The 288358-nt window shown below is 32.0% G+C and overlaps 27 protein-coding genes and 2 long non-coding RNA genes across 51 annotated transcripts; 13 read left to right on the top strand and 16 right to left on the bottom strand.

Moving 5' to 3' along the window:
- Positions 1–22307: 22307 nt before the first annotated feature.
- On the bottom strand, positions 22308–48608 carry LOC130896607 (uncharacterized). Its single transcript, XM_057804803.1, has 6 exons — positions 48398–48608; positions 44931–45120; positions 43681–43901; positions 37984–38194; positions 32715–33002; positions 22308–22468 (listed from the first exon to the last, which is right to left on the bottom strand). Exons 2-6 carry the CDS (start codon positions 45040–45042, stop codon positions 22356–22358), a joined length of 945 nt encoding a protein of 314 aa, XP_057660786.1. The 5' UTR covers positions 45043–45120; positions 48398–48608; the 3' UTR covers positions 22308–22355.
- A 7993-nt stretch (positions 48609–56601) lies between these two features.
- LOC130896604 (uncharacterized) lies at positions 56602–61355 on the bottom strand. Of its 2 annotated transcripts, none has more exons than XM_057804800.1 (8): positions 61226–61355; positions 60803–61031; positions 60495–60716; positions 60343–60437; positions 58721–58940; positions 57690–58484; positions 56875–57083; positions 56602–56797 (listed from the first exon to the last, which is right to left on the bottom strand). In XM_057804800.1, exons 1-8 carry the CDS (start codon positions 61231–61233, stop codon positions 56629–56631), a joined length of 1947 nt encoding a protein of 648 aa, XP_057660783.1. In that variant the 5' UTR covers positions 61234–61355; the 3' UTR covers positions 56602–56628. The 2 variants fall into 2 exon arrangements, with proteins under 2 accessions (XP_057660783.1, XP_057660784.1); XM_057804801.1 differs by lacking the exon at positions 61226–61355 and adding an exon at positions 61097–61168.
- A 275-nt stretch (positions 61356–61630) lies between these two features.
- LOC130896603 (uncharacterized) lies at positions 61631–78876 on the top strand. Its single transcript, XM_057804799.1, has 3 exons — positions 61631–61823; positions 72967–73115; positions 76431–78876. Exons 2-3 carry the CDS (start codon positions 72973–72975, stop codon positions 78598–78600), a joined length of 2313 nt encoding a protein of 770 aa, XP_057660782.1. The 5' UTR covers positions 61631–61823; positions 72967–72972; the 3' UTR covers positions 78601–78876.
- Positions 78877–81768: 2892 nt separating this feature from the next.
- Positions 81769–101715, top strand: LOC130896503 (E3 SUMO-protein ligase RanBP2-like). Its single transcript, XM_057804661.1, has 16 exons — positions 81769–82030; positions 82447–82672; positions 82759–85124; positions 85752–86031; positions 87831–88478; positions 88533–89702; positions 91846–92007; positions 92161–92337; positions 92397–92693; positions 92747–92954; positions 94739–94974; positions 95029–95802; positions 97768–98544; positions 99853–100158; positions 100221–100789; positions 101418–101715. The coding sequence occupies exons 1-16, from the start codon at positions 81959–81961 to the stop codon at positions 101607–101609; spliced, it is 8460 nt and encodes a 2819-aa protein (XP_057660644.1). The 5' UTR covers positions 81769–81958; the 3' UTR covers positions 101610–101715.
- A 492-nt stretch (positions 101716–102207) lies between these two features.
- Positions 102208–104423, bottom strand: LOC130896506 (E3 ubiquitin-protein ligase RFWD3-like). Its single transcript, XM_057804665.1, has 2 exons — positions 104269–104423; positions 102208–103813 (listed from the first exon to the last, which is right to left on the bottom strand). The coding sequence occupies exons 1-2, from the start codon at positions 104300–104302 to the stop codon at positions 102273–102275; spliced, it is 1575 nt and encodes a 524-aa protein (XP_057660648.1). The 5' UTR covers positions 104303–104423; the 3' UTR covers positions 102208–102272.
- Positions 104424–105394: 971 nt separating this feature from the next.
- Positions 105395–132132, bottom strand: LOC130896504 (UDP-N-acetylglucosamine--peptide N-acetylglucosaminyltransferase 110 kDa subunit). Of its 3 annotated transcripts, none has more exons than XM_057804663.1 (10): positions 131982–132132; positions 131562–131719; positions 130048–130258; positions 128949–129132; positions 128817–128885; positions 122590–122786; positions 111160–111444; positions 110451–110641; positions 107232–108960; positions 105395–106849 (listed from the first exon to the last, which is right to left on the bottom strand). In XM_057804663.1, the coding sequence occupies exons 2-10, from the start codon at positions 131680–131682 to the stop codon at positions 106678–106680; spliced, it is 3159 nt and encodes a 1052-aa protein (XP_057660646.1). In that variant the 5' UTR covers positions 131683–131719; positions 131982–132132; the 3' UTR covers positions 105395–106677. The 3 variants fall into 3 exon arrangements, with proteins under 3 accessions (XP_057660646.1, XP_057660645.1, XP_057660647.1); XM_057804662.1 differs by having other exon boundaries at positions 131562–131676; positions 131982–132123; XM_057804664.1 differs by lacking the exon at positions 131982–132132 and adding an exon at positions 131775–131907.
- Positions 132133–132672: 540 nt separating this feature from the next.
- LOC130896499 (probable RNA helicase armi) lies at positions 132673–144808 on the top strand. Of its 2 annotated transcripts, XM_057804650.1 has the most exons (5): positions 132673–135029; positions 137135–137332; positions 137546–137787; positions 137873–138121; positions 139421–139783. In XM_057804650.1, exons 1-5 carry the CDS (start codon positions 132827–132829, stop codon positions 139727–139729), a joined length of 3201 nt encoding a protein of 1066 aa, XP_057660633.1. In that variant the 5' UTR covers positions 132673–132826; the 3' UTR covers positions 139730–139783. The 2 variants fall into 2 exon arrangements, with proteins under 2 accessions (XP_057660633.1, XP_057660634.1); XM_057804651.1 differs by lacking the exons at positions 137546–137787; positions 137873–138121; positions 139421–139783 and adding an exon at positions 144385–144808 and having other exon boundaries at positions 132700–135029.
- Positions 144809–148275: 3467 nt separating this feature from the next.
- Positions 148276–161695, top strand: LOC130896883 (uncharacterized). The gene is made up of 4 exons (XM_057805247.1): positions 148276–148492; positions 150736–151674; positions 157114–158343; positions 159635–161695. Exons 1-4 carry the CDS (start codon positions 148346–148348, stop codon positions 161693–161695), a joined length of 4377 nt encoding a protein of 1458 aa, XP_057661230.1. The 5' UTR covers positions 148276–148345.
- LOC130896502 (uncharacterized) lies at positions 152709–158524 on the top strand. Of its 4 annotated transcripts, none has more exons than XM_057804660.1 (3): positions 155517–155845; positions 156795–156953; positions 157114–158518. In XM_057804660.1, the coding sequence occupies exons 2-3, from the start codon at positions 156948–156950 to the stop codon at positions 158449–158451; spliced, it is 1344 nt and encodes a 447-aa protein (XP_057660643.1). In that variant the 5' UTR covers positions 155517–155845; positions 156795–156947; the 3' UTR covers positions 158452–158518. The 4 variants fall into 4 exon arrangements, with proteins under 4 accessions (XP_057660640.1, XP_057660643.1, XP_057660642.1 ...); XM_057804659.1 differs by having other exon boundaries at positions 156636–156953; XM_057804658.1 differs by lacking the exon at positions 155517–155845 and adding an exon at positions 155868–156346 and having other exon boundaries at positions 156636–156953; positions 157114–158524.
- A 2116-nt stretch (positions 161696–163811) lies between the features above and the next one.
- LOC130896501 (uncharacterized) lies at positions 163812–171058 on the top strand. 4 transcript variants are annotated; one of them, XM_057804653.1, is made up of 7 exons: positions 163812–164400; positions 167998–168167; positions 168415–168616; positions 168715–168994; positions 169058–169186; positions 169236–169496; positions 170872–171058. In XM_057804653.1, the coding sequence occupies exons 1-7, from the start codon at positions 164395–164397 to the stop codon at positions 170928–170930; spliced, it is 1107 nt and encodes a 368-aa protein (XP_057660636.1). In that variant the 5' UTR covers positions 163812–164394; the 3' UTR covers positions 170931–171058. The 4 variants fall into 4 exon arrangements, with proteins under 4 accessions (XP_057660636.1, XP_057660635.1, XP_057660638.1 ...); XM_057804655.1 differs by having other exon boundaries at positions 163891–164400; positions 169236–169343; XM_057804654.1 differs by having other exon boundaries at positions 163891–164400; positions 169236–169355; positions 170872–171044.
- A 1361-nt stretch (positions 171059–172419) lies between these two features.
- On the bottom strand, positions 172420–184598 carry LOC130896815 (bromodomain and WD repeat-containing protein 3). The gene is made up of 23 exons (XM_057805141.1): positions 184407–184598; positions 184289–184347; positions 184208–184237; positions 183843–184131; positions 183442–183602; positions 183053–183384; positions 182679–182996; positions 182201–182618; positions 181726–181951; positions 181540–181651; positions 179305–179433; positions 179077–179239; positions 178716–179012; positions 178485–178664; positions 178181–178429; positions 176721–176932; positions 174770–174936; positions 174571–174710; positions 174181–174440; positions 173872–174119; positions 173469–173620; positions 172942–173260; positions 172420–172884 (listed from the first exon to the last, which is right to left on the bottom strand). The coding sequence occupies exons 1-23, from the start codon at positions 184438–184440 to the stop codon at positions 172541–172543; spliced, it is 4839 nt and encodes a 1612-aa protein (XP_057661124.1). The 5' UTR covers positions 184441–184598; the 3' UTR covers positions 172420–172540.
- Positions 184599–185028: 430 nt separating this feature from the next.
- On the bottom strand, positions 185029–206149 carry LOC130896814 (leucine-rich melanocyte differentiation-associated protein-like). 3 transcript variants are annotated; one of them, XM_057805140.1, is made up of 5 exons: positions 206140–206149; positions 186281–186508; positions 185847–185986; positions 185275–185495; positions 185029–185158 (listed from the first exon to the last, which is right to left on the bottom strand). In XM_057805140.1, exons 2-5 carry the CDS (start codon positions 186479–186481, stop codon positions 185079–185081), a joined length of 642 nt encoding a protein of 213 aa, XP_057661123.1. In that variant the 5' UTR covers positions 186482–186508; positions 206140–206149; the 3' UTR covers positions 185029–185078. The 3 variants fall into 3 exon arrangements, with proteins under 3 accessions (XP_057661123.1, XP_057661122.1, XP_057661121.1); XM_057805139.1 differs by lacking the exon at positions 206140–206149 and adding an exon at positions 193163–193301; XM_057805138.1 differs by lacking the exon at positions 206140–206149 and adding an exon at positions 186704–186893.
- Positions 186684–192682, top strand: LOC130896812 (SH3 domain-containing kinase-binding protein 1-like). Of its 2 annotated transcripts, XM_057805132.1 has the most exons (7): positions 186684–186808; positions 188063–188103; positions 188164–188435; positions 188487–188682; positions 188762–189007; positions 189186–189506; positions 189565–192682. In XM_057805132.1, the coding sequence occupies exons 2-7, from the start codon at positions 188100–188102 to the stop codon at positions 190158–190160; spliced, it is 1635 nt and encodes a 544-aa protein (XP_057661115.1). In that variant the 5' UTR covers positions 186684–186808; positions 188063–188099; the 3' UTR covers positions 190161–192682. The 2 variants fall into 2 exon arrangements, with proteins under 2 accessions (XP_057661115.1, XP_057661114.1); XM_057805131.1 differs by lacking the exon at positions 186684–186808 and having other exon boundaries at positions 187775–188103.
- On the top strand, positions 193040–198617 carry LOC130896813 (sideroflexin-1). 4 transcript variants are annotated; one of them, XM_057805134.1, is made up of 9 exons: positions 193040–193121; positions 194317–194475; positions 195476–195654; positions 196173–196445; positions 196658–196733; positions 197209–197294; positions 198038–198165; positions 198219–198403; positions 198470–198617. In XM_057805134.1, exons 3-9 carry the CDS (start codon positions 195488–195490, stop codon positions 198530–198532), a joined length of 978 nt encoding a protein of 325 aa, XP_057661117.1. In that variant the 5' UTR covers positions 193040–193121; positions 194317–194475; positions 195476–195487; the 3' UTR covers positions 198533–198617. The 4 variants fall into 4 exon arrangements, with proteins under 4 accessions (XP_057661117.1, XP_057661120.1, XP_057661116.1 ...); XM_057805137.1 differs by lacking the exon at positions 193040–193121 and adding an exon at positions 193463–193598; XM_057805133.1 differs by lacking the exon at positions 193040–193121 and adding an exon at positions 194047–194210.
- On the top strand, positions 200648–210275 carry LOC130896811 (cAMP-dependent protein kinase catalytic subunit-like). The gene is made up of 8 exons (XM_057805130.1): positions 200648–203088; positions 205052–205230; positions 206934–207107; positions 207546–207700; positions 208693–208831; positions 208887–209075; positions 209759–209899; positions 210028–210275. Exons 1-8 carry the CDS (start codon positions 200901–200903, stop codon positions 210175–210177), a joined length of 3315 nt encoding a protein of 1104 aa, XP_057661113.1. The 5' UTR covers positions 200648–200900; the 3' UTR covers positions 210178–210275.
- Positions 210276–212215: 1940 nt separating this feature from the next.
- On the bottom strand, positions 212216–213139 carry LOC130896234 (TLC domain-containing protein 5-like). Its single transcript, XM_057804182.1, has one exon. The coding sequence runs from the start codon at positions 212937–212939 to the stop codon at positions 212223–212225; it is 717 nt and encodes a 238-aa protein (XP_057660165.1). The 5' UTR covers positions 212940–213139; the 3' UTR covers positions 212216–212222.
- A 224-nt stretch (positions 213140–213363) lies between these two features.
- LOC130896882 (pickpocket protein 28-like) lies at positions 213364–216981 on the bottom strand. Its single transcript, XM_057805246.1, has 9 exons — positions 216772–216981; positions 216471–216711; positions 215784–215929; positions 215599–215683; positions 215130–215306; positions 214663–214904; positions 214514–214614; positions 213997–214160; positions 213364–213545 (listed from the first exon to the last, which is right to left on the bottom strand). The coding sequence occupies exons 1-9, from the start codon at positions 216912–216914 to the stop codon at positions 213456–213458; spliced, it is 1389 nt and encodes a 462-aa protein (XP_057661229.1). The 5' UTR covers positions 216915–216981; the 3' UTR covers positions 213364–213455.
- A 1184-nt stretch (positions 216982–218165) lies between these two features.
- LOC130896377 (coiled-coil domain-containing protein 93) lies at positions 218166–221878 on the bottom strand. The gene is made up of 9 exons (XM_057804407.1): positions 221532–221878; positions 221179–221387; positions 221014–221125; positions 220650–220961; positions 220189–220254; positions 219918–220135; positions 218939–219049; positions 218664–218878; positions 218166–218590 (listed from the first exon to the last, which is right to left on the bottom strand). Exons 1-9 carry the CDS (start codon positions 221613–221615, stop codon positions 218229–218231), a joined length of 1689 nt encoding a protein of 562 aa, XP_057660390.1. The 5' UTR covers positions 221616–221878; the 3' UTR covers positions 218166–218228.
- Positions 221879–222170: 292 nt separating this feature from the next.
- Positions 222171–226947, top strand: LOC130896807 (lon protease homolog, mitochondrial). Its single transcript, XM_057805123.1, has 12 exons — positions 222171–222768; positions 223283–223567; positions 223638–224029; positions 224094–224234; positions 224287–224450; positions 224728–224957; positions 225019–225211; positions 225265–225628; positions 225687–225852; positions 226112–226295; positions 226445–226634; positions 226692–226947. The coding sequence occupies exons 1-12, from the start codon at positions 222426–222428 to the stop codon at positions 226845–226847; spliced, it is 2808 nt and encodes a 935-aa protein (XP_057661106.1). The 5' UTR covers positions 222171–222425; the 3' UTR covers positions 226848–226947.
- A 1235-nt stretch (positions 226948–228182) lies between these two features.
- On the bottom strand, positions 228183–235599 carry LOC130896808 (heterogeneous nuclear ribonucleoprotein H-like). Its single transcript, XM_057805124.1, has 7 exons — positions 235321–235599; positions 234992–235265; positions 234594–234734; positions 232082–232220; positions 230551–230753; positions 230323–230492; positions 228183–228792 (listed from the first exon to the last, which is right to left on the bottom strand). Exons 2-7 carry the CDS (start codon positions 235257–235259, stop codon positions 228553–228555), a joined length of 1161 nt encoding a protein of 386 aa, XP_057661107.1. The 5' UTR covers positions 235260–235265; positions 235321–235599; the 3' UTR covers positions 228183–228552.
- Positions 235600–236150: 551 nt separating this feature from the next.
- Positions 236151–242000, top strand: LOC130896861 (RNA-binding protein 1). Of its 5 annotated transcripts, XR_009059624.1 has the most exons (6): positions 236169–236347; positions 236405–236620; positions 236752–236847; positions 237405–237663; positions 239427–239648; positions 241733–242000. XR_009059624.1 is itself a non-coding variant. In XM_057805219.1 (4 exons), the coding sequence occupies exons 2-4, from the start codon at positions 236412–236414 to the stop codon at positions 241821–241823; spliced, it is 396 nt and encodes a 131-aa protein (XP_057661202.1). In that variant the 5' UTR covers positions 236155–236234; positions 236405–236411; the 3' UTR covers positions 241824–242000. The 5 variants fall into 5 exon arrangements, 2 of the variants coding, with proteins under 2 accessions (XP_057661202.1, XP_057661200.1); XR_009059623.1 differs by having other exon boundaries at positions 236151–236234; positions 237405–239648; XR_009059622.1 differs by having other exon boundaries at positions 237405–239648.
- A 98-nt stretch (positions 242001–242098) lies between these two features.
- Positions 242099–252276, bottom strand: LOC130896860 (splicing factor 1). The gene is made up of 9 exons (XM_057805216.1): positions 251846–252276; positions 251566–251700; positions 248902–248977; positions 246027–246179; positions 245864–245970; positions 245636–245802; positions 244699–244857; positions 243791–244028; positions 242099–243739 (listed from the first exon to the last, which is right to left on the bottom strand). The coding sequence occupies exons 1-9, from the start codon at positions 252120–252122 to the stop codon at positions 243378–243380; spliced, it is 1674 nt and encodes a 557-aa protein (XP_057661199.1). The 5' UTR covers positions 252123–252276; the 3' UTR covers positions 242099–243377.
- A 1064-nt stretch (positions 252277–253340) lies between these two features.
- On the bottom strand, positions 253341–254318 carry LOC130896241 (iron-sulfur cluster assembly 1 homolog, mitochondrial). The gene is made up of 4 exons (XM_057804191.1): positions 254146–254318; positions 254031–254084; positions 253678–253753; positions 253341–253579 (listed from the first exon to the last, which is right to left on the bottom strand). The coding sequence occupies exons 1-4, from the start codon at positions 254224–254226 to the stop codon at positions 253401–253403; spliced, it is 390 nt and encodes a 129-aa protein (XP_057660174.1). The 5' UTR covers positions 254227–254318; the 3' UTR covers positions 253341–253400.
- A 416-nt stretch (positions 254319–254734) lies between these two features.
- On the bottom strand, positions 254735–255848 carry LOC130896284 (uncharacterized). Its single transcript, XM_057804277.1, has 2 exons — positions 255676–255848; positions 254735–255396 (listed from the first exon to the last, which is right to left on the bottom strand). The coding sequence occupies exons 1-2, from the start codon at positions 255706–255708 to the stop codon at positions 254989–254991; spliced, it is 441 nt and encodes a 146-aa protein (XP_057660260.1). The 5' UTR covers positions 255709–255848; the 3' UTR covers positions 254735–254988.
- A 1151-nt stretch (positions 255849–256999) lies between these two features.
- LOC130896330 (uncharacterized) lies at positions 257000–258783 on the bottom strand. Its single transcript, XR_009059560.1, has 3 exons — positions 258697–258783; positions 257448–257586; positions 257000–257381 (listed from the first exon to the last, which is right to left on the bottom strand). It is a non-coding gene; the product is annotated as an uncharacterized LOC130896330 (long non-coding RNA).
- On the top strand, positions 257829–259971 carry LOC130896331 (uncharacterized). Its single transcript, XR_009059561.1, has 2 exons — positions 257829–259315; positions 259820–259971. It is a non-coding gene; the product is annotated as an uncharacterized LOC130896331 (long non-coding RNA).
- Positions 259972–260786: 815 nt separating this feature from the next.
- LOC130896337 (uncharacterized) lies at positions 260787–261976 on the top strand. The gene is made up of 2 exons (XM_057804347.1): positions 260787–260951; positions 261284–261976. The coding sequence occupies exons 1-2, from the start codon at positions 260937–260939 to the stop codon at positions 261872–261874; spliced, it is 606 nt and encodes a 201-aa protein (XP_057660330.1). The 5' UTR covers positions 260787–260936; the 3' UTR covers positions 261875–261976.
- A 2296-nt stretch (positions 261977–264272) lies between these two features.
- On the bottom strand, positions 264273–272312 carry LOC130896175 (pyrokinin-1 receptor-like). 3 transcript variants are annotated; one of them, XR_009059532.1, is made up of 4 exons: positions 271522–272312; positions 265361–265575; positions 264486–264767; positions 264273–264429 (listed from the first exon to the last, which is right to left on the bottom strand). XR_009059532.1 is itself a non-coding variant. In XM_057804090.1 (3 exons), the coding sequence occupies exons 1-3, from the start codon at positions 272216–272218 to the stop codon at positions 264555–264557; spliced, it is 1125 nt and encodes a 374-aa protein (XP_057660073.1). In that variant the 5' UTR covers positions 272219–272286; the 3' UTR covers positions 264273–264554. The 3 variants fall into 3 exon arrangements, 1 of the variants encoding a protein (XP_057660073.1); XR_009059533.1 differs by having other exon boundaries at positions 264273–264442; positions 271522–272286; XM_057804090.1 differs by having other exon boundaries at positions 264273–264767; positions 271522–272286.
- An 872-nt stretch (positions 272313–273184) lies between these two features.
- On the bottom strand, positions 273185–287196 carry LOC130896434 (tubby-related protein 4). The gene is made up of 15 exons (XM_057804564.1): positions 286978–287196; positions 286636–286800; positions 286233–286415; positions 285899–286175; positions 284659–284924; positions 284050–284274; positions 282478–282703; positions 282118–282359; positions 281100–281463; positions 279035–279270; positions 277853–278219; positions 277020–277637; positions 276306–276496; positions 274903–275094; positions 273185–273526 (listed from the first exon to the last, which is right to left on the bottom strand). The coding sequence occupies exons 1-15, from the start codon at positions 287071–287073 to the stop codon at positions 273410–273412; spliced, it is 3765 nt and encodes a 1254-aa protein (XP_057660547.1). The 5' UTR covers positions 287074–287196; the 3' UTR covers positions 273185–273409.
- Positions 287197–288358: the final 1162 nt, after the last annotated feature.

Below are 288358 nucleotides of genomic sequence, written 5' to 3'. Positions count from 1 at the left end.
CAACTCACTTCTAGTTACACGTAGAGCGCTCTGAGTCGATCTGAGCGTCAATAGGATCGACTGCAGAATCAGTGCAGCCCGATTTCTTTATTACAAGTTTTTTCTGTCAATCTGCGGTCTTTAAGAACGATGTCGATGGGCGTTCCGGACGAGAAACTCCTTCAATTTCTTCACGACCTTCCATAAACTCCATGTCGACGTTCAAGAAGCTGCAACTCACTTCTAGTTACACGCAGTTACTCTGAGTCGATCTGAGCGTCAATGGGATCGACTGCAGAATCAGTGCAGCCTGATTTCTTTATTACAAGTTTTTTCTGTCAATCTACGGTCTTTAAGAACGATGTCGATGGGCGTTCCGGACGAGAATCTCCTTCAATTTTTTCACGACCTTCCAGAAACTCCATGTCGACGTTCAAGAAGCTGCAACTCACTTCTAGTTACACGCAGAGCGCTCTGAGTCGATCTGAGCGTCAATGGGATCGACTGCAGAATCAGTGCAGCCTGATTTCTTTATTACAAGTTTTTTCTGTCAATCTACGGTCTTTAAGAACGATGTCGATGGGCGTTCCGGACGAGAATCTCCTTTATTTTTTTCACGACCTTCCAGAAACTCCATGTCGACGTTCAAGAAGCTGCAACTCACTTCTAGTTACACGCAGAGCGCTCTGAGTCGATCTGAGCGTCAATAGGATCGACTGCAGAATCAGTGCAGCCCGATTTCTTTATTACAAGTTTTTTCTGTCAATCTACGGTCTTTAAGAACGATGTCGATGGGCGTTCCGGACGAGAATCTCCTTTATTTTTTTCACGACCTTCCAGAAACTCCATGTCGACGTTCAAGAAGCTGCAACTCACTTCTAGTTACACGTAGAGCGCTCTGAGTCGATCTGAGCGTCAATAGGATCGACTGCAGAATCAGTGCAGCCCGATTTCTTTATTACAAGTTTTTTCTGTCAATCTACGGTCTTTAAGAACGATGTCGATGGGCGTTCCGGACGAGAATCTCCTTCAATTTCTTCACGACCTTCCAGAAACTCCATGTCGACGTTCAAGAAGCTGCAACTCACTTCTAGTTACACGTAGAGCGCTCTGAGTCGATCTGAGCGTCAATAGGATCGACTGCAGAATCAGTGCAGCCCGATTTCTTTATTACAAGTTTTTTCTGTCAATCTACGGTCTTTAAGAACGATGTCGATGGGCGTTCCGGACGAGAATCTCCTTCAATTTCTTCACGACCTTCCAGAAACTCCATGTCGACGTTCAAGAAGCTGCAACTCACTTCTAGTTACACGTAGAGCGCTCTGAGTCGATCTGAGCGTCAATAGGATCGACTGCAGAATCAGTGCAGCCCGATTTCTTTATTACAAGTTTTTTCTGTCAATCTACGGTCTTTAAGAACGATGTCGATGGGCGTTCCGGACGAGAATCTCCTTCAATTTCTTCACGATCTTCCAGATACTCCATGTCGACGTTCAAGAAGCTGCAACTCACTTCTAGTTACACGTAGAGCGCTCTGAGTCGATCTGAGCGTCAATAGGATCGACTGCAGAATCAGTGCAGCCCGATTTCTTTATTACAAGTTTTTTCTGTCAATCTACGGTCTTTAAGAACGATGTCGATGGGCGTTCCGGACGAGAATCTCCTTTATTTTTTTCACGACCTTCCAGAAACTCCATGTCGACGTTCAAGAAGCTGCAACTCACTTCTAGTTACACGTAGAGCGCTCTGAGTCGATCTGAGCGTCAATAGGATCGACTGCAGAATCAGTGCAGCCCGATTTCTTTATTACAAGTTTTTTCTGTCAATCTACGGTCTTTAAGAACGATGTCGATGGGCGTTCCGGACGAGAATCTCCTTCAATTTCTTCACGACCTTCCAGAAACTCCATGTCGACGTTCAAGAAGCTGCAACTCACTTCTAGTTACACGTAGAGCGCTCTGAGTCGATCTGAGCGTCAATAGGATCGACTGCAGAATCAGTGCAGCCCGATTTCTTTATTACAAGTTTTTTCTGTCAATCTACGGTCTTTAAGAACGATGTCGATGGGCGTTCCGGACGAGAATCTCCTTCAATTTCTTCACGATCTTCCAGAAACTCCATGTCGACGTTCAAGAAGCTGCAACTCACTTCTAGTTACACGTAGAGCGCTCTGAGTCGATCTGAGCGTCAATAGGATCGACTGCAGAATCAGTGCAGCCCGATTTCTTTATTACAAGTTTTTTCTGTCAATCTACGGTCTTTAAGAACGATGTCGATGGGCGTTCCGGACGAGAATCTCCTTTATTTTTTTCACGACCTTCCAGAAACTCCATGTCGACGTTCAAGAAGCTGCAACTCACTTCTAGTTACACGTAGAGCGCTCTGAGTCGATCTGAGCGTCAATAGGATCGACTGCAGAATCAGTGCAGCCCGATTTCTTTATTACAAGTTTTTTCTGTCAATCTACGGTCTTTAAGAACGATGTCGATGGGCGTTCCGGACGAGAATCTCCTTCAATTTCTTCACGACCTTCCAGAAACTCCATGTCGACGTTCAAGAAGCTGCAACTCACTTCTAGTTACACGTAGAGCGCTCTGAGTCGATCTGAGCGTCAATAGGATCGACTGCAGAATCAGTGCAGCCCGATTTCTTTATTACAAGTTTTTTCTGTCAATCTACGGTCTTTAAGAACGATGTCGATGGGCGTTCCGGACGAGAATCTCCTTTATTTTTTTCACGACCTTCCAGAAACTCCATGTCGACGTTCAAGAAGCTGCAACTCACTTCTAGTTACACGTAGAGCGCTCTGAGTCGATCTGAGCGTCAATAGGATCGACTGCAGAATCAGTGCAGCCCGATTTCTTTATTACAAGTTTTTTCTGTCAATCTACGGTCTTTAAGAACGATGTCGATGGGCGTTCCGGACGAGAATCTCCTTTATTTTTTTCACGACCTTCCAGAAACTCCATGTCGACGTTCAAGAAGCTGCAACTCACTTCTAGTTACACGTAGAGCGCTCTGAGTCGATCTGAGCGTCAATAGGATCGACTGCAGAATCAGTGCAGCCCGATTTCTTTATTACAAGTTTTTTCTGTCAATCTACGGTCTTTAAGAACGATGTCGATGGGCGTTCCGGACGAGAATCTCCTTCAATTTCTTCACGACCTTCCAGAAACTCCATGTCGACGTTCAAGAAGCTGCAACTCACTTCTAGTTACACGTAGAGCGCTCTGAGTCGATCTGAGCGTCAATAGGATCGACTGCAGAATCAGTGCAGCCCGATTTCTTTATTACAAGTTTTTTCTGTCAATCTACGGTCTTTAAGAACGATGTCGATGGGCGTTCCGGACGAGAATCTCCTTTATTTTTTTCACGACCTTCCAGAAACTCCATGTCGACGTTCAAGAAGCTGCAACTCACTTCTAGTTACACGTAGAGCGCTCTGAGTCGATCTGAGCGTCAATAGGATCGACTGCAGAATCAGTGCAGCCCGATTTCTTTATTACAAGTTTTTTCTGTCAATCTACGGTCTTTAAGAACGATGTCGATGGGCGTTCCGGACGAGAATCTCCTTTATTTTTTTCACGACCTTCCAGAAACTCCATGTCGACGTTCAAGAAGCTGCAACTCACTTCTAGTTACACGTAGAGCGCTCTGAGTCGATCTGAGCGTCAATAGGATCGACTGCAGAATCAGTGCAGCCCGATTTCTTTATTACAAGTTTTTTCTGTCAATCTACGGTCTTTAAGAACGATGTCGATGGGCGTTCCGGACGAGAATCTCCTTCAATTTCTTCACGACCTTCCAGAAACTCCATGTCGACGTTCAAGAAGCTGCAACTCACTTCTAGTTACACGTAGAGCGCTCTGAGTCGATCTTAGCGTCAATAGGATCGACTGCAGAATCAGTGCAGCCCGATTTCTTTATTACAAGTTTTTTCTGTCAATCTACGGTCTTTAAGAACGATGTCGATGGGCGTTCCGGACGAGAATCTCCTTTATTTTTTTCACGACCTTCCAGAAACTCCATGTCGACGTTCAAGAAGCTGCAACTCACTTCTAGTTACACGCAGAGCGCTCTGAGTCGATCTGAGCGTAAATAGGATCGACTGCAGAATCAGTGCAGCCTGATTTCTTTATTACAAGTTTTTTCTGTCAATCTACGGTCTTTAAGAACGATGTCGATGGGCGTTCCGAACCAGAATCTCCTTCAATTTCTTCACGACCTTCCAGAAACTCCATGTCGACGTTCAAGAAGCTGCAACTCACTTCTAGTTATACGCAGAGCGCTCTGAGTCGATCTGAGCGTCAATAGGATCGACTGCAGAATCAGTGCAGCCCGATTTCTTTATTACAAGTTTTTTCTGTCAATCTACGGTCTTTAAGAACGATGTCGATGGGCGTTCCGGACGAGAATCTCCTTCAATTTCTTCACGACCTTCCAGAAACTCCATGTCGACGTTCAAGAAGCTGCAACTCACTTCTAGTTACACGCAGTTACTCTGAGTCGATCTGAGCGTCAATGGGATCGACTGCAGAATCAGTGCAGCCTGATTTCTTTATTACAAGTTTTTTCTGTCAATCTACGGTCTTTAAGAACGATGTCGATGGGCGTTCCGGACGAGAATCTCCTTTATTTTTTTCACGACCTTCCAGAAGCTCCATGTCGACGTTCAAGACGCTTCAGCTCATTTCTAATTACACGCAGAGCGCTCTGAGTCGATCTGAGCGTCAATAGGATCGGCGGCAGTATCAGTGCAGCCTCACGGTGTCTGCACCTTTAAAATTGAAGCTGAACGTACGTTTTTGAGCTCACGCACTGCAGTGTATTTTAAAATATACTATAAATCGCAAAACAAGCAACGAATTTAATATAAAAATCCTTTTATTATCTAGTTATTTATGTAAATATTAATTATAATGCAACGGCTGTTGAATTTCAGCATGTTTTCAACTAACAGTTAAAATATTTTCGCCCACAAAACGTAATTAAACATACAACAAATGTATACAGAACACATTGGAGTTTAATATATGTGATATGTTGAAAAGGTCATATATTATTCAGATACATTTTGTAAAAATTTCGATTTAAGCGGTTGAGTTGTTGCCAATGGCCGTTTAAATTCTCAACAAATCATGCTCTTCGATTTATCGGAGCTTTAACCCGGCTCCTGCTGTTTTATAACGATGTTTTGTGGTATTTTTAGCGAAAAAACCCTTGTCGAAATAAATTCACCCCTCAATTAATATTTGCGCGCCGATTCATCGTTCGATTCAAAATTTTATATAAGAAGCAGCTCCTCAAACTTTTCTACATCGTTTTCCAGTTTATACATATTTAATCTATCCACTTTTCACCCTATAAGGTGAAAGGGGGTTAATTCTAATATTTAATCGATTTTTTCCGAGGACTTTTCTATCTTGCGACAAATTTTTCGTTTAGACCCTAACCTTTCATCCTGTGGAAATTTTACTTTTCCAAAGTTATCCTGGAAGCTGAAAGCGATTCAAGAAAAATTTATTGATGGAAACAACATTTTTGTAATAAATTAACTTCCGCGGAATATATTAAAGTCGAAAAACCAAAAAAAAAAAGCGAGAATAGGCAATTTCTAGTTGCACATTCAATATTTCCATCTAGTCTTGGAAAATCAATTGTACCATTGAACAATGGCGAGGCAATAAAATGAATTTTGTTCGTCTTCTATCGCCTAGAACAATCAATGTCAAATTTTCCGTTATTTCACGTTCAACAAAGAAATCACAAGGAACAGAGCTTGTTATATAACTGTACGTAATTATCTTGAATTTCATTTTGCTCGTAATATGTACGGGAAATTGTAGTAGACAGATTCTACCATTACTGGAAATAATAGTAAAAAAACCAACAATACAACAAGAACGAACATTTTTTTTTTAATTAAAATAGAGGCCTGAACCTTCTCAATAATACGATCTGTGTTTTGACTTCCATTTTAAGTCTCTCTCTTCTTTTTTTGGAGAGATTTGTAGCGATGTTATGGAAATAAAAAAAATTTATGAATGCAGCAAATGTCGAAGACGAATCGGCTGCACTGACGCCGCTCGAATCATCAGGAATCAACTTATAGTTGACATTCCAATGGCAAAAAAAGATATTTTGAATTGAAGGATTATTATGCCTGCAGACTTGGTTTGAATAAACGAACTGTAAAAATAAAAAATCTAATTATCTTAAAGCCATCAAAAAACTGAATTTCGAAAAAAATCGGAGTCTGAACCTTCTCAATAATACGATCTGTGTTTTGACTTCCATTTTAAGTCTCTCTCTTCTTTTTTTGGAGAGATTTGTAGCGATGTTATGGAAATAAAAAAAATTTATGAATGCAGCAAATGTCGAAAACGAATCGGCTGCACTGACGCCGCTCCAATCATCAGGAATCAACTTTTCGTTGACATTCCAATGGCAAAAAAAGATATTTTGAATTGAAGGATTATTATGCCTGCAGACTTGGTTTGAATAAACGAACTGTAAAAATAAAAAATCTAATTATCTTAAAGCCATCAAAAAACTGAATTTCGAAAAAAATCGGAGCCTGAACCTTCTCAATAATACGATCTGTGTTTTGACTTCCATTTTAAGTCTCTCTCTTCTTTTTTTGGAGAGATTTGTAGCGATGTTATGGAAATAAAAAAAATTTATGAATGCAGCAAATGTCGAAGACGAATCGGCTGCACTGACGCCGCTCCAATCATCAGGAATCAACTTATAGTTGACATTCCAATGGCAAAAAAAGATATTTTGAATTGAAGGATTATTATGCCTGCAGACTTGGTTTGAATAAACGAACTGTAAAAATAAAAAATCTAATTATCTTAAAGCCATCAAAAAACTGAATTTCGAAAAAAATCGGAGCCTGAACCTTCTCAATAATACGATCTGTGTTTTGACTTCCATTTTAAGTCTCTCTCTTCTTTTTTGGAGAGATTTGTAGCGATGTTATGGAAATAAAAAAAAATTATGAATGCAGCAATTTATGAATGCAGCAAAGACGAACTGGCTGCACTGACTCCGCTCCAATCATCAAGAATCAACTTTTCGTTCTTCTCTATAAATTGTTCTCGATAAATTCATGACGTATTTAGACTTAATTTTGATATTAATAAAAAATAAAACGAGACGAAGGATGAATAAATATCAAATCCGCTTATTAATGCAAAATAATTTGTATTTAGAGTGAAATAATTCTATAATTTGACTAAATCTTTATTTATATACGTGCAATCTGACAACAACGCGTCTGGTTACCTGTAAATCGAACTAAAACGAATAAACTAAAAACGGTGTTGCCAGAACTGAAAAATTTACGTCAATATCAAAAATAATCAACTAAAATTGATTATTTCGAGACTTTTTAATGAATCCAGTTGCATAAAATACGACGTAACAAACATTTTGACATTGATCCTCAACTTAATCCTGAACCACCACGGGGAACATCAAAAATAATCAGCAACCAATAGAATTTGGATTTGGAAATTGAAAAATTTTTGATACGTCTTAGCAAATAGAGCTGCAACAAGTATTTGGAGTGTTTATTTCCAAATCGAAAGGAAGCTCGAAAGAAACGCGTTTTTGTTGGTACGAGACAATTTCCGCGAGTTTCTGATCCTGGAAAGTGTTTAACTTCTTTTAGAAGATGACGGATTTTCCCCAAGGGTTGTAACACCACAAATTCGATCTGAAACTTCTCGTACCGACCCCCTATGCATCAAAAAGTGTACTAAGAAAAAACGTACTGGACTTATGATTATTTTTATAGAAAGAAGAAAATCGATTTTCCTGGAAATTATTTGGTATCATCATAAATGAATTTATCATTTTTTTTCTGTTTAATTTCTACCGATTCTATATTGCTACACGAAGAGTTGAAATTGTCTGTTCTCTTATCCCCTCGGGATTTTTCCTTACGACTTGAAATAGCACTGGAAAGATATAACGTATTAGTCCGGTCAAATTAGACCAAAAAAATTAGAATGAAACTACATAAATTCCCGTCAAGCTGAAATTCAGTGAAATTGTTTAAAATACAATTGAAAGTAAAATTTTAACGATTTCCTGTGTAGGGAAAAAAATTTATTCAAGGTCAAAGGTCAAAAAAATTAGCTTTTCGCGATTATCAGCAAAACGGTGAGTTTTATCAAAAAAATATTGTAGACAAAAATTGTAGATCATCAAATTATCTACAAAAAACGTTTCGATACTTTTTTTCCTATAAAGCACCGTTTCTGAGATATAGCGATTCAAAAAGTTGTAAAAATTATGTTTCAGATTTAACCTCGTATTTAATGGCTATAATGATTGCACGAGAAATATTATTTAATGAACTTATGACAGTTCCAATTAGTCAACAGAAATTTCTTACAAATACTCACAACAAGTCTCGATTCATTTCAAAATTATTGAAGAAACCATTAAATACGACAACTTTTTGACTCTTTATATCTCAGAAACGGCGCTTTATACGAAAAAAAGTATTGATACGTTTTTTGTAGATAATTTTATAATCTACAATTTTAGTCTGAGGTATTTTCATGATAAAACTCACCGTTTTGCTGAAAATTACGAAAAACTCATTTTTTTGACATTTGACCTTGAATCAGAAAAACGATGAGTTTTATCATAAAAATATCTTCGACAAAAATTGTAGATCATAAAATTATCTACAAAAAACGTATTAATACTTTTTCTCCTACGTGCCACTGTTTCTGAGATATAACGATTTAAAAAGTTGTAAAAGTCTTGAATGGTTTCACTTTTTACAACTTTTTGACTCTTTATATCTCAGAAACGGTGCTTTATACAAAAAAAGTATTGAAACGTCTTTTGTAGATATTTTTATAATCTACAATTTTTGTTGGAAGTATTTTCATGATAAAACTCACCGTTTTGCTGAAAATTACGAAAAACTCATTTTTTGACATTTGACCTTGAATCAGAAAAACGGTGAGTTTTATCATAAAAATATCTTTGACAAAAATTGTAGATCATAAAATTATCTACAAAAAACGCATTAATACTTTTTTTCCTACGTGCCACTGTTTCTGAGATATAACGATTTAAAAAGTTGTAAAAGTCTTGAATGGTTTCACTTTTTACAACTTTTTGACTCTTTATATCTCAGAAACGGTGCTTTATACAAAAAAAAGTATTGAAACGTCTTTTGTAGATATTTTTATAATCTACAATTTTTGTTGGAAGTATTTTCATGATAAAACTCACCGTTTTGCTGAAAATTACGAAAAACTCATTTTTTTGACATTTGACCTTGAATCAGAAAAACGATGAGTTTTATCATAAAAATATCTTCGACAAAAATTGTAGATCATAAAATTATCTACAAAAAACGTATTAATACTTTTTCTCCTACGTGCCACTGTTTCTGAGATATAACGATTTAAAAAGTTGTAAAAGTCTTGAATGGTTTCACTTTTTACAACTTTTTGACTCTTTATATCTCAGAAACGGTGCTTTATACAAAAAAAAGTATTGAAACGTCTTTTGTAGATATTTTTATAATCTACAATTTTTGTTGGAAGTATTTTCATGATAAAACTCACCGTTTTGCTGAAAATTACGAAAAACTCATTTTTTTGACATTTGACCTTGAATCAGAAAAACGGTGAGTTTTATCATAAAAATACCTTCGACAAAAATTGTAGATCATAAAATTATCTACAAAAAACGTATTAATACTTTTTCTCCTACGTGCCACTGTTTCTGAGATATAACGATTTAAAAAGTTGTAAAAGTCTTGAATGGTTTCACTTTTTACAACTTTTTGACTCTTTATATCTCAGAAACGGTGCTTTATACAAAAAAAAGTATTGAGACGTCTTTTGTAGATATTTTTATAATCTACAATTTTTGTTGGAAGTATTTTCATGATAAAACTCACCGTTTTGCTGAAAATTACGAAAAACTCATTTTTTGACATTTGACCTTGAATCAGAAAAACGGTGAGTTTTATCATAAAAATATCTTTGACAAAAATTGTAGATCATAAAATTATCTACAAAAAACGCATTAATACTTTTTTTCCTACGTGCCACTGTTTCTGAGATATAACGATTTAAAAAGTTGTAAAAGTCTTGAATGGTTTCACTTTTTACAACTTTTTGACTCTTTATATCTCAGAAACGGTGCTTTATACAAAAAAAAGTATTGAAACGTCTTTTGTAGATATTTTTATAATCTACAATTTTTGTTGGAAGTATTTTCATGATAAAACTCACCGTTTTGCTGAAAATTACGAAAAACTCATTTTTTTGACATTTGACCTTGAATCAGAAAAACGGTGAATTTTATCATAAAAATATCTTTGACAAAAATTGTAGATCATAAAATTATCTACAAAAAACGCATTAATACTTTTTTTCCTACGTGCCACTGTTTCTGAGATATAACGATTTAAAAAGTTGTAAAAGTCTTGAATGGTTTCACTTTTTACAACTTTTTGACTCTTTATATCTCAGAAACGGTGCTTTATACAAAAAAAAGTATTGAAACGTCTTTTGTAGATATTTTTATAATCTACAATTTTTGTTGGAAGTATTTTCATGATAAAACTCACCGTTTTGCTGAAAATTACGAAAAACTCATTTTTTTGACATTTGACCTTGAATCAGAAAAACGGTGAATTTTATCATAAAAATATCTTTGACAAAAATTGTAGATCATAAAATTATCTACAAAAAACGCATTAATACTTTTTTTCCTACGTGCCACTGTTTCTGAGATATAACGATTTAAAAAGTTGTAAAAGTCTTGAATGGTTTCACTTTTTACAACTTTTTGACTCTTTATATCTCAGAAACGGCGCTTTATACGAAAAAAAGTATTGATACGTTTTTTGAAGATAATTTTATAATCTACAATTTTTGTTGGAGGTATTTTCATGATAAAACTCACCGTTTTGCTGAAAATTACGAAAAAAAATTTTTTCACCTTTGACCTCGAATAATTTTTTTTTCTGCACAAGAAATCGTTAGAATTTCACTTTCAATTGTATCTTAAATATATTTCACCTATTTTCATCTCGACGCGAATTTATGTAACTTCGAATGTCTTAATTGACCGGACTATATAATCAATATTGATTTTGGATATAATGTTTTATGTGTATTGCGACATCAATGCGAATCATCTTATTCATAGCCTTCCAGAATTGGGATGATATATATACATGTCGCAACCGTATAAAAATTTCCAAATAAATTGATATTTGCTCAACTCTATTTTGATTTAGAAAGTCTCTTCGGATTCAAATTTGAATTTATAACGAAATTTTCTTATTCTTTTCGAAGATATTGCACTTTTAGCGACAAATCATTTGCTCTCGGCTTTTGTGGCACTACAACAGTGAAATATCTTTTTTCCAAAGTCCATTTTAAACACTTCCATTGCTACTAGAGTCCTCGAGGTCCTATGGTAGTATGGTAGTGGACAAAATCCTCACTAGAATCACCAGAACTGGATTTACAGTTCCAAAAAGCTTCAGCAAGCTCGGAATGGATCTCTCTGGTACACAAACTGTTCGAAGCTAGTACAAAGAGGTGGACTGGCATTTCTGGACCAAAATAAAAGCCCTTCATACCTCTAGGAACATCCCTCACGATAAATATGTGTGCTGAAAGCTATTGAGTGCACGTACAAACTATTTTGGGAGTTGGAACAAACTCTAAAAGTACTAGCTAACTGAATGAATTGAGTTGATTATTTTTGTAACCAAAAAAAATGTTGGTAGGATGTAACCCAATTGGAAAAGAAGAAATTATCGGCAAAACTACGTTTTATGGATAAAAGTTGAATGGTATAGTTGTAGATAATAAAAAGCTCTACAACTTTTGTATTGACAGCTTTTACGCATAACCTCAAAATTGTTTTTGGTTTTTTATTTTATATAAGGGAGAAAAACCCCCAATTAAACTGCTATACACCACGCGGTATTTAACTTAAGATTTTAAAAAAATTTAAGTAAATATTAAAAAGGTGGATGTCGGCGGTATATAAAGGATGTCCCGAAACTGGATGCAAAAACTCGTGGATTATTTGAAAATAATGTTGATATAAAAAAAAATTCTCATACGATCCATAATTTTTGAGTCTGTTTAGTATCTGAAACCCGTGGGAGTTTAACAATCCGTAACTTTCACAGGGACAACCTGTACAATCTAGAGATGGCAAAAATGGACTTTCCAATCGATTTTTAACAAAAATGTATTCTTTGTTTAACTCGATAAAACTTATGGTTTAGGAGATATGAAGAGTTTTAGATTTCAAGAAAACCGTTCGCCATAAAAAGATATTCTGGAAAAAAATATCACAAATTGTAATTATTTATTGAAAATACTTACAGGAGACATCGAAGATTAGAATTATTTGATTGTGTTTCAATGTCTACTGTAAGTATTTTCAATAAATAATTACAATTTGTGATAATTTTTTTCAGAATGTTTCTCTATGGTGAACTATCTAAAAATCTGCATATCTCCTAAACTATAAATTTTATCGAGTTAAATAAAGAGAACATTTTTGTTAAAAATCGATTGGAAAACCCATTTTTGCCATCTCTACATTGTACAGGTTGTCCCTGTGAAAGTTACAACACCCTAATTTTTACATCAAGTCCTAGAGCTCCCTGTATATCGTAAATTGATAAATTTTCCACAATTTTTCGCACGTTAATGACTTAAATTATATTTACAGGGTGGATAACAGAAAATTGAAATAATATAATTTAATTCGTAAAACTTTTATACCTGAAATTAACCATCAAATACGACAACATTTTGACTCTTTATATCTCAGTAACGGTGCTTTATACGAAAAAAAGTATTGATACGTTTTTTGTAGATAATTTTATAATCTACAATTTTTGTTGGAAGTATTTTCATGATAAAACTCACCGTTTTACTGAAAATTACGAAAAACTCATTTTTTTTACATTTAACCTTGAAACAGAAAAACGGTGAGTTTTATCATAAAAATATCTTCAACGAAAATTGTAGATCATAAAATTATCTACAAAAAACGTATTAATACTTTTTTTCCTACGAGCCATTGTTTTTGAGATATAACGATTTAAAAAGTTGTAAAAGTCCTGAATGGTTTCACTTTTAGTAACTTTTGAATCGTTATATCTCAGAAACGGTGGCTCGTAGGAAAAAAAGTATTGATACGTTTTTTGTAGATAATTTTATAATCTACAATTTTTGTTGGAGGTATTTTCATGATAAAACTCACCGTTTTACTGAAAATTACGAAAAACTCATTTTTTTTTACATTCAACCTTGAAACAGAAAAACGGTGAGTTTTATCATAAAAATATCTTCAACGAAAATTGTAGATCATAAAATTATCTACAAAAAACGTATTAGTACTTTTTTTCCTACGAGCCATTGTTTTTGAGATATAACGATTTAAAAAGTTGTAAAAGTCCTGAATGGTTTCACTTTTAGTAACTTTTGAATCGTTATATCTCAGAAACGGTGGCTCGTAGGAAAAAAAGTATTGATACGTTTTTTGTAGATAATTTTATAATCTACAATTTTTGTTGGAGGTATTTTCATGATAAAACTCACCGTTTTACTGAAAATTACGAAAAACTCATTTTTTTTTACATTTAACCTTGAAACAGAAAAACGGTGAGTTTTATCATAAAAATATCTTCAACGAAAATTGTAGATCATAAAATTATCTACAAAAAACGTATCAGTACTTTTTTTCCTACGAGCCATTGTTTTTGAGATATAACGATTTAAAAAGTTGTAAAAGTCCTGAATGGTTTCACTTTTAGTAACTTTTGAATCGTTATATCTCAGAAACGGTGGCTCGTAGGAAAAAAAGTATTGATACGTTTTTTGTAGATAATTTCATGATCTATAATTTTAGTATGAGGTATTTTCATGATAAAACTCACCGTTTTGCTGAAAATTACGAAAAACTCATTTTTTTGACATTTAACCTTGAATCAGAAAAACGGTGAGTTTTATCATAAAAATATCTTCAACGAAAATTGTAGATAATAAAATTATCTACAAAAAACGTATTAATACTTTTTTTCCTACGAGCCACCGTTTCTGAGATATAACGATTTAAAAAGTTGTAAAAGTCTTGAATGGTTTCACTTATTACAACTTTTTGACTCTTTATATCTCAGAAACGGCGCTTTATACGAAAAAAAGTATTGAAACGTTTTTTGTAGATAATTTTATAATCTACAATTTTTGTTGGAGGTATTTTCATGATAAAACTCACCGTTTTGCTGAAAATCACGAAAAACTAATTTTTTTGACCTTTGACCTTGAATAAATTTTTTTTTCTAAACAAAGAATACATTTTTGTTAAAAATCGATTGGAAAACCCATTTTTGCCATCTCTAGATTATACAGGTTGTCCCTGTGAAAGTTACAACTCCCGAATTTTTACATCAATTCCTAGAGCTGAATGAAGTGAAGTTTTTGTAATTTTTCAAAACTGTTTTAAAAAGATTAGTTGTGATAATTTATGTACTTTATTTCGTTTTAGAGAAGCTTTGTTCGGTTGACAGGTAAATTATCGGAGACACGGCTAAGAAGAGGGAACCTTCCCGGATTGATCCTTTCATTAACTACTTTATACTCGGGATATCAGATTTTATTATGAATAAATTTCATGGAGTTAAGCCTGAAACAGCGACTCGTAATAAATTGAAAGTGGAAACTTTCGGTTTAAAAAGTTTAGTGGATAAACAATTTTGAAGAGATAAGTACATCTCGTAGTTGAATATTAAAATTAATTTAACTAGAATCGCTTCTATATACAAAATACAGAAGATAATACCTTGGTTATCATGCAAAACACACTTTCCGAAGCTTTATTTTATCAACGACATTTTTTAAAATTATCTTGTATACAAATAACCAATGTTGACGTAATTCCACCCTTACTCGGGGGTGGAAATTTAAAATTTTAGAATAAATCGATAGAGAATTGAATTTTATGAAGAAAATGTAGAATGAAGTTTTTTATTTAACTCAATAATTTTTTAGTTATTCGCGATTGGAAATTAATATAAAAAAAAACACGTTTTTCTACATTTTTTCGTGAAAAACTCGAAAATTACGCATTTTCTGGAAAAAATTATTCTTATCAAAATTGAAGCTTATAAAAAAATAAAGAAATTAGTCAGTTTAAATTAAATTTTTTTAATAATATTTAGCAACTTATCAGTCACTGAAAGCCAATTTTTTCTATTTCGTAACTTTATACTAAGGTTTGAACACAAATAACGGAAAAACTATCAATTTTTCGTAAAAAATTGTTATGAACATTTTTAAAGTACTTTTTTAAACCTTCAAAATGAGTTTTTACAAAACTGTCTAGCATGAAAATTAAGCGAGGTATGACGAAAATTATTAAAAAAACACGTTTTTCAACATTTTTTCACGAAAAACTCGAAAATTACGCACTTTCTGGAAAAAATTATTCTTATCAAAATTGAAGCTTATAAAAAAACAAAGAAATTACTCAGTTTAAATTAAATTTTTCAAATAATATTCAGCAACTTATCAGTCACTGAAAGCCAATTTTTTCTATTTCGTAACTTTATACTAAGGTTTGAGCACAAATAACGGAAAAACTATCAATTTTTCGTAAAAAATTGTTATGAACATTTTTAAAGTACTTTTTTAAACCTTCAAAATGAGTTTTTACAAAACTGTCTAGCATGAAAATTAAGCGAGTTATGACGAAAATTATTAAAAAAACACGTTTTTCAACATTTTTTCACGAAAAACTCGAAAATTACGCATTTTCTGGAAAAAATTATTCTTATCAAAATTGAAGCTTATAAAAAAACAAAGAAATTACTCAGTTTAAATTAAATTTTTCAAATAATATTCAGCAACTTATCAGTCACTGAAAGCCAATTTTTTCTATTTCGTAACTTTATACTAAGGTTTGAGCACAAATAACGGAAAAACTATCAATTTTTCGTAAAAAATTGTTATGAACATTTTTAAAGTACTTTTTTAAACCTTCAAAATGAGTTTTTACAAAACTGTCTAGCATGAAAATTAAGCGAGTTATGACGAAAATAAGTTAAGTAACTCGAATTTGAAAAAAGAGAAAAAGTCGGTAAATTTGACACCATGTACGGCAAAATTAAAATTAATCGTAGCCCATGTAAAATTATCTTTTTTTAAGCCCTAACAGCACGTTTCACAAGTTTGAATGGTTTTGAACACGTAAATTTTGAAAAAGCTTGCACTGTTTTTTTCTCATCAATAAGTTAGCACACCAAATTATTTTGTAGTAGCTTCGCTTAAATAGCTGTCACTTTTTTATTACCAATCGAAACGTCATGATATTTGACACATAGTTTTTTGAAAGTTGGTACTTCGTAAACGTCATATGGATTTGACAATAGCAGCGCCATCTATGTGTCAATCACAGGACTTATTGAAAGAAAATATTTGTTTATTAAAACGTTCAAAAATGTTGTTGAATAACGCTTTTTCTGATTATTTTTCGATCTAATTATCCACAATAAACATCTAAACTGATCATTTTTCCATGTTTCAGCACCAAAAAATCATAAATTTATTTGGCTCCGCTTATTTTCACAATCCGCTGGAAGATCCTCGATTGTGCGACATGGATTTACTTCCATTATCCAATCTGAAGCTAGAAAATTATGGTTGGCATTCACATCTACATCATATGTTAGTCTCATGATTTCCTTACTTGATCCAATCAATCAATTTACCAAGAATCATCAGCAGCAACTACTGAAACCGTTAACATCGAGGCAAATCAGTCTTTCTTTAGCACCAGAATATACAAGAAACTGATGAAAACGTTTGAATCATCTACCAAGTCTACCAAGTATTCGAACGAGTTGCTGTTGCACTCTGTCGAAAGCTTTTTCGTAACACATAATCTTTCCAACTGGTCGTAGCAGTTCTGTAACAGTACGTGGACTGCAGCGCCTCTACAATACCGAAAACTGTTTATCCTTTTTGACCGGTGAGATAAAAAGAGATATAAAACATTCGTGTGGAAAGTAAATTTGATTAAGAAGCCTTCGGAGCCTCTTGATACCTTCGTTTCTAATAATCTGAGCAATTCAATGGGTTCTAGATATTTATTTCACTAGTAATTTCTTCTGTTGTAATTGGCAGCTTTGAAAAATCATCTTTTAGGTTATTTTCTACTTGAGGTATTTCATCTGCGGATATATTGTTCCCAGATACCTTTTTTCTGTTTGTTACCTTGTACCATTCGTCCTTGATCATCCTGTATGTTAGAGAAGATCTGTTTCCTATATATATATATATATATATATTCTTTTTTTTATTGTGCAGTTTATACTGATCGTACCACATCTTCGCAACGCACCTTCATCCGTTTTTTTGCCTCTCTTATTGTATTTTGTCATAATATATCCTTGTTTCGAGGACATATGTATATAAATATTTATTTTTAGTTTTAAAAATTCATGATTGATGAATTATCGTCATTTGAAAATTGCTGATTTATTCAAAAAAATATCCCTTTAGGTTTGATCGATAATTGAAAAGGGATTTATTCAGTCGGGCTGGCAGGTTCTTTTCGACTTGTTAAACCGGATTTCGTTCCCCCTGGAAGGTGATTTATTACAGACGTTTCAAAGGAGTTTTGTCATATCCTAAGATAAATTAATTGGTTGATAGGTTAAGTAAGCAGGATAGCCGTACATTACGTCAATAAGACAGGATGATTGAAAGGATTATTTTTTAATCAATATAATAGTAGTTGTCATTCAGAGATGTTTTATTTTATCGCATACAGGGTGAGATTTATAAGGGGTGACGTTCTATAATGACTTGCTTGTTATCTGGAAACGAAATTGACTTAATAATTGTTGAGAAATCCTTCCGAATAGCTCTGGAATATAAAAAAACTCACATAGACATTAGGAAAATACTTATTATTGAATACCATGACCAATAATCCCATGGAATCAAACTCTATGGTGTAAAGTAAAGATTGAGGTACTAGGATAGTCCCAGCAGTATCTGACTTGATGACGAATTGTTGGGAAAAGTGTATGGAGCTATAATTTTTGTCTTGCCTTTGTTAGGCCAGATACTTCTGGAACCATCCTCGTCCAAAATTCCTTGAAAATCTCTCGAAACTAAAACCACGCGTGATTATTTACAACCGAGGTTGCTAGAAAACGTCCAAAGGCTGCACTAGAATCGATCTTGAATCTTCTACTTCCTCATATATTATTGAGAAACGTGGAGGAAAAATTCCAGTCAGAATATTTAGGAAAATAGCAGAAACGAAAAGAAATAATGAAAATATGTACCACACGACATAGAGACAGATAAATCATCAAGGATAATGATCTACAAGGATGACTGTTACAAATGAATCGAACCAAAATCATTTGGTGCAAGATCTGGAGCTTCGGGATGCTGTTTAGAGGATTCAATTCGTGAACCAGATGATTGAGCGCTTTCCAACGTTTACCGAAATTTTCTTTTCGAACGAAAAACGTTTCCAAAACACTAAAATCACAAGAAAATTCACTTTGTGACTCGATCTGTTGATGACGATGTTTCAAACGTTCATACATCACCAATACTTCGTTTTTTATACAAAGATTTGGGACTGCACTACAAAAATTCAATTGGTGCAAGATCTGGAGCTTCGGAATGCTGTTTAGAGGATTCAATTCATGAACCAGATGATTGAGCGCTTTCCAACGTTTACCGACATCTTTTTTTCGAACGAAAATCGTTTCCAAAACACCAAAATCAGAAACTATGTAAACCAGTTGCTTCAATCGTCTCCAAATATGTACCTGGGTCTACCTAATGTTTCAGACTTAGTTGGGGACGTTCTGAAAATAAAATAACGCCGAAAACGGAATTTCAAATTATTAGAAAACAAAAGGAGAGATTCAGAAAACATTCTGGGCTAAATCACTGTAGAATATCACAGCTTCGAATTGAATTAACTTTAGACAAGAACTTCAAGAGAAAATTCACCAAGAAACACTTATGTTATGGAAAACGCGACGTTTTCTAATGTCTGGTAGTGATTTGAAATGTCAAATTTGATAGCGAAATTAGATAAAAATAGATTAAAACCTAAAATGGAATCCCTTTCCTCTCCATCGCCATTCCAAATCGCAGCGCGCGAAAAAAATACAACTACCCTTCACCAACTTTATAAACTGATAGATACTTCAAAAGTTCCGTGGTATACAAACTCCTCAGAAGCTATACAAGTTCATTTTACCCGATTTGTTTATTTGTATATGTATCTGAGTAGTGGAAAACTTCAAACTTCGAAGAAGTTGGGAGTTGCTTTATCAAGATAAAACCAATTTCGCTAATCGAAATATATGGTCTAATAAACATAGCGGCACTACTTTCACGCATTACCAGAGTTAATTTAAGCTGTTTTAAACTTAATTACAAGACATTCGTTATACCAGTAGAATCGGTGCGGTTTCAACAACCATTAATTAACAAAAAAAATCGATACACGACTTCACTCGAGCTCGATTGGTACTTAAAGACGATTTCATCATTATATACGAAACAATTGTATAGAATATACTGTTTTCTACAACTTTTTCAACCCCCGATAGGTTATAAATAAACTACTAGTTCATATTAAACAATAAACCCTCTTCAAAGGAAGTTACCGCCACTCTTCGATGGATTTTTGCAGAACTATTGTCTTTAGATTGTAGAAAACGAATCACACTTGGCGGGAGCATCAATATTAGTTGTAACACAACGCCGACTGACGCTTGAATGTTCACAATGGAGGAGTTAACAACCATTCTGTTGAATCGGGTCATCTGGAACGACATATTTACATCCTTGGCCCCCTACATCTTTAAACTACTCCACACCATCACTCATGAAGTTTTCCCCATACATACGACTCATTCTCCGATGGATTTTTGCAAAACTATTGTCTTTAGATTGCAGAAAACGAATCACACTTGGCGGAAGCATCAATATTAGTTGTAACACAACGCCGACTGACGCTTGAATGTTCACAATGGAGGAGTTAACAACCATTCTGTTGAATCGGGTCATCTGGAACGACAGATTTACATCCTTGGCCCCCTACATCTTTAAACTACTCCACACCATCACTCATGAAGTTTTCCCCATACATACGACTCATTCTCCGATGGATTTTTGCAAAACTATTGTCTTTAGATTGTAGAAAACGAATCACACTTGGCGGGATCATCAATATTATTGTAACACAACGCCGACTGACGCTTGAATGTTCAGAATGGAGGAGTTAACAACCATTCTGTTGAATCGGGTCATCTGGAACGACATATTTACATCCTTGGCCCCCTACATCTTTAAACTACTCCACACCATCACTCATGAAGTTTTCCCCATACATACGACTCATTCTCCGATGGATTTTTGCAAAACTATTGTCTTTAGATTGTAGAAAACGAATCACACTTGGCGGGAGCATCAATATTGTTGTAACACAACGCCGACTGACGCTTGAATGTTAATAATGGCGGAGTTTTTAGCGCGAGGGCTTCGCAGTCGTTTCGAATGTTGAAAAATAAGCGTCCTTCGTATAAACGATTTTTCTTCATTGAAATATTCAAGACATTCACAAAGAAAAATGATAAAATGATGTAGAATATCATGGATGTGGTTCTTAAATTTTTGTAGCACATTCTAATATTCCAATTTATATGCTCCGACATTAATTTTGATTCTAAGGACGTAATTTCATAATATTAAAAGGATATATATACCCCATCCTTATATCTTTCAGTTTGAAAATTACATTTCCTATTTCATCATTATTAACAGTTTTCGTCTTGGGAAAAGCGATGCTTTGGCTTTTCTTTACTAGAATGAATTTCGTTGTTACTAGATTTATGTTGGTAGATCATAACTTCCTAGCCCAGATTATAACTTATAGACTATCCAGGAGTTTTTTTCCCTACAGCTTATATATCAAGTTCGCCGTCACAGGTTGGAGTTCATGTTTATACATTCATATAAATCACTTAGAAGTTTTATAGGGAAAATTTATCAATGGAAAATTATCAATTTCCATCTGGTTTTCTGTATAAAGAATAAAATCGATATTAGACAGTTTTTTTATGCAAAAAAAACACTCTATTACACTATGGAGATGTCTTTGGGTATTGACCTTGAACTTCTGTAGATTTATAGAAAGATATGCCTTGGTAGTTGATTCTACAAACTTCTACTTCTCCAAAATAAGAAGACTCGTAAATTGGAACGAATTTGGTGTCTACCTTCCTTGGTAGTACTGAATTACACTCTTCTGAATCAAGTCGAGCATCCTCAGAGGATCCCAGCACCAAATTTGCTTGTAGAGGATCAGAAGTTATGTCGGGGTGTAAATAACTTTTTGATCATGAAAAGGGGTAGTAAAACTTACCCCTGTGAGACGCAGAACGTGCTGTGATCAACACTTTTTGGAACAAGACATCTTTTAGTGGGAGTTTTCCCGCCAGGAGCTTTGGAGATAAAAAAAAACGTTCAGGGCGTCCTCGAAAAACCACAATCTCTGTAGATAAAAGTATTTTATCTATCAGTGAACGTCTAGAGTCTAGAGATAGCAGCTCAGATCTGTACTTCTACAGTGGAAAAGGAACTGATGAAAATATACTACGACTAGCAGAAAATTGATCTCCTAGCATGGATCCGAGCAAATCTCGAAGTTGTAGGAAGATTATTTGGAAAAATTATAAAAGAGAAATGTAGCGAAAATATTGATTTGGCCGTCACTTTCGCCGGAGCTCAACCCGATTGATTTGTTGCGACAAATTGAACAGGGACGTCAAAAAGCAATGTCCTATTTCTAATTCACTTAGGGTGGGTGTATATACTATCAAAATTTCAATAGAAGACATAATAAACTGTTAAATTACAAAAAAAAATCATATAATAACAAATTTACTGAATATTTTCCAAAGCTAATTCAGTGGAATGAAGATATAAGTATAATTAACAATCATACATCCCGATTTATCACCCTTAGACTATTTTCTCTTGTTTTTCTCTGACGTTTCGATAACCAAATGTTCATCCTCAATGCCTGAAGACGGGAAGTTGATTAATCGAAACGCTGGTCAGACAAATTTTCCGATTATGTTAAAGGCAAATGTTTAATAAAATATATTTTGGAAGTAATTTTTTTTTTTTTCGTTAAAATAAATAATACAACTCAGATAAAGTATAACTGATGTGAAATGTTTTTTTTTTTATATATATATATATATATATATAATTTTGTTATCAGATTCACCGGATGCGATTTCACAGTCACGTTTTTTGGAAAATCAACCTTAATATTACTAAAACAACACCGTATCTTACGAAGAAAAACATTATTGAACTTGAAGTATTGGCGTGTTGCATTGCGGCAGGCTTCTCTTCTGAAACAAAAGAAAACAAATATTATCCTATTATCCTTTATATGAAAATCGAACATCTTGATTACGTTACGTCAGCTGTGGGTCTTAAATCGTATCACAACACACGTAGCTGTCACTTACATAATCAAAATGGCTTCAAATTCAATGATATTTGCGTGTGAGGTATTTAGAGTTGATGAAATTGAGATATGGCAACACTGATATGAATATGACACTGTCATCATAAATTTTGACATTTTTAATAGTGAATGCGACTATCTCAAAAGTTTAGTAGCAACCCTGTACTGTACAATAAATATTACATCAATGATACCCATAGAAAGTCTGTATAAATAGCTGTAGTATAAATGTACAGTTTTTCTAGAACAAAATGGGGTTCAATAGCACAAAAATTGCGTCTTGCATGTCTCGCATTCCCCAGATTTGATCCTCAGGACTTTGACAGTTATCAAACCTCGATAGGACGTTTGACGTACGGAAATTTTGATAAAGAGGTTATCACCTAAATTGAGGTTAAAGATAACGAGTTTATTAGCCATTCTGATCGGTCCAGTATTTCCTCGAACCTCCATCTTTACGTTTCGAAATTTTTTTTTCTCAATTTCCAGTAAATTCGATTCTAAACGGGATTAAAACCTTCAAGCTAAGCATTGTTCCTTGTGGAAAGCTTTTCTTTCGAACCTGACAGGCTTTTAAGGTGATGTATAAATATTTTCTTTTATTCATTAATGTCAGATCGACGTGAAAATTTAATGTAGTAGAAAATTTGTTTGGCATCGCTGATATCCTTTATGGTATTTCGAATATAAACACTAAGAAAAATTATACGTTGCCACTTATTTTTATAATTCGTATGAAATTGATTTGACACATTTTAGTTAGGTTAGGTTTTGCTCGGTATATGGCATACCTACAATCTCTTATATCTTTATAACCTCAATCCTATGATTATCCAGTAAAATTTTGTGATTTTTGTTCCATAAAAAGGTTGTGGGGACAAAAAAAACGGAAAATCTTTATCTATCCCTGTTTTTCGAAGTTTCTCGCAATCCCAAAAGCTCGTTGTCAGTCAAACTGATTTTTTTTTTCGAAAATGATTATAAAATAGTTCAAAGCTTCTTTATTTTAACCCATCTTCGTGCCCAAATGATCATCGAGTTATGTAAGGATAGAAACTGTCGAATATACACTAAAGAACGTACCTTTATTTGACAGGAGACATTTGACAGATGTCCGTAATGTTACTTATAGGTCTTGGAATAGTTTTCTACGGCATGGTTCTCATTATAGAGTTCAAAGGTAAAAAAGAATCATCTTGATGTAACAATAAGTAACCGTTGAAAGATTTTATAAACAGCGCTAAATTTTTTCGCGGTTCATTCAAATTTACAACATGGATATCTACTGTAATAGAAACCAGTTTCGATTTCTTGTTTTTTTTTTGAATTCACAATAAAAAACATCTTAGAAACGGAACACGTTTATTTACAAAATACATTTTCAACTAAACCAAGGAAAACTAAAATATCACTTTTGAAATTTGTAAAATCAATTTCCAAAAAAAGATTTTCACATTAACCACAATTTGATATTGATTTACAAAATTCTTCTCATTTAGAACACACGTCAGAAAAGTGTTTGGAAAATTGAAACAAATGATTATTAATCTTGACAATTGACATTGACAGTTATGACATATTTTGAATGTAGGTAGGGTAGAAATGAGAATTTTGACATAAAGTATATAGATAAGATCGACGAGTGGGTTTTACAGTTTTATCTGTGCTCCAATAAACTTATTTCGTGTTTTTCATATCATTTGGAGTTTGGAGAATTAACTAAAATGATAATTTCCGTAGATATTTTAGGATAAATATGTAAATTAGGTTTGTGTCAACGTTGGAGGTGCTATTTTGAATATGAAAATATTTTACCGCGTATGGATGATTTGCACAATTTTCCACAATGTTAAATGGTCGATATGAATCGTGAAAAACAGTAAACGGGATAGAAAAAACGACAAAAATTTGCATTTTTTTCTCCCTTCTTAATTTCTCAATAAAACAGAACCAACATGTGGTCATTTATTTTCCTCGTAAAAGAAATTCCCTTTTTCCGGAAAGTTTACACTCGATAATATTCATAAGGGATGTTGATTACGAACCCTTGATATTAAACTGTTGATATTTAAATATAAATTTAGGGTTATAACTGAATTTGAAGATACTGCACATCGTTCAACCAGAAGTATCTGGCGATTCTGTTTCTGTTGAATATTTTTCTGTTTCTACAATTCAACTGGAGTTTTATAAAAATTACGTCGTCGTTGGAAGAACGTGTCTGAAACCCCCTGACATGTGAAATAAGAGGGATGTTTCGCGTTGTTGGAATGTCGGGATAAAAATCATTTCTAATACGGCGAAATCCTGTGACTTATAATGCCGAGTCGTTCCGAAACTTTTCACCGCATTTTCAGTATTTCCCTTTGTTGTTGAATTATGTAACGGATTAGAATTAACGTTTAATTAATGACAGGACAAAATAAAACGTTTCTTTTTTATTTTTCGACTTAATTTGATGGACTAATTGACGAAGTGAAAAGTAACGAATTGCTGTTAGTTAGTCTCGCTGAAACTCGATAACGGCTGGACAGATTTGGCTACGTTCGGTCTTGAATTATCAGACAAAGTCTTAAAAGTAAATAAATATGAAAATCACTGCAGTAAAGGTTCAAATTACTGCAGGCCAATGCAATTTTGTAGACCATTACGATCAGAATTAATATTAGAACCTTTCAATGTAGATAAAGGACTGAGTCAAGGTCACTCTCTTCGTCGATAAATTAATGTAATGCTTATGAGGACGATTAGTACCGTTAGATAGATCACAAAAAGAAATACAAAATGTCTTAGCTAGGCTAGAAGTAAAAACAGCTGCATATGAAGTAACTATCAACGAAATGAAGGTCTCAAAGGTCAACAATCGATACCAAAAGGGTTATTGAGAGCAAGAGAAGGGAAAAAATAATAAAGAAAACATAGAAAAATAGGAAAAGGAAATAAAAAACTGATATAATAAAAATCATCCAGTTAAAATTGATCGTACAGTGGTTTTTGGTCTCTTATTTTAAATATCATCACGTATACATCTTGAAACAAACAAGTTTTTGCGTTAAAGGATAAATATATGACAGAATCCCTGTCTTTCTTCTTCTGGTATAAATTTTCGAAACGTTGGAAGCTACGCCGGGAATGAATGAAAACAAAGTTAACAATTTGCAAAAGTAATAAGGACAATTCGGTATTTAAATATTGTCGACTTCATTACTGTCAAGAATTATTAAGGATACGTGCCGAAACTCTTTATTAGAACCTCTTGAGTACGCTATTATATACCTTGTAGAACGATAATTTAATGCAAACTGAGAGAAAGCTTCATTGAATATGAACTCAACAATGAATTCAAATTTCATACTTCGTTCCGAGGTTTTTGACTATAATTTAAACTTTTGGTAATTGTTTCAACAAAAGGGATCAAAAAAATATAAGAAATCCTTTTACAAAAGTATACAAACATTCGAAAGCACGCTTCTAAAAACAGGACGCCACCAGTATTGGCTGGTCTCTCTCACAATCGAGACCATCGGCTCTCGTTGACAGTGAACGCTGACAAATGACAGATAGAAAAATATTAGTTTTCATACTTCGTTTCGAGGTTTTCAACTATAATTTAAACTTTTGGTAATTGTTTCAACAAAAGGGATAAAAAAATATAAGAAATCCTTTTACAAAAGTATACAAACATTCGAAAGCACGCTTCTAAAAACAGGACGCCACCAGTATTGGCTGGTCTCTCTCACAATCGAGACCATCGGCTCTCGTTGACAGTGAACGCTGACAAATGACAGATAGAAAAATATTAGACTTCAAACTTCGTTTCGAGGTTTTTAACTATAATTTAAACTTTTGGTAATTGTTTCATCAAAAGGGATCAAAAAAATATAAGAAATCCTTTTACAAAAGTATACAAACATTCGAAAACACGCTTCTAAAAACAGGACGCCACCAGTATTGGCTGGTCTCTCTCACAATCGAGACCATCGGCTCTAGTTGACAGTGAACGCTGACAAATGACAGATAGAAAAATATTAGACTTCAAACTTCGTTTCGAGATTTTTAACTATAATTTAAACTTTTGGTAATTGTTTCATCAAAAGGGATCAAAAAAATATAAGAAATCCTTTTACAAAAGTATACAAACATTCGAAAACACGCTTCTAAAAACAGGACGCCACCAGTATTGGCTGGTCTCTCTCACAATCGAGACCATCGGCTCTAGTTGACAGTGAACGCTGACAAATGACAGATAGAAAAATATTAGACTTCAAACTTCGTTTCGAGATTTTTAACTATAATTTAAACTTTTGGTAATTGTTTCAACAAAAGGGATAAAAAAAATATAAGAAATCCTTTTACAAAAGTATACAAACATTCGAAAACACGCTTCTAAAAACAGGACGCCACCAGTATTGGCTGGTCTCTCTCACAATCGAGACCATCAGCTCTAGTTGACAGTGAACGCTGACAAATGACAGATAGAAAAATATTAGACTTCAAACTTCGTTTCGAGATTTTTAACTATAATTTAAACTTTTGGTAATTGTTTCATCAAAAGGGATCAAAAAAATATAAGAAATCCTTTTACAAAAGTATACAAACATTCGAAAACACGCTTCTAAAAACAGGACGCCACCAGTATTGGCTGGTCTCTCTCACAATCGAGACCATCGGCTCTCGTTGACAGTGAACGTTGACAAATGACAGATAAAAAAATATTAGAGCGCTCGGCCACAGAACTTTCAGTTTAATTAATCGTTCCAAATGTTTCCTTTATCTCTGACAATTTGTCTGTTTCGTCTTGTTCAAGTGAAATTTTCTCTGTGTGAATGACGTATTCGTGTGACTACCCTCATATAAGGGTAATAAACAGGAACTCAGTTTAATTTCGTAAACAAAAGACGTTATATTGAGATAGCACGTATTGATTATTATTCATTCTGACGTCAACGCGTATCTTTCTCACGTTTTTTTTATGTTAAAATCGATAACGAGGTCTTGGAAGTTTCGATATGATTTGCGATATCATTTTCTTTACTGTATTATCTATTGATTCGCTTTAAAGACTGGAAAACTATATTTTTCAACGAAATTTCCATACTTTTGAACAATATCTTATGATAAGACGTATGTTTTTTGGTTTTTTGACGTGTTAAATAAGCAGAGAGACTCTGTAATATGCCATTCGATTTATTACGTTTTTCTTCAAAGATTTTGATTATTTCTTTGATTAGTTTTTGATAATTCAATATATAAAGTCACCCCAATCAAGAACCGGTTATTTATATACGTCACCGAATACCACCGGGGAAAGTAAGATACAATTTGTCAAAGTAACGGCTTAACACATGCATATACAGGATGTCCCAAGACAAGTTAAAACTATATATATATATATATATATATATATATATATATATATATATATATATATGTATATATGGCAGATTACTTATAGTAGAATCATGAAAATTTCTACGTTTAGGTTTTCGGATACGATCTTTTTAACTAAAATATTTTCAAAGATGTCCGACTTCCGGTTATGCCGGAAGTCGACTGTAACTTCGTTATTTTGAATAGATCACCCTGTATATTAATACATTTTTGAAATCTACGTAAAATTCTAGTATAGTTTTGTCTGAAAACTTTTTTCGAAAAATTCATATTTTTTGAGTTATTAATTTTTTTATAAAAAATTTGATCCTTATAAATTATTTTTTTACGAGGACATCCTTAAAGATATGAAAAGGATTTTTATTCGGTTGTTTTAAGCAGGGTCAGACGTATTTGAATCCATGTTGAAAAATTTCTTAATTCATACAGGGTGTGTATAAAAAGTATTCAAAGTTTAACTTCATAAATATCAAATTTCTTTAATTTTTTAAATAGAATCACCCGGTTTTTTCTATTTTAATGTATTCAGGGGTGAAAAATAAGGCAAATTCATGTATTTTTTCAGATACCTAAACCTTACTGTTATCCAGGTATTAAATATTTTTAATAAATTTTTAGAGATGCTCAATAACTGGTTTAATTCGATTAACTTTTGTTTCAAGCCGCATAGCTTCAAATTATTGAGGATTTTTTTAACAGTATGCGAGTTTGGTCGCTATAAAATAGAAAAAAACCGGGTGGTTCTATTTAAAAAGTTAAATAAATTTGATATTAATGAAGTTAAACTTTGAACACTTTTCATACACACCCCGTATAAGATGAAAAATTTTTCAAAATAGATTCAAATACGTCTGACCTTGCTAAAAGCAACAAAACCAAAAACATTTTCATATCTTTAAGGATGTCCTCGTAAAAAAATAATTCATAAGGGTCAAATTTTTTATAAAAAAATTAATAACTCAAAAAGTATGCATTTTTCGAAAAAAGTTTTCAGACAAAACTATACTAAAATTCTACGTAAATTTCAAAAATGTATTAATATATAGGGTGTTCTATTCAAAATAACAAAGTTAGAGTCGACTTCCGGTTATACCGGAAGTCGGACATCTTTGAAAATATTTTAATTGAAAAGATCGTATCTGAAAACCGTAGAAACGTAGAAATTTTCATGATTTTAGTATAAGTATTTTACCAAATACAGATAGTTTTAACTCGTCGTGGGACACCCTGTATATAAATACTTCAAATGAGGCCGAATACCACCATTAAAATTGGGAGCATACGGAATTTAAAAGAAATGGTATTAACACTTGCATATATATACACAAATGTATCAGAATTCATTTTCTAAATATCGTTTTATTTGTCCTATGTAAACAGTTTTGAAGTTTTTAAAGAAGAAGAAAAAGGGATCGTGTTTTTCAACCGGGAAAAAGACAAAAGGATTGAAAAGTATTAAGACGACTATTCATCAAGAGAAACAAAGAATTTTATCCTTTTCTTACTGTTTATTAATATGGATATGATATTAATTTTGAATGATCTGTATTTATAAGTAGATGTTGACTAAATCACAAAAAGTTGTCTCCCTGGGGACAATATGACAGAAATTCCATTGAAAGTAAAACCCGTCACGAAAAGCAACCAAAAAGTAAACGGCTGTTACCCTGATTTACCACAGTATAGTCCCGATCTGACCTCTTCCGACTATAGTTTGTTAACAAAACTGAAAAACGAGAATTCGAAACGCGTACAGTTTATTTATCGGGACATTATTTTATGTAGTCCATTCTGTATAGTGCGACGTGTTTATAAAATATTTATTTCTAACGTGGAGTTTACTGTGGGTAGTCGACTTTAAATATAGACTAAAAAGGACTTTTATTAAAAATAATCCCGAAGCTATTATGCTAATATTGCCGGAATAAAATGATGCTGGCAACGCGGCTTTAATTGGCAAAGTTTCAAAGATATAAAAAAAACATATATATACATTTGGATATGAATATGTTCACCCTCAAAGCAAAATCATGTTCTTTTTTAAAAAAATTTCAACATCCTGTTTTCGCTTCGACCGTCCATAAATCCGATTATTTCTAGTTCTTTTTAGTCAACTTGAATTCATGAAATATAAAATTTTATACACTAAGAAAACAAGGTTTTCCATAATCGATAAATCTTTTGATAATTTCGCTTATTGTGAAGCTTCGTATCCCTTTTCGTTCAGTTTTTTATGATACCATATCTATGAAGGATTTGACAGGACAAATCATGAGAAAAAAACCTACAGAAATGATGAGGAGGATAGAAAAATGGATACCTCTATGGATAAGAGGCAAAGACAGACCAAGAAGCAACTGGAGAAACCAAATTGAAGAAGAAACTAGTAGTAAGAAAGTTAAAAACAGTAAAAAACTATAACACAAAAAACAAGAGGAGTAATCCACCTGAATAAAACGATCTGTAGGTGCAAAAAACTAGATGTAATCCAAGAGGATTCAACGGTTTAATGATGATGATCTACGAGAGTGAAGTATCAATGTTTTATGTACGAAAACATCCTTCCAAATGTACCAAAATTCAAGATTTGGTACTCAGGGATCGCTGATTGATAATTGATCAATTTGAAGAAGAAACTAGTAATGAGAAAGTTAAAAACAGTAAAAAACTATAACACGAAGAACAAGGGGAGTAATCCACCCCAATAAAACGATCTGTAGGTGTAAAAAACTAGCTGTAATCCAAGAAGATTCAACGGTTTAATGATGATGATCTACGAGAGTGAAGTATCAATGTTTTATGTACGAAAACATCCTTCCAAATGTACCAAAATTCAAGATTTGGTACTCAGGGATCGCTGATTGATAATTGATCAATTTGAAGAAGAAACTAGTAATGAGAAAGTTAAAAACAGTAAAAAACTATAACACGAAGAACAAGGGGAGTAATCCACCCCAATAAAACGATCTGTAGGTGTAAAAAACTAGCTGTAATCCAAGAGGATTCAACGGTTTAATGATGATGATCTACGAGAGTGAAGTATCAATGTTTTATGTACGAAAACATCCTTCCAAATGTACCAAAATTCAAGATTTGGTACTCAGGGATCGCTGATTGATAATTGATCAATTTGAAGAAGAAACTAGTAATGAGAAAGTTAAAAACAGTAAAAAACTATAACACGAAGAACAAGGGGAGTAATCCACCCCAATAAAACGATCTGTAGGTGTAAAAAACTAGCTGTAATCCAAGAAGATTCAACGGTTTAATGGTGATGATCTACGAGAGTGAAGTATCAATGTTTTATGTACGAAAACATCCTTCCAAATGTACCAAAATTCAAGATTTGGTACTCAGGGATCGCTGATTGATAATTGATCAATTTGAAGAAGAAACTAGTAATGAGAAAGTTAAAAACAGTAAAAAACTATAACACGAAGAACAAGGGGAGTAATCCACCCCAATAAAACGATCTGTAGGTGTAAAAAACTAGCTGTAATCCAAGAAGATTCAACGGTTTAATGGTGATGATCTACGAGAGTGAAGTATCAATGTTTTATGTACGAAAACATCCTTCCAAATGTACCAAAATTCAAGATTTGGTACTCAGGGATCGCTGATTGATAATTGATCAATTTGAAGAAGAAACTAGTAATGAGAAAGTTAAAAACAGTAAAAAACTATAACACAAAAAACAAGAGGAGTAATCCACCTGAATAAAACGATCTGTAGGTGCAGAAAACTAGCTGTAATCCAAGAAGATACAACGGTTTAATGATGATGATCTACGAGAGTGAAGTATCAATGTTTTATGTACGAAAACATCCTTCCAAATGTACCAAAATTCAAGATTTGGTACTCAGGGATCGCTGATTGATAATTGATCAATTTGAAGAAGAAACTAGCAGTAAGAAAGTTAAAAACAGTAAAAAACTATAACACAAAAAACAAGAGGAGTAATCCACCTGAATAAAACGATCTGTAGGTGCAAAAAACTAGCTGTAATCCAAGAAGATTCAATGGTTTAATGGTGATGATCTACGAGAGTGAAGTATCAATGTTTTATGTACGAAAACATCCTTCCAAATGTACCAAAATGTACCAAAATTCAAGATTTGGTGCTCAGGGATCGCTGGTTGATAATTGATCAATTTGAAGAAGAAACTAGTAATGAGAAAGTTAAAAACAGTAAAAAACTATAACACGAAGAACAAGGGGAGTAATCCACCCCAATAAAACGATCTGTAGGTGTAAAAAACTAGCTGTAATCCAAGAAGATTCAACGGTTTAATGATGATGATCTACGAGAGTGAAGTATCAATGTTTTATGTACGAAAACATCCTTCCAAATGTACCAAAATTCAAGATTTAGTGCTCAGGGATCGCTGATTAATAATTGATCAATTTGAAGAAGAAACTAGTAATGAGAAAGTTAAAAACAGTAAAAACTATAACACAAAAAACAAGAGGAGTAATCCACCCCAATAAAACGATCTGTAGGTGCAAAAAACTAGATGTAATCCAAGAAGATTCAACGGTTTAATGATGATGATCTACGAGAGTGAAGTATCAATGTTTTATGTACAAAAACCAAATTTACATTAAATGTTTTAGATAAAAACTACGTACGGGTTTGAGCTAACTCATCCTCATACGAAAATAAGGATGAAAAATCATCGACTCCACATTGTAAAGATGAAATAAGATCAATTTCTAAACCTAGAGTTTAAGCTTACCTGCGGTAGCGTTGAGCACATGTACATTGATAGAAGCAGGTACAGCATTCGAAGGGCTACAGGTATAATTGCCGTTATGACTTTTATCGGCTTCTTGTATGTAAATGACACTGGAACTTCGTCCGTCCTGTACATAAACTCCCGGATCATAATTTATCATGCGTTGCTCGTGAAACCAGAAAACGTATTCTGGAGTTTCCGTAGAATCCCGTAGAGTACATACTAGCTGGAGACGCGATCCTGAATGAATGTACAAATCCGGCGCGCCCTGAATTTCTGCCAAGGCTTCTGCAAGAGAAAATAACTTCCATCGAATACGTAGTCGAAGAAAATATATAAAAAAAGGACGAAATCTAGAAATTTCTAAGCAGGAAGACGAAAAATATTGTAAGAAATGAGTTCAATTTTAATTTACGCGAGTTTTCGAACTAGCTAAAGGTCTACGAATACCTGGTGCGCCAGGGTGGACGCCAAGTACGTCGTCTCTTGGAGCCCCGTAGAAATTCGTTATAAAGTTTCCCAAAAAATATCCCCTGGAGGTCTTCGAAATCGTTGAACACGAATATGATGACGACGATAACCTGGAAGGTACCTGGTGTCCAAGGTGATTAATTTATACGTCAACTCATAGAATCCCGTGGAAATTCATTATGAAATTGGCCAAATAATATCCCATGGAGGTTTTCGAAATCGTTGGACACGAATATGATGACGACGATAACCTGGAAGGTACCTGGTGCGCAAGGTGATTAATTTATACGTCAACTCATAGAATCCCGTGGAAATTCATTATGAAATTGGCCAAATAATATCCCCTGGAGGTCTTCGAAATCGTTGAACACGAATATGATGACGACGATAACCTGGAAGGTACCTGGTGCCCAAAGTGATTAATTTATACGTCAATTCATAGAATCCCGTGGAAATTCATTATGAAATTGGCCAAATAATATCCCCTGGAGGTCTTCGAAATCGTTGAACACGAATATGATGACGACGATAACCTGGAAGGTACCTGGTGTCCACGGTGATTAATTTATACGTCAATTCATAGAATCCCGTGGAAATTCATTATGAAATTGGCCAAATAATATCCCCTGGAGGTCTTCGAAATCGTTGAACACGAATATGATGACGACGATAACCTGGAAGGTACCTGGTGTCCAAGGTGATTAATTTATACGTCAACTCATAGAATCCCGTGGAAATTCATTATGAAATTGGCCAAATAATATCCCATGGAGGTTTTCGAAATCGTTGGACACGAATATGATGACGACGATAACCTGGAAGGTACCTGGTGCGCAAGGTGATTAATTTATACGTCAACTCATAGAATCCCGTGGAAATTCATTATGAAATTGGCCAAATAATATCCCCTGGAGGTCTTCGAAATCGTTGAACACGAATATGATGACGACGATAACCTGGAAGGTACCTGGTGCCCAAAGTGATTAATTTATACGTCAATTCATAGAATCCCGTGGAAATTCATTATGAAATTGGCCAAATAATATCCCCTGGAGGTCTTCGAAATCGTTGAACACGAATATGATGACGACGATAACCTGGAAGGTACCTGGTGCCCAAAGTGATTAATTTATACGTCAACTCATAGAATCCCGTGGAAATTCATTATGAAATTGGCCAAATAATATCCCCTGGAGGTCTTCGAAATCGTTGAACACGAATATGATGACGACGATAACCTGGAAGGTACCTGGTGTCCACGGTGATTAATTTATACGTCAATTCATAGAATCCCGTGGAAATTCATTATGAAATTGGCCAAATAATATCCCCTGGAGGTCTTCGAAATCGTTGAACACGAATATGATGACGACGATAACCTGGAAGGTACCTGGTGTCCACGGTGATTAATTTATACGTCAATTCATAGAATCCCGTGGAAATTCATTATGAAATTGGCCAAATAATATCCCCTGGAGGTCTTCGAAATCGTTGAACACGAATATGATGACGACGATAACCTGGAAGGTACCTGGTGCCCAAAGTGATTAATTTATACGTCAACTCATAGAATCCCGTGGAAATTCATTATGAAATTGGCCAAATAATATCCCCTGGAGGTCTTCGAAATCGTTGAACACGAATATGATGACGACGATAACCTGGAAGGTACCTGGTGCCCAAAGTGATTAATTTATACGTCAATTCATAGAATCCCGTGGAAATTCATTATGAAATTGGCCAAATAATATCCCCTGGAGGTCTTCGAAATCGTTGAACACGAATATGATGACGACGATAACCTGGAAGGTACCTGGTGCCCAAAGTGATTAATTTATACGTCAATTCATAGAATCCCGTGGAAATTCATTATGAAATTGACCAAATAATATCCCCTGGAGGTCTTCGAAATCGTTGAACACGAATATGATGACGACGATAACCTGGAAGGTACCTGGTGTCCAAGGTGATTAATTTATACGTCAATTCATAGAATCCCGTGGAAATTCATTATGAAATTGACCAAATAATATCCCCTGGAGGTCTTCGAAATCGTTGAACACGAATATGATGACGACGATAACCTGGAAGGTACCTGGTGTCCAAGGTGATTAATTTATACGTCAACTCATAGAATCCCGTGGAAATTCATTATGAAATTGACCAAATAATATCCCCTGGAGGTCTTCGAAATCGTTGAACACGAATATGATGACGTTGATAACCTGGAAGGTACCTGGTGTCCAAGGTGATTAATTTATACGTCAACTCATAGAATCCCGTGGAAATTCATTATGAAATTGACCAAATAATATCCCCTGGAGGTCTTCGAAATCGTTGAACACGAATATGATGACGACGATAACCTGGAAGGTACCTGGTACCTCTACAACCCCTAGGATGTATATATTTGACTATCTCCGTAGCGGATTTCTAAGGGACTAAAGTAGACGGTGTGGATGTCGGCCACCGTGGGCACCAGGAACCTAGTAGATTTTTTTAAATTGTTCAAACATTTTTCCTGATAAAAATTTTCATTTATCACTTATAATTTTTGTTCAAAAATTAGTCTGAGGCTTTCCCGAATCGAATGCACTTTGTTGGATCTTGATACGTCTTACTGCTCAGAAATTTTCAAGTTTTATACCACTAAAAACTAGGTTATTGACCAAAATCTAATAAACATTGACTCTCAACGCGAGTTTAATATTAGAAGTCTGTTATTGGGCAAAAAAACGAATTATTCTCGTAGCTGTTGTTTCGGAATTCGATATCCCTGTGCAGGAAACAAGTTTTAGTTGTTCAAGGACAACTACGACTTCTTTTTTGGACATTGCGATTATGGTATTGGATCATATTTCATTAGAAAATGTAATAATGCCGTTACTGTGTTCAAAACTTTCCTAAAAGCCGAAACCTTTCATAAATTTCCCAATTTTCATAATAGTCAGGACTTTTCAACAACTGCGTTAAATAATTTATGTTTCCAATACTAGTTAATTTAGTAATACAAATTACGCGTTTCTCTTTACCTTCGAAACAAACTAGAAACAGATTAATTTGAAAAATAATAAATCGAAAGTGAATGAAAAAAGATATACGGTTCACAACGAATTTCCACAATGAAAAACTTGTTTATCGGCGTTGAATAGTACGTGGAAAGCTTAAACTCTTTCTACATGAGTCGTAGATTACTTAAAACTACATCAAATTAAGCTTCAAGTCCAAGAGAATGTCAATCTGAGTCAAACAGTGAACATCTTTTGGTAAATCATATCTACTGTCCAGTTGAAGAGACGCAGATGATTTACACTTCGACTTTAAACCCTCCGCATCATTTCCCCGTGCACCTCACACAATTTGGACTTAATGTCCAACTGAGGAACGTTCTCTGGACACAAAAGAGTCATCAAAGAAAGCTTCAAGTCCAAGAGGATGTCAATCTGAGTCAAACAGTGAACATCTTTTGGTACATCAGATCTACTATCCAGTTGAAGAGACGCAGATGATTTACACTTCGACTTTAAACCTTCCGCATCATTTCCCCGTGCACCTCACACATTTTGGACTTAATGTCCAACTGAGGAACGTTCTTTGGACACAAAAGAGTCGTCAAAGGAAGCTTCAAGTTCAAGAGGATGTCAATCTGAGTCAAACAGTGAACATCTTTTGGTACATCAGATCTACTATCCAGTTGAAGAGACGCAGATGATTTACACTTCGACTTTAAACCCTCCGCATCATTTCCCCGTGCACCTCACACATTTTGGACTTAATGTCCAACTGAGGAACGTTCTCTGCACACAAAAGAGTCATCAAAGGAAGCTTCAAGTCCAAGAGTATGTCAATCTGAGTCAAACAGTGAACATCTTTTGGTACATCAGATCTACTGTCCAGTTGAAGAGACGCAGATGATTTACACTTCGACTTTAAACCCTCCGCATCATTTCCCCGTGCACCTCACACATTTTGGACTTAATGTCCAACTGAGGAACGTTCTCTGCACACAAAAGAGTCATCAAAGGAAGCTTCAAGTCCAAGAGTATGTCAATCTGAGTCAAACAGTGAACATCTTTTGGTACATCAGATCTACTGTCCAGTTGAAGAGACGCAGATGATTTACACTTCGACTTTAAACCCTCCGCATCATTTCCCCGTGCACCTCACACAATTTGGACTTAATGTCCAACTGAGGAAAGTTCTTTGGACACAAAAGAGTCGTCAAAGGAAGCTTCAAGTTCAAGAGGATGTCAATCTGAGTCAAACAGTGAACATCTTTTGGTACATCAGATCTACTATCCAGTTGAAGAGACGCAGATGATTTACACTTCGACTTTAAACCCTCCGCATCATTTCCCCGTGCACCTCACACAATTTGGACTTAATGTCCAACTGAGGAACGTTCTCTGGACACAAAAGAGTCATCAAAGGAAGCTTCAAGTCCAAGAGTATGTCAATCTGAGTCAAACAGTGAACATCTTTTGGTACATCAGATCTACTGTCCAGTTGAAGAGACGCAGATGATTTACACTTCGACTTTAAACCCTCCGCATCATTTCCCCGTGCACCTCACACAATTTGGACTTAATGTCCAACTGAGGAACGTTCTTTGGACACAAAAGAGTCGTCAAAGGAAGCTTCAAGTCCAAGAGGATGTCAATCTGAATCAAACAGTGAACATCTTTTGGTATATCAGATCTACTGTCCAGTTGAAGAGACTCAGATGATTCACACCAGGAAAAACATCTAGGGAAGCAGCTTAAACGATAAAGAAGATCAAGTAAGGGAAAGAACTTACTTGTGACTCTCAGTTCGACGATAATACTGGAAGGCGGATGCGTGGACATCTGACACTCGTACAATCCAGCGTCAGAAAATTGAACTTTCTTTATAAGCAATCCCCAATTCTGTAGATGTCTAACGTGTTCGACCAAAAATCTGTCGCCCGTGTTATAAGTAGCTAGACCTACAGTCAGCAGATGATAATCACGTTTGCGGATCCAAGATACCTGAAACAAAAACATGATTATCAATATCTGGAAACATAGACGTGGATACTAAGAACGTCAGAATTTTCATTATTTTTTCAAATTCGTATCTGAAGAGTTCGAAGGTCACACCACCAGAGGTATTCCTATCAGTTGCAGGACAAAAACACCTGAATTAAAGAAAAACAGTCGATGGATTATTCTGGTTGAGGTACTATGCATGACAATACCAAAAGAATCAAAAAATGACTGAAGACATTCCTGAGCAGCATTTGTTTCATCATCATCAACATTCGTGTCCTCAAGGTAATCAAGTAGATTCAATCTGTCTATCAAATAATTTTCTATTCGAAATTTTGGTTTTCCCGGACTGTAAACCATAAATGTTTGTTTGTGAATGATTAAAAAGGTCGAGGTCTTGGCAAAAACCAAGCTATATACACTGCATCAGCTTCTACAAGGCGCAGATGAAGCATATTTTGAATTTTGTATCAGTAATTTTGTTTTATTACAAATCTAAATCGATTCCACTAATTTCTTCTTGAATATTAATGTGTTCATGTCGTGTAAATTAACCGTATCAGTTTTCCTTTCCACGCCATCTATTTAATATATTCATAAGCTATTCAACTTTCCTTGTTTACATATATTTATCCCTTTCCCAGTTAGAGCAATTTGCGTTCTAGAATATTCCATGCAAATAGTATGTATATTTTGTTTATCTTTAACAAAATATTTTACTTGGTTATTCGTTTATTCAATTCTCATACAAAATTATATTTATTTTGATAACATGCTTATTATACGGGCTGAATTTCGTAATTTGTACAAGCCCACTTTCGATACGAAACGAATTAGGTTCGTTTCGTTGCACTAATAATACCGATTCAAGCGATGAACTAAATCTATAATCGATTTGAAGTGAACCACGGAACAAGTAGATTTAAAATCGTTCATAGAACTCGACTGCATTGAATAACTTTGTGTTCTGTGGTTAAATTAGGTTTGACATTTGACGTATTTAAAGATTTGTCTTTAACCTCAAAATAGGCTTTCGAAAATTGATAACGAAGTCCGAAAACATGTGCCAAAAGTGCCGTATATTATTTCTGTTGTGGTTCTTTTCGAAATGTACCGTTGAATAATTGAGATGGCTTTCAAATGCGAGTTTTTTAAAACTCACTAACGATTGTGAAAAAAAAGGGATGGAAATGACATTTCGCTCGATGTTGCGGGGTTAATGTAGCGGTAAAGAATGTCCTATAATTAAAATCTAACGAACATTTTATCTAGAAGGTTTCACAGAACGACTACCAGACGTAATATACGTAGTCCGATCCGTAAGTTTTTCCATTAACATCATTGGAAGTTTTTTTCTTATCTCGGACGTTTATTTACGAGAATGGTTCCAGAAGTAGCTGGCTTTACCTAGAGATGGCGGTAGTTGCTTGAGAAATACCCCTTGAAGACGCCGCGTTGTTTTAGTAGAGTTTAAACGAGACTGTGTACGAAAACAGCATCATGAAGATGTTTCCATCGAGTTTTTGGCGATGTTTCACAGAAATAAAGCCTTTTAAAACCATGGATGAAACGTGGTACATAACTTCACACCACGGAACAAAAAAATAATCAAAACAACGGATTGAAAAGGAAGAAACGGCTCCAAAGAAGACAGACGCTGTTTTATTTCATCAATAATCACACATCCATTATTTCAATAGCCAAAATTGATGAATTAAAGTTTGAATGACTACCTCAAGCACCCTATTCACCAGATTTAGTCCCCTAGGGTTATTTTCTGTTCCCAGGGTTTCCCTATAAAGTGAGAAGGTCAAAAAGGAAAGTAGCTTCCGAAACGGAAACTTATATTGACAAATAACGACATCTTCGGGCTGAGTTTGGAATTATTTATAAACACTTATGGCTTTTTTGTTTATGAAACTCCCAATTCAGTCCGTTTATTAATATTTGGATTAAAATTTAATCGCATGCATTTCTGAATCTGATAAAATATCTTGAGAATATTGCTTATTACGTATTCAAGGGCTGACATTTTTTTATTTAAAATTCCATAACCTGTTCGGGATGTAAAAAGCTTTTTACTGAAAAATGGATTTCAAGAATTTCACTTTTTCCAATAAGCATGTGACAAAAACATCACGGAAACCGTCGTACATTCTTGCTGAGAAAGTAAATTAATTTTTTTTTTTTTTTTCATATTATAGTACAAAATAACGAACTTTAATACGAATTTATACTAGCCGATGCTAGTATTATACAAAAAGGAACATAAGTTGTATCTGTCGAATTATGAAGGAGGAACCTAACCTATAATAACCTATACATAACCTATATATAACCTATAATAACTATATACGAAGGTTTTACCAAAACTAAGGTTCCCATATTTTTTACAAACATAAAACATTGTTTATTGTTATTAATTTTTACATCGTTGAAAAGCTTACATTGTTTTCTATGTTCTAGCATGATCACCCCCCTTTTCAACGTTCTATCGAAGGCGGTTCTCCAAATTTTCTAATTCTAGCTCAAAGGAATTTCCCACGACTCTATTTTCTAGCTTTTCACCCTCTTTTCAACGCTCTATCGAATGCAATTCTCCAATTTTTATAATTCTAGCTCAAAGGAATTTCCCACGACTCTATTTTCTAGCTTTTCACCCTCTTTTCAACGCTCTATCGAAAGCAATGCTCCAATTTTTGTAATTCTAGCTCAAAAAATCACCCACGACTCTATTTTCTAGCTTTTCACCCTCTTTTCAACGCTCTATCGAAGGCAATGCTCCAATTTTTTTATATCTAGCTCAAAAAATCTCCCACAACTCTATTTTCTAGCTTTTCACCCTCTTTTCAACGCTCTATCGAATGCAATTCTCCAATTTTTATAATTCTAGCTCAAAAAAATCACCCACGACTCTATTTTCTAGCTTTTCACCCTCTTTTCAACGCTCTATCGAAGGCAATACTCCAATTTTTGTAATTCTAGCTCAAAGAAATCTCTCGCGACTCTTTTCTAGCTTTTTCACCCTCTTTTCAACGCTCTATCGAATGCAATGCTCCAATTTTTTTATATCCAGCTCAAAAAAATCACCCACGACTCTATTTTCTAGCTTTTCACCCTCTTTTCAACGCTCTATCGAATGCAATTCTCCAATTTTTATAATTCTAGCTCAAAAAAATCACCCACGACTCTATTTTCTAGCTTTTCACCCTCTTTTCAACGCTCTATCGAATGCAATTCTCCAATTTTTATAATTCTAGCTCAAAAAAATCACCCACGACTCTATTTTCTAGCTTTTCACCCTCTTTTCAACGCTCTATCGAAGGCAATACTCCAATTTTTGTAATTCTAGCTCAAAGAAATCTCTCGCGACTCTTTTCTAGCTTTTTCACCCTCTTTTCAACGCTCTATCGAATGCAATGCTCCAATTTTTTTATATCTAGCTCAAAAAAATCACCCACGACTCTATTTTCTAGCTTTTCACCCTCTTTTCAACTCTCTATCGAATGCAATTCTCCAATTTTTATAATTCTAGCTCAAAAAAATCACCCACGACTCTATTTTCTAGCTTTTCACCCTCTTTTCAACGCTCTATCGAATGCAATGCTCCAATTTTTGTAATTCTAGCTCAAAGATATCTTTCACGACTCTTTTCTAGCTTTTTCACCCTCTTTTCAACGCTCTATCGAATGCAATTCACCAATTTTTGTATTTCTAGCTCAAAGAAATCTCCCACGACTCTATTTTCTAGCCTTTCACCCTTTTTTCAACGCTCTATCGAAGACAATGCTCAAATTTTTGTAATTCTAGCTCAAAAGAATCTCCCACGACTCTATTTTCTAGCTTTTCACCCTTTTTTCAACGCTCTATCGAAGACAATGCTCAAATTTTTGTAATTCTAGCTCAAAAGAATCTCCCACGACTCTATTTTCTAGCTTTTCACTCTCTTTTCAACGCTCTATCGAAGACAATGCTCAAATTTTTGTAATTCTAGCTCAAAAGAATCTCCCACGACTCTATTTTCTAGCTTTTCACCCTTTTTTCAACGCTCTATCGAAGACAATGCTCAAATTTTTGTAATTCTAGCTCAAAAGAATCTCCCACGACTCTATTTTCTAGCTTTTCACTCTCTTTTCAACGCTCTATCGAAGACAATGCTCAAATTTTTGTAATTCTAGCTCAAAAGAATCTCCCACGACTCTATTTTCTAGCTTTTCACCCTTTTTTCAACGCTCTATCGAAGACAATGCTCAAATTTTTGTAATTCTAGCTCAAAAGAATCTCCCACGACTCTATTTTCTAGCTTTTCACTCTCTTTTCAACGCTCTATCGAAGACAATGCTCAAATTTTTGTAATTCTAGCTCAAAAGAATCTCCCACGACTCTATTTTCTAGCTTTTCACCCTTTTTTCAACGCTCTATCGAAGACAATGCTCAAATTTTTGTAATTCTAGCTCAAAAGAATCTCCCACGACTCTATTTTCTAGCTTTTCACCCTTTTTTCAACGCTCTATCGAAGACAATGCTCAAATTTTTGTAATTCTAGCTCAAAAGAATCTCCCACGACTCTATTTTCTAGCTTTTCACCCTTTTTTCAACGCTCTATCGAAGACAATGCTCAAATTTTTGTAATTCTAGCTCAAAAGAATCTCCCACGACTCTATTTTCTAGCTTTTCACCCTTTTTTCAACGCTCTATCGAAGACAATGCTCAAATTTTTGTAATTCTAGCTCAAAAGAATCTCCCACGACTCTATTTTCTAGCTTTTCACTCTCTTTTCAACGCTCTATCGAAGGCAATGCCCTCTCTTGAAGAAAGTCTTTCGAAGACGGTGCTCCAAGTCGAAAAAATCTTGCGCCAGTCTCTTTCTTAACTTAGTTTCCCTCGTTTCAATAATTTTTTGAACACGGTGCTCCAGCTTTTGTAATAATAATCATTCCCTCCAATATGTTAAGGAATCTTTGGATTCTGCTCTAGCAGCCACCAAGCTCATAAATAATTAATACTCATTTTTTATTTACTTAATTTTCGATTAAATTCGATTTGACAACTGTTTTTTAGCAGACCGAGGACGGTTCCATTTTCTAATTAGGTTATGTTTACTTTAACTTCGTTTAGGTTATGTTCACTCTAGTTTAAGTTAGGTTATGTCAAATAACCTTCAACTTTCACAATCATAATTCATAAATCCTCTGTTTAAATTAAAATAATTCACAAATTTCGTTGAAATGATACACAGATCATAAAGCGTTCTATTTTAAAAAAAAAATCTCAAAAAAAGCATTCACAAAAACAACACGACACGATCCCCTAGATGCATTTTTGTATCTAGACACAAAACTTTCATTTCAGTTAACAAACTTCTTATTCGGAAGTTAACTCTCCGAGGAAGTTACTTTTGAAAACATCCAACTCGCTGAAGACAGTTAATGTAGTTTTTATGTGACAATATTTTAAATAAACTATGAATGGATTAATCTACTCACCACTCCGTTGTTGAATTTTCTTACAGTACAAGGTAAAGTCGCAGTTCCACCGATCTGAGCTACTACCACCGTGCAATTATCTGTTACAAACAAACTGCTACCGCTCGATTTGGCAGTTGACGTATCTTTAACCACAGAATTCTTCGTTAAAGTATCTTTAGATTTGTGGCGCTCGTAACTTCTTTTATATCTTGAAACCAAAGTGTTATTGCTGCGATTTTCTGTAACAAATATATGATGAAGAATCAAAATTTTCAGTTTTTATTTAAATCTGACTCAATACGACTCAAATAAATATCATAACTTAGTGGAAATGTAGTTCTATGTACGCGTTAGTGTTCGTAAATATCCGTGGCCTCTATTTTAGTAAGTAACAAGCCATAGTTGTTAACGAAACTATTTTTTTGAACAGAATAATGAAAAAGAGCAATTTTTCAAAGTCAATATCAACTTTCGCATTTTAAATTTAAACAAATATCTTCAGTATCGTAAAATAACGGCCCGATGGGTTCTTAAACTGGTGAAGTTCGAGCAAAAATTGATACTGGAAGTTTGTCAACGTTTGCTGACGCAATACCAGGTGAAGGAGGACGGTTTTTTAACCTCAATCTTCACTACTCACAAATCAGGTTTCTTAACAATATGAAAAAACGACAAAAATAATATTGTCAATGAAGAAGATGTTCAAAATGCTCATTGAGGACATTCTAGTATGATACGGTAAACAAGCAGCTCAAAAATCGGCACCCAAATATCGACGGCGAGTCATATTTCACTTTTGACATTTGACAGAAAAGCGCATAACCTCAAAAATATATGAAAAAACGTCCTGAATGAAGTTTTATGTTTGGTGCAGATATAAAAACTGCTCATTATGTAAAGGATGTTGTGGAAGGTCTAAAGCAATCAAACTGTAATGGAATTATCTCAAGAATCGAAAGAATAAATAATGTTCAGTATATTTGAAATTAAAGATATTTAAAGATGGACGTATCCAAACATTTTCTGTTTATCTGTTACACGCTGTACGTAACATCTTTTAAAAATTATTTTACAGCGTTTTTGTGTATATTAAGGTCTACGATAAGATGGCAGACGTTTTTAGCTTGTAATAATTATAAAATGGCTGACGCAAAACTATTTATAACATATAGAATTTCATTTCCACGTAACTTATGTTTGATTTCAGTTTTAAAAGTGTTTGGGGTTTATTCTAAATGAAATAATCAATGGCCTATTTTTTTGTTTACCTGAAATGTGGTTTCCGTTCGTATATTCCATAATCTGGAATCCCAAAATAATGTACGTCAACAGAATGAAATATGGAGGCCGGTTAAACATTCTCAAACTAAAAATAACCATGTTCAAATGACATCCATCTTAAGTTTGTCATCTCCGAGCTAGATATCGTTTGAATTTGAACATTCACTAGGTTCACATCTGTAATTAAAAAAAAAGAAAAGTTTATTAACTATAAATGCCAAAACCAATCAGTCAAGTTGATTGGGAAAATGTCTTGAATTAACTAAACACCAACACAAATCAAAAACAAAATGCAGGCTGAGTACGAGAAACATTAAAAGATTACAGTAACTTTAGTGGCCTGATCTGACTCGGTTCGACTATTTTTTTACATAGAAGTTTAAGTCAGACGTTCTGAAAAGTGTGTCATATAAATTACATTTTAATTTACCTTCAAATCAAAGCGGAATGCGGGGAAAAAATGTTTTATTTCAATCGGCAAATGATTGTGCATTTTTTTAGCATTGCAAAATATTGAGCCCTCAACTATTTCTGTTCCTGTGCAATGATCTTTCGAAAAAACGAATTCAAAGATGAATAAAGAAGGAAGTTGTACTACGTTGGTGGTTACGAAATGGGAGAACGATGGGTTAGGTTAGGTTAGGTTAGAGGCTAGATGAGGCTTTGCTAAACAAGCCTCATGTTGTTCTACATGATAAAACTTCAGTTTTAGAGACACAGATCAGAATCCCACCATGATTCTATGCCAAAAAACGCATTTTTACGTTTTCTGAAGTTAAATCTATTCCGAAGCGATTCATTTCGATTTTACGACGTTTCCTCGCATCCAAATTTGATTATTATCACACATTGTTGGACCGAAATATCAAATATCTTTTTTTTTTTTCAACTTTAGAAACTTTCTTATATATTATTTGCAATTCTCGGTTGTGAAAGTACAATTTAAGCGCCTCCCTAGAGATGAAACTTCTACATAGAAATATGTAACTGCCACAAGAAAATTTTATTCATATTAAAAGTTAATAAGCACCAACCCTAATACACTGAATTTGCCAGATATATTCGTATACAGCTGTTGTTTCTATTTTTTTGAAATCTCATCGGCAATTTTGTAACAAATATGAAGAAAAGTTGTTGGAAGTATCTGGAAAGTTTGAAAAATCCAAACGATTTTCATTAAGTTTGTTAGAACTTCAATAAAACAACTTTACGTTGTTATATTTGGGTAGAGATCTAACCAATTATTTGAGCAACCTACAGACAGACAAAATATCTTCTGGAAAACTATAACCAGAGTTCTATCGAGGTATTGTCGCCTCAACAAACACCTGAAGGCGCTACACCTAGCAGCATCGACCAAATGAGGTGAAGACTCCAGAAATGCTGAAGAAAATCCACCGGATGATCGTCGATATTAACTGGAAATTTGCACATGTAAATAGAGCCGAATTTTAGCACTGTTTCATAACCATTGATGAACTTCAAGTCTGAAATAAAATAACAATCAAAACAATGGACTTAAAAGAGAGAATCGGCTCTAAAGATGGCTAAGACCGTTCCATCTGCAGGAAAGGTCGTTGCCTCGGTGTTTTGGAACGCGCGTGGGATAATTTTCATTGACTATTTTCGAAAAGTTACAAAAACGACCGCATTTAGTTGAAAAGAAAGTGTTGTTTCATCAAGACAATGCACCAGCTCAAACATCCGGTATTTCAATGGCCAAAATTAATAAATTAAACTTTGAATTGCACCTTATTCGCCTGATTTAACCCTCTTGGATCATTTTCTGTTCGCAGACTCGAAAAAATATCTCGGAGGTCAAAGATTTTCCGACAATAAAGAGATAATGTGCACAGTAGAGATGTGCACATAGAATCTATAACCGATTTACGCGAAGTACTTGACGTTTTTCAGTTTCAAATTCATCATTCACATGTTATATCAAAGCTTTTTAGCTCGGACTGAAGAAAATGATGCGAAAAGATTGTGTTTAAGGACAAAGCCTTTTCTTGGTCAACAAATATATTCAACCAGACCAAAATAGATGATTTTGGTGCAATTTATTTATGTAAATTAGTCCAACAGCTCCTTATATCTTCAAACAACCACTAAATTGTATAATATTTCTCGATGGAAGTCTATTTCCTTGTCCACCCCGATGGGATTGATGAATTAAAAGATACTAGTAACGAAATTTCTTCGACAACGAAAAACTAGATGAATTATAAGAGGACAGTCGTAGCCTTTCGACAGTTGACACATTTGGAACCAAGTTTCATCATCGAATTTCGATTTTTTGGATTTATATAACCGTATTTTTCGTTTTTACGAGTTAAGGGTGTTTCAAGACGAGCCAAATCCAGCAAATCCGTCGATTTCGAATGCTACGACAGTATTTGTCTTGCCAGAAGTGTCAGGGAAACCAATCGCAGAGGATGAATCATTCTCCACCACGAATAAGCAAGTTCTCAAACATTAGTTCGAACAAAACCGTTTTTGAAAAGTCAAAACATCGAATTGATTTTTTCTAATTCCCGCAGATCGAAAATAAACTTCTGAAGAAGCGGTTGATGCGTTCATCAACATGTTTTGGAGGTGCCTCAATCGGAATGGAAAAAATGCTTCATACTTTTTGGACCAAGACGTTTTTTTATGAAATTCGTATACGAATCGTTTTCTTTTTCGAAAATTCAGTATTTAAACGCTGTTAGATTAAAATGGAATCCCGACTGTAAACACGGCGACGTATATACAGATTTTGGGGTCTCGTGTACACCGTGTCTCCCTTTCTTGGAGAACCCAGTCTTCGCAGGTGATTTAAAATGTGGTTAGAGGTTTCTGTGCAGCAAAATCTGCACCACGCCTTATCTGCTAGGTCTAGCGTCTTCAGGTACTTTGGTTATAGTTTCCCGGAAGAGTTTTGCTTGTCTCAACCCCTGTAGATAACCTCGGTGATGATTTAAAGTAAAGGCAAAATTATTAATGGGAAAGCCAGCGCCTGATCTGTAGGAAATTTATCTTCCCAAAAAAGATATTTGCAAGAACTGTAAAACTAATTCGACCGAAAAGAAGACGATTATTTGTCGAAATAATAAAAATAAAAGGGGGTTGCATCGATTAATCAAAAATTCTGTTATCTGTTTATGTTTTTTTAAATCGATTATTAAAACTTTTATATTCGTATTTAATTATTTCGAAATATGTACAAAATACAAAATTTTTGTATCCCCCCTTTTAGATATAAGAAGGGGTGTCTCTTAATCAAAAAAATTGTAAAGACGACAATATTTATCGCTATAAATCGATGATTTAAACAAATTTTAAAACGAATAAAAATTAATCGATTATTCAAATACAATTAACAAAAAGAGTGTATTTGTTTATGCGTCACTCTGTATATAGTGACTTGTATTCGTGTTTTTTGTTTTTATTATAATAATTTTAAACTATTCACCTCAAGTTTAAAATAAAAAAAAGTTGTAATCCTTTACACAAATTTACTAAACTCAATCACGATGTTAATAATCGCACGATATTTAAGCTCCGGTATTTTGTGCACCAGGATAATCAAACCACGAAACTCAAATTTATGGGTTGCATTGAAGTTCGCGCGCGTTGAAACTTGAACTGATATTTCGGTGTCTGCGGAGTCTCGGTGAAAACAGATTCAACGCGCATGTGTTCGAAAAATCTTTTTGTTCCCGAATTTCATTTTACTGGTTTTGTGAAATTTGCACGTAGAGAAAACTGGATACCAACCCCAATTTATATTTTCAACGGTTTTTGATTAGATACAGAGTTTTTCCGTTATTACCGATCAACAATATCAATTAATTTTGTTCGCCGGATTGTTTTATCTTACTAATATTTCTTTATTACTTTTTTAATGTGAAAAGCGAGCAAAATAAGGTCTGGAAATAAGGATTTTTCACATACTTATCATAATGAACAATTTCTCTGTACTAAAATCAGCAGATAGCCAGAAATAATGGCAAAAATACTCATTACAAAATGTCCGCCGTGGGGTAAACAAATGTTTTTACCGTATGTTTTTGTATGATTTCTTCAGATATTTATTGGATTTTGGACCTTATTATACGGCTTCTTAAAGAGTGTAGGCAACTTGTAGAAAATAAGCAGGATTCTGACTGAAGCGTTTTTAAATGGCGTTTACTTCATCTAAAGCTTCAAGTTTGAACTTGTATCTTTCAGTTGCTATTGGGTTATCATTTCACAATATTAAAAAGTACTTAATCGTGTTTAATAAACTTTAACGCAATAGTGGAAATTAATTTCCAAAACAACTGCAAAAATATTGAGTTTCCGCTGTATTAATCTCGCCGTAACAGATCTATGAAGTTTTCTTAACAACATGAAACAAAAAAACCAACAAAAGAAACGAATCGCCGGAAAAATTAAGAAAAACTAACACGGGTACATACAAGAAAGGCGATTGTTTACCCCACGGCGGTCATTTTGAGGTAGATCATCTGTTTTCTTCAATTGACTGATTGAGAATGACAAATTTAGCCCTGTTGCTCCACAGACGTGAATCCAATTTATAAATTTCATTTCTATTGTGTCAAAATGCATTTTTTATAATACAGGAAGAAAAAAACTAGTTAGAAGCTTGAAGTATAAATTCAGATTAAACCAGTTCAATAAAATGAGATCCCCAGCATAAATAACGTGAATAATAACTATAAAATCGATCTTAATAAGTCGATTGTTTACCCCACGGCGGTCATTTTGACGTAGATCATCTGTTTTCTTAAATTGACTGCTTGAGAATGACAAATTTAGCCCTGTTGCTCCACAGACGTGAATCCAATTTATAAATTTCATTTCTATTGTGTCAAAATGCATTTTTCATAATACAGGAAGGAAAAAACTAGTTAGAAGCTTGAGGTATAAATTCAGATTAAGCCGGTTTAATAAAATGAGATCCCCAGCACGAATAACGTGAATTAATAATTATAAAATCGATCTTAATAAGTCGATTGTTTACCCCACGGCCGTCATTTTGAAGTAGATCATCTGTTTTCTTCAATTGACTGATTGAGAATGACAAATTTAGCCCTGTTGCTCCACAGACGTGAATCCAATTTATAAATTTCATTTCTATTGTGTCAAAATGCATTTTTTATAATACAGGAAGAAAAAAACTAGTTAGAAGCTTGAAGTATAAATTCAGATTAAACCAGTTCAATAAAATGAGATCCCCAGCATAAATAACGTGAATAATAACTATAAAATCGATCTTAATAAGTCGATTGTTTACCCCACGGCGGTCATTTTGACGTAGATCATCTGTTTTCTTAAATTGACTGCTTGAGAATGACAAATTTAGCCCTGTTGCTCCACAGACGTGAATCCAATTTATAAATTTCATTTCTATTGTGTCAAAATGCATTTTTTATAATACAGGAAGAAAAAAACTAGTTAGAAGCTTGAGGTATAAATTCAGATTAAGCCAGTTCAATAAAATGAGATCCCTACCACAAATAACGTGAATTAATAATTATAAAATCGATCTTAATAAGTCGATTGTTTACCCCACGACGGTCATTTTGACGTAGATCATCTGTTTTCTTAAATTGACTGCTTGAGAATGACAAATTTAGCCCTGTTGCTCCACAGACGTGAATCCAATTTATAAATTTCATTTCTATTGTGTAAAAATGCATTTTTTATAATACAGGAAGGAAAAAACTAGCTAGAAACTTGAAATATAAATTCAGTTTAAGCCGGTTTAATAAAATGAGATCCCTACCACAAATAACGTGAATTAATAATTATAAAATCGATCTTAATAAGTCGATTGTTTACCCCACGACGGTCATTTTGACGTAGATCATCTGTTTTCTTAAATTGACTGCTTGAGAATGACAAATTTAGCCCTGTTGCTCCACAGACGTGAATCCAATTTATAAATTTCATTTCTATTGTGTCAAAATGCATTTTTCATAATACAGGAAGGAAAAAACTAGTTAGAAGCTTGAAGTATAAATTCAGATTAAGCCGGTTTAATAAAATGAGATCCCCAGCACGAATAACGTGAATTAATAATTATAAAATCGATCTTAATAAGTCGATTGTTTACCCCACGACGGTCATTTTGACGTAGATCATCTGTTTTCTTAAATTGACTGCTTGAGAATGACAAATTTAGCCCTGTTGCTCCACAGACGTGAATCCAATTTATAAATTTCATTTCTATTGTGTCAAAATGCATTTTTTGTAATACAGGAAGGAAAAAACTAGTTAGAAGCTTGAGGTATAAATTCAGATTAAGCCAGTTCAATAAAATGAGATCCCTACCACAAATAAAGTGAATAATAATTATAAAATCGATCTTAATAAGTCGATTGTTTACCCCACGACGGTCATTTTGACGTAGATCATCTGTTTTCTTAAATTGACTGCTTGAGAATGACAAATTTAGCCCTGTTGCTCCACAGACGTGAATCCAATTTATAAATTTCATTTCTATTGTGTCAAAATGCATTTTTTGTAATACAGGAAGGAAAAAACTAGTTAGAAGCTTGAGGTATAAATTCAGATTAAGCCAGTTCAATAAAATGAGATCCCTACCACAAATAAAGTGAATAATAATTATAAAATCGATCTTAATAAGTCGATTGTTTACCCCACGACGGTCATTTTGACGTAGATCATCTGTTTTCTTAAATTGACTGCTTGAGAATGACAAATTTAGCCCTGTTGCTCCACAGACGTGAATCCAATTTATAAATTTCATTTCTATTGTGTAAAAATGCATTTTTTATAATACAGGAAGGAAAAAACTAGCTAGAAACTTGAAATATAAATTCAGTTTAAGCCGGTTTAATAAAATGAGATCCCTACCACAAATAACGTGAATTAATAATTATAAAATCGATCTTAATAAGTCGATTGTTTACCCCACGACGGTCATTTTGACGTAGATCATCTGTTTTCTTAAATTGACTGCTTGAGAATGACAAATTTAGCCCTGTTGCTCCACAGACGTGAATCCAATTTATAAATTTCATTTCTATTGTGTCAAAATGCATTTTTCATAATACAGGAAGGAAAAAACTAGTTAGAAGCTTGAAGTATAAATTCAGATTAAGCCGGTTTAATAAAATGAGATCCCCAGCACGAATAACGTGAATTAATAATTATAAAATCGATCTTAATAAGTCGATTGTTTACCCCACGACGGTCATTTTGACGTAGATCATCTGTTTTCTTAAATTGACTGCTTGAGAATGACAAATTTAGCCCTGTTGCTCCACAGACGTGAATCCAATTTATAAATTTCATTTCTATTGTGTCAAAATGCATTTTTTGTAATACAGGAAGGAAAAAACTAGTTAGAAGCTTGAGGTATAAATTCAGATTAAGCCAGTTCAATAAAATGAGATCCCTACCACAAATAAAGTGAATAATAATTATAAAATCGATCTTAATAAGTCGATTGTTTACCCCACGACGGTCATTTTGACGTAGATCATCTGTTTTCTTAAATTGACTGCTTGAGAATGACAAATTTAGCCCTGTTGCTCCACAGACGTGAATCCAATTTATAAATTTCATTTCTATTGTGTCAAAATGCATTTTTTGTAATACAGGAAGGAAAAAACTAGTTAGAAGCTTGAGGTATAAATTCAGATTAAGCCAGTTCAATAAAATGAGATCCCTACCACAAATAAAGTGAATAATAATTATAAAATCGATCTTAATAAGTCGATTGTTTACCCCACGACGGTCATTTTGACGTAGATCATCTGTTTTCTTAAATTGACTGCTTGAGAATGTCAAATTTAGCCCTGTTGCTCCACAGACGTGAATCCAATTTATAAATTTCATTTCTATTGTGTCAAAATGCATTTTTTATAATACAGGAAGAAAAAAACTAGTTAGAAACTTGAAATATAAATTCAGTTTAAGCCGGTTTAATAAAATGAGATCCCTACCACAAATAACGTGAATTAATAATTATAAAATCGATCTTAATAAGTCGATTGTTTACCCCACGGCCGTCATTTTGAAGTAGATCATCTGTTTTCTTCAATTGACTGATTGAGAATGACAAATTTAGCCCTGTTGCTCCACAGACGTGAATCCAATTTATAAATTTCATTTCTATTGTGTCAAAATGCATTTTTTATAATACAGGAAGGAAAAAACTAGCTAGAAACTCGAAGTATAAATTCAGATTAAGCCAGTTCAATAATATTAGATCCCCAGCACAAATAACGTGAATAATAATTATAAAATCGATCTTAATAAGTTCGTGAACGCATAGAAGATGATAAATAATCTTAAATATTGATCTTATTCTCGATTAGTTACTTCCAAATTGCCTTCGACGATGGTAATAAATTGGAAAAGCTGTAATTTATACACTTTCACGTTCTACACGTTCCCACAGCAATTGTAATCGATCACCTCAAGATGAGGATGGTTAGAGACATTCGAAGTTTTTTTTTTACATTTTGACAAATGGTTCGGTTTTACTTCTCGGGATTGATACACGAAAGGGTTCGGTAATTAGGATGCCGTCTTAATGTTTTATTTCTGTTAACGTCACCTAAGCGTACACAGAATTATGTTTGACTTTTGATAGTTTAATGATGAGGTTAGAATGTAGAAAAGAAGAAGATATTTTGATTAAAATATATACTATACACGTCAACAATCAAGTATTTGTTTTAATACTTGATACCAACTGTCAAAAAAGAAATGCTATGTTACCAACTTTATTTCTATTTCAAAAATTATCAGAATTAGACATAAAAATCTTAAAAAAACGTTTATTTCAAAATTCGCCACAAGCAATCAGTTTTTATCTATGCAAATTATGTATACTATACAGTCCCGTATAAAAACTTAAATAAAGTATGCGAATGTTTCTACATACCCTGTATAAACATTCGCATTTGAATATTAAAACATATTTGAAAGTTCTTGCATACGTATACACATACTACTTTAGAACTATCATACCAAACTGTTTACTTTAGTTTATTCTGTGGTTTTAAATTGTCAAATGTCAAATACTTTATTAACAGAGAATCAAATAGAAGCGACAATCAGCTGGCGTGAAAATTATTGAGATTGAGATACAATCAAATACAACAGTAGAACTACGTATTACGAAATAGTACACTGGAACTTAGACGTAAAGAACTTTAAAATACCAAATTTTCAATGTTGAATTAAGTAAATAACTAGATGAAGTTCTAGTTCTAATCTCAGTATATTTCTGTGATATATCATGTCAAATTATACGTCACGAGTTCAAACAAACTTCCTTAATGCAAGTTGTCACTTTAGTGTTTTGATTTTCATATAAATGCAATATGAACTAATTCGAAGATTATATTAAATGTGTTGATGTTTTTCGAGGTTTTAGACTTACACACCATTTCATATATGTTACCGGATTTGTTTGTAGATTCCTGTTAAGCTGCTTATGTTTAACGTGAAACATACACAATGCTGTCTTAGTTGATTGTATATCAACAGCAAATAATGGAAAACGAGGTTAAAGGTTGCTTGAAATATTAATGTAAGTTTATAATTTTTGAAGTAATTTAATAAATCGATGCATATCAATTTCGTTTTAACTTTTTCGTAGTTGTAGTTCAAGCTCAATTCGCTTAACGTGCTTTTAATTGTGTGGTTTGTCCGCAGTTATTTAGCAACTGCTTTTGTAAGTATTTTCAGTAAAGTGTGTTCCTAAACTATGGAAACTGGACACATAAATAACTGGTGGTTTTCCATAACAAAACAAAAATTTACCAGCTACATTTAGGTTTGTTCACAAATTTTAATTTCGTATATTTTCAATGGGTATTGTGACAATATACAGGATGTCTTAGAATTAGATTATGTCAAAACTACTGACAACACTGCAATTTTTTGAGTATATACTTTAATATACTCCTCATATTTTTATCTGCTTCCTTTAGAAGGGTTCGTTATCAAATTCATTCTTCTTTGACGCTAAATTTAAACTGTAAATATCGTTTGTCTATGAAATCATATCCAACATAGAGTTAATATTAAAGATAGAAAGAGATAAATATATGGGATAGAAAATCAAATATTGTTATTCCCCTCTTTTGCTGTTTCCACAACTTGTAACTTCGACGTCACGGTGATCCAATCAGATTAGAGTAGATAGAGATGGAGAGTGGTGTAACTGATGTTATTTCTTTCATTATCAGCTTGAACGAATCTCTCTACCTCGCTTTCTCTATGCTTAATATTAACTGTTAATGGTTATTTTTCTATTCGAGACTTGCGGCTGCGTAGACCGTATGTTTATTTGAGTTTTATTTTGATTTGTAACGTGATTTGTCTTTGTGACATTTTGTCTATGGATTTTGTGTTTTATATCTCACAATAGACAAATTATAGATGAATCAAAAATGCAGTCTAAACGAAATTCATGAATTCATAGAAATTTCATATCAGACTCAAGGTTTTTTGTTAATAGAATACATAGAATTGAAAATGAAACTAGAGTGAGATATGGGAACTTATTGAAGTGAACCCTAATTGCCGTTAGAAAGAGAAAAAATCTGTATACCATTCTTTATATCTATCTATTCTATTTTACGTAAATTAATGCCACACTCTGTATCCTTACTATTAACTCTATGATACAATATCAGAGTTCACTTCGGATTGAGCAAGCGCACTCACTTCATAGTTATTTAGTTTCATCATGAGGGTTAAAACAGTTTTCCTTTTTATTCTCCTTTTATATAATTTTGTCATTGAATTTATATTCAGTGTAAATTTGTTGTATGTTTTTACCTCTATTATTATCTAGCTTTGTCAATGAATTTATAAACTCTGTATATATTTTTTGTATGTTTACATCTCTATTGTTATCCATATTTGTCAATGAACTTATATTCTGTGTAAATATATGATACAAACGTCATTAATAAACGTATACATTGCTATTTGTTTGTTTATTTTTGTCTCTATCGTTATTAAACATAAACATATTATACAAAAATAATTGAATGTAAATATTGCTATTCATGTTTTACTGTTTTTACCTCTACTATAATCAACTTTGTCTATGATATTTTGACGTATACGTCTATCTGTTTACTGCGTTTGTCTATGTAAATTTGATGTTTTTAGCTGTTCAGTATCATTCAATAATCCATTTTAATTTCAATCTTCTTGGGTTAATTTCAAATCAAAAAAGACATAGAGCTTTTGACAGTGAAATTAAAAACGATTACACAAAGTCCGTTGTTGTTGTCTTATGTTTGACAAATCTCACTGCTCGATACGCGTTCGGCTGTATACGTTTTTGAACATCCTGAACGTTGAAAGAGAGTACTGTTTTGACTTTTGACGTTTCAATGCTAATCAGTTAGCAATTTTATTCAACTGTTGTTTATGTATATAAAATAAATAGTTCGTTTACTGTTCGGCAATCTGTAACTACGATCAAGTGAATAAATTGATCTCTGCTCGCTTTGTACCGCGATCAACATTACCGAACGCAACTATTATTGATCGTAATCTTTACCTTAATTACTCTTGGGATTTGTCTATGATATTATAGTTTCGATGACAGTGAGTGCATATTTATAGTTCTATGATTGAAAGGTGAAGGTTATGAAGTGAAAGTCGAAATTGAAATATTTCTTTATTAGACAAAATTTAAAATAAAACTAAACCATAATCAGCCTCTAGTCTTCTTTTCGCTTTAATTTGTAATACGCCCATAGGATCCGCTGGAAAAGGTAACCCTCCACTACAACTCGTAACTTCGTTATAAAATAATTTATTAGGTCCATAGTAATAACCGTAAGACATGGCATCATCGGATCTATAGTGCATATAAAAATTATCCATACAAAAACAAAATTTTCCGGTACATTCATTTATAACCTCAAAATACTATACCTTATGGCAATTTCCGTTATGTTGAGGGTACGAAACTCTTCGCTAAAAACCAATAATTCTCTCCAGCCTCCATTCGATAAATTCCACAACGCACTATTACTTTGCGAAACGAATTTGTATTTATATTTTTTTTCACGTGATTTTTGCACTTCCATATTGTATCTCATTTTTCTTTCTAATTTACTTAGATTTTTACAACTTAGCTCACACTAAAAAAAGTCACGATACAAATAAAAGCGATGTATACGAGGGAGGATTTCAGGTAAATGAAAGGTAGACCGAGTACATAATACACACTTCCAATTAAGTTAGGTTAAAGGTCAAATTATTCTAAAATAAAAATTTTGATAACGATAGAGTATGTGACAACCATGGTTTCAGCAGATTCGGTAAACGTTCTATTAGAATGCCTGTTATCAGTTGTGTGAGACTCCGAAGCGGCCCCTGCAACTGGAACCTCTGATTTTGGAGACTGACTCAAGCCGGAACTGAAGGTCGCCCCCGTTGAGTACGGCCAGCATCAGGATCATGAATAAGTTGAAAATCATGTAGGTTTGGAGGAGAATTAGAAGTTGAGGTAGGTTGCGAATCATCTCCAACAGGTTCAGGGGCAAAGTGAATCTTCTTTGGGATTCCCTATCACCGAAGCTGGTCAATGTGACGCTTTTGGTCACAGGTACTTCTAGGACCATTCTAGTATTTCCGCTCTAATGACAACTGACAGAAAAATTGTCTGTTTAACTTTGACGTGTGATTTACTTAGAAAGTGAGAACATCCGTGATAATATTTTCGCTATTTAATTGTCGATACTTACTATAAATGGTATGGAGTCTTGATTTTGAACAACATCTAATTTGAATAACATAACAACGGAAATATCACATTTATCCCATCGAAATAAAATGCATTTTTGTCTAGTATTTTCGTTGTAGTCGCGTGTACGATTCGATGATTTTTTATTATTAAAATCGAAATTTATTTTTGATACATTCGTGGTTACTTTCGACTTGTTATTAAAGAGATTGAACAATTTGGATTTATCTGGTATAAAATAATCTTTTTTCGATAAATTATCCTCAACTGGTGAAATATGATTAAATCCTTTCAGTTCCTCCAAGCTTTTGCTTTTCAAATTTCGTCCCGGATCACTTTCCAAATAATATGAATACGAAATCTGTTTGCCATTTCTTTTGAATCTAGGAAACGTCGGATCAGCTATAGTTTTATAATTTTGTCCAAGATCCAGTTTTATATCTTTATAAACAAATTTTTCGCTATCTCCAGTTGGATTTCTTCGATTAGTTTCTTCGTTATGGCAAATAGATAAAGGATTGTAGTGTACGATCTTTTTAACTTCTTGAAACGGAGTATTACAAGTTATAATTTGATTGTTGATTGGTTCTCGAGGCTTTTTATTTTTTGAAAAGTTTTTCGAAGTCGTATTATCCAAATTCAGGAATCTCGGTCGAGATTTTTTCGTTTTGGGTATTTGATTGCCCTCGTACATCGAAGAAGGTTCTTCCGGTACACTTGTGAACAGCAAAGATTGTTCCTTTTTCATTGTGAACAAAACTGAAGTGTTTTCTGGGTTTGGTATGTTTTCAGAATGCTACAAAATCGATTAAATAAAGTTTGGTTAGGTATAATGAAATATACAATCGTAAGCAAAAAAACATGAAAATGATGTTGTTTCTCGCCGTCACAGTCCAACATTATGTTCCCTAACTACTACTATTTTTTTCTGCAGACGTGTGACCGCGAGCGTGCGACTTGATTCGATTTTTTTTTGCTGACGAGTGTAGAATTTAATCGTAAAAAAATATATAAGTAAGCATACAAGATTACCTTTTTTGGAAACCCATCAGACAGTTTATTAAAAATATCACTTTTAAGCGATTCCTTGAGTAATTTCGAATATTCATTTTGAGATAAATAAACTTCGTACAAAACTACTTCTTCCGGTAACTTTATCGAAGGTTTAAAAGATTTTGCTGAACATAAAATTCCAGCATCGGTTAATTGAAGAAATTGCGTTAATGCAAAAGGAAGTTGGGAAGCTATTAACCTACAAATCCATAAGATCTGCAATATCCTTCAATTTGTAACCATAAAGTTAATATCAAAGATAGAATGGCATCTCTTTACTCGCTATTAAAATCAAAAAATTTTCTTAATTCATTGTTGTATATCTTTCAGTCTCTATCAGCAGTTAGACCCCGCTTGTATGTCTATCTTTAATATTAATTCTATGTTTGTAACATATTTGTTCTTTTAAATACATAGATAAATTATTTATCCTTCATTATAATTTGGTTCTTTATGGAATAAAATATTCCGAACTACACTAAAGCATAGATAATAAGATGAAAAGTTGGATTAGATTTATGACGAACATTAGTTGTTACGGAAAGTGGGAGTGAAATGAATACTCGTTAAAGTGTATGTCATTTGTCACATTTACGAACAAGAATATTTGATATTTGTTGATTATTATAATTAATTAATATTGCTGGAAAGAAAATAAACGTTTTTTAAGAGAAAAATGTTCAATACAATACATTTTGTTACAAATTATTTCATATAAACTGATAAGAATATCTCTTTTAAGGATTTTTTTACGAAAAAAGTGGTTAACTTCTAAGTTTTTGAACAGATTATCTAACAACACGTAAGTACCTACTATACTTTGTTTTAAAAAAATCATTACTTCTAATAACATATTATTAATTATATAGATAAAGGCGTGGATCAAATAAAAACATCAAAAAATCTTGAATTTCACCCTTATTGACTTCGTGCATAAAACAGTGTTTCACAACATTTGGTAAATGTTCGAAATGGGGTATACCCTATTTTTGATCATAAAAAGTCGAAAAATATATTTTGTTTATTGCTTCGGTGCTTTTAAGATGAAGATGATGTTTGGAAATCGTAATTTCAACATTTTTTAAGTCAATAAAAAGTCCAAAAAACGTAATTTCCCAATTTGTCTCCGAAAAAATAATTTTTTCGAAGAATGTCGCATTTTTTTCGGAAAATAAATACAAAAATGAACAATTTGAGATAAAATTTAACTAAAATATATTAAATTTTCGATTTTTTATATCCAAAAATAAGATGGACCCAAATGAAAATATCAATTTTTTGATGTTTTATGACGAAAAATGAGGTGAAACTCACTCCTGATGAGGTAATGTTGAGTTTTTTTTGGAAATCGTTTATTTTTGTATGAAATCTCCAAATAAAATACGTCATTTTTCAAAAAAATTCATTTTATCTTAGAAAAAGTATTGAAAATATTGATTTTTTGATATTTGTATGATCAAAAGTAGAGTGAAACTCACTCATAGGTGAGGTTAGGTCTCATTTATGTTTAATGTTTAAAAAAAGCATGCGCCTTATCCCTCCTCCCAACCTTGAAGATTCCACTAGGCACCCTTTGAAAAAAAACTGTTCTAAACACTTACTTGTTGTGATAGCTAATAATTCCTCCCAACACGTGCTTAGAGTTTTTACAACATTCCAATATATGTAGGGCTTGAATGAAAATATCATCAAAACCCTGAAAATCACGTTTAGTTTTGTACTTCATTTGTACTTATTCCAATTAACTCCATACCTTTGGCATGAACAGCATTGGTTTTTGTACAAGTACTTTTTCAGAAATTGATAACATTTTTAAATAATCTTTAATAATACCCTGAAGTTTTTTTGGTAAATCCTCTTTAGAGTCTGTTTGTAAAAAATGTAAATCATTATGAAAAAAATGAATCAAAGATAATAAACTTTTAGCCCAGAGTTGCAAAACCAAACTAGAAGTGTTCTTATCAGAACCCATAACCTAGAAAAATATTTCTTATAACCCTCGTAGAATAAAAATATTTTGTATTAGTGCTAAATATATCGAAAAATATTTATTAAACGTACTATAAAGAATGTCCCGTGTTGAATAATTACGAATTTTCCATTATTCAATGACATCACAACAGGTTTGGAAAATAAATTTTGCATACATTGTAATGAGCCGATGATTTGACCGCACAACGATGTTTTCTGATCATTTGACACCCATGTGGGATAAAAATATAAAATATGCTCCAAAATATCATCATCTTTTGATAATTTGGTATCATATACGAAAACAATTTGAATTTCTCTAAAATTAATTTTAAATTTCAATGAATTTGAAATTAGAAAATAATAAAATATATTTAGAAATACCGAATTTAAACCCGCAAACTTATATTAATTACTCTCATAAAAAATTAGATTATTAAAATTTTTGAGATTTTAAAATGAGTATTGTATTAAAATATTCAAACATGCTGTAGACGTAAAATGTATAATCACTTGGCCATTGTAGAATTATTTTACACAAACAAAAACACTTGTATCAATAAACGTTATAATTCAATATATAATTTTTTTTAACCCCATCACAGAATATTTAATCAATAGATGTAACAGTGTGACATGTGTCGCTAAGGGTGTGGTCGTATAAGGATACTAGAGGTTTTGAGCGTCATACACAACAGCCAATCATCGCGCTAATACAAAACTATTCTTCATGCTAACGTTGATTATAAGTGGAATTTAATTCATATCTTATCACTGTATAAATTTAACTTTGATATATTTCTGGACTTTATACAATTTCCATGAAATACTTTTACTCTAAATTTAAACCAATAATACACTGTTCTAGCTCCTGTGTTCTGAAATAGAAACTATTAGTTTTTCTATATTGGCGAAACTGTATTTCGTCCGCCATTCTTGACACATAAGTCGCCATATTTTATTATTACAGAAAAGAAGTCATCAAAACTTAATTTGTTTGGTTTTTCTTAAAAAAATTGTATAGGAGATTATGAATCAAGGAGAATTATTCAGTTTTCAGTGAAGAAGAATATATAGTCATTACTTTCAGTAACATTAAACGAAGTTCTGGGTGAGTTAAACTACAATATAACAAATAATAAGGAATCGACATTTGAGAGTCAATATTTAGTAATAATAACTCGAGTTATACTATAATTCAAAGGTATAGGTGAAATTAATTGAAAAAAATAAACACTATCATCGATTTTCTACTAGAAAATTTACTTTACCTCAGCGATATTTGTCATGTGGAATGACATGACGTTTAAAATATATGTTTCATGGATCTTTTGTTATATGACCTCAAAATTGCAGTTTTTAATTGGGTAATATAATCAAGAAGATATGTTTGTAATTATTTTATTCACGCTTGTGCCAGGTTCGGGGTCGTCGAAATATTATAATTCCAAGCTAATCACCGTTCGTGCAACGTGATAATTCAGTCTATATTCTGATCGTTTCAATCGATTTTAGAGTAAACTTCTATATGTTTTAAGTACTGAAAACAATTAAACTTGGATTCGTTATTAGAATAAAGACATTGATAATAATTGACAAACCCTTAATAATCTGTTAATCTACAATCTACTTAGTTTTAATCTACAATGCCAGATTGGATTCGATGAAATGTATTGTGCTGTTAGATATTATGCTATACTAAACATTCTCGTTATGATGTCTCTAAAATAATGGTAAAAGTTGCTAATATATGATTAAATTATGGTTGGTGTAGAAATAGTAAGCTGCTACAAGACTTTTAATCATCAGAGGAAGCGATTATTGGAGTCTGATTGAGTGAACTAAAGAAAAAAACCTCTATTTGAATCGATTTTTATTATTACAAATATTGTTATATAATTTGAAATTCTTAATTGCCTCTGTGAACAATATACTTCAAATTATTGAAAATTTATTATGGCTGAAAAATATATTGTGTTATCAATAAAATATACAAAGAATTACATAATAAAGTGGGTCTAAAACCGTGAGAAAGTGGGGGCATGAAAGTGTCATAATTTTTCATTTTAAAATGAAAAAAACTCATTTTTATGGGTAGTTCATATAGATTTACAATTTCAGATTATTTGAATGAAATAATTACCCTAAAACTTTACTTTTCTCCATGTTCTGAGAATAGACAAAATGTTTAAAATATTTTTCTTCAATGATGAATAATTATTTATTTCTTAGACATTTTGATATATTTATCCTTATAAATCGTTTTCATTTTAGGTAACTTTTGATTGAAAATTAGTTTTTTTAAGTAGGTCGAAACTTCAAATTTTTACCTGTCTTAAAAAAAACTAATTTTTAATAAGAATAGACCTAAAATCAAGACGATTTAGACACACAAAAACTATTATTAATATATATTGTAGTATTAATTGTTTTCTAACTGTTTTGGTACACATTGACGCATCTTTTGGGGGGTAAAAAATCTTTAATTCTAAAAATACCTTTAATACATGGTTTATTTGCAGGTACATGGGTCCATTTGTAACTACGAGATGGTTACAAAAGTGTTTTGTTTTTATATTGTTGCCTCTTCGATTATTAAAATCCAGATTTCTTTAATACTCACGACTCCTTTCCTTCTATGTTTTTTCACTTCTTTATAATGTTCAATTTCGTAATTTTTTCTACTGGGAATTTGTTCTCAAGGGTTTGTCTCTGTAGTGTAACAATACAAACGAGTTTTATTCTATAATTTCCTAATGATATTCTTCAAATTCAAGTTTGTGTGTTTTACAATGAAGTTTTGTTCTTTAACATACATTCAATTATGGGAATATTGTCATCAAATGATGTTTACATTGTGAATTATTATTGCAAAATCCTTTTCGATTATATATAGTATTAATATCATATTTCGTTTATTATTTATTATAAATTTCATCTCCTATTGTAGTATCTTTACAAATTTTCCAATAATTATGATTATTATACAAATATTGAGAAATTGTCTTTCAAAAAGGAAACTGTAGGTCCTAGAAGTGAGTTTATTTTTATCTAACTTAATTTATTCATCCCGAGTGTTTATAAACGTGTGAAATATGGTCTATTTCACTTTTCTCATAGATTATTATACATAAGTTTAGAAATTGTCTTTCAAAAACGAAACTGTAGATCCTAGAAGTGATTTTATGTTTATCTAACTTAATTTATTCAACCCGAGTGTCTCCAAACTTGCTGACATATTGTCAACTATGACCTAGCAGGTTTAGCTGTCGTTTAACTCTGGATTCTTGCTCCCTTGGGAGGAAGTTTTGGATTAAGGATGATTTAGGTTAGGTATACGTAGTTTGATTCGATAGGAAAATTTTTGGATGCCTTGTTAAAAAATTCAATTGAAATTTTTATGTATTAATATTTCTAAATAGAAAGGTCTTTAGGAAAAAGTATTTTACTCTTCATAAGAATCAAGAACATTAATCGTGCTTTTATGTTTTTTTGTTGGGTAGTGTAACAGTTGAAGTGATTAAAAGTGAAATTATAAAAAAGGTGGTAAGTGATAGTATCGACTATAATTTCAAAATCAATTTTTTCTTACTCCAAATTTTATTATTTGTATAGTGATTTATGGAAAACGATTAAAATTTTGTTGTACAGGTTTTTTCACTATAATTTGACCACCCAGTAAATTTTGAAACAGTACGATATACTAAAAAAAATGGTTTTCAGAAAAGTCCTGCGAATTTGACTAATTTTTTAAAAAATTATTTCGTACAATAGACAAATAAATGAAAAACTATAAGTATACGATAAAAATATTGATCAACCCCCGTATATTTAATTTAGAGAGATAAAAAGAAACTAGTAAATTTCGTGAAACTCTTGTATAACAAAATTAAAACGGGGTTTAGAACCTACTACATTTTTTTCTCATTCATTTATAGCACCGAAGTTTTCGTATTAAATATACAGTGTGTCAAATTAATAGTGTGATTTTCGTTAATATCTAATTTCAATATTAAAAATGTTTTCTTCGGTTGTATCACCTTTTATTTATCAAAATCGAAAACTCTGTATAAAAATAAACACATTTTGAATAAATTTTCGTCGTATTTATTTAAACTGAATTTGCAAAGCCGAATTATTTTATTATTATTCCTATATATAATATATCTTCTCCGAAAAAAGTGAAATATTTTCTTCTACATTCGTGATTATAACGAAATGAACAGATTTGCTGGCGACAAACTACGAGACATCCATCGACAGAGAAAAGCAAATTCGTGATTTGAAATCTAATACGAAACTTCGTACAACATCGTCTTGTTTCGACCGAATGCGGTTCAGAATAAAAGGGGGAACTCAACTTCGATGTTTATCCGAAATAATCAACGTCGAAAGTTTCCTAAAGCGAATTTTAACAGATCGTCAAATGAAAAAATTATCCTTTCGTCTTATCTTTATTATACAGAGTGAGTTTTATGTATGAAAATTTTTCTACGCAAGCGTCTTGTGGTACGGTCGGATTATGATGGTATTTACAATGTTGTCAGATCTTTCCTTTTTTCGGAGATATAACGAACGTTGTTATTTCAAATAATAATAATTTCGCAGTTGGAGTTAGATATCTACACCAAAGTTACAATAAATATTTAGGTGTCTACGATTAATTTGAATGTTTTTTAACGAAATTGGTTTAGTAAAAGATTTATTCGAATCGGGACGCAGAAAAACTGCATCAAGCGCATAAGGCCCGCGGGCCGTTTTCGGCCCTTGGGCCGTATCAATAAGACCCGCGATCGCAATGCGTCATAGAAAGAAGAATCATGTTTTTTTGGAGGTTTTATTCTTAATTCGAATGCAGGCCAACCTACGAATTCGAAATTCAGTATATGGCCCTCTGCAAAATTGAGTTTGACGCGTCTGGTCTAAAGGATTCATGTCGGGTGATCGCGGGGGCCATCCGATAAAACCAAGCCGATATTGAGTGTGGGATTCAACGAGGATTGTTACGTGACCAGTATCTCAAGTGTGGATCGTCCTCTAACAGGACACAAACATTGATGCGGTTTTTCTACGCTCTGATTTGTATAAATCTTCTACTGAATCAGTTTCGTTAAACTTTTTTACTAATTTACTGACAGTAGATCATGTTATGAGATTTCGGTTAGGATATAGATTATTAAAGATATTACACGCTTTTTGTTGACTTCTGTGACTTTAGCCTAAACGATCAATTGTGAATTTGGATAAACGTCAAATTCCGGCTGAGGTAACGCAAATTTGGCTATAAATTACGGCATTTAGTTATAGAGAATATTAAATGAAAAATAATCCTTATTTCTTAAAGATTTCGAAATATCTACAGATTGATCCGTATAAAATAACATTGTTCGTTATATTTCCGGGAAAAGTAAAGATCTGGCAACGGTGTAAATATCGCATAAACCGTTTCCGAGATAATTGAGGCGTTCCATACATAAAACTCACTCTGTATATATGAACATTTGAATATACACAGTGAATTTTTCGTGTGACAACTATCTGTCAAAAAAAATAAGTTTTAGTCGACGACTTGCTGATAATATACCGATATATATAGCGTGGATTATAAAAGCGTTAAAAAAAGACATAAAATAAGAAACAACCCTGTATATTTTTTAATATCAAAGTTTCTCGTTTTCATAAAGTGTGGTTTTATCAGATTATATAAGGTGTTTAAAAAGATATTACCATTTCTATATCGAAATTATTACGAAATCGACTTTTTTATACGGGATGAACTAAAAAGTAAACTGTCGTAAAAATTTTATTTTTTTTTATTAAATATTTCAATCTGTTAGCCTCTACGCATTTTAACAATTATTGAGACATACCTACAGGATGTCTCCTGTAGCGTTTTTTTTTATTATTTCCGCTTGAAAGGGATGGCATGCGCCATGCTTTGTTTCATAATCGAAAAAAATAAATAAATAAGTATTACACCGATATAAAATATTTAATGAAACACCTCCCGTTTCTTTTTACGTTAATTTTTACAATTTATTAGATCTTTTGATATGTTTATGTTTCTAAATGTTGATTTTAGGTCCTTTTGTATCAAAATTAGTTTTTTTTTTAATAATTTTCGAAAGATAGATAAAAACGAAAAGCCAAAACATCAATTTTATCTATCTTTCGAAAATTATTTAAAAAAAACTAATTTCAAAACAGAAAGGACTTAGAATCAAGTTTTTTCTTTCACAAATTATAATTTATTTACGAAAATTTTCGAGTTAAAAGTATATACCGTCATCAAACGATTTTTTCAAAATTTGGACCCTATTTTGAGGATTCAATCGTTATATTTTGGGCTCCCCTATCCGCCTCTGTTTTGTTTTTTTACGTAGAACACCCTGTATCTTTATACTTTTGTATTTTTTTTGTCTAAGGGAAAACTAAACAGCTGACGTTTTTCAAAAAGACCGTCACCAAACCCGAAAAATTTTGTTTTAAATTACCCGCAAACACTCGCCAATTTTTTCGCTTTATACAGTGTGATTTCAATTTAAATCGAATAAAATCGACATCGAGCAACTCTAGATTTTGTCTTTGTAACGTTTTAAATAACATTAATGACAATATGTCTTTGGATATTTGACTTTTCCTTGAAAATAACAAAAAATTATGAAAAATTACTACAGTAAATAACAGCCGTTATACTGTATACCAAATTTGGTGTTTTTAAGTTGAAATTTAGGTTTTTTTTTCAAATTTTGGACCCTATTTTGAGGATTCTCGTAGATGCCACTTTGTATAGAAGTAAATTGTCTTCAGTCGTTATATTTTGGGATCCCCTATCCGCCTCTGTTTTCTTTTTTTACGTACAACACCCTGTATATGTATACTTTTGTATTTTTCGAGCCAACATCGCTAATTTTCAACTTTTAAATAACAAAAATTGAAGGTTATAATTTTGTTTAATGTACAGTACAGTACAATGACGATTCATCGGTTTCTTGGACGGGAAAATGATTTTCCGGTACAGTTATTTATATTACGTCATATTTCAGATGTCAAATGTCAAAATTTTTGTGTTTGGCGTTGATACTCGTACAAAGAAAACTGTTTTACCGTTTGTTTAAGTGTTGGTGAACATCATTATTTACGTTTAAAAAATAATTAACGAAAACAAAGAAAAGTTACGTACACAATTATATCGAAGACGCGATCTCACACTGGGAGAAAAGTAACTGGCAAATATTATGCTGGCACGTTTTACTGTCCTCGATTCTTGTCGAAATTTTGGCAAAATTTTTACGTAATTTATTATAATATTTTCGAATTTTTTGTCTTAACATTGGATTTGAAAAGAAAAAACAATATAGTCTAGTAAAAGAAGTTCTGAAATTTGATTTTTTGTACTTATGACTGAATTTATGTAGGAAAAATTGTACAAATGCGTAAAAAAGTGTGGGCGGACTAAAAAAGATTTCAACCCCCAGGGAAGGGAGTGGAAAAACCTACGATTTTTCAGTTGTAAAGCATAAAATTTTAGGCCTACCTTACCTAGACTATAACTCACCCTTGAGACGGTTAATAGTATAAAAAATGTCAACTTTTTGGTAATTTTATTGAAAATTATAAATCGTGGAGGAAAAAATTAAAAAGTTAACCCTAAAATTTTATGCTGTACAATTTTTCTTGAAAACTAGTTTTAGTTTTCATACCCTTCATATTTGTGGGGGCCTCATAGGCCCGACGTGTCCAACTTGACGTTACCAAAGTCCGATGTCCTTTGAGAACCCTTTGGGCAGGTTGTGGGGTTCGCCCAGGTATTTAAACCCCATTTTTTCTACTATTTACAAATAATTTCAGCCAGAGTTAAAAAAAACTGGATTCATAGTATTTCTAACTGGACTAATATGGGGCATCTTTCTCTACATACAGGATGTTTCTCAATACGTACCACAAAAACGAAAAAAAAAACTAACACTCAGTTTTCCTCGCCATCATTTATGGAGGAAAGATCCACCGTACGTCTACACTACTATTATTTACAAATACAAAAGAAATAAATTACTAAAAGATGCGATTGTCGTTTATTAAGATTAACCTTATTTCTATTGCTTTCACACGTTAAACGAAAAGACTATAATTGAACCAATTCTCGAAGCATTTTTTCCATTCCGATTGAGGCGCCTCCAAAATATGCGATTGAACGCACCAGGAGTAGAAAAACCATGAAATCTCAATGCCAAACGGCGGATAAACCATAAATTCTATGTTCAAAAACGTTTTTAGTTCATGCAACATGCGTTTTATTGTAATATTTTTACCAAAACAAATGTTCTAAGTTTCTGAGTACGTTCACACGTCATACTTGCGTCAGATTTGACATATACACATCAGAGAATTAAGTAACGACCCTCGTATTTATATTATTTCTTTTCACACACCATAGTTGAATAAATAATAAAAATATTGTACGTAAAGGACAATAAGGATCGAGTTTGACGATATGTCAATTGGTTGCTCTATGCTCTTAATTCTAAACCCAACGATGTCTTCCCCAAATTATATTTATTTTTACGTATTTTTGGCATATACTAAAAGATATTTTTTACTATAAAGAATTTTATGTATCTCCAAATTTTATTGAGAATGCGATGCAGCGAAACAACCGAAACTTCTGGATGATTTGCAGCTAAGTTTACTCACCAAAGTATCAAGTAATTGCAACTAGTAATCTCAAACTGATCGTGCGGCTTCTATATGCGAAACAGATTTAATACTAAACTGTTCTCCTAAACCACAATTTCACCCCCGAAGAATATGCGACACCGATTGACACAAACATTTCAACTTCATTATCTATGTTGTTAGTTATATTTTTTTTTTTTTGGTAAAAACGATCGTAAACAATGAAAAAATGATTATAATTAACAGTAAAGAATCGATTAATGTTTGCAATATAGAATTTAAGTGCGGGCTAATCCATTTCGACATTATGTACTACCGAAACTACAAGACGTGCCTGCCCAAACCATCCAAGAACTTCCTCCAAACTCCTCGTTATATTTTATGCAACACTGCGCCAATGTTTATCAAAATCTTCCATAGAACTCGTCCTCTTCTATATCTATGAGGATGTATTGAAAAATTCTTAGCCTACTGTAGAACCAAACAAAATGTCAAAAGACCTTTCAAAAAAAAAATGGTGCAAACCAGACCTCCACAGCCTTCATTACCACCTCGTTGGAAGAAAATTTACGACCTTTTAAACCTTTTTTTCCGTTGAGGAAATAGATGATGGTCGAACGGAGCCAAATCTGGTGAATAAGGGGGGGTGTTATAGTAATTCGAACCCTAAATCACGAATTTTTGTGCGGGGTCGTTGTCCCGCAAAAACAAACCACCTTTGGATAGCTTTCCGCGTCTTTTCTCTTCAATTTTTTCCCGAAGTAACGTCGACTAGTAATCTCCAGTTATTGTTCTACCCTTATCCAAAAAATCAATCATGATTACTCCATGGCAATCCCAAAATCCTGAAGCGAGAAGTTTTCCAATAGATTTTTGGACACGAAACTTCTTAGGTCTTGGGGGACCAGAGTGTCGCCATTCCATCGATTGTTGCTTTGTTTCTGGATCGTAAAAATGTACCCAAGTCTCATCCATAGTAACAATTCGATTTAAGAAGTCACAGATCGAACGCGATGCTTCTACCCTTGCGTGCTTTTGGTCAACATTCCAACATTTGGGGATCCGTTTTACAGCAATTTTCTCATGTCCAAATTGACGTTTTATCCGTTTTAGTCCAATTCGAAGGTCTGATAAAATCATTTCATGGAATGCATCGATATTTTCGGGGACTGACACAGAAACTGGCCGCCTTCCCGATCGGACATCATCTTCAATGGAAAATTTACCTCTTTCGAAGCTTGCAGTCAAATTTTTCACGAAGGACATTGATCACCAAGGTTATTAAGCGTATCTTCGTAAATCTGCTTACCTCTTAACCCTTTTAACTGGTCTAGACCAACTAGATATCAATTCATCCGTCCAGTTAACGTGGCCTGGTGTTAATTTGGTGCCAGTGCCTTTTCGATATTCAAGGTTAGCTGCTCTAAAGCTTTTATTGAACTTTAACACCAGTGAGGTCCCGATGACAATGAATCAATCATCTCCCCTTCGGATCCGCGTCTTTGATGAAAGTTATCAATCTCTTGGTAACCACGGTAAACCCTGGAAACAACAGGCTGGCTCATGTTCAGCGCAAATGGGATAATCGCTTGAGAAGCTTCATGTTGCGTTTAAGGATGTGGTCGTCCCACAAAACGCCCATAGGAAACTGAAGCGTAACAAAATGGCAAGTGAAAAAGTAATGAAGAGAAAGCGTGCGGCGCGATTCTCCGCGCGACTAGTATAAACCTGTTCATGCGCTACGCGCTGCCCATTTCGTTCTAAATGAATCTCTAGTTTAGATAAATTTTTTGAAACTGGAGAGTCAGGTAAGCGCTGGATACTGCATTAAGCTAGATTTAAACCATTCACGATACTTCGAGATGATTTCGTGGTTCTCGCCAAATCATCGGCGTTCCAATTTTAAAGGCGTACCATCCTGAAAAATATACCTTCCAGAACAAAAAAATTGACTGTCTCAAAGAAACATCCTATCAATATTTACTGATCCTTCCGCTGGTCCAAATAACACCTTCCAATCGATTTTCCATGAACCGAAAAAGTTTCTGCACTCGATCTTGTTTGATGCTATTATATTATCAAATTAGCGCGGTTTTGAGGTCCCAAATCTAGTATTAGCATCAAGGATGAAGCGTAGGGAACGACGTAATCTCCTAAAAACTCTTCTATGAATCGGTTTGCCGTAAATCCCTCCGCTTCATCAATAGAAACAAACTCGGTTTCGGCTTCTCCAAACCAACCAGGAACCTCCTCCAAAAGCGCCACGTTTTCTTTTATGCACCACAGCTTGTTCTCTGGCAAATCTTAGAAGGACTGCTCGGTGTACTGGGGTTAATTTGGGGCCAATCTTTTTGCTCAAAGTTAGCTCCTCTCCAGCCAGTTGTTTGACTGTAAAAACCAGTAATATTGAAATATTTTATGTTATTTGGAAGCTTATACTATTAATTTTATATTACGAGGCATATTTTTTAATTAAGTACAGTTTTGGAATTACCGTGCAAAGCCTGTACCTTAATCTAGTACCCTCCTCATAAAATTCTGCCGCCCGACTTGTTAACCACTGTATCACAACTATTTTGACTTCGTTATCGTCTTGAAGACGCTGACCGCCCAGGTGTTTCTTCAACTAGATCAGGGCTGCAGGGAGGATGATCTAGAGCTTCCGATTGAAAAGATTTGGTGCAGCAAAACGATACCCTTGCTGCATTGACAGCAAAACTCCTTTTCTGTCCAAAGAAATTGTGCACATGATTTTCCGGGCATAAATTGTTTGCTCAAACTTCGCTTTTTTGGGTGATGATCACTCATAACGTTTTTTTCCGTAAACTTGACAGATCTCACGATGAAGATCGATCGGTTTTACGCTTTTAACATTGAGAAATCGTATAACGGCCCGTATTTCACAATCGGCGGGACTCACGATTGTCGGAGGCATCTTAAACACTCAGTTAACAATGTACACAATGTTCAGAATCAGTAAACTCAGTAAACAATGAAGAATCAGACTGTAATGGCGTCAGTGCGTAGCTAAGAGATGTAGGTGCGCATGTGCGAAACGCCGACCTTGGGATTGCGGCGGCGGAATCGCAAAACGGTACTTAGTTAAAAAATATGCCGCGTATTAATAAAAATACAATTTCGTGTTCAGTATTTTTGTCAAAGACTTGTTTAAACAACGATTGACAACGTAAAAAGTTTAGATATCAATTAATATAATAAAAAGAACAATTTCCAAAAAAAATTTGAGGTTAATTTTGACGAAACCAAGTCATGAATGAACAGCGGCGACGTACAAAGAGTTAAACTAGTGTAATTGATTATATTTAAGCTGATATTTTATATAAACATGACCGTAGTTCTTTTATGATTTATATCGATCGAAAAAGTATCGATACTAATCGAGTCTCGTCGAAATTTTAATGGAAAAATGGATTCCGACCCAGCTTCGCGTCGTAACTCTGATGTACTCGTCAACGGTCGTCGCACCAAAAAAGTTCTTTTAGAAAAAGTCTTGTTGTTATTACTTGTCAGTGAGGTAATTTGTTCGGTGGCTACAAGGTGATTTTTTTTACTTCTAGATTACGATGAGTGTTATTATTAGACTTCAAAATTTACCTTGGTCGGCAAATGCGTTAGATATAAGACAATACTTCAGTGGTCTCGGAATACCGGAAGGAGGAGTTCATATTGTTGGAGGGGAACTCGGTGACGCTTTTATAGCTTTCAGGTACAAAAAAATTAATCGTTTGAGGTACGACGACAACGCGGCTCGTCGGTTTGTCAGGATAAAAAAACTAATCTCTTAATAGAGAGGAAACCCATATATGCAAATCATTTTAATCAAACAGATTCAGTAAATTCTCCCTTTAAAATTGGGGAGATTAATCTTTGGAAATTTTTTCAAGTAAAAACCAAACACTAGAGGATAAACCCTATTGGAGATACGTAAAGACGTACCTTGGTAGCTAATTCCACAGGTTTGCACTTCTCCAAAGAAATGAGTCCCATCAAATTGATTTTCTGGTCGAACTCGGTGTTAACGAGCCACGAATAGGTTTGTGCAGCTCGGAAGAGCATTTGCCGTGGTAGTATCGGGAAAACAGAATCGGGTCCGCGACATTTTTTGCTCTAAGCCGTACAAGTTTTTTACTAACACCAAATGGGGGAGCAATATTCAAAAGATGGACTAATCTGGGTCTTGTTAAGCTTTGACTAAATCGTCTACGTGACTATGGACCAAATCCTGAGATACTTTGTAATAATAGCACCGTGGAACTCAATCAGATGGTGATCTGTTGCTTCCTAAGGCTTCTGGTGGTTCATTGGAACGCTATTTTGTCGAGTAAATCGTTGACGTACAGGAGAAAGATAGTAATTGACAAGATGGATCCTTGTGGAACACCAGCGTTGACTTTAAATCTTCCTGATAATGTATCCATCGATAGCGATCAGGATGGATCGATCTTTAAGGAAGCTACTAAGCCAGTCGATATACGAGGTCAACAAAAGCCTTTGATACGTCCAGTGGTTATTGCTCTGGATTTCCCCATCGTTCTCTACAGTTTCAGTCCATAGCGACAAAGACCAGGAGATCTCTGGTTGATTTATGTTCGCCGAAGATGTTGGCAGACTCAATATATCTCAAAATTTACTGGTTAACGACTTTTTTCATGACCTTGGAAATGGCCGGGACTAAACCCATCGGGTGGTAGTTGTTAGGAAATCGGCGGCTTCTAACCAACAGTTTGAGGTGGAAAATGAGTATTTGGTAATGATTTTTTATACATTTGAACCCTCGTAGGCGTTTCAAGAATTTGCTTAACAGAAAACTATTATCTTGAAACGCCTGTCAAAGCTCTACATCTGTCAAAATTCGTCCATTTACGTCCGAGATACAAAATTATAATTTGCATATTTGGGTTTCCTTACATAATATACAAAAAAATCTTGAAAGGATAAGGATTTATATGAGTTGAAAAAAAAACTATCGAGACATTTTCTTTTCAATTATTTCAAAATATTTTTTCATCACACCTCGTACTATTTGTGCGTTATAAACATCAATATTTTTGAGCAAATTTAAATATATAGTGCGATACAAAAAAATCTTTAATTTATTTCTAACGAAAGTTAATCCAGTTTGAAATTAGTTACTACGCAAAAGTTATAAACTGATTCAGTAAGATTTCGTCGTGTTATACGAGAGTCATTTTCGAAGTAAGAACCGCGCATACTATCAAATAATTTGTCATAATTCCATTCGTCAACCCCATCGACCATAAATTACCTTCAATTAATGTATCTTTTCACAAAAGTCTAGAAATGCCTTAGTAAAAACGAATTATAAGTCAGTTGTTGTCGAATCACGTCAAGCTGCCTCGCAGATGATTTGACAGACTGCCCATTGCAGTAGACATTACAAAAGATCGCGTGGGTCATAATCCGCATGAAATTTTGGACGGGAAAAAAACTATGGGTATGATTGGGGTCACGTTTACTCGTTCTACTCTAGAGCGAGACTACTCTATAACTGCTTAACCGCGATCCGAAGAATTTTCCTGCCAGTCCGTGGTAGATGATCAAGTAACAGAAGAAAATTCTGTCCTATTGATGGAAAAGATGAGAATCACGGTTTTCTGGGATTAACACGTTGGTTTGTAGACGAATTCAGAAAATCTACTTCTAGACTGTTTCCGTTTTTGGTTCTTTTGGCGATCTAGCGATATCCGAAGGATTTTCCTGGCGGTAGACGAAACGTGGATCCACTAGTACACACCAGAGATCCATAAAAAGTCTGTCTCTTCCAGATTGTCACCGTATTCGATCTTGTCAGATGTTCCTAGTAGCACCTATCGACTAAAACCTTTTGTCTCTAGTAGTTTCGGCCCTTTCCTCTGAACCTTTTCAAAAACCTCTCAGATGAACTCCAATCTAGTCTATTTACTGTATACATAAAGTTTAAAGAAAACCACGTCGGTTACGAAGTATTTTCTGGACCAGCGATCTCCTCCGCTTCGTTTTAAAGAGTTTATTCAGGTGAAATATAATTTGATCTCATTTCCTGATGCCCGAAACCCTCAGACTTTGAACTATCCTTTTTGTAAAATCGTTTTGTTCAAAAATATCGTTTCTTTCTTTGGCAAGGATCAGCGCATCCTTTCCATTCGAAAATCTCTTCATAAGACCTCATGGAATCATACATCGGCTACCTGGAGAAAGGTAAAACGACGGCCGGGAAGCCGTCGAGCACTTAGAGCCGATCAGGAGCTTTGGCTTGAACCCTTTGATGTCGTTAAACAGGTTGTGAGGTTCGTCTAGGTGTTTAAACCTCACAGATAACGCGAACTGTAGTTTCCATGCACCAGCGGCTCTCCGGATCATCCGTGATGACGACTTAGATGGCAGTGTCCGGTCATTAGTCTGATTTCGCGCCAATTTAGCTGGAGCAGTTGTTTGGTGAGAGACCAACGGGGGTCCTGAGCCTTCGCTTGTCTCCATCCATCTCTGCCTGTTGAGAGACGTGATGAAGACGCTGTTGGCCACACCAAGGATGGATTTTGGACCCGTTGGTGGGTTCGACGATCCCAGTTTGGCGAGTGAGTCCGCTTCGTCGTTGTCCGAATGATCAGACACCCAAACGATCTGAATCTTGCAGCCATTATTCACCAGATTTTGAAGGACTCTCTTACAGTCCTATAGCATACCTTTTCGGCTGAAATTAAACAGAATTTTTGGGCGTTTAAACTGCCCTAGACACCGTATTTTCCATATTTAGCTTCTTGGGGCTTAGAATTGTTTCTAAACTTGATAAGGTCGCACAAATTTCAGTTGAATGGGGGGTGCGAGCAACGCTAAATCTAATGCAAGAGAAAAATATCGAAAAATAAATGTTTTGACAGTTGTCTACGTTCATATTATACGAGTAACGTACATAAATTCATCATGAAACGGTTCTTACTTAAAAAATGAACCTCGTATACGATACGATATCGAAAACGAAGAGTATCGATTAGCGCGTAACGACGTACTACGTTTGTTTCAGTACTGACGAAGATGCGCGTCAAGCGTTCATGAGAAACAATGGCAAAATCAAAGAAGTTCAAATTACTCTTATGCTCAGTTCGCGTACCGAAATGCAACGCGTCATCGAGCAAGCGCGTTCCCAATCGTACGCGGCATTCATGCAACCGGTGCCGAGCGCCGTTCCACTACCCGCCGCCGTTCCCACCCTCATTCCTCCGGTAGTAGAACCTAAGAAAGACGGCAAAGAAAAAAATGATAAAAGAGAGAGCCGCAGGAGATCCAGATCGAAATCGAGAGACAGAAAAGATAGATCGAGGGAACGGCGACGGCATCGTAGAAGTCGATCTAGATCGAGAGATCATAAATCGAGCCGACGAAGAGACAGAAGTAGAAGTAGGGGAAGATCTCGTTCTAGAGATCGTAAAGGGAAAGAATATCGTCGACGTTCAGAAGAGCGAATCGCCAATACAGTACAAAAGGATCAGAAAAAGAACGTTTCGGAAATATGGGCGAAAAATAACATCGAAAGAACATCGCAACAACAAAATCAATCGAATAGAATAGCGGAAACAAACAATTTTCAAAATCCCAACAACGGAACCGTTTTTAGATCCAGTTGGCCGCCGAATAACAACCCCGACGATCATTACCAAAACAACCGAAATTTCGATAATTTCCAAAATCGATTCCAAAGAAATCTACCGAATCAAAGGATTGGAAATCGAGTCGATAACGATCCTACTATGAATTGTAGCATCGCCCTCGAGCCGTTCTACGGCGGTTACGGTGACGTGAGAAGATTCTTCCACGGTATGTTTATCAGCGGAAACGGCATCAAATTCATAAACGATTTCAACGGTAGAAGCACCGGCGTCGTTTACGTGCGATTTTCAAATAGGAAATTCAAAGAAGAAGCTCTCCGGATGAGCGGAGAAATGTTGAACGGCACCGCCGTAGTCATCACTCATATCGACGACGCCGAATTCGACGAAGCCACCGATCGATACAACCCGAGAAAAATCGACAACGGCGACGAAAATATCAATTTCAGAAGTAAAAACATAACGAAATATTTCAATCAAACTAACGAAGTCGAAGTCGTGAAAAATTTCACGTGTCTAACCGTCGACGATCTACCGACTTATTGCAAAGAACAAGATATCTTACACATGTTCTCCCAACACCCTCTAGTAGCCTTAATACTAACCACGAAAAAGAAAGGCGGTTACATAGCCTACGTTAAATTCAGTAGTCAGGCCGTGGCGAAGAAAGCCTCGGAAGAAAAATCCCTCCATATAGTCGGCGGTAAACAAGTAACCGTCCTACCGTGCAAAGACGAAGATTTCGACGAAATCAACCGACAACACGAGGTCAATATCAATAGTACGAAAGCCGATGACGTCGGAACGGATTGTCTGAGCGTATCGCGCTTACCGGAAAAAACCAACGACAAAGATATCGCCGATTTCTTCTCCGACATCGGCGTTATACCGACGAAAATCCACCTGATGAGCAACAACCTCGGTTTCACCGGTCAAGCCTACTGCGAATTCGCTAACGTGGAAGAAGCGTCGCGCGCCGCTAGAAAAAACGAAACTTCCCTCGGAGAATCTTCCGTATCCGTCGTACCCATCCAACGAACGGAAATGGAAACTATTCTAGGAACCACCGTACCGGCACCCGAACCCGAAAATACCGAAGAAACCGACGATAAAACTGTCCCGGAAGAAAAAGCTACTCCGAAACCGGTTCTACCGCTGTTGTCCAACATTATCAATCCTCCGAACTCGTTGAATTTCATCTCGCCGGATAACCACCACCACTATTATAATCACAGAGCGCCGTTTCCGTTCCGGCCGTTCGATAACATGAGAGGACCGAGGTTTTCCGGTCGGAATATGGCGTTCAGGCCGAGGAAAGAACCGTCGAAAGACATATTCGACGATGTACCGCCCGGGTGTACCGTCTTTATGAAAAACGTTCCCTACAAAGCGAATACCAACGACATTTTGAACTTTTTCGAAGGGTACAATCACACCAACAACGTCAGTAGACGGTATAACGCCAATAATACGCCGAGCGATGAGGCGAAAATTATATTTTTCGACGCGGAAGAAGCGACGCGGTGCGTTAGGGAATTGAATAAACAAAAAATTTGGGATCGACAGATTTTTCTGAGGCAAGAATAGAAACGAAAAAAAAAAAAAACGTTTACGTTTCCGTGTGAGAAAATTTCGTGGAAGAGCCGACCAAAGACAAGATTTTTTTACGAGATGGTGCATTAGTTTTTGTTCAAACGATATTTTCAATCGGGACTGAATATTTTTATTTGTTGTATAATTTTCGAGCTAGACTCGGTATAAATATTTATAAGCGATTCATTGGTTATAAATATTTTCATTGCGCATGATCGTACTAAACAAATTTTATTTATATAATGTCAATAAAATTTATCATAATGATAATTTTGTATTTTTTTTTTTTTTTTTTGAAAATGTCTACTTTTACGTCATTTTACAACAAGTTTCCGCCTACTTTCCCCGATAAAGAAAAAAATACTCCAGAATCAACTACTGAAATCTACGACACCAGGACTACCAACTAAAACGAATTTCCAATTGACCTTGAGTGCAATCTGTTCAAACGCCTTTACGATATCCCAAAACTCTTTCCTCTGAATCAACTTCCTGTACCAGAAACTTCATCTTCCCAACAAGGAGTACATTGGTCGTTTCCTAGCTTACAATGGTCGCCTTCTGTCTGTCTGTCACCTCCAGAAGCTCTTTTTTCTTGTTTCAGAGAAAATAAAGTTCCTCCAAGTCTTCCTCTTCCCGGCAAAACGTAAAATGATTGCCTTCTGTCTGTCTGTCACCTCCAGAAGCTCTTTTTTTCTTCCTTCAGAGAAAAGAAAGTTCCTCCAAGTCTTCCTCTTCCCAGCAACACGTACAATAGTCGCCTTCTGTCTGTCTATCACCTCCAGAGGCTCTTTTTTCTTCCTTCAGAGAAAAGAAAGTTCCTCAGAGTCTTCCTCTTCCCAACAAAACGTACAATGATCGCCTTCTGTCTGTCTGTCACCTCCAGAAGCTCTTTTTTTCTTCCTTCAGAGAAAAGAAAGTTCCTCCAAGTCTTCCTCTTCCCAGCAACACGTACAATAGTCGCCTTCTGTCTGTCTATCACCTCCAGAGGCTCTTTTTACTTCCTTCAGAGAAAAGAAAGTTCCTCCAAGTCTTCCTCTTCCCAGCAACACGTACAATAGTCGCCTTCTGTCTGTCTGTCACCTCCAGAGGCTCTTTTTTCTTCCTTCAGAGAAAAGAAAGTTCCTCCAAGTCTTCCTCTTCCCAGCAACACGTACAATAGTCGCCTTCTGTCTGTCTGTCACCTCCAGAGGCTCTTTTTTCTTCCTTCAGAGAAAAGAAAGTTCCTCCAAGTCTTCCTCTTCCCAGCAACACGTACAATAGTCGCCTTCTGTCTGTCTGTCACCTCCAGAGGCTCTTTTTTCTTCCTTCAGAGAAAAGAAAGTTCCTCCAAGTCTTCCTCTTCCCAGCAACACGTACAATAGTCGCCTTCTGTCTGTCTGTCACCTCCAGAGGCTCTTTTTTCTTCCTTCAGAGAAAAGAAAGTTCCTCCAAGTCTTCCTCTTCCCAGCAAAACGTACAATGGTCGCCTTCTGTCTGTCTGTCACCTCCAGAGGCTCTTTTTTCTTCCTTCAGAGAAAAGAAAGTTCCTCCAAGTCTTGCTCTTCCCAGCAAAACGTACAATGGTCGCCTTCTGTCTGTCTGTCACCTCCAGAGGCTCTTTTTTCTTCCTTCAGAGAAAAGAAAGTTCCTCCAAGTCTTCCTCTTCCCAGCAACACGTACAATAGTCGCCTTCTGTCTGTCTATCACCTCCAGAGGCTCTTTTTTCTTCCTTCAGAGAAAAGAAAATTCCTTAGAGTCTTCCTCTTCCCAGCAAAACGTACAATGGTCGCCTTCTGTCTGTCTATCACCTCCAGAGGCTCTTTTTTTTATTCCTTCAGAGAAAAGAAAGTTCCTCCAAGTCTTGCTCTTCCCAGCAAAACGTACAATGGTCGCCTTCTGTCTGTCTGTCACCTCCAGAGGCTCTTTTTTCTTCCTTCAGAGAAAAGAAAGTTCCTCCAAGTCTTCCTCTTCCCAGCAAAACGTAAAATGGTCCCCTTCTGTCTGTCTGTCACCCCCAGAACGCTCTAGAAGTACCCATGTCCCGTTAGGTGATAGTTAACGTCAATATACGTCTCTTTTGTCCAATCCATTAATGCTTTTCCTTCTGAGAGAAAAAAGTGTCTACAAATCTTCTTTTTCCCACCAAAACATACACCGGTCGTCTTCTAACTCCAGAAGTATCCATGTGCTTATAGATGATAATTTACGGCAACATGCGTATTTTTTGTCAAATCCTACACGCTCTTGATTAACCTGTGGGTCCAACATCCACTGGTTTCTCTAGTCTAACTGCTCTGTCACCTCCAGAGTCTCTTTTTTCTTCCTTCACTGGACATCTTACATCTTCAGAAGTACCCCTATCCCTTTAGGTGATATTTAACGTCAATATTTGCTTCTTCTGTCCAATATTTCACAATCTTGATCAACCTACAGGTTCAACATCTACTGATTTTACACCTCTATAGTTTTTTTTTCTTCAGAGAATAAAAATTCCCCTCCGAATATTCCTCTTCCTAAAAAGACGTGCACTGGTCATCTCCTAGCTTCGCAAGAAAGCTCCAGAAGTACCCGTGACCCTTTAAGTTATATGTAACGTCAATATGTGCTTCGTCTGTCCAATTCTTCACGCTTTTTATTAACTTGTGGGTTCAACATCCAGTTGTTTCACTGCTCTATCTATTTTGTACCTCTAGAGGCTTTTTTCATCCTTCAAAGAAAAAAAAAGTGCCTCCGAATCTTCCTGTTCCCAGAAATATCCATCACCGTTTAGGTTATATTAAATGTCAATTTTTATGCTTCTTCTGTCCAATTCCTCAAGTGTCAAAAGAATTATTGACAGTGATTTGAAGTATTATATTTTTATATTGTAACAGTAGATTTATTATAAATATATTAATACTTTTTTTCTCCAGAAATTATTCTAAATCATATATAATGAATATTAATTCGATGAATATCGAAACTATTACCATAGATAAACTTATAATTTATCTATTGATACTCTATTACTTGATTATCAGATACCTAATTAATTATTTTATTTATAATTAAATTAACATTTAGAAATGTTTTTCTCTCAAATATTGCAAATATCTATTCTTCCTTCAATAAATTAGAACCGCCCTACTGCAAATTAACATCGACTTAACGGAATGTGTAGTGACTTTTCGATAGTTACGAAGCAGTATTTTTTTAGTTGGCAAAACTGACCGAGTTAGAGATAATTCATATTCAGCGGTTAAGTCTTTTGCAATTTTTATAAGTGTGTAATCGTCTTAAAAAATACTTTATATAAAAGAATTATATTTTTTTGATGAATCCATATATTTTTAAGTTCAATTGAAAATATAGAGTTATCTCGTTTTTCAAAATGTTTAAAAATAAATCTGAAGTGGATCGCCATGTTCATAATTGTTTGAAAAAAGTAAATAACGAAACTGAGGTAAGTCAACAATTTCTGGAACTACAAATAATTATGAAATTTTGTTTATTGAAATAAAGATTATGTATTTATAGCATTATATAGAAGCAACTGAAATCTGTTATTTATTCCTAATCAGGTTAATAATCTAATATAATTATACAACACGAAGAAAAACGTTTTAGGCTTGTAGTAGATTTTGTTTTGCCGATTTGCTTAGTTGATACATTTTTCAATAAATAGATATAATGTTTAAATATACAATAAAACTTCTATATTAAAAACTTGCTCGAACAACGCTTTTTTTGTTATATCCAATAACATGGAAACTGCTATTGACAATGAGATATATATTCGTTAATTTTGCTGAAAATTCAATCAAAATAGATAACAAATTGTTTTAATACCTATTAAATTCCGATTATTATTCTTTTTAGCGAAATTTGAGATGTTTTTCTTTCGCTAAACTCTACTTTAGTGTAGGAGACTACGATCAGGCATATAGGTACATTTCTTCATACCTTTTGATCAAACCTAAAGCAGCAGAAGGACACCTTTTGCTTGCAAAATGTTTAGAAAAACTGGGTAAATTAGATTCGGCTTTGGAAGCTTATAAAACGTGTTTACAAATAGATCCTAAACAAAATAACGTTGTGATTAAAGGTTAGTGGTAAAAAAAATAATCAGTTCGATCGATTTTTTATTCAAATCTTGTATTATTCTAAAAAGTGTCTTAATTTTTATTACAGTTTGTGAATTGATGTCATCAGATAACATTGAATTAGATCTTTCCGGTGCTAGATATTTCTGCGAATTGGCACAATCATTTGATCCTAATAACCCCGCAGTTCATAGTTTAAAAGATAGATTACTAACAGTTAATAATGAAAATCCAGTGGAAATATCACAATTGTTATTAAAAGAATTGGAAATTAGACCGACAGACATCAATTTAAGAATTAGATTACTCAAACATTTAATTCAAAACAACATGATTAAAGAGGCATATAAACACGTTAGTATGATCGAATATAAAGATTTTGATAACTTTCATCACAGTATTAACTGGTATGAAAATTTGGTTGAAATTTTAATACGTTGTCAAAAGGATATATCGTTTCAATGCGAAATAACTTGGGAATTTTGGTTACTTCTTGTGTCGGTTATGGAAAGATTAGTGGCTTTACGTTTAGATGATCGAAATAATTACAAAGGTACCACGGATTATCGTACAGTCTTATTTAATTTCGATCAGATGTTATATAAAGCAACTGGTAGCTTGGATACTTGCACAGATCGACAATTAATATCTATATTTATAATGCATTATTATACACAGCTACATTTCCATATTTCAACGTTAATTTTAAAGGAAGCTAAAAAGGATGTTATACAATATAAAGAAGCTTCGAATATTATCTTACCGGCTTTATTTACCTCTTATTACTCTCCACCTGATATACAGAGTATCTGGTATACACAATCAGATGAAAAAACTAAAAAATTAGTACAACGTTGGTATAAAACCGCGTGTTTTAGATGCTCCCAAGTAGGTCATATATTATTAGCAATGGGAAAAGATAATAGATCTGTTCTACTTGAAAAAGCTTCACAATATTCCTCAGGATTATGGAGGGAACAATTATACAAAAAGATATTCGTAAAAAGGGATCAACACAACAAAATGTCTACCAGTTTTTTTGTTGCTAATAAACCTTGTTTAGAACCGACTCTAAAGTTACCCATTGTAACTGATTTATTAAAATATGACGAAGTAGCACAACTATCACACCCGGATTCATTACATCATTACGTTTGGATATTTTTGAATAGTGATATCGAAATGAATCTTATAGCTTTCGAAGGTATGCAGTACTCGATTAAAAACTTGAGTAATTGTTCAGCGGAATCTTTGAATTTACTGGACGTTTACGCGTTTATTTACTGCGCTACATTTTGCGCTAAATCCAAATTGAATAACTACAATTTATTACCAGCTTCTATAATGGAAAATTTAGCAACAACCGAACAATCTGCGTTTATACAGTGTGTTTATAAAATGTATAAAAACATGGCGAGTAGTAATTTAGCCGATGTTAGATTAACATTAATAAAAGGAATAGAAACTGTAAGATGTGTTGGTCACCATGGTTTAGACGTACGTACTCTAGTAAATCTAGCAACTCTATTCAAAGACCGAGCTACTAAACTTACCAAGCAATCCGAAATAGATTTCAATATAACCAGAGCGGAATTGTATTGGAAAACCGCTTTACCATTATTGGAAAAAATAGCGAATAACCAAAAAATTTCATACATCCGTAATAGGTTATTCGAATCCGGTTCTAATGAACTCACCACAACCGAAGCGATCAAATATATGGATAAAGGTAAACTTTTCATAGCCACCCAATTGATGAATAGAAAATTTTTCGACGAAGCCCTAAATATGTTCGAGGAATTGAAAGATCCTTACGCCAGCTACCACCAATTCGAGATATATAAACAATTCGCTATAAGTAAGATGGATAAAAAAGGAGATTTAGTACAGGAAGAAATGAATAATGACATTTACGTTATATTAATTAAAGCTAGGGATTGTTTATATCTAACTTTGGATCGCCTCCGACAGCCTTCGGTTGATCCTTCGCACCCTTTGAACACCCAGCTCGATAGCGAAATTAATAAAATTGAAAAATTGCTGTCGAGGAATGAATTGGGTTATAGCCGTAGCTTTTTCTCAGAAGACACCCGTTCGTTCAATGTTAGTGTTAGTGATGAATGTGTTTCGAATTCAACGAAAGTCGAACCGCTTAATCAGTCCACTCCGTTGCGTCTTAATTTGACGCGTCAAGAAGCTAGACCGAGTCCGGAACGATTAGATGCCCAAATAAGACAGTTGATGACAACTAGAGATGCTATTTTCACTTTGGTGTCCGAACAGAATAAACATATGGCCGAAGCGCAGAATAATCTGTTGGAAAAATTGAATTCGGTCGTTAATGATTTGAAATTGATAAAGAAGGAAGTGGAAGGCTTGAAAGAAGTTTCCAAATCTGTGAATGAGATCAAGAATTCCGTTGAAGATTTTCAAAATGTTATAGATGTTGTGCAGGTAATTTTTTTTTTGATATTTGAAAATTTAATGTGAATTAGTTTCTGATTTGAACAATTTGAGATTGAAAATTTCAAAAATTTCACTGAGAGAATGAGTATTGAGCAATATATAGTTCAGGTTTACCAGAAAATTCATTTTTGATTAACTGAAACTTTGAAAATCCAATTTTAGGAACAATCGAATTTAGTTGAAATTAAATGTCAACTAAACTTTTACAGAATTAATTTATAAACCCATTTTTTGACTCAATTTGATTGAGAAAACCGTTTTTTGAAAAAATTCAACTTGGAAAAGTAGTTTTTCTCAAATCATACTTAAAAATACCAATTTGACTGACAATTTTTGATCAAATTAACTTATTAATTAATTAATGACATAAAGGTGATTTAATGATTGCTGGTATCATAGTTTTTAGTATAAACAGCAATCAAAAGAGTGTCCTGTCGATTTCACATTGAAAATAATGGAAAAAAAATTAATAACTTGGATTTTTAGTCTCAAATTGGTACAGTTTGATTCCGGAAAGTCAGAAATTTATTTTCACAAAACCAAAATTTGCATTTACATCATTATTTCATTAAAAAAAATGGTATCAACAACTGGATTAATGTGTGTATTTTGTAGGAAATGAAAAAAGATTTAGCTGAAATGAAAAAACCGGATACAAAGAATCAATTGAGTGACGAAGATCTGTATGTTTTGGATCCGGATTACGGAGTCGATTATAATATACCCTCCAACATGGGTTCTTTCCCTCCAATGGTACCAGGATCCTTCCCAAATTATCAAACCAATAAAATACCGAATCCTAATCACGTAGCCGCCTATCCCCCCGCTATGCTTTTCCCAGGATTGTATCCTGGATTACCGTATACGTATGGTGGACTTAATTTGGCACAACCAGGTAAAATATCTTATTAAAGGTGTTTTTTTAACGATGGCAAACAGTTTTTTGTGAAATTATATTCGAAAAATTATTTTTTTGTCCAAATTAATTGTAAAAAATTAATTTGCCTTGAATAAATTTGAAAAAGGCAATTTTTTCAACAAACTGAAGCCAAAGAAGCTAATTTGTTGTACGATTAAATTTTTGACCAAATTTAACATAGAAAATAAGTTTTTTCTCAATCAAATTATACCTAAAAATACAAATTTAATGACTTAACCTAAAAAAAAAAACAATTTTTATAGCAAATTGAACAAAGAAAAGCCGATTTGTGGTAAACTTGAATTTGGAAAACCAATTTTTGACCAAATTAAACATAGAAAATCAGATTTTTTTTCAAATTATGCCTAAAAGTACCAGTTTGACTGACTTAACCTAAAAAACAGTTTTTTATAGCAAACTGAACCAAGAAAAACATTTTTTTCACCAAATTTGATATAGGAAAACAGTTTTTTCTGAAATCATACTTGGAAAAGCAATTTTCTGTCCACATTTATATCAGATTTGATTAACTTGAGATAAGAAATTTTTTTGACAAACTAAACTAAGGAATATCAATTTTTGAGCTAACTGCATATGCAAAATATTTTTTTTTTCGACATTTAATCTGGGATAAGCTCATGTTCATCCAAATATAACAAAAAATTAATTTCAAAATCCTTTATTAGCTGAACAAAAGTTAGTAAACCAAATTTATTGCCAAAATAAAATTGGAAAAGCCAATTTCTGGCATTATAAATTGTTATAAACTCTTTTTTTAATCTGAAAAAAGTTCATTTTTGAATAAGTTTAATATAGAATAGCAAATTGTTGCTAAATTAAACTTATCAAAGTCTATTTGTGACCAAATCAAAGTTGCATAACTAATTTTTGTCACAATCAAACTTTGATGAGTATTTTCAGACCAAATTAAAATCTGAGAAACCGTCTTTTGACAAAATTGAATGATTAATAGCAACGTTTTTGTTAAAATTGAACTTGTTGACCAAATTATATTTGCAAAAGCAACTTTTTCACATAATCAAACCAGGAAAACTATTTTTTCTAATAAATTAAACTTAGGGGTGAAAATTTTTGACTAAATCGAACCTATTTGTGACCAAATCAAAGTTGCATAACTAATTTTTGTCACAATCAAACTTTGATGAGTTTTTCAGACCAAATTAAAATCTGAGAAACCGTCTTTTGACAAAATTGAATGATTAATAGCAACGTTTTTGTTAAAATTGAACTTGTTGACCAAATTATATTTGCAAAAGCAACTTTTTCACATAACCAAACCAGGAAAACTATTTTTTCTAATAAATTAAACTTAGGGGTGAAAATTTTTGACTAAATCGAACCTATTTGTGACCAAATCAAAGTTACATAACTAATTTTTGTCGCAATCAAACTTTGATGAGTTTTTCAGACCAAATTAAAATCTGAGAAACCGTCTTTTGACAAAATTGAATGATTAATAGCAACGTTTTTGTTAAAATTGAACTTGTTGACCAAATTATATTTGCAAAAGCAACTTTTTCACATAATCAAACCAGGAAAACTATTTTTTCTAATAAATTAAACTTAGGGGTGAAAATTTTTGACTAAATCGAACCTATTTGTGACCAAATCAAAGTTGCATAACTAATTTTTATCGCAATCAAACTTTGATGAGTATTTTTTGACTAAATTGAACTTTTGAGAAACAAACGCTGTACTAAATGAGCATTTTTGTTAGGATTTCTGACTAATATTTTTTTCTATATATATTGTAGGGTCTCTACCATTTTTAACGGATCATCAACCAACGAATGTAGCAACAACAACTCCCTCTCATCATTTATTACCGAACCAACCGTCTCTATCCCAGCATCTAGGATTGGACTCATTGAATATTCAGTCATTACCTTCTGCAATACCACAAACAAACCAACAAAAAGAATTACCCAAAAGTACCATATTCGGTACCAATCTCAAATTACCATCGACCACTTCGCCTATTGTACCATCATTTAGTAAAACACCACCGGTAAACGTCGTCATAACGACATCCGATCCGTTACCAACCGGTAACACTTTAACTTCCCAACCTGTATTATCAGTTACCATTCCTCCGCAACATATAAAATCGAATTTATTCAAAGCTCCCTCAACCTCCGCCCCCGAAAAAGCGGATACTTCAATTAAAATTAACGAGAAGTTGGACCAAGATAAACGTCTCGATGACACCAACGAGAGTTTGAACAAAAGTGACGTATCTCCGGAAGAAGAAGAACCGAACATAACCTTCAAACCAGTCATACCGTTACCGGACGAAGTGCCCCTTAATACCGGCGAAGAAGGCGAAACCGAACTGTTTTGCGGTAGAGCCAAATTATTCAGATGCGTTACCGTCGATGGAACCAAAGAATGGAAAGAAAGAGGTGAGTTCATCCCCCATACTCAAACCGTCGAAATTGAAATTTTTCGTTTTTTAGGCGTTGGTAATTTGAAGATTCTGAAAAACCCCCAAACCCACAAAACTAGAATCCTAATGAGAAGAGATCAAGTATTCAAAATTTGCGCCAACCATTTCATAACCAAGGAAATGACGTTGTTACCGTCCACCCAAAACGACCGAGCCTTCACGTGGGCAGCGCAAGATTTCTCCGACGGGGAGATAAAATCCGAAACGTTGTGCGTTAAATTCAAATCAATAGAAGACGCTAGAAAATTCGCCGACGTTTTTAAACAATCCGCGGAAAATAAATTGGTAAAAACGACGTCGGAAAGCGGAAATTCTTTAGGAGGTTTCGTTTTTACCGGTACACCGACTTTCTCCCATGTAGAACCGAAACCTGTAGCTGATTTAACCGAAGTGAAAGAAACCAATAAAACGAGTCCGTTTTCCACGTTCATTTTCGGTAAACCGCCTCAAGATACCAAACCAGTTGGAACTGGAATCGACGATGGACCGTCTTCTCCTTTGGAAGAATTCGTTCCCACGGCCGAATTCAAACCGGTCGTCGATTTACCCGAACTAATCGATGTTAAAACGGGCGAAGAAAATTCCGAAATTCTTTTTGAAGAAAGGGCGAAATTGTTCAGATTCGATACGAGCGGTGAAGTAAACGAATGGAAAGAGAGAGGAATCGGTACGCTGAAGGTATTGAAAGACGAATCGATCCGGTTATTAATGAGACGCGATCAAGTACATAAAGTTTGTTGCAATCATAGAGTACTAAAAGATATGATTTTCAAAATAAATTCCAATAATCCCAAAGCGGTGGTATGGCAAGCTCAAGATTTTTCCGAAGGCGTAATCAAACAGGAGATGTTTACGGCGCGTTTTAAAACCGAAAAAATCGCTAGTGAGTTCCTGGAGATACTACGGAAAGCTAAGGAGAATATGGATGAGAATAGTGCAGTGATAACTACCATCGATTCGGCTCGGAATAAAAAAGATACCGATAAAACGTTCGATTTTGTTAGTATTGGTGAAATTCAAAATGGAAAACCGGAAATCGGGGGATTCGGAGACGCTTTTAAAATGAAACCCGGTGATTGGGAATGTCAAAGTTGTATGGTGAGAAATTACGCTAGTGCTGTTAAGTGTGTTGTGTGTGGTGATTCTAAAAAGGAAGGATTACAACAAACTGTCATTCCAAGTGAGTATTATTTCATATTAAATTTTCCCAATCAATTCAGATTATTCTCTAATGGGGTGTATTCCATGTAAATTTTATGCATTTGATTTCTATTTATCAATTATTCGTCTATTTATGATATTTTTCTAATATTTAGTAACTTTCTGTGCAAACTTTGTCGAATGCTTAGCTATCATCCAAAAATTTGGTTTCTATCATCTCCATATTCATTTATATATACAAACATTACTTGACTCACTTTTTCATTGTTATTAAAAAGTCTCATGATTTTTTATCATGTTTTCCACTATTTTGTTTCTCGTTTAATACTAGATAGAAATGTCACAAAAACGTATTGTTTTCTCATATTTCCGTCTCTAAATGTAAAATGTAAAACTAAACCTTCATTGCCATGTCTTCATATATACGCAAACATCATTTGACACACTCTTCCGTGTTTATATTTGCATTGTTATTAAGCTTGGCACCAAAAATCTTATGGATTTTTTATTATTTTTCGTTTTTCACTATTTTGTTTCTCCCTGTTCAATACTGGGTAGAAATGTCTATAAAACGAATCTTTCTCTAATATTTTTATCCCTAAATATAAAATTGAATTAAACTCTGTCAAATGTTTAGCTATCATCAAAAAATTTGGTTTCCTTCATTGCCATATCTTCATATATATGCAAACATTGTTTATATTTGCATTGTTATTAAGATTGGCATTAAAAACTCTTATAAATTTTCGATTTTTTATCATGTTTTCCACTATTTTTCGTCTTCCAGTGTAGAAATATGTTCAAAACAAACCAATTTCTAAAATCTTCATCTATAAAATAAAATTTGAGTGAACTCTGTCAAATGCTCAACTATCATCCAAAAATGTAGTCTCTATCATTGCTATTTTTTATATAATTGTGACACATTCTTTTTTGCATTCAGATTCCCATTATTATTATTAAGATTAAAATCATAAGTTTCTAATGTTTATCATGTTTTTCACTCTTTCATTTCCCCCCTGTTAAAAACTAGGTAGAAATGTCACAAAAACTAATGGTTTTCTCATACTTTCATCTCTAAATGTGAAATTGAAGTGAACTCTGTCAAATGCTCAACTATCATCAAAAAATGTAGTCTCCATCATTGCTATTTTTTATATAAGTGTGACACGTTCTTTTTTGTATTCAGATTCTCGTTATTATTAAGATTGGTATCAAAAATCTCATGAGTTTTTTATTTTTTATCATGTTTTTCACTATTTCGTTCCCCCCTTTTCAAAACAATTTAGGAAGGTTTCCATAATGAATCATTATCTAATATTTTCATTTCTAATTATAAAATTTTCGAAATTTATAATTTTTTGAAGTATTTTTTACCATTTTGTGTCTTCCTATTAAAAACAATGTAGAAACAATATACGTAGAAAGACTTTTTTGTCTTCTTTTTGCTTGTGCCTTTTCAAAACTGTTTTTTGGTTTCCATCTTCCCTATAATAAAAGTATTTATTAAAAATTTTGGTAAAGGAATTGTTCTTTACTTTTAAATTCGCTTTATCAATGAGAATAACATTAAATATCTCTTGAATTTTTCATTATTTATTATTTTTTCCACTATTTATTTTCTCCCCATTGAAAATGATATAAAAATGTGTCTCTTGTCTCAAATACACATATTCATATACAAAATTGGAAAAAACTTTGTCGATTGCCCAGCTAACATCCATTAAGTCTAATCTAGGCTTTTATTTTCATGTAAATGCCTCTTCGGGGTTGTTTTGGTCTATATCTTCCGAATAATAAATTATTTATACAAAATGGTAGTGGAGAAAGTCCTCTTTTATTTTTAAATTAATTAACTCCAAAAATGCCATGAATGTTTGATTATCTGTAATTTTTTGGTCTCTATTATTGATTAAATAAGTTGTTCATCTAAAATTGTGGTGGAGAAATTATTTTTTATTATATCAATCAATTTAGCATCAAAAGTTTTCTGAATTTTTGATTATTTACGATATTTTTCTGTCTAGTTTGTTTCTCATATACCTACTTCTTTAATGTTCAAAACTCTTCTTCACTATCAAATTCTCTTTATTAATGTCGAATGCTTAACTAACATCCGAAAATCCTAAATTTCTGTCTGTTTTAAATTACATTTATTGTAGGTATTCAAAATAAGATGCCCGTAGTGTCAGGATTTGGGGACGCTTTCAAAATACAACCTGGTTCTTGGGAATGTAAAACTTGTATGATCCGAAACGATTCTACTGTAACCAAATGTGTAGCTTGTGGAACCGATAAAGAAAGCGGATTGCAGAAAGACACACGTTAGTATTCTACGACTATTTTAACTAAAAATCCACAATTTTTTAAATCGAAAAAGCTTTAATCTACTAACAACTGATCTAGTACAAACCGGTGGATACCAGATCGCCCTTGGTGTTGATAGTTTCAGTAATAACTTGATTTATTTATTGTAGAAGTTCAAAGTACTATTGAAAAACAAGTACAGAAAGTTTCTGGTTTCGGAGACGCTTTTAAAATGAAACCCGGTCATTGGGAATGTCAAAGTTGTATGATTCGAAATGAAGCGGATGTTAGGAAATGCGTAGCTTGCGGAACTAGCAAAGATGGCGGATTACAGGAAAAGGAAACAGGTCGGTGAATATAATCTATTGAAAAATTGAGTATTTCGTGAACATATTTCGTTTTTCAGTTAAAAGTATCGAAACTCCCGTACAGAAATTCACGTTTGGTGTACCTACGGATACTAAACTGACGTTTGATGTAAAAGATAATTCAACTAATGTAATCGCACCGGTACAAAACGCCCAATGGAAATTTGGATTTGTCAAATCGGAAGTAACACCAACTAAACCGATCGAGGAAACTAAAACTCCTTTGGAAAGTGTTAAATCGGTTCCGGATAAAAATAGTTTTTCGTTTATCTCCCCTACCAAACAAGAATTCACATTCAAACCTCCCCCAAAAAAGACCAACGATGATTCAGACAGTAAGTTTTAACAATTAATTAAACTTGAGGATATCATTTTTTTTTTATTATAGGTAGTTACGTCGAAGAAGAAGAAGATAACATTTATTTTAAACCTGTGATTCCATTACCGGATAAAATACAAGTTAAAACAGGAGAAGAAGACGACGACGTTTTGTATTGTCACAAAGCGAAATTGTTCAGATTCGTCGATAAGGAATGGAAAGAACGGGGCATTGGAGATATTAAAATATTAAAGAACAAATCTAATCAAACCTTGAGGTGATATAAACATAATTATAAAGGAAAAAATCTCTGTAATCCAAAATGTCCAAATAAGAATTTTAATCTGGTCCTTCGAGCCGTGTATAATCAAGGCTCGAAGGACCAGATACTGTAATGAAATTATTTCAAATTCGTAGACTTTTCGGTGCAAAAAAGGGGTTCTAATGAAAAGTTCTGTGTAATACAGGATGTCTGTTGAATATAATTAACCAAAAATTTGTCAAAATAAGATTGATAATTGTGATAACTTTGTAAAAATGGAAAAATTTTCGAAACTACTGATGGTATTAATAGAAAATACTGTTTACTACTTTATCATCAATACAAAATTACACTATCTGGTCCTTCGAGCCGTGTATAATCAAGACTCGAAGTGCCAGATGCTGTAATGAAATTATTTCAAATTCGTAGACTTTTCGGTGCAAAAAAGGGGTTCTAATGAAAAGTTCTGTGTAATACAGGATGTCTGTTGAATGTAATTAACCAAAAATTTGTCAAAATAAAATTGATGATTATGATAACTTTGTAAAAATGGAAGAATTTTCGAAACTACTGATGGTATTGATAGAAAATACTGTTTACTACTTTATCATCAATACAAAATTACACTATCTGGTCCTTCGAGCCGTGTATAATCAAGACTCGAAGGACCAGATACTGTAATGACATTATTTCAAATTCGTAGACTTTTCGGTGCAAAAAGGGATTCTAATGAAAAGTTCTGTGTAATACAAGATGTCTGTTGAATGTAATTAACCAAAAATTTGTCAAAATAAGATTGATAATTATGATAACTTTGTAAAAATGCATAAATTTTCGAAACTACTGATTATATTAATTGAAATTACTACTATCTGGTCCTTCGAGCCGGATATTTAGCAATACTAGAAGTGCCAGTGCTGTAATGAAATTATTTCAAATACGTAGATTTTTCTGTGTAATGCAAAATATGCGTTGAAGATAATTTATCAACAATTTTTCGAAAAAATTTAAATTATTTATCTGTCAAAATTGATAAGTAGTCAAGCAATTTCACAAACTGTTGGTAATGTTCATATGGGCACTGTTTACCATTAACGCCTACAGTTACACTATCTGGTCGTTCAAACCTTCCTAAATATCCGGCTCGAAGGACCAGACAGTCCAAATGTGAATATTAGTGTAGTAGTAGTGAAAAATGGACTCAGTACTATTTCTTGTTGATTCATTTTCGTGGTAAATAAAGATACTAGGAGATTCCACTAGATTTATCTGGCTTGTACTGAAATTTTGGACTTTTTAATTTCATCTGATTATAGTATTTTACCACCTTTGGTTTCTTTTAAGCTCTGATGATAACATGAAATAACATTTTTTGGATTCTTGTAAGTCACTGGTTGATACCCGGTTCGAAGGACCATGTTATTAGTTTGAAAATTGTTTTTACACATTAAGGTGCTCTTATGAAATAACTCTATGTATTATAAGATATCTGTTGACTATAATTAACCAAAACACTCGCTATTACACCGTTTGGTCTTTCGAGCCTTCCTAAATACCCGCCTCGAAGGACCAGACTCTGTAATTGTGAGTATCGGTGTAGTGCTTTCTTCTGATTATACACTATATAACCACGTTTGGTGTCATTTGAGCTTTAAAGATGATGAGAAAAACCCTTTTTTATATTCCCATATATCGCCGGTTAACATCCGGCTCGAAGGACCAAACTTTAGACATTTGCAATATCCCCTAACTTTGTATGGAAAAAAATGTAGTAAATATCATTTTTATTATTATTTTAGAGTCGTGATGCGTAGAGAACAAGTTTTGAAAATATGTTTGAATCATTTGTTGACAAAAAAAATCGATTACAAATTCAGAGACGAGAAATCGTTGATGTTTATGGCTGCAGACTATTCCGAAGGTACTTTAGTGAATCAGTTGTTCTGTGTGCGGTTCAAAAATGGCGAAATCGCCAATGATTTCAAAAAAGCAATCGACACTGCTTTAGAAACAGAAAAAAGTATACAATGTGAAGGTAATATAGTAATTTATACAATACGTTGCATTATTAATGTTATTTTTGTTTTAGGTGAAAAAGACGGAGTTGAAATTGTATTTGAAACGGAAGTGACACCAGAAGAAGAACAGGAAGCCGTAAAATTGGGACTTCCCCCCAAATTTATGTCCTACAAGCAGCTACCGGATTGCGAATGCGAACAATGCGAAAAAGACGATGAATATTTGAAGGATTTATTCCCTAAAGTACAAAAAAATAACGAAAAAACCCTTGTTTCTACCCCTAGCAATACCCCCGTCAAGTCTAGTGATAATTCCGACGGTACGCCGGGAAAAAATGTTTCGACTACTTCACCGGTGTTTTCCTGGCCTACTTCAACAACGTCTAACAGCTTTTCATTCGCTAATTTTTCTTTCACTAGTAGTTTTCTTCCTCAAACTACCAAATCTGGGAACGTAACTCCGAATAATAAAGAAGTTTTCGATACTTCCAAAGCCGTGGACGGTAACAAGAGCACATTCAGTTTCGATAATAATCAATTTAAGTCGTCCGGTAATATTTTTGCTCAAGCTCCAAGCGGCGCTTCTATTTTCGGTCAGAATGTCGCTAATTCGAATACCTCGAACATATTCGGTAATAAGAGTACGAATATGGGGAGTATTTTCGATTTCAAACCGAAGTCGACGGCGGATAGTGGAAAAACTGGTTTCTTATTCGGACAATGGAACATTTCTGTAACGGAAAAACCGAAAGAAACGGAAAATGTGGCGTCGAAAACTGGTGGTGATTCTTCTTTCGCGTCGCCGGCAGCTGATACTAAGGAAAAATCTGCGGTTGTTGAAAATGGTAAGAATTTTCGTTTGATACCCGGATCGGATTTGGGTAGTGTTCCAATAAAACAAAAGATTAAAATTATGTATAGATTGATATTTACGAAATTCGCTTGGTCCTATGTTTTTGTGAGATAGTTGTTGAACATTGGCTGGTTCGTTTTTGGACAAAAATTGGCTTTTTTGGGTCGTTTTGGACAAAAATCGCCTTTTTGGTTCGTTTTGGTCAAAAAAATTGTTTTTTTTTTTCATTTGGTAAAAAATTAGCTTCTTTTGGTTCATTTTTGTCAAAAATTGGCGTTTTTTGGGTCGTTTTGTTGGAAATTAACTATTTTTTATTAAAATGATTTTTCTGATTTGTATTTGTAGAAAAATGGGACTTACTTATTTCGATTATATTAAAAATTGGCTGTTTTTGGTTTAATTCGGTCAAAAATTGGCTTCTTTTGGTTCGGTTTGGTCAAAAATCGGCTTTTTTGATGCGTTTTGTTGAAAAATTGTTTGCTTTGGTCATAAATTAGCTATTTTTGATTAAAATGGTTTTCCTGATTTATATTTGTAGAAAAATGGGACTTACTTATTTCGATTATATTAAAAATTGGCTGTTTTTGTTTTAATTCGGTCAAAAATTGGTTTCTTTTGGTTCGGTTTGGTCAAAAATATGCTTTTTTGATGCGTTTTTTTGAAAAAATTGTTTGCTTTGGTCATAAATTAGCTATTTTTGATTAAAATGGTTTTCCTGATTTATATTTGTAGAAAAATGGACTTACTTATTTCGATTATATTAAAAATTGGCTGTTTTTGGTTTAATTCTATCAAAAATTGGTTTCTTTTGGTTCGGTTTGGTCAAAAATAAGCTTTTTTGATGCGTTTTGTTGAAAAAATTGTTTGCTTTGGTCATAAATTAGCTATTTTTGATTAAAATGGTTTTCCTGATTTATATTTGTAGAAAAATGGGACTTACTTATTTCGATTATATTAAAAATTGGCTGTTTTTGGTTTAATTCTGTCAAAAATTGGTTTCTTTTGGTTCGGTTTGGTCAAAAATATGCTTTTTTGATGCGTTTTTTTGAAAAAATTGTTTGCTTTGGTCATAAATTAGCTATTTTTGATTAAAATGGTTTTCCTGATTTATATTTGTAGAAAAATGGACTTACTTATTTCGATTATATTAAAAATTGGCTGTTTTTGGTTTAATTCGGTCAAAAATTGGTTTCTTTTGGTTCGGTTTGGTCAAAAATAAGCTTTTTTGATGCGTTTTGTTGAAAAAATTGTTTGCTTTGGTCATAAATTAGCTATTTTTGATTAAAATGGTTTTCCTGATTTATATTTGTAGAAAAATGGTGTTTTTTTTTAGTTCAATTATATCAAAAATTGGATATTTTTTTTAATTAGGTAAAAAATTGGCTTTTTAGTTCTTTTGGTTGAAAAAATTGACTTTTTAGGTTCGTTTTAATAGAAAATTAGCTATTTTTCATCAAAATGGTTTAGAAAAATAGTATTTCTTACTTAGATTGTGTCAAAAATTGGCTGATTTGGTTAAATTCGACCAAAAAATGGTTTCTCAGAGCTATATTGTGGAAAACTTGGAGTTTTTGTTTTACTTTTCCCTATTCTTGGCTGTTTTTAGTTCAAATTGACCAAAAAACGGCTTTTCTGGGTTTTATTTCTAAAAAAATCGACTCTTTAGGTTAAATTTTGTCAAAAATTGGATGTTTTTCATCAAAAAATGATTTTTCCGATTTATATTTGTAGAAAAATGGCCTTTCTGGGTTCGATTATGTCAAAAATTGGCTGTTTTTAGTTTAATTTGATCAAAAATTGAATTTTCTGGTATCATTCTAATAAAAAATCGCTTTGTCTGAATTTCATTGCCTTACTAATCGATATACATGTTCTACCATTAATAATTGAAAATATTTCTGTGAAAAATAATTTTTTTTCTCATTAAAATTTGACACTACAATTGAATTTATTGCAGTTAGTGGAAAAACCGGATTTTTATTTGGACCGAGCAGTAAACCAGTCGAACAGAAACAACCAGATGACTCAATACTTAAATCTGATACGAAACTATCTTTCGCTTCATCACCAGCTGGCCTTAAAGAAACAGATGATCCGGTGTTGAAATCTGATCCTAATCTTTCTTTCGCTTCGTTGGCAGCTGGCTCAAACAATAAAGATAAACCCGGATCAATAGAAAATGGGAAAAATTCTACTTTTAACGTTAGTAGTGGAAAACTCAATTTTTCATTTGGTCAAGGGATCAAAAGTACAGTCGACCTTAAAGAAACAGATGATCCGGTGTTGAAATCTGATCCTAATCTTTCTTTCGCTTCGTTGGCAGCTGGCTCAAACAATAAAGATAAACCCGGATCAATAGAAAATGGGAAAAATTCTACTTTTAACGTTAGTAGTGGAAAACTCAATTTTTCATTTGGTCAAGGGATCAAAAGTACAGTCGACCTTAAAGAAACAGATGATCCGGTGTTTAAATCTGATCCTAATCTTTCTTTCGCTTCGTTGGCTGCTGGTTCAAACAATAAAGATAAACCCGGATCAATAGGGAATGGGAAAAATTCTACTTTTAACGTCAGTAGTGGAAAACTCGATTTTTCATTTGGTCAAGGGATCAAAAGTACAGTGGACCTTAAGGAAACAGATGATCCGGTATTAAACTCTGACTCGAATCTATCTTTCACTTCGTTGGCTGCTAACTCGAAGGCAAACATAGCTCCTGCCTTCACTCAAAATACAGGTAAACCTTTTAAAATTATTTAAACTGTTTCCAGTGAAAAAAAGTTAATTTATATACGAGGTCTGATAAAAAATATATGGTAAATAAATTTTTGAAGCATCTATTTAATCTGCAACAAGCTTCAGACCATCATTGTACTACTCTAATCGTACAAAATGGATGTAATTTCATCGTAAAATCACAGAAATGGATATTCTGATACAATTTATGCCAAAGAATTGTGTTTCCACGTTCAATTTAAACTATTTTCGAAATTGAAACTATTAAAAAAACGGCTTTTGTTTAAATTCCTAGTTCTGTTAAAATATTTGTCTGTCAAGTCAAATTTTTAGGTTAGGTACGGTGTATCATTACTGAATCTGAACAACGTGGTGTTGCAAGTCGATACACTTTTTCTCAGCGATGCTCAACCGTTCTAAATGGCAGTTTTAATCTTTTTCTCCAAAATATTTGTTATCACTTTCATAATCCATGAAAATCTCTATCTTTCAAACTAAATATTTAGGTTAGGACACAAAAAAGTCACTTGTGACCAAATCTGTAAAATAAAATGCTCGGTTTATCAATTCAAAGTACAATTTGTAGATTCCGATAGTTATAGCGCGTACAAAAAGATTTTCCTTCTGGAAAATCATTTTTTTTAATGTGCTATTTTTGTAAATTTGGGGTTCAAATTGTATTGTTTAAACATAGTTGTTTTTTTTGTTTGCTTTAATTTCCCGATTCGATTAAAATATGTCCTTGAAACCAAATTTTTAGGTTAGGACACCGAAAAAAATCACTTGTAGTCAAATCCGGAGGATATGTTTCCTGGTACACCAATTCAAAGTGAAATTAATGAATTTTTAGTCGTGGAAATAACTGTAATTCGTACATTCAGGTTTTCATGTTGGAAAATCACTTTTCCTTTTTTCAAATTTGGTATCTTTTACAATTTTTTTTCTCTCTGTATAAAATAATGATGAATAACAGTCTCCAGTTATTATTTTATCTTTTTGGAAAGTAATTTCTGAGCGAACTTAACTGAGTTAACCTCAAAAACGGTTCACTACCATTTTCTCGTTGAAGGAAACGATATTCCAACTTTTCAAACCCTCCCAAATCGTAGTTTTCGTCTTTTTATTTCAAAATGGTCGTTTTTGTTTAATTCAACTTCCAGATTCGATAAAAGAAGTCCTTGAAATCAAATTTTTAGGTTAGGTCATGGGGAAAAAATCACTTGTGGTCAAATCTGGCGATTTGAACGCCCTTAATGAGCAACTTCAATAATAAAATTCGTATGTTTGTTTAAATTTTGTTATTTTGTAGATAAAACATTTTCATTTCTCGGCGCCGGAACACCATTATTCAGTTCCCAAAAAACAAATACGCCGAATAAAACAAAAAACGATTCGTGCGACGAACAAAACGTATCCTCGGTATCCGCCGACGAATACGATCCCCATTACGAACCAATTATACCTCTCCCCCAAGAAATTACAGTAATAACCGGAGAAGAAGACGAACAAATATTATTTATAGAGAGAGCCAGATTGTACAGGTACGACTCGGATCTAAAGGTATGGAAGGAGAGGGGAATAGGAAACATTAAAGTCTTACATAATCCCGAAAAAAGTGAGTTGTTTTTAAGCGACCAACCCCGGAATATCATCCCTTTAATCGTCATCCATTTTCAGATACCTACCGATTGTTACTTAGACGCGAAATCGTCCACAAATTGGTATTGAATCAATTGATTACATCAAATCTCGAATTAAAACCGATGGCGAGTACGGAAAAAGCTTGGGTATGGTCGGGACAGAATTATTGCGATGACGAATTGGCGTTCGAAAAATTAGCCGTTCGTTTCAAGAACCAACAACGCGCCGATGAATTTTACAAAATCGTCCAGGAAGTCGTCAAAAAAATCGGAATGGTTATTCCGGAAGCGGTCGAGGATTTCAACATCGACGTAACCCCCACGGTAATCGATCCACTGGATACGGAAACTAACGATGATTATGAATATGACGACGAAGACGACGACGACGACGATGATGACGACGAAGAAGACGAAAGGACCGTTATGTTCGAGAAAACGTGCAGTTTGAGCGAGTTGAATTCTGAAGATTGTTGGGAACATGTCGGCGAAGGATGTTTGGAAGTTTATTACGATCCTGATTTATATGCGGCGAGGATAGTTATTGCAGATGATAGCGGATGTGTACTCAGTAATACGGTAATTGGAACCAACACCGAAATGGAAGTAAGTACCCCTTGTAACATTATATGACAGATTTTATTTTGACATGTCTACGTTTTGAAAGCATTTATATTAACCGGGACCTTATTTGGAGTGATCTAGATGTGTCCCGATTGTTCGAGACGATGCACATCTTTGAAAAAATGTCATATGTCAAAGTTAAAACAGTGGAATGTCAAAAATTGTAATACTCAAAGGTCTATCGTTCTCTACTTAAAGTACCAATGGACCTGGTTGTGATTTATGACAGTTTTCTTTGGTCTCCATTGAAATGCTGGTTCTCTCCTCCTCCCTGGTTGTATTTTTCTTCCATATTCTCTTATATTGGATTTTTTTTCTTTGTTTTTCTTTTTCCATACATTCACATCAGTTTCTTTCGGTTTCCATTTGAATAGTTGGTACTGTCTTCCTTTTTGGATATAATTTTTTTGTATTTTCGTTTATCTGTGACTTATTTCCTCTGTTTTTCTTCTTCTATCCTCCCTTCATCAACACTGTTCTTCCCTTAAAATGATCGTTTCTCCCTTATCATTAATAATAAAGGAGTCCCTTTATGTTTGGTGGTACTATCAGTTCTGGTATTGAAGTAACATAATTCTGGATCACCTGGTATGTATTTTTAAATTTTTAGCTGATAAAAAATGAATGTATATGGAGATCCGTGGATTGGGAAGAGGGTAATGTTCGTTGGAGGAAATTAAAAGTGAAATTCAGCAACGAATCTGCTGCTGAAGAATTTCATTCCAGCTACATTGAAGGCTTGAATTATGCCCAGCAAATCGGTTATATCGACGAACTTCCTATTGAACCCGAAGAGGAATGAAGTCCATTGATAGTTATTTAAAAAAAACACTTACAATTTATTTTTTTTATGTAGATAGATATTGCTATTTTATATTCTTTAAATAAAACGTTTATGAACTGAAAAATTTGTCACTTTTTTTCCAAAAATTGAAGATAACTCTCTTTTTGAATCTTTTCATACCCCCGAGATTGTAACTACAATAACCAAACACTTTCCAAGGGTATTAATGACCTTTAATGTCATTTTTATACCCTTGGTTTTGTATCTGCAACAATCAAAGGCTCTCCAAGGGGTAAAACTAACTTTCTCGTGTCATTTCTTGATAATTTTGGGTCTAGAAATTGTATCTGCAACATTCCAATACTTTCTAAGGGTCTAACTGTTGTTTTGAATCATTTTATGCCCCCGAAATTGTATCTGAGAAAATCAAATATTTCCAAAGGATATGAATGACACTTTCATGTCATTTTATGCCCTTGGTATTGTATCTACAACAATCTAAGGCTTTCCAGGATGTAAAACTGACATTTTCATGTCATTTCTATAAAATTGTATATAAAACATTCCAATACTTTCCAGGGTGTAACTGTGTAACACTGGATAAAATACAACAACGAGTTAAATAAAGTTTTAATAATAAAAAAATATACAACTTAAAAATTATATTTGAGCTATAAACAACTACTGAAATTTGAAAAAATCCATTTTCCTTTCGGTTAGAGAAACTAGAAAGTTTCCATTACTATTTTTAACGCCATTTAAATCTAATACAGCCTCGTTAGCAGGAACCGAACAAACTTTATCACCAGTATGAATACTCCATAGAAAAACACGTTTATAAGATTCTTCGAAAGCGGCAATATACTGTTGTTCGTCGGAAACGAAACAGGTTTTTGATAACAACTTTTGCATACCTCCTCCTTGAAACGTATGTGTTGTAAGACAATTTATTCCACCATCAGGATTTTTATTTAATGTGCAAAGCGAATGTGTAGAATGTGGTACTATATGATTCGGTCTAGACGACACCAGTAATTGTTTTAATTCCTTTTCGTATTTCATACTAACAAATGGACCGTTTAATGGTAAAGAATGTTTTTGATAACTCTCCCCGTCATTTTCAAATATCCACAGGGAATTTAGTTTACAGGATACAACAGCTCCATTGTGAAAATCTGATCCGGGTGATCTAGGAATCGACGCTATTGACACAACAGGGGATGCGTCACCTTCTATTGATAAGGTACATAAAGGTTCATTTAAATTGCGGATGTCATGTTTAATTAAGTTACCGGATTGGGTGCCGGTGTAGAAGTTATATTGATTATCGCTATCCCAACAACAAGACCACAAAGGCATGGTTTCCTTTGTGGTACAAATAACTTTATTCGCGTTTGTGTCGGTTACTTTGAAACATTTATCCATGGATGCGGTCAGAAGCCAATTATTAGTTGAATGAAAACGTAAATCTCTGATTTGCTGATTATGAAGAGGTACAAAAGCCAGAGGTTTGTATAAAGACATGTTGACTTTCCTTATTCCAAAACCAGAAAATAGATTATTCGGAGATTTAGATGATGATACAATTGAGTCGAAAGCATTACTATAATCAAATACTCTACAACCGTTTTGACGACATATTTCTAACGATTTTTCCATGTACAATCTTATACTTGATTTAATTGTGGGATTAATCTCGTTATTAGGAATTCTCGAATTGTTTATTCTTTTTTTAGTTAATTCATTAATGTGACTTTTTAGTTGAGCTATTTCTTGCTTTAAAATTTCCTCTCGACATATGTATTTAGATAAATCCATTTGTAATCTATTTTTTTCTTCAATTGCTACATTTAACAGTTGTTTCGCATTTTCTAACTCTGTGTTATCCACTGCGATCAGTTTCTTGGTATAGATAAATCTTATTTCACTTTTACATGCTTTTTTCTTACAAGTGGGGCACGATTTTTCTTGTTGGGTATCTAACCACCTATAAACACACTTGTAACAAAATAAATGTCCACATTTCAATGCACAGATTCGATGATCTCCCGAATTCGTCCAGTTATCTAAACAAATTGGACAAAGGGTACCGTCTTCGTTATCAATATCATTAGTTGTTTCCAAATTTCCATTAGATGTTTGACTAATTGTTATTTGTTCTTGACTATTGACTTCCATTTCTAGACTAGTGTTTTCAAATGGATGGGATGGTACAGAAGCATCTACAAGAAATATCGCTTATAGAAAAGAAACTTTTATCATTTATAGTTTTATAAAAATTACTTTGTCTTGTACTAAATAGCAAATACAAAAGCTAAAATAGCTATATATACATTTTTTGCTAATTTTAAAGTAGTAAGAATAAATAATCTAGTGAATTTATTTTATAATTATGACGAAACAATATGATGTGAAAATCGATTGAAAACTGGTTTTTAATAAAAAATTCTTTTTGAGAAATCATTTTACAGTTATTTATAAAGGTATGATAATAGGAACAAAACGTTTTTAATTATAAATAAAAAAAAAATAAAATGTTAATTGACCATTTTTCTGAATTAAATGATCAAATAAACAACAAATTACATTTTTTATACGTTAACGTATTTGGTTAGATACTTCTGTATATTTGTAGAATAAAAAAATATATGATTAGTAATATAAATTTATCACTTACTATTTTGAGGTAAATATACGTTAATATTATCCATTATACTTTAAAAATCTTCATTGTTTATTAGTGCCAAAACACAAAACTTTAAATTTTATTAGGCCTTTTCGATAATCATTATCGGATTAAACTGATCATAATCTGAACATTCAGAGAGTAATAACGTTGACATCGATTGTCATTCGGAAACCGATCGAATTAATCAATAGAATTACTTCAATCTTCAATATCATAATAAAGTCATAGAAATAAAAGGTTTTGTAGGTTTAGTTATAAATTTGGAATTTCCACCGACAACTAATTACGACGTGATAAAAATCTCGTTCTATACGCAAAGATTCGCAATTAGTTGATGGGCGATTTATCTGATCCAGGATCAAAGTTTCCGAAAATGTTAAGATGTCATTTGTCAACTTTCTATTCGGCTTCAATCATACGATTTAGTCCTCAATAAGTTATCTTATATTTCAATAATAACGGGTGGTTAAGAGTTATCTTAAAGATAAATTAACAGATAAATAATAACATAAATTTTATATACTTTATTACGTCATTTAAAAAAAAACGATACTTTCGTAAATTCTCTTTCTTCTCTTTCAATTTGTTTTATCTTTATCACCTGCTGCTTAATATAATTTCCATTTTCAAAATGTCCTATTTTATATAAAAAAATATCGGTAAATTTTCTGAAAACGGGACATTAGAACTACTATGGAATCAAGGGAACTACTAATTATAACAATCATGCACTCTGAAATTAGCTAGGAGGCTATGAAAATGAAGTCTATTCTTCTTTTTCCAGTAACTCAGCCATCATTTTTATAATTACTCAGTTATGGAATATGTCAAAGTAAACTGTTGGCTATTTGAATGTAAATAAACTGGACAAATTAATTTAGTATATTAAATTTACCGAAATTTCACGGTTACAATGAATTTTAGTTTGTTATCGTGTTTCTTCTACGGATTTGAATAACAGCTCAACAATAATGTTTTTAGTCAATTGTGCCACGTCTTCTTACCTCATTATACTTATTTATATAAAATATCTTCAGGTTCCATGTTTGAATTCATGATTTTCTTCACCTTTATACCCAAAAATGTATTATGGATGAATAAATAAAACGAAAAATTTCCATCATTCATCTAAATTTATTATAACGCTTTAAAAATATACTCATACGTAAAGGAACAATCCAAAATGTCACGAATTCTTTTTTACATCTCCTATCACCCGAAAACGGGCGCTTCAAGTTTATAATTTGGGTTCTAAAAGATCCATATCAGAAAAAATTAGGGTTTGATTGGGGTTTTTCAACTTATTCACCATAAAATAATTTATTAATAACCTATCAGTATAAATTATAATGTATATATTCGACTTAAAAACCTATATCATCAAATGCACTTTACATTTTGTAGCCTAGAGCCCAAAAAAAATATATATATACAACATGAAGCACGTTATCAGAGCTAATTTTTTTACCAAAATGCAAAAGTACAATTCAAATATACAGCATGTCGCTATAATCGATCCACAACGTTCTAAATCATAAAACCGAATTTAATTTTACCGGTTTAGCCATTTAAAAAGTTAAAGTTGCTATATAGCGCAATCTATTAGACCTATTTGGTATTTTTAATGACATTTAAGTTGTTGACAAGGTTTTGACAGTTATATAAAAATGTATCACTGGGATAGGAGTTTATAGAGTATCGGCAGATATTCACCTAATGAAATCAGCACATTATCATCATCAATAACAATGGACGATAATTTTTTGAAAGTTATCAGCATCAATAACAATAGGTACTAATTTTTAATGCAGATCTAGAATAAGCAACGTAGAGTTTTTTTATGAGTAAATTTTAATTATTTCAAAAACTAGGGTAAAATTTAGATATTTTTTTAAAAGAATATTTCTACATACATGTTTCAAGTCCTATAATGTCATTAAAACCATAGAAGTTGTGGATCTAGTATAGCAAAAATAAAAATACAACAAAATGTTGTTAAAGTGACATTTGGTACTGAAAAACCGATAGATTCAATATTTGGTATTTAAAATTAACTGCCAACAATTACAAAAAAAAGTATCACAGCTGGACATTTATAGAATGTATTCTATCAATATATAGATGAGCAAGAATGGAATTGAAAGGATATATCGTTCTTAAATAAACTAAACTCGACGATCCAGTTATATTTCGAACAAAAATTTCCGAATTACAAACACATTCTATAAAATAGTCACACATTTCATATATATATATATATAAAAAAAATAAACAATCCTTGCGAAACTTTTGAAATGTAGCAAAGTCCCATTTTAAATAACCAAATTGTTCATTTTAACATCGAACCGACTAATGGAAAAACATACTCGTTTAAAAATCACCTGCCGCAACGTTTAGTTACTTATTTTTGTTGGCAGTTGTATCTGTAATGTGATCCGGTTTTAGTCCTGCGGAAAAACGTTCCCACATTTTGCTATAAAGTAATTCCAGACCTTGGGCGTATTGTTTGCAATCGAATAATGGTGAATACGTTCTCGCCGTCCAAACTTTATGCCTCATCGCTTTCAAACTGAAACACAAAATGTATATGTCAAAAATAAAATTAGACAAAGTGCAAAGCGAAACTCTAGTGCCCATTGAACCGCGAAAGATACAAATATTCATCTGAAAAGTCCCGTTGTGAATCAGATTGATCCGTTATCAATAAAACTCAATTATATATTACATATTAAGGGGTTGTTTTGACAGAGTTGAGGGGGGAGGGGGTTCGTGCCCATCGAGAGTTTTGCTTTAAAGTATCATTATGCCAAGTATCAGAAATATTTGCTGATACACAATTTCCATAATCAAAAATGATGACCGGGAGCTAAATTGAAAGGTAGAAGCTGAAATTAAAAAAGTGGATATATATTTAGTTAAAAAAAAAATGATTTACGTATGACGATACTTACTATTCTCTATCGGTTCCTAATCTAATAGCTATATCTTGATATTCCTGTCTCGACCTGGCGATCAATTCGGGACATCCCAAAGTATTAAGTTGACTAGCCGCCACTCTCGACGCTAAAGTTTCACCTGGCAAAGTAACCACTGGAGTTCCAGTCCACAAAACATCCATACTGGTCGTATGTCCGTTACACAAAGGAGTATCCAAACAAACGTCGGCCAATTGTCCCCTCCTAACGTGCTCCTCTTTAGCGGCGACGTTACTGAATATGATCTTTTCGGCAGGTAAACCGAGATGTTGCGCGGTATTCAATAAATTCGGTTCGCCGACAGCGGGGAAACGTAACAACCACAACACCGCGTTTGGTACGGCTTTCAATATGTTCACCCACATATGGAGAGTCATCGGATCGATTTTGTATAATTGATTAAAGTTACAATAGACGATAGCGTCGTCGGGTAAACCGTACTGTTGTCGCGTCGTTATAACGATATTTTGCGGTACTTCTTCTCCTGTAGCCGCTTTATTATTAGTTTGCGTCGTCGCTAAACCGTTTTGAACTACGACGCCGTTTAAAGAGGTTTGTATCTGACCGGAAGCTATCATATTTTCTATCGGTGTAGTCGTCGGTAATTCGGCTACTTTAAGACTAATTTCAACCGGTTTAGCCGCTTTTACTATCTCCTTTATTTCTTTAACGTCGGTATTTTCTACTAACGGCGATAAATCGGTGGCGTTTATTATAGCCACGTTATCGGCTAGATTTTGACCGGTCTTATCGCTAACGATCAAACGTTCTTTCAAATGAGGAAACATCTGTTTGTGATCGCCGACGAAATAAGTGTAAGGCATAAAAGCCAATTTTTCGCTATACTGACTCGCCAATTCTATCGGCGAGGTTACCGCGTCGGTGATTAAATAATCCATAAAACTCGCGCCGCTCGTTCCCGGGTATCCCAACCACATCACTTGAACCGGTGCCGGTCGTAAAGCGAATATTTCGTTTCGAGCTCCTTTAGTATATCCGTTCATATTTACCAAAATATGTATGTTATCCGCGTAAATTCGATCGGCGGCTTTTCCGTTACAAGGCAGAGACGATAAATCGATAAAATGTTCCGCTTCTCTGGATATTTTACTTCGGAATGTCGTACCGTCGTCTTGACTCAAAGCGTAACAAAATACTTCTACTTTAGTCTTGTCGTGCATACCGGGAACCGATTGCATCAAATGGGACGTCGGATGATTACCAAAATCGCTGCTCACGTAACCGATTCTCAAACGACCTTTCAATTCCGTGGAAAACTTGTACGCGTATTTATGTAGGACGTTGATTTTTTCCAAACATAAATTGGCGTGTCTAGCGGCTATAGCTTTTCGAAATTCGTGCGATAAAGGATACAACATCGAATGATGGGGATGCACCGAAGGAAGACGGTTCTTTTCTAATTGATCGGCGACTATATTCACCAATTTTTTCATTCTCGTATCGTAGTCCGTCCAATCGCAAACTATCTGCAAACAATGAGCCAAATTGCAATAAGCGTCCGGAAAATCCGGTTTCAATTTCAACGCCGTTCTATAAGATTGTATAGCTTCCGGTATATTTCCGGAATCTTTGTGGATGCTCGCTAGATTACTGTGCGCGTCCGCGAAAGCGGGATTTATTTGTATAGCGCGCGTATAACATTGGAGAGCACCTGATACGTCTTGCATTTCTTTCAGTGTATTTCCTACAACAAAAAAAAATTATTTAATACACTATATCGTTTGAATTGATTAGTCTTTGTTAGGAAGCGATTTGCTAACCACCTCAAACTGGTTATATTTGCCTAAAGGAATTTGATTGGTGAGTCATTAGTTCAATTACGATGGTATCTTAGTATCCTCTACCCCAACAGCCTTGAAGACTATTTAGTGTACGTTCAAGTTCTAAAAGCACCGGTTGACATTAGTGTAGCTACCAAGCAACGAGCAAGCAGATAGTTTTGCCAACAAAAGGTGCAACGACTCCATATTTTGGACCAGAGTCCTACTGTGGCCTCATGTCACATCAAAAATGAACTGAATGGATGATTGAAGGATCAGATGGAGTTTTATTCGAGAAACTCTCCAGGCATAAGATAATCGAAAAGATTCGTAACTATATCGGTTTAAAAGCCTGAGAAACCTTTCGTGGTGTCTTCTGATAACCAATGGCATTTCATCAAGACTTAGGTACCCTCGAAGGAATAGTCCTAACAACTTGGGAAATGGGATATAGTAGGCGTAGAGTGGCTGAATAGCCATAAGAACCTCCCAAACAATCTACAATACCTAAATCGGTCGATCGTTATAACTTTGTGATCTTTGTAACACTTCTCCTAGGAAGTCTGACTACTAGGGATATAGTTGGTATAGAAAAATCAAGTTTTAAGAACCTTTCATAATCCAAAAAAAGCACAGATTTTCGTGGGGATTTGCTGGATTATAGTGTTGGAGTAAATACCAAAAAGGCTCTAGTAAAGCATGAAAACCAAAGGAAAAACAATTTCCAATTCAGAAACTGATAAGAAGACATTTAGAATGGACTGAAAACACCGATCATGGACTGTTGGAAAAAATCATATCCACTATAAACTCAGTGTCAAATACAAACATTTGATGGAATATTTTGACCAGACCTGACCCCTTGTAATAAATTGATTGGTTGGAAAATAGTGTTAGAGTGAGTAGAGTGCGGAAAAAATATTTGAAAGTAGATCGGAAGACAAGAAAACCAAACCAAACTCAGAGAATGATGACAATATATTAACGTTGGCCAAAAAACATTGATCATGGTGTGTTGACTTGTACAAATACATCAATCAAGTATTTTTCGGTGAAAATAAATAATTGGTCTGGTAATTCACCCAATTCCAATCGAAAATTCATGGCATATTTTTAGGAAACGATGGTTGCTATGGTACCAAGCGTCAAATGGTTCAAGTCAAAGCGACTGATCGGATTCTCAAAGGACATAGGTCTTTGGTAACGTCAAATGGGGTCCTTGGTCACCCACATATAACTATGAACCATGGTACCAAGTCAATAACCAATGCCAAGAGGTAATTTCTGTCAAAAAAGGCAATAATTCACATCAATATATAAATTATTTAATCTGCTTATAATAAATAATGAAAAAAAATTGTTTTTATAGTCATTAATTCATTTGAAAAGCTTAATAATAAAAATTAACATTTACCCATATTAGAATAAGCATCGGCAAAAGTTGGTTGGATCCTGATGGCCTCTTTGTAATGCATAAGGGCTTCATTTAATTTACCCTGTTGTTGTAGAACGGACGCTAGGTTACTATGGGCTGCTGCGAATTCCGGAAATACTTCCAAAGCTTTCAAATACAATCTGGTAGCTTCTTCAATATAACCCTGTTCCCTATACACACACAAAAAAAATAATTTTTTTTGTAACATATGATTCCAGATATCGATCGAGTTGAATAAATTCAATTGCTTTCTAGATTTCTCTGGATTTTCAACATAAGAAGTCCTACAATGGATTTTTACTCGATAATCCACCTTAATGGTGTATATTTAGTGAGTGATAGATTTTGGATAACAAAAAAATTACATATCTTTATATATTGGATGAGCATGAGAAGGTAGAACAAGATTCGAATTAACTCGGCGTTAATCTGGATCATTTTTGGTAGTCAAAACGTTTCCCTTTAAGCAAATTTTTTATTTTAAGTCATCAAAGTTATGGATAATGAAGAAGAAAGCCATTCAATTTTCAAATCTCTCCATACACCGATCGCCAAAAGATATGTCCCCGTAACTATATTTTAAAAAATCTTCAAGGTTAATTTGAACAACGGATTTACAAATTGGACTTCCGTTGGACAAAATCTAATCGATTGACGGGTTTACAGGGAAACAATTGAATATAATCACCTCTTAATATTTGCTAAATTGTTCAAAGAATCGGCGTGGGTTGGACACAAACGTAAAGCTGTATTATAACATTCTTCGGCTTCGGAAACTTGACCTTTTTCTTTGAGAGCGTTCGCTAAGTTGCAATAAGCATCGGGGAAGTTCGGTTGAAGTTCAATGGCTCTTCTATATGTATCGATAGCCAAATCGATGAGTCCTTGTTCGTAATAGACGCAAGCGAGGTTCCCGTGTACGACGGCATTGTTAGGCGATAAATTCAATGCGCGTAAATAGGCTGCTACCGCTCTGAAATTAAATTTGCAATATTTAAATAAACACTCAACTAATAACAAAAATATTTGGTATATGATTTAATACAGAAAATTTCAATAGAAAGTCGAAATATGTTTCATAATAAATTGTTCCACTGGAATTTCCCTACACTACACCGGGGTGTAGGGTCTCTGAAGACGATAAGTTAGTTATCGAACGCACTGGAACCAACATTCAGCTCAAAATATGTTATGGAGAAATTGGAAGTTAGGGAGATTGAGGAAACTATAGGTATAGGTATTTCGACCAGTTATTTCTCAGATTATATAACCACCACAAGACAAAAAGAGAAAATACAATAAAGACGTGTAGGAAAGAGAGAAGATCAAAGATAAGACGAGAGAAATGGAACCTTACATAAAATAGCAAACGGAAGAAAGAGACGACAGATATAAAACAGATGTAGAAAAAATAGAAAAGAAAAGAGAAAAAGAGGAACAAAGAGTCAAAAAGGAAATAGAGACAGGGAAAAGAGAGTGACAAAAAGAGAAATGGAAATATAACAAATAGGAAGCAGGGAGAAGAGAATACAGGAAAAAGGGGGGGATGAAGGAGGACGAAATTTGGAAAAAGAAAATAGAGAAATGGAATACTATAAAACCGAAAAAAAGAGAAAGAAAAGATATAAAATCAGCTGTAGAAAAGATAGAGAAAAAGAGACGAAGAAGAGCGAAAAGAGAAAAGGGAATATAGATAGGGAAAAGGAGGAAAAGAGAAAAATGGAAACATAACAAATAGAAAGCGTGAAGAAGAGAATATAGGGAGAAAGGGAGGGGACGAAAGAGAACGAAAACAGGAGATACGAAAACACATAAATGGAAACAAGACAAAAATAAGGATACGGAAGGAAGAAAGGGAAGATAGAGGAAAGAGAGATGTAGAAAAAAGAAATAAGGAAGGAAAAATAGGGATGAAAAGGATAAGGAAAGTGAGAGATTAAAAGAACGAAATCAAAAAAGTGGAAAAAGAAAAATAGGAGCATAACAAAAAATAGAAAATGATAGAAAAAAAAAAGAAAAGATAGGAAAATAATAAGGGAGGAGAGAAAAAGTAAATAGATGAGAGACAGATTTAGAAAAAAGATAGAAAGAAGGAGAAATGCGTATGAAAAGAGTGAAAAAAAGAAAAATATAGGGAAGAGTAGATAAGGAAAGCGAAAGTTCGAAAGAGAACGAAAACAGAAAGAGGAAAGAACAGGTAAATAGAGGCGAAATAAGCAAAAAAAAAACACGGGCGAAAAAAAGTGGAATCACGGGGGAGAAAAAGAGAGAAATGGAAACATGACAATAAATAGAATACAGAAGGAAGAAAGATAAGATAAAGGAAAGGCAGATACAGAAAAAATAGGGATGAAAAGTGGGAGATTAATAGAGAACGAATTCAGAAAATGGGAAAAAGAAAAATAGAAGCGTGACAAGTGAGAAAGAGAGAGAGAGGGAGAAAGAAAAGACAGGAAAATGACAGAAAGAGGAATGAACAAAAGATGGACAAAAGAGAATGAAATCGAGAGAGAGAGAGAGAGAGAGGAAAAGAGAAAAATAAAAGCGCGTGGACGAAAGATTAGATAGAGAAAAGACGGTTGTAGGAAAATGAGAAAAACGATCACAATTTTCGGACGATCCTCGTAAATAGAGCGAAACACAATCGATGGCGATCAATAGAACAATAGAGAATAGATTTCAAAAAAAAAAAAAAAAATTACGAATAATCTGATTTATTGACACGTGACAATTAAACAATTAAAATTATCGATTCTTATTTAGATGCCGATTAATTTCGATGTTAATAAAGTTGTACATGGTACAACGATCGGACGTTCTATTGTAATTTTCTGTACTCACGTGAAAGGAATTTTTATTTTTTTTTTTTTCGAAAATGACGAAATAAACACCTTTTGATTTGTTCTTTGATCCAAACGAAGCATCCACCATCTCGACTATAACATTTATCGTCCGAATCGTAATTAGACGGTAATCGTATATCGATAATCGTATATATGACAACACTTTGAAATTCCATAAAAGCGGATATACCGACGCGTCGTCAGTGAACGTCATCCGCATCGCGAATAGAAAACTTACTCGATCCGAAATATTATTATCATAACAGCATCCATGCGTGTTAATTACCAAAAATTATATTTAAAAAAAAAAAAAAAAAATTATATATATATATTAGTGGAATATTATTTTATCATGCACACGAACGCGACTACGCGAATATTTTTTTGGGTAGATTCCAAATAGGCTCCGCTTTATGTATATATTCGCTCGATATAAATTTATATTTCCGTCCTCGTAAATTTCGTTTGACGTTATTTGGATTCTAAACGGTATAAAAAATTGTTTGTTTATAACATAAGCAAATTTATAGTTAACAATGGCGTTATAAACGATTCGACCTCGAAATTATTTTATGTAAAATTAACAAGTCTACGACTCTAATTCCGAAAAACGACTGACTGAATTCAGCTATTTACGTGGATAACCAAAAAAAAGGGGGAGGAAAAAAAGGGGCTGGGAATAAGGAGAAAAGGAAAAGAATCGAAAAGGAAAATAGAAAGAAGAGGGAAGAAAAGAAGACGAAAAAGGTGAAAGCGAAAGATTGACTAAAGAAGGGCAGGCGAGGGACAGAGAGAGAGAGAGAGAGAGAGGGAACAGCGAGAAAAGGAAAGGAATAGAAAGAAGAGAGACGGTGAAAGCGAGGATCAAGAGGAAATGATTGAATGAAGAATGGCAGGCGAGGGACAGAAGAAAACCAGAGAGTGGGAAAGAGACCTGGGAATAGCGAGGAAAATAGAAGAAGACGAAAGAGAGGGTCGGAAGTTCAGGCGATTAACAGAAGAAGGCGAGGTGCAGAAGAAAAACAGATAGAAAAGAAAGAGATAGAGTAAGGCGAAGGGGAAATAAAGAGAACGGAAAAGATAAGTAAAAAACAGAGATGCGGAGGAGAGCGTGAAATAGAAAAGAAATCAAGAGAGGCGAAAAGAAGTTTGACCAAAAAATCGCAGGACAGCGAAAGGACAAGAAGAATGCAGAGAGAGAGAGAGAGAGAGAGAGAGAGAGAGAGAGAGAGAGAGAGAGAGAGAGAGAGAGAGCAAAAATAGGGTGAATGGAAATGAAAATAAAGACAAAAGAAGTGACAGGGAGAAAGAGAAAAATCAAGTCACAATAATTGGAACTAGGTGGTGAGACGGGACAGTACAAAAAAGTGGGAGAAATTAAAAGAAATGAAAAAGAAGAACTAAACGCAGAAAGATAATAGAAGAGGAGATAAGGCAAAGAGAGAGAAATGAATAAAAACAATATCAGGAAAGGTGGTAAGAGAGAAGTGGAAGGGAAAGAAAAAAATGACAGATAAGGTAAATAAAGGTAGAATGAAGGAACAAAATAAGAGATTCGAGAAAACAAGGGCGAAGAGAGGAGTTTAAAGAAATGAAAAGAGGTGCAAAGAGGGAAATATTTAGAATAGGAAATATGGAAAAGAGAAATGTGATCGAGAACCAAATAAGACGAAAAAGAAAGAAAATCAGGAAGAAAGGATAAGGAAAAGACCGATAGAGGAAAGAAGGTAGTGAAAGAAAACTTGGGAGGAAAAGGGAGAAATGGAAACGCGAAAAAATATATAAAGCGAGAGGAAAAACGAGATGATAGAGAAAATGAGAGAAAAGAGAGAGTAAACACAAAATTTAGGAGACAGGGACAAGTGAGAGGAAAATCAGGAAAGGAGAAAAAAGAAAAAATAGGAAGATAGATAAAAGAGACAAAGATTTAGGAGAGGAGATAGTGAAAGAAAACAAAATCAGAAGAGAAATGGAAGCGTGGCCAAAAAAAAAAAAAGAAAGGGAGAAGAAAGGAAAAAAAACAGATGGAGGGAAAAATAGAAATAAAAAAATGACAAAAGAAAATAATAGAAAGTAGGGAAAAGAAAAACACAAATCGGGAGAGAAAAAAGGAAACGTCACAAAAATAGAAAGTGCGAGAAAGAATGAAAAGACAGAGAGAGAAGACAGATGGAGTAAATGACGGTTTAGGAAAGGAAATAATGAAACAAAACAAAAATCTCAAAAGAAAAAGAGAGAGAAATGGAAGCGTAACAAAAAATAGAAAGTACGAGAAGAGAAGATAAAGAAAAAAACAGGTGTGGAGGGAAGAGAGGAAAAAGAGATTAATAGAAATAAGAATAAAAGGCAAATGATAGAAATAGGAGATGGGGAGAAGTGAGAAAAAAATCAGGAGAGGAGAAAAGGAAGCGCGACAAAAAAAAAATAGAAAGCGCAAGGAATAACAAGAAGATGGAGAAAAGGTAAGAGAAAAAAATAAGGATAGACGTAGAAAAGGAATACAAAAGGGAAAAAGATAAAGAGAGTAGATAGAAAAAAAGAGAGATAGAATTCAGAAGAGGGGAAAAAGACGAAACGAAAATTGAGGAAAGAAAAAAATTGCCGGAATCCGGAAAAAGACAAAATCAAAATACGCGGAGAATTACTTCGAAATACGAGATTTTCAAAAAGACAATGTCGAAATGGCGCGCTGAACACGACGACAAAAAAAAAACTTACCTCGTGAACAATTTCGATTACGTTAAGTTACAAATATTATTTTGAAATGAGCGTACTAACGAAATTTGTAATTTTTCCATCGACAAATACATTTTATTTTTCTTTAATCGCGTTAATAAATTTATTGTCGATCTACGAAAGACTTGCGAAAAATTGTGTCAGTCGCGTATTAATCGCGTCAACCCTGTATGTACGTATATAATGTAATATGACGGAATCGGGGGTATTTTCGGTATAAAATATTCACAGCCGTATAAATTGGTTGGGTTCAAATAACTAGGCACAAAAATCGTAAATATTTCGACGATACGAATCGTCCGACTACGTGGCTGTTTACTTCATTCCGCGACGCACCCCAGGTCGGAGGGGCTTTCGCAGTCGTTGCCCGGCAACCTGAGGCTGCGCGCTATCATATTATACCGCGATAAAATTATTGTCTGCGGAGAATTGTCGTTTTTTTTTTTTTCGATTTCGACGCCGCTCGAAATCGCGTGTAAAATAATCGAAAATACCGCTAAACGCTTTTTTACGGTATAAATAATTTTGAATACAAAAAAAAATGAGGTTATGTTGATGTGAGTGAGTCAGCGAATCGATAAGTTCGAATGTATCGCACCAAAATTGTAACAACGTTGCCAGATTATCGATATAATATTGAAGTTGGAGAAATTGAATGGGGGATTCAAAAGTTTTCGAAACGTAATTTGGAAATTTTGATTTGAACGTAGAGAAAATAAGGAAAAGAAGATGATGAAACAGAACTAAATCAAAAGAAAAGAAACAAATTGAAACGCGACGTAAAAAAGAAAGTAAAAGACAAATAAAGGAAAGGAGATAATGAAAGAAATGAAGACGACGGAAATAGAAATGGAAGCGTGAAAAAAAAAGGAAAAAAGGAAAAAAGGAAGTTAAATGGAGGTGAAAAGAGGATCAAAGACAAAAAAAATTGGAGATAAGGAAAAGGGACGAAGAGCTGTGGAAAGGAAAAAAGATTGGAATAAAAAAGAAAGAGAATATAGAAACAAAAAAGGCAGGCGAAAAAATTTTTTACAACCTTTAAACATAAAAACCGCAGTTTTTGATCTGTCAGAACATTTTTTTCAATCATAATGACAATTTTTTTCAATCAAATGACAGTTCAAAAAATTTTAAGGTTAGGTCACCACTAATTAACGCCTCAGATTGGTTGGATCGCCTACTACTTAATGCCCTTGACAATCTCACACAGTACACCAAATTTGATGTTGAAAGGTTGCAAATTTCCTAAGTTTGAGGCTCTAAAAATCCTCAGGGATGCAACTCGGTTCCTATACGCTTCAATACTGTACCAATTCCTATACAGTACACCCTGTATATGAACAACTAATTAGTGTACATGCAGGAAGAAGAAGATTCGAGTTGAACCGGTTCGATGAGGTGGAGGTCGATTTGGATAAGAATATTGGAAGGAAATTGGAAATCTTGGAACCAAAGCTAAGCGAATGGATGGGAAAGGGGATCGAACCTCCTCTCAAGAGGGCTCCAAAAAACTTGAAATAGAAGGCAAGTAAAGGGGTTGGTGAACAAGCTAAAGATGTGAAAAAAAGGGACCGAAACTCCTCCGAAAAGGCCTCCAAACAGCTCGAAATAGAAGTCAAGTAGAGGACTGGTAAACAAACTAAAAATGCGAGTAAAGGGGGACTAAAACTCCAGTGGAAAGAGCTCCACAAAGCTTGAAATAGAAGACAAATGAAAGGTTGGTGAACAAGCTAAAGATGTGAGAAAAAGGGGACCGAAACTCCTCCGAAAAGGCCTCCAAACAGCTCGAAATAGAAGTCAAGTAGAGGACTGGTAAACAAACTAAAAATGCGAGTAAAGGGGGACTAAAACTCCAGTGGAAAGAGCTCCACAAAGCTTGAAATAGAAGACAAATAAAAGGTGGGTGAACAAGCTAAAGATGTGAGAAAAAGGGGACCGAAACTCCTCCGAAAAGGCCTCCAAACATCTCGAAATAGAAGTCAAGTAGAGGACTGGTAAACAAACTAAAAATGCGAGTAAAGGGGGACTAAAACTCCAGTGGAAAGAGCTCCACAAAGCTTGAAATAGAAGACAAATGAAAGAGGGGACCAAAACTCCTTCGAAAAGGCCTCCAAACAGCTCGAAATAGAAGTCAAGTAGAGGACTGGTAAACAAACTAAAAATGCGAGTAAAGGGGGACTAAAACTCCAGTGGAAAGAGCTCCACAAAGCTTGAAATAGAAGACAAATGAAAGAGGGGACCAAAACTCCTTCGAAAAGGCCTCCAAACAGCTCGAAATAGAAGTCAAGTAGAGGACTGGTAAACAAACTAAAAATGCGAGTAAAGGGGGACTAAAACTCCAGTGGAAAGAGCTCCACAAAGCTTGAAATAGAAGACAAATGAAAGGTTGGTGAACAAGCTAAAGATGTGAGAAAAAGGGGACCGAAACTCCTCCGAAAAGGCCTCCAAACAGCTCGAAATAGAAGTCAAGTAGAGGACTGGTAAACAAACTAAAAATGCGAGTAAAGGGGGACTAAAACTCCAGTGGAAAGAGCTCCACAAAGCTTGAAATAGAAGACAAATGAAAGGTGGGTGAACAAGCTAAAGATGTGAGAAAAAGGGGACCGAAACTCCTCCGAAAAGGCCTCCAAACATCTCGAAATAGAAGTCAAGTAGAGGACTGGTAAACAAACTAAAAATGCGAGTAAAGGGGGACTAAAACTCCAGTGGAAAGAGCTCCACAAAGCTTGAAATAGAAGACAAATGAAAGGTTGGTGAACAAGCTAAAGATGTGAGAAAAAGGGGACCGAAACTCCTCCGAAAAGGCCTCCAAACATCTCGAAATAGAAGTCAAGTAGAGGACTGGTAAACAAACTAAAAATGCGAGTAAAGGGGGACTAAAACTCCAGTGGAAAGAGCTCCACAAAGCTTGAAATAGAAGACAAATGAAAGGTTGGTGAACAAGCTAAAGATGTGAGAAAAAGGGGACCGAAACTCCTCCGAAAAGGCCTCCAAACATCTCGAAATAGAAGTCAAGTAGAGGACTGGTAAACAAACTAAAAATGCGAGTAAAGGGGGACTAAAACTCCAGTGGAAAGAGCTCCACAAAGCTTGAAATAGAAGACAAATGAAAGGTTGGTGAACAAGCTAAAGATGTGAGAAAAAGGGGACCGAAACTCCTCCGAAAAGGCCTCCAAACATCTCGAAATAGAAGTCAAGTAGAGGACTGGTAAACAAACTAAAAATGCGAGTAAAGGGGGACTAAAACTCCAGTGGAAAGAGCTCCACAAAGCTTGAAATAGAAGACAAATGAAAGAGGGGACCAAAACTCCTTCGAAAAGGCCTCCAAACAGCTCGAAATAGAAGTCAAGTAGAGGACTGGTAAACAAACTAAAAATGCGAGTAAAGGGGGACTAAAACTCCAGTGGAAAGAGCTCCACAAAGCTTGAAATAGAAGACAAATGAAAGAGGGGACCAAAACTCCTTCGAAAAGGCCTCCAAACAGCTCGAAATAGAAGTCAAGTAGAGGACTGGTAAACAAACTAAAAATGCGAGTAAAGGGGGACTAAAACTCCAGTGGAAAGAGCTCCACAAAGCTTGAAATAGAAGACAAATGAAAGGTTGGTGAACAAGCTAAAGATGTGAGAAAAAGGGGACCGAAACTCCTCCGAAAAGGCCTCCAAACAGCTCGAAATAGAAGTCAAGTAGAGGACTGGTAAACAAACTAAAAAAGCGAGTAAAGGGGGACTAAAACTCCAGTGGAAAGAGCTCCACAAAGCTTGAAATAGAAGACAAATGAAAGGTTGGTGAACAAGCTAAAGATGTGAGAAAAAGGGGACCGAAACTCCTCCGAAAAGGCCTCCAAACATCTCGAAATAGAAGTCAAGTAGAGGACTGGTAAACAAACTAAAAATGCGAGTAAAGGGGGACTAAAACTCCAGTGGAAAGAGCTCCACAAAGCTTGAAATAGAAGACAAATGAAAGGTTGGTGAACAAGCTAAAGATGTGAGAAAAAGGGGACCGAAACTCCTCCGAAAAGGCCTCCAAACATCTCGAAATAGAAGTCAAGTAGAGGACTGGTAAACAAACTAAAAATGCGAGTAAAGGGGGACTAAAACTCCAGTGGAAAGAGCTCCACAAAGCTTGAAATAGAAGACAAATGAAAGGTGGGTGAACAAGCTAAAGATGTGAGAAAAAGGGGACCGAAACTCCTCCGAAAAGGCCTCCAAACAGCTCGAAATAGAAGTCAAGTAGAGGACTGGTAAACAAACTAAAAATGCGAGTAAAGGGGGACTAAAACTCCAGTGGAAAGAGCTCCACAAAGCTTGAAATAGAAGACAAATGAAAGGTGGGTGAACAAGCTAAAGATGTGAGAAAAAGGGGACCGAAACTCCTCCGAAAAGGCCTCCAAACAGCTCGAAATAGAAGTCAAGTAGAGGACTGGTAAACAAACTAAAAATGCGAGTAAAGGGGGACTAAAACTCCAGTGGAAAGAGCTCCACAAAGCTTGAAATAGAAGACAAATGAAAGGTGGGTGAACAAGCTAAAGATGTGAGAAAAAGGGGACCGAAACTCCTCCGAAAAGGCCTCCAAACAGCTCGAAATAGAAGTCAAGTAGAGGACTGGTAAACAAACTAAAAATGCGAGTAAAGGGGGACTAAAACTCCAGTGGAAAGAGCTCCACAAAGCTTGAAATAGAAGACAAATGAAAGGTTGGTGAACAAGCTAAAGATGTGAGAAAAAGGGGACCGAAACTCCTCCGAAAAGGCCTCCAAACATCTCGAAATAGAAGTCAAGTAGAGGACTGGTAAACAAACTAAAAATGCGAGTAAAGGGGGACTAAAACTCCAGTGGAAAGAGCTCCACAAAGCTTGAAATAGAAGACAAATGAAAGAGGGGACCAAAACTCCTTCGAAAAGGCCTCCAAACAGCTCGAAATAGAAGTCAAGTAGAGGACTGGTAAACAAACTAAAAATGCGAGTAAAGGGGGACTAAAACTCCAGTGGAAAGAGCTCCACAAAGCTTGAAATAGAAGACAAATGAAAGAGGGGACCAAAACTCCTTCGAAAAGGCCTCCAAACAGCTCGAAATAGAAGTCAAGTAGAGGACTGGTAAACAAACTAAAAATGCGAGTAAAGGGGGACTAAAACTCCAGTGGAAAGAGCTCCACAAAGCTTGAAATAGAAGACAAATGAAAGGTTGGTGAACAAGCTAAAGATGTGAGAAAAAGGGGACCGAAACTCCTCCGAAAAGGCCTCCAAACAGCTCGAAATAGAAGTCAAGTAGAGGACTGGTAAACAAACTAAAAAAGCGAGTAAAGGGGGACTAAAACTCCAGTGGAAAGAGCTCCACAAAGCTTGAAATAGAAGACAAATGAAAGGTTGGTGAACAAGCTAAAGATGTGAGAAAAAGGGGACCGAAACTCCTCCGAAAAGGCCTCCAAACATCTCGAAATAGAAGTCAAGTAGAGGACTGGTAAACAAACTAAAAATGCGAGTAAAGGGGGACTAAAACTCCAGTGGAAAGAGCTCCACAAAGCTTGAAATAGAAGACAAATGAAAGGTTGGTGAACAAGCTAAAGATGTGAGAAAAAGGGGACCGAAACTCCTCCGAAAAGGCCTCCAAACATCTCGAAATAGAAGTCAAGTAGAGGACTGGTAAACAAACTAAAAATGCGAGTAAAGGGGGACTAAAACTCCAGTGGAAAGAGCTCCACAAAGCTTGAAATAGAAGACAAATGAAAGGTGGGTGAACAAGCTAAAGATGTGAGAAAAAGGGGACCGAAACTCCTCCGAAAAGGCCTCCAAACAGCTCGAAATAGAAGTCAAGTAGAGGACTGGTAAACAAACTAAAAATGCGAGTAAAGGGGGACTAAAACTCCAGTGGAAAGAGCTCCACAAAGCTTGAAATAGAAGACAAATGAAAGGTGGGTGAACAAGCTAAAGATGTGAGAAAAAGGGGACCGAAACTCCTCCGAAAAGGCCTCCAAACAGCTCGAAATAGAAGTCAAGTAGAGGACTGGTAAACAAACTAAAAATGCGAGTAAAGGGGGACTAAAACTCCAGTGGAAAGAGCTCCACAAAGCTTGAAATAGAAGACAAATGAAAGGTGGGTGAACAAGCTAAAGATGTGAGAAAAAGGGGACCGAAACTCCTCCGAAAAGGCCTCCAAACAGCTCGAAATAGAAGTCAAGTAGAGGACTGGTAAACAAACTAAAAATGCGAGTAAAGGGGGACTAAAACTCCAGTGGAAAGAGCTCCACAAAGCTTGAAATAGAAGACAAATGAAAGGTTGGTGAACAAGCTAAAGATGTGAGAAAAAGGGGACCGAAACTCCTCCGAAAAGGCCTCCAAACAGCTCGAAATAGAAGTCAAGTAGAGGACTGGTAAACAAACTAAAAATGCGAGTAAAGGGGGACTAAAACTCCAGTGGAAAGAGCTCCACAAAGCTTGAAATAGAAGACAAGTGAAAGAGGGGACCGAAACTCCTTCGAAAAGGGCTTCTAACCTAAAAAAAATTGTAATCTACGTCGACATAACCTGAAATAAAGAAAATCTTACCGGTCAAATATCCTGGCTTCCTTCAGTACGTTGCCCAGGTTGATGTAAGCGTCCAAAAAATTCGGATCCAAACCGACGGCCTTCTCGAAATGATGTATCGCCAACCAGATTTCGCCTTGCGCGTTAAAAACACATCCCAGATTACTCCAGGCGACGGCAAAATCAGGTCTAGTTTCGATTGCCTTCAAGTAACAAGCCTAACAAAACAATGAAACGTTATCAGACTTGTCGGCTATTTGTTCGTTTTTTTTTTTTTGAAGTTGCAAGCGCTCCAATTTTTTCACGGAACCTCTAGGAAAAAATAAAAATCGCCAAGTGTGCGTGGTAAGATCGCTGACGCAAAAAAAAATCGGAAAGAAAATAGATTACTCGATGGTGTTGCGGTTGATTCGCCGTTTGGTGTGAACCGTGCTTAAACGAACATTAATTTTCATGTAAAAATTTTTAGATTTGTTCCCCCGTATAATTTTGCCCGTTCTAACAACAGATTTTCGAATATTTTATTATGATATTGGGATGATTCGTAATCGATATCGTATTACGTAAATCCGCAATCTAAAAATACCAGTAAACGAAACAAAAAATTTATTTCCAACAGAAACTCGAAAGAGACGATCCAAATGACCTAATTCCGGGAAGATTTATTCCGTTGAAGTTCGGAACGAGACGTATCGATTTGTTACATGACAAACAAATTTTGTTTATATTACCATGTGCATGAATTAGTACGAAATCTTTGTCAACAATGTTGTTGTTGTGGGACTGTGGCAATCAAACACCAAATTGTATTATTTTCAATATATTATATTCCAATCTTTCGAACGACTAAGTATTTCAATTCATTTGGTTCAAAAAAACAATTTTATATACACAAAATATGGATTTTGTTGATTTTTGTTGCTATTCAATCGATTTCAAAATTGAAATCTGTACAATTAAAGGTTATGTTAGTTTAGATCGTTATGAATAACGTCGAATTTTGATAGATTGTCGTTAAAAATGTAGATTTTGAAAAATCAAAAATTGGGCATAAAGAATTTCAATTTCTAAAAAACAATTTAATACAAACCAAAATCAATAAACTCCGTATTTATGTGTTATATCATTTTGAATGTAGTTTTTTTTGAAACAAATTACATGAAAAAATTTTTATCCCACAATTCTCGATCTATTAATGTAAATAATAACAAATTCGCAGTTGAAAGCTGTTCAAAACTCCCTCAAACTAATTTTTATATAGCCACCAAGATTTTGAGCGAAACATATGTTGATAAACAGACCTCGTATATTAAAAAAGGAGAAAAAAATACCTCGTATAGAGAAAATACAAACAAACCTTGTATATTAAAATTATTAAACACACCTTGTATACTGAAATTACTAAACACACATCGTATATTAAAAGAGTAAGTCCTGTGTACCGAAATTAATAGACACGCCTCGTATATTAAAGTCCTGTGTACCAAAATTAATAGACACACCTTGTATAGTTAAAAAAGATAAAAAATTCCTCGTATAGTGAAAATGTTGACAAACGGACCTCGTATAATGAAATTAAGAGACACCCTAAATATCAAAAAAAGCACCCCTCGTATACTAAAATATAAACACTTTGTATACTGAAATTATTGGACACACCTCGTATATTAAAAAAAGGAAGGAAAAAAAAACACCTTGTATACTGAAATTATTAAACACACCTCGTATATTAAAAGAGTCGTAAATTCTGTGTACCGAAATAAATAGACACACCTCGTATATTAAATGGTCGTAAGCACACTTCGTATACTATAACTTAAGGAATGCACCTCGTATACACGCCCTATATATCAAAAAAGCACCCCTCTTATACTAAAATATATACTTGTATATTAGAAAATAAGTAAGCCCTGTATATTAGACACATCTGGTATATTGAGAAAGCAATAAACACTCCTCGTATATTAAAAGATAAATAGGTGCACCTTGTAAAACAAAATCTCGTATTTGGGATAATTAATAAAATAAGAATTTATAAAACGAACCTCGTATACTATAAAACAAAATATAGTTATATTATGGTTTTTTGTTAATATTTTTTATATTTTACGGATTCACACTGTATATTTAGTGAAATGAAACGTTTCCCAAACAGCCGAATATGATCGCATCAACAATTTCGCATTCCCCGGTAATCTATTTTCAATCAGCGGCGTTATTACAAAAAAGATGAAAAAATTTATTTTAATATAAAAATAAATTACGTTACGCCATTATCTAAATTACGTAATCGCATAATTGAACAAGTGAAAATAAAAACGAAAACAAAAATGACGCCCGGGCGCAAATGACGCATAGAGGTCCCCCAAACTCCGTTACCTAAAAACAAAGACCAGTGCCATCCTGCATTTTACTACTTTACCTGACTCTTCGGCCAATTGGTATACGCTTATATGGCTGCCATCTGTTGACAAAATCGACCAAATCTGCCACATACCTATTTATCATACAGCAACATAGTAATAGTTAAAATTATTATATATTCTCAACTATACAAAAATAAAAATTTCGGAATTATTTTGAGATGAGTTTTAATTTTTAACCAAAAAACATGTTATAAAAAAAATTTCCGAAAAACGAAACTTTCTATAATAATTATAATGAAAAATAACTGCTAGAGAATAAAAAAATTTGGCAACAATGTAACTTATAGTACCAGTGAGAAAGAGAAACACGTCGGGTAATTTTGTTGGGGGAGATAGGGGCATTTTAAAGTGGAATATTATTTTTTTTTAAATGGTTCTGATATAGGAGAAATTTTTCACTGAAGGGGTGCTGAGAAGTAGCTAAGTGACCTTTATGACATGTTAGTAAATTAATACAAGGAAAAATATCTGTATTAACTTAAGAGGATTGGGATTTGTGAGGTTTTCTTAGAAGATGCTGCTACCTCAGAAAAGACCTAATCGCATTTCTAACAGAAAATGATTTGAGAAAGAACGTGTTCTATCCCAGATAATTTTGGAGCCTGAACTGTCTTGGGTGTACAAACAATCTAAAGTCACAGTACGACATCACATAAAATCATTTTATTCATCTAGGGGATCACAACTAAATCTCTTTTTAATCCCCATGCTTCATAGAAACCGAAAAAACAGTCTCAGTTTTCGGTTCTAGACAAGGTATATACGAAGTGTGATCAAAAATTAATTAATTAAAAGTGAAATATTTGATTTAATATCGTTAACTAGCGAAACAAATTGAACCATTTCTTTCCAAATGACTCTCATCTGCACCGTGTCATTTTTGAGTCCAACCAGAAGTGTCCCATGGTACTAAATCTGGCATATAAGGCGGATGTGGACTGACAGATTCGTTTTGAAGTTAATTTATAGATATTTACGAGGGGATATATTAAGTTTCGTTCGATATAACGAGTCAAAGCAGGTTTAATATTAAAACTCGCCACAAAATATTGAAAAAAACTGAATGATTTCGAAAATAAACCAATACGATTGTATAGGCCATCGTACAAACCATCAATTGATATTTATATGCGAGGGACATTTTTAAATTATTTAAAGTAAAAAAAAATTCTGTCTCAAAATTGTCCCATTCATCTATAACCTTTAAATAGTGTCAAATCATCATCAAATTTTATGATACGGTACTGTACTATATTTAACGATCCCTCCTAATACCTCAAAGTTGCTTAAAATTAATTCAAAATTTTAATTTTCTCCATTATTCTTAGTAAAAATTCATAAGCCCCCAACGCACTTTTCTCTATTAATTTTCCAAAGAAAAAAACGTTGCCAGATTTAGCAATTGGAATTAAGATTCAGGAAATGAGGTTATGAACGCCAGTGGAAACTTCCAGTGGTCTTTTGGGGATTGTTTTTCGAAATTCAAATCGGGCAGATGAATCAAGATGTTCCGGGATGGCCGGGGAAAAGTCGAAGACCCCATTTCTATTAATTGGACAAACGGTTGATGGTACAATTTACGGGGAAGTGCTACAATGATTAAAACAGCTAACCTACAATCCCGCCAGATTTATTTTTGTTCCCTCAGCTCAATAGATCGCTGAAAGGATAACGATTTAACCCCGGAAAACATTAGAGTCGTTACAAAGGTATTCTCGTCGAAACTTGCCAGGAAATTTCGATTGCAATTGTATCCGATCAATAAATTTTTCAAACCGAGGCTTGATGAATTACTTTACGGACATACCCTGTATATTCACTGGTGTTTATATATGATTTTTTTACAAAATTTACAAAAAAGCTTCATATTGGTACAGAAATTATCTTTATATATAGAGTGGTCCCATAAATGGTGTAAAAATATCTAAATTACAAAAAAAAATGTCAATTTGCAAATTTTTAAATGAATTTGACAATTATTTTGGAATTTATTTTTATTAAATTATGACAAGTCCGTCAATTTTGTACAGAAATCATGTTTATATATAGAGTGGTCCAAAATTTACAACTTTTTAAAGAAATTTGACGTTTCGAAAAACTAATTTTTATCAAATTAGGACAAAAACTTCATATTAGTACAAAATTTATGTTTATATATAGGGTTGTCTGAAAAAATGATATAAAATTAAAAAAAAAAGTTTAAATCGGATAATTTTCATTTAAATTTATGTCTATAAGAATAATTTGATGTAAATCTATGATTCGCTAATCAATTTTGAGGTTTGTACAACAAACTATTACAAATCTTTTACAAATCCACTTTTTTTGAAAAAAAAAAACAACTAAAATATTTACTGTAACACATATAAGAACAATTTCACGTATTTATTTTCGATTGGCTAATTATTTTGTAAAAAAAATACTAAAATTTACGCATATATAGCAACAAACAGTAAATAATTACAACTAAACGGCACTAAATGTAATTATTTACTGCGATATCTGAAAAAGAAAAAATCAAAAGTGAAACTACATTGATTAACAAAATTAAACGGACCAATAACGAAAATATCAATTAACAAATTCATCAAAATATCAAAACCGATCAAAAAAATTTCTTTTCCGATAACTGCCAATCAACAAGTCTCACCTTTATCCAACTAATTCAAACATAACAACTCAACGCCACCAAGACACTTTTTTTATGTTTAAAAAAAATAGTTATCTCGAACCAATTTGAAAATTACTGCGCATATTTGGGTTACATAAGAGAATTCAAGGTTATGTGACACATTTACAACTAATAAATTCAGAAATAAATATTTAAACCGTTAAAAGTTGATATAGAATTTAAACGAAAGGATAACGGAAAGATTTTAACATGGGGGCACAGTCCTAGTAACTAAAAACGACCTACAATAGCTCAAAGTAGGAATTCAGACAATAAAAAACGAGCCTTCAAGAAGAATATAACGAAAATGTAAAACAAATACTCTATACTATACTATATATTGTAATAATTCTTCTAATTCTTATCAAAATCACATCTATATAGTGTAATAAATGGGGGCTTAACCACAATATAATCTTTATTCACATCTATATGGTTCAGTTTAGATACTCTACTAGATGAAAGAATTAAGTTCGAATTTCTTGTTAAATCCTACAATTAAGCAGTCAAATAAACAAAAATTTCAGTAAAAAAACTCTCGGAATGAATTATTAGTCCAAAGAAGACAATAACAGTGAAAAACAATGTTTTTAGAAACAAATTTAGTATACACAATAACATATGAGAATGGAAGTCATCAGGGGACTGAAGAGGGTTAAAAAACGGACGAAACAATATTTTTTGAACAAATTTAGTACAAAGAAGAACGTATCTCAAAAATGGAAGTCATCAGTGAACTGAAGAGGGTTAAAAAACGGACAAAACAATATTTTTGAATAAATTTAGTACACAGTAGAACGTATCGTGAAAATTGAAGTCATCAGGAGACTGAAGAGGGTTAAAAAACGGACGAAACAATATTTTTAAAAACAAATTAAGTACATTAGCGTTAAACTTTCTCATACCAACATTTTGCGATATAAAAAAATTTCAAAATTATTTTGTTATTCGTTATTGAATTCTCTTACATTTGCAATTGCATAATTTACGCTTTCAAAAAACTACGCGAAACGCATTGTACAAAATAATGAGCCAAATATTTTCAATCAAACGTGATAAATTTTCAAAAGTGGACTGCTATCAAATTTTACCGATAAATGAATATTTCGATCGAATATATATTTGTAATTTCGAGGAATTTCAATACTCACTTTAGCCTCGTCTAAACGACCTAGAGCTTTTAGAAGATTTCCCAAATCGCTACGAACACAGTAGAGATCCTGCAAAGAAAATTTTTTTCTCCGTTTTGTGCAATCGAATCGTTAAATTTGAATAATACTAACTGGTTTGTATTGTAAAGCTGTTATGTAGGCCTGTACCGCTTGTTCCATATCACCCGCAGCTACTAAAGCTGCAGCCAAATTAATATAACCGTCAATGAAATCTGGTTTCAGTCTAACGGCATGCCGATAATTTTCTAGGGCCTCGGGTAATTGACCCCTTTCCTTATATACATTCCCAAGATTACTGAAACAGCACCATCATATGTTTTTATTCAATTAACACATTATATTTACCATTCAAAGATAAAAAAATGTTAATACAACAAAAAAATCAAAATACAAGGTTTTTTTTCAACCTCCAATCGCTCTCGCACTACAAACTCCGCAATTGTTGACAGTCAGGCGTCAGTCGGCGTTGTGCTACTATTTTTTACAGGCTGAAGGCAATAGTGCTGAAGAAATGAGGCCTATTTGAAATAGAAGAAGATGAGGATCTTTGCATTTAGAGCTGTGCGAGGATGGCGTCAACCATACAGTCCATACAGTCCAACAAAAACCATACTGAACACTCTTTTTACCCTAGCACTCACAATAACACCATCCAACACCCGTTTCGATAACCTAGTTATCATCTTCAGAGAGTGCAGGTAAACTTGGTGTTATTGTGAGTGTTGGTGTAGTGGTAGTGTAAAAAGAGTGTTCGGTATGGTTTGAAGCTGTTCAGCAAGATGACGGACGAAGATAAATGTACAGGCAAATAAAACTGAAGGCACTAGTTAGAAAATTCAAATATACATAATAACAGAACCGTAAATGGCATATCATGAATATCAAGAAACAAAATATTATTTCAAATTTTGTTATTGACTTTATTTAATCTGGAAAAAAAATGTTTTAATGTCAATCTAAACGTCAGGGATAATTTACAATCAAAATAATCAGCTTTGGACACATCATGTTATTATTAGTAATGATAAAGTTGAGAAGGGGTGAAAAAAAAACAAATACCATCATATTTATTAGTTAAGTGTAGTGTAAAATAATGGTAACATTAGACCTGATTATTGGAAATAATCCACCGAACAACAAAAATGGTAATCAATAGATAAAATATGGTATAACATGTTATAGAATATTTAGGAATAAAAAATTTACTTACCTATAAGCTTCAGCCAATAGAGGATTTTGTTTAATTGCCAATGTACTGAATTGAGCAGATTTATCTAATCTCCTACATTGAAAATGTATACTTGATAACAATAAAAGAACGCCCGTATTTGTTTGATCTTGTCTCCATAATTGCATACAATGTCTTTCGGCGTTATCGTAATCTCCAGCTTGATATTCACGATGAGCAAGTTCTAATAATCCTTCAATGTAAAACACAAATCTTGTATTTCGGCAAATAAAAAATACCAACTTTGAAATATTGAATTTTAAAGGTTTTTAGGTTAAGTTAGGATTATCGTTCTTCGTACCTTCTTTGGAATAAATTTCACAATTATTTTTATCCACCAAAGATTTGTTGAAATTTTGGTTTTTAAACTTATGTATCATTTTTGTCTTAAGTGAGTCAAAAAAATGAACATTTTCTATTAATTTGGAGAAAATGACAAAAATTTTAACTTTTTCAATATTTTTAATAATTTGTAAGAAATGATATTCAATTGTTTCTGTTAGTTTTTGTATAAACTTTCTAAAAAGACGACATACTTGAAAAAAAAAACATTTAGTACACATTTCTGAGACATATAATGGAATTTTTTATATTTCCAAAGTAAATCTGGATCTAGAATGTTCCATATGGAGAAATTATGTCTCTAAAACACACTAAAATGATACAAAATATTCTAAAACGCTCCAGGATGGTCTGAGATAATCTAGAAAAAACTAGAATATTCCAGATTGATAAATTAGGTCTCTAAAATGATCTAGAATAATACAAAATGATAGAGAATATTCTAAAATGTTCTGAAACTACCTAGGTTCACACAAAAATGTTTTAGAACGACAAAAATCAAACGTACACAGTTCATGAAACAATTTAGAAGTATCTAGAATGTTCTAGAACAATCTAGAATCTTCCATGTTGATAAATTAGGTCTCTAAAATGCTTTAGAATGATCTAATATATTCCAAAACGATCTAGAATGATGTGAAGTGTTTATAAAACCATCTAGCTTGATACAAAACAAACTCAGGCGACCTAAAAGGTGGGAAGGTTCTTATATGTTCCAAAAGTATCTAGATTAACGCGAAAATGTTCTAATAGGGCATAAATAGATGTATACAGTTCATAAAACTATTTAGAAACATCTATAAGTCCCTAATATGATCCAACATATTCCATAGAATTATGTGAAGTATTTCAAAACAATATATAATACTACAAAAACATTTCAAACGACCTAGAAGGATCTTAAGTTGTTCTAAAACGACCTAGACCTTCGAATAACCAAAAACAATAATCAAAATATCAATTTTCCGAGTTTCCAAACATTTACCGAAAATTTTAGTTTAAATTTAATGATTTATGATTCAAACTAATTTTTCCCTTAAATAAATCTTCAATCAATATTAACTACAAATAAATTTTACCTCCATATGTGTTTATTATAACAAATTGATGAATTAAAATTTTTATACATGCAAAAATTAAAAATATGTACTCACCAACTGAAGACATAGCAATAGAATCATTCATTTTCAATATTAGCGGGCTTCCAAATGAGAATCCCTTGTTAGAAGAATTTATTTGATTATTAGCATGCACTACAATCCGCTGGCCCTGCATTTCAGAAAGATAAGATCACTTTCAATTTTTATTTATTCTGAAAAATTAAATGAGAAATATCAAAATAATATGGGCTTCAATTGAATCGTTACCGTCAAACTATCGTTTCAATTGAATATAACTTTCACTGTAATAAATAATTACGATGAAAATTAAATGAACATTTTGTAATTGGTTTGGAAGTTTCCATGACAGAAATATTTAAAATGGCTGTTTTCCGACATTATATATAATATAATTAAACGTCAAGAAATATAAAACAATACAAAATGTTTACTTAAAATTGTATTATTACTTACATAGAATACGTAGATTATTTATTCTTATGATATTTTTAATAGAAGTAGTTTAAATTCACATTACTACAATAATTAACTTCACTCAATATTACTTCACGCCAGTTGATCACCACCAGTAGAAAATCGAAGGGTGAACGAAGTATCACAGAATATATTAACTGTCACTTTGGATCATTTGATAGAAACGTGCAAAGTTTCTGCACTAGTGTTGCTCGTTCATTTTACTCTTTCAAAGGTGCTATGTGTTACACTTCTTTGACGAAGTTTCTCGAGTTAATCTAATTATAATCTGAATGTTAGGAAACTAACTCTGATCACGTTTATTCTTGTTCGGAAACTGATCGACTTAATCGTAAGGACATTTCGGAAACTATAACTTAGGCTAAGGTAGATCACCTAATGGGTTGTTTCATTTATCTATGGTTTTTTGAGCTTCAAATAATATTTATTCCCCTTAAATTGGTATTAGAATTTCGTGCAAAATCAGATCATGTTATAAATTTGAAATTTGAACGTAAATCGTTTCAGAAGAATGTTCTGGGCTAGGATCCGCAATCAACTGATCAGTGATTCATCTGATCACAGGATTACAGTATCCATAAAGCTCTGAAATCTCGTTCTGGGTTAGGATCCGCAATCAGTGATTGTTTTGACCCATAAACATAGTTTCCAAAAAGTCTCTTGCGCGATCGTATTCGCCTATCTTCGACCAATTTCGCGAGTAGTGTATTGGAAGCTTTAGACAGTAATACCAATCTCGGTGCCATAACCAATTTATTTTGAATTTTTGCTTTCAGTAAAAAATACGAGAGTAGTGTTTGTTTACTAAGAAAATTTCCTTTTTAATGGGTAACTATATCTCAGTATTATTCGGTTATAATCAATACGAACAAGAATTGAGTTTGGAAAATGCTTGTGAAATTTTACATCATGTAGATACAAATAAAATAGAAAAAGAATTATCTCTCAATATTCCAAAAAACTTTGTTTCTAGTAAAGTAGGAACAATTACCGATATAGAGGATGATCAATTTATAATAGATGATACTTACAAATTCACAAAAACAAAGACGAACTTTTTTATAGGAACAAAAGTGAAATTTAACTTGTTTTCTTCGGATAACGTGTTTCATGTTTCCAATGTAGAAACAATTGATGAATGGGATCTAATAGAAGCTGAATCGGATTCGGTATGGACTAATAGAATCATTGTTTGTCAAGTTTTAGTACGTGAAGGTAGGAAATTAAATCTTACGAACAATATTACTCTAAATTTAGATACCACACCATTAGAATTCTCACCAATACCAGGCGATTGGTTAGAATTGGACGTAAAATGTATAGTAAATGAAAAAGTTCTTGATTTATCCGGAAATATAATAGAAATAAATAAAGTATCTCCGCTTCGATTTTTAATTGAAATTGGAAAAATAACGTGTTGGAGGGGATCTCAAGGAACAGGAACTGTTAATAATAGGATATATTTCGATAAATCATCCCTTTGTTCGGGTTATGAACCTATTGTAGGGGATAAAGTAGCCGTTAAAGTTATAGAAAGTGAACAACAAGGATGCCATTGGAGAGCAACTAAAATTTTACCGGAACGTTTAACTAATAATCATGAATTGTATGAACCGTTTAAGTATATACCTAATTGTAAAGATTCTTATCCAGGTTTAAGAGTATCGGATGTTGATATATGTTTTGAAAAATTGTGGGAAAGAAAAATTTTTGAAATTAACATTTTGAATAGTACTAATAATACTTTAATGTTAATTTCCGTTGATTTTATTGATAAAACAGGACAGTGTAGAATCTTAAACGGTAAGAAAAATATCGAAATATTACCTGAGAGTCAGTATAATATAATTTGTGAATGCAATGCTAAAAATGTAGGAGACGTTAAAGAATACTACACACTAGATTTTGGTAATTTTACGCTAATTAAATATTGTAACATAACAGTATCAATAGATCACAGTAATAAAAAGATTCTATACGAATATAACGTGTTAAAACCACATGAAGAATCGCAAAATGAAATAATAAAAGGGGCTGTGAAATATATCAATCGTTTCAAAGTTTCTATCCCTGCTTATTCGATACCTAAAAAATTATTAAATACTCCTTTAAACGAGATAACCGAATGCAAACCTTGCCTAGTTCGAGAACTTTCATATGTAAGATACGCAGATAAGTTCCATACTCTATTATATTTAGAAGAAATTTTCAATTTAATGCAAATAAGAAGATACGATATGAATAGGGCGAATTTTATGAAAAACTGCGAATATTTAATGTTAGAAATTGATAATTTATCAGAACGACGACCATCTCTTATTATAGGAGATAAAATAATAGCGAACGATACAATTAGTAGAAATAATATGGATTACGAAGGTTATATACATAAAATAGGAAGCAAACATATTTATTTAAAATTCAATCAAATGTTTCACGATAGTTACAAAGGAGAAGATTATTCTATTAAGGTGGTACCATCGAGAAGTGCTTACCGTAAATGGCATCACGCAGTCGATTTAGCCGTACATAATCTCGGAAAGGAAATACTATTTCCTAATAAAATAGTCGAAAAAGAAAAACAAGTCGATTTTTTTTATAGTAAATCCGAATGTAAACGAGAAAAACCCGTATTAGAATGGTACAATAAAGATTTAAATACGTATCAGAAAAATGCTGTTGTTAATATTTTATGGGGCAAAGCTAGACCTCTACCTTATATTATATACGGCCCTCCGGGTACTGGGAAAACAGTCACAGTAATAGAAACTATTTTACAAATTTTGAGGTTAATTCCGTCATCTAGGATACTCGTTGCCGCGCCGTCTAATAGCGCCGCCGATTATTTAGCCTTGAAATTAATAGATTCAGGTGTATTGAAACCAGGAGATTTAGTTAGAGTTATTTCGTATAATTACGCTATAAACAACAATATTCCGTTTAAATTAATACCTTATTGTGCTACTTCTTCATTAGCGAAAGAAGATACTACGTTAAATAGTTATGAATCAAACGGAATTCGTTTTGGTAAGTTTTTAAATCTTTTATAAAATACATTAAGGTTAAGGGTTGAAAAACGGGAAAATCTTGAATTGGTGTGTAGGTGGAGAACCATATTTTCCATTCGTCGTTTATTTTTCAAGTTGAAACTAGTATATATACATTACAACGATTCAATAGATCATTTTAGAACACGTAATTTTGGCAAGTCGGCCATTTTGTTTGAATAAAAAATAGAAAAATCATTTCCGTTTATTAACGTGTGTAATTGTGACGTTTTCTGAGTATCTAACCAATAAAAACAGTTATCCAAGTCATGTGACCACACATGCGTAGCAGCCATATATGTAATACTCCTATATGGACAGTTGGTATGGGAAAATCGTCCCTAGGTTACGGTGCATTTTCTCTCTCGTTCAAGATAATTTATCTATACTGCGCATGCTTCAGAATTAAGAGATGGAACCTCGGAGTATAGTGAATAGTTCTCATCAATATTTACGAATGTATTCGAATGTGCTAATGTGCCAAATCGGGAAAACAAATTCGATTTAACCCTAGTTAAAATTAACGTAACTCGGGTGGAACTTGAATTAAATGGATGGTATAGTGAATGATTTTTCGAAGTTTTATCAGTTTAATCCCTCATTATCACATTAATAAGTGACATAGTTGATTTATTACAGTTTTTTTTTAATTTGCTTATTTTCATTACATTCTTTATTCTACTTATACGATATCAAATGTCAAAATCTCTTCGCGAAAATTACGAAGTGGGCGACATCTTTCAATTTTCTTTCAAACTTCAATAGAGGTGAACAACAACGCCAAAATACGAACTAACTTTGTTGTTTTATAAACAATATAAAGTGTTATTTGAAATTTTAGTCTAAGTAATAAAATAATACATATGTTTAAGATGTTTTTCTGAGATAAAAACAACCACAAATGTTCTGTTGTTAAAATCCTCCTCTACCGGCCAATTAAATTCTTTTGCACTTCTTTTACATTTTCGTGTAGATATTAAAGTATCATTCTCGCGTACTTACATAAACAAATGCATTTCCAATATTTACCTACATAATTCAGATGGCTGTATCTGTAGACACAAACTTTTAATAGTTTTTGAATTTGTTTCTTCTAGACCACATAATACTATATGTCCCGTTTTAAAAACCCCTTCACATTTCTTTAGTGGTCCGCTTCTGACTCCAATATACCCCATTATGGTAAAAAAGGTTACTTTAAATTTCGTCATTTTAATACCGATTCTTAAACAAAACTTTTTGTTCTAACCACACAAACACGTTTATGAAATAACAGAAATTACAAAAATAGAGAAAATCTTACAAAAATCACTGAAAACACATAACAAAAACTAAACAGCATCAAATACCCTTACAAATTGTAATGTTTACCGCTATAGAAGCCAAATTCAGCGCCAACTAGTGACACGTGATTTTTGTCGATACATAGCCTCTACTCCTATTCTTTTTTTGTTCTTTTGAAGATCAATCACATGATTTGAAGGAATCAGTAAATTTTTATCGAAAAATCGATGGATCTAGGCGTGTTCGGATTAGTCGCCTGAAATCACGTGATTCAATATGGTGTTTATTGTAAAATAGTTTCGGTGTGTGTATTAAAATTGTGGACGGTTTTGTGTTATGTTATGAAGTATTTTCGAATTAATTAGACTAAAATGCAAAAAAATCGGAATGTGCGTGAATCGTATAATTAAAATATATCGTTTTATTTACATTTCTTAGCTGAAGCTATTGTTTACAATTTTCATTAACTTCAACTTCTCACTTCTTAGACCTTTTCATGTTTTTTGTGATAAATTATTTTGATGTTAAGTCTCTTTTGATAGAAAATTTAAAAAAACTGTTAAAAATTGACGTTATCAACATATATTTTCAATTATTAACTTATATACTGCGAAATTTGACAATCAACTTAATGTTTTTTGTTTTCTATTGTAAATTTCCGAAATATTTATTCCTAATACCCAATTTGGCAACTAGAATAAGAAAATGATATCATTCATTAATATTTTTCTTAAAAATCCCCAAATTAAACTATAAATAGTGTGAAATATTCAATAAATTAGGGACATCAAAATGTTTTAGAATGTGACCAAGCATCTCTTGGTAGACACAGGGTAACTGTTTGTACGTGTAGTGCATGTGGACAGTTTTTTCATATGAAATTTCCACGGGGACACTTTTCGCATATTGTTATAGACGAAGCTGCACAAACTAGTGAACCAGACATAATGATTCCTATGTCATTCTTAGATAAAAGTAATGGCCAGGTTATTTTAGCGGGTAAGTATTATCATTTTACTTTTTACTAATATCTGTACCTCTTTTAGAGTCAATTCACACGTTTTTATACTATGAAACGTATTTGAATTGAATATTTACAATTATTAGATCATTTATTCCAAAAATTAATAAAATTATACTAATTTTAATTGTGTGTACATGTGTTTATATTGGGGTCAAAGGTAATGAAGATAATTTTGGCAACATTTTTAGGTGACCCCAAGCAGTTAGAGCCAGTAGTTCTTTGTAAAGAATCTCGTTTGTATGGTTTATGTGTATCGTATATAGTTAGGTTAATTAACAAATTTCCTTATGCACGAGATCTTAACGGTTTTCCAGAAACGTTCGGATTTGATCCGAGACTTGTTACGAAATTATTGTACAACTACAGATCCCTTCCGGAGATCCTAAACATGTACAATGAGCTATTCTATTACAAGGAACTTGTTCCAATGGTAATTTTTTTACAAAAATTCATTATCTTTTATTTATATATTTTCAACTTTACGCATATTATCGAATATTTTCCGTCTATCTTAGATTGATGATAAAAATAGCTACGAAGCGAAATTATTACAATCAATACAAGAAATTTTACCTAAAAATAGTAAAAACACGATTCCTCAAATTGTTTTTCATGGTGTAAACGGTGAGAATTACCAATCTGAAGATTCGCCATCGTGGTTTAATCCTCACGAAGCAGTTCAAGTGTTTTATTATATCAACGAATTATACCGTCTTGGTATTAAATCGAGCAGTATAGGAATTATTACCCCGTATATCAAACAGGTATTGGAATACATCAAAATATTTATTATCTCAATTTTTTTATCTTATATACTTTTTTTATTCAATTGAGATCGAACTTGGCATTTTTATATACTTTATTCCGTTCCAAACAGTTCTGTTTTTTAGATTAAAGTATTTCTAGACGGTTTTTTACTGTTTAATTAAAATATTTCTAAACACTATTATACAGCTTATCCCAACTTGGAATTTTATATTCTAATTAAAGTAATTCTAAATACCTTGTTACAGTTTACCAAATTCCAGACACATTTTTATTTATTTAAAAATTTCCTGGACATTTTTTTACACTTTAATACATCCCAGATACTTTTTTATTCTCTATTTTGTCTCAAGCATCATTTTTATTTATATTTTAAGTTTCCTAGACACTTTATTACACGTTGCTACATCTCAGACTTTTTTTATTCAATTAGAATCTTCTCAGATACTTTTTTACACTTTATTCCATTGTAGACACTTTTTTTTATTTATTTAACACCTTCCTAGTCACTCTTTTATATTTTATTCCATCGCAAACACGTCTTTTTTTAATTAAAGTTTTCCCAGACACATATTTACACTTTACTGCATTCCAAATACATTTTTATTAAATTATAATTGTTCCAGACACTTTTCAACACTTTACTACATCCCAGACACTTTTTTTATGTTAATTGAAAATCTTTTAGGCTCCCTTTCACACTTTAATTCATTCTAGACACTTTTTTATTTATTTAACACCTTCACAAGCCCTATTTTACACTTTTTTTCATCCCAAACACTTTTTTGATTTAATCAAAAGCTTCCTAGACACTTTTTACTGCTCCAGACACTATTTGATTCAATCAAACCCTTCCTACTCACCATTTTACACTTTATTCCATACCAGGCACCAATTTTATCTAATTTTATGCCTTCTAGATACTTTTTAACACTTTTACTCCGTTCCATTCATTTTTTTATTTGATTAAAATCTTCCTAGACAATTTTTTACACTTTATTAAATCCCAGACCCTTTTTTTTATTGAACTAAAAATTTTCTTTTTGATTCACATTCATTTTGGAATTAATTGTGTATTTTCCAAATCTTTTTCGCCATTCTGTTTAGTTTAGATTAATACCAAAAAAATCGTCTAGAAGTATTTTAATATTGATAATTTGAAAAAATCATGATAATTCTCATTTACATTAAATATTTTCCCGAAATTTTCATCGAAATTGAATACAATTCATGATCTCTTTCCGAATTACCCAAAAACGGGCATAAAATTGCATTTTATGAAAGTTTTCTTCAATTAGGTGAAAGAAATTCGAAATCTATTGACGGAAGCAGAATTCGAACTGCCCAAAATTGCTACCATCGAAGAAATACAAGGGCAAGAATTCGACATTGTTATTATATCAATTGTACGTTCATCAGAAAATGTTCACGATATAGGATTCATCACACCCCAAAGATTGAACGTAGCCATATCAAGAGCTAAATGTCTCCTTATTATTATCGGTAAACCCAATATTTTGAAAAATAATCCATATTGGAGTTTTATCGTGAACCACTGCTTTGCTAACGAATGTTATAGAGGCTGTGATTTTTATAATAAGCGATAAAACATTGTATATTTACTATTAAGCGAAAAAATAAAAAAAATTTTTATAAAATTATCTGCTAATTTCATATCAATAATATTCCCATATTTGTAATTAACTTTTTCTGTTATCTATGTTTTTCATAATAATAAGAAAATCTTTAAAATCGTTCTGAAACACCCTGTATAAATGTATATTACTGAAGGGGTACCAGATTTACCATGAATTTATGAATACACCGAATTAGCAAAATAATTCTATCAATAAAACTATTTTGTATAAAATTATGGAAAAGTTTTATATTCAAAATATTTGTGATTCACCAAAAAAAAATTTCGATCCGGTCCTATACTAAAAATATTTATGGTAGTATTACACCTATTTTACCTAATAATCCACTAGGAGTACACTTTTTTTATAGTAGGAAAATACTTCTATGACAAATTTTTATCGTTATGTACACTTGGAATTATTCTATGATCCAAATTTCCTTGACGCATAACAACTTTCACATTATGAGGTTATGTTTTTGACGTTACTTCCAATAAGTTTCAACGTAATGTTTTCTTTTGTATTTACAAAGAATTTGATGACTTTTTAATAATTGATTTTATACGTTAAAACAATCGTTTTTATAACAAAAATAAGGATATTTTTGAGAAATTATTAAAGAGCAGTTTGAAAACATAAAAAACAAACCAAAAAGCAATCAATCTAATCTTGAAGGAAGTTAGGAACATTAGATAAGTAGATAGAGAAAAATAACAATAACATATATATAATACTTTCCTTAAATTTGTCTTATTCTATATATTTTTATTAACTTTCCAATTAATATCCACGTCTTTACAGACAGTACCTACCTCTCTCATAAATACAATATTTATAGTTGCTTAAACCCATTAATTTCATCCTCATATTTTAACACCCAAATTTATTAAACGTATATTATTTCATGTTTTCTACAGATAACTATATAAAAACAAATTAATTTAGCACATAATCAAATCACGGACGTAACCTAAACTTGCAACTTTTCAACATAGATTGGACACTAGCGCTACACCTATGTTAGATTATATGACACTTAATTCACAGCAAGGTTAAAAAGAATAGGGTTGTCCGATCTACGCGTGACGTCATCTGTTCAAACCCGACTGGGAACATAGAAATAGTTCGGTCTTTTTCGATTTCTTTAGCAGTTTTTAACGATGAATATAATACGACAAATATTTATAATCAGAAAGAAAATATAATCTAAAATAACATATAGTATACAAGGCGTTCTATTCCAAATTTAATAACCTAATGTGTTCATAATCATTTGAGAATATGTCGTTTCATTATAATTTATTCATTCATCAAAAAACGGATACAAACAAGAGTTAACCACAAATGGCACAACATAAACATTCTTATGATCGTTTTTAATAAGTTACACCACAGTGAGTCAACCTACCCTCTATCAACCTTGGATTCTCAGTACTTATAATTTTGTAGTAGGCAACTAACAATACATTTTAGGCAACCAATTATACTTTTGCATCAGGTATATTCGAATAAGGTTATAGTCTCTTGAAATGTTATTTAAAACCATCATATTTTCCCATTTCCAAAATCAATTTGATAATTTTTTGGTTTGAATTATGTTCCCTATTCAGTTTATATAGACAAATGTTTACTACGATACTGAGTATTTCATAAAAACAAACATCTGGATTCATACTTTAAATCTAGTAATTACGTAAAATCGGTTTCGAAATAAAAACTAGAATACCCCAAATCTGATAGGATCGAATAAAATATTAATAAAAAAAATTCAATCAGATGAATTAATTAAATAGGCGAATATATAAAGTTATTCGAAATATTTGTATCTTCATTATGTTTTCGCTGTTTCGTCATCATAGATTTGTTAGAGATACGTAGAAAGTACGAAATATTTATATAATCTCGTATCTACAAGGTAGAATGATTATTAAATAAGAGGGAATCTTTATTTATTTGATTTGTAGCCCCATAACTATCACAAATGCTATGATATGATAAAAGCATTTTTTTAAAAGTATACAATGTGTCTGTATAGTGTCACTTTTCAACAGTGTTGCCATATTCAACCATTTTTAAGGGAAATAAAAGATTTTGTACCAAATCACTTTCGAAGTATTGAGAGTTTTTAAAATCAATCTTTTGTTTGTTTTTTTTTTATAAAAAAATCCGTTTCTTGATTAGAAGTTTTTTGTTTAAATAGTTTATTGCTTTGGTGACCCGTTCTACTCCTTGTTTTGAAAAATTATTGTCATTCAGTTGAGGTTAGATTGTTCAATACTTTTGGAAACGTTAATTTACTTTTGAAAGGTTATAAATAAAGAAAATTAATTAAATATAAGGTGATAAAAAAAAAACAAAATACCATACAATTGAACCAGAATACGTGAAATATAAAAGTAAATCTAAAAATTGTAAATAAATTCATGGTTTTTAATACCTTTATAAAAATAATAAGTGTATCGATTAAATACAGAAAGCAATTACGAGGTCAACAGAAAATCATAATTATTATTTATTTACTCATAAATTATTATAAAATATGTGATTTATGTCTTTATATTATGAAATATATATTTAGAACAAATAATAACTAACTGGAAATGAATAAACTCTTCCTACAGTGACGGTTTTTATCAACAATTGAACCACAATTTATTTTTCGTATGTAAGTACATTCTAACATAACCTTGTACATCTTTCATTTGTGCACCCTAAAAAAACATTTAGATATGCTTTCTTTAATGAATTTCAAGTACAAATCTTGTTTACACAATTGGGTTAATTCAAAATCTTAATTTAAATACACTATCGTTTCGCCTTTAGTGGGGATTAATGAGATTGGTATAAAAAGTATGTTGTATATTTGAAACGGTACCATTAGATCTATATTATTTAGGAAAAGATGAAACTACTTGTGGTAAGTTGATTATATTTTTTGTTTTATTTTCATTTCGATCTGTTTATTATATAATTTCACGAATATCACACTATCTATAAAGATATATTATCTTTTGATACTATAAAAAGAAATCTAGATAAAAAAAAGTTAATAAAACACATGTTTTCAAAATTAAATTGTCCATTCCTTGATTTTTTACGTGTCATTTGATATCTGACAAGTTAGTTAAATAGTTAAAGACTAAATACTTTTGTGAACATATATCTTAACCTTACTTAAATCGTACTGGTTTCTATGAAACTACATTTACGAGACAGAACTGAAAAGTTCGAAAAATATAAAGAAATTCATTAAATTTATATTCTCTTATTTTTGCTTTTCAATGTTTTCATTTAAACTTTTAAATTTGATAAACTACTTTTGGTGGTATACATCGCACACTACTTTCCTTTGTTGCCACGTTTAACTCTACTCTTGAGAAAATTGGAAATAAATATTTCAAACGACATTTTCCTGATAAACCTTTCGATATATTTATATAGTTAATAATTCATCAGTTAAAATTCTATTGGTTAAAAAATAACAGAATAAATACTTGTATAAATAGATTTAATATTGTAATTAAATAAAAAAGAACGTACTGATTAATCACTACTAGTTAGGCAACTTTCATAACTAACTATAACGAATGGTAGTAGGGTGACTTATCGAACATAAAGGAGTATTCTGTGTTAAACACCTTTATACTTTTATGACGTGTAAATCGAAACGCACAACGTTGTCAACTTTAATCGTTTTTATTGAATTGTTTTGGGAGGTTTGAAATATTTATTTGAATACATATTGTGATCAAATCAAAAATATCATATTCCTACTGATTTATCACTACCAGTTAGGCAACTTTCATAAACAATTATAAGCTAACGGTAGTCGAGTGTCTTCTCTATCGTAACAGAGTATTCTGTGTTAAAAACTTTCATCTCGTGTAAATCAAGACGCACAACGTTGTCAAGTTTAATCTATTGTATTGAATTATCTTTGGAAGTTTGAATTATTTATTTGGTTATTTTTTAAAGAATCTGAATACATTTTGATTCATTATTTAAAAGGAACTTTAGAAACGAATAAAAGTTTTGTATGTAACATATTATTGTAATAAATCAGTGCATTTTTAAGCGTTTGAAAGAATAGTAGGTTTTACAGAATCGGCATTTATTGAGATCTTAAGACATTTTCTTGATGTATGAAAATTGTAAAACATCGACAAGATTAGAATTTGAAATTATTTAATCATTTTTGAACTTTTACTAATTAAATATTCACTAATAAATGAAAAAGAACTTGCATATAAATTAGAAGAATTATGTATTTAGTAAAATAATATTAAATTTAGCAACGTTGTCGCCTAAAGCTACGCACACAGGCGTTCCTAATAATTATAAGGTTTCTTCGAAATTTATTAACGACTTCACTTTTCCAACAATGACTTATTAAAAAGGTATAAAATAACAGGAAAGTTAGTTTATTATTTCCCTATTCGCTCGATCGTAAAATTTTTTAAAAATATTTATTATATATACTATAAACAACTAATTGAAATAACAGATTTTCGTTTTACATAACCTCAAAAGTACCGGATAATGATGTTTATGAAAATATGACGTCAAATATCTACACAGAATAATAAATGTTGTATATTATATCGTAGAATTATTTATATTTGCAGTTAATAAGCAGTTTAATAGTTGCGTCAACTGCTCGACCGGAGCCCCCTCGAGGTTACAATTACCCATCACCAAAATTCCAATCGGTTCAACATTCTTTTACATCTGGTCAAATTCAAACACCCACTTACCAATTTCCGACTGGCACTTTCGGAAACGGCGATCTAGGAAATGAAATTTTCTCCAACTTCGATTCCGGATCTTACGATGATTATTCTTCTGGACCTGCAGTGATCCAATCCGGACCGGCTACCGTGCATAAGCATGTCTACGTTCATGTCGCACCGGAGGAACCCGAGGAAGTTCGTCCCCGGAATCCGGTTGTAGTTAGTGCTCCTCAAAAGCATTATAAGATCATCTTCATCAAGGCTCCTTCTCCGCCGAAACCAGCGCTACCAGTTATACCGGTCCAACCACAAAACGAAGAGAAAACCCTCGTTTACGTACTCGTTAAGAAACCCGAAGAGGCGCCGGAAATTAACATACCGGCCCCCACACCTACCCAACCTTCTAAACCGGAAGTTTACTTCATTAAATACGGAACCAAAAAGGAGGAAACTGCTCAAGTCGAAGAAAATATTTCGAACGGGAATATTTTAGGCGAAGAAACTGGTATTCTTAATAACGGACAGTCGGAAATTTCAAGATATGGCCCTCCAGGACATAAATAAAACTATAAATTTGTATTGGATGCATACATGGACCCTTGAGATGTGATATTATTTATATTTTTTTATATTTTTGTATTAGTTTCAGTTACGGTGACAAATATACGATTTTTCAAAAAAAATAGCGTTGCTTCTTTTAATATTTATAAAATTCCATCTAAGCCAGTACGGCTCTGTTTTATTCCTCGATGGAACATACCTAAAAATCTACTGAAAACTCATTGTTTTTGTCGAAGGTACTTATAGTTATTCCCACAACATTATTTTTCTATTAATTATTAAATTCACTTTCGATTTTTGTTACTTCATTTCAAGTATTGATAAAAATAAACATTGAGAAACAGAAATTAATCAAAAAATCCTCCAAAAATAATCGTTATACGACCTCTCTATTCGTTGAAATATTTCTCTTCATTTAAATTCAAAAACACTTGTTAAAACAACCAAAACAGTTGTATTGAATTCTAATTTCTTGCTTCGTGTCCTTGGTTAATAATTTGAAGAGTTTTTTTGTGCTACTTCTTAGGATTTGATAAAAACAGATGTAAAATATTAGATCAGAAAGTTATATAAACGTCTGTAAACTCGATCTCGTAAAATGACTCAGACATAATAGTCCAGTTAAGTTTGCTAAAAAAAGATGATTTCCTTCGAAGAATATTAAAATGCGGATGTCACAAAAATGAAGGTCATAACTTTTGACAGAATTGTTTATGTATGGTTTTTATTGTTTTGCGAAAAAACTAATGTTCGGATTAACTTAAATGTATGGAAGATGTTGTAGGTATTAAAAAAATCTACAGAACCAGATGTTATATAATTAAAACTATGCAGATTCCATATAATTACAAACTAGAATAAAATATTTTGTAAAAATTACCTGGACTATAACTAAAAATAGGAGCAGACTCCCTAAATGTTAACTACAGATAAATAATTCAGCATATAAAAGATACTCCACTTTTTTAAAACGAAAATTTATTGTAAAGTTGCATAATTATATTTCTACGGTATATGGAACCAGTGTTGCCACAATTTAAAACCTGAATGTAAAAATTCAACTAGAAAATATACTAGATTGTACCAACTTCAAATTTAATAAAATTAAAGAAAGATGTATAAACATAAGTTTAAATTAAATTTTTTTTCCAAAAATGTTATAGACTGTGTCAATTATTATTTTAAGGATGAAAAATTTATATAAAGTTTACCGATAAAATTAGCAATGCAGTACAAAAATCTCACGATCTAAATATAAATCAATTATTGTTACAATCTAGTACAATTTCTATTTTATTTTATTAAACGAAAATATAAAGTAACTTTATATTTCCGAACGCAGGGAAAATGTATTAGAAAAAAGGAAAAATGTACTAGCGTATAAAATACACTAAAATGTATTAAAATTGTACAATTGTACTAGCTCTGGCAACACTGTATGGAACCAAACGTTCGAACATTGATTTATTAGTCAGACGATCCTGTTAAACGAGATTTTTCACACAGTCTCGGAGCAAATAAATCGAATTGCGTGAAATTGAAAGTCGAAAGTTCTAGTTAAATTCATCTGAAAGCGTTTTACAAAGAAGCTCATGAATTTTTAAAAAAATTTATTGCTGCATTGTTTTCCTGTAATTTTGTTACGTGGTTTTTTTTCTCGAATAAAATAAGATTCGGTTTTAAGAAAGACATAAATTTCAAAACTGATAAAAGCAAAATATTGAAAAGTAGCCATCAATCAATCAACTATTCAACATTTTACAATAAGTAGGAATAGAAAGCTTTGGTTTTGTCATACAATATTTAAGTGGCTAATTACATTGAGACAAAGGTATTGCTGAATCTTGACAGTGGCGCGCGTATTTTTTTTAATTAATTTAACAAATTGTATTTATCTTAAATTGAACAAAAATATATAACATTTTTATTTAAATAATTGGCATATAAATAGGTATCAAAAAGTAAAATAAAAGTATTCATACACAGAGGTAGATTTAAAATTTAAACGAATTTAAAATAAAACGGCTACTGTTACATTGTCGTGTACGTAAAAAAACAATTACATTAAAAGATAGTAATTCTATTATCCAAATTACTCCAGCTTCTTACTCTTTTGACTTTATTAAAAATTTTTTTTGATAAACACCAAAACATACAATTTTACTTATTTTTTGAAACTATGCTTTATTGAAACAAATCCAAAGTCAAGACGATTTATCAAGAAAAATTATTTATATCTACTGCAAATTGAAAAAAAAATTCTCAATACATCTACAAAAATCGTTATTTTTAGGAATCTTTGTATTTTCTTTATTTTTATTTACAAGATACACAATATTTCCGTCACATGTATTCTTAGACATAATCAATGTCAATCATAAGCTGTCTTCTTCTTATTCTATCTAGTGATGTACTAAATCCGTAGACTATCCAACCAGTAAGTTGACTAAACTAAATATTTAATGTTACGTACTAAATATATTATAAATAAGAAATTACTTACCATAAAATAAAAAAAAACATATTAGAGACTTTAACAAAAACTGATTTTAAAGAATATATATGTATTAAACTAATAAACGATTGTGTCAAGATTTAAGAAATGACAGCAATCAAAAGTAAAGAAGCGCGTTCGTTTATTCAAATTGTGTACTCCGCAGCGATCGATATTACGATGTGCTAAAACAATCATGAACTGTTGTATTTGTACTTGCGGACTTTTATATTAATCTATTTTCTGTTGAAGATGATTAAAAAAGCGTTTTTCAAATTACGAAAAATTGTTGTATTGACCTTCATTCAATCAGCTATATATTTGCTCAAACGAACGCAAATAAAATGAAACTTCTTGAATATAAATTGATTAACGTTGTTTATCGCTATCTCTTTCTAGTTTTATAAAGTATTCAAAAGGAACGTATGTCTTTATTTAAGACACAAATTTTAGTATGGTATGTATTTGGTTTTACTATTAATAGAAAAGGATAGAATGTATAAAGTATGTGTATAATCATGTTTATTATTAAAACGATGGGAAAAAATCAATTTGATCTGATTGTGTTTGTATTTGTTTGTATTTGTCTGCTAATTATATTGATTTTTTGATGAATGAATTTCCAAAATAACTAGAACGTGGAATTAACCTCATTTCGTAACAAATTAGATCATCATTCACGCATTTCTACTAATTTGATATGTCAATAATTGAAATTTGTCACCTAGGACACAAAATTGATTCGGAACCACACTAGTAGTACAAACCCAAAAGGTTATGACCCTAATTTCACTTATCTAAATGTTAAATAAAACTCACGTGCGAAGATACATTATTGGAGGGGTGATTACGTCGCTCATTTATCATATAAAAGAAATGTGTCGCAGCATCTTCATTTACCAAAGCTTTCCAATTGTTGTGTATTTAAAAATGAATTTATTTTTAGCGGTGAGTTTTTTCTTATTCTAACTAAGTCTTTTCTTTTTCAACAAAAATATCATTTTTATGTCTCACTAGTTTCAAACACCTGTTTTGGTGTTTTTTTTTAACTATATATCTATTCATTTGGTTTTTAGGAATCCTTGTATCTTGGTGTAACAAAAAATACTATAAAAAAATCTAAAACCAGAATTTGTTGCATCTGTATATTTATAACACCAATTTAAATTCTTTTATTTAATTATTTTTTATTAAAATATACTATATACATGTTTTATAATGATTATCAATTCGTACTACTTTGAAACAATTTATGGTTCCTACAAGTATTTAAATTTTTGAAATTATTTGTTCAAAATTCGTGTTCGTTTTGGCTATAATTGATTTTCTAATTTTCTTACAACAATATTATTCGCGATGAAATATGTTTTATAAATTCCCTGTAATTATCTTCGCCATTTTATGTGACTAGCGTAGTAAAAACGTCCTCCTCATACGATATAACTACAAAGACTGATACTTTAACCGGGGAAAAGTCAAAACATCTAACTTCAAAACGATCTTGCACGACTACGCACGATTCTACATTGGCTGCTTTTAATAAAATAATCGAATAGAGCTGTTATCGTTCGAAAAGGGTTTTCGATTCTTTTACAAGATTACATTCTATTAAATATTTTACTACTTTGATTGTAGAATAAGAGAAATAGCAATCAATTTATGTATAATGAAAGTTTAACTTCATATTTTCCTACGATTTGCATAATTATAAACCACCATTGCGTTGAAATATTTCCACAATGTGCTATACCGTATTTTTACGCATATATTCTAAAAAATGAAAGCAATAATATAAAATAAACGTTAAACATAACCTCACATATACTAGGGAGTAAATATTTAATATCGCTGAGTCTGAGGGCAATTTAGAAATATTCGTAGAAAAAATAACATCACAACTCGATAGAAAATAACTTATTCGTTACAATTGTAAACATCGAGGACATCCTTTATATATCAAGTCATTATTTTACAATAAGAGTCGCTTAAAATGACGCGTAATGTACAGTAATGATGACAAGTGACAGTACAAGCATCTTACTAAAAACAATTATTTAAGTTATTTTTTTTTAATACATGTTTAATACAAACACTGAATAAATATATACATGGAGAAACGAAATTGTCAACCATTAGATTGTTGAAGCGATCCCTATCGTATATGCAACTTACTTTACATAACAAAAAAAAATACCTACTAGCATTAATATTTAATTGCTCTAAGACGATGCTAGAATACAGTAAATCTGAATATTTGATGCCAATTAGTACCAAAAAATGAACCTGCACATATGTCTCATAAAATTAAGTGAGGTGATTTTATGCAAAGAGTAAAATTTGGCGTGATAGATTTATTATCGACTGACTGTTGCAATGAAATACATATAACGAGATATAATTGCGTAAATAAAATATAGTCATTAATATTCAGTCGAAGAGAAAACCATCATCGTGTTTACTTTATTGTAAAACGTAGGTGTGTCTTCGAATGACAATATTTATCAAAATATGCTGGTATTTTATAATTTCATAACAATAACAAAGATTTTCTAATACGTGATTAGATAATGTTGATTTGGTGAAGAACGAAATCTTTATAAATCGTTAGGAAACGGACATTCATCAATTAAACAACAATGAAATATGCTAATTGTATTTTTCTTCTACGCTACATTGAAAGTAGGTCAAGGATATTGACATTGGAAATACTAATTGCAGACATTTTAAATTTCTCACTATTGTTTTGTATTGGTATTTATCAAATATAGTAGATTTTTTCGGTTTTTCGTTTCCATTTTTCGGGAAGCAGTCAAAAAATAAAAAATAGTGTCAAAGACTGAACTAAACTTTGATCTTGACAGTTCTTATAATTAATATAGGCAACACAAAATACTTATACGTGTAAATTATATATGGGCAACACAAAATACTTATAAGTGTAAAGTACTGCATATTAAAGAAAGAGCAATTGAAAATTTAACATTTTGACTATATTTTATCAAATATTTTTACGATATTTCCTATTTTATAGCAATCAAAAAATAAAAAATAGTGTCAAATAATGAGCTAAACTTTAATCTTGACAGTTCTTATTATTAACGAGCATAGGCAACACAAAATATTTATAAGTGTAAAGTACTGTATATTAAAAAGTGTTTTTATTGGTACTTATTACCTTTTCAATTTTTTAGGTTACCGCTACTCTTATCACTCTAGCAGTAGCAAAACCTCAATACAATTATCCGGCACCATCGCCGTTACCTAGCGGTAATTATGGAACACCAGGAATTGGTGGTGGCAGCACTGGTGGAATTATTGGAGGCAGCGGTATCGGCGGAATAATTGGAGGGGGAAATATAGGAGGGGGAATTGGTGGAAGTGGTATCGGAGGAGGAATTGGTGGAGGCAGTATCGGAGGAGGAGGAATTGGTGGAAGTGGTATCGGAGGAGGAGGAATTGGTGGAAGTGGTATCGGAGGTGGAATTGGTGGAGGCGGTATCGGAGGTGGAATTGGTGGAGGCGGTATCGGAACAGGCGGAACTTTGGTTCAAAAGCATATTTACGTTCACGTAGCGCCTCCGGAACCGGAAGACTTCAAAGTAAGGAATCCTTTAACGGTTGGACAAGCAACCAAACATTACAAAATCATCTTCATCAAAGCGCCTTCCGCCCCAGCACCGACGGCTCAACAAATCGCTTTAGCAGCACAAAATCAAGAGAAGACTTTGATTTATGTTTTGGTTAAAAGACCTGAAGAAGCAGCTGATATCAGTGTACCGACAGTAGCACCAACGGCACCATCGAAACCAGAAGTTTACTTCATAAGGTACAAATCCAAGACTGAAGCCGTAGGTGGTGGAGCTGCGGGAAGTGGGGGAGGAAGTATTGGTGGAATTGGAGGAACAGGTATAGGAGGAGGAAGTATTGGTGGAATTGGAGGAACAGGTATAGGAGGAGGAAGTATTGGTGGAATTGGCGGAGGAAGCATCGGTGGTGTCAGTGGAGGAAGTATCGGTGGAGGTGTTATTTCTGAAAGTATTTCCAGTGGTAGCAGTAGTATATCAACCGGAGGAACAATTGGAAATAGACCAGCCACCAATTATGGTCCTCCAGGACAAAGCGGACCTTATTAAAACTTGATTCGGAATGAAATTGATGTCAATGTTTGAATTACTATATTTTTTTACGTGTTGAATTTCCTAAGCTGTTATTTATTTTGTTTTCAAAATATTACCTTAGTAGATTACGATATTTTTATAAAATACGGTGACAAATTAGCTTTAAATAGAAATATAGATATTTTTTATTCAATTCGCATTTTTATTGTAAACCTTTTTTAGATTACATCATATTTAAAAATGAAATTTAGTTGTTTATTTTTATCCCAGTTCAAAGTCTAATTTCACTGGACTATAATAACTTTCTATTAATCTATCCTTATCTAAAATTCCATTAGTGAGCACGTTACAATATGTTGGTAGGCAACACATTTTACACGTACCTGAAATGTTGGTAGTATATCCATTACACAGTTACTGAGGATATAAAAGTAAAAACTAAATTTTTATGACATCTCTTTATTATACAACAATAGTAAAACGAAAAAAGTGAGTTACAATAAAAAAAAAAGGATAAAAATATAGAAATTTGACTCAATAGGTTTAAAAAATTGAAAATATTAATTAAAACGAGATATAATACATTTTCGTAATCTTTAGAAACTGAATATCTAGCGAAAGGAATCAAAATATACGGATTTTATTCTAAATTTTCCTTAAATCAAACTATTAAAAAAACTCTCATAATAACCGTTAGTTTACATATTACTTACCTCACCTTTGGTAGCTTTTACGGTAAACCAAACCCGTGGTCCCGCTTATGTTGTATAGATGGTTGTCTACTTAATACCTATCGGGATACGTGTAAGACAATGTTATGTTTCGTGATACAGAAGTTGATCGATATAAAACCGTTGATTGAATTTTTAGTTCTGGTTTTTCTTAGGAAATATTAAACATACCTATTATTATATCGTTTGTAATATTTTATTGATTGTATTTAATTTAAATAAAAAATAACCGAACAATAAAGTTATTTTTGAATCATTTTTATTCTATAATTTCACTTAATATTATAGAGAAATAATGGCGGATGATATTCGATTGTGAGGATTTTTGGTCGAAATAGTGATGTTATGCGTTTGAACGATAGTTAGTTTTTCTTCTGTGCATTGTTTATGTAGAAATTAAAAAAAAAACAATTTTTGAATAATTTGAAGTATGTATAATTAATATTTCTCAAAATTTATTTATTAATATTGGCTTAATACGTACAATTTTCAATATGAGTATGTACAAATTATAGGTTAATGTAAAATCTATATAACATTTATTATTTCAATTCACAATGTTATTAAATAGTGACGAAAAGGTGATTGTATTATAAAATGTGTATAAATAAGAGTATAAGGGGAGATAATTATACAAAGTGTGCTATAAACTCGTAACAGGATTATTAGGAATGTGCAAATCTTAGTTATTATACACTCATATAAATCATTTTAACTTTGATCATCATTTCGACATAATGTGGCAGTAAAATATGAGTATTTCCTCAAGACAAATTTAAAGTTCAAACATTCTTTAACAAGGTTGCGAATTTTGGAATACTCATTTCCATTTTCCTTTGGTGTCAACCAACTTAAACCTGCTTTTTGTATCGCGTCCTTGCTATCAGGATGTTCTATTTATAAGAGAGGGGAGAATATATCAACTTTTAAAACGAAACTTCTAAAAAACAATATTACATACTGCCTCCAACATGAAGGTATTACTGGTAAGTCTTTTTGATTCAATATAATTTTACTTTGAAGACATTTTAATGATTTTGAAAATATTTATCACAATTAAATAGCATGAGTTGAAAAAAAATAATGTAATTCATCAAAAATGATGAAAATTTACAAAAAAAGGAAAAAATGTCGAGACAAAAATCATTTTATTCGTGTTTTTTATGTTTTAACAAAAAATTTTAATCAATTATTTTTAAATTGAATTAGTTAAAAATATTAAATACGTAATTTCTTTAGAGCCAGAATTTATTCTGGCGATGAATTTTTCAAAAAAATATGAAACAGAACAAAACTTTTATTCACATAGTCTAGATTTAGAATCGCCAAAATTCCATTTGATTTAAAAAAAATTTACAAACTCCATTCATAAATATTTATTTTTTTCAAAATGGAAAAGTTAGTAGACATTTATCATTTTTTGTAACACCTTGTATACGGAAAAATTATATTTATTGTCTCGGTGGTCAAACCAAGAGGTTTTTAACATTAACTAAACTTTCTTGGTGGTAATTTATTAGTATATGCAGGGAATTAAGGATAATTATAAATTACTGGAAAATTTCCTGTGTTGGACCTTTTTGTTATACAAATGTGGACTGTTTAACACTGTCTATCAGTATTCCATTGTTCAAAGGACATTGCTGACTTTCAGACCTTACTTTTATTATTTTTATAAACAAAACATTACCACCAATATAGACTGACCTAAGTATTCTTTGCTCATAACCTCACAAAACTGAGAAATTAAAAAGTTTGAGTTTAATTTAAATTTACTGTTAATTTTCTACATGAACAACAAGTATCCTTTCAGTGTCTTTTAACTAGTTATTTAATTTGTTAGTTCAATGGTAATTTTTAATTTTGGGTGCATAAACCAAGATTTAGATTGGTTCATACTGATGCAATTTTAATAAGTAAACATTTTCTATTTAAATCCTGCACTCAACTATCGAATACCTTGAACTTTATTAATATAGATGGAACAAACCGTTAAATATGTATTAGATTCTGATAATCCAGATAATAAATTGTAACTTCTATCATGAAATACGTTAGGATCGTTAAATTTATACTTTATGTGTTTATATTAAATCTTCTTAGTATATGCGTGGTTTGAAAATTGGAATTGGCTAGTTTACCTTAACATTTACATTTTCAGTTCATATTTTATGAATTATTAATAATAAAATTAATAAGTTTTAGCTAATGCTACGGGATATTTCGTACATCATACTCGCTTTTGGAAATTTTATGTTTGTCGTTTCTAACCTTATAAATTTTCTGGTTCGAATATCGTTTATTTTTTCTTATCAATTAACTGACTATAAAATTTCGTTGTGATTATTCTTTAAGTACAAAATGTCACATCTTTTGTGCAAAATCGAATAGGGCATTCCAATATGCTGTCAAAATGAAAACAATATGGCTGCTGGGAGTTCTGTCAGTTTAATTACTTATTTCGGCTTTTTAGTCACTTATCTTTAAACCGCCCTCGTATCAACACAAACTTTCCATAGTTTTTCTCATCAAATGAAAATATTGTAATTTTCAGTTGACATTAATGCACTATGGGTAATTAAATTTACTGTACTTAAATTATTCTTATATAGTACGCCTAAATAAATCCATTCTGACGATCTTTAAAATAAATTTTACAATGTTTGGTGCCAGTCTATTCAAAAGCAGTTCATATTTGATTAAATATTTGGCTTGCATTGACGGTAATTCTATTATATAATAGCAATGTTATTCTCTTGGAATTCCAGATGAAAACATTTATTATAGATGAACAGTGTGATAAAAACATTTACCAAGATATTACTTCATACTTTCACTCAATAGAATAGCGATGCGGGTTAAACAAAAACGTGAAATAAATATATAACAAATAATTAGAAGCTGAAACTATAATTCTTTTCCTCACTTTACTTCGTTATTTGTATGCGAATCCGCTATGTCGCGACACAATTTTGATGTTTAAATACTTTTACACACGATCGACAAAAAATTTTTGTAAGAAAACGATTCAAACTAAAAAAAGTTACTAATGCAATCCAAACAATGTTAACCAAAGATATGTATGCCTCCCAGTCTCCATATTGGTATCATAAACGTCAAAGTCTTGGAATGCCATATATCACGAACACTATTCATCAAGTTTACATAACAAATAAGGTGTAGATTTTGAACAATATAGTTCAACACCGACATTGCACTTTCGTAGACAAACGAACGTAATTATACGTTGTTATTTAATTTAATTCCGAGCTAAGTATTCGAACAGTATTATTAAGTTCCGATTCCGAACGCAAATGACAAATGCAATTGTTTTGTTTGAAGTGAATTTGACATGATAATTAATATTATCTCATGATGTTTTTTATTAATAATTTACCTTTTGTGTTGTTTGGAAAATTATATAGAATTAAGGTGTTGAAATGAAATGAAAGGTGTGTATGTACCGTTTTAAAACTAATGTGTGGTAGTTTGAATGTGCCAGTTTACCTTAAGATTTATATATATTTTACATAATTCTTTGCAAAGCATATGCGTTAATTAATTGACAGTGATTCATCCTCGACGAGGAAATATATGTTAACGTTATTATTAAACGGGTGTTGTACTGGTTTAAATGAAATAATCTTGTAATTAATTTTATTTGGTTGGTTTTATTCAATTTTAAGATCGAGCTTAACTTTATTTAAAAATTGGTTTGAATGAAAGAAAAGAACTTTAACCTTGGACTCATCCTAATCCGAATTGAAAATCTCAATTTGTTAAATTGTCTCAAAATAAAAAAATGTCGTAAATTACCGATCTGGACGACCTTTGGTTCTTTAAATATGTGAAGGTCTCCCAAGAGAGATATACTAATTGATAAAAATTAAGTATCATCAGTGTTATATAAACTGGTTTCATCTAATTATTATTAGATGTAAAAAAATAAACAGGTAAGTTGTTTTCTATTTGAAATTTGTCATTGTGAAATGTCAAAAAGTATCATGGAATCTTTAGAGAAGATACATATGTAAATTGGCAACGTGAGGAGCGGACTATTGAACATACAGGATGTCTTCTTAAATGAGTACAAGTTTATAACAAAATATGGGTCTAGTTGGATAGAAGATAATAAATATCGGGAATCAATTGAAAGTTATCATTAATTTATAGTAAATTTTATTTAAATGAGGTGGATATTTATCGGAATGTAAAAGGTATTGAGTAAACTTCTAATTTTAGTAAATTTTATTTAAAATAAAAACTGGATCGCAACAAGGATTCTTGGATATCGTTGACGTTAACCTTAAAACAAAATTTATGTGTTTCGGTAACTAGTTACCGTCTTCAGATAATATAAACTGTGAAGATGATAAACAACTACTGGATGCTATTTATAAGATTTTAGAAATTTATTGTGGTGCTAAAGTTTTATACAACGTTTTTAATGGATCACGGAACCGGCCTGGGAGTACCACAACTGGGGGAAGAGCAGACGATTTATATTAATTACGTAAAAGTGATTATAGAAATGTCCGCAATTGACAAAAATAAATGAAGGTGATTTTTTTAATTATCTTACTGCATAACGGAAATTTGAAATACAGTAATTGTAAGCAAGTTTTTGAAGTTTTTATATCAATTTCTTGAACTAGTTAATGCTTTAGAGTATTGTCTGACGATTGTAAACTGACAATTGAAATTTTGTATTTCTTTTCAGATTTTAGCTATAACAGTCGCTACAAGAGCTGAATGCCTTTCTTCTAACGTGCCTCGTCGAAATACCGAGAAGTCGATTCCATTTGAAACGTCAAATATTAATGATGGAATTATTCCAACCACCACTACACCCATAGAACTAAATAGCGCGTTCGTTTCATCGACTCCCTCACCTCTCGGATTCCGAAGCGAATATGTATCAACTCTAAATCAAAATAGTGAATACGGCGACTCTAATCCCGCACTAAATCTTCAAAATCCGAATTTCAATACCTTTTTGGTGCCCCAATTCGTCTCCGGTAATCCTCGATTAATAAACATCGACACGAACTCGAATAGCTTCGCGCAACAAATCCCTCAGAGGTTAGGAGACTACAATTCAGTAACGATAGAAAGTACCACCAGCGGCGGTTCTTTAAATGACGCATTCGGGATATCGGAAGATGTAATTGAAACACAAAAACCGGAAAAGAGTATTTATTTTTTCGTCGCCCCTAGGGAATTGGAACCTATTCGACCTAGAATACAATTTCAAAAAAACAAAAAAAAAGTGAACGTAGTATTCATAAAAGCTCCATCCGCCCCATCTTTAGGCACCATCGAAGTTACCGCGCCGGCGCAAGAGTCGCCGGAAAAGACCATCGTATACGTTTTAGTGAAAAAACCGGAAGAACAACAAAAAATTATTGTTAAACCCGCCCCGGTAGTTAAACCTAGTAAACCAGAAGTTGTTTTCATAAAATATAAAGACGAAGAAGAAGCACAACAACATATAAATAAGGTGCAAGCTCAACACGACGCTTATATAAAAAATCAGGAAGTTGGACAAGAAATATTGAACGCGAGACCTAGTGGAGAATATATTCCGAATTTACAAGTAAATGATTTCGGTACCACCACCGAATCAACTTATCAAACGGAGGAGAACGAAGTCAATCAAGGTCCTCAACAATACTTCTCAAATTATAGATTCGACAACGTCCCGTTGGAATATACCACTACCACAATAGCACCACCACCAGTTCAATTCCAAACGGCACAGCAACAATTGATACCAAATTATAATCCCGTACAACAAACCGATTCACCCGTAGATGACGTCACTCAAAGAAAATCTTTCAATTACGCGCCGTTGACTTACACAACTTCGACGCCACAAGTTTCGGTCAACGAATTTACCAATAATGAAAATGTAAATAACGTTATCGCGATTGGTAATAAGCAGTCATCGGTAACAACTTCATCACCATTCAAAAGATCGTGGGTTTCTTCGAATAAATCACCAAGAATAGGAAGACCCAATATATCGAATTTCCATTTGTTTTTCAATAAAATGTGAATTATTTAACATATTAATATACTTTGGTAACATTTTGTGTTTCGTTATATAAATAAATTTATTTTAATAATAATATATTTGTTTTAATTTATGCCAACAACAGAAATATATGAGTACGTCCCTGTCTTTTATACACAAAACTTCTTGCGTAACGCAACGTAGTTGCCTTTTACCTATCGCTTCGTCAGCAACGTAATACTTGTGGGTGATTCAAATAGAAAATATTCTTACTGCACGGGTCACGTATATATTATATTTAACTAGAAAATTATGTATAAACGTCTTAATATCGCTTCTAAACTACTATTTTGTCGTATAAATCATAACAATATTCGATATTATTTTGTTTTAGAATCTATTTTCTTCTTTTTTATTGATGCTATTGTGTTAAATGTTCGTTTTTTAATAATTTTGATATTTAGATGCATTAGGTTGAGATGGTCTAGTTATTATTAGAAACTAGTTTATAAATAACAGTTACTAGTAATATATAATCTTGTTCGAGGAGGTTAATCACAACACTTTAATAACGCTTATATAAATCAATTATAATAAACATACGGTTTTTAATAATTTTTGGTATAAATTGTAACACATCATCATTAATCCACGGTTAGTAACTGACTACTGAGTGTTTTGCTTTCATCGTTCCCCTCTTAGTATCCTTGTCTGGTAGTGTCTACTCGGCCGTATGCCGTATCACTAGATAATCTATTTTTTTAAAGCTTATATACGAAATGAATTTAATGAATAGTTATTTTTAAAATTTATTTACATATATATTTCGTTTTCGAGGCTATTTATTGACGGTGACCAAAAAATAGGTTACATATTGTGTTATTTATTGAAATATATTCAAATTCTATTACTTAGTAATGGAAATTGGTTTTTTTTGTCTATATATTTTATCGATGAAGTCAGAATTTCAATTAAATCAATATTGGCTCGAATTTTTTGCAAATTAAATTTCTTGAATTATTATATAAAATGAATAATTCTAAGGTTATGTTTGCAGACCCATATTATTAGAATTTAGTTCTATTTGAGGTTATGTATACGAAAATTAATAATGCAACGTATTTTACACACATAAAAAGTTTTTTCTTAGTATATTTACTGATGCATACGTTTTACTTTGAAGTAAATATTGGAAAAGTTTGTTATAATTATTATTTATTTTCAGATTTTAGCTATATTAGCTACCACAAGAGCCGCATTCATCCCTTCTAATCTACCTTTGGGATTCCAATATCAAAACGTAAAATCAAATCCATTCGGATCATCACAAGCTCCATTCAATGGAGGCTTTTTCTCAACTTCCACTCCTGCACCGATAGAACTGAACAGTGCGTTTGCTTCATCGACTCCATCACCACTAGATAGTGCGTTCGTTTCGTCGACTTCCTCGCCGTTAGATAGTGCGTTCGTTTCGTCGACTCCATCACCACTAGATAGTGCGTTCGTTTCATCGACTCCATCACCACTAGATAATGCGTTCGTTTCGTCGACTTCCTCGCCACTAGATACTGCGTTCGTTTCGTCGAGTTCTTCACCGCTCGGATTCAACAACGAATTTCTATCAAGTGGAATAGATGGAAACGCGTTTGAATCTATCATTTCATCTACCCCTAAACCCACAATTTTTTCATCAACTTTAAACGGCATAAACAGTGAATTCGTTAGTTCTACGCCAGCACCTGCTATCTTAAATCAAAATTTCAATTCTTTCTTTTTGCCAAACACTAGTAACGGATTTTTATCTGGTAACGGTTTCGAATCTATCATTTCTTCCACACCTAATCCCAGTATTTTGTCTTCAACTTTCAATTTAGACGGTCTTAACAGCGATTTCGTCAGTTCTACTCAATCACCTCTTCCCTTAAACCAATATTTGAATCAGTTCGATACATCGAGCATCGGTGTACCCCCATTTCTCGCACAGCAAAATTTCGATACCGTATCAATCGATAACATCAACAGCGGTTTGCCGCAAGGCTTTTTCGACACCCAAACTCAAAGACCGGAGGTGGAGAAAAACGTTTACTTCTTCTCCGCCCCCGAAGAACCAGAACCCGTTAAACCTAGAGTTTATTTCGAAGACGATAAAAAGAACGTTAATTTGATCTTCATTAAAGCTCCAGTCGCTCCATCTCTAGGAACAATCGAGATAACTCCACCAAAAAAGGAATCTCCCGAAAAAACGGTTGTCTACGTATTGGTGAAGAAACCGGAAGACCACCAGAATATAGTAGTGAAATCATCTCCTGCAGTCACACCCAACAAACCGGAAGTAGTTTTCATTAAATATAAAAACGATCAAGAAGCACAACACGCCATCACTAGAGTACAAGCACAGCAAAAAGCAAATTTGCAAAATCAGCAATTCGGTAGGGATTATATTACAAACGGAGCTCTTTTGCGGCAATCCGTTATCCCAGGTTTTAGTACCACCACCGAGTCAACTTTCTCGACTTTGGGTAATGTCGTCACTCAAGGTCCTCGGGTTCAATCTTTACCAGATATCGGTGTGAATTATGGTCAAGGTCTCATTCAATCCCAATCCCTATTTAAGCCGGAATATATATCAAACGGAGGACTTTTGCAGCAGCAATCCATTATCCCGGGTTTCAGTACCACTACTGAGTCGACGTTAGGGAATGAAGTCACTCAAGGCACTCGGGGACAACTACCTCTACAATCTTTAGCGAATCTCGGTTTGAATTACGACCAAATTCAATCCGTGCCTAAATCTGATTATATATCAAACGGAGCAGTTTTGCAACAATCTGTCATCCCAGGTTTCAGTACCACTACTGAGTCTGCGTTGGGAAATGACGTTACTCCAGGTACTTTCCAATCTCTATCGAATCTAGGTCAACAATCTATTGTTTCTAGTTTCGGTACTAGCACCGAATCTCCAATAGAAAGTGCAGTTAGTCAAAGTACCGTTAAATCTTTCACTGATTTGGGTTTAAATTACGGAATTAACAGCGTGCCTTTGGTGTATAGTACTCCAAGACCACAAGTTGAAATTAACGCTATTTCTAATAACGCTATAGATAATTTTGTATCAATCGGAGGTAGGCAATCACATTCCGATCTAATCGAACAATCAACTATAGCACCAGTGGTACAATCGTCATCTATTTCACCTTGCGGATCTTCAACTCAATCACCGATCAGTTTTTCAACCACTTTGGGTCCAAGTATTACAAGTTTGAACCCTTTTTATAAAAAAAAGTAAAATATTTATAAGTTTTCTAAAATAAAATTTGAATTTTATAACGATATTTTAAATTTATTATGTAAATTATAAAAAATAAAATCCGTTTTATAGTAACCTAAAATCAATTTTTTTAATGGCAACGTTGTTCCTAAAAATTTAAGACAAGTAAGAATCAAAAAAGAAGAAAATGTACGTCACTTGTCGCTTGTCAATAGTTGGAGGGAAGATTTATCATTGTCGAATGAATTGGTCATTGTTTTTGTTGAAATAAAACAATGAAAATAAATTTATAGATCTTTCAAATAAATAAAAAAGTGCAGGGAATCTTTAAACCTATAATTCAGAAGTGGAATCAGTCTGCGATTGCCGTTTAAACTTAAAAATGTGTCCTAACCAAATATAGTTATATTTTGTGAAATACACGAAATACGAGTAAATTTTTAATTTTTAAATAATGTATTGAGTACGAACGAGACACATATACATCAATAATCACGTGTGGGCAGACGAGAATTATAGAGCACCATTTTCAGAATGTTTTTTCAGTGAACATATGGATTGGTACTGTAAAGGTAACCTTATTGGACCAAATAAAATTATTACACCAGTTTTCTCAAAAATGATCTCTCTGAACTATTTAAAGACATCGCACTCAATATCATACAAAACATTTGGTCGTTATTTCCAGCAATTAATATGAATCATATAACATTTATTGAAAAAATTATAAATTGAAGTCTTTTTTTTTCTGTGTGGCTATTGGTTTTGTGAAAAAAATTAACAAAAAATATTCAATTTCATGAAATTCCGTCTTGAAAAAAGTTTTTATATGAAATAAAGTAAGGGTTGCCAATTTCACCCCCATATAATTTAACAGGAATATAATACCCGTGGTTAGTCTTTTAGTGTGCACGAAAATTACAGAATTCCAAGTTTCTAGCTTTACTAAAATGTAAGTTTTGTTTTAAGGAAGACCGATCTTAATTTCATACAAGCAATCGCCTGAATTTTGCCACATGAATTTAGAAATACCTTGAATAAATAATGAGTGATCAGGAATGCCAAAATAATGACCTGGAACCCTAAACAATGAACAACTTTGGAAAATATCAACCTGCAAATTGAAATTATCCATATGATGATAAAAGCTATTGACACAAGTATAAATGAACTTTCATCAAGCTTGAAATTTAAAACAAAGAACATATTTTAAAAAATTTATATCATTAATGGAAAGACATGTAAAACATACATAGATCTTGGAAATCAATATAACTTGTTGAGAACTTCTAATTCAGAAGTTGAATGTTGAATTTGAAAACTTGAATATCGAAATGCGCAGTCACAAATTCAATACTTTTGCTTTAGGGAAAACATGAGAAAATTCATGTCAAAATACAAATAAATATCACTAAGATTACATAAAATAAATAATAGTTATTAATAAGTACAGTTGATGTCTATTTGAGGGACTGGTCGGTTATAAAATGGCTGCCTGGCACATGCGCATACAATTTCGTTTACTCAAAAACATTACCCACTGAGATACACTTTCGAGGTTATTAAGAAAATAGGGAAGTCTTTTTCAGTGAATAATTTACTTCAGATTAGTAACATTAATTTTATCATCGATAATTTCATTCATATGCCAAGAATTATTTATCATTGCGAAAAGCACTTTTTTTAATTATAAGTAATTTAATTTTGTAATAATCGAATTAGAAGGAAATCTGTTGCTTAAACGTATAAAAATTATAAACTAGTTTAAAAACAAAAAAAAAATAATTACAGTAATACCAAATTATAATTTCATTAAGTAATTTCTAATTGTAAATATTTTAACGAAAAAAAAATTAAGTATTCACGTAAATAAGGTCACAAAACTCATAATTATTGCCGCATCGATATCATACAAGTAATATCTATTTATCAATATATTTATGAATTCATGTAATTATCAACCACAAATAATCAACTTTCCGAAGAAGAACTTTCACTAAATATTACTTATTGTATGCAAAATAAATTAATACAATATTAACTGCCCTATATAATAAATATATTCAATAGTCATTCATAGATCATACATTTGTGCAACGCTTACGAACGTTCCGTCAGCTGTGTTCATTGTGTCACAGTCACAATGCCAAGGTTTAACGATCCCGACCTATTACATGGTTTTCGCTCGCTTTCTTTATCGTATTAATTTCTTTACCGTCGTTCAGCTTGATAAAACAACATAAGTGAAAATTTCTTTAATCACAATATTGAAAACCATATAAAAAATGCTACTTAATTAAAATATGAACCTTAAATGAAAATAGCTGATGTGTTATTCGGTAAAGTCTTAAGTTATGAGCAGAATTGGCATAAAAGTCATGTTCGGATATTTGTGGTTATGTTAACGAAATAAAATGAAATTTCAAGAAGCTGTTAAGGTATTCGAAATAAATAAAACATTACGTATGATATGGATTCTAAAACGAGACGTAATATATTTCAATTTATTATATTTTACCGAAAGAATTTATCGGAAACATTGGGGATGAAACACAGTGGGGAGAAGTAATAAAGTATGTCAAGTAGTAGAATGCAATTTTCGAAGTGAGAGTGAAGAAACGAAACGAAAAGTGTCTATATGTGTTTAGTGTGTCTTCTTCGTCGGTGAGTGAAGTGAATGTGACCTGGACCTCGACTTTGATATTATTACAGCGAGTATGAAGGTGAGTAAAAGTTCTTTTGCAGCTTTCCAAATATAAGCTACGTATAAACAAGTTGAACGAACGTTATATTGATGTTTTAATATAATTCTTTTCATTTTTCTTACATTTTTTTAATTAATTTTTATAAATTAATTACATATTGTTTGGAGAATAAGTTTTAACCAAAAATTAATTTTAATTAAAATGTATAAAAAATCTAGCCTAACCTTAAATTTAGTATAAGAAGTGGTCTTAAACGTCTCCAAATTGTGATATTTAAATAATTATGGCACAAGAACGATTATAATTATTATTTTAATATATCATTTGTTAGATTTTTTCACTTCTTAGTAGATTTTTGATATTGAGATAGTCTTTTGAAGGCGTTGACGAAATTTATGTGTTTTTTCTTATTACTTGAATGTGGTATGATTATAGTTTAGTTGTTGACTTGAACTGGGTAGGTTGCAATGCAGAAATGGGCGAAATGATGTTATGAAGTTATATTTTGTATATGTGTCTATATATAATTTAATACTATGTTATTTCTATTTAAACGAATGCAGGTCGTTATAATTTCATATATGACACCTGAGGCAGTTAATTATTCCATTGTTTGAATGAACCGACTATAATGTACGTAACCGACAGAGAAAAAAATTATGAATTTGACATATTAACATCTGAAATCGTATTGTATATCATTGTATACGATTATAGATAATTAAATTGAAATCTTGTGGTTTTTCCACTTTCTTTTATTCATATTACAAAATATTGGAAGATTTATGACAAAATTATATTTTTTTTATATATATAACCGCGCTTTCTATTCGTATTGTTTTGCGTAACAAAATCTTCATCTGCTGAATCATAACATAACCTCAACTCATTCTAACCTTTTAATGTAGAAAAATTGTCAACCTGTTCAATTATCTACAATATTAAACAAGAACTGGGAATTCTAATATATAATGAGAATATGCTCGCATAGCTATACTACACTTAGAAAAAAGAAAAATATTTCATATATAAGGTCATATATTCTTTATTCACAGTTCACATAATGTAAATATTGTTGCACATCATAGAGAGATTATGAGATCGTATTTAAACAATGTTGCCAGATTATAGAAATAGTACTGATATTAAGGGAAATATTGAGCAAAGAGATTATAGGTTATGTTGATTATTTAATATAATAAAACTGTTCCCTTCAATCTAAATTTTGTTTTTTGTTGTATTTTCAAGTTTCATTTCAGTTATAAAATAGATTAAAGACTGGATATCATTGAAAATTTTTCATATTTGAATTTACATTTCGTGCTATACTTAAAATTAGTAAGGGTCCATTATTTTTCACATTCTTACTTAAATTCAATAGACAGTTATTTTAGATGATTTTTTTTCAATTTTGTATTAAAAAATATGTATTTGATATTTCCCAAAGTCTAAATTAAACATTTATACATTTTATTTCAATGTGTGCATAGAAAACTTTTCTGTGTATTCTGTTAATTTCATTATAAATTGGTGAGACACAATGTTATGGAAGGCGCAGTATATTTATGAATAATTTTAAGATGTGAAGCTTAAAATTGCTTATTATAATTCTAAAAACCATTTTTTATATTTACGAGGGTTCTACCTATGTTTTCAGATATGGTACATTTTAATGGTAAACGTACTCAGAATGTGTTGTCATAAGAGGGCTATTTGAGTTGTTTACAGATACTTGAATCAATTATTTTGGTCAAAAAATGGAATTAAACATTAACAAATAACGGCAAAAGGATTTGAGCTGAGAAAAATCAAGTATAACCGGAAACGGTAACAGGGTTCAGTGGTTGATAAATGATAATTTTTAACTGCTTATTTTATATCAATGATATGTAAAATTGAACATTTTAATACCTATCATTATATTAAACATAATTGTAGGTATGTTATGCAATATGTCTTCCATGATACTTTATTTAGATTATAAAAAAAACTTTCACAAATTTCGATAAACTATTGCATTAATTACTTTACATAAAAAAAGTGTTACTCACTAATAGATAACACGAACTACAAGGTGTCATATCTTAATGAACTACAAGGTGTCGTATCTTAATCGGAGTAAGAGAAACTGCCTCAGAGAAATTGCCTCGTGTAATTAATTAAGAAGAATTTATCACTTGACACATCATTAAATCAACTTTCTGTAGATGAAATACAGTCTGCATAATTATTTCCTGCATTTTTTTATTATTTCACCTCTTACTTTTAAATATCTATCGATTACAAATAAGGTTATATTTCATTCGGTATTTTACGTACTTTCTGACAACCACGGTATAATACACGAAATTCAATTGTGTTAACAGTAAAATAAATGAAAATGCATCAAAATTTATATGATTATTAACAAAAATTTACATATAAATATTCAAAATGCTCGTCATTAACACTAACCTCACTTTTAGCGAAAGAAATATTTTTAGATTGTTGACCTTCAACATTTCGCTGTTTAAGGCTTATTTTTTTTATCCAATTAAATTATTATCATCTCCTGTCGTGAATTAATCGTTTTTAGTCCTGACGACAACTATCACTTCTGCTTTTCACTTTCAACTGCTTTCAGATCGTATTTACTTTCATTTTAATGTAATTCTGTTTTTAACTATGTTAATTTCGAAATTTTTATCAAAATATTTCCATAATCTTCATTGGGATTATTGAAAATGAAAATTAAATGTAAGTCTACATAACCTATATGGTTCGTTCGATACTTTTGAAACGAAATTTCGAAATGATAAGTGATCACAAATCACCTAATTATTCATCTATGCAAGTGATTGTACATTCTTTCATATTACACTGAGAAAAATAATACCACACAATATTTCAGATAGTTTAATGCGTTTATAAATCATGTTATATTAAAAGTAATAGTTAGAAGAAATTTTTTACTAATTCGAAAAGCAAATTTGAAATTTAAATTCTACGATATATAATCAAAAAATGAGTAATGAGATTTTAATAAAATTATTGAATAACGTTTTTAAAATGTCATGAGAATTAGGTACATAAAAAATTAATAATATATTAGCGCCAAGTTCCTCGTACATTTTTATGTAAAATAACTAAATCTATTTTTAGTTGGTTACTAAATTCTTAAGTTCAGGATATTATTAAAACTAAATTAAACTGAAATGGGAACGTAACGGCTTCAAGGATGTTACTATATATCTCTTTCGCTTCTAGTTGTTGTACAGGGTGGGCAATTAAGAACGGCCGTCCGCCATATCTGAAGAACGGAGTTTAAGCCCACCACTAGGGGGCGAATTTTTAAAATTTACACAATTAAGTGGCACTTTATATACTATATTCGAATTCTTTAACAAATTCTGCGCATTTTTGGGAATTGGGGGAAGTGGGAACCTTGTCATACAAAGTTCGGTTTGTGTTTATTAATATAGTAATAAAAAAAATATATTACATAAAAAAATTCTGAAGAATGATTTTAATAATAAAAAGATTTTGTAATTAAATGGTTAATTAATAAAAAATGAAAAATATTTGGCGACCTTTAATCTAAATATAATATCAATTAAGTAACTTTGTTATTTATAGGTTAAGACGTGGCTACTACTAACGATTACCGTATCATATGTCATTATAACAACCAAAGCTATAAGAACACCAATATATGCACCGTTTAATATAATTAGTCTGAAAGATATAACTCCAGAAGAAAGAAGACAGATTGCATATTTAGAACAAAAACTCCAACGAGCCAAAAGGTAAGTACCTCACCGTCTAATAATTTATTCTTGGCAACGTCGCAACTACAAACTTAAACAGAAATTCTTTAAGCTTGTACGAGGGTCGATACATAAGTTTTGATATAGACGAAAACAAATATTTTGTCCAGTATTGAGGAAATTCATAGAAAAAGTCTTCGAGTCAATGTTGTCATATCTCACAATTGAAATAACGACCCTCGTATAACCTAAAACCAAATGTAACCTAATTTGTTCTCACTTCAAGATCGGGTTCTTCTGGATCCGGTTCCGGTGAAATTCTAAATCTTCTTAAGACCGCAATTGGAAACGGTATTAAGAAGAAGGTAGGGCAATTAGCAATGGCGTCAGCAGCGGCATCCGGAGCCTTCAGTAAAACCAGCAGCGGTGGTGGATACCATACCGGATATCATCATCATCATCATCATCCACCAGATTACTCCTACGAGGTAATCATCTCATGTATCCCTCCAAATTTTAATAAATTCTCATCCCCCCTCGCTGTTTGGTATTTGGGGAGTTGATTGTTCCAATTTTCCTATTTCAGGAACATCATGATCACCATGATCATTCACATAAGTCGTTCGATTTTTGGAATTTGAAAAAATCGATCCTCAATACTTTACTCCAAGCTGTGAAAGCGGTAAAAGGGGGAGTTATTGCTGTAAAAGGGCAGTTGGTGAAAGGAGGGGGTAAATTAATTTCAGCTTCAGGACATTTGGTTAGTTCTCAAGGTGATGCAATCACGCATCTCGGGAAAAAGATAGCCACCAGTGCTATATTGGTACCTTGGATGGGTTCGTCAGGTAAAGGACATCCGCATGTAGGTAAGATTATAAAAATTGATAGTTTTTCAATTTTACACATTTTTTTTCAATGTCTCGTTTAAGAATACGAATCAGGTGATCATCACTATTCAGCTCCAAGCGCTCCTAGTGACATCTATCATCATTCGTCACCTTCAGGTCCTAGTTCAGATTATCATATACCTGAACATTATCCACCTCCTCATCGTGAAGGTATATCACCCCATAATGTGTTTCAGTATGTAATACTTCTTTTTTTCAGGAACTTCAGGACTATTAATACTAAAAAAAGTCCCAGGACATGGTAGGGATCGTCATGAATATTACAGTTCGTCAGTGGATACTCACCACGATCAATCTCCAAGTTTCGGTAGTGTACTTGGTAAATTATTCTCGGCATCATCATCATTAGATCCTCACAAACCTGAATTATACGGTGACAATCCTGTAGAACACCACGTGGATAGTTATCAAGCGGATATAGTAGAATCAGATCATAACGAAATAGTCCCTTCTGCTTCCGGTATAGTTAAACATGAAATAGCATCTTCTTCTGTCAAAACGAAACAACCTCACCACAATTTCGATGTAGATATCGATAAAACTTCAACTATTTCACCCGATACAGTCACTAAACACCACAGCGGTTCAAATAAACCAGATTTCAAAAAAAATCCTTTCGATTCGAAAGAAATTGTAGGTGTAAATCAAAATTCCAAACCCGAGGAGGTTAATACGAATAATTATGTTTCTCAGAGTGAAATTGGTAGTTTTCAGTATACAGGAGTAGAAGATTTACAAGAATTTAACAATCCTTCAAATATTTATTTATCACCTCCACCGATTTCACAGATTATTTCAAAAGAAACTGATTTTGAGAATAATTCGTTAATAGATATTAAAAATTCGCAGTTAATTGAAAATTCTGTACCCTCGCCATATTTAGAAACCCCCAAAATACCAACTGTAAATGACCCAACAGTTTATAACGAATTTACACATACTTTCGATTTTACACAGAGTGATATTAAAAATCTCAACAATTTTGAAAGTAGTTATAATCAGTTTTACCCGAATTTCGATGTTGTTCCTTCTATTTCTTACGAACTACAACCTCAAGGGCCTAAAAGACTGACGTGACGTTATAGGTAAATAAATTTTATGTCTGACTATTGATGAACTAACAGAAGTAACTACGTATCTTAATTATGGCTTATTTACTAATTAAACGATTATATTTTTAAATTTTCTTGCATTATTTTATCTACTTACGTGATATACGAAGAATCGAATTTAACCATTTGTTAAAAGTGTCATCTCCCCATTATAACCACATACTTAACACTGTTTATAAAAAATTACACTAAAAAATATATAAAAGCAACAAAATTAACACTAAAACATTCCTTTTATATAATTATTTCGTCTACTACACTTTCTGCATTCAAATTTCTAATAAATCAGTTTTACTAAGGTTATTGTCGTATGTCATTTGTCTAATGCAACTTTAAGTTCTGTGGTTCGATTTGTTTTGAGGCATTTTTTAATACGCGTCATAAACTTTGTTCCTTTAATAATTATTTATCCAGTATGACCTCATTAACATTGATAAAATTGTTCATACAAAAAATTACACTTTAATATGTCAAATTTGTTATATTTGATCTACTTTCAATTTCAGATTATTCTGCTAATCTGCTAAGAGATTTAATTGACCTTGTGTAAATAATATAATCTTCAACTTTTTCTTTCTCAGACCTTAACCAAAAATAATATTTCTTCATTTCATACACTAATAGAAAAATGTACAGAGGACGTAAAATTAATACCAGAGCATTCTCATTATCTAATTTCTAGCGTTTATTTATAAATTTTTTAATAATTAATATTTTTTTCAGATATATCTAAAAATACACGTCACTATGACTTCAATAATTTCGATCCATATTTCGACTAAGTGCTAATTTATTACTACTGATGTGCTTTATTCATAATATCACTTTTCGGGACTAATGTGATTCATTTAATTATAGAAACTTGTTATTTTGTATATTTATTTTTTTAATAAATTTTTTATCAATGTTATTTTTTGTTTTTTTTTTCGTCCTAATTCCACTTCCTTAATTAGTGCAATGAGAATCAACTAGCGTAAGATGGGACATAGACAAAAGTATCGCATTTTGAGGTTATGTTTTTAACTACGTGTTCCAATACTTTTGATGATGTTAATTTGTTTGTAATACAGAATAATTATATAGTAGATCTTTCGTTATGAATTAAAATTATACTTATTTCGTCCATTGACATTTGACATATTAAATAGTACAATTTTTCGTGTAAGCAATTTTTTCAAGATGTTATTGATAGGCACGAGATTGCTTACACGAAAAATTGTACTATTTAAAATGCCAAACGTCAATTGAAGAACTAAGTACAATTTAAATTTATAACGACAGATCTACTACAATTGGTTATTCTGTTCTATTCCAAGAAATTAACAATATTAAAATGTAAGTAATAAATTACAAAAAAGTTATTTCTTCCTAAAAAACAGTTTGGAGCGTTCTGTAAGTTTGCTTTTTTTACCTTGGGTACAGGTGAAACAAAAACACATTATTATGACTAATTTTTTTATTCAACTTTCTAATACAGCAAAGAATCTATAAATTATGAAAATTAGTAGTTCAAACGTACCTTCTCACATGAAACAAGTTTAGATTATATGGGAAAAGTTATTTTTTCCTAAAAAACAGTTTTGAGGGCTCTGTATGTTTGGTTTTAGTTTTTTTACTGCCTTCCAGGGTACAGGTGATATAAAAAACATAATTATGACTAATTTTTCTATTCAACTTTCTGATACATCAAGGAATAAATTACACAAAGTAGTAGTTCAAATGTACCTTCTTTAAAAAAATTCAGATTATGTAAATAAAATTATTTAGAATGCTCTGTGAGCTTATTTTCAGTTTGTTTACTGCCTTTTTTATCAATACATTGGGTACATTTGTTACAAAAACACATTATTATGTCCAATTTTTTAATTGATTTTTCTAATACATCAAAGGATATATAAATTAGTAGTTCAAATGTACTTTATCAGTTAAAAAAGCTCAGATTATGTGAAAAAACGGTTTGGAGCCCTCTGTAAGTTTGTTTACTGCCTACCAGGGTTTTTTCTCAATACTTTTGGTACAGATTATACAGAAACACATTATTATGACTAATTTCTTTTATTGAAGTTTTTAATACATCAAAGAATCTGTAAATTACAAAAAGTAGTAGTTCAAATGTACCTTCTAACATAAAACAAGTTCAGATGATGTGAAAAAAATCATTTTTTCCCAAAAAACACTTTTGGAATGCCCTAAAATTCCCTTTTAGTTTGTTTGCTGCCTTCCAACGATTTTCATCATCGTATTACGCACATTAGATACAAAAACACATTATTATGACCAACTTTTTTATTCATCTAATACATTAATGAATATATAAATTACAAAAAGTGGTAGTTCAAATGTACATTCTTATTAAAAAAAATAGATAATATATATGTATATATAAAACAAGTTATTTTTTCCTAAATAACGCTTTTGCGCGCTCGGTAAATTTCCTAACTCTTCCTCTACTGCTAACAGTCGAAATAAAACTATTTTCTTTTCGGTTATTCCTCGCATAATCACTAGATTTATCACTACTGTCACTATCCAAAGTCCTTTTTAACCTCTTCACCGGTTTATTGGGATCGTCAGAACTGTCTCCGGATGATGAACTTTCGTATAAATGCGCTTTTTTCCTAACGGGACGTTTCCTTAGATTCGTTTTTCTCGAATAATCTTGATCTTGATCTTCTTCGCTCGAAGATAACGAAGATTCTTCCGTACCAGGTTTGTAATCCGATCTCTGCCTAGTTTCTGCAATTTTTCACATAAACATTACAACTTTCAAAGGAGTATTTACAAGTTACTTACCTCTAGGTTGGTACGTCGCTTTATCCGATCTACGCCTACGGCTTCTAGTCATTTTTTCATCGCTATCATCCGAACTGCAATAATCCGAGGAATCTTTTTGTTCGAAAGGTGTTACCGTATCGCTATCCGCTTCTATATCAATTTCTGATACATCGGATTTATCCTCACCCGAACTAGTTGAGGTTGAAGCGTCAGAATCATCCTCACTAGTTCTTGATTTCCTACGGTTTCGTTTCCTTCGTAGATTTCTCCAATTCGACATTATTTTTTTCATGGTTTCTTCGAAACTGGTCGATAAACGACTGGTCATGTCATATATCTGTCGAAACATGGATATTTTAATAAAAATAAAAATTTAAAACTCTCAGGGTTACTCGAATCAAGTCATAGTTTATAAAACGAATGTATCTGTTTTTTAAGGTTATGTTTTTATTGCAAACTATAACGTAACTACTTTTGATAGACATGCCAGTGTAATAGGAACCTGTAATATAAAAAATCGATTAATTATTATGTAATTAACTTACCCTTGATCTTTTATTTGGAGTATACAATCGAGAATTCGAAAAAATTAATTTCATATCGTTACAAAATTGCTGAGGCAGTCGATATTTGTTATTATTTAATTTCTCCTTTACGGTTCCCAAATCCATTGGATTTTCAACTATTTCGTGGTAATCTGAAAATAATAATTTTTTTTATACAAAATCGAATAGAAAATATTTTAAAAATTTCCCGTCATTACTATCTCAAAGAAATTATCAAGTTTATGTACTAGAATAAATTACAGAGTTGTCAAATCTTTTTCTATTTTTTCTATTTCTATTATTCTTATTCTATTTTTTTCAAATAAAAAAATCTTGAATTTGAACAAACATAAACTATCCATCTTTACAGTATTAAATTTAGACATTTCAATTTTTTATTTACCTGGATATACGGTGGGATCTACAGGTTGTCTGAAAGGAACAGAATCCTCGCTCTCCCATAACGTTTCAATCAAATTCCTAGCCTCTTCTTGCCACTCGCTAGAATCTTCTACAGATCTTTTGTTAACCGTCCGTAGATTCTTACTAGTCGAAGGTAAAGTTTCCTGTTCTTCTTCTGATTCCGAAGAATCATAAGAACCGTTAAGGCGATGATACATACTGGGTACGTCGACGTATTCCGAACAATTCCTATCGAAATATAAATGAATTGAAAGTGTTTTATTATTATTAGAATTAATTTTGATTTCACCTCAAGATCCTCAAACAAAGTTCCGTTAAAATTCTGGCGTGTTTAACTATATTACTGTGTTTTTCGTTAAATTTTTCAGCATTTGTTGCTAAATATCTAATGTCGAATTGAGCCGCTATTAATCTTCTATAGAATCTATTTTCGAAACGAGCTTTGATCGTTGATAAATCGATTGGATATTCTATCACCATAGCGTATAATGGATATTCGTTTATATCCACCGGTACCAAAAATGGTTCCGCTATAGCTAATTCCATCACCTGTTAAGTCAAAAATTCATCATTGCCAATAAAAATTTCAAATAATCACATATATAAATACAACAAAAGTGATGAGTTATTTTTTTGTAGATTATAATGTTTAATTAAATAAAAAAATTCTTCGACTCACCCTTGTAAGACTAGTAACGATATTTTTGGTCATCGATGAAATATTGCTGTAAGGCCAATCGCACTGGATGGTTTTGTATAAAATCGACGTTAATTCTTCCTCCAGTACTGGTATCGATTCAATTTCATCTTCAGGAACTCCTAAAACGAATAAATAACGTTTAAACATGTTTATATTTCGAGTTTATATAAATAATTACTAGCTGGATCGATTGGTTCTAAATCCCAAGGACTCATCCTTTCTTTTTCCCCATTTTTCCATTTAATTTCGTAACATAGAAACGAAGAATCCGGAAATGTATCACTAGCTGGAGATTTATTAATTATTTCTCCTATCCACCACTCGTCTCCTATCATACATCTAAACCTTGAAAATAATCCTTATTTTATTATAGACACTTTTAGACGGACACTGTATATATAATTGTTAATAAAATCAAAGTCAAATTAAGAAAAAATGTCAAATAAATGAAAAAATACACATTTACTGAGCTCTAATAAAAGTGTATTGAAAATATAAGGTTTACAAATTATTTGCTTTTATTTCTTAATAAATCGTCTTGATTTTAGATCTTTTTTATCAAAAATCAAGAATATTTATCAAGAAAAATATATTAAAAGGTCAAATAAGTAAAAAAAATTAAAGAAACTTAAACTTTTCACTTAATTGTATTGACCTAACCTCTAAAACATTTCGTTTTTTTTCCACTTACACATTTTTAATTGTTCATAATAATGCACTTCAACTAAATTGTAAACAACATTTGTTTTAACAAATAATTTGTTTGTTGAAATAATCACTTTCCTAACCATTTTTATGCGAAATAATAAAAAAATTTCGTTACGATTGTTGTTTGTCATTTGTATTAACAACTGCAGCCAATCAACAAAATGTAAATATCCAAAGTATAAATGTAATTATTATTCGTATAATAGGGGAAATTATATTCTAAACGTTGGCATTCGTGTGACATTGGTTTTCGGTGTTGCATTTTTTTCGAAATCGACAAATGTGTGAAATTAGTTGTATCTAGTATAACGTTAAACGTGATATTATTTTATGCCTATAACTGAAAAATAATACAACGTGGCAACGATGTGAAACATCTGTTTTATTTCAAAGTAAAAAATTGTTGCGAAACTTGTATTAAAGAGATAAAAAACTGAAAAAAATAAGTTATAGAAGATGTAGCACAATAAAAAACGTTCGAAAAACGAAAATTATAGAAATATTTTGGAAGCTACGAAATATGAAAATAAACAATGAAGAGTTTTAAACATCATTAATAAAGTTGATAAAGTTATTATTTAACCTCAAATTGGAAATAATCATAAGGAATGTGCAAATACAGACATAAGGTTTAAACTATCACACGTAAAATACATTTGAACTACTGAGATATGTAAATAATACATAAACATATGAAATACAAGTCATAAATCCCTGAATAAAAACACTTTTTGAGGAAGATACATTTGAACTACTGAGATATGTGAATAATACATAAACATAGAGAGTTCAAGTCGGAAATCTCAGAATAAAATCGCTTTTTGAGAAAGGTACATTTGGACTAACAATATTTGTGAAAAAGACATGAAATCTATACAGTATTAATCATAAATTTACTTTTAAATCTACTTTTTGACAAAGATACCACATAACAACATAAAATGCTAATCGTAAAACATAATTGAGAGATCATAAATGTAAGAAGTGGGAATCACAAGAAGAAGAAGAGGCCAGCTGAAAAAGAAATGGATAGAAGACATTGGATTGAAGAAAAGTGGAAATAACTACGGGGAGAAAAAAAACAGAGGAAAGGAACGGATGGAGATATATATTTAGTACCATAGATTATTTTTATTAAATATATAAAATTATGATAAAAAAACTGAAAAATATACACGAAAATGTGTTTTTCCCCCTATTTTCAGTACAATATCGTAATTTCAATGCAGTTGTCTTTCCGGGTATGAATATATAAACTAAAATCTACTAGTACCACCCGTGATGTAAATTAATAATTATTTCCTGAAAATATTTGTATTTTATATACAGTTTGGCAACGCGGATGAGCACCAGCAACAATGTATATAAATTATTGTGTTTCGAAGTGTATCTTGTGATGATATTCAAAAATGGTCACTCACTTATTACCGGTTTTCCAAGTTCTCGACATCGCAGTTACATAGATTTGTTTGAGTACGAAGAAATCTAAAACGTCCGGCATATCGTGATATTTGACAGTAAAACATTTTCCAGTTAATCTTCCCGAATCGTCCATGAAAGCCAGTTTCAAACAACATAAACGTGGCGGTTTTATCTCGTACTGTATCCCAATTACTTTAGCAAATTCGTGGTACTGAAAAGTAAACAGAGGTAAATATTAGTTCCCTTTTTTTTTTAAAAATTCATGAGTCACATTAAAAATTTCCTGACTGTTACAAATAAATAACCAAAAATATCCATGATCTTGAGTACAAGGTCGAAGAAGAACTTTCACAGATTTCTTTTTTTAGATTTTTCTCATAAATAGCAAGTTTTAGCAAAGAAATTCTATTTACAAAAAATGTAGACCATAAAATTATCTACAAAAATTATTCTTACACTTTTTTTGTTAAGAATCTTCATTTTCGAGATATTGGAAAATTTGGTTAAGTAGTGTGAGATTGTGAGATTAGATACACTTGAACTACTGAGGTGTATGGATAATGCATAAACATATAAAATGCAAGTCTAAAATCACTTTTTGGGAAAGATACATTTGACCTACAGAAATGTGTGGAAAATACATAACAACATAAAATGCTAATCGTTCAAGTTGTAAATCCCTGTAGCAAGTCACTTTTTGAAAAAGATACATTTGAACTACTTAGATATGAAGATAATAATAAAATATTCAAAGTAAATATCTGCATAAAGTCACTTTTTGATAAAGATACGTTTGACCTACTGAGATTTGTAGTAAATACATTTAATATATACACTGTAAGTCATAAATCCCCCTATAAAATTGCAAGAAGAATACATTTGGACTACTTAGATGTGGATAATACATAAACATATAAAATGCATGTCATAAATTCCGGTATAAAGTCACTTTTTGAGAAAGATACGTTTGAACTACTTAGATGTGAAGATAAAGTTACTTTTTGAGATAGATACATATGAAATACTGAGATTTGCGGAAAATACATGGAATCTATACAGTATTAATCAAAAATTGATGTTTAAAGTTACCTTTTGAGAAAGATACATTTGACCTAGTCAGTGAGATTTATGGAAACTACATAAAATATATATAGTATTAGTTATAAACTCCCTATAAGGTCACTTTTTGAGAAAGATAAGTTTGAACTACTGAGATATGTGGAAATTACATGAAATCTATACAGTAACTACCGCGAATTATGTCGATAAAAGGCATAAACATGAAGCATGATTAATGATTTTGTTAACAGACCAAAAATCGATTCCGGTGACCGTATTTTGTGTACCAAATTGAATTTTTGTGTTTCGAAACATCTTTTTCGACCAGACCACAGAAAAAATTGATGAAAACAAATAAAAATACAAGAAATAAAAGGTGATTACATCCAACATTACTAACTTTAATGTTCATTTTGGTCCATGGTAATTCTTTGGTACTGATTTCGTAAAGGTTTTTCATTTCCACAGCGTTCAAATACAACTGATGTCCTTGAAGGAAATAAACGATTTCATCCCCTAACTGAGGATAGTATGGAGACTTCCTAGGACGAGTTTCTGATAACCATTCACTAAGTCTATACTGTTCCGATATTTTAGTTATCTTGGAAGTTTTAGGTAGATCGGATGCATAACTATTCGATCCGGAACGCTTAAAACGATAACCAATTAAAATTATTCGAATAAACAATTTATTTCATATTTACCTTGCTTGCATTAATTTCTTTAGCACTGCCACTTCCATTGTGACGACTGGGAGTTTCATCGTTCTTACTTGTTGTACTTCGACTAGTTCTACTCGAACTACTAACGCTGTCTTTACTATTTTCCGACATCTTGTTGCTCCCTGTTGGTCTACTTCTTCTTTTTTTCGATAATTTATGCTCCTAAAAACGTTTATTAAAATATTTATAAAATATATATGGCGATATGCAAACCTTAGTCTTGGCAGGAGCTGATTCTCTGTCTTTTCTTGTCGAATTTTCTCTAGCTCTGCTATAACTCGGTCCGCTATCATCGTAATCCCAACTGACATTATAATCTTCGTCTTCGTAAACTTCCACATCGATATCTTCATCTTCTTGTTCGGTTTCGGATTCTTGTAAACAAGCGTTATTCGATCTCTGTCTTCGGCTGGATCTTTTGGGGCGTTCGTTCTGTTCTTCCAACCAATCGGATGATCCTGAAGTAGTTTCGTAACCGTTTTCGTTCGCGGAAGATTCGATTTCTTCTTCCTGAAATTTCCAAAAAAAAAATAATCAAAAAAAAAAACTAAATCGAACGATAAAATCATCCAACCTGGTATCCGTAATTAGCAGCAGATCTTGTGACATACTTTGTGGGTTTCTTCTTCTTCTCTTCTTTCTTTTTGATGTTACTAGAGGTATTGATACTAATCATATGTGGTCTCTGACGCAATTGTTTTTGGTATTCTTCCATTTCCGCATCTTTCATAGCTTCCCTGGAACCACCGAGCGAAATAAGTTAGGTTAGGTTAACGAAAAGTTGATTTCATATATTAATTACCTTATTTCAGTGGCCCTTTCCAATACAGCCGAGCTGAGAGTTTCAACTAGAACATTCTTTTGCCATTTGAATGTAGGATCGTTCTGCCAGTCCCCCGTACTGTGTCTTATACGTTCGTGATCACGAAGTCTGTAAGTAAAACACATAAAAATCAAAAAGATACGTTTGAACTACTATCTGTGGAATCTAACCTCGTCCGAATTACATTAGAACTACTGAAATTTGTGGAATCTACAGTTTTAATTCTATTTCGAGAAAGGTACTTTTGAACTACTAAAATTTGTTTTATACAAAGTTTAAAATTCCTTTTTGGAAAATATACGTTAGAACTATTGGTATAGTTTTAGCCCCATCGAAAGTTATTTTTTGAGAAAGATACATTTGAACTACTAATAATTGTGAAATCTACAATTTGAATCCCGTTTAAAGTCTTATTTCGAGAAAGATACTTTTGAACTACTAAAATTTGTTTTATATAAAGTTTAAAATTCTATTTTGGGAAATATACGTTTGAACTACTGGTATAGTTTTAGCCCCATCGAAAGTTACTTTTTGAGAAAGATACTTTTGAACTACTAAAATTTGTATTATATAAAGTTTAAAATTCTATTTTGGGAAATATACGTTTGAACTACTGGTATAGTTTTAGCCCCATCGAAAGTTACTTTTTGAGAAAGATACTTTTGAACTACTAAAATTTGTTTTATATAAAGTTTGAAATTCTTTTTTGGGAAATATACGTTTGAACTACTGGTATAGTTTTAGCCCCATCGAAAGTTACTTTTTGAGAAAGATACATTTGAACTACTAATAATTGTGAAATCTACAATTTGAATCCCGTTTAAAGTCTTATTTCGAGAAAGATACTTTTAAACTACTAAAATGTGTTTAATACAAAGTTTAAAATTCCTTTTTGGGAAATATACGTTTGAACTACTGGTATAGTTTTAGCCCCATCGAAAGTTACTTTTTGAGAAAGATACATTTGAACTACTAATAATTGTGAAATCTACAATTTGAATCCCGTTTAAAGTCTTATTTCGAGAAAGATACTTTTGAACTACTAAAATTTGTTTTATATAAAGTTTAAAATTCCTTTTTGGGAAATATACGTTTGAACGACTGGTATAGTTTTAGTCCCATCGAAAGTTACTTTTTGAGAAAGATACTTTTGAACTACTAAAATGTGTTTAATTTACAGTTTAAAATTCCTTTTTGGGAAATATACGTTTGAACTACTAGTATCGTATTAATCTCATCAAAAGTCCTTTTTTGGGATGGATACAATATACTGTTCAATCTCGTTAAGTCCCTTTTTTGAAAAAGATATATTTGACCTACTAATATTTGTGGAATCAACAGTTTTAATGCTGTCTGCTTCCGAGAAATATATATTTGAACTACCAAAATCTATTTAATATATGTAGTTTGAAGTTACTTTTTGGGAAAGATGCGTTTGAACTACCAGAATATACAGTTTGAATCTTGTGAGGTTCCCATTTCGAAAAAGATCTATTTGAACTACTGATATTTGTGTAATCTGCAGTTTTAATCCCGTCCAAAGATTTCCTTTTCGAAAAAGATGCATTTGAACTATCAAAATTTATTAAATTTGCAATTAAAGTTTCTATTTAAGAGATATACATTTGAACTACTAATATTTGTGGAAACAACGATTTTATTCCCGTCAAGTTTCCTTTTAAATAGGATACATTTGAACTACTGATATTTGTGGCACAGTAGTAACGCTTTCCAGAGGCTTCTTTTGATAGAGATATATTTGAACTAATAAAATGTATGTAATATAAAGTTTGATTTCGTTTCAAATCCTCCTTTTAAAAAGAATATATTTAAACTACTATTTGTGGAATAAATAGTTCTCACCTCGTCCAAACCTTGCTTTAGAGAAGGATACATTAGAACTACTAATATTCATGGAATCATCAATTTTAATTCTGTCCAAAGTCTCCTTTTGAATAAGATACATTTGAACTACTAATATTTGTGGAATATGCAATTACAGTTCTTATTTGAGAAAGATACATTCGAACTAGTTATATATGTGGAATCTACCCAATCCAAAGTTTTTTTTCTATAAAGATACTTTTGAACTATTAAAGTACATTTTGAATTATTAAAGTACATTTGAACTACTATGGATATTAGACATCTGGAAAAATATTAAACGTGAAGTATAGGTAAAAAGTTGGGTACTGAAGATGAATTAATACTCACGAAGATCGACGTCCGGGTCTGAAAGACGAATTTTCTCTCAACTCTTCCGACTGGTTCCTCTCAATAGCCACCAGATGATTTTGTGGTAGATCCTGTATCACTTCTTGTGAACCTGAAAAGATTTATACAACAATTACACAAAATTATATCAAGATCTATAGACTTTCCCGATAAACAAAATCTCACCTTCGTTCCCTATAACTATATTAGGTACCAACTGATCAACGTTACACGTTTCTCTACCCGGTACTAATCTTTGTAGCATAGGAGGATACGGATTACCGTCTATATCTACCAAAAAAGGGGGAGGCATTAAATGTGGTGGAATTTGAGTTTGTTCATCTAAGACATGATGATTTGTATCTCGTACCAGTGGTCTGTAATCCGTATGAAAGAAAAGTTCCATAGGAAGCTAGAAAATAATTCAAATATCACCTTTTACTACTCTCAATTGATGAATTTAACTGGAAATTGACAAAATCACTTATCAAATTGTTTAAGCTTCCAAGGAAAATAATTGGGGTAGGTAAACAGAGGAAAAGGCCAGGCAGGATAATACAATCGATTCAAAAAATAAGGTATTGAAGACTGAATGGTATAGTTTACATTTCCAAATTAAGGAAAACATGGGTGGAAAAGGATATGACAAAATAGTACTTACTTGTTGGAAAAATGGACTACCATTTCCAAAACCGAATATCAAGATATGTCCATGGGAATCAGATGCGGCTATTACAGAACCGTCAGGGCTCCATTTTACATCATAGATAGCCCCGAATCCTTGTCCATCCACTCTATTTAGATAATTGAAGACTATTTCTCCTTTGGATATATCCCAAATAAACAACTGACCGTCGTGTCCAGCCGAAAGGATAACGTTATTATCCTGAGGATGAGCTTCTAATACGTATATTTCATCGACGTGTCCTGTTAGTACTTTAACTAATTGACCATCATCAGCCGTCCATATTTTCAGCGTATGGTCGCTGACTGCTGTTACCACCCAATAATCAGATTTGTTCCAACAAACCATGGTAACTTTCAATTTTTTCGAATCAACTTCTTGTACATTAGTCGAACTAAAATGAAGATAAAAAATTTTAATAGTTTATATATAAAAAATTAAAGTGCTAACTTACTTTACTAACTTTGTGGTCATATCCAGATGCAAGCTCTTCCATTGCTGTTTTTCAAACCACCATATAATCGCCATACCGTCTTTACTTCCTGAAAGAAATTTTAAACCGGAATGCGCCCACTGAATCGAATCGACTCGATCACTGTGAGCTTCCATTTCGAGGATTCTGTGAGGTCCTTCGTCTCCTTTCATGTAATAAACTCTAACGTGATGATCTGCTGAACCAGTTGCCAAGAAAGTACCACCGGGACTAAACGATGAACATATCATTTGAGCTTGTCCCGGTCGGATCTTCTCTTGATACATAATCGGATTGTTTCTGTATAAAAAAATATTTTAACGTGTAATAATCGTGTCTGTAAAATAGAATCCTACCTAAATTCTACTTTAATTCCTGATTCGTAAGTATACGGCCAAAACGCTATGGAACCATCAGTGCTAGTACTGATTAAGTACCTTATATCCCAACATGGCGTAGGGCAGAAACTTATTGATGTTATCATACCATTATGGCCGGGTAAGACTGCGACTGGTGCTCCGTTCTGTAAATTCCACACCCTTAAAATTCTATCTATCGAACCAGAGGCTAATAGAGTGTTTTCGGAATTGATAGCAATGTCAGTTATTTCTGCAGATGCTCCTCTGAATACGGAAATTAATCGACCAGTACGAGACGACCACAGTTTTATTAATAAATCATCTGCCCCCTAAAATTAGTTTCAATCCATTAGAAAAATAACTTTTTTATATTAAAATTGTTTTACCGTTATAATATATTTTCCTGAATGGTCAAAAAGTAGACAAAATACAGCAGAAAGATGCCCAATGGTTGTTCTTTGAATTTGCATGGATTGAAATAAATTTGGGCTAACTGTCCGGTGTCTTGTGAGAGGTCCTGATATTTCTCTACCTCTTAATGAATTTACTACAACATAATGTGCAATTATTCGCTTTTATGTAATTTTTTTCCTAAGTGTAACCATAAATCAAGAATATCAGAATTCCAAGGCTAGGAAATTGTTAAAAATTCCCCTTAACTCAAATAAAGTTCCTCCAAATGCAATTATTTGCTTTTATTTAATTTTTTTAGTGTAACCATAAATCTTGAATATCAGAATTCCAAGGCAAAGAAAATTGTTAAAAGCTCTAAGTAACTCAAACTTACCTAAATTGAAAGACACATTCACGTTTTGAATCGGGGCTGAGTGTATTCTAGTAACATAATTATAACATTGTCTGAAATTGGTCAGAGCGCCATTTTTATGGTACGCATTCGGCCTAAAGCTTAAAAAAGATTTATTTTTACTCAAAGCTTCTCTTTCTTGAAAAGATTGCATAGCTAAATGACAAAGATGTAATAAGTAATCCTGTCGGATATTAGGAAATTGTCCAACCATATCCTCGACTGTTCTATCATGTTTATTGCCTTCCCAATCAATTCGGGGTGGTAAAATCTAAATTAATTCGTGTAGAAAATAAAATTTTATATTTATTAAACAACTTTATCATCGTAAAATAAATCTTACATACCTTTTGTTCCTCGAGCTCTTCATTAAACACCTACAAACATTTATTTAGAAATAATGTACTAAAATTTTTAGTTATACGAACCTTTAATGTTTTCTTCAATAAACCAGACGATAAAAACTTTTGTATTAAAAAGTATGTATCTGAAATAAATACTTTTGTTTCAAATTGTATATTACAAATATTTTATCACAATATTTACCCGAGTTAAATGGATTGTTCTGTTTATTTTCCATTTTTTTATTTTTCTTGTATTAATCGTTAATCTGAAGTTAAATTCATAATTTAATAAAATTTTTAATATACATAATTCCTTACATTATTTTATAACCTCCATTACTTTTGTTATTGTTTGGTTCATAGTGGCTCCGAACATTCTGAAGCATAACGACGAATCGAATAGCTGCTCTGTTTAAAGTGTTACACCAGAGCTAGATTACAAACAACACTAGTTTAAAAGAACTAATAACGAAAGAAAGGAAAAATTTTTATATTGTCTTAGTGGATTAACAAAGAATTTTGTTCATTTGTCTATAAAAAATTAAATGTTTAGGGCGTTTTTTTTATTGAAATTAATATCCTTTATTAAAAAAATGAATTAGTTTTAATGTAAATAACATAATGCTTGTCTCTCAAATCAATATGGCGGCTGATTGTGACGTCATTCCGAAATAACCTTAAGCAAGTTATCATTAGATACAAATGTCAATAGAACTAAGAACAAAAAGAAGGATATTAAAAAATTTTGGGGATGTAAAATTTTATGCTACTTTAATTGTTTTAAATATCGAGGCTATTAAGAGACTATTTCTAAATAATACACATTTATATGAGATATTTTTTATTACAAAATACTAAAATATAATAAAAAAATTCATAAATCTTTATTTGAAATAAATCGATTTCCTTCCGAATGTTTTCCACTGTAACGATATTGACATTTTCCATATGCACCTAAAAATGTCCTAATAAAATAAATTGTAATGATCCAATTTTTTTTCTTCGTTCTGATAATTCAGAATTGAATTATTTAAATATAAACTAGAAATAAATAATTTTTTATTTTTTACCCTTATAGTCGTCTGGATTTCTAAGAGTTCTCGGAAGTGGATTAAATGCATTCGTCGTACTATTATAGCACAATTCATTCACATCTATAAACGGTATTGATACACATGGTCTTATAACGTTCATAAATTTTCCCCGACGTTTCGCCTCGCATTTTTCCAATTTTCCAACTTTCCTCGAATCCAAAAATTTCAAATTCGGAAGATGATATAGTACGTAACACCTATATAGTAAAATAATATAATATCCACGGTAAGAAAAAACAAAAATTCAAGATTCTAAAAACCTTTGAGATGACATGAATCAATAAGTCGTGTGACTAACTAAGAAAAACACATTTTTTTGCAAAAAATCTGATTTATTTCGTGTAAACATGGCTGAACACTGCTCTGAATCATCGACGCGTTTGTTTTTTGAAAGTTCATAAACGTCATATGGATTTGACAATAACAGCGCCATCTGTGTGTCAGTGACCCGACTTATTGAGAGTGTAATATCTTTTTTTTAGGTTAGAATTATTAAAATTGAACTCGAATTTTGATCATATGAAGAAAATAACTCTACAATGATATACCTGTATCTTTGATAATCTTTTTCATCGTTTTCATTTCCGGATAGTTCGTTAGTACATGCCTTATTACCAATCAAACTGAGAAACGTTAGCTTCGGTAAATTTGTATTTATTTTAGAAAGTAACAAAGGAAGGTCTTCAATCTAAAAACATATCCAATTTGACTGGACTAATACGTATATTATTATTCAAAATGAAAATACGTTATAGTTAACATACAAATAAAAACTTGTGGGAAAATAATTAGAGGTCAATGGACGTAAACGCGAAAGAATCATATCTGAGGTCAAGAATAATCTGCTATAAACAGTTTTGTTAATATATAAACACCTAAAATGTATTTATGTGTAAATGAATACAAAGTAAATATAAATAATTGGAAAAACTACGTTCGAGTATTGTCCTACAATCTGTCAAAAATATATTGAAGAACGTACCTTATTTTTATTTAAAGATAAAGTATGCAATTCCGGTAAATAAGGAATCACAATTTGATCAGTTAGTTGATTATTATCAAGTATCAATTCCTTTAGATTCCTAAATTCCTCAATTCCTCGTATACTAACTAATTCGTTATAACTTAAATCTAAACTTTCTACTTTTGATCCATAAATATTAGCCAATGACAGCGGAATCATTTCACAGTTTTGTCCATTATAACACAACTAAAAACAAATAAAAAATCATAATATACGATAGAAATTTTTTAAATCTAAAAATAACGCCGCCTATGTGTTAGGTTTAAAAAAAAATAACAACATGCTTATGTATTTTCAATTGACTTGTTCACGCAGAGATTGTTGTTTAGTTGAAAATGTTTGGAAATCCTAAATAAAAAACTTTATTTTATAAAAACTTACTCTATTATCAACAAAAGTAACAGCACTCGGTAACATAATAAAGTCATTGTTATTGTTCATTTTAAACGTAATTAATATAATGAACTGACACTACTGGATAACTGGGTATGTATATGCTCAAGTTGATGTAATTTAAAACCTTGTAAGTTTTCACATTCTTGAATAGCACACAACCATAGTTGATATTCTCAATAAATGAACGCATTTAATTGCTTTAGAATCGATAGTAGATTAAAAATTTAATATTATTTACAAGAATATTGATAATTTTGAATAAGTAATTAAAAGATAAGTATAGTGACAGTGTTTCCTTAAATAAGTTGATAAACAATTGTGAAGCTAGTAGACAGAACCGTCTTTAACCTTCAAACCCAATAAATCGATAGTTTATTTATGGTATTGCTGTGTTGTCTTATCGTCTAAAAAGTCTGTAAATGTGGAGATTTTTATTACGTTTCGAGAAATAATTGGTTTGAACTATACGTTATTAATGGAAAATATTTACAACTTTTGGTGGGATTTGCGTTATATACGCGACAATAATGTATATTTTGTATATTGTTCGACTTCATTTATTAATATTGATATTAAAAATGGAGAGAGCAAGATATTGGATCTTGAGAAACGGAGCCTAAACACAAAGATTTTATTTTATTTGTGTATAGGGAATTGATTGTTTCGAGCGCTTTTTTTAATTGAAATGAGTAACTTTGAACAAAAAAAATTAAAATAAAACATTACTGCTCATAATTTAAATGTAAATAAGGCAATATTTGTCCCCCAAGACAAGATGGCGGTTGATTGTGACGTCATTCCGATATGACCTATTGATTGATACAAGTATGCAAATTGTCAAGGTCAAGTCATATTTTAATTAAGACCGAAATAGATCGAAGCGTTAATTTATTAATTTATCAAAAAATATATATAAAAAGGTTTAAAAAATAAAAGATTTATAATATATCTCGGTATATTATGAGTGAATTTGACAGTTGAAGACGTTGAGCGATCTGATTGGTCAACTAGGTTTGTAGACGCGTGTTGACATTAGAACTGAACGATCAAACATATATTTTCGTTTGTGTGCCGTACACCGAATTCAATAAATATATTCCGTTATGTGCTACGAAAAACGAACAGAGCTGAGTAGTCATCCAATTTTTGTAAATAAATGAAAATAGGACAGAGGACAGTTAGGAAATTTGTACACATTGGAGAAACAAATAACACAGCGTACTTAATAATCTTTAAAATGTAGTTTGATAAGTGATTGATAAATCGACCGATAATATTTTATTGTGTTTATTATTAGATTAAATAAGTTAATCTAACTGGGCTTGGCTGTAATTCTCTTTTTAGTGAAAAAATAAATTATGAGAATATTAGCAAGAAGAAAATGAGTACGTATTAATTTAATTATATTTATATATCAAATTAGTTCGAAAATAAATAAATTTCAGATGAGGTAATAGTAGAATATGATTATATTGCTAAAGAATCCGACGAGCTGACAATAAAAAAAGGTGACATCATTAAAGATGTAATAAAGAAAACAGGTGGATGGTGGGAAGGTGTGTTAAATAATAAAAAAGGCATGTTTCCCGATAATTTTGTACGATCTTTGGATAAGGATTCCGTCGTATTAAGAAATAGTAAAGATGTTTCGAGAATAAGGCAATGTAGAGTCGTGTTTTCTTATAATCAAGATCACGAAGATGAATTAAACTTGAAGGTAAGTTCATGTTTTATATCTCAATATATATTTACTTGAAAGTATATATAGGTTGGCGATATTATCGATATAATTGGAGAAGAAGAAGAAGGTTGGTGGAGAGGTGTCTTGAATGGAAAACAAGGAGTCTTCCCATCAAATTTTGTGAAAGAAATTCCTTTCCAGCCTAATCCTTCGAATAGAGTATCGTCAGTAAATATAGGAAATGAGAGTGAGACTAAACCACCTAAACTGCCTTCTAAACCAAGTAAGTATTGTCTATATAGGATATTTATGGAAAATTTAAAGTACTGGACAGTGTAATACACAAAATTTGAACGTTTCAGCAAAACTATTATGCGAAGCCACTTATCCTTACAAAGCTCAAAACGAAGACGAATTATCTTTCAAAGAAGGTGATGTTATAACAATAGTAAACAAAGAAAGCCAAGATCCAGGTTGGTGGCAAGGAGAATTGAACGGAAAAATTGGATTTTTTCCCGATAATTTCGTCGTACTTATCTCCAATAACGATAGTAAAAATAACAGTAAAGAAGAAAGGAAATCTGTAACTAAAGCATTCGCAGAAACAGGTAAAACACAATTTAATTCATATTAAATCTGATAACTCAAACTTACTATATATATATTTGTTAAGGGAGATGTTTGGGGAAAAATCTACCTAAATAATTGTTAAAAGTGTTAAATTACTCGAAATAAGTTGAGAAAAAGTGAGTTGAATGGTTAGGCCAATAATAAATTAATTTTTAGGTGCCATAAAATCAGTTTCGGTAGCTTCCCAAAGAAAATCGTTAGAACAAAAAACCGAAAAGAAAGATACTGATGGTAGTACACTAAATAAAACTCCCCCAATTCCAAGTAAAAAACCAACGGTGTCAATTAAAAAATCTCCTTCCGGTTCGGGTGCTGGTATACTTTCCGAAATCAAAAAGAAAATTGTAGATGCGGTGGATGGTACAACAGGAAGTAAAATTATACAAAAAGAACAATCGGATTATGAAAACGCTTTTGATCAAGTAGAAAGAAGATCTCTTTTATCTGATGTTAGAGCAACAAGAGTCAAAGCACCTGGTTAGTTTAAATATCATTAAAAACCTTTTAGAGGGGTATTTTAAAATGATTATTTTAGGTCGTCGTCCCCCAACTACCGCTGCTTATAAAGACGATCAACCTACTATATCAAACGGTAATGCAGAAACTGAAATACAAGAGCATATTGGAGATTCTGAAGTTAAACCTCGTTTACGTGAATGGGAGAAACATAAAGCCCCTTGGTTAGAAGAAATGAAGCAAAATCAAGTGAAAAGAACGATGACTTGTATAGAAACCGAGGAGGAAATTAAACAAATGGAAAAAGAGGTAAATATCTTTCAGGTGGAGCAATCGAAGCCGGTTTCACCCCCGAATACGAAATTTAAAATACCGCAAGAATCCGAGAAGCACATTCGACATTCCATATCTCACGTACCGAAGGACATTCCTGTATCAGCTAGTCAATCTGTAATTATTCCGAAGGAGGGCGCGAGTCCGAAATTGTCACCAGTTAAACTGGGAACGTCGAAGAATCCCGTTAGTCAAGTCGATATTTTGCAACGTTTGGAAATATTGGAGGAAACAGTGCAAAAACAACAGCAGCTCATAGAGGATTTACGAAACAGGTTGCAGATCGAAATAGAAATGCGAAGCTTTTTACAAGATAAACTTATGCAAAACGTACAAGTTTAATTATTATTTTTTTTAATCAAACGGTGTTTTAAAGTCTGCTATCATTTTTTTATATACAAATATTGCAAATTTGAAACAATTATTCGATGTTAATTGAAATAGGACTCAATCATTTCAATATCCTTTAATCCACATCCTGTGAAATACAATTAGGACTGTGAATATGTTTATATAATTTTGTAACTTTCTCGAAAATTAATTTTGGGTTATTTCAATTTTCCAAATGTTGTTAACTTTTTAAATCGGTTTCCGGAACCATCACCAGAGTCTTGGAAATCTCAAAGTATCTAAAAATGTGATTTTTCAATTATTCAAATTGTTTCAATTTGCTTAAAAATGAGTAGAAATACTCTAAAATTATGCTCAAATAGTTTTTCAATTAATCTATAAAAACTTATTTTAATTAATTTTTATATATATTTTTTTTTTTAAATTTTTACTCATGAATATATATTCAACTCAATAATTTTTGTTATAACATCGAATTTTATTAATTGCGGCTGTGATTTACAAATTATTTTCTCATTTTTTTGTTTTTTCTTTTATAAATTCGGTTTATTATTCATAGTTGACCGCCATTTCCAAACAAAAACGTTCTAAAAGCTTCTAAAATGTCTGGAACCCATTTCTTCCTCTATATCATGTCATTTTTCTCATTTCCTCGTAAAGTTTTTCCTTTACCCCCTTCGTTGTTAGTCTCTCTTCGATTTTTAATAATTTTTCCAGCCCTTATTATTTTTTGTACCAGTTTATTGTATTAATTCAACTTTTAGCTACTGTCACACTCACAAAATTCAAATAAAAAATCAATTAATTGATTCTGTAGTAAAAATACACCCTGTAGAATACATAAAACTGTAATTACATTCATTTAAAATGATTAATTGTACAAACTAACTATAATTTCAAATAAACTATATATCGATTATTGCCATCGATAAAAACTCGCCCTGTACAACACCTAAATTACCAATTTTTGAAAAATATTTTTTGTTTGGAGACGGTATCAAAATAAATGACATTAAATGGGTTTAATATTAAACGCAGGCTTTATTACATCTAATCTATGCTGCATTCAAACGCTTTTTCTGTTTAATTTTTTTTATTTTTAATATAGGGTACTTAAGAATATATATATAATTATATATAGTGTACAAAAAGCTAACTAAAACTTGTTTATAACTTTGCTAACGCATAATTTATTATAACAAAAGGAACTAAGCAATAATATTTTTTTATAATCAATTTTTTCTCTTAAATAATGATTTTTGTATTAAATAATTTGCCCATCAAGGAATAATCTATTCGAAGGATCTTCAAAATTGAAGGATGAAGTAAACAATTTATTTCCAGAACAAATAAATTGTTTATTTTGAAATTTATTGATTGTAGTTTGGAAAGTACCATTCAGTTTACAATCCGGATAAATTTTAATCGAATTTTTTTTTTTTTAAAATTGAGGTGGACATAAGGTGACCTCCAATTTAAGAATTGTCAAAGAAAAAATGTAAAACCATGGAGACTAAAGCAAACAATAAATAAAACAAAAATAAATGGGACGGTTTTAATAATCCAACAAGTTTCTTTAGTATCTAAATATGTGACATAACTTAACATAATTTTCTGATGCATTACGTGATCATTTATTTGCCATATGAGCTAGAAAAGCTGTGCCAAAACTGGTTACTGTTCTGTGGAGTCCTATAATTTGCACCAAAAGCAGTTTTTTGGGGTAATAGTATATTAAGTTTAATAGAAATATTGAAAAAAATGAAAATTATTCCTGAAATAGTACCAAAAGAAATTTTCAGTGTAAATATATTCGTAAATGGCCAAAAAAGGAGTATAAAGAAATGAAAGATAAAGCAAACATGAAATAGAAAAGAATGTTTTCCAAAAGTGAAATAATTTAATTGAAAAAGTAGAAAATTGATGCTATATACTGAACGCTACATCAGGATCTTCAAATAACGAATTGTCAAAGAAGAAATACGAAAAAATGTAGAAATATGAAGATAAAGTAGTAACAGAACACACTAAATAAAAGGAAAAAGGGGCACTTTCCAACAGTTGTCTGATTACTGGTGTAAATTGCACAAAAATGAACATAATTTGACCTACTTGTTAATTTATGAGAAAAATTGTGCTAAAACTAAACATACAAAGAACAACTTTGAATATTTCAAAAGGTAAATAATTGTTTACGGCCCTGTGGGATCCTATAATTTGCCACAAAATCATTTTTAGGTATAAATGTATTTTTTTATAAATTTTATCGTATATTATTGTTAGTTCCTTTGAATATAGGTAGCCATACTTTATACATTCTATTTTCAAATTCGTCCAATTTTATTGTTTGTAAGATTTGTTTTTGAATGTAATTTTTAAAATAATTTATTTTATACAGTTGAATTACTTATCGTATTATTAGGAGTTGCTAATTTGTTAAGAAAACTTATTTTATAAATTGGTTGTGCATTTTGATTATACTTTTTTTGAAAATAAAGATACCAGCAGCTGTATGTTCAAAATTACTTAATCCTTATACCTTTTTATCCTTTTTTACGTGATATTTCTCACGATATTTTCATTTTTTTCTCGTAAATCACAAAATTTCGGATGATTTATTTCTAGTTTTGTTATTTTTGTCCATTCGTATCTTCCACTGTCTTCTTCTTTTTTGCGTGCTAACTTCATGTACGTCAAGTCGAAACAATAATTTTCAACATGTCAAATTTCACGAAAAGTTTAATTATATTTTTTCCGAGTAAAATAAATACTAGATATATTGTATTTTTCATTAACTATTGAAATTATAATCAAAATAATTAAATAACATAAATTTGTCTATGTACAAGAGAATCTGGCAACGACGCTATGAGCACGAATGGTTATATAACAATCACACTTTAAGGTTACTTAATATCAAGCGATAGCGATTGAACTAAACAAAATGAATAGGTAAATTAAAATTATCAATTATTTCGTATATTTATACTAACCTTATTACAACATTTAAACCATCATTTATGTTATACAAATTAATGTATATTACCGCTAATTATTATAAAATGACCACGTGTAAGCGCGATGTTGTCACATATCTTCATATTTGTAAATATCTTCTGACTAACTTATCGCAAATTAATTTCATATGATATCCACAATTTTTTTATATATAAAATTATAAAAAGTATATTTCTAAAGTGAGTTTTTTTCTTCGCCTCACAAAGTCTAACGCCACCTGTTTGTGTGTAAATTTAGAATTACTGCTAGCGGAATTGCCCGCTAAAATGTTATGAAAAACGTGTAGTTTGAGGTCACAGCTGTCGAAAATAACTAACAACTCTTTACATGCTCAAGCAGTAGTGATAGTTTGAAAATACACATAATATACAAATGTCCTGCTATTTATTGTGATTTTAAATTCATTCGAAGGTAACTGAGATTTCAATGAATTTATATTATTTTCGATTTTTAAATTATTTGAAACATTTTTGGTCTTACTTTATTTAATGTCTTTAGAAAATTTTGTCAACACTAAATAACGAACAGAAATCATAAAATCGTTTGAAATATTTTAATTCCCATATAATTCTACTTTACTTTGCTTTTCTATTGATATTAAAGTAGTAGCTATAAATCTGACCACCCTGTACAAAAAGTCATTGACTTCAATCGTAAAAAGTCCAAACGAATAATTTAAGAAGAAATTGTAACTATATTAAAAATAATTTCAAAACACTGCTGTTTTTTGTTTTAATCTGTGGTTAAAGTTATAATAACAATTTAATAAATATCAAAATATGAATGATTCCATCTCTATTTTGATTGTTTTAAATAATCAACTGCATAATTCCAAAACGAAGCTGAAGAAGATTAACAGAATCAATAAATTCGCGCTTGACAACAGACATCGTTCTTTCACTATGTACAGTTTATGTAATCTCAAAATTTAATTCTATTTGAAATAACAAGTTGATCAAATAAATAAAAACTTAAACTAAATCTATTGTGAATAATGGAATTCCGATCGAAGCAAAATTATAGGTTAAGTATTTCTTTTTTTTATAACATTCCCACAGATTATCTTACAACCCAATTTCTACCAGACTTGTTTAGCACTGAATTGTCCTAAAATATTATTTATTTTCAGAGTTATGTGAATATAACTTAAAACTTTGTATAAAAACCAAGAATAATGGATATATATATCTAAAAGTATAAATGTGGTGAAATTCAAATACGTTCCAAGACAATAATAATTGGTTGTGGATTTACATCATCTGTTAATAATTTATCAACATAATAATAAGTAAGTTCAAGATAAAAACGGTTTATTATTCCAGTGGCGGGGTTAATTTAATTTTTATCATTATTTACACCATATTCGTATATTTTCCCAATTGTTTCATTAATATACGTGTACTACATCTATTGCATACTTACCATTTTTATTTATTTTGTTTTTCGTCTAATATCTAACCTTTTTATTTTGAAAATCGTCAAAACATCGAAATATAATATTGTAGGTTTATGATCTACACTCAAACGTCAAATGTCAATTATATATGGATGACGTAGTTATCTCGACTTTTGCATTTGCAATATTGTAGTAATATTTTTGAAAACAACGCATTGTACAATTTAAATAAACGCTAATGTATCTTCATCTATATAAACGACAAAAAACGAATAAAATTTCATCACCTAATTTTTTTGTACTAATAGCAAATGCGTCACTAAAAAATGACTGCTGATATTTGATTATTAAAAGCACAGGGGCGTCTCTACTTGCTTAATAATGAATTTTTTATTTCTTATAATTTGTACAACAAAAATGAGTTGGATAAAATACGCAATGAACCGCCGCTGATTATTGAAATAACCACAAGGTCACGTTTGATAAACAATTTACAAGTAAAACAAAAAATTTTAATAGGAATCAATATGTGAAGTCGTACTAATTTCCAAACAAATATTTTGTGTTGAATTACATAAGACATTAGAAATAAGAAAGTTAACGCAAGGTAAGAAATAAATAATTTTCCTATTATATTATATGTGAATATGTCAAATATGTCGCTAATATTTTTTTCATCTAGTAACTGTCATAAAATTTTTGGTAATATACGAGGGTCGCTGATTATGTATCGAATTGTCAGGTGAAATGTTATTGTTATTTTGACAGTAACCGTACTCAGAACATTTTGACAAGAAGAAAACATCTACCGATGCAATCTTTTACCTTCTACTATAACTATTTATATAATTCCATGACAAAAATCAAATATAATCGGTCCTAATGTTTTTAGAGCATTGGTGCAATGGGATTAAACGATGAAAAAAATAGAATAAATATTGATGAACCTAGATACGACCAAAATACATATATAGGAAGAGCCAAACATTTCTTTATCACTACAAATCCTCTAAATGTATTCGCATCCAATAAAAAACTAGAAGAAGCCAAATGTATAGTTGAGAAATACAGGTAAATTCTTCAATTTCTGTATATATATTCTAAAATAAATAATAAAACGAATTTATAATCAAAAATTAATAAAAAAATTGATCTGATATATTTATTTCCAATAATGTCCGAAGAAAAGTGGAACTTGGCAACATAGCGTATCGGTAAATTTATTGAACTTGTGACAGTTGAATCAATCACATACGTACATATCTTGTAAGTAACGACATACGTCACTTTAAATTCTTTCTCATGATATTATAATGTGAAAAAGAGATAGCGACAATTTACATTTATTAAACTCTATTCATAAGACGTAATTTCGATTCATTTTTTAAAGAAATCTATTGAATTATTTTAAAATCGTTTCCATATTTGTATTAAGATTTATAAAAACGTAATTACAAGGTTATTTTACTGTAAGAGCTTCATGTTAATATCGAATAAGATCGTTTACAAAATCAACTGTTTTTTTGTTTTTATTTTCTTGTTCTTCAATTCCACCAAGGTAGCATTGATTTATTAATATAATTATTCAGGCGTAAAGAGCCGCTACCGGATGATTTAACAGAAGATAAATTATGGAGAGCGAAAAATTTATACGATTCAGCTTTTCATCCAGATACGGGTGAAAAAATGTTCGTTTTGGGTAGGATGTCGGCGCAGGTACCTTCCAACATGGTAATCACGGGAGGTATGATTACTTTTTATAGGAGCACACCTGCCGTAGTATTTTGGCAATGGCTGAATCAATCTTTTAATGCATTAGTCAATTATAGCAATCGAAGTGGAGACATCGTACAAACTGATCAGTAAGTTTGACATTTCCACTAATCGACTAGATTTTCAACACACTTTGATTATAAAAATAACCCCCTGTATATAAATACCATATACTTTTTTTAAACTCATCCAAATTAAATACTTTTTTTGTTCTCTTTACCGTTTTACAAAAGATTACGAAATAATTTTCGCAATTTGAATTTTTGGTGGAATGAACTTGAAAAGTAACCATTTTTTGTAGACAACTATTAACCTCATATTTATGCGCTACGGGAGGTGCAGTGGGGACGGCATTGGGTTTAAATAGTTTAACAAAGGTGAGTTTATTTCAATGGATTAATTCGTAAACAATGAATAATTAATAAAAAATACAAACTGGAACAATCATTTTTATTTAAAAAAAAAACATGAATAATGAAAGGTGACAGCTTGAAACACATGCAACACGCTCTAATTGACGTAACTGTTTACAAAACGTACCTACTTGATATATATATATATATATATATACAACCAATCATACGTTAACATTAACGTAATAACTCGGAAGATATGCAACACATTTTACATTCTAATTGACGTAATAACTTGTAAGATATGCAACCCATTACTTTTCCGTATGACGACATATCCGCTTTAGACCACGCCCCCTTTTTATTTAATTGTTACATAGAGAATTATCATTTTTTTAAATCTTTTCGAATGTATTTTGTTAAAGAACGTACTAAATTTATGTTTTTTCCAAAAAATAATAATGGCTTGCTTATTCTTTTTGTATTAATAATATTTTAGTCAATGCCGTCTATAATAGGACGAATGGTTCCATTTGCGGCTGTAGCAGCTGCGAACTGCATTAATATTCCTATGATGAGAGCACAGTAAGTATTTTTGTGCGCATGTGTAAAATTCCTATATTTTGTGAATGACACTATACGTCGTAGGCGGAAACAGATGTTATTTGGAGTCCATTCCCGATTTCCGTTAACTGTAAACGTTTCCATTGTTTTCCGATTTTCCTTTATTTTCTATCAGTTACCAGTGTTGCCGTACTGTTTACATTATACCCAAATGCATTGCAATATTTTGATAAAATTCTAATTATCAAAAAATAAGAACTGATATATAGTTGATTTTGGTTACGAGACATAATAATATTAATCTTGTATAAAGTTTACACAACATTGATATCAGTGTTGCCAATAATACGAATTTTATTAGTAGATCTAGATCGTCTATTTACGGAAATTATCGGTTTATTATTCACAATGATATATTTAAATTTTTGTATTGTATTATAAATTACATTAATATTAAAGTAAGTAAAAAATTCATGCATTAATTCCAGAAAGATTCACAGATCTATGGAAATTCTGAAATATCATATGGCAACACTGGACGAAAAATATACGTCTGTTCCCCGTGAAAGTTACAACGAGATTGAATAAGAAGTCGACACAGTATGTAAATAAACGGAAACGATTTATAACGCTTGCGTATTATACACACGTTTGATTTAATGGTGGTTCGTTGTGAATGTTATATAAAATTCGAAACAGAAATTTCAATTTTTTCACTCAATTGTTGATATAATTATAATTTGATAATTAAACGTTTATTCAAGGGAACTTAAACAAGGAACCCCAGTGTACGATGAACAAAATAACAAATTAGGGTATTCTAGGGCAGCAGCTACGAGTGGTATAGCTCAAGTAGTATTTAGTCGAATTTGCATGGCGTTACCGGGGATGGGTAAGTTTAGAAAAGTTTATAAACCGCGAAAATAATATTTTATTTATTTACAGTGTTCACTCCAATAGTTATGAACTCTCTAGAACGAAAAGGATTTCTTCGACGATATCCTTGGATGAATTTACCGATTTCCGTTGGATTTTTAGGTCTTTGTTTGACTTTTGCGACCCCATTAGCCTGCGCATTTTTCAAACAGAAGGCTTCGATTGCATTTACGAGTTTGGAGACTGAATTACAGGTGGGTTAAAATTGGCAACACTGGTGCCTCTGCCATTATGGTTTAAATGTGTGAATTTATTTTCAGGAAGAGATTAAATCGAAATATAAAGATGTTCCCACTTACGTGTTCTACAATAAAGGATTGTAATTTGATGACAATAAATAAAATCTTGAATTACAATTTATTTTATTGAAAGATATGCTAGAAAATTATAGATGTCTTTGAAAAGTTATCCAATCGTTTTACTTCACCTAATTCCTAATATATTAATAATAGTAATAGTCCAGTCAAAGTTGGGTTCAACTACAAATTGAATGCGTATTTTTTTTTAAATGAAAAATAGGTTAAATGTTTCGACTGTCTTCTTCTATTATCCAATTGTCAAAGTAAAATTCATAAACATTGGCTCCGATATAGTCGAGTAAAAGTTGGATTGACTTATAAATTAAATAAATTTCCGTTCAAAGAAGAAATAGGTGAAATATGGAATTTTGGCAACGTAAATAATCGTATTCCGTAAAAGTAAAACTCAAAAATATTGGCTCAACTGATGCTCGTTTAGTGGAATTGATATCGTCCAGTCAAAATTGGGTTAAAGTATCCGTTCACAAAATAAGAAATAGGTTAAATAATAAAATTCAAGAGAAATTCAAATTTCTCTACACGAAAACTCATATTCCAAAAAAATTATTATTTTTGAATCAACCAAGTCGAATTTATTACAAAAATACTTTTTCCATACTAAAATTTGTAAATCGAAATTACTTACCATGATATTAATATCCTAAAATAATAAAGTACCACTTACTACTTTATTAAATACCTAGTTACAACGTAAATATAATATTTAATGAATTATTTTAAAAGTGAAACTCAATTTGACTACTATAACTTGAATTCGCCTACAAATCGAGAGCGAACGTTTTTAAGACGCTTAGTAACGGACAGACGAATTTTAAATTTGTACTAATCGTCTGAATGAGTCATAGTCTGTAAGAAAACCGAAAATGAAATAACAGCTTTATCATCAGACAATAAATTTGATTTAAAAATAATTTTAACTGTTATTTATAGTTCAATGTTTATTTTTTAATCTGTCAATGAATTTTATCAATTATTTCCTTTTACAAAGATTCGCGTAGACCTGTTGGTGGTGGGAGTGATAAAAAAGTTGGCTGTGAATACTTTAAATAAAACAAAAAATTACACACATAAACGATGTGGCAACGTGCTCGCTGTATATAGAGATGGATAGGTGAAAGAAAAAATTATTTATATTTTCAATTGTTAAGTAGGTAATTTGGTAATTTAGATAAAGATCATTTACTTTTGACATTTCTTGTGTCTATTACGGGAAATTACAATTTTAACGTTGGCAGCCGTTTTTTAACGGTTTTCTGTGTTGTAAAATTTATTCTTCTCGAAATTAGGCAATTGTATCACATATTTGTTTCGTGTTTAACATTTCTTATTTGTTTTTAATTTTACTACAATATATTTTTATGCTAACAGAAAATAATTACAACGCGGCAACGATGTAAAACATATAATGTCTGTAGACTCGGATGATTTCTACTTTATCGACTTAGAGCGCGAAGAACGAATTTAAAGTAACACATATTTAGATATTTTTATAATACGTTACTATTATTTCTATTTAGAGAAACCTGAATTATATATTTATGTATGAGTAGTTATATATATTTTTTATTCTTTTATTTATGGTTCGTTCAGACAATAACTCAGAAGAGAAAATATGTTTATAGAACTACTATTGAAAAATAAAATAATAAAACTGTTAAATTTGCACACGACCTTATTTTTATTAGTCTTAGATGTAATTACAAACTTACTCATTGATATCAATCGGAGCTCAAAGCAAAGAGCCATTAGCTCTAAATATTTATTTTTATTTTATTTCCAATACGTTTAAAGAAACCACGTCATGTGTTGAAATAATGTTCATTGTATTAAAAGAAAAAAGAAAAATCTGACAACAATGTATCGGCCATATTACCATAGTCTTATAAACTAAATTTATAACAGTCATTTACAAGATAATAATGGCGTTTTACATTTAAAATCTCATCTGTATAATATAATAAATTCGAGTTAAATATCATTTGCCTACTAAGAGGTCAATATCAAGCTAATTACTGGCATATTAAAATATATTTGTTAGTTATAAATATACCGTGCACAAAAATGTATTAATACACAGGTGTTTTTGGCACCATATGCTCGAACTAGCCTGCGTCATTAGGAACGAGATAAAAATAGTAAATTTTATGAAGTTCCACACGAATTGTTAGTTTTTCTTTGGAGTTATTCCGGTAAATATAAGTCATAATTTCTCACAATACGCGAAAGTGATGTTCGTTGATTTTAAATTTATTTTACAATATATAAAATAAACCATTTAAAAATTTAACCATTGATATTATACCGTCGAAAATAAACGATATCTTTGACATTTAAACAATCACGTGCAACAGTTATATTGTTTATAAAAAAAATGCCTAATTATTCCGAACTGTACAGTTTGCCAAGTGTTAGTGCTTTGAGTTTACCTCATTACGGCAGCGGAACGTTAAGTTATTTAAATTATTCAAAACCTATAACTCGATATCCGGGTGTTTATAAACCGCACCTTTCGACAATATCCGAAATTAATTCTACCTACAGAAGATTGAATACACCGAAATTGACATTTCCCGCCGATATTTCTTCGCGCCATAACATCAAACCGATCAAGGTCATTAACACCGCCGATATAGACGTATCGGTGAATAAATATAAGAAATACGAGAAAAAATCTCGTTTGAAAAACGTCGAAACGAAAAATCCGGAACTAGAACAAAAAGAATCGACGCCGAAACCGGCGATTAGAAGAGATAGAGCTACAGTTAGGATAAAAACAGTTCACACAGATACTGTGAAACAGGAAATCGGCGCGTTTAAAACTTGGCGGGATAATTTCGAACCCAACGAATTAGTGGACGAAGTTAAAACGAGAAAAAAAACCAAAGGGGAAATACTGAAAGAGAAATTTTTGATTCGCAGCAGAAGCAAGGAAAATGTACCTTTAGAAATTGAGGTTAGTAAGAAAAATCCGATAAAAAAAACGTCCAGTTTTCGGGATATATGTACAGCTATAACGTCGGAAAATATTACGGACGATCTTAATCCTGGTCAACCGGTCGAGGTGCAGAGAAGACAAAGTAAACAGCTGACTAGTGAAAATTTATTGAAAGATATTAGGAGGGTTTCGATTGAATTTACCGATGAGGATTTTAGTTTATTGAATAAAATTTTATCGACTCGAGAAGAAGATGACATACCAGAAGGATCGTTTAAAACAAACAATTTAATAAATGATGATAATAATATCGATATAATTGAAGAAGCAGATGATAATATTGAAGTTAATGATGAAACTGAGGTTTGTTTAAATAAATTAGTTACAGGTAATGATAATAATATTTTTAATGAAAATAAAAATAGTAAATTATCTAGTAAAACAACTGTTGTTGATGATAATAATATTATAATTGATATAACGAGTGGTAGCACTCGGAAAAATAATAAATTATTTAAAAGTAGATCAGAAGATTCTGTTCCAAAAGTTAAATTAAGTAAAAAGAATAAATTTAAAGAAATATCTTCGTTAAAATGTGTACCTAACCTCAATAAGGAATCGAAGAAGGATAATTTTAAGGATAAAATTGATATTTCGAAACCACTTCCATCCGAAGACGTTATAAATCATACAGAAAAAGAATTAATGGCCGAAAATAAACACTCCGTAGAAAAAAACGATAAAATTAATGTTTTAAAATCAAAAATAGATATTACTAATGTAGAAATACAAGAAATCAAATTTAAATCGAAACCGATAATAACGTCTAGTGTGGAAGACATAAAAACACCCAAAAAAACTTTAATCGCCATAGTAGACAATGTAGAGGTACAAAAAACGCCGGCTAAGATCGAAAAGAAACTCAAATTCAACGTAACGGTCGATATCGACGAAAACAACAAAAAAATAAAAAAGAATGAGAATTTACAAAGAGCCAGCGTTAAAAAAGGTAAATTAATTCATCCTGTAACAAAAAAATATCTAGAAAACGTTTTTATACAAAAAATAGATAATAAACAAACGTGTAAAAATATGAAAGAATTAAAACCAGTAGTAGAAACAAAATCTATACCTGAATATAGTAAAAACGAACAAATAGACATTGAAAAAGCTAAAACAAACAAAAACAATGAAGAAAATACTAAAAAATCTATTAAAATAACATCTAAACGTTCCCTATTAAATAAATCAGTTAAAGAAGATCCCGATTTGATGGTGTTCGTTCCGCCGCCCGAAGAAGAACGACAACCGGAAACTACCGAAGAAAAGAAAGACGTCTTTGTACCTCTTCAGTCGAATCGATTGACGCAGTGGATGCATCCGTGGGTGAAACCTGAGCAATTCGATGAATGTCCCGTTGAAATTTTCGCCAGACCGAAAGTTATTCGCGGTAGGCATTATCCTAGACCGCGTAAACGAAATAGCAATGGAGTTTCACAAATACCGGTAAATTCCATCGATAGTAATTCGAGTGATAGTGATGATAGTTCGACTGAAGATACGAGCGCTAGTCTACGATCGAATGATTCGGGTTTTGGTTCGACTGTTCCGGAAAAAATTAACGGTAAGTAAGACTTGTTTCAAGCATGAATTTCGAAAAAGAAAAATGTACTTTCATAGTTGAAACTACCGATAACCTTTTGAAAAATTAATCAAACAAATTCTATAACTGTTTCCATGAAAATCTTTCAAATTTACATTAATAAATTTATAAAATAATAGTAGTAAACTTGGCAACGCCGCTGGATATTAAGAAGAGAATCGATTGAACATCGACTTTGAACGAGAAAGTAGTAAAACATCGTCAAAACGATCTTTTACGGTTATGCACGATTCTAAATTTCTTTGGTTGCTTTTATAATCTATTATTATACGCGAAAGAGTAATAAAACTTATAAATGAGAGAGATGGTAAAAAATATTGATTTGTTGGAATAAATTAGACATGAAATGGAATAAATATTAATTTTATTTGTTATTTTTTACGTAAACTAATAAGGTAAAAGGCAAAAACTTTTGACCGGGAGTGTATATCAACAATGAAAAATATTAATTAACATGTTCTTTTATCAATAAATGTTACGTTAAATAAATAGTTCTGGTGTCATAGTAGTAAAGTTTTGTTTACAAATTTCTCATTTTTTTTCACACCGGCTGGTTTATATCAACAGAACATAAGTTATTTTAGTGAATTGTTTTGTATATACGTGAAATAGTTACGCGTTGAATGATTTCGGGTAATTAGTTAAACGATAAGCAATTTACGCTGTCAGACATTTATTCACGACATTTAAAATAGCTATTTGACTCATTTTATACATTTCTGTTTTCATTATCAGACAGTTTTTTATTGTAATACCTTTTTCCGTGTTTAGAACAAATATTACATTGACTTTTATTTAATATATTATATTAACTAAATAAATGGTTTGTTGTTTATTATGTCAATTTGTTACATGACAGTTTTACTGACATTTAGTAACCTCTGGCGCATAGTGATAACATCGCGCATGACATAAGAACGACCATTAACCCAGTGTTGCCAGGACCGATATATTTTCTATAATATGAAAGATTTTTAATTTATTTTTTTATACTATAAGATTTAAGTTTTTTAAAGGAAATACAAGTTTTTTGATCCGAAATTGAATATTTGCCAAATATTCTAATATTTTTATAAACACAAAATATATGTTGTACAACTAAACGCGTCTTTACCACTCAGATAATGGAAAGTCTGGCAACACTGCTGTAACCAACGTTTTCTCGTGTTGTATTTTGGACACAGATATAAACATATTTGTTTTTCGATTATAATCATAAAAAAGTTGAAAAAACATTATACAATTTAATTGTTAGATTAAACAGCTGTTAAAAACTGCATTCGTAAAAGAAATAACAGTTATTTATATTTGTATAATGCAATAAATAGTCAATCACATAAACTTGCCAAAATCCCACTCAGACGTGTATCCAACATTGCACCTGCATTTATTTGAAATATCATCAAAAACATATTTTATTATATCAATATGTTTTTCAAAAGATTTATGCCATATTTAATTTTAGTATATTATTTATTAGTTCAAATAAACAGACGAAAGTGTCAATACTGTCATATACGTTTGACGTTCGAAATGACCAAAAATTTGTTTGAAAATAGAAGATTACCACATGCGAAAAGATTTCTCGTTTTATTTTTTCAAAATTTGATTCTTGAAATTAATTTCACGCCTTAAAAAAATTTATTAAGAAACTTGTTAATTCGTGATAAACTCGGCAACGCTGTAACCTATTGTATGAATAATAACGGTTAATGTAGAAATGGCAGGATTCAACATTGTTTCAACTTATTTTCTTAACCTTAAAAAATATATATTGGTGGAGGCAAGTAATCAATTTTTTTTATTTGACAGATGACCGCGTTTCGAAAGAATATTGACGTAATTGGGCCACAAAGCTTAAAATACTATCTAATGATTAATTGGTATTTTAGTCATTTGGTGAAATAACGTTTTCAATTTATAGTTCTGCAACCGGAAACCATAACCGACAAACTTGACACTTCTGATAATCAATCAAATATATTTGTACCACCAGTCGATGGGAAAATCATCCCCCCAGCAACAACTTTACCCAGATTTAAGAAGTATTGCGTGGAGGATTTTGATTTTCTCAAAGTTATCGGAAAGGGTAGTTTTGGCAAAGTAAGTACCTCAATATTCATAAGTTATACTACAAATAATTTTGAGATGATATTGATTCATATTAAAGATTTTCCTTCATATTAGCTAATATCATATTAAAAAATAATTATGATTCACATTTGTATGGAAGTTTGGGGGAGATTATGCAAAAATAACACAAAAACTCCGAATAAAAGTTTTCGATATCTCGAATCGTTATCGAGATATCGATTCTTGAAGTCACAAACAAACATTAGTTATAGATTTACTTTATAGAACACATGGCGTTTAATACTTCTACTAGAATAAAGATTTTATCGATTAAATTCAACACGAGTCTTGAAATGTAACGTACAAAAGATTTTTTTATTTAATTTGCACTTGTCTGTTGTTTAGTACCGTTTATGAAATAAGAAAAGTACGCTTCACAGGCGAAGCCACGGTGGGGATAGGTTAGGTTATGTTTTTTCAACTTCAAGTATCAAGATTTATTTTGGTACTCGTACTTTAATTGTAATTTACATCTTCTACATACGTTTAAGAATTATAAATAAAAAAACGAGTAGTGCTAGTAGTCACGAGTAAATTAACTAAACGTTAATCATTCCTGTTTATATTTTGTCGGGCGGTACTCCAAATTAAACCACCTACGCGGCTTTCTCTACGATTCGAAACCGTCTGAATTATATATAACACAAATGAACATTTTGTTTCTCGTTAAATTTATTATGTTACCAACTTTATTATTTTACTAGCTAAATTAACTGTTTTTTTAAATATTATTTTGAATAAGCTCAGTGCAAGCACATCCGCTATGTTGAAATGGCGTCAACATGAATTTCCGGTACTTTTTATAAATATGGCTGGTCAATAAGCATTTTCATCTCTAATATTGGTACAGTTAAATGAAACATCACACAAATTACTTACAGTTTTTTTCTTTGATCATTGAAGTATAAGAAATATTCTTTTGGAGAACTGTTTAGACCAAAACGAGGTTTTTGTTTTATATAAAAATTTGCTTCTAATGTCAAAGTGGGAATTTAAAACAAGCGGAAACAATAAATACGGGAGCCATGAATCTTATACACTTGTTACTCGAAAATAACCCTTACGGCAGCGAGACAAAAATACGTAAATTGAATCACCGACCGGCAAACGTCAACGCAAGCAAAACTCGACCTAAAGACATGTCCGAATTTAATCTATTTTATTTGCCCTAAGTTAGGCGCCAGTAGAAGCGTTAATTATTATTATTATATTAACCGAAAAATTTTTTCACTGTTAATTTCTTTATAAACATATTCATTATTGATACATTTGTAAATAAAGTGACCGAAAAATATGACGAAAGTTGGGGCATGCGCAAAAAAAGTTTCAACTATTAGAAGGGCTGTTGAAATTATCACTCAAACCCGTAAAAGAAAAATTTATTTTTATTATCGTTACTTGAAAAACATGAACTTCACACGTCTTTATATATTTAAATAATCTTTCAGTTGGATTATTGGCACTGATCTTGACTTTTCATCTGTAGATGCTTGAAAATAGAAAAATAAACAATGTTTGTAAACATAACCTTTCGTTTTAAGGTGTCAAGTAATGATTATCTTCTTGTTTGAAAATGGCCTCTACCTAACATTATAACGCCACTCAAGTTTTAGTTACTTTTTTATAAAATATATATTTTTGTACCCCAACATATGTTTTTACATATATTTCAGGTATTGTTATCAAAATTGAAAGGAACAGATTATTACTATGCAGTGAAATGTCTTAAAAAAGATGTTATTATAGAAGATGACGATGTTGAATGTACGCTTATCGAACGCAAAGTTCTAGCATTAGGAACGAAACATCCGTTTTTATGTCATTTACTATGTACACTGCAAACGGAAGTAAGTAATGTTTTCATTTGTTATTTTTAGAAAAAATTCCATCACGTGACTAATATGTCAGCAAGAATAATATGAATATGAACTCAGTAGAAATAATCGTTATGACTAATGTTCCAAAGGACGATCTTTTACGAATTAGTAAATAAAAAAGAAATTTACTTTTTTTAATTGTTTGTTTTTATTTATATTATTATTAACGTTGACTTATTTAGTGAAAGTTTTTATAAAAATATCGATATACTGGGTGAATAAGTAACAATTTTGTGTATTGTTATATTTGATTTTTCGTGTTAGAAGAAGATAATACAGCTTCCATTCGAATCTAATTTGTGTCTCGCTAAATTATCGACATATTTACACTTAAACGTCACTTGGTGCATTAATATTGGGTGCGTTCTTTTTTGTACTGTACTAATTTAACGTCGTTGTTAATTCTAGTCACATTTATTTTTTGTTATGGAATATTTGAATGGTGGAGATTTGATGTTCCATATAACGACACGGGGTAGTTTCCCCGAAGACGAAGCTCGTTTTTATTCCGCAGAAATAATATCTGGTTTACAATTTCTTCATAGTAAAGGGATAATATACAGGTGAATATCATTTATTTTCCACATTTGCAGATATTTCAACGGAAAATTATATTTGAGTGACTATTGATGAGTTTAATGACACTATTTAGTGTACACCGTTATTTATATTAGAAAACACGAACGCGTTGCCGAAGAAACTAATCTTCAATACCGAACGCATCGAATCAGCTGTAACAACAAACATAACAGCGTTGCCAGTTGACGAATAATCACCATTTCATCTAAAATTATAAACATTAAATATTGGTATTATTTATTTTAGTACTACTTTACCAACAAACCCTCTTTTGGGACGATTTTTATAATAATTTTTATGAAAATCTGTTCATTTCGACACACCATATGCCATAATTTCATGACAGACACTTGACAACGCTGTAACTCATGCGAATTTCAAAATGGAGGCCCCAGCTTATTCTCCCCTCCATATTTTTGCAAAGAAGCGGCTGAACAGTTTAGTAGTATACGTACAAGGTTGCCTATTTTCCCGTATCGCTCAGTTTGAACTTTATATAGTTTTTATATAAATCTTTTTTTTAAAATATCGCATTAATAGGTTATGGAAATTATAATTAGAATTTTTTTTGCGGAAATTATATTTAATTTACATTTGAGGAAGAAAATATTTTTCTATAAATAAAATATCTAGTGACTTACTACTGAGAAGGTCTATGACCTTTTTAGACAATAATATAAAGTAACCCCATTAAAGTTTACTGTTTTATATCGAATGTTCCGATTTCATTGTACGTAACCCCATTAAATTTGACTCTTTTATAGTGAATGTCCCAATTTCTTTCTACACGTAACCTTATGAAAGTTGACTGTATTATATCGAATGTCCTGATTTAATTCTACACGTAATCACATCAAAGTTGATTGTTCTATACCGAATGTCTCGATTCCCTTCTTCACGTAACCCCATTAAAGTTGACTGTTTTATACAGAATGTCCTGTTTTCGTTCTACACGTAACCCCATTAAATTTTGCAGGGATTTGAAATTAGATAATGTTTTATTGGATTTTGATGGTCACGCTCGTTTAGCTGACTTCGGTATGTGTCAATTACAAATATTTTTAGACAGAATGGCGGAATCGTTTTGTGGTACACCAGACTACATGGCACCCGAGGTAAGATTATTCGGCCAAATTATTGTCGAATTTACAAAGAAATTTATATATTTAGATAATCAAAGGTCAGCATTATAACCAAGCGGTGGATTGGTGGTCGTTCGGTGTGCTTTTGTATGAATTATTCCTAGGTCAATCACCTTTCAGTGGTTGTGACGAAGATGAACTATTTTGGTCCATCTGTAATGAAAAACCAGTTTTTCCTAAACACCTTTCTACTTACGCCATTGATTTATTAACATTGGTAAGTAAATTGCAAATTGACGAAAATATAAAATAATTTGAATTTATATACTATGAAATTTACCGATTTTCGAAATATTCGATGTCTACCACCATTTAAAAGACGAAAATACGCATTTTAAAATTGTTTATTTGAATATTGAGTGATTTTAAAACTATAAATCAACAGCTGATATAAAAATATCAATACAACCGGTGTTGCCAGACAGAATTGAATTCACTTGATCCATTCTACTGTTCAGAAATTCCTAAATTTTGTACTTGATTTCCACGTGCTAGGAAAACGAATACCAATTATTCATTTTCATAAATATTTATTTGTAGATGTTTTGTATAATGATTATTTTCTTTTTATTAAAAGTATTTTCAAATATTAATACGTTCCATAAACTTATAATTTTTCATCACAACAATAAAATCTCAATTTCAATGAATTTCTTAAAGTCTGGCAACACTGAACGAAAGAAAAGTTTCGCATTGGAACAGTCCAAGTGTTCGAAGGTATGGTCGGGTAGTTCTGAATGTCTGAATTCCGACGTTGTCACGTTGTGTCTAAAATCTTTAGGTGCTGGATCACAAGAAATAGCTTTTGGAGGATTCTAATCGTAATTAAATTGACGATATAGAACGTTTATTTTTTGAAATCGAACTAAAAGTAGGTGATTCTAATACCATGTTTTATAGTTGATGGAAAAAGATCATACAAAACGGTTGGGTACTAGATTTTCACCACATGGTTCAATACGAGATCACGATTTTTATAAAAAATTAGATTGGCAAGCTTTAGAAGCTCGACAAATAGAGCCTCCTTTTAAACCAAACGTGGTAAGTTCTAATAAAAAAATAATTACTCCTAACTTCTATGTCTACCAACAGTGTTGCCATCTCATTTAATCATCTCAATCAATCTCGTGGCACGATTTGTACTTTATCGACGACGATTTTATTTTTAGTGTCATCCACTTGATACGCAGTATTTCGATACAAATTTCACAAAGGAGACTGTCAAATTGTCCCCAACAGAAGTTCAAAAATTACAGAGTATAGATCAATCTCAATTCCAAGGATTTAGCTATACCAACCCTAATGCGACCGATAGATAAAATTATATTGTAGTTAGATAAGTTAATTAATTGATATACTGTGAATTTTAATTTGGAATTATTTTTTCAGAAGGAAAACATTAAATATTTAAACCGAGTTTTATTTAACAAAAATTATTCAAACCCAATTTCTTTTAACCTCCTCGGATAACGTACAAAAAAATTCACCTTATATAATAGTTTCAACATCCAACCGGAAACATATACTATTCAAATCCCCCTCGTAATTGCAGTGCGACTAAAATCGTTAGTTGACTATAGATTTTTTTATACATTCATTTTTAAGAAAATGGCGGGTAAACACGTCATAAAAAAATTTATTAATATTAAAAATATTCACCCTCGATCAAAATTTCTTAGCTTCTTGTGTTTGTATTTTATAATTTTGATACAAATTTCATAAATGGTTTTTAAATTATAAAACTTGGCATCGCTGTATTTTATAAACATGAATTTCTCTATGTAGATAGTAATGGCAGGAATTACTCAACCAACTGTCTACAAATGAATTTAACAATTTTCTATGTTGCCATGTCTTATTGGGCAATTTTTCTACAAAAGTTTCGCATTGGAACAGTCCAGGTGTGGAGGTAAGGTCCAATAGTCCAAAATGGTTTATACCAACGTAAATTTTATAACAGTAAAAACAATTTTTATTAATTATTTTCATTATCACCTGAAATAAATGTATATTTGACGAGAATAAATATTTAAAAATATTTCTTTGACACCACTGTAACTTACAATAAATACGACAGTTTTTTATCAAGATAGTAATGGCGGTAATCACAACATTTACTCCCAATCATTCACAAATAAATGTAAAAATTAGCTATGTTGCCATATCTCATTCTAATTCAAAGGTGATTGGTAATATTTCAAACCAATTTTTTTGTTGTATATTAAATTTATAATAAATATACGATTTGCCTTCAAAATCATTGAAATTTCGATAAAAATCTCAATCCTGCAGCAGTAAAAATTCCAGTACTAAATCCTTTATACGTTGAAAAAAAAAAAATGGTTTTGGCAACGCTGAACGAGACAAGTTTCGCTTTGGATCAGTCCAATTGTTCGGAGGTAAGGTCCAGTAGTTTAAAATGATTTCATAGTTCAACGTAAATTAAAAAAAATAGGTTTCACTTTTTTTATTATAACCAATAATAAATAAAAAAAATTCTTTTACACCGCGGTGACTTATTATAAACAGGAGTTTCTTTATCAAGATGGCAGGAATTACAGTGTTCAACCAACTGTCTACATAATATAAAAGTAACAATTCGGTATGTTGCCAAATCTTTCTTATTTCAGAGATGATTGGGATTATTTTCAACGATCGTTTTCAATTTAGATTGTTCTAAAATCAATTTTTATTGTTATATGTATCAAATATATGAATAAGCTTGTTCATGAAGTATTTATGGCAAAAATAAAAACAATTTTCACTGATTCTTTCAAAAAATTTCTAAAACAAATTTTGACTACTATAAATGCATGAACAACATTTTTACTGATATAAATAATTATTACATTGACTCGCAAAAAAACCTTCAAACACAAGCGGATGAGCGACATAGCTATTAATAAAAAAACTCATATTGTAAATGAAGACAAAAACGATGTTCATGTTTCGTTTTGTCATACAAAATAATTTTTTTTAAATTATCGCAAAATCACTGAAATTCCAATACAAACCTTAATCCATCCAATTCAATAGTAAAAATTCCACAACCAAATCCTTCATATATTGAAAGAAATTTATTAATTCTGGCAACACTGAACGAAAGAAAAGTTAGCATTGGAACAGTCCAAGTTTTCGAAGGTATGGTCGGGTAGTTTTGTATGTTTAAATTAAAACGTTGTGTCTAAAATCTATTATTTTTGGACGATTTCAATAGTATTTGAATTGACGATGTAAAACTTTTATTATTTGAAATCAAACTGAATACCATGTTTTGTAGTTGATGAAAAAAGTTCAAACAAAACGATTGGGTACTAGAATTTCACAAAATGGCCCAATTTTTTTGCAATAAAAACATTTTTTGCTAATAATTTTTATTGTCATCTTTAACAAATTTATATTTGACAAGTAAATATTTAAAAATATTTATCAAAAACAACCAAGATAAAATATAGATGACGATCGACATTATTATAAAATCCCAATCGTTTTTCGGTTGCATTATTATAGTTTTCAATATAAAACTCCCTAAAAGAATCCTGACCGTTACGAACACAATAACAAACGTTGTTTCAACCGAGGTAAATAATATCGAAGGGTACATCCCTTCCGCTCTTATAAACCACCTCATCTGGAGAAAGGGATTGGTTATTTCCATGCTTCCCAAAGAACACGTGGCTTGTGCACCCGAATAACCTTTAAACAACATTCTCATCAAAGCTATGGCGCTGTAGATATGATGCGCCATCATTAATTTGTCGTGATCGTATTGTATCATCCAAATTAAATCGTGTAAGAAGTAGCCCGCGCTAAACGATAATAATATTGATTGGACGTAATTTGTACGCCATTCTGGGTGTTCGAATGGAGAGTCTGTCACAAAGCATTGGTTAATACCGACGAAAGCTGCTACTAGACCATGGACAAACGTTATTACTCTTGACCAATATTCAGGGCTTTTCTTAGGAAGTAAAAATACCACAATTATGTATGCGAAACGCCATAAAAGAGTATTTACTATTACCATTAATGGAGATTCGAAATTAATATGTCCGTTTTTGATGAGCTCATCTTCGAGCATTGTGTGTGGTTCATGACACGTAAATTTCGATTATCATTTTCAGTTAATCAAAAATAGTGCATTTTTACTTTCAAAATTTTTTATAAACTGACAAGGTACGTCAAAATATGCTTAATGTAGAGCTATAAAAAAGTGTAGGAAAACGGAGTTACTTAAACTAACAAAGTTTATAGGTTATTTCTTCTTTTTTTTGTCAGCCTTTTGCTGTGAAGCATCCATCTCTTCTATGTATATATTTCAATGAAGTTAATTGAGCCAGAAAAATTTTGAAATGGGTAAAATAAGGTATTGACATTTCTCACTCAGTAATCTGTATTTTTTATTATCGGTTTGAAAACTTTACTTACACTTTAGCATTCAACAATCGTAAAATGTTAAGAGAAAGCTAGAATAATTTAGAGTTGGGTAAAATAAGGTATACAAATAGCAAATACATAAACTACTTTTTATTTTAAGTTATTGAATGTGGTTACACATAATATGATAAAAGTTTTGATGATGGTTGTTTTTTAAAATTTAATACTTTTTAATCTGAGCCATGTTGAATAAAACAATGTCCGATAAACGCCTTTGCCGATCATATATGGAAATGGGCACTACAAAGTTCTAAAAAATATTTTAAAGAAATATAAGATAAAACAAACTTTTTTCGAAGAAAATGCTTCAATTTTCATAATAATTGATGTAATGGAAAGTTTTTGAATTTCTATCGTATAGTTTGACAACTGGAAAATAGAAATTTAATACTCTAGAAGTAAAAAATATTTCTTGAAATAAAAATTTTATCATAAAACTTGGCAACTCTGTAACTTATATAATCCTGACAGTTTTTCATAAGTTAACCTTGAGATAGATAGAAACCAAACATAGTTGCCAAACGTAATTCTAAAATCAGCGAAAATATATTTCATACGAAATTTTATTTATTTTGATAAACAATTAATTCGAACATATTTTTTTTTGATAATTTATACATTATACTAACTATTTTTTCATATAGATTTCTTAGTTAGAAATTTTGGAAATTCGTTTTTTACGTAACGAAAAAATATTTTACCTCTTTGAATTTTTTCATGACTCTTACTGGACTGTTTCCCACGTTTGTATATTTACGTTTCATTCGAGCCATGCAGTAAAATCTCAATGTAAAATAGTAAATTAATTCTACCGCGGATAAGAGACTGAATCCTAAAAATAATCCGGCTATGCCACCAAATGAAACTAAAAGCAAAATATCGGTGAAAAAATGGCGTCGAAACATTCAATAACATAATTAGTTTTTAGATTTTCTCCTAATCTACAAGTCAAACCCATCAGATTGTGCCTAACCAAAGTAGATCAAGTTGTGCTACTAATTTCGTTTATATGACAACACTGTAAACGAATATCTACTACGTTGTTCTCTTCTTTTCTTCTACAGCACGGTCTTGGCTTACATGATTACACAGTTACCTAATTATCGATTACTCTCAAAATATACTAAGATTTCAATCCATAAAATATAGTATATTTTAAATTTATTAAAACTTAAGCTCATTATTCAAAGTTTATTTTCGCTTTAAATAAATACGTACCCAACAGATCAACCCAACCAAATAATACTTCTCTTTTATACCTTACCATTGGCCACGATACAAACTTACTTTCCAGTGTTGCACTTTCTTCTTCATTTGACCTAAAAAATCGACGTTCATCGACTATTTTCCCGGAAAAAAAAACTTACTTTAACATATCTAGTTTTTCTATTTCATAAACCGTATGTAAACAACCTAAGTGACATTTACATTTATCTATGTTCTCAATTTCATCTAAATATTTACTTATACAATTAAGTTCATCGAATCTGCAATGTCTGTAGCCCGCATCTACAATAGTGTAAAAGAATGGAATACAAGAACAGAATTTCATTGCGTTATTCATGCGACATTCTGTTGTACAAGCAGTGTAAGAATAAGTATCATCTATCTGAAACCAACACATATAATAATAGATAATCAAATAAGAACAATTATTTTGATAACCTTGTATAATGAATAACGACGAAGCTTAATTTACGAGTCAGTTTTTATGTATCGAAAACCGGCAACACCGGTTGTTACCAGCTGTCATTTAGAAATACATAGACGCAATATTTTTTTATCAAACGAAAGATTTAATATATACGTTTTGATTTGAAGATATAAAACAAACCTTTATTTTAACTTCGTTTGAGAAAGCGCAGTGCCTTTGTTTTATATTCAATTGAGACGTATCCAATGTTGTGTAAGTTTGTTTTACGGAAAATAAAATTGTATCTATACGGAAATCCCATATGTGTTGCTGTTTGGAATCGATACCAATTATTTCATCGGAATTTAATATATAGATCTACGAAAAATCAACGTACAGCTTCAAGAGAGTTGTCAAATTCATAATGTCATAACGGTACTATATAACCATCAAAATATTTCTCTCTTTCTCCCTCGCACATACTCATATTCGTCGTTCATCTTCGTTAGATATCGTGGTAAACAGTATTGAAGTAAATGTTACAGGGGGACATTCGAAACTAGTTATGAAATATGATATAGAATGACGTGTATTTATTATTTCAATATGGAATCCATGATTCAATTTCGGGTTAATACATTTAATAAATGGGTTAAATAAGAAAACTTACAGAAAAAAACGATTGTAAAGATTTAACTGTGATTCTTATCGACCAGTTTAAATCTGTTTGTTGAATGTAACGTTTGATAAATGTTCTGTTTTCAGATCTGAAATAAATTAAGATACAAGTTGAAGAAAATATATATTTGATACGTTTGTATAAGTTATTTCATGTGATAACTCAAAAAAAATTACGTTACGAGATTTCTATCGTAATGTTTCGAGTTGAATGTGTAACAAAAACCATTTTCCGTAAAAACCGGATAAAATATATCGCAACAATTATACGTGGTTGATTTCCAATGGCAAGTATCAAATATATCTTCACATTTGTTAGAAATCTGAAAAAATTGGTTATAAAAACGGTTATTTTCACACTTACACTCCCATCTCTATACTTCGAAGTAAATTTACAGTTTCCTACAATCGGCCATTTAGGTTAACAGTAGAAATTGCATTGTTGTCACACTATATATTAAATTTACTCACATTGTAGGCAAGTTGTCTCATATTTGTGTCATTATCAACAAAATTTTGCGTGGGATAGAGCTCTGTGAAATATTTCCAATTGTATAGGGATAACTTTGCCAGCTTTGTATAAAAATCTTTCTGATCTGAACTGGAAGATACCAAAATTATACTATTTGTATTTAGTACATTCATTAACATATATTTGAAAAAAAAAACTCAAAAATACTTCGATATATGTTAACAATTTAGGTATTTTTAATGCTGTAAACATATAATACGCATAGTACAAAATTACGCTTTTCTTTTTACCCTCGTAAAACGATTTTAGGTCACGGTGTCAAGGTCAATTTAGTATTGTAATCGTGTGCACAAAATTTCACCTTATTTAGTAATAAAAAAGTGAGAGAAAATTAATTTGAAACAGAATCGTATTAAAAACCTGTTCTGATTGATATTAATAATATCATTTATCCTTTCGTCGTTTGCTGGGTTATTTTGACAAATCGTAATAGCGGGAAAGGCGACATCCCAATTGTGAAAATCTGTATCTAATCCAGTTATTGTTGGATTCGTTTGGAATTTCTCCCATAGATTAACAATAATTATAATAGTAGTAACCAATCCAGCAGTTATCCATATAACCCACATAAACCTGGAATTGATAATACAACTCAGTTTCTACAAATAAGAAACTGAATAATGCGAAAAGTACCTCTCTGCGTAACTTCTACCACTTTCTGCGATATATTTAACGCCGTGTAAAGTGGAATTTTCGCAAAATAATCTGGCTTGATCTAGAAATATCTTTTTTCTATTTCGCGATCTTTTTTGCCGATATTCACGAATTATAGTCATGGTAAACAATATATAGAATAAAATTTCCTAGCTGGTTACGAGTTATCAAAAACAAAACTAATCAAGACTTTCTGTGTATGAGAACTGACAACAATGCAGAAGTAAAAAGATTCGACTTGCTACTAATACGAAAAGTTGGGTTACGTTTGCAACACAATTTTTACTCATTATTACTTGATTCTAACAATAAAAGAATTTGCTTTATTATATTCAAATCCTTTATTATTTAGTATAGATTTTGTGATTTATATTCTACACAAAAGCTCTTTCAAAGGGTTTTATTATGATCGTATCTCATAAAAGCTCTTTGTTGAAACTTTTTCTAGAAATTTCTTTGGTTGAAAATAATCAGATAACACAACTTCAATAAAATATATAATTGGTTTAACTTACTTTAAGGCCACACATCCCTTTAGTTTCCAAGTAAAATGACAAGAAAACTGATCTACGGTTATTTATTATAATTGAGTATAATTTTCATAACTGTTTCTGTAGAAATCTACCACCCGCGAGTTCAATCACGACATTATTGAAAATAACGAAAAAACTTTTCCTCTAAAGTTTTATCAACAAAAACTTAATCACATTCTCACGCTAACAAAGCTAATATTTATTTTATTGACTTAGGAGCACTCTGACGTTATAATGGCCGTTGCAAATTTCGCTTCCTGTCAGGATAAAACGTCAATTTTTCTGTTGTGGTATTTAGAAATATATCCAATATTTGCTTGGAGATATGCAAATATAACCCAAAATAAACTATTTTGTCAATTCAAAGTAATAGGAGAAGTGTCTCAATATTCATATAATGAAACAAAAATAATAAAACTACTAGCTGCAACTTTTTAACGTCAAGATGGCGACTTTAGCTCCGCCTACTGTCCCATAGTCCAATAACCCACGTATTTTGACAAAGTATTCATTTTTGTTAATATTCTCAAATAGCATTTATTGTTTTCAATAGAGCATATTATATAGAAAATGTTTATTTTACACTACTTAATCATTATATAATATCAATAATCATCGATCTAAACATAATATTGATATCAATTGGTTACGTACTGACTTAGGAGCACTCTGACGTCAAAATGGAGACTTTAATTCCGCATACTGTCAAATGAGGTCTGTTACTTTCTCAACAACCCTCGTATTCATTTTTGTTAATATTTCCAAATAAAGACTTTTATGTAATTTTTTAATGCCGTTTTTTATTTCAGTAATTAATAGAAGGGACTAAATAACAAGATATTTGTTTTAGAAAATTTTTATTAACAAATTTTCATTCTATGGAAACTTATGAAAAATCACAATTTAACTTTGAGTTTTGATCAACGTTTCATGTTTTCTACATTCCAAATCGAGCTGTTTAATGGCAGTAACGTATTTTCTTTGAAGTTCGACTAAACCCTGTAACGTAGCACTCAACTGATCTCTTGTCTGTTTTTCTCTATTAAGTTTCTGTTCTGATTTCAATTTTGTTTGACGTACGTTTTCAACGATATTCTGAAACTGATCTAAAAACTCGGCTTTTCCTTTCGCCGACATCATGGCTTCAGGATAACTTTCCGATATCGAATTTAGTAACGAAAGCTCTTTTTTCATGTAAACTCTAGTATCTTCCAAAGTGTTGTAGAGTGTATAGTACTGTTTCGTTTCCTTATGTTTCACCGCCACTGAAAATCAATCAATTTCGTCCAAAACTAATTAAAACACGCACAAAAAAACCCTTTATATAGTGAAGTTTACCTTGATTATATAGTTCAACGAATCTTTTTTGATATTGAGCCAGTTCGGCCCTTTTAGGAACGTCATCAATTTGTCTCTGTAACATAGCAACCTCCCTGTTCACTTTGGCCAGTTTTATTCTCAATACACGAACTCTTTCTGTAGCATCATCTATATCTTTTGTTAAATCTACAGTATTTTCGATCAAATCACTGTTTTTTGTATTTTTAGCTTCCCTAAAGTTACAAAAGAAAGTGGTTTTTATATTGTAATTCCCTAAAAACAACTATTCTTACTGTATTAGTTTATTTAAATTCGCCAATTCCTTTTTGCAATGTTCCTTAAATTGACTTTCCTGCGATTTTAAGTCATCATTTAAAATGATCAGATCTTCTATTTCTTTTACCCTGAAATATTCATAGAAACTGACACTCTGTCGATTATTCGAACAATTTTTTATTTCTTACACGTTTTTCAAACAAAATTAATTAATACAATCATACAAATTGTCAAGTCATATTTTGATAAAGGCCGAAATAGGTCGAAACATTTATTTTTTGGAACTAATTATCTATCACAAGGGAACTAAAATCAACACAATTAATCATATAAAACAATTCAAATATTTATATTCAAACCGTTAAAAATCTTCTTTTCCTCTCAGAATATCAATTTGACACTTTCTTCTTTTTTTCAATTGTGGTTACCTATTAACTAGTTAACAATACAGTTCCAAAAATTTCGTATTATAAAGTGATATTTCAATCAATCAAATTAGGAAACCAAACAATGAATTTAATAATTAGTTATTAAAGTTTTTTAATGTACAATAATATTATAATTGAAATATATAAAGATTAATATTTATCTATGATAGTGACAGTTATCATGACTTTGATATTGACATATGAGATTGATACTTGGGAGAATAAAAATCAACGAAACATCAGTCGAACGAAAAAGTTATTTCCTCCATCTGTTATAAATTGTAGAAAAACGGGAGATTTGAAGATTAAAACGAAGAGAAACAACAAAAAACTGGAATCTTGAAAACATAGAATCGATAAATGCTAATTTCAAATTAATTCTAGTTTGGTACTGGATTAAGTATTGGTGGTACAATATATTAGAGTTAGGACACTTTTTTTAGAGTCAAAAGAGGGGACTGCAGTACTATAAAATTACAACACTGTAAAAAAAAACACTAAATATGCAAATAGCGAGAAATAAATCTGTAATTGAAATTTAATTAAGTAAAAAATTGAGGTTACTAACTTGGAAGTGTCTACGTGCTCCGGTGACAAATTCTGTAATTTTTCAGCTGCTTCCTGAATTTTATTCCTAATTCCTTCCAATTGTTCCATCGTCCTTGCGATATCTCCATCTAAAGACGATTGATTTTTCATAAGTTCACTGTATTTATCCACGAATATTTGTTTTTTATCCTCCATCGAAGTTATTAGTAACCGATCTCTTGATTGTACCCCTACATCCTAAAATACACCTTAAGGAACTAAATGATAATAAAAAAATTAATTTTTATCACCTTTAATTCGGTTTGTAGAGAAATGTAATGCTTATTCAACCTAACTTCATCTACATCGGAAATTTTCTGTAATAAATAAAATTTTTTCAACATTCAATACAATCGTTTGGTAGTTTTCCCCTGAAAGTTTTCCGGGAATTTTGAAAATTAGTAATTTTATAGATTTTCATGCTTTCTTTCCGAATTTGAACTTTCCCACCTGGAGTCCTTGTGTTTCAGTACCACTAGATCTAATGGTGGGAGGTCCAGTAGGACTTCAAAGGTCCTATTGGAGCCCTACAATGAATTGGTAACACCTGGTCCATCAAGAACATCGAAGCGAGAAGAATGCACTAATTTCAGGTTATTGAATTGCAAACAGATTAGGACTATTGAATTACTTTTTGCAATGCTCATACACCAAAATTATCAATTTTCAAAAACTTCCAGAAAACTTTACTTTAAAAAAATTATTAATTTACTTGTTCGTCGATGTTTTCCTTTTCTTTGGTGGTAAACAATGAATAATCATCCAAATTACCATCGCTGTGACCATATTCTAATAAAGTTATCTGTAATTCAGATACAGTTTCACTTGGTCCTACATTCTTTTTTCTGTAGTATCGATGTGGTCGATATACTTCCTCTAATAAACGAATATTATTCAATAAATTTCGTTTTTTTTGTTTAATTTCGTCTTGTATATCGAATTTTTTATCAAACTGATCTATAGCGCACTTTCTTACAAAAGCGGCTACATCTTGTCTACATTCTAAAGACCTTTTTACTAACCACTACAAAATATCATCATATAAAATCGGGAATAAACAAATCGATGATAATTACTTGAATAACAGGGAAAATATGGATGAAATCTAAACCTTGAATTTGATGAGGTTCTACTGTGAGAGGACACTTAATTTTTGGTAGTACTGCAACTATTTTTTCTGTTAAAGAACTAAAAATAGTATATTTGTAATATTTGTTGAATATTTTTCATATATAACTTACATTTTTTCTCCTATACTCAAGTTTTCCCTAAATAATAAATCAACATCTAAATCGACATTACAAGATTCGATACACCATACCATACCACCTACTACTTTATCAAATGCGGAAAGACCTTTTATTCTAGCTCGAAAATAACCTGCTGCAACTAGTATATCGATAATTTCTTGAAGTTTTACAGCCTGCTCCTCATCCTCCCTTACTTCTATCTATAATAATTAAAAAACTTACCTAAATTATGATCCAGAAATTACATCTAAACTATTATATTCACTCAGTTCTAGGTATAATACCGATTTAGTTCAAAGCGATATTATATTATTGGTTTGATTTGTTTTAAATTAAATACAAACCTCGACTTGAGAATCATCTCTGGTTAATACCTTCCTGGCATTTTTTAATTTTTTATAAACTTCAGGATTAATACTAGATGTCATTACCACTGATCCTTTTATTTTATACAACAACTAATAACATATATTTAATATTTTAACAGGATTTGAACATAATTAAGTAGAACGTATTATCAAAAACATATCTATTATTGACCTGCCGACAATAACAAAATTAGCTTTGTTCGTCGGCTCGAATCCGAACTAGTACAGAAACTAGCCTCATTCTCAGAACATACCCTAAGTGTGGTATGCTCTGTGGTCTCATATATTATTAATAGCTTTGTTCGCGATGGTTAATCTGAACTATTTCCGAATAAATTCTGGATATCTTCTGAACGTTTCAAATGTGCATGCTACACGAACGATTAGTTTGAAATTCAAACTAGTTAGGAGAATAAAATGTATATAATATTCTCCTTATTCTATAATTAAGATTTATTCTTGATATTTGTTAGGTTACAGGTTCTTACGTTAAGAAAGTTTAAGGAACAAAATTAGATTAAAAACTAGTGAGAAGAAGACGAATGATAGGTGAACTTTTTCTAAGGTTCTGGATTCATTTGCGGTAAAATCCTGAACTGGTTTGTAATCAAACATAAGGTGATTCTGAATTAGTTATGAACTAGTTCAGAATGTGAATACATTCGAGATTTTTCACAAATTGCTATTTAACGCGTTGAAGCATTTACACCAGTGTGTGAAAATTTATACTTTTGATGTAATTGATTTATGACAATCATACTGACAGAACTGAATTGCTAATTTTTGACATATTAAGAAGAGAATTTTTAAATTTGAAAAGTTCCTGTTATTTTGTATGTTTTTTATGGATTTGTTTTGATCATAAAAGATATGAATTTAGTTAAATTAACAAGAGTTACAAATACATTTAAACTACCAGGATGTACTGTACGTAGAAGTAGTTACAAAATTGGACAAGGTAACGTCTTAACCTCAAAAAATATAACACTAAAAAGATTACAAGTAGATACAGTTAAATCGAGATTATTCGAAAGAGCAATTTTAAACTGTAGAGGAACAGTAGCGTTTAAGTATTTTTCGAGTAAAACTCCCGATGGTACTGATGACGGACCTCCAGCTTCAGAGGAAAACTTCACTCCACAACTTCCAGCAACTGTAGCCGTTCCAGAAGTATGGCCACACGTACCCGTTATAGCCATCAACAAAAATATAGGTAAGTTTTCTACAGGAAATTTTTTAATGGAAAAATATATTTAAGATTATTTTCCTCAATACATGATATAGTTAGGATTCAAATAATTGGATTTGAGGCTTAAAGAACATTTAAAGATACTTTTGCAGTAAAGCTTAACTAAGATGAAACTCTTGTATATAAAGAGGTCTTTTCTTAATTTCAAGATGGTATTGTTTAGTTTTACCTGTGTCTTAAGAAAGTGTTAAAACATCGACATCTGTTCATTTGAGGAAAACACTTGTTTTTTCATAAAAAATACATAATGTACAAGTGAGTCATAAAAATCTATTAATCACGATACATATATTTTTCTTTGAAAATTTATAAACAGATCGATTTAAAGATTTTTGTATCAGTTGTGCATCTTTTGATTCTGTATCAAATGACATTCAAAAATCAAAAAGATATTTTTTAGACTTACAATGTAAATTTTATTTTGTATAAATATCAGACCAATAAAGGCGATTTATTATTATTATATATTTTTTTATAGTTTTTCCAAGGTTTATAAAACTCATTGAGTTAACAAATCCACAATTAATTCAACTTATTAGAAGAAAAGTCAAATTAAATCAGCCGTACTGTGGTATTTTCCTTAAAAAAGCAGAAGATAATGAAGCCGAAGTCGTTAATAATATAAACGATGTTTATAACGTTGGAGTATTTGCTCAAATTCATGAAATGCAAGATTTAGGTGACCGTCTACGGTTAGTTGTCATGGCTCACAGACGTATTAAGATAACTGGTCAGATATTGGAGAATATTGACGAGCTTAAAGGTAAATTTTCACTTAAAATTCTTAATTTATTTCATTTGTTACTAATTATGTGAATAACTTTTTGTTTTAGACGAAGCTGAAAATGAGAAGAGAAGAAGAAAGATTCGCAATAACAGGGTGATAAAAGCAGCGACAGATACTCGTGGTACTGATGAAGGAAAAGATAGCAAAGTAGATCGCAGTAAAGTTAAACCTCTACCGGAAGGTTTCCTAATGGCAGAAGTTGAAAATGTTGTTCACAATAAATTCCGTCAAACAGAAGAAGTTAAAGCTCTAACACAAGAAGTTATCAAAACTATAAGAGATATTATCAGTTTAAATCCACTGTATAGGGACAGTTTACAACAAATGATGCATCAAGGACAACGAGTTGTGGATAACCCTGTATATTTGAGTGATTTAGGTGCAGCTTTAACTGCGGCTGAAAGTAAGGAACTACAAGAGGTTCTTGAAGAAATGGACGTAAGTCAGTATATAAATAAAAATACATTTAATTTATATTTTTTGTTTTTTTTTAATTTTCAAGATTCCAAAAAGGTTGATGCTTTCTTTATCGTTATTGAAAAAAGAATATGAATTATCTAAATTGCAACAAAAAATAGGTAGGGAAGTGGAAGAAAAAGTTAAACAACATCATAGGAAATATATTTTACAGGAACAGTTAAAGGTAACAAATAAATTTTATTAAAAAAAATGATGAAACAATTATTTCACTATAGGTTATTAAAAAAGAATTGGGGCTGGAAAAAGAAGACAAAGATGCCATTGGGGAAAAATTCAGAGAAAGAATAAAAGATAAAATACTACCTCAAGCCGTTTCGGCAGTCATTGACGAAGAATTGAATAAATTGAATTTTTTAGAAAGTCATAGTTCTGAATTTAAGTGAGTATTAAGTATTTTTGAACACACTATTTACTACCATCACTCACGATTACACTATATACCCCTTCTAACCTTTCATATCGAGCTCAAAAGACTAAACAGATCATATAGTAAACAGTTTTTTTAACTTGTTCGATTCGTTCCATTAAAGCAGTAGTTCAAATGTACCTTTTTCATTATGTATGTATACTTTTCTCAGTGTAACTGTTTGATTTGTATCCTAAAAGCAGTAGTTCAAATGAACCTTTTATATTTATTGTGTACTTATACTTTTTAGTGTAACTAGAAATTATTTAGACTGGTTAACATCTCTACCATGGGGAGTTCAAAGTGAAGAAAATTTGAATTTACTTAGGGCTTCCGAAATTTTAGATCAAGATCATTATGGAATGGATGATATAAAGAGGCGTATACTGGAATTTATTGCAGTGAGCCAACTAAAAGGCAGTACACAAGGAAAAATATTATGTTTCCATGGTCCACCAGGCGTAGGAAAAACTAGTATCGGTATAAATAAATAATTTATATTATAACGTGAAGTATTTAATTAATTTTATTTGTATTCCAGCACGATCGATAGCGCGAGCTTTAAATAGAGAATATTTTCGATTTTCTGTAGGAGGTATGACTGACGTAGCGGAAATTAAAGGACACAGAAGGACTTATGTAGGAGCTATGCCAGGAAAAGTTATACAATGCCTGAAAAAAACCAGGACTGAAAATCCTTTGGTTCTCATCGATGAGGTTGATAAAATTGGAAAGTAAGTTCTATTAACAATTTTAACGAATATAAACAATTAATAATTTATTTTAGAGGTTATTCCGGTGATCCGAGCTCGGCCCTATTAGAACTTCTCGATCCGGAACAAAATTCTAATTTCTTAGATCATTATTTAGATGTACCAGTAGATCTATCCAAAGTTCTATTTATTTGTACAGCGAACGTTGTTGAAACTATTCCGGAACCTTTGAGGGACCGTATGGAAATGATTGACATGTCCGGTTATGTTGCCGAAGAAAAATTAGCTATAGCTAAACAATATTTGTTACCGCAAGCTATGAGAGACAGCGGTCTTAAAGATGATATTATCAAAGTCGAAGATGAAGCTTTGAATACTCTTATCAAGAGTTATTGTAGAGAAAGCGGTGTTAGAAATTTACAGAAACACATAGAAAAGGTAATGAGGTAATCGAAAGATTGATAAAATAAAAATAATGGGATTATAACAATTTTAGGTAGTTAGAAAAGTGGCTTACAAAGTGGTAAAAGACGATTCGTCATTCGTTAACGTCAATAAATCAAATCTACAAGAATTTGTAGGAAAACCTGTATTTACTCATGACCGGATGTATCCTGTTACTCCTCCAGGAGTTGTAATGGGTTTAGCGTGGACCGCTATGGGTATGAAATTAAATAATATTGATAAAAAATTTACTTAATAGGATATTTCAAGTACAGTAGTTCAAATGTACTATTTTAATTCATCAAAAAATCGATGTTTCAAACAATACAAGGATTATTTCAAATAGTTTAGGTAGAGTAGTTCAAATGTATCATTTTTATTTTACCAAGAAATCAATGCTTTAAACAATATACGGGGTTAGTTTTATCAGTAAATCAATGTTTTGTCAACTATTTCAGATAGTTAAATGTTTTTTAGGGGGTTCTACTTTATATATAGAAACTACGACTAGGAAATCACAGACTGAAAAAGAAACTGAAGGTACTCTCGAATTAACCGGACATCTGGGTGAAGTTATGAAAGAATCTGCTAAAATAGCTATGACGGTAGCTAGGAATTTCATGTTGAAACACGATCCCACCAACACATTTTTGCAGAAAAAGTAAGAATCGTTGTAATTAACCATTTTTAGCTATGGTGCATTTACTATCTGATTAATGAGTTCCCGAAATAAATCATTTGAGTGTATTTGGGGGGTTAGATAAAGCTCAATACATTTTCTTGATTATTGTGCTTATTTATTATTTTCAGTCACCTGCATTTACATGTACCAGAAGGAGCTACCCCAAAAGATGGTCCTAGTGCTGGATGTACTATAGTAACGGCTCTATTATCGTTGGCTAAAGGAGAGTCCATTCGACAAGACGTCGCCATGACCGGGGAAATATCATTAATGGGGAAAGTTTTACCAGTCGGTGGAATAAAAGAGAAAACTATAGCTGTAAGTAATAGTTTACCTAAAAGAATTTAAAAGTGAAAGAAAATGGTTTTGTTTTAGGCTAAAAGGTCTGGAGTGAAATGTATCATTTTACCCGAAGAAAACAAGAAAGATTTCAATGATTTACCATCATTTATAACGGAAGGATTAGAAGTGCATTTTGTTGCAACTTTCGATGAAGTTTATGATATCGTATTCGATAAATCCAAAGCGTGATCGTTTATTTTGTTTTTTTTTTATGGGTTTTGTTAAGATATATTTGTTATGTTCGATTTTTGTATTCGTATTTCAATAAATTACTTTGAAAACTTATTGGGTCATTGAATTATCCCAAAGGGTTGAAATTCGAAGGTCCCATAACAGTCCAAATCCAAGAACAAAGACATTTAGCTAGTTTATAATGATGCAAATCATGTTTTAAAGAACAATAGTTTAAATGTACCATATTGAAATCACTAAAAATCCAATGCTTTTAATTATATGTTGGTTAATTTTAAATGAAGTAGTTCAAATATACCGTTTTCAATCAATCACATTCAAGATATTTTCAATATGCGGATAATTTGAGCGGAGTAGTTCAATTGTACCTTTTTAAATGATCAAATATCTGATAATTACGACATTTGTTCTATTTAAATGACGTAGTTCAAATGTACTATTTTGAAACCAAGGTTGTGGCACTGGTCGGAAGGCATATCATCAACTACTTATAGCCTCTCATATAGTTATTCAAATCAGGTCCCTTCTAGTGAGAGCACAACACATGTAGAATCCACACATCGAATGAGGTTATGGTACAATAAAGAAATTCAAATAATCCATTTGTTGTGACTCAAAAAACCGATGTTTTCAATTGAATACAGTAGTTCAAACATACAATTTCAAATCAATCAAATATCTGATAATTTCTACGAAATTTGTTTTCTTCAAGAGAAGTAGTTCAAATGTACTGTCTGTCTGAAGGCAAACAATATATTGCTTATAGTCATTCGGACCTGTAGAAGCTCAGATATCAAATTCCGGTCATGGTACAAGAAAGAAATTCAAATAATCGATTTGATATTAGTCAAAAAACCGATGGTGTCAACAAAATAAGGGGTATATTGATCGCAGTGGTTCAATTGTACAATTTTAAATCAATTCAATATCGCTTAATTTCTATATGTGTTATATTAAAGTGAAGTAGTTCAAATGTACAATTTTACATCAATGAAATTTCCGATAATTTCTACGAGAGATTAATTAAATATCATATAATTTTAACAATATATACGAGGTAATTTGTATATCAAATATGGTAATTATAGTGTATATCTGTTACAGAGTAGGTCGAGGTTCAAACTAAGGTCCTAATAGAAATAATAAAAAAAGAAAATTCGTCTTGCTACCTCTTGGAAGGCAAACCATCTAAAATATATTGCTTAGTATAGGTTCAACAATGCACGGGGTAAATGTCATAGTAGTTCAAATGTACAATTTTTATTTTATTGAAAAATCCAAGTTGTAATTGAATTTTCGTTTGAAATGTGAAATTGGAATAAAAACACGAAATCATAATTTCATATATAATCTATTGGACAATGACAATATAATAGTAATTAGAAAAAATTACCGAATTCAATGAAATCGAGTGAAAAACAATTGGCTCCAGCCAGTAAAATATCTTCCGACAAACGAATATCTTATACATTTAGTTCATTGCAGCAAATGAGATTAGTTTCAACGATTTTTTTTCGTAAAACAAACATTTTTTTCATAGCACTTTCACTAAATTAAGTACTTTGCCACAAACAAGCTTGTCAACTCAATACCGTTCAACAAATCACCTCTACATTGAGCAACATATAAGATTGTTATGTCTCATGGCAAATTTTACATATTTCACTGGCTTTCAATTAAATTAATTTAGATTTTACGAGTGTTATATTTTTCTGTATAGCCTACTATTACTGCTCATCCCGTAACCGAACCCACCGTTGCTTTGACCTCCAGCAGAATTGAGAAACAATTCGATATATCGATGTTGCATGTGTCCTTTATCTTTGCTCATCGCTCTAACTGCATCTTCATGAGAATCGAATTCCACATCTGCCTCACCCGAAGCGCGTCCACTTGAGTCTTGTATCAAACGGATATTCACAGGCATTACCGGTTTGAAGAACTGAAATTGAAATGATCTTTTAAATTCGATCCGTAACAAAAAAAAAATTAAATCACGGTTCTAATTGAGGAAAATTGATTTTTATTGAACATACAGTAGTTGTCATCTTTCTTAGAAGAGTATTTTCTTAAGCTTATGTCAATAAAAGGCCTCTTTGATACTTAAATTAATCTTCGATTCAATAAAATAAGAGCTCAGAGCTCTGATAGCTGCTTGGTTATTAAAATGAATCGATATGACACATTTCTGGTCTTTCTGTCCAGATCCATTTCGATGGACCTTTCGTTACCACCAGAATAGTTTCTAAAATGTGGTTTAACAGCATTAGAAACAAGTCTGCAAGACATTTAAGAGAATTAGAGAACGATAGAGACAAGATTTTGAAAAATAGATCTGACTAGATGGGAAAATTTAAGATAAGTATAAAAAATAAAATAAAAAAAAAACAGATCACGGTTCTAATTGAAGAAAATTAATTTTTATTGAACATAGATCTAAAACTTATTCTTACAAGTGCATTTTCTTGAACTACAGAGAGCCTAAGGTTAATAAAAGGCCTTTAATTAATCTTCCATTCAATAAAATAAGAGCTCAGAGCTCTGATAGCTGCTTGGTTATTAAAATGAATCGATATGACACATTTCTGGTCTTTCTGTCCAGATCCATTTCGATGGACCTTTCGTTACCACCAGAATAGTTTCTAAAATGTGGTTTAACAACATTAGAAACAAGTCTGCAAGACATTTAAGAGAATTAGAGAACGATAGAGACAAGATTTTGAAAAATAGATCTGACTAGATGGGAAAATTTAAGATAAGTATAAAAAATAAAATAAAAAAAAAACAGATCACGGTTCTAATTGAAGAAAATTAATTTTTATTGAACATAGATCTAAAACTTATTCTTACAAGTGCATTTTCTTGAACTACAGAGAGCCTAAGGTTAATAAAAGGCCTTTAATTAATCTTCCATTCAATAAAATAAGAGCTCAGAGCTCTGATAGCTGCTTGGTTATTAAAATGAATCGATATGACACATTTCTGGTCTTTCTGTCCAGATCCATTTCGATGGACCTTTCGTTACCACCAGAATAGTTTCTAAAATGTGGTTTAACAGCATTAGAAACAAGTCTGCAAGACATTTAAGAGAATTAGAGAACGATAGAGACAAGATTTTGAAAAATAGATCTGACTAGATGGGAAAATTTAAGATAAGTATAAAAAATAAAATAAAAAAAACAGATCACGGTTCTAATTGAGGAAAATTAATTTTTATTGTACATAGATCTAAAACTAGAAGTGCATTTTCTTGAGCTACTGAGAGCCTCAGGTCAATAAAAGGCGTTTAATTCATCTTCCTTTCAATAAAATAAGAGCTCAGAGCTCTGATAGCTGCTTGGTTATTGAAATGAATCGATATTTCACATTTCTGGTCTTTCTTTCCAGATCCATTTCGATAGTTCTAACTAGTATTAAAAAAAATACAAATGGGGTAAAATGCATGATCATATTGAATGTTTCATCCACTTACATCTGCTATATCATTTTCAGTGGCTTTAAATGGCAATCCTCTCATATGTACGCAGTGCATACCGCTACTACCACCTCCACCACCCCACGAATCCCAATTCCTCGAACCCATATTATTACCATTTCGTTGATTGCTTCCCCAAGGTGATGGACGATCATAACTGCTGTAATCTGAATAAAAAATAAAGGAAAATCTTTTTTGGGGGTGTTTTTAAATTAAATTACACACCTTTGTAGCTTCGAGCACCGCGTGCTCCTCCTAGTCGAGTACCACCGCCACCGTAGCGTGGATCTCTGTCGTAGGGACTTGGTCGAGAGCTATACATTCCGGAACCTGGTCCCATGCGCCTTCCCGGAGGTCCCATCGAGTTGCCTTGATAGTTAACTACACTATCCACTTCGGATAAACTGCTACGGAATATTTCTATGTACCTACAGAAATTTTTGGATCAATAATTGATGACTACCAATAATGTGAATGCAAAAAGGTAATTCACAATAAAATCGAATGAGTAACATAATATTTTGGTTCAATTTTGTAATTTTCAAATTAGTTTTCAACCACATTTGAAATAAATTAGATATCGGAGACAATATGAGGCACTTGTAAGTTCTATAGAACAGTTCTAGAAGATTTTAGAATAAATAAAAACTCCTCAGACTATTCTAGTACTGTTAAATGACCTTTCGTATCTTTTAATTCAGTCTTCAACCACATTTGATGTTAATTGGGCATTGGAGACCATTGTAAATTCTGTAGAACAGTTCCAGAAGATTTTAGAATCAATTAGGACTTCTCAGAATATTCTATAAGTGTGAGGATGATATTTAATTCAGTTTTGAGCCACTTTTGAGACTAATTGGGTATTGGAGACCATATGTAGTCCTTGTGAGTTCTTCGGAACAGTTTTAGAAGATTTTAGGGCTCTTCAGTATATTATATAACTGTGAAATTATAAAGTAAAGTAAATTATAAAGTAAATATTGTTATCTATGGGATTTAAATATGCCACTCATTAATTTATTGTAAATATACCATATATGCATACTATAAAAGCTATACTACCGAAATGGTTACTTTTTCGATATGAAATATTTTACACAGCGGAATGAAAATATTTTATATCGTAAAATAATTTGTTGTTGTTGTGCACTAGTTCAAATTTCATTGTCATATTTTCGTTTCAGTTTAGCAAAAAGAAACAAACAAAAGGAAAAACCCTTAAAACACAGTTTTGGGCATAAAAAGCTTGCGGTTTTTACATCAGTTTCACTTTATATAAATAATTTTTAACGCTGTTAACCTGAGTAAGTAACCATTAAGTAAAACCAAATTGTTACGTTTTACTTTTAGATTAATGAAGCTAATTACTATCCATCTCGTATGAAAACTACCCAAATCGAATATTTCAAAAACATTCCACGGATTGAAACAATTAAAAATTATTTCTATTAAATATGGGGGGTTACATAATCAATAAAATACTATTTTACATAAAATGCTTAGAGTTTTGATTAATTCTATATGAAGTATGGTTTGAGCTGAAACTATTTGTAAAAAAAATTTCAATTCAACAAATAGCCATAGCAATATTGTTTTAAAAACTTCCTACGTCAAAAGTAATGTTCACACAAGATAACGATAGCAATTTCAATGGATTTAACGTTTAAATTTTAATTTGGTAATACTTTTTCAGAATAGAATTATATATATATGTATATAAAAAAGGAGGACCTCCCTATCCATACCCATACCCCACCTGTGTCCAATTGTTTCTCGATGTTTCTGCAGAGCTTTCTCTGCAACTTCTCTGTTAACAAACTGAACATACGCCTCCCCAGAACTTCGCCCCGAGTAGTCAGTCAGAAGAGTTATTCCGTTGGGTACAATCTCCAACCCTACCCAAAAACAACCCAAAACTTGTTAACACCCTTAAACGCCAACTGTTCATTATCTTGAACGTGTAAAAGTTAAAATTTTATTTATATTTTTATGAAACCTTGTCACAAAATGGAAAATTATTGTTCTCAAAGTATATGTGAAATAAATCCCCCAATTCTCAATTTTTTTTGAATTAAGACATTTATGTTGAAAAAAAAATAAATAATTAATTATTTACTGCAAAATATTAACAATTATTATTTATTTAGATTAAATTAAACATAAAAAACATTTTTTTTTGAAAAATTTCAAATGCAAACAATTATTCACCAGTCAAAATTGCAAACTGATTGGTTTATTCTGTTTGTTAGAAAAAATTATTTCGAAAAATAAATAACAAATGAAGAAGCATAAATTTCAAGACTAAAATAGGAAAAAAAACGTTACAATAACCAAAAAAATGACAGAAGTACTATAACTCAAAATTTAAAGCCAAAATATAAAAGAACCTAACATCATAGGCAGAAAAAAGGAACTTATGTAGCAATTGGTGCCTTACACGGAAAGGTGTAATACAACAAAAATTTAAAGATACGGTAACATCTTTATCTGCATTACAGGGGCCTGCTAACCAACCATGACAAGACCAAGCAGCCATAAGAGTCATCAACTCACAAATAATCAATTTCTCCTAATCTGGGTACCAGCAAACGAGAAAGCAGAAAATTTGAAAAATGTGAATTTAAATCCGTTTCATCTGACCAAAACCGTTCTGAGAATAAATAACATCAGCTGAGCACTCTAATGAGGATTTACACACAGTCTTAATTTCATCTAAATACAACTATTTGAGAATAAAAAATCTCATTTGAACACTCTAATAGATATATGTATGGACATTAAGGACCGTTCCACAGAAACTGATTAGATAGTCTCAAGGGGTTGCAGATGAAACACTATAATGAATCCTCCTTTTAGACAAGATTTTAATACAGTAATTGAAATTCTAATTATTATGTTTCTATTTAAAGTCAAATTTTAATTAAAGGTAACTTTCCAACATGTGATTCAAGGTTCATAATGTACTTTATATATTTTTTCTCAAATTTAATAAGAAAAATAAATAAAACGATGTTGTAAATCGTTGGAAGAATTGGGAATGTAAACATTATTCAATATACCAAAGAGAATACAATTTAATTGTGTTCGCTACTGTTGAATCTTCATTTGTTAGAGGTTAATGTAAGGGTTAAGTTAACTCCTTAAACATATTTATTTACGTGAAATTCCAATAGAAATAATAATAAAAAACATGGAACCACATTATTTACAACCTATGTAGGGTGCAAAGACAGTGTTAAATGTTGCAGTACAGTACAGTATCTAATGTCAATGAAGGTTCCACAAACTCCAACAGGAGACTCAACTGAACTGGATTCTGCTTACATTTGAAAGGGAGAGTTTGAAGTTTACGAAAGTTCTTATAAATGGTATAAATTGTGAATTTGTTGACCAAAAAATCAAATTTAATGATGATAAAACGAATTGGTAGAGATTCAATTGCAATACATCACAATCCTATAGAATTAACAGACTTTAAAACTAAATTCGAGATAACTGACACTCAGATTTATGTTAAATTATACAAAATGTCACCTAGGTAAAGAAAATAGTTGTAGAATAATTAATATTCATAGTAACATATAAAAAAGACAAAAGTTTCAAAATGTACCTATAGGAAAAGGAAATGAAAGAAACATTTCTATGTAAATATGTTTAAGGAATAACTTTTTTCATGGTTTAATGATATGATTACTTAAATTTTAATATTTTAACACAGTAGCTGATTAATTTCATCTTCAAATGAACCCATTGTAAGTTTCTCGCGATGTAAATCTCTTGTGCATGTTTAAATAAATGTTTTCGAATACTACCATTACATCAAAGAGGTTAACTATCCCATGTTTACAAATATTATTGATAATAGTAATGGAAATTAGGATTAAAATTTTCCTAGTTAACAAAAATGTTGTTAAAATTGTAATTTGTAAACAGACCAAACTTTGAGGCATTGATAGAGTCAAAAGTATAACACAGAAGGGGCTAAATAATAGAAACTGTATCAGATGTTAACAGAACAAGGGGATTATGAGTTTTTTATTTTTTTATATACAAAATACAGTTTGTTCTTGTTTTATCTCGATACAGATGAAATCTTTCACTCTTATTATTCATATATTATTTTAAGTAAATTTAATGTTTACCAAAAAAATATGTGAACAAATAGTGAGTTGAAAGTGGTTGGTTCCATTCCAATTTTTAATATTTGCTATAGATGAAGTTCCCCTTATTGTTGGACAAGTTCCTAGAATACAGCATTAGAGCAATACCTGTAAAAAACTGAGCAATTTCCTCTTTAGAACAACCAAAAGGTAATCCTCTTAGTCTAACACATCCATCTTCATTCAAACCGTATGTAGGACCAGACCTTTTTATCACCCATTCCATTTCTGCTTTATTTACTTTAAAAACTGTAATGATAGAAATAGAAATAATCTAATAATATTATTTAATACGAAATTAATAAACTGTTGATTAAAACTGGAAGTTATACTGAATATTATAGCATATAATAAAATATCAAACAATAAAATGTATGTTGTCAACTATATTTAAAATAAGTAAATATTGAACATTTAAAGTTTAAAAATTTCACAAAAATCACGTTTTTTATTAATTTGAACTAAAATAATTAAGTTGATTATATGAGTCTATTGTCAATACTTACCTTCAATGTATCTATTACCAATATGTTCGCGATCTTTTTGTAAAGCCATTTCTAAATCATCGGCAGTTTCAAATTCGACAAAAGCTTCACCACTAGGTCTACCTTCTCTTGAAGTTGTCATATGTATTCCAGATTTTCCACCCAAAATCTTACAATTGGCGAAAGAATCCGTGAAAAAACTCAAAATATCATCTTGGGTTGCAGACCAAGGTAAACCACGCAACTTTGCGATAAAACCGTCGTCATTGTCACCACCACCTGAAGACATGTTTACCTAAAATAATAATATTTATATATACACTGAGTTTAGTTGAAAGAAATGATCGTACTTGGTTTTTTTTGTATCTTCGGGTTTACCCTATACTTTAAACAAACAGCAAGAAATAAATATGGCGGAAAACAAACAAGAAATCTTGATTGACAAGTTTCGTTCTGCACTAGAGCACTCTTTTATAGTAAGGTGTACAATAGAAGTTTTTTCTATATGGACGTACTTTGTGTTTCTACAAGTTTGTGAAGGTACATTTCTAATACAATTCGCATGTGAGAAACAATATTAGAATTTGTAATGCAATTTAAATCTAAAAACCGTGCTCAAACAACACATGCGCATTAGGTAGAATTTGTTAAAAATAATACTTTTCTGGTTTGTGTTTAATAATATAGGTATTAGTTTTTTTACTTTCTGGCCTACTGTTAAGATATATGAAAATAAAAAAAAAAAAAGAAGAAGTCAGTTAGTGAGAATCATAGAGAATTATCGAGAATTATTCATTATTAATGTTAAGATGATATATTAATATGATTTGTATTGTACATGGAGTTGATAAATAAAAAGTGTATAAGAAAAAAGAGTATAAGTTAATTATTTAAAAAACAACAGAATTGTCATATTTTATATCTATATACAAATTTATACCCGTTATCTGATTTATCGTATAGTGGTGGGAAGAAATGCATCGCTTATTTTTGTATCCATATTAAATAAAAAGACCCCAAAAACTTTCGCTTTATTTTTTCTGTTTTGCCATTCGTTAATATTTATTTGAACACTCGTAATCAATTTCACTAGCGTTTACGATGATGCACTTCGTCCACCTATATTATACCATAGAACTAGATATATCATTCTAATCTAGGGTTGGTATGTTGGTTAAAAATTGAGTTGGTAGACCTTAGAGATAAAGGGAAAAGCTGTGGAATGTAAAGTCACCATTTTGAAAGAAGCTTAGCGGACCGTCCCGTAAGTCACATTTGATTACCAAGCTTGTGAGCGTCATTTTGTGGCTCATATCAAAAATTGTTTTGTTTTTTCGTAAGCCTACTTATTAAATTTAACAAAATATCCAAAAACAGGTTGGTCTATTAGAAATCCATTTCCTAAATATATAAATTTTTACTTATATATTTTAGGAAGAATATGGCAAGGTATAGGGAGTGGGATCTTTCGTGTAAGGTTTATGTCGGTAATTTGGGTTCATCAGCTAGTAAACATGAAATTGAAAGTGCTTTTGGTAAATACGGTCCATTAAGGAACGTTTGGGTTGCCAGGAATCCTCCCGGTTTTGCGTTTGTGGAATTTGAAGATCCCCGAGATGCAGAAGACGCAGTTCGAGGTTTAGATGGAACGTGAGTTAATATCATTAAATTTTCTATTTAGGTTTAATTTTAGTTCGATTTTTTTATTTTTCTTGGATGAGTATTAATTCTTTTCTGATACGAGATGTATAGGTGATATAAGGTTTATTATATTTTAACAGTCGTTGCTGTGGTACTAGAGTAAGAGTTGAAATGTCTAATGGTCGTTCTAGAAGAGGTGGCGGAGGAGGAAGAAGAGGACCTTCTCGTTATTCCAGGTACGGATCTTCACACGTAGTAATTTTTGTTACTTGATCTGTTAAATTTACACAACTTGCAAATAATATCTTCAATTTGGTTTATATTATAATATATTTAATTTATTTTACTAAAATCTTCCTCACAAGATATTTTTTAACCTCTATTATAATCTTATTTGTTTATTGTCCAATAAATTTATAAAAACTTGTAAATTTAACAAGTAAAATTTCTTTTTCCTTCTTATTTGCATATTAGAAAAATAATTTTTTTATTTTCTTTGTTAAAAAGATTGTTTTTGCCTCTTAATTTCAATAATTTATGAAATATTAGGTGAATTAGTTATATATTTATTCTTATTTGAGAGTATGCTAATTTTTTATGTATGAAATTATTTGCAAGTCCATGATTATATTGAAAGTTTTCAATTTGTATGGAAATAGGACCTTGCAAGTTTGCTTTTAATATCTACAGTGATTTCTTATAGAGTGACTAGTAAGGTGGTTATTTAAATGCAAATTGAAAATTCTAGATTCAAATGAAACAGCTATAACGTGGTTTCGCGCTCATATTGCAGGCCTTCAGCCCCACTGCTGTTATCCTTCCTCCAACCGCGGACCATCGGTCCGTTACACATCTTCACCTCACATCGACTAAACATCCATCCACCTTGATCCTCGGGAGCTGATCACAGATTGTCATCAATCTTCTAATGAAAAATTATTTTTCTTCAATATCAATTCAACTACTGGTGTACAACTTTAATCTCGACGTCGACATCCGACAACATACCACCACAGCATCTTTAATTTTTTCACCTCTCAGCACAAATACAAGTGGGAAAGATAATTTTTTTGCTCAGTATTTGCGTAAATAACGTTTTTTCTAGATTTTCGATTGAATTGGGTAATAATTTGAAATTTTAAACTAACTTCAAGAATCTAATGTAATAAATATATTTTTTTACATATATAATTATTACTATCGATAAGGTCGAGTTTATTTAAGTATTTCTGGCAAATTTGACTCATTACAATCGTTCTTTAGAGAAAACAATTTTCTTATTGTGTGTAACTAAAAAATGATGTTAATCCCCAATTGATTCTTACAATGAGTTGTGTTTATTTAATTGGATAGTTCAGGAAAGAAAAAACAAAGTTTGAAAGGTTTTTAAGAATTCAATTGAGGTTAAGTCTGGAAAAAATATCTTTTTTAATTCAAACAATCATTTTTTTTTCTTCTATTAACGTTTTTTGTTATATGAAGAATTAAGAAATGAAAATTCAACATCCTATAAAATCCATGTTTAGAAGTTACTTAATAACTCTTGCTTTCTAATCCCAGAGCTATCTCCAGTATATGCCCTAGCTCCAACTAGGTTTGAAGCATTGTTTTTGATTGCTTACAATGACTAGATATTCTAGACCCAGGTACCCAGTTGAGTTTCTGCTATACCTAATCTCATTGGGTGCCTCTTGGAGCAGTATTGCAATGTAACGAAACCGATGAGGGTGTGTAGCTTGTTTTTGTTTTGATATAAATGTTATGAAGGTTCTGAGAGAAGTTTTTTGGAGCGATCCATCCCAGGAAAGCACCCCCAGTTTGTTTTTCTCTCGTTGGAGTTTTTTTGTTAACCACTAGGACCCTGAGTCGTTTTTTTAGTTCAATTCTACTATTCGTTTTCTTTGATTCCAGATACCCAAAATAAAGTCTACTATTTTTGTATATTTCATTAAGTTTTTTTATTCTTATCCTAGCTTTCAGTTGATGACATGGGAACTTGTGCATCAAAATATACTCGATTGTCATAATTTTTTATAGTCTATGTATGGAGCCTCAGATGTCAGTCTGTTAATATAACTGCTATTGACCACAAATTACTTTCTATTCATTCATTAGTTTATCTATTATGTCTTTAATTCATTTTGATCAATTTTGTGGAAAATTTGGATTATTTTTTGTTTTCTTTATTATAAATGAGCTTTCAGGACAAAAAATGAAAGCCTGATTAAATAGACAAACAAATTTGGTTTCTGTTTTCTCTTGATTCACCTTCGTATATATTTAAATTGGATTTACTTCTGCTTTTTTCAAAAATATTTTCAGATTTAACCTTTTATTTTTATAGTTAGAAAAGTTACATCCCGTAATCTACAACAAATAATGAAATTCATTTTAAAAGAGTTAAAAAACTTTTTACGATTAAGTTACTTCTTTCATCTCAATGTAATTTATTTTCTAGCAAATATTTTTTCACATATCAAATTAAAAAAAATTTCATATATACAGTGTGTTCAGTATAATTATCACCAATGATTGCAGAAATTCCATCTTAACACCATATGACGTCATAATTAGTTAATATATATCTGTTATACTGCAATATTTAGGGAAATTTCAAGTTTTCTCTATCTGGAACATCATAGATGTTGGTACATACCATAATGTATCGATGTTTCATGTTTCGGGTAGGAAAAAAATTAGTACTTTTCGCTTTTTGTATAACAATTTTATCTACCAGGTTACTTAAAAGTCGGATTGATGTCATTTTATTAGTTACACATATTGTTTTTCCTACTTTTATGTCAGCAAATTGCAGCTCCAACAAATTAATATAAAAATAATGGATTTTGCCACAACGTTGACGTTGGTTTGTACATTTCTGACAACAAGGCAACGAGACCTACCTAATTGTCTATTGCAACCCCTTCAAGTGAGTTAAACACCCGGTAGAAAATTAATCCCATAAGAAAGATCACTTGTCGAGTGATGTTTCCAACACTTTGAAATTCAAAGCATCAAGGAAAACATTACCGAATGTGTAAGGACAGTATACAATACAAAAAAAAGTTGTTGCATTTTTTTTAATTACCTCATTCTACTTTTTATACCCGTTGAAATTGATATTTATTTTGTAAATGGTATTTATAAAAAGATGTAACAACAATAGCTTAAGTTTTAATGTTCTAATCCCTATAAAATTTTTATTATTTATATACGAAGTGGTGAAGAATTACATTTCTAGAGTAGTATATTTAAAAATAAAAGTATTTCTTTATATACAACGATAATATTGAAGATACCACCTTTTAAAGGAGTAAATTGAGAATTTTTTACAATCAAATATCCCCCAAATTACCTACCCCATCACTTATGAGAATACAGGGTTGTTTACACAACTATTACACTTAAATATTCGCTGAACCACTTCAGTTCATTTGTGACTATCTATGACTGCTGACAGCTTCCGTTTTATATATTAAAATCACATTCTAGATCTTTCGGATCCTTGAGATTTTTAGAATACTGTAAACAACCCAAAGTCACTATGCGCATCCGATAATCTATTAACATAACAAAATCATAGTATTTACCTTCCATATCAGATGGTATATAAAGTAAATAATGTGTTTTATTCACTCCCAAAAAATAAACTGTAGTCGAAACGGTGTGGTGGATATTAGAAAAGTTTTAGGTTTTCAATTCACACTTTTAGAGGGTTGTTATACTTCCCCTATTATCTAGTTTTAGATAAAAAGAAATACCATTATTTTTGGTTGTACTATATCTTAATTCTAAACCACCTTGTATAAAAAGTGTCCCTCAATTTGGTTCTATGATTTAAAATTGAAGATTGGTGAAAGAAATATTGAATAGGTATGGTGTTTTAATAGTTAGATCAAAATCTAGACTCGAAATTCTTATTGGGTCACCCGGTATATGAGTATACTAACATTATATAGTGGTGTGTTATATTTCAAATTAGTGACTTAAATGAGGGCTGTATGACAGAAAAGTCTCATATGGAATGGTTTATGAGATTTTAGGTAATGGCTGGACTAGCCCCATAGACTCCAGTATGAAATTATTTGACAAATTCACCTTTACAAGAAGAAGAAACTATAGAGGTGGGAACCAAAGTTTTTGTTTAAAAATTAACGATCGGATTCTCATAAACGAAGCCTGATATGACAAAAAAGTTTCGTATAAGATTTTGGGAAAAGTCAGGTCTAGCCCCATAGTACAAAAAGTAGAATCCATAGAGGTTGGATAGGAAATTTTTATTGCAAAATTGACGACTTGTTTCTCATAAACGAGACCTGACTTGATAAAAGAGTATCATATATGGTTTTGGGAAAGATCAGGACTAGCCCCATAGACTCCAAAAAGGAGAATCCATGGATACAAAATTTCTATTGCATAATTAGTGATTTAATTTACCAGGCCTGCTATGAGAAAAAAGTCATATATGGTTTCGAAAAAGTTCTGGACTAGCCCCATAGACTCCAGTATGAAATTATTGAATAAATTCACTTGTACAAAAATAAGAAACCATAGCGGTTGGGTAAAAAGTTGTTATGTCAAAATTAGCGACTTAATGTCATAAACAAAGTCAGATATGACAAAAAAGTTTCCTAATGGAATGGTTTATAAGATTTTGGAAAAGGGTTGGACTAGGTCCATAGGCTCTAGTATGAAATCATTCAAAACATTCACCGGTACAAAAAGAAGACACCATAGGGTTTAAAAGTAGAGTTTTTGTCAAAATTGGTGCCATAGTATGGTTTATATTTTGGGAAAGGGCTGGAATAGCCCCCTAGGTTTCATGGAAGAAAAAAAGAACAAGTTTTAGTGGTGCAATGCAGTTTACTTTGGAAGTGGCTTGTGAAATAGTTATCGATTGATAGAAATGACTGAAAATAAAGATCAACTTGAGCTTTATTTCATTTAAAAAGTAGAATCAATATCGATTAAAAAATTTAATCATTGAAAGCAGATGGACTTTTTAGTAATAACAATTTTGAAAATTCATTAAGATACACTGTGTTTCAAATTAAACTTTCACATTCCATTTAAACGTAACAATTACTCTTATTATATATCATTGTACGTATTTCCTTTAAGGTCGAGATCTCCGAGACGATCCAGAAGCCCCAGATCCAGATCTAGAAGCCGAGATTCGAGAGGAAGATCAGATTCTCGAGACAGACGCTAAAATTTTCGAATTTTAAGTTTTTACCGAATATTTGTGGAAAAAGTATACAATAGTATTTTAATTTTTACATTTTTTTTTAAGTAAACCTTTCTACTTAATTTCATCTTTATGTATTTTCACTTTATATTAGTCTACAATCGTAACGATGGTAAATATATATTATATATCAAGCCGTAATTTAATTTTTTTTATTGGTATTTTGTATCTAAGTTAGGTGCAAACTTATGTATGACAGTGTATTTAATCTTATATGTGCGTGGATAAATAAAAGGCAGTTTAAGATCTAATCCAATATATATTCATTTAATCTACACTTGTTTATATAAAATTAATTTTTATATTAAAAAAAAAACTATTACATCCTTTTTCTAGTCCAGGAAATTGAAAATCGAAAAATGATCTCGTCAAATTATATCCTTAATTGAAAATATATCAATCCTGTATTCTCGAATAAATTCCTTAGGGTACTGTAGAACACCATACAGGAAATGCCATCAAATGGTACACGAACGGTTCTAAAGCAACAGATGGAACTGGAAAAGGGGCCCAGTACCAAACACTCTGAAAGCCTGAGTAACCCGCCAAGCAGAATGAAGAATGTATCCGGTTCGATCTAGATAGAAGTCGTCGCCAACAGGAAATCATCATCCTGTCATACATTAGAACTTTGAGCTTCAATATCATGAAATTCAAATAGTTTAGGAATTCCTGGACAAATCTAAACGCGCTAGACAAGAAAAATAAAATTACCATGGAATGGTGGGAACCAGAATAGCTGACAGACTCGCAGACAAACCCCCTGCAATGAAATGGAGCGCATTTTGCGAAGATACTGATTCGACGTTCAAACCACAAGCAAATGTAGGACAAAAGAGAGAAGAGACAAAATGAGACAAATAGGAAAAGCTTGTTTTTGCTAATGAAATGCTCAATAGATTTTCCAATCGTTTTCCCTCATGTTGCCTATTTCCAATCACTGAGTTTATAAACCGTCAAAATCTCTGTATAGTCCTAAAGTGACAGAATGTGCAGCAATGCCGGTAGAATAATAATTTGTTTCTTCTTTTGTGAAAAACAACGTTATATTGTGATGTTTGGAAACTGGTGTTCCCATTCCATGGCCCCCTTTTACTCCAGATTTGATGCTTCTCGACTTTATTTTTGTTGGAATACTCCTAGCACAGAGTCTACGGTAATAATCACCTCGATTAGCTCAAGGAGAATAACCGTGGTGGAATGATAACATCAGTAATACCGAGGAAAATTTCCAATAGAGCAGTGCCTTCATTGCGCCACCTTGTATATTTATTTCAATCGGTGTTCATTTCATCAATACTGAAAATTTCGAGATGTGATTTACTACAAACGACGAAAAAAGATTTTCAGTTTGAACGATGACGTTTTTAAAATTTTAACACTTAAAAACCAAAAACTTAAAAAAGGGGGGTGTCGATATATTTTCAATTACAAACACCATCATCCGGTTACCAAATAAAGGTTATTCATTTAATTTTCCTGGACTATTAAAAAATATTCTTTGAAATATATTTTAGTTTAAGAAGGTGGCGGCGGCGGAGGCGGTGAAGAAAGTAGCGAATTAACATCGATGCCTGGAGGAGGCGGTGGAGGGAAACTACTCGGCGGCCATGACGTAAACGGTGGAGGAGCTCCCGGCGGTGGGGGTTGAGATGGCGCCCACGACGTCGGCATTAAATTTTGAGGAGGGCTAGATGCGCCCGGTGGTGGAGGAGGCGGTAGAATTGTTGGCGGAGGTGGTGCTGGTGGCCAATGCATCGGGGCGTGACCTGGCCACGCTGACGGTGGTAAATTACCATTAATAAGAGGTATGGGCGGACAAGGTATCGGTGGAGGCATTAAAGGACGCGGCGGCGGTTGATTTTCGAATACGTTGAAACCTGAAATCGAACAAATTAGTTCACGGTAACTAAATACGGAAATCAACTTACCAGTCTGCGGTTTACGTTGTTGATTAGTTCCATTGTTGGCGAAAACCGGTTGAGGCGCTTCGCCCAATTCGGCCATCAGCGACATGTATTCTTCGTCGATTTTCGCCTTGTCTCCTACTCCGGGTAAGGGCGGTCCACCTTGACCTGGACGTTTCGATCGACAATCGCGAGCGATGTGTCCCGCTGCCCCACAACTCGAACAAACAATGCTGTTTGTAATGTTGGGTTTATCCGGACACTAAAAAAAAAAACAACTATATAATTATGCAAAGAAATAATTAATTAAAATCGGTTTTTCGACGAATATCTATTGAGAACCTCGTATCTGTTTACAAACCGTCTGAAATATTGATGGTCATTAGAGTCACATCAATATAAAATAACAGTAAGTAAATTGATAGGATAATGGAACATCAAGTGCCTAAAGGACACTTGGAATCACTTAACTATGACGATGGTTCCCATTAGGAGCAGTCTAAATCTCAACTAAGGTAGGTAGATTTGTTATTATTCACATTAATATAGGATAAAAATAAGGTAATTTGAGACGATACGTTAATGGGGGGTAAAATAAGGGATACTTTGTATCTCTTAGCAGATCCTAATGATTTCCAACATCTCAGTCTAGGTTACATTCGTGCAATGTTGCATAATTTAAAATAGGACGAATATTTTCTTCCCTGGGGTCACAATTTCGTCTTCTTTTTTCTCACAAAGACTTTAGCTTTAATGTTCAAGTCTTTCCTGTTTTTTTTTTTTAGTTTTATGCCCCCACATTGAACTAAATCTCATCGGCACAGTGAATTTTTCTACCTTGATTATTACATCCTTTCAATACTCAAGTCAATTTTAACCATATACCCTCAAAAAAATGATCTTTTAATTAATTATCACAAAGATTTACTCACCAACCAAGATTTGTGATCAGTAGCGCCACAATTATTACATCTCATACCATCATTTTCCCTCAATGTACCATTTAATTGAGCCAATTCCCTTAACTGCATTCTCCTGAGGTCGTTTTGATTTTCCGGAACCTCCACTCCTTGCCTTATGACTTCTTTGATCTGTTAACAAACATATTTTTGCAATTTATTATACGAGGTACACGAGAAAAGTAACAAGATTGATATTTCATTAACTTAACAATGTTATTCCCTCCAAAAGAAAAATATACACTTGGGAAGTCGTTATCATACTCTTAGTAGGAGAACTGGAAATCGTTAACTTTTTTAGCGTCTAATTGGTCGATTATAGTCTTTTGGAAGATCTCCACGGTATCAAAAGTACTAAATTCTGGTTCCTTGGTCATTACCAATCATTGTAAGAAGATCAAAGCACATTTTTCTTCAATTATCCTACTGTTTGAGATTTTTTGAAACCATCTCCATAAAAACCCTTCAGATGTTTAAATAATCTAACAAAATTTGATGTACAATGGAAGTATTCGAATTAAACTCATCATTCATCATCCTCATAGTTAAACGACACTCAGATGTCATCAGAATCCTGGTACTTCAAAAATTTTAGTCAGTTTTTCAAATTTGAGGTCTTTTTGAATGAAAACGACCTCCAGGGTACCAAAAGTACTAAAATCAAGTTCCCTGGTCATTATCAATCCTCTCAACAAGGTCAAAAGACATTTTTCTTGAAATTCAAGGTCCCCCTGAACTAAAATGATCTTCCGTGTCTTCTAAAAGGGGTTTTTTACACTGCTTCTCTTCCACTAGGTGTAAATTCACACCCTTGCCAGATCCTCCATAGTGCTAGTAGCAAAAAAAGTACCGATAAAGGTAGAAGAAAAATTTTTGACACCAGGTGTCAATCCATAAAAATCTAATTTACCCTTTCGACTGCTTTCTTAACACATTCAGGATTAGTAGCGGTGATATAAGCATGTAATGGTTCATCTTCCCCGGGAAGTGGTTGTCCATCTTTTCTTCCAACCTTTCCTTCTTTAACGGAACCCTTTCCACGGATAATAATTTTAGCACCGGTTTCCTTTTCCATTGCTAAAATAATAAAAGAGTTTAAAAAAAGAATTCCTTATAACAATACAAATAGAATGATTACTTTTCAACGTATTTCCTCTAGGTCCTATCAGTAGACCTACAAAATTTATTTCGGGGTGTTCCTCTTGGGGTATCATCACTTTATCGCTAACCCTAGTTACAGGTGGTCTGAAAAATGAAATAATATAATCGGATTCCTTCGAAAATGATCATTTCTAACTTACTTGTAATCTAGGGGTGGTTTAAATTCCGGATTGATTGATTGCATCCTCAATACGAGGGTGTGTCTTTCCTCTTCCAGCCTCTTTCTGGTACGAAATTCTCTTGTATTCAAACGTTTCCCATCACTGCTATAAATCGGTTCGGGAGAAGGGGATCTGTGTATAAAATATCGAAAAATAGAAAACCTAATACAAAATTTTTTTTGATTCGGATTTAAAACTAATGATAATTTGTCTGTATTATCACCGAAATTATAAAAGGTGTGAAATTTTTCATGATTCAATCTCCTAGAATGTTTTTTCATCTAATAATATACGAGGGTTCTTCGGAAACAATCCTATTTTATTCATTCATATGAAGGCTCGGTATTATAACGATTTTTTTTGTCTGGAAAGTTATGGAAATGTCAATTGTGAAGAAGCACAGAAATACTAGCAACAGTTAGGTCGCTGAGTCCAATGAAACAACTTCCAACAACATTGGTTGAATCGAAGAACCATATTAGAGCAACAGTCACTCAAAATTTGCTAGAAATAATGTAAAATAAGTTTTAATATTAGAAATATACAGTAAAGGGGATCACATTGAGCACCTAAAAAGTATTTAATATTTAATAGTTCCTATGATCATTCAATTTGAAAAAAAAAAACTTGTAGAGTGAGATTATTCTTTTTAAAACACCCTGTATATACGATGAAATATTTGTGACTGCAATTGTTATTGATTTTTTATTGTTGCTTCAATTTTTTTTTTAATTTGTGACACGATTGAATGTAAAAAACAAACATACCATAGGGAATTATATTTGCAGGGTGAAAAATGATAATAAGGAAGTTTTTTAGGGGTGATTTGTAACATTTTTAGTTACTTGATGCTGTATTTTCACCAATTTAAATCGAAAATTAGCTCAACGATGGTTTTTCATTATATTAGTGGTTCCGGAAACATAAAAACTGGTAATATAACAGGCAAATTATCAAAAATAACATAACCTAAAAATATATTAAGTACAGTTTTTCTTCAGTACACCACTTAAATCGATATAGAAGCTTCTCGGTTTACTGTAAGTAAAAATTAATTAAGCAGATACATACTGTAAAGTATAACTATTAAATAAGATTATCCGAAAAATGTTTAAAAGCGAAATCAATTTGAATTTTTGTTTATTTGATTAATTATGAATTGAAATATTTGGAACTTTCTATGATAATCACACTAAATACACTTTTCAACAAAAGGTTGTTTCAATAACAAAATTTCCATCTTCAAACACTTAAATAGTTTACATTTGGTCTCTGAAGATGGTAACTCGTTTATAGAAACGTCTAAGTGTGAGTATTTATTCTGAAAATTAAATGAATAAATTTTACATATCAGTATTATTTTGTGGACCTGTGTGAAAAAAAATATTATTATTTATACTAAATCCGGAAATGTTTCCGCGGTCAGGATTATGAACAAATCAAGTAGATTCACGAGTTGCACTGCGTTGGAAAAAATTTTCGACGTTTCGGCTCCCACTTTGAATACATTATCCAATTCCGTGTACTCCACTTTGAAAATCACCCCTTTTTGGTCGATTCCATATGCCTACTCATTGGAATTTCTCCGAGCAAATGGGGAACTGTTACTGCTGGTCTCAAGTTTCGTTGCTTGGAGTAGGCAGATTGAAACCTCTTGATAATGTCCTCAAGATGGGAGCCGAAACGTCGAGAATTTTCAAAATTCCAATTGTTTCCATAAAAATTCAGAAAATATCATCAGAGCAGTAGATAACATCAATAAGCCCCTGGTCTAGTACACCAAAAAACTAATTTTTATTATTTTATTCAATTTAACATATACATTGTTCCTCAAAGCCCTTCTATCCATTTGTTTGATCTTTTATTTCATCCCCTTCGTCTCAAATAGTTCTTTCACTTTTTCGATCCATATTTTTCTTGATCTTCCCCTATAATTTTCATTTAATATTTTGGATTCGAACTTTCTTTTTGGTATTTTATTTTTCAACAAACCAAAATTGTTTTTTTTTTCATAAATATACAATCAATATCATCACTTCTCCATGTTCTCCATTAAAGTACTTTTCTTTTCCAACATTAACATCCTCATTTAATGGATATTTCTTCTGTTGGAGAATTTCATAAGTCTAAAACAGCCAGTAGTCGCTGGGGATCAGATCTGGAGATTTTAGTGGGTACAGAAGTAACTCGAAATCCACAACGATGGTTAATTTTCCTGGAAACTCACTAAAATACTTTCCCAACCAAATTGTATTATTTTCAGTTGATAAATAATGTATAATCAACAGTTTCAGATTAAAAAATGCGAGGGAATTAAGTCAAAAACTGTGAGGAAAATTCTGCTTAGTGATTATCTTGGTCAACCAGACTGTGGGCTTGTTGATGGATGGTATAGAATTGCTATTAACACGTTCAACAACAATTTAAAAAAATATTCCAATTTAGGAGGAATCATTAGACATACTTTGATGTCATTTTAATGATTTATCTGCCAATATCACATTTACAAACAGGTAAAATGCATCGTAAACTAATAATTAACCCTATAACCTTCACAGGTTGCGTTTTTAGTTCTGATATTCTAATGATACCCCATAAAATTGAAATTCTTCCCGATTTGGTTATTTCTAATTGGAATCGATGCCCTTATAGAAAAAAATTACTTGTAAAATGATACCAAAGGTGTGTATGAAGTAAAATAAAACATAATTAAAAATTAATAAAATCAAAATATTAATTCCACCTTTTGTATCATTTCATGGATAAATTTAATTAAAAAGAATTGATTGTAAAACGTTGGCAAACCACAGAGGTCGGCCGGGGCTGCAACGGCAGTGTAGTAAATAGTCCCCACCTTTCTTCCGGATTGGCCGGAATTCCCAAGTCCCCGGATCGTAGTTTACGGCTGACTTCTTCGATCTGCAGCTGAACTGGAATGAAAACGGGTTAGAGGGGCATGAAAGCCCAATCGTTAGAAAAGTTTGTCAGATATTGAAAATTGTTATCTTATTTTTATTACAGTGCTATGAACTGGGCCTAGTATTATTTTCAATTATGAATTTTCTGAAAGAAAAATTGTTACAATGGAGATTGCCTAGAAAGATATTAAATATTAATTACTCTGACCTGAAAACTGTCGATTGTTTTTATTAATTTAATAGTACACAGCATCCCATATTAAATTGTTTTAATGATGGTAGAAAAAACACTATAATCAAATATTTATATTTCCCATTTGATTATAGTGCCTTTTTAACAATTTAAATATTTGGAAGTTGTTTACTATTTGTTTGTTTTTGCATCACAGATTGACAATTCAGATATTGTAGAACTACAAACAAAAAGAAAATTATCATTTTTTTTTTCAAAAAAGGTATGTTATGTAAATATTGTCTTTTATTCGGTTATTGGTCATAAAGGAATCATCCTAAACGACTTTTCTTATCCCAGGATTTTTCTGTGGTTTACGATAATAGTTCTAGAACAAAAAGCTTCAGAAAATGGAAAAAAACAAAAAGAGATACTTCAAATCGCCCCAAAAAGCTCCTCTGGAAGTTAATTATCAAAAGACAATTATACAGATCATAAACGAATCACCCTGAACGGTTTTTTTATTATCCCAGGGCTTTCAATGAGAAAAAACTTCAGAAGAGAAAAAAAAATTATTTATTGTTCACGGTAAAGTCATTGAGCCACCTAACGATTCTAAACTGCTTTATTAAAATTCAAAGTTGAAGATAATTGAAGCTGGATTTGGAGATGAAGAAACTAAAATATCTAGAACCTTTGGGTGCAATAAAACAAAAACAATACCAAAAATATGATTAAATTTTGAAATTCAAGTACTCAAAAATAATATATTAAATTTTTTATAAATTAATAATTATTATAATTCAATTTTTTCAACATTCACACCTTTTTTAAATAGTAATTTCCTTGTATAGATAAATATAAATATCAAAAATCAATCTGAGAAGCAAATAACATAACGGCTAAAAAATATTGGAAAGAAGTACACATTTCTCCTATTGTATATGGTTAAAAGCAAGACACTTCTGAAATAAGAAATTTTTTTTAAAACCTGAAAAAATTCTGTCATTATTTAAATTAAGCTAAAAAGATAAAAAGAATTATTATTAAACCATATTAGAAATTATATGAATAATCGGCCTGTGGAAAAATTATTATTAATATGATAAATTGTGTGAAAATGAAGGTCAATCTCTAATTTAACTTTTTATTTAATTGATTTGTGACTGTTTTTCTTGAATAAATAGAAACCCGATTATCAAGTCATAGATTTGTATTTACCAATAATTCAATAAAATATACCATAATTTTTATATAAACATTCCTTCAAATTTTTAACTATGACATAAGTCCAGTTAATCAAGTTTCTACTGCACTAAAAAAAGAATCTGATTATTAAAGCAGATTATTTACCATTTCCAATATTATGATTATTTGATTCTATATCTTCTTGTTTATTTGTTTAAAAAAAAAACAAACAATATGGAAGTGGAATATGATCACCCATCAAAGGTAATTCTGTAAAATTCACTGTATTTAAAAACACCATCAAGAACTAATATAGAAGTTAATTATATGGGAAACTGGCTTTGTAATAATAGACTACTATGAGAAGACCGTGTCACAGTAAAAAAGTGTGCTAAAAAAAATAAGAGATCACAGGAAGAGAAGAGAGCACAGAAGAAACTGGAAACAAGCCTTCAAAGAAGATCTGAGATGTATAAAGGAGATTCAAATGTGTTAGAGAAAGGCAGAGGTCACAGGAAGAGAAGTAGATTCTGAAGAAAGTGGATATAATCCTTTGAGGAAGATTCGATATCTATCAAGGAGAAGAAAAGGTCTCAGGAGAAAAGTAAAACCCAGAAGAAAGTAGATACAAGCCTTTGAGGCAGTTTTAAGATGTACCAAGAACCATCAATTGTGCTAGAGGAAAGAAGAGGTCATTGAAAGAGAGGAAATCCACAAGAAATTGAAAACAAGACTTTAAGGATGGTTCAGCATATAATAAGGTAGCAAATTTGTGACCAAACAGTAAAAAAAAAAGAAGAACCTGCAGAAAGTTAAAGAACAGATTCAAAACTATAAATCATTAGTATCTGAAAAGTTCAAAATAATGAATATGATATAAAATTCGTGATAAACAATAACAAATTCAACAAAATCAGTTTAGAAACCAACTAGTAGAATTTAATAGTATCTCAAGTAAATAAAGAACTGGATAAAATAATTTAGAAAACAAAATATTAAAAATAATAGTAATAAATTATTATAGATTGTGTTTGATATCTCATTTTCTTCAAAAATCAGATTCTCTATGATATAACTAACTAGAAAAAGATACTTTTAAAAATGTTTTTGCTGTCAAATTTTAATTAAAAAAATATTTCATATAATATGTTCATTGTTTGTAAAAAACTAATGTCAACAAAAATATTTTCAATGTTGTAAACTTAAAAAGGATCAAATGTATGTAATTGAAATTACTCACGTAAGTATGCTTGTTCTTGATCCTTATTCAGATTCTGGGGCAATATGGTTGGCATTCCAGGGATAAAAATCTTTTCATGTTCACTTCCTCCCCATCTGGAACGTTTCTTTTTCCTCCTTTCGTCCTCACTACTACCTGAGAGAAAGTTTTTCTTCCAATAAAAAAATATACAATACCTTTCGTTTTTTATGCCAATATGGTACTTTATTATTTAGAAATTGAAATATTTTACTCTCGAACATAATATTTGAATATATAATAACAAAAAATTCTTTTATACCAGTGGACATATTGGAATTTCCGTCTCCTTCTTTGGAAATTAGACTAGCAAAGTTTCTTGTCGCTGCAAGTGTCGCCAGAGTTTCTGCAATCATTTTATCACCATCAGGCTCTGGGGGTGTTAAAGATCTCTCCCTTTCACGCCTTCGCTCCCGTCCCCGACTTAGACTTCGCTCCCTACGCCTATCACGATATCTGTCTCTGGAACGGCTACGTTTTCTATCTCTTCTGTCTCTATCTCGAGATCTAGAACGATCACGTCGTCTAGACGACCCCATATTACTCAAATATCAACTAAATACTGTAGCACTCCACTAATATAACAATTCGAAAATTGTTCAAATCGATGTAAAACTTCACTTTATGTAGCGTACACTTCATTAATATTATGCATGGACAGCTTGCTTGATAATTGATGTATTTGACATTGACAGATTCGTTGACTTTAATATGAGTGCTCCAAGTACTCCGAGATCGCAATCTTGTTCGTTTATAGAAACCGAGCATAAGAAGCGTTTTTCCTTATGCTCTTTTTTTACTCTATCGAACGAAAACAGCAACTCGTTAAGCCAGCGCTGCGAGTTAAAATTATTTCTTACCTTACTTTTATTTTGTGAGCTTAAGTTGTTCATCAAATAAATAAAAAGGTTTATTTTACAACTCATGGATATAGAAAAAATATTCAATATTATTATGCAAAAAAATGACAAGATGAACGTATTTTCAATCATATTAATATATAGATCTCTGTGTTGATGTAGTATTACTCAGTTTGTAGGATTATCAACAGACGTGGCCTCAAATACTGAACGCTCTTCGGGTGACTAAACGAACGCAACTATGCTCCACGTTTGTAGTTCTGTCCAAGGAGAATTGGATTAACCAATAGTAATATCACAAATATAGTTATTGAAATGATTAAAGTTCACAATATTTTTTTAGTTTGGAGCCTTAAATAAGGCTGTCAGTATAAATAACCTTTCAACAAATGTTTATTAATTATTTTGTTCCTGATGTGAAATTAGAGTTTGCTTTTGTACAGGACATCGATTTGTTCAGAACCATTCGAATTCTGAATCGTCTAAATATAGATGTTCTGTGGGTGACATTGAGTAATCTAAAGAACTTTAAAAATCAGCTGAAATCCATTTAAAAAATACCGCCGTGAGGTAAACGAATGCTTTTGCTAAAGTTTCTGTAGCTTCTATCATCATAGTTTGTTTAAAAAAATGTTCTTTATTATTTGAATTATCAAAACTTCGTCCTTTAACCAGCTTCGTTGTTCAGGTACCAAAATATTATCTCTTATTTATTTAGTTTATATGAAATTAAAATATTTTTATTATTGAGTTTTAAAACAAAAGTAATATTTTCAAAACCGTCAATTTTACGGCATCTACAGTGTTTTCAATAAAATGCAATAAAATGGAACGAAATTTTATTTAATTTACTTTATACATTAATAAATAAATTCACAATTGAAATAATATAACCTATCATGCTCTATTGTTTAATATTATCACTACAATTCATCACAATTGTCAGATATTTCATTTTTATACACTAAAAGATTCGCCGCAACCACAGGTTCCTTTAATATTTGGATTGTTGAAGACAAATTCGGAACTGAGTTTACTCTCTACGTAATCCATTTCAGTCCCTAATAGTGTCAACTGTGCTTTTTTATCAATAAATACTCTCACACCATCTTGTACTACCTCTTCATCCATTTTATCTTGAAAGTAAAATAAACAAAATTATCCCTCTTTTTTCCCTCAAAAACCCAGCCAATTTGTGATACTAAGGCTTGTTTTGGAATATTTCTATATTTACCTTTTTTTTCTGCATAATCTAAAGTATACGACAAACCATTGCAGCCCCTTTGGCGGACTCCAATTTTCAAACCAATCTATATTATAGAAAGTTAAATTAACACTCATAATTCAACATCTATTATCCAGATTAGTTGAACATATATCATCAACAGTTATAACCGATTGCATAACCTATTGAAAGTATTTTACTTTTTTTAAATAAATTATATCGAAGTCGAGTTACTTATGATTCCTTATAACAAAATCAGTTATTAAAAATAATAACAGAAGGGATGAAAGTATCTAATAATTATAACATTATTAAATTTGACATTTATAAAATTAAATTGCAAAAAGTTAAGTAATACTTACATATTGATTTTTATCTTTAAGTATATCTTTAATCCGATTAACTGCAGAAGGTGTCTGAGAGAAAAAAAAAACAAATTTGACTGCTTACTTTTAAATAAACAATTTTTTAACTTACCAAAAGTAAAGCTGCTCTTGTTGGTAATAAAGTTCTTTTGACCGCTCTAACAGTTGCTGTAGCTACAACTTTTGTTGCCATATTAATATAGAAACTTTTTATATACAAGAATTTAATCCGTAATTCCAAACATTATACTTCAGTTCGTTTAGGTTATGTTATCTATAAACCATAGATATCCCCTATAAAATAGGTTTGTTCAGCATTATGCTCTGACTGTATTTCAAACTTTGATTTATTACACATGACTTGACTATAATCTTTTAACACAGGTAGAAAGCCATACACTTTTATCTCAATTACCAACTAAATACTCTATCGCCATCCCACAAATATTTTAGAACCTGATATAGTGTGATACCCGACCTAAAATATGTGTTGGCATGCACAGATTCATTCCAAAACTTTTGTTCATTACTGAAATATAATACTGTGGAACGCACAGTTACAGATTGTTGGAAAAAACCTATAAAACAAGATCGTTGGTTTTACTTTGTAAATACGAGTCTAAACCACGAGATAGAATAAAAAGAAGAATGTGTCAAAGTCAAATTAAATATAAGTTCTATATTAATAATTTGAAAGAAACTAGGTCACTATTTATTTATTTATTTAATATAAACTACACGCAATAGTTGAGTTAAATACGTAATTAAGTACTGCAAAATGTTTTTGGCTTTAACATTTATTTAAATAAGTTACAATTCATAGTAGTTGCTTAAATGAATAATTGAAATGTTTGATTTATATGTATAATTCATATTTTTACAAATTTTTATTTGAATATTTTAAAAAGTCATTAACAGGACTACAGTTTCTTGAGTTATAAAACTAGTTCAACAATTACTTGGACGATGCAGTTACTTGGCCTTGATTTATTGGATTCAATGGGATATATATTGCTTCGTCTGCTTTCTGATATGTCCCATCAGGTACAATAACTTCTCCGACGGGTACAGCTATTTGCTGTTGAAACTGGAGAAGTGGTTCAGGTGGTGATGGTTGTTGTATTTGAGGCAGTAGCGGTTGAATGTAGGATTGCGGATATATTGGGTTCTGAACCAAATAAACAGATTCTTTATTATCTTTGTTCAAAATCTCCAATACCAAATTCGCTAGGGTGTCCACAACTTCAGATTTCACTTCACCTAGAGTAATTTGGCGGGGTTTGGTTTCTGTTTTATTTATGTTATTGGTGTTCCCAGTTGAATTACATTTGCAAACAACTGCAACTCCAATAATAAGGAAGATCTAAAATGGAAAATATAATACTAAATATGATACTAAATAATGAAGCCACCTGGTACACTCTAAAGTTTAATGGTTTGGCCTGAGCAACAGTCTGTTTGCAATACAAGCTCCGGGGAGATGGATAGACACCTGGTATGAGACAAGTTAAGGCCTGTATAGAAATTTCACACGCACTTACTTAGATCAAAAATATCAAATTCTTTTTTATTATAATATAAAATTAGCCCCATTAAATTATTTTTGGGTGATACACCATTAAAATAATTAGTTTAAACTTACTGTAACTTTGGTAGACTTTGGAAAAAATGTCATAGTCAATGTTACCTGGAATGGAACAAAAACGAATTTACGATTGAAAATAAATTAGTTATTGTTATAGTATTAAATAAGGGAAAATCAAGGTGACTATAAAATTCACAATTTTAATAAAATTTTTAGAGAATCATAAAAATTGCAACGGGAATTAATTAATTCAAACAGTTATTAATAAAATTAGTTTTATTAAGCGTACAATTTTCATTTAGTATAAAAAAATCTCTCAATACAATGTGAAATGAGAAATTTTTATCGAGGGGATATACAAGATGAAAACACTAATATGTCTTATCCACTAAGTAAAATAGATGATAGAATCATTTCAGTTTTTTTTTATAAAAAAACTCCCAGCCTTGTTTATTCTACATACACATAATTGCATATAATCCTAAACAATATCTATAGGTTAAAAAAATAATTCTAACTGCAGAGTTGACGACTTTCCTTCAACGATCCTGATTGCGGTCCTGTCTGATGTATAACAAGTTGCCTATGTTGATTTGGGTATTAGGAGAGAAATTTAAATATAGTTTGCAACAATAATGTACAAGTATTTTACAGAAAATTAGATTTATATTTAAAAAATTGTATATTATATTTCAATTAAGACATTAGGAATAATTTTCTCAAGGATCATCATGGACCACTTACTACAAAAAAGGCAGAAGAAATAAAAAAGAAGAAGACAATAGATAAAATAATAGTAGGGAGTGTGTCTATCAAAATAATAAAATAATAGTGAGTCGAAATCATCTCTCTCGCTATATTTCATATTTAAATTTCAAGGAAGTTTTCAGTTTTATAAAAACGTGTCAAAACAATGTTAATAATTGAAATAGATGCGTATTTAATTAGGTTATTATTACATAAAACGTGGCAACGTTGTAACTTTCCTATCGATAGTGAACCCGAGATATTCGCAGATATTTTACCTTTCACGAACTTGACGTTGTATGCTGTGCTTTTAAATCGACATAACCCAAAATTTTTCAATCATATTATTCATTTATTTTTGATTTTCTTTTCAAAAAATAATTAGGAAAGGTGAGAAAAATGACAAAACTAACCCTATATATATATATATATATATATATATATTATGTTTTCAAAAAGTTATATATAGCATATGATTTATATCATGTGATCAGTGAAAACAAATTTGATTGGTTTCGAAACCTCTTGAGCATTTCAATGTTTTTAATAGGGAAAGAAAATCAGTTGGTAGCATCGAAATGAAGTTTAAGAATCGATAAAATAGATTTAAAAATATACTTGTTGCCAAACTTAATTATATTTCCGAACAATTAGGAATCTATTTGACAGGAATTTTTTTCATCAAAGTTTTTTGATATTTGTAAAAAAATACACAGTGGGTTCTTTTTTGGTATATTCGTTTAATATTTGATAACAATATTACTGTCTCTTTACTACAGTCTCCACAGTTTTTTTAATGATTGATCCAGTGTTTTCACCGTTGATAAGGGTACTTCCTGAGAGTACCGAGCCTCCGTTGAGCGTACCTGGCTGAAGTAGTCCACCAACGGTGTTCTGTAAAAGCCCCACAGGACAAGAGCAATAGGTCGTACCAGTTACAGGATAAACACCGATAGTTTTGTAGTATTGCATCAAATTTCCTCCACTAGCACATTGGTAGCCGTTAATATTCGCATCTTTAGCAATAAAAAAGATACGCCGTTAATAAACAGAATCGGTTACAGGTTATTCACAATACTTACTAGGTACCCCTACAAAGGAATTAAATGCGCTACCAATTGAAAGAGCGCCGTCGGTAAACGTTTTACCGACGTCCGAAAAAAAGTCTGGATTAGGTTCGGCAGAAGCAATAGCAACTGCCAATAAAACTGATAATACCACCTAAAAATCATATGTATATTTATAATAATTAATATATCTTAATATATTGAATAAAATTAATTAATATATAAACATAGCCACGAGAGAAACGATCTTGATTGCGGTCCTGTCTAGTGTATAGCAAGTTGCCTATGTTTATTTAAGTATTAAAAAGAATGAGGAATAATTTTCTCAAGGATCATCATAGACCACTTAGTACAAGACTCGGCAAAAGAAATAAAAAAGAAGAAGACAATAGATAAAATAATAGTAAGGAGTGTGTTTATAAAAATAACAGCGAAGGGAGGTAAATACAAAAAAAAAAACGAAAAAAAATAGCGCAAAGGAAAAAAATTATTTTTAAGCATTCAAGGTATTGTCTCTTATATATTATTAACAATTTCGTATCAATTTTTTAAGTCTTACGAGGTATAATACTTTTTTATATCAGTCGTCAACAAACATAAAATAATTAAATGAACATAAATGGCACTATTAACTAATTGTGTTATTGCAGTGGATAATATTGGTACTTACCAACTTAATCATTGCTATTTCTACTATGAATTGTCGTAAAACTACAGTTCAATACTTACAAAAACTGACCATTTATACTTTTGTCTTAACATTATTAATCACTTAATATATTTTAATGATTTTTTAAGTACGTAAACACTTTTATATCAAACATGTTCAAGTATACTAATAAGAATATGGAATTTTCACAAATACACTGTTTAAAATATTAGCAAAGTTATAAACCTATTTCTATCAGAGACACGTTTCGACCTGGTGATTATTTTATATCAAAAGAGATTTAAAATCAAGATAAAAAAATAGAAAGTATCTTTAAAGAGAAAAATTTTCCACTACAAATTCATCAATTAATTATAAATGATATAATTAAAAAATAATTTTGAAACATTTAATAAAATTCTCAACAGATACAGAAAGTTGTATGTATTTAAAATGTAATTAAAATATAATATTTGTTCCAGTATAAAAACACAATATTATTTAAAAATATTTATAGTTGAATATCTAAATACCGACTTTATAACAAACATGTTGAAATTCGTAAGTATAAATTTTCAAATTTCTATTTAGTTAATTGAAATTATCAAAACCAACCTTAATATCACTAAAACTGTACTTAATATTCACGTTTCTCAACTAGATACAAAGATTTTATACACGACTAGATACATTCAATCTGTTTTGTATACTTACTTAAAATTAGGTTATTCTTCTTTTCCGTATAGTTTAGTCCTTTTCTCTATCATTACACTGCTACTTAGTTTTTTTTTTTTTAAATTTTCTATTCCTTCTGTTCGAAGAAACAGCGAAAATATACGATAAAATATTGTTTTATGAGCTATAATTAATGTTAATAACTAATTAAAAATTTTATGTTACAAATTAGTGTAAACTTACAGCTTCGCTTCCTATACGAAACCAAAAAAAGAAGAATGAGAAATGCAGGTTATATCAGAAATACTTCAGTGATTATTCCATACAAACTGTTTATATTTACAATACAATAACTTTGTCATATAGTGCCCAATGATTTAAGTAATTATAATGTAGTGGTTTTATTATCAGGTAGTTCTTTTGGCTGTTGCCGTTATTGCTGTAAATGGAAGCGTTCTTAATGCCGCTTCAACTGTCGGCGAAACTATTAATGCTGGGATAGATACAGCTCAAAATACAGCTTCGGCATTTTTTGGTATGAACCCGGGAATTAATGGAAGTGAGTATAATGTTTTTAATATGTTTTTCCGAATCTATCTGGAGTAGTGTTTAAGTTTGCAACGTATATTTCGTTAATTATAGTTTGTTTTAAAACTTTTGCAGAAATCTTATTATCTGTAGTGTAGAGATTATTAAAAAAGAACCATATTAGTTACAAACTAAAAAGTAATTAGATTAATTGATACTTTTTTTTGATATTTTAATTTAATAATAAAAATAAATCATATATGTTAATAATAACAAAGTGGATACTGTTTGTTTTTGTCAAATTAAATTCAAGTGAGTTATAAAATATAGAATATAATATCACTAAATGTTGAATGTATATTTATAATTAATTTTTTTTCATATTTTGAATCTGTATATAATAATAATTATTTTTTCATTTGATTTTTGTAATCTTCGTAAATACCTATAAGAAACGATTTAATAAGCTACAGTGTTGCCAAATTTTGTGATGTAATGTCTTGGAAACGAGATTAGCAACTAGATTCAATTTCAGATTATGACGTATGCACTCCGTGGATAGGTCTATCGCGTTTCTATGCTTCAGTTGGTATATTACAAATTCCCGGAACGAAGTGGTGTTCTTGCCCTACTGGTATTTTTAAATAAATAAAATTAAAAAAAAAATAAACGTACATTTTACTAGTATATGCGATTTTATTTAAAAAAGTGACCGTTTCCTTCAAAATCCTTCATTTTACGGAAAATATACAGGGTATTTTAAAAATGGCGTTAAGGAAAATAAAAATTTTTGTTCAATAAATAATTTAATCGTCACTCTATACCATAATTTATGGGTTATTGTTCTTCAATTTTTGAAACAAAATATTTCGAAAACGGCAACATCTTTAAAAATTCGTATAAATTCTTCAACACCTCTTATCTTTAATAAAAACGACGTTATGTGGCAACGGTGTATTATATGAAGTTAGCTGAATATACGAATCTAAGGAAACAGCTGATAAACGTCAAAATAGCAACCGTGAGGTAAACAATCGACTTTATAATAGGATCTATTTAAAAAAAACATCAAAGCCACATTTCCAGGAGGAAATTTCGCATTTCGTCGTTTTTCCCAATAAAACTAACAACCTAAAATAATTTCACAAAGCTAATAAATCCGCACGCAGAATTTTACGACTAAAGCATTTACTTACCCCACAGCGGCCATTTTGATGTGGGAATCGGTACATTTTGACAGTTCGTGTTCTATACACACGTTCTGCGTTGCCGATATTAATTTATAATTATAATAAACACGAAATTGTTTTTATTGAAGCAAAAATAAACAATATAATGTCGTATTCGACAACTTTACTTAAATGAAATGTTCCACTCTACTCCATGCATAATACGAACTTTTTTACCCTCCACATATTGTTGATTTGTATAACCGCCCTTATTGATGTTGCTACACGGTTGAAATTCGTATAAAATAATCTTATGAAATAGTAAATGTGTCACTTTCATTTATATCATAACCACTCGCTAATTGCATTATCACTAGTTATGTGATATTTGCATCTTTAATTTGTGTTGAGTGGGACGTTAATAAAACTGCGGTAATCTCCATTAAATCTGGAAGTACGATCCTACTTCACATTCAGTTTAAAATGATGAAAATTTTGGTAAGTATAATACAGAAAATACCAATACGAGAATTGTATAGTGTGTTGCATACATTTTTTTATATTCAATATAGCTTGCGCGTTATACACGTTATTCCATTATGGGAACTGTATAATGTGTTGCATACCTTCATCAACTTGATTATTATTATTTTTTTCATTATTATATATTTCTATTATTAATTTTTTTTTTAAATATGGATAATAATACGACTACAATTTTTGAATAACCGATAAACTCTCATATTCTGTACAAATACATTGAAAAATATTATAAAATCAAACCTGTATAACGTGTTGCCTAAATTTCTCGACTGTTTCGTTGTTTACAGTGCATTGGGATTATTTTGGAGCTTTCGTATTTCTGCTACGGGGAATCCGGTTACAGTTACCCCAAACCTGAACACGAGAAAATAGATATTTCTAAATTCGTTTACTATTTCAAACCACCGCCGGAAGAACCTAAACCCACGGAAGCGGTACCTCTACCTGCACCTTCTAAGAAAAAACTTTATAGATATATTTTCATTCAAGCTCCTCGTTTCCCGCAACCATCGCCGATCGTACCAGTTCAACCACAAACTGAAGAGAAAACCATAGTATACGTATTATCAGAAAAGGAAAAACCGCAAAAGATATTTTTACCCACGCCGGTACCTCATAAACAGTTATCACCAGAAGTTTATTATATTAATTATGGTTTGAAAAAGAACGAGGGCGGCCACTACGGACCACCTAAGGTGGAAGAAAAATCTACTGAAAAACCATCAACTACCCTGTCTTCATCGGTTGAAATAAAATCAGCTGTTGAATCCGCAAGCGTACCATCACCGCCTGGTACTTCTTATGGAGTACCAATATTACCAAGCCCTTCATATGGAGTACCTTTTAATCCCGATTATAGACCAAAGGATAGCAAATAAAAAAAAATTTTGTAATAACTTTTATTAAGAACTGTAAATATACATTTCCTACAATATATTTTCTCATAATTTATCCATAAATGTATATAATATACACATAAAACATCTACGTATTTTATTTTCATTTAACTTTTTAGTATCACCTGGTATAATTACAAATACAGCTAGAGTTGTGTCGTTTATTTAATTAGTTCCAATATCTGTTTAGGTATGCGTAAAAATTCGTGATTAAAATTATATTTAATAGTAGTTTTAGCAAAACTACGTTTTGTTATTAATATATATATATAAAGTTAAAATACCTTTCGTTCCTATTAAGAAACAGTTTTTACCTTAAAAAACGATAAAAATTTGCTTTAACGAACTGTTATTTTAAAACTCCTAAAGTTGTAAAAAGAAATCTACATCTCTATACTTCGATATAAAAATTATTTTACAGTTTTCTATAGAAAAACCTCAACGTTCGTAGTAGGAAGTGAAGATGGCGTCGCTAACAGTTTTAATAGTATCTAAAACCACAGATCACATTGAGTCGACTGGGAGTTCAATATGAACTAAAACCAAAAGACTAATTTGCTTGATTGTTCAGTAAGTCATTTCTGATTGATGTCTTCTACAGTATAGTCAGACTTATATAAATATATAATTAATTCGGATCCTACAGCAACTAATCTCACAGTATTTTTTAGTTCCAATTATTGAAATGTCTCGTCTAAACACTTTATACGAGGGTGTATCGTATTCATAGCAATCTGCAAATAGAGATGGGTCTTACCTCAAGCATAGTTTATGTCTTATTATATGGAAAATGTTACTGAATAAAGAAAGAAGAATATTGATTTCAAAATAATTGATCCCAAATTATACCTTACTGATACAAATATAATAAACTAAAACCCTTATTTTATAATCATAAAGGCGATTCTAAAATGTCAAGTTAATTTTTAACTTTCCTTTCACACCTCTAGATTTGCCTAGCAGAGTAGTTATAAAGCTGGCAACCATGATGTGAAAATAATTGATAATTCGTTAGTTTTATCTATGGTTCATGTTTATAGTTTTGTGTTATTGTAATTCTCAAATTTTTGATTTTGAAGAATATTTCTAAATAAATTTTGTGTATTACAATACAGTTATAGGGGGTGTTACTTCCTCTATTCTTCCCAGCTAAAGGACAGTAAAACAATTAGAACAAATATTACCCAGGAAATTCTTGAGATTTATAAAAATATTTTTGCATTTCTATTATGTAAAGAATAAAAATATTACTTTCGGATACTTTTTTCTTAATTAATAATCGATTTCGATTTATTCAAGCTGATTCTTCTAAAATCTTTAACATTGTTTTAATACTTTAGATACTCGACGAAAGTGCATAAATTTATAAGTATTGCTATTATTGTCATATCCTTGTATAAAATAATTACTTAATATAAAATAAACACAACTTAATGGAAATAATATTTCAATAAACAATTTTTGTATAAAATATTTTATTTGGAAATGTATATTTATAACGTTAATATTTGATTCTAATGGTGTCAATTTTGTCAAGATAAATAACTCTCTAAAGGTGAGTGTTTCGTAATTTATAAATTAAAGATTAAATTATATTATAAACACTTATTTAGATATATTAAATGCCACTTACCACAATTCCTAACGAGATTATTCGTCAAAAACATAAACACACACACGAAATCATCCACGACACCTTGTTAAATATATTCATTATTGTGCGCAGCACGCGAGAATCACATTGCAGAAACGGAAGTGTTATTGACAGCCGCCTCTTCATAATTACAGTGTTTGACGTGTAACTAATAACATAAAATGAGCACGAAATAGTAGGTGTTTATACAGAATTCGATGGATTTCTGCCATCACTCGTGTTTACTGTGTTGTCTATATTCCAGTATTATTATAAATTGAAAATCTTTGTTTTAAATACATATAGAATAAATTGTCGCACATTTATATATAGAAATGTTGTTTATATTGTGAAATAAATTAAAAATTATTTCAATATGCAGAGTTACTACATAACAACTGGTGTAACGGCTATTATCATTTTAAGCTGTTTTTATGATAAGTTGACAACATATGGTGTTTTACATAGTTGTCACGTTGTGATTTTTTTAAAGTCGTTCGCGTAAAAATATATCGTCAATTATACTAATATTTTGTTTAATCAATAAGATATTTCATATAATATAAAAATTTTGAATGCTATTTTGTAAACATTATGGATGTTTGTTTGTTCAAATTTGGTTTATAATAAATAATAAAAGAAAACTTTTATTTTTCGTTACTTGAAAATTTGAAATTTAAGGGATTCATCTTAATCCTGTAACTTCAAACCGATTCGTAAAATAGTGAAATAATAACAACAAAAATAGTAAACTCATTTTTTATCACAAGATAACTTTTTTTGGTATAAAAATATAGATATAAATAAACTATTACTAAAACTACATATACTATGAAATAAAATAATTTAAATAGTTCCTTCCAGCGACGATTTTCTTGGAAAATCGCCAGTGGTGCTGGTAAACCTGAAACAAATAACTGAATTTGGTCCTTCGAGCCGTAAAACATTTTAATAATTCACCTTCGATTCATTCGCAACGTTATCACTTGAACCATAGGAAGTGGTAATTGTTGCTGATTCCATTAAATATTACACGTGTGCTATTTTTGTTTTTTCTCCAATTCCTACCGTAGAACTAAAATAATTTTTGTGAAGCGTGATCGAAACCGATTGAAGTGAATTATTTCTGCTTCCCGAATCCGTGGAATCCTGACATTTCGTCAGAGATTTAGAAACTACTGATATAGATCTTTGTGGTTTGTAAATCCCGCCTCCGCGAAAACAGCACGATGAGAAGGTTTCCTGGAAACAAAATAACTCAATTTCAACTTTAACGCCCTGTATCTCTTAATATCTCATATGAATAAGTCTTTATACAGTATTTTTATTACCTCGCTACGTTCTAACAAAAAATCTATGAATCAGCTAATAGTTATAACTCTTTATAATTTCATTATAGCAAATATATAAATTATCACTATCAACCAAAAGTAGACTGGATGAAAAACATTTTTAATATCGATATAACCTCATTATGACAAATTCCCTTAACTTCGATGCTTTTTTTCAAAGACTGGCAACGTTGTATAAATTTGACCTCGTAGTCACCCTACAACATCCGTAGATTTTCATAGTGTAAAACTTTTATTCAATTATTTGATGCAGTACCAAAATACCAACATATAATAAGTATTATTAATATACCAATAATTATATTATTAGTTTTGCTTAGCCTTGATAAAAAACGTTCCTTACAACATTTACAATAATAATTTAAAACACCTAAATGTTTATTAAATGTTTCATCGTATATTAAAATGAATCAAACAGAAAATAAAGATCCTCAAGATTTGATTAGTTTAATTAAATATTTTGAATAGAACGTGTGAACTTACCTTAAAAGCGTCTCTAAATTTTGCTGACATGATGTTGTAAAGAATCGGGTTGATTGTAGCTGACGTATAGAATAGAAAACCGCTGATATAAGTGATAATTCCATAGATCTGCATATACGCGTCACGAGTTTCTTTAGTGGGTACATTATAAATGACGTATAGCCGCTGTATGTGGAAAGGAGCCCAACATAAAAAGAACGTTATAACTACGGCCACTGCAAAAAAAAAATCTCATTCAAAGTTACAATACAATAAGGAATAATTGTAAATAATATTGCATACGAATACAGAGTGAGAAATTACTCATAAAAGTATTTGAAATCGTATTGTCATTTAACTTACACTACAACAGAATACACTGAGAAAGCAAGATCAAATAGTGACACTAAGAACAAATATTAATTTAGATTGACAATTAAGTTAAGCTGACTATTGAATTTTTTAACACTTTAATTTTTGGCAATTCACTGTGTATTGTTTAGGAAAAATAATTAAACATAATAATTAATTTCACATTGAAAAATTAATTCTCACTTTTCTCAGTGTATTTAGTTATGCCTTTCGCGCCTAAAAATTTATCGCGTAGTTGTGTGGGCGGGAACCTATTAGTCGTAGTAGCACAAGACACGTTAAAAAATGGACCTTCTAATAAGTTATTTTCGAGCAACTTCAACTAAAATAATGTTTTGATCAGATTAGTTATCAGTTGAAAATTGAAGTTTTCGTGATTTTGTCATAAACTTATCTGGAATTTTCATTAGAAGTTAGATTTTACATTGAGGTTAGCTTCTATCAATTTTTGCATGTTCAATTTACATAATTTTTGAGTTGAGAATACTTTTTTTTTAACAAATTGATAAATGATTAATGTTTCTATTGCTTATTGCATGTTCAATTAACTTTTTATGTCATTAATATTTATATACATAGCAACAATCGTAGATCTATTAAGAGTCTATGGCTTTCAATGTACTGATCTTGAATATTTGAAATATAATTTGTTCAATATTCGTTTTTTGAAAAAAACATTTCTCCAATTTAAAACGGACTTTCTGTTTAAATCTAGTAATGCATTTTAATAGAGGTTATAGTTCACTTTATACGAGTAAAATTGTGTTTTATGTAAATTATAACAGTGTTGTTTAGCAGATTTAACTTTTAAACTAGTAGATAATTGAAAGCATTCAACAAAACGCAATACATGAACTGAACTTTCCAACATAACATTTATTTACACAACCATTAATCTATTTTGACTAGAAGAACTACCTAAATATGTTTTTAAAATATTATAAAAAGCTGGTGTCTAGACATTATTTGACAGCGTTGCCAAACGTTACAAGATCAAAAGTGTAGAATTTAATTTCGTTTTGCTACGTTTTCCCATTAGCCATCTTGTAAAACATTTTATAGAATAAACGTATATTTTATTCTAATTATATATAGAGTGGAATAGTTATGTATATCTACCACACGAGATTCATAAACCTAAAGTTAGCACACTCTGTATTAATAGATAATTATGGAAGGTGTATTATATTTATAATGATTCTTAGAATAAGTTAACCTTAGTGAAAAAAATTGCTTGGTAATTATATATCTATCATCCTCTCAATTTTCTTCTAATTGAAGTAAATTTTGTTTAGTAAAATTTCATTTTATGCTGATATCTAATGAAACTAATATGGTTTAATTATATTAAAAACTTTCAATCTGCTGATATTGATTTTTATTTAATTTTACGACGTAATGTTGACGCGTTTTTTTTCCATGAAATTAGATCATTATTATAAACACTTACAATCATTTATTTCCAATGCTTTAACTTTATAAATATTGTCAATGACTATATTGATATTGAATATTAAATAGCTTCCTCGTTTTCAACATTTCATTATGACATAATTACTTAAGTACAACGACCATCACAGCAAATTGTTAAATTATATGTAGGAAGTGTCAGAAAATTTATTTTATATTATTAGATCATCTCATTCTACTACTTTTCCGTCAAAAAACACATTTCAAGGAAGTTGTGAATTAGTTCTAAATAAATATTCACGGTCTTCAATACACTAAAGTTGATATGACTACATTACTGTCAAATGTCATTGAAAGATCATTTTACGTGAAGAAAGATCAAGGCTGGTAGAGGATAGGGTACCCGGTAATATATATCTAATATTTTTTATGTCAAAATTATCATCAACTCTGCTACGTCTCAGAAAATAACACTATTTTAGAATAAACAGTTAACCACAAACGGTACAAATCAAACGTAAACACTGTTTATTTTTGGAATCGTATTTGTGACGTAACGGTTTTCCCTTTTCGTCAGTCACATCCACGTTATCGGGCAACCTACCTTCTACAAACCTTGGGGAGATATCACTTCAAATGCCATTCAAGATAAAAAAGAAGCTGAACAGCAAGACATGACTATAACTCCAAATATTTTATTTTTTTCGAAGATAATGTTCAATTATTTAGAAAACGATTTATATATATTATAATAAATAATTAAACATCAGTGGTACATGTATAGTAGGCGTTGACTTTGGCGCGAAACAAATAAACAGTTGTCAATGTTAACCTTGTGACAGATAGAAAATGGTTCGTAAAATGTCTAAATTAAATTTTGTAAATCGATGATGTACGTCTTTATTTTATTTTAAATAACAACATAATATTGATGAAAAGCAAATAAAGCACCTCTGATATATTCATGCAGATGTAGCGCAAGCCATTTTTGTTACATACAAGATGGATTCTAGTTATATCCGGTTCAACAACCTAACAAATGTTAGTTAAATCAGTTGATTGATTGAATCACTTTTGTGAAATTAACTTTTTCGTCCTTAAAGTTAATAAGAAACAACTAATAAGAAGTACAAAACAAGTTTTCCTATTCTTATGTAGGATATCACAGAAAGTTCCAATCGGTTTGTTTACATTTTGTTTTTAGATATATTTCGCTAGATAAACATAAAAAATATGTTTATTATTCGGTTCTTATAACATTTCTCTTTTTATAGATTATTAAAATGACTTATTTGTTTATATTTATTTATTATTTCGGAAATCCATATTAAAATTTATTCTACCGTCGATGTAATGTAAAAAACCAGCCGACATTTCATGTTATTTTGTTATAATTAATTTTATAGATCGACGGAAGTACCTTGAAATACTAATTATTAGTAAATAATTAATAGTTATTACTAATTGATAAAAATATTTGTTTATATCAATTATTGAACAATATCTGTTTCTTTTCTACATAATTCTAATTGAAATAAATCGATTCAAATTAGTAATTTAGAAGAAATAAAACATCATTATTTTCACGAATTGTGCTGTTTTTTATTTAAATATTGTCCACAGCATAAAAAAAAGTTGTGAACAGAACAAAACATGAAAAATATCTTTTTATATGCAACAAGATTATCTATCCTATGAATCGATACAAGACTTTAAAAAACAACGGTCATAATTTGACAACGGATTATCCATGTTGCCAAATTGACTCTAACGAAGGTACGTCTGGTATCTTCCATATATATTGTTTATTTTTTAACGTAAAATAGGTTGTTGTTGTTGTAATAAACACACACAATACGAACAGAATTCAATCACTTTGGATACATTTTTTTGTAATATACAATATTTTTAAGGATTCTAACTTAACAGAACTTTAAGACGCTAACATAACTGATAGTAATTTAAAAGTGGCAACGTTGCTATTTCTTGCAGCTGATTTGTATTTCGTGACTGCGGCTGTTTACAGTTGACCAAATTAAAATATTATCTATACATCGAACCAAACAAATATTCTGTTGTATTAAATATTTTTTATATATAATTTCAATTTGTTAAAGATTCGTATAACATTAGGTTATAAAAGCGACGTTGCCAAATGCGATTTGAAATTGGAAATTTGTTGAAACATTCTTATTTATAATAAATGTTTGTTTCTTTTCTATCGACCTAATGACAAATAAATATTATTAAATCAAGAAATTTTACTAGATTTGGCAACGTTTTCCTAACAGATGCCTTCATTTTCGTAGCAGGCTCGCTTTGTTTGATATATTCCAATTTATAAGATGATTCTAATTAACTTTTTGATAATTTGGATTAGGTAAAGAATAAATTTTTTAAATAGAACGGCATCGATGTGAAGTAAAACCAGACGGGTGATTAAAAAGTATCAAAAAAAGCGACAAACTGGTTTAAAAATCAAATAAAATATTTGCATCACTGAAGTTAAATGGGGACATCCAAATTATCATTATTTGTTTGTACCTTAGTCTTAAATCCATATTATAATTACAACTGAAGCTTGTTGGGTTGAAAAGTTTTCGTTTAACCCTCGTATATGTAGAAATAGCTTAAGATGACTTGTAATGTTGAAAATTTCTTCAAAATATTGTACTCCACGAGTTTATTGTTCAGTTTTACGGATGAAAAAGTATATTAAGAATCCAATTTATAATAAACAAAAAACATGATGATGATTCACTTGGTTTTGGATAATCCATTGTATAAAGTTTTTTTATTGATTTTCTACACTCGCTAAATCTTATTTTTTATGACACTATATTGGAATTAATTAGAGATAAAATGATATTTAAAATACCGTTAGCTGTTTATACCGATGCTGTTGGAAATAATGTATCAAAAAGCTGTAATTTACATTTATGCATAAATAATAAATATTATTTGTTTATTTTTAATAGCCACAATTCAAAAACAAGATTTTGAATTTTACATTTTAGGTTAAAAATATCTTCATTAGCAATAGGTTGAGGTTCGGAAAATACAAACAACTGGGACCGGTTGACCGGGTTATGGAAACGATCTTTGATGCATAAAATCAAGGTCATGACAAAGGACATCAACACCGGATGTAGCAGTGACAAGTCTTGACAAACTTTACACCTGTTTCAACTTGTTACTTTATTATAGTAGAGAACACGACTACTTAGTCAAGATGTTTTGAGAAATGTCTCAAATTGATTAAAATAGAATCAACACCAAAACAAATCAAAAACAAAATGGAGACTGTTTACCATAATTTTTAACAATAGAAGTTTTGGTCTCAGTTGTTTAGCTGAGGACGAGAATTATTAAAAAATGACATGCGGGAGGTCCAAAGACGTTGAATATTCCAGGCATAAAAATAACATTAAATTATCAATTGTATTATAATTTTTATTCATTGTGGAAACCTAACCTAGTCTAATTAAAAACAAGTTTTATATTTTTGGAGTTTTTTTGGCTATTCTCAACTTAAATGCGTCGGAAACATAATCAAAATGAAAAAAAAAATTATTGAAAATGATAATTTATCGGCATCTTATGACCAAAAATAAATTGAACTAAAGGTTTGCCTAAAGTTTCATTTATTTTCTTCAACTTTTCATTTTTTGTTAAATCATTTTGCTTTTAGGTCTCTTTAGAGACTAATCATTAAAAAAAAAACAGGTAAAAATTGACAATTTGCATAATTATATTTAAAGTCCCTGTATTGGAAAGTCTGGACACGAGAGGTCATTCACACGATAGGTTGGTCTCGAGCTAAGAAATTAATGGCGGCTCCAATAAGAGTAGCGCGCGAAACAGTAGTCTGTTCAAATGATCGAATAATGTTATTCACTATTGGGTCATATATTCAAATTATAGAAGTTTTATGAAAGAAATAATATTTACAGACATAAATAATAAAGTTACAAAATGAGACGAGCCAAATGACAATGCTTAAGTGAAATACAACGCAAGCAAATCCAAGTCTTGTTTGTTTTGTTTACATTCGGAGACTACATGACAGGAGAGACCAAAGCCGCGCGCAAACGCGGCCGCCATTAATTTCTTGAAAGGAGAAAATAGTAAAGAACACAGAATTACACATGTGCGTTATAGATCGTTTTAATACACAAATTAAAATGTTAGCACCACGGTGACTGCACGTGTTAAATGAGATGTTGTATAAATATTGGTATTGAGTAGAACCTAACCTAACTTAGAAGTAATTCCACCTTCCATATGTTGTAATTAGCTCAAATTTAACCCCAATGTTATTATAGAATCCTCGTAGGTTTTTTTTGTTCGCAACAACGATTGGTAAAAAAAAATTATAGAATAAAAAAATATTACCTTACCTAACATATTAACAACTTTTTTCGAAGAACGTCTCATTATTTTCGTACTGGTGATCCTCTTTTCGGCACTATTCGATCTCAATTTAACCCCAATCAAAATATACAGGACCGTAATTACAGTCATAGGTGCAATAAAAAAAAGAATAGTCGAAATTTCGAAATTGTAATCAATGATGGTTTCTTCCACGACGCACTGCGGGCACTTCCCGACAACTTTTAACGGCATAGCTTGCGGTATTGCCAAACATATAGACAACAACCAAATTAATATAATAAGTTTAATAGCCCGGGATAAATTCGACATCGTGTGTGCGAGGAAAGGATGACATATAGCCAGGTATCGTTCGACGGTGAATGCCGTGATTATAAGAACCGTGGCGTTGCTGGAAGTTTCGTTGGACAGTCCTCGCATGAAACAAAATCTGTCGCCGAAAATGTACGGGTATCGTTGCCAAAACAAAAATACTTCTTGAGGAACGCCGGATAAAAGGAGAAGTTGATCCGATATGGCTAAACTGAATAAATAATAATTGGTGGCTGTGTGCATTGTTTTGTTTTTCGATATCACTATGCAAGTACTCACGTTGCCGATAGTGCCGGTTATGAATATTATAACGTATAGTATCGTTAAAGGGATAACTACTTGTAAAGAATCGTGCCGAGGTCCGAATATTTCTTCACTACACTCAACGTCCATGGTTATATATATAAAAAAAACGAACAGCACTAAATTCAATCGGAATCATCAACTGATCGACGCGAAGTGATCGCTGGAGAGTTTAATTTCCAACAACTCGTTTTTGCATTGTTGTCAATGTTTTAAAAATGCGGCTACATAAACGGCGATTTAATAATTTGAATAATTATTCATGAAATTAATAATATTCGTTTGGTTTCAATGGAATTATCGTTACACTCGATAAATTCTTAAAATAGGTCCAAGGAAAATTGACTATGCATCAAATTTTATTTTTCAATTTTTTTTTCATCAACAAATGTTAATTAGATGAAATATACAGGGTCACGTCGATAAATTTTAGGTGTGGTTAATCGTTGTATAAACGGCTGTATTTTTAGAACATTTTACATAGAACTGGGGTCTGTCAAAGCAAACGTCGTTCGCATGCGCTGTCAGTACAACGATACACATGCGCACAAATATAAATGTAGTACTATAAACTCATCGAGTTTATAACAAAAAATAAAAATTTTTGATTATCGATCGATAACTCAATAACCATTAACAATTGGTGACAATTGCATAGAATCAAATTTGTAGAACGTAAAAAAAGCAACAAAAAAGTATCTATCCAAAATTATCGTATTTCAACACAAAACCGAGTTATTGAAAAAAAACTGAATTTGACATGTTTTTGCATTGTCAAATGTATAAAATGACTGGACTATTAAAAGCAGACTTCTTATACGCGGGTATTTTAGATTTAACATAAAAACTGCAAAATATAAAGGAAATATGGATGTGTAAGTTGAAATTTATTTATTTTGCTTTATTAATTCTAAAATAACTATTTTAAAAAGACAAGTGACATTAATTTCTTCTTCTTTTTTAAAATCGTGTAACACTTGACGTCGTATAACTTGTATTAAAACGCTGAGATGTATAATTGTTAACCCCAGGTGGTAATTAAATAAAAAAGAAGAATAATATGAAACGTTTTATTAGCGATATAATAATAACATTCAAATAGAATAAAAATATCAATTAAAAATCACACGACAATATTAAAAACACAACTTGTCTAAAACATGTATAAAATATATAAATTTTCTTTCAATAGAAATAATCGATTATAGAAACAAACAGTTTTTTTTTCAAGTTTAAATAAAAACGTATCGAACATTGGCACGTTAAAAAACAAAAAACAATTCATTTAAGTCTTTGTGTAACATTAGCTAAAGCAACCGCGAACGCTTGTAGGGCAGAAAACGGATACTGAAAATCTAGCGTGTAGGCGTTTCCATCTATTCGACCAAACTGCATAACCTAAAATAATTATTAACAAAAAATTTCGGGTTATATCGATATCGATAGCCGGTTGTTAGACATTTTTCTACAATTTATTCAAATTTGACACTTAAACACTTTTTAACTACGGCTTACTCTGCAAAACTGCCGGTATTTCGATACATCGGATCGATATATATTTATATAATATATGTATATATAATATACATTTTTACGAAAATTACTATTGATAATATTGGATGAATTAAATACATAACTATATTAAAACATTTAATTTTTTTTAATTTAACCGATATATCGATATTTCTTTTCATTCCAGACATCTTTATTCTACGTTAAAACTCGCTAACACCTGCAGTCGATAGAACAGGTCTGGACTCAGTTTTACACTGTACGTTTTTTCAGCTTAGTGTTTAATTTATTTTATTGTTCATTATAGTTTGTATTTTTTTACTTTTATCTAATACTGTTTTACTACTCCTATATTTTCGTATAACTATAAAGTAGAATGAAAAAAATATCAATCATAAACCCAATTAATTAATGGATAATGTTTCGAAAAGATTTCGCTGAAATTGGCTGTTGAAATTTCTAATAGTCCGGGTCAGAAAGATGGGTTTTTGGTAGACAAGGGGGTGAAAAAAACTACCCTGAAATACGATTTTTAGGCTCAATTTTTAAAATATTAAAATAAAAATAAATGAACGTATGATTTCAGGCCTACTTCATTGAGACTATTTTTCCCCTAAAACACACCCTTTAACGCTTAGGACGGTTCGGAGTACTAAGAAAATGATAATTCAATGAAAAATATGAAAATTTGGACTTTAAAAATTATTTTAATCTTTAAAAATGTGATTGAGAACAGTCGTAGAAAAAAAACATTTGTCTTCATCCCTTCTATTGAAAATAAGGGGTGAAAACGAATTTTACTCGACAATTATCAATTTTTTTCTCAAATTTTGACGTTAGATCCAAAAAATAATTTTTAAAGTCAATTTTTTATATTTTTTATTGAAATTTCCTTTTTTAGTACTTGGAACTGTCCTAGGAGTGAAAAGGTGCGTTATAGAGAAAACTTAGTCTTATCGAGGTAGGTCTAAAACTTTACGCTCTATAATTTTTATTCGAAACTATTCGTATTTCAGGGTAGTTTTTAATTTTTTCACCCCCTTACAGGGAATTAAGAAGTTTTTTATATATGTCCACAGTTTTGTATGCATTTTTTCGATTATTTCCATATAATTTCATCCATATTTACGAATAACCCGATTTTACAAACTTTCTGACTGGACTATAAGAATTTAATGAATGCTATTTTAGAACCATATTATAAGAAATATTTGATTTGCTTTATATTTTTCGATGGTCAATAAACTGAATATTAAACATACCTGTTTTCCCCTGAATTCGATTTGAAAATTCTTAGCAGATTCTTGAGTGACCCTCCCGCCAAAATCCAACTGATACACCTGGTTATTTTCGTTCCACATTGGCGCTTTATTGTGCATAACAAATTCGCGTCTTTGTTGAATAATTTGTGTATTACAACTACTACCGTTCGGTTCGATTTTACCCCTTTTCAACTATAATAAATATTTACGTTAAACATATAAACAAAAAAACTTCTAGTCGTAATTTGACCAGGCTATATCAATACGTCATAGCATCGTCTCGTCATAAATTTACCGCGAATTCGCGATATAGAACGAGTTTTGTCGAACAGCTATCGATCGGCTCCGGCGCGAGCGCAAAGTTCAGTTGGCAACTAGACACTGAACGCGGTAGATGACGCGCCAATGGACTGTTTCCCGCGTTTAAGTTGAAATAATATTTTCTGTTATGGAACTCACGTTTTCTGTTTAATTATTATAAAAACTCGTTAATCTGCTTTCGTTATTAACGATTAATAAAATGTAGTTCGTTAATACGGTGTTTTAAAAACTTCTAACCTCTAGACAATTTTAAAAACTGCATATATTATAGAAGACTGTTTCATCCCAAAAAAATTTAGATCGTGGACTGTTGTTCTGCTTACTAAACGGATTTGATTGACGTCGACAAGTTTTTTTCATATATTTCTGTTAAAACTGGCAACGTCGCGAAATTTTATCACATTTTGGTGGTTTCAGTATTTAATTACAGGGGTTTTAGTGTTGTAGTTTTTTTAACGTTTCTTACCGAATTTTTTTTGAGCATTAAGGTAAGTTCCAATCATTTTGTATGATATTTCATTCAATATCAACTATAGAAAAAAGTAACGACTGAAAAACTCGGTGATAAAATGAATTTTTGAATATTTGTGATGAAGGAAAAAATTATTTCGGACTAAACAAACTTTGAGATGAATACTCAAAAGAATAAAAACGTTTCTCATAGATTCAGAACCACGTACGTGTAAAAAAGAAAAAAAATGACACTACAGTGATCAAAGGGACGAGGGATATACACGGAGTAACGAAATTAAATAAAATGTATGTTATTTTCGCTGTGTCTTCGTCCCAGTTATCGATTGGTAATGACAACAAATCTATTGTTGAAATAAAATAGAGCTGACGCAATTTTATTGTATATATGTTACATACGAACAAATAGACCATAAAAACAATCAACAAATTTGAATTCGAGACCCCCTAAAATCCAGATCTCGCTTCCTCAGACTTTCATATCTTTAGATCCATAACAACAAGAACATACAAAAGTTTATAAATGGCGATTACGTTATGATGTTTGAGTAATAATAATAAAAATATTGTTTGTTATCAACGTCAAGTTTAGTTCGATGGAGCGTACGTACCTTTTGTAATAGCTGCGATTTTTGAAAAGTTTCCAAATCCTTATAATTGGTACCATTGAATATTTCATCGCCGGATGCATTTATTTCATCGTCCGAACTTTCTTGATATTTATTTTTTCTATTTTTTCTTCCTAATAATGGCGAATTTAGAAATTTCTTTCTAATCGGCGACGCAGATTGAGGCCTCATACCTATTCATACATACAGAATGTTATTAGAGGTATATCCAGGAAGTTTATCTATCTCCATGTTAGTATCTGATCGAAGGTCATCCCGAGATAATAAATTTATGAATACGAACCTTATATGTACAAAGTTTACGAGAAATTTTGTAAACATCAATCCAAAATAAAATATAATAAAGCGTGTTTATAATGTAGTGTATGGACTCCTATACCACTAACAACTGAAGACTATCTATTAGTGATATAGGAGTTCATACACTACAGTCTTTGATAAAGAGTGAAGTTAATCCGAAACGTCAATTTTTTTATCAATCTTTCATAAATTATTGAAAAAAATCGAATTTTAAAACAGAAGTGATCTAAAATCGAGAACATTTTGATCAAAAATTCTGAGAAATAAGAAATTACAGAAATTTATAATATAGTGTATGGTTTCCTATACAACTAATAGCTGAAGACAAGCTATTAGTAGTATAGGAGTCCATACACTATATTATATAACTTGATGTTATTAAAAAAACATTATTACCTTTTTTAGTGGGGGCAGGTGACGCCGGCGAACTTCTGGGTAGTTTCGGAGAGCAAGTACTAGATTTACTATCGTCTTCTCGTAATCTAGTGATTAATTTTTCCAAATTGGCTAACGCTTGCGAATGAATGGACAATCCGTTTTTTTCGCCACCCTTATTTTGATTGACGTTAATTTTCTTCTGGTTATTTCTTCCCCGATTAACTTTATCGTCACTCTTTTTTCTTCTAATCAACGGCGACGAAAAAAAATCCCTCCTATTATTTATCTTGTTATTACATTTGACTTGTTCTTCTTCCAATTGCGTACCGCTGTTGCCACTTTCCGTATTCGATTCGTCCGCCGTTTCAATTTCCGGTATAGCTTTCTCCTTCTTTTTTATAACGGAAGTTAGCGGACTGTCGCTATGCGGAAAGATGTCGCTAGAGTCTAGGCTCTTCGATTTCCCGTACGATTTCAATTTATAACTCACATCGACCGTTTTCGAATTCACTTTTGTCGATTTTTTGGTTTTCCCCTTTTTATCCACCAAAACCAAACGTTTCGGTATATCTTTGCGTAATAGTGATAGTGATTCGTCGCTAGGGACGAGTTGGCGTTCGACCATATCCAAAAATCCTGAAATAACGCCCGTGCAGAGAAAAAAATGGAACAATACGATAGAAGGAACAATTCGTGGAACAAGTAGAAAGAACAAACCAAAATATGGGATAAAATTATAGCAGGAACAATGTAGGGAAAGAGGTGGAACAAAGCAAAACATGGACGAACAAGTTTGAAGGAACATTGAGCGAAAAGGGAACAAAATTGAAAAGGTTCGTTGTGGTACTTACCAACGCTACAACTTCTAACCATGGGATCCAACAAATACGTGGATGTTGGTACAGGACCTTTAGTCGACGTCGAAGGTCCTTTTTCATCTTCGTTTATCGTCCATTGTTGCTTACTACAGTTACTTACTTGTTTTAGATCGATTTCTTCAACTTTTTTAACGAAAACGTGTTTAGGATTTTCACTAACGTAACTATGATTGACGGACGCGTCACTTTTATGTTCCGAAAACGATTTGACTTGTAAACCATTCGAATTACCATAATCAGTGGATGAATAGGACAAAAGCGTTGAAGCTGGTGGTCGATCGAACATAATATCACTAGGAGCAACGGCGTTTTTCGGCGATTGGAGGGCGGGAAGGGATACCTGTTTACGAAACACACATTTTTATCCGATATTGGATTGTTAGAACAACAAAAATCGTTTTAATCAACCCCCATACGCGACATTTCATGCAGGGTATGATCTTGGGCACCTTCAATCGGCCGTTTACCGATACGAGATCCAGGAAAACCTCCTGTGCAAGTTTGGAGTTCTGGTGGAAACAAACAAACAACGTTTCCTCTTTGGTTTTGAAGAAAGGATCCGACTAGTAGCGATCCAGGGAGTTAAAGACGAAGAAATTCTTTGATTCGATGGTACGAATCACATAACGGGTTTGGAGAAGTCATTTAGACGGCTCTGAATGAGTGTTATGTCACTATCGACATAACTGGAGCTGAATTAGTACTTGTATTGGCAGTACGTGATAATGGAGTGCTCGTAAGACAAGAGACGGTCAGGCTAGATGCACTAGATGATCCTGACGTTGTCTAAGCTCGTATTTTTGGGTGATTTCGGTGATAACGATCATCGTCGAGTGAAAGACACTTTGCAACAATCGTCACGACCGAACCGCCAACTCGAGTCACCCGTAAATACGAACTTAGACAACCTAAGGATTCAGTAGTTCGCTTGTAGTCGAAGTGATTGTAATTGTTGTCGAAACGTCAAGATTAAGACTTGAGCTACAGCTTCGAGGGAAGGTGCCAAGCTAGAACTGACAACAGTGCCGTGCGCTCACTATATATCAATAAAAATGGAAACTATGTTGAAAAAATAGACAACAGTGTAAGTTTTTTAACGATGTAAGTGTGAAAAAAACCCTCAATTTTGACGTGAACACCCAAATTTGTACATACCTCGCAACAAATTGGAGATATGGCGTGGCGTTGATTGCTACAATTAGCGCCTCCATTTTGTATAAACTGCCCGATGAAACTGGTGTTTTGAGAACTGTTTGGACGTAAATTGAGCTGCACATTATTATTATTTGAGGCTCTCAAATTTTGAGGACGGATGTCGTTACTTACGCTACATGGCATATTCGAATTAATTTTTTCGTCATTAATATTTTCTATGATTATTTTCGACGTATCTGGATCAAATAAAAAAAAGGAAAAAATATATTGTTAACAGTTAGGTCTACAGAAGAAAATTACACGCTACGTACTAATAAACAGGCGAAAGAAAACTTTGAAAATTGTCAAATATGGCAACGGTTAACAACTGTCTAGTTTTCTGGTGCAGCTGTCAACGTTCTAACCTTTGAGAAATTCCCATGGCACGGGGTTCTATATCCATTACTATGAAACGTGGTGCAAAAAGTTCAACTAATTCTCCTGGAAGTCCCAACCGCGTGGCTGCGACGGCGATCATAGAAAATTAAGAATGCTAGCGCTAAAAGGGGCGACAACGTCAACACCGACAGGTACCGCTTGAATTCAAGCTGTTCAGTACAAATATCTAGGAGTTGTCTTGGACAGACAACTCTCCTGGAAGTCCCAACCGCGTGGCTGCTACGGTGGGCGATCGGCTACGGCGATGATAGAAAAATTAAGAATTCTAGCGCTAAAAGGGGCGACAACGTCAACACCGACAGGTACCGCTTGAATTCAAGCTGTTCAGTACAAATATCTAGGAGTTGTCTTGGACAGACAACTCTCCTGGAAGTCCCAACCGCGTGGCTGCTACGGTGGGCGATCGGCTACGGCGATGATAGAAAAATTAAGAATTCTAGCGCTAAAAGGGGCGACAACGTCAACACCGACAGGTACCGCTTGAATTCAAGCTGTTCAGTACAAATATCTAGGAGTTGTCTTGGACAGACCACTCTCCTGGAAGTCCCAACCGCGTGGCAGCTACGGTGGGCGATCGGCTACGGCGATGATAGAAAAATTAAGAATTCTAGCGCTAAAAGGGGCGACAACGTCAACACCGACAGGTACCGCTTGAATTCAAGCTGTTCAGTACAAATATCTAGGAGTTGTCTTGGACAGACCACTCTCCTGGAAGTCCCAACCGCGTGGCTGCTATGGTGGGCGATCGGCTACGGCGATGATAGAAAAATTAAGAATTCTAGCGCTAAAAGGGGCGACAACGTCAACACCGACAGGTACCGCTTGAATTCAAGCTGTTCAGTACAAATATCTAGGAGTTGTCTTGGACAGACAACTCTCCTGGAAGTCCCAACCGCGTGGCTGCTACGGTGGGCGATCGGCTACGGCGATGATAGAAAAATTAAGAATTCTAGCGCTAAAAGGGGCGACAACGTCAACACCGACAGGTACCGCTTGAATTCAAGCTGTTCAGTACAAATATCTAGGAGTTGTCTTGGACAGACAACTCTCCTGGAAGTCCCAACCGCGTGGCTGCTACGGTGGGCGATCGGCTACGGCGATGATAGAAAAACTTTAGAGCAATAGCGCTGAGAGACGTCAACACCTTCAGCTGCCACTATGACCTCCACAGAATAAAACTACTCAAAGAAGCAATGATATTGGAATTTCAATGATACCTCCTTCACAGAACGTACTACTTAACAAACAAATCAAGGTCAAACTTCCCAACAGGGAACAGTTTGCTTCTAGGTGGAGATACTATGCGGACAGGCTAAAAAAAGTCGTTTCCCTAGAGAAATATGCTTCATTTATGCAGACCGAGCTGGTGGTCATCTAAAGAGACGGTGCAAGATGATTTTGGACTGGTGGAAGGCACTTAATAAGGAAGAATGGCCGTAGAGCTTCTTTGGACGTGGGGATTCACCGACAATGGAATCCCCTACTTCGTGCGCCGGCTGGGAGATACTCAACAACTTCCAACACCCGAATTTGCAGTGGGAAACACTTTGAGTTATGGAAGTTTATCCACCAGCTAGATACCTATTACTATAAAGATAAAAAAATGCACTTTCCGTTATCTATTTACCTGATTTAGTTGACGATTCTTGAGGTAAATAAGGATATTTCTGTTTGCCAATAAAAGGCCTTCTCGACGATATCGGCGCTATGGGAGGACAATTATCGAACGCGTCGTCTCTTTTCAATTCCTCCAACAAACCGGTTTCGTCCTCGTCTTCGGAAAACAAATTGGGATTGAACGTCGGATCGGGAACTATGGGAAAATCGTCGCTCAATTCAGTCATAACTAAAGTCATTTGACGTGGCTGAAGATGTAGCAGAGACGTTTTGTACGTTACTTGACCCAAATTGCTAGGAACGGAGTTTGTCAGGCCGTGTATTTTAAATTTAGTGCCCCAAATATTAGATGTTACTTCTACTAGACGGTTTTGCTACGAAGAAACATCTATTTAAAATAACAGACGGTTATTGCTTACCGGTTAAATCTTGACACTTAGATCTTGACATGTACACGTGTACGTCGTCGTAAATTAGCATCAACATCAAGAAAACTGAAGCCGCATTGTTCAACAAGACGTTGAAGACAACGCGGACTAAGATTGTACCGAAATAAGCCTCGAGATCCAGAAAAACATCGGCCTGAGGGTAGTAATGATACATCTTTAGATCTATCGAGATTTGGACTAAAATAATATCGGTGGGACCGTCAAAAAAGAAGATTTTAAAACCTCTGGGTACATCAGAAGATGCAACTAACAGATTAGAGTAGAGAAGACTTCGTCGGGCATCTAAGGTACCGGCTGGACCATGACCAGCAGCGAAGACTAATGGGAGTTGGATGGAGAGCCGGCAGCAGAGGATATTGACAACCCCGACGAACAAAATGGGAAGAAACGAATTAAAATTGACTTTATTATAAACGGTGACCAACAATAAGCCTTCAAGTTAAATTGCTGTGTTGAAAATAATGAACTAAACAGAAATTCGAAAACTTCCCGTTTTTCTCGACTTTTATGACGATCAGACAACGCCGCAACGTCTGTACGACAACAAAAATAAGGTTAGCAACAAATATTTTCACTTACTTCTGGTAATGTATCGACGTAAGACAAATCATCGTGCTCAGTTTCTTGTTCTGTTCTTTGATACGAATGGTAATTGTAATTGAGATGATTTTTATGTTTCCGTTTCCTTTTTCTCTGCATCCTAGGCGAACCGGTACAACCGTCTTCTCTATCACTATCCGAGGTATCGCTAAGAGCGCCGCAAGTACTCGCCGAATTACTTGACGAAGAACTTTTGGATTCCGACGATTGCGGCAAATAATCTTAAAATAATTTTTCAACGTTAATACTCCTGATGATTTTCGCCCGTGATATTCACGTGCTGATCATTGTTCTATTGTATTAAAATACGCGACATTTGCGGAAAAGAAAATAACTCACCTTCTTGCGGATCAAATATCACAAACTCTGGTCTAATTTTGCTGGTTCTTTTGCCTTTGAGTAGCGGCACCAATCCTCCCAAATATTCCAAATACAAAGTGTAACAAATACCCGAAGAAAGATTATTTTCTTCGTCGTGTCGGATCATGGTACAATGCAACCGAACCGATCCGATAGGTGGACGGGAAACGAATTCTCTTAAAGCCGATGGTTCCGGTACGCAACACTGTTTGGAAAAAATTGAATCATGTGCTTGAAAAAAAAAAACTGTATAGTATATAGTAACAATAACTAACCTAACCTTCTACAATCTACCCCAGGTACCTCACAGGTATTTACTGTCGTGATTATCGTGTTCAGCGACCTTGAAAACCCCCAGGATATATATATTTGACCAATTTTATAACAAATTTCGACGAGACTCCAGAAGACGACGTGTAAACAATCCACCCCGGGTACCTCACAGGCCTTTACTATCGTGATTATTGTGTTCAGCGATCTCAAAAACCTCCAGGATCTATATATTTGGCCAATTTTATGACAAATTTCGACGAGACTCCAGAAGACGACGTATGAACAATCTACCCCAGGTATCTCCCAGGTCATCGATGTCGTAATTATCGTGTTCAGCGACCTCAAAAACCTCCAGGATCTATATATTTGGTCAATTTTATGACAAATTTCGACGAGACTCCAGAAGACGACGTATAAACAATCTACCCCAGGTATCTCCCAGGTCATCGCTGTCGTAATTATCGTGTTCAGCGACCTCAAAAACCTCCGGGATGAATATATTTGACCAATTTTATGATAAATTTCGACGAGACTCCAGAAGACGACGTGTAAACAATCCACCCCAGGTATGTTACTAGTCATCGATGTCGTAATTATCGTGTTCAGCTATCTCAAAAACCTCCAGGATCTATATATTTGGCCACTTTTATGACAAATTTCGACGAGACTCCAGAAGACGACGTATAAACAATCTACCCCAGGTATCTCCCAGGTCATCGATGTCGTAATTATCGTGTTCAGCGACCTCAAAAACCTCCAGGATCTATATATTTGGTCAATTTTATGACAAATTTCGACGAGACTCCAGAAGACGACGTATAAACAATCTACCCCAGGTATCTCCCAGGTCATCGCTGTCGTAATTATCGTGTTCAGCGACCTTAAAAAACTCCAGGATCTATAAATTTGGTAAATTTCATGACAAATTTCGACGAGACTCCAGAAGACGACGTATAAACAATCTACCCCAGGTACCTCCCAGGTCATCACTGTCGTAATTATCGTGTTTAGAAATCTCAAAAACCCCCAGGTTGAATATATTTGACCAATTTTATGATAAATTTCGACGAGACTCCAGGAGACGACGTATAAACAATCTGCCCCAGGTACCTCTCAGGTCATCACTGTCGTGATATTCGTTGAATGTTAGTGTTAACTCGTTTATTTTAAAGAAAAAAATAATAATTCAAACAATTAGATTTCGATATTCCGACCAACCTCCTACAGTTAATTCGAAAGACTAAAAGACAGAACGGTGGTTAACGAATCAATACTTACCCTTATAGTTTGAGCGAACAGATTACCGATTATATTCCCCAAACGAGCAGGTAAAGGTAAATATAATAACTGAGCCTCATTTTTAATTAAATCGTGAATTCTGAGTCTACAGAGTAATTGTAAGGACGCTATCCTCTTGGAAATCCAAGCGATGTGAATTTGAGTACCAGTCGCTAGGAAAAGTCTCTTATCGTTATGACCCCATGTAAGAGTCGATACTCTAGCCTAGAAATGAGAAACATAAGCAGCGTTGACAGATTTACAACATCTGAAGAAGTAACAACGAAAGAGTCCTTGAAGTGTACGAGAGGACTTTGACTTATATTTCAGGTGAAAATATATTTTTTTAATGTCTAATCTTCTTTAAAATGTGAGGTCATCAGTTGTAAAGACATTTTGTATTGTGTTTTAATATCTAGTTTCAACCAGACTATTTCATCGTTTGTCTATGTATTACAATGTTTTTAAAAAGCTAAGACTTTTAGAAAATGTGGCAACAATGTACGCAAAACACCTTTTTAAATACGTGTAATTAATAAGAAAACAAAATTATATCATAATTTTGTTTTATGAGTGAGGATGAATAAATAAAATAAATCACATAATTACCTGTTTATCTGGTAAAACAGTTGCATACAGAAGTTGACCTTTCTCATTATAAAACTTTAAAATATTTGTATATTCTATTCCTCCCATTAATTTTTTTTCGGACGATACACCTGCTACTGCTAAAAATTCTCGAGAATTACTCCATTCAATACACAAAGGCCCTTGAAGTTTTGTGTTAACTTGTATAGGAGACACGTCATCGAATGTTGACAGTAGATATATAAAACCATTTTGTAAAGCAACTGCCAGAACAAATTTTCTGTCAGCTGAAACAACATACACCCCATAAAAGTGGTCCACACACCGACGTCACTTATATATTATTTAACATTACTTTATCTCTGTGTGTTATAACCATTTTGATCACCCCTCGTACTATAGGTACACTCGTCTTTTAAGTAACGACATACGTTCTTCAAGACGTCTTATTATAATAACATAATATTAAAAAGAGATAGCGGCAAGCAACATTATATATTCTATTTATTATGATCTCTTCTGACAGCTGTCAATATTTTTATTGACATGATTTAAAAATATTAATTTTGAAGTTACGTATTCGTAATTCTTGATCTTACTGATTCGAAAATTTTATTAAATTCGTACGAAACATAAATTACTCAATTTAACGCAATGAAACAAGAAAAGTACAGATTAATCGCGAAAACATTTTAGATATTGTTTTTTCTAGGAAAATCAACAAATCCATTTATATTTGTGGTGAAAATAACGGGTAGTATTTATAAAAACTGCTGGTATTTCTACAGAACCGGCGCTGTTTACGTAGTAGCAAATTTATACCACCATATTGACAACATTAAATAACCTCAGACTTCTACACATTATAACCTCTCTAATAATAAACGTATCTGCTCGAAATAAACGCCCATGTTATCATAAAATTAAATTGTGTTTAAAATATACTTTTTTCTAATGTTTTCAAGCCCTTTTAGAACCATTATAGTTATTAAATTGTTAGTGAGTGAAAGGCTGGCAACGTTGCAAGCAAAGTGTATATGATCGCCATAGGCGTACCGTTGGAAAATGATATTCTAATATAAATTGAAAAAAAAATAGGTAAAAATATGAAATATGATTAAATTTAGGTAAAACAAAGTGATAATATTTTTGTTACATAAATTTTTTGCTTATATAATATTTTTAACGTGAAAACATTAAAATTACAGTAGACCAAACAAATATAGGATAAGATATAATTAAAATAAAATATATGACTTACCTGAGTTCATAACCCCTCCATTATTATCATCACCTTCTTCCATTTTGAATTTCTCGCAAGACCACGCCATGAACGTTATACTTATATCGGAATTTAGTTGTACTTGAGATACCATCGCGCCGTGGACGTCCATGACTATGATCTGCCCCGAAGTTGTACCAAAATACACTTGTTGATCATCCGGGGTCCAAATACCGCAGGTTATCGTCGAATCTAAGTTCAACATGGACGACCAATATCTTTGACCTGCCACTGAACCGACAAGTACGTATCCATCCTGTGAAAAATTTACAAATACATAATTTATTTAAAAAAAAAACTATTTGTAATATACCTGGTAACATATTAGAGCCATTCGACCATCATGGGACCAAGAAAAATGCGTAACGGGCGTATTCCGGTCGTTGATAAGTTCTATTGACCATCGCCCTTCGTATTTAATCCAAATATAAATAATACCGAAGCTATCACATGACGCTAACTTCTGGTAGGGCTCGTTCCACCTAACTAGGATCACCTGAAGGTTCGAATTAGTAAAAACCAAACGAAAATATGTTACAAATATTATTTTTTTGGATATTTCTGCTGCAACAGTTTCTCAATTTACCTTTTTTTATAGGTTAAATTGAATAAACTGGAGAGTAGTAGATGTAATGAAGAAAACTTTTATGACATTCATGTTGTATTCAACAAACCCTGTATATCGAGGTAATTTTTTATAAATAACCTTATTTTACCTCTGATCGATGTCCTCTAAGATTATAATTAGTCCGAAGTGGATAATCCACATTTTTCTTGCAGTGGCTAGTGGTAAAAGTAACTCCAACTATTCCTCTTACGTTGCTTGTAGCTAACCATCCTTCTTGGTAGTAATTTGTTCTATTAAGTTTCCATCCTTCATCCTGGAGTAGATTTCAATAAAACTAAATATTTTTATTATAATTTTTAATATTATATTGAAATCAGCACGCCACTGTACTATTACATTTTATTTAAATAAGAACGTAACTTAACCAAACAATTTTTGTATAATACTCATACTCTCACCTTTAAAAACGAATTAACAATAAAATAATTACCTCTGGCAATTCATCAGGAACCTTTCCCATCCATGTTAAGGATAAAATAGGACAATCACTTTTAGCATTTACGGTCCTTTCGAAATGTAAATGCATTTTTTTAAAACAGTAGTTAACTGCTGTTATACCACATCCGAAATGACCATATTGATATTTTAATGTTGTTGGCTCATTTTCTCTCACTTACTGCAAGAAACTGAAAGCCTTATTGATTTTCCTATTTGGAAACTTAGAGACGGATTCGGCGGGATCATGTTGGTTTAGATGCGCAAGTCGAAGTTTTTATTTAATTCTTAATAAAGAGTTAAATAAATATAAACAGTTTTAATTTTTTTCTCCGGACCATGTATAACTAATATATTGATTAATTGACGCATAATGGACAAAAAATATAAATTGGGATTTGGATAAGTAATATATAATGGCAAAATTTTAAATCCGTACCAGATAATATTAAAACAGTGTTGCCAATTTAGAAATAATATTTTCCCATTAATTCTAGTTATAATTAATAAATATAATGCATATGTATATATTTTAGTTCTAATTGAAAATTTTTTAAGTCATCAACCAATAAAAATTCATTTTATATAAAACCATTTACTATAAAAAATAAATAATTATATGTATATTTCAATTATACTTTTTGGTACCTAAAATAGTTATTTTTCTATATATCCACATAATAAACGTATATTGTTGGGTTATTTTATTGTAAACCTACCATAAATCGAAATATTAAGTTATGGTTACATTATCATTAATTTTTGAAAACGTAACTAGCAATTATACAAGTAATATACTATTAATAGACAATCTCTTTCATACGAACGTATATTGTGTTCCCTATTTATTTCGTTTATGAAAATACTGATTTCATAGGTTAGATCATAGATCTATAAAAGTGTAGTTTGTAATATTAATAATGACTCGTCAACTGCATAACTAAAGTGTAATTAAAATTATCGCTTGTTTAAGGAGAAATGTAACTTATAAAAGTTGGTAATCATGTTTCATTGACATTGTAAAATTTATTGTTAGACAATTATGTAAAACTTTCTTGTTTTTGTGTTTTTTATTTGTATTTCACAAACAATTATTGCGTTAGTTTGTTTCGAAAGTATTTAAAATAGAGTATCGAACAATGATAAAGCTTTTATCATTAATTGGTTGCAAGATTTTAGCATACCAAATAAAATTATGAAACATATCGACATCATGGTGAATTTCTTAATACAATTAATTTAGTGAGATGTGAATATTTTTCAAAAATACGTTATTATATTTCAGTGTTATCGATTAAATATTGAAGTTATTCTTAATTTCAGGCTAGGTTATTTTTAATTCCATACTCGTAGAAGCCTCTTTGTTTTAGTTTAAA

Source organism: Diorhabda carinulata, chromosome 7, assembly GCF_026250575.1.
Source record: "Diorhabda carinulata isolate Delta chromosome 7, icDioCari1.1, whole genome shotgun sequence".
Lineage (NCBI taxonomy): Eukaryota > Metazoa > Arthropoda > Insecta > Coleoptera > Chrysomelidae > Diorhabda > Diorhabda carinulata.
Note: the sequence above shows the minus strand (reverse complement) of the source record. Positions and strands in the feature narration are given on the sequence as shown.

Bases quoted from the DNA above. Each gene is read 5' to 3' on its own strand.
- LOC130896434 (XM_057804564.1), bottom strand. From the start codon at position 287,073: ATGCATTTACATTTCGAAAGGACCGTAAATGCTAAAAGTGATTGTCCT. The intron at 278,220-279,034 runs GTATGTACAAAT...TTTCGTAAACAG, and splicing joins TATCTCCAATTTGTTGCGAG to GTATCCCTTCCCGCCCTCCA. The intron at 276,497-277,019 runs GTAATAATGTTT...ATGTATGAATAG, and splicing joins ACCTGCCCCCACTAAAAAAG to GTATGAGGCCTCAATCTGCG.
- LOC130896503 (XM_057804661.1), top strand. From the start codon at position 81,959: ATGTTTAAAAATAAATCTGAAGTGGATCGCCATGTTCATAATTGTTTG. The intron at 92,955-94,738 runs GTGATATAAACA...TTATTATTTTAG, and splicing joins AAATCTAATCAAACCTTGAG to AGTCGTGATGCGTAGAGAAC. The intron at 98,545-99,852 runs GTAAACCTTTTA...GTTATTTTGTAG, and splicing joins TGCCTTCACTCAAAATACAG to ATAAAACATTTTCATTTCTC.
- LOC130896504 (XM_057804663.1), bottom strand. From the start codon at position 131,682: ATGCAGGGCCAGCGGATTGTAGTGCATGCTAATAATCAAATAAATTCT. The intron at 128,886-128,948 runs GTTAGTATTATT...TTTTCTTTGCAG, and splicing joins CAGCTTTACAATACAAACCA to GATCTCTACTGTGTTCGTAG. The intron at 110,642-111,159 runs GTGATTATATTC...GTGTGTGTATAG, and splicing joins AATTTAGCAAATATTAAGAG to GGAACAGGGTTATATTGAAG.
- LOC130896499 (XM_057804650.1), top strand. From the start codon at position 132,827: ATGGGTAACTATATCTCAGTATTATTCGGTTATAATCAATACGAACAA. The intron at 137,333-137,545 runs GTAAGTATTATC...CAACATTTTTAG, and splicing joins TGGCCAGGTTATTTTAGCGG to GTGACCCCAAGCAGTTAGAG. The intron at 138,122-139,420 runs GTATTGGAATAC...TTCTTCAATTAG, and splicing joins TTACCCCGTATATCAAACAG to GTGAAAGAAATTCGAAATCT.
- LOC130896861 (XM_057805219.1), top strand. From the start codon at position 236,412: ATGGCAAGGTATAGGGAGTGGGATCTTTCGTGTAAGGTTTATGTCGGT. The intron at 236,621-236,751 runs GTGAGTTAATAT...ATATTTTAACAG, and splicing joins GTTCGAGGTTTAGATGGAAC to TCGTTGCTGTGGTACTAGAG. The intron at 236,848-241,732 runs GTACGGATCTTC...ATTTCCTTTAAG, and splicing joins GGACCTTCTCGTTATTCCAG to GTCGAGATCTCCGAGACGAT.
- LOC130896860 (XM_057805216.1), bottom strand. From the start codon at position 252,122: ATGGGGTCGTCTAGACGACGTGATCGTTCTAGATCTCGAGATAGAGAC. The intron at 251,701-251,845 runs GTATAAAAGAAT...ACTTTCTCTCAG, and splicing joins AAATTCCAATATGTCCACTG to GTAGTAGTGAGGACGAAAGG. The intron at 246,180-248,901 runs GTGGGGACTATT...TTTTATACACAG, and splicing joins CCGGCCAATCCGGAAGAAAG to ATCCCCTTCTCCCGAACCGA.
- LOC130896175 (XM_057804090.1), bottom strand. From the start codon at position 272,218: ATGGACGTTGAGTGTAGTGAAGAAATATTCGGACCTCGGCACGATTCT. The intron at 265,576-271,521 runs GTAAGGTAATAT...TTTTTTTTGCAG, and splicing joins AAAAGTTGTTAATATGTTAG to TGGCCGTAGTTATAACGTTC. The intron at 264,768-265,360 runs GTAAGTTCACAC...TTTTGTTTCCAG, and splicing joins AATTTAGAGACGCTTTTAAG to GAAACCTTCTCATCGTGCTG.
- LOC130896807 (XM_057805123.1), top strand. From the start codon at position 222,426: ATGAATTTAGTTAAATTAACAAGAGTTACAAATACATTTAAACTACCA. The intron at 222,769-223,282 runs GTAAGTTTTCTA...ATTTTTTTATAG, and splicing joins AGCCATCAACAAAAATATAG to TTTTTCCAAGGTTTATAAAA. The intron at 224,958-225,018 runs GTATAAATAAAT...TTTGTATTCCAG, and splicing joins CGTAGGAAAAACTAGTATCG to CACGATCGATAGCGCGAGCT.
- LOC130896603 (XM_057804799.1), top strand. From the start codon at position 72,973: ATGAGTGTTATTATTAGACTTCAAAATTTACCTTGGTCGGCAAATGCG. The intron at 73,116-76,430 runs GTACAAAAAAAT...CGTTTGTTTCAG, and splicing joins GACGCTTTTATAGCTTTCAG to TACTGACGAAGATGCGCGTC.
- LOC130896882 (XM_057805246.1), bottom strand. From the start codon at position 216,914: ATGACTATAATTCGTGAATATCGGCAAAAAAGATCGCGAAATAGAAAA. The intron at 215,684-215,783 runs GTAATTTTTTTT...ATCTGAAAACAG, and splicing joins TACGATAGAAATCTCGTAAC to AACATTTATCAAACGTTACA. The intron at 214,161-214,513 runs GTACGTATTTAT...TTTTGCTTTTAG, and splicing joins TGGTTGGGTTGATCTGTTGG to TTTCATTTGGTGGCATAGCC.
- LOC130896501 (XM_057804652.1), top strand. The intron at 168,168-168,414 runs GTAAGTACCTCA...TCTCACTTCAAG, and splicing joins AAACTCCAACGAGCCAAAAG to ATCGGGTTCTTCTGGATCCG. The intron at 168,995-169,057 runs GTAAGATTATAA...GTCTCGTTTAAG, and splicing joins TAAAGGACATCCGCATGTAG to AATACGAATCAGGTGATCAT.
- LOC130896808 (XM_057805124.1), bottom strand. From the start codon at position 235,259: ATGTCTTCAGGTGGTGGTGACAATGACGACGGTTTTATCGCAAAGTTG. The intron at 232,221-234,593 runs GTATTGCTCTAA...GTTTTTGGGTAG, and splicing joins AATTGCTCAGTTTTTTACAG to GGTTGGAGATTGTACCCAAC. The intron at 230,754-232,081 runs GTGGGGTATGGG...AAATTTCTGTAG, and splicing joins CGAGAAACAATTGGACACAG to GTACATAGAAATATTCCGTA.
- LOC130896241 (XM_057804191.1), bottom strand. From the start codon at position 254,226: ATGGCAACAAAAGTTGTAGCTACAGCAACTGTTAGAGCGGTCAAAAGA. The intron at 254,085-254,145 runs GTAAGTTAAAAA...TTTTTCTCTCAG, and splicing joins CAAGAGCAGCTTTACTTTTG to ACACCTTCTGCAGTTAATCG. The intron at 253,754-254,030 runs GTAAGTATTACT...TCTATAATATAG, and splicing joins TTAAAGATAAAAATCAATAT to ATTGGTTTGAAAATTGGAGT.
- LOC130896607 (XM_057804803.1), bottom strand. From the start codon at position 45,042: ATGGTTATTTTTAGTTTGAGAATGTTTAACCGGCCTCCATATTTCATT. The intron at 38,195-43,680 runs GTGAGTAGATTA...TTTTTGTTTCAG, and splicing joins GAAAATTCAACAACGGAGTG to GTATCTTGGATCCGCAAACG. The intron at 22,469-32,714 runs GTAAGCTTAAAC...CTTTTGTTTCAG, and splicing joins TGTGCTCAACGCTACCGCAG to AAGAGAAGCCTGCCGCAATG.
- LOC130896811 (XM_057805130.1), top strand. From the start codon at position 200,901: ATGCCTAATTATTCCGAACTGTACAGTTTGCCAAGTGTTAGTGCTTTG. The intron at 205,231-206,933 runs GTAAGTACCTCA...CATATATTTCAG, and splicing joins GAAAGGGTAGTTTTGGCAAA to GTATTGTTATCAAAATTGAA. The intron at 207,701-208,692 runs GTGAATATCATT...TAAATTTTGCAG, and splicing joins AGTAAAGGGATAATATACAG to GGATTTGAAATTAGATAATG.
- LOC130896814 (XM_057805138.1), bottom strand. From the start codon at position 186,763: ATGAACAATAACAATGACTTTATTATGTTACCGAGTGCTGTTACTTTT. The intron at 185,496-185,846 runs GTATATCATTGT...TTTACTATATAG, and splicing joins AAAGATTATCAAAGATACAG to GTGTTACGTACTATATCATC. The intron at 185,159-185,274 runs GTAAAAAATAAA...GGACATTTTTAG, and splicing joins AAATCCAGACGACTATAAGG to GTGCATATGGAAAATGTCAA.
- LOC130896506 (XM_057804665.1), bottom strand. From the start codon at position 104,302: ATGGATAATATTAACGTATATTTACCTCAAAATA. The intron at 103,814-104,268 runs GTAAGTGATAAA...TATTTCTTGTAG, and splicing joins CGTATATTTACCTCAAAATA to ATGCTTCTGTACCATCCCAT.
- LOC130896815 (XM_057805141.1), bottom strand. From the start codon at position 184,440: ATGGAAAATAAACAGAACAATCCATTTAACTCGG. The intron at 183,603-183,842 runs GTAAGTTTGAGT...ATTATGTTGTAG, and splicing joins GAATGTGTCTTTCAATTTAG to TAAATTCATTAAGAGGTAGA. The intron at 183,385-183,441 runs GTAAAACAATTT...AACTAATTTTAG, and splicing joins CAGGAAAATATATTATAACG to GGGGCAGATGATTTATTAAT.
- LOC130896234 (XM_057804182.1), bottom strand. From the start codon at position 212,939: ATGCTCGAAGATGAGCTCATCAAAAACGGACATATTAATTTCGAATCT.
- LOC130896284 (XM_057804277.1), bottom strand. From the start codon at position 255,708: ATGACATTTTTTCCAAAGTCTACCAAAGTTACA. The intron at 255,397-255,675 runs GTAAGTTTAAAC...TTTCCATTTTAG, and splicing joins CAAAGTCTACCAAAGTTACA to ATCTTCCTTATTATTGGAGT.
- LOC130896813 (XM_057805134.1), top strand. From the start codon at position 195,488: ATGGGATTAAACGATGAAAAAAATAGAATAAATATTGATGAACCTAGA. The intron at 196,734-197,208 runs GTGAGTTTATTT...ATAATATTTTAG, and splicing joins GTTTAAATAGTTTAACAAAG to TCAATGCCGTCTATAATAGG. The intron at 197,295-198,037 runs GTAAGTATTTTT...CGTTTATTCAAG, and splicing joins ATTCCTATGATGAGAGCACA to GGAACTTAAACAAGGAACCC.
- LOC130896883 (XM_057805247.1), top strand. From the start codon at position 148,346: ATGTTAAATAAAACTCACGTGCGAAGATACATTATTGGAGGGGTGATT. The intron at 148,493-150,735 runs GTGAGTTTTTTC...TCAATTTTTTAG, and splicing joins AAATGAATTTATTTTTAGCG to GTTACCGCTACTCTTATCAC. The intron at 151,675-157,113 runs TAAAACTTGATT...ATTTCTTTTCAG, and splicing joins CAGGACAAAGCGGACCTTAT to ATTTTAGCTATAACAGTCGC.
- LOC130896377 (XM_057804407.1), bottom strand. From the start codon at position 221,615: ATGACATCTAGTATTAATCCTGAAGTTTATAAAAAATTAAAAAATGCC. The intron at 221,388-221,531 runs GTTTGTATTTAA...TAATTATTATAG, and splicing joins GAGATGATTCTCAAGTCGAG to ATAGAAGTAAGGGAGGATGA. The intron at 220,136-220,188 runs GTGATAAAAATT...GGTGTATTTTAG, and splicing joins CTCTACAAACCGAATTAAAG to GATGTAGGGGTACAATCAAG.
- LOC130896604 (XM_057804800.1), bottom strand. The intron at 60,438-60,494 runs GTATGGAGTTAA...CGTGATTTTCAG, and splicing joins CAATGCTGTTCATGCCAAAG to GGTTTTGATGATATTTTCAT. The intron at 57,084-57,689 runs GTAAGTATCGAC...GACTTTTTTTAG, and splicing joins AAGACTCCATACCATTTATA to TGTGAGCTAAGTTGTAAAAA.
- LOC130896812 (XM_057805132.1), top strand. The intron at 188,436-188,486 runs GTAAGTTCATGT...AAGTATATATAG, and splicing joins AAGATGAATTAAACTTGAAG to GTTGGCGATATTATCGATAT. The intron at 188,683-188,761 runs GTAAGTATTGTC...TGAACGTTTCAG, and splicing joins TAAACTGCCTTCTAAACCAA to CAAAACTATTATGCGAAGCC.